The sequence below is a fragment of the Falco punctatus genome (assembly GCF_963210335.1).
Source record: "Falco punctatus genome assembly, chromosome: 6".
In the NCBI taxonomy this organism is placed as follows: Eukaryota; Metazoa; Chordata; class Aves; order Falconiformes; family Falconidae; genus Falco; species Falco punctatus.
Genome location: NC_137585.1, coordinates 30,837,039 through 31,124,080, shown reverse-complemented (window position 1 = coordinate 31,124,080; position 287,042 = coordinate 30,837,039). Strand labels below are relative to the sequence as shown.

The following is a 287,042-nucleotide window of genomic DNA, read 5'->3' as shown; positions in this document are numbered from 1 at the left end:
CTTCGTTTGCCAAGCCTCTGACAATTTCCATTCTGCGTAAGACAAACTATTGTATAATACCGTAAAGCTACCAAGGGGTTTTAGCGTCAATGTTCTCAAATTATTGCACACATAAAAATATCTTTACAAATAGAACTCTTTCCCAAGGATTTGGTAAAGCTGAAAACACTCCTTCAGTAGTAATGTTCAATGAAATACTACATCCTAAGAGCACTTTCTGATTTATGCAGAACCACTGTACAGCGCCAGATGTAAGCATAGGTTAATTTTCAGGCATTCATCACTTCAAGATCATTATTTCTCCTTTTTTGTCTGGTTTTATAGGTCTGGTGAGAGCATGGTTAGCACTATGTCCAAGGAGCACCAGAGACCGAAGTCCTGACCCCAAAGAGGTACAGAGCAGACAGCCGAAATGCACCTTTCCCCGCTGCTGTTGCAGCAACATACCAGAACCCTGGTAAACAGAAATTACTTCCATGGACCAGAGGGCCATGCAGCTCCCATCGAACTCCAACTCCAGATCTTTCTCCCTGCTGAGCTCACGCTAAGCCGCAGCCTCCCTTCAGGCAGCAGCTTGCGCCCCAGGGACCTGCTCCTCACACCACTGCCCACAGGGCCAGGGTCCCGCATCTCCCCTGGCTCCCGGGAGCGAGGGGATGCAGCAGCCCTGCCCAGACCCACTGCCACCTGTGCTGGCCTCAGTCAGTCGGGAGAAAAGCCGAGTGTCAGAGGCTGTGTTTGGGAACACGTAACTAACAAGACACGGTCGGATCTGTGGTCGCACCAGCTGAAGGCACGACGAAGTTGTTCTGCAGCAGGTGCTTGGTACTCCCATACCCAGAAGACCCACCTGAAGTTGCCCGGCCAGCGGCTGCACCCTGCTCTGACATCCTGGGTGTTTTACCAGGAAACCAAAGTCATTTTCATGGAATCACAGAATGGTTTGGGCTGGAAGGGACCTCACAGATCACCTAGTTCCAATTCCCCTGCCACGGGCAGGGACACCTTCCACTCAACCAGGTTGCTCCAAGCCACATCAAACCTGGCCTTGAACGCTTCCAGGGATGGGGCATCCACAGCTTCTCTGGGAAACCTGTTCTAGTGCCTCGTCACCCTCACAGTATAGCATTTCTTCTGAATACCTAAGCTAACTCTGTCCTCCTTCAGTGTGAAACCATTTTCCCATGTCCCGTCGCTACAGACCCTGTATTTCCTTCGACCGCCCTCCTGCCCCACCGCGCTCAGAGCCCACCGCCCCGGCGCTCGGGGCCACCACGCAGGTGCGGGGCCACCACGCAGGTGCGGGGCCGCCGGCCACCTACCTGCCGGCCGCCGCCGCTCTGGGCCGCCGCCGGGCGCCTGCCGCACCGCTTTGCTCTTCCGCGGGGCGCTGCCCATGGCGCGGCTCAGCGCGCAGCGCCGCAGCCCCGCGGCCGCGCAGCCCCCCCGCCCCGGCGGCGCCCCCTCGCGCTCGCGGCCGCTCCGCCCCCAACGCCCGGCTCGGTCGCGATGGCGACAGACGCGGGCGCGGACCCAGCCCGGGGCTGGCGCGACCCCTGGCGGACCCGGCGCCGCGCTGGGCCCGGGCGGCCGGGCGGGGGGCGGCCTGGCACGGCGGGTGGGAGCGGGCGAGGGCCAGGCCGCGGCTCTGCCCGCCTTGCTCTCGCTTCTTCCGCGGGGCGCGCAGCGGCGGGGGCGGCGCGGTCCGGGGCGAGGGGCTGCGGCCGCCGGGTGCTGCCTGCGGGGCCGCTTCCCGTCGAGGGCGGGGGCCTGGACCCCGGCGGGGCCGCGGCGCGGCCGGGGGAGGGTCGCTGCCGGCTCCCACCGCCGAGCGGGCCCGCCGGCCGCCATGCGGGGGTGCTGGCGTTAGAAAAGCGTTCAGGAGGTGCTTGAGAAATACGTTTCTCGCACAGTTCATGGCTCATACTATGGAATCTCCCTATATAAAGAAGACCAAGACCCGCTGAGAGATTAATTGTGAGGCTGAAAGTCTGATGGGGCGCATCACACTGCGCCCCTCCGGGCCCCGGACGTGGCTTGTCATCATTATCTTACCGCCTGCACAGGTCGTGGCCCCATAGTGGTGGCTTCACCCGACCCTGTGACAGAAGGGGTGCCTGCCAAGAAGGATTTCTGGCATAAATCAAGGAGACAGACAGGGCAAGATGAAAGCCATGACCCTACAAACCACCAACAGACCTGCACACAAGTGACTGCTGTTACTGTCACCTCCAATTTGAGCTTTCTTTACTCTTTACGTGGAAGCATGTGACTTGTTACACCAAATGCAGCAATTTATCCGATCCGTATTCTCACAACAAATGCAGACATTTGTTTGAAAGGTTTTAAAAGGACACTGAGCCAATCCTTGACGTTTTTGGTGCATGGATCTTCTTTTTAGTTGCACAGATTGACTGCCAGGCTATATGTGGAGCGAGCGTGAATGTGCTGTAACGCTAATGCACAGCAACAAAGTGCATCCTATAGATGCGGGAGCTCTTAATCCAGTTCTTCACATGACCATTGGGTTGCTCTGTGGTCCTGCAGAAGTCACTCATGATAAGTGTCCCCCAGTGTAAAATGTAAATGTCACAGAATCACAGAACAGACAGGATTGGAAGGGACCTCTGAAGATCTAGTCCCAGCCCCTGCTAAAGCAGGTTCACCTACAGCAGGTTGCACAGAGTCGTGACCAGGTGGATTTTGAATGTCTCCAGAGAAGGAGACTGCACAGCCTCTCCGGGCAGCCTGTCCCAGTGCTCTAACTCCCTCGAAGTAAAGAAGTTTTCCTCACATTCAGATGGAACTTCCTGTGCTGCAGTTCGTGCCTGTTGCCCTTTGTCCTGTCACTGGGCGCTGCTGAGAAGAGCCTGGCCCAAGCTCTTGACACTCACCCTTAAGATATTTGTAGCCATTGATAAGATCCCCTCTCAGTCTTCTTCAGGCTAAACAGGCCTCTCAGCCTTTCCTCATAAGGGAGATGCTCCAGTCCCCTAATTACCTCTGCTGGACCCTCCCCAGCAGTTCCCTGTCTCCCTTGAACTGGGGAGCCCAGCACTGGGCACAGCACTCCAGGTGCGGCCCCACCAGGGCAGAGCAGAGGGGCAGGATCACCTCCCTCACCTGCTGGCCACGCTCCTCCTGATGCACCCCAGGGTCCCACTGGCCACCTTGGCCATACGGGCACACGGCTGGCTCGTGGGCAACTTGCTGTCCACCAGGACTCCCAGGTCCTTCTCCGCAGAGCTGCCTCCCAGCTGGTCAGCACCAGCCTGGTGCGTGGGGCTGTTCCTCCCTGGGGGCAGGACCCTACACTTGCCTTTGGTGAACTCCATCAGGTTCCTCTCCTCCCAACTCTCCTGCCTCTCCAGGTCTCGCTGAATGGCAGTGCAGCCTCTGGTGTATCAGCCATTCCTCCCTGCTTTGTATCACCAGCATGTCATGTCTTTTTATCCTATAACCCCTACAGAGTTGTGATTATCTTACTAACCCTTCTAGTCCAGGACCCCAACCACATTGGTGCTCAGTACCCTGCCACAAAAGTAACAATGAGCAACAGCAAAGGACCAAAAGAAAGGAAGAGACACAACAGGATAATAACTTTGAGTCTTGTGGTGTAAGAGGCATTGCCTCCCTGTCCTCAACTTTTTTGTATAGAGGACTTCAGAAGTTCCCATTTCTGTTGCTGTTTCTCTTCTGCTCTGCAGTGGTATCTCCAGTGTCAGCTGGGGTTTCTAATAAAAAAAACCCGAACAACTAAGCTTACGACTCTAAGTAGAAAAAAGTCTCTGAACTCACTGTGGGAATGATCACTGTGATTTTAGAAATTATGTCTTCAATATAGGTATCTATAATAGCAAAAGTTATTATGATAATGAGGGTAATAATTGTTATGGGCATACAGGGATTACTATAGCTTCAGAAATAAAGTTATTAAAATAATTTGCTGAACAGGCTTGGGGAAGGAACTTTACACCACCAAACCCCATCTCAAGATTTTCATTAAATGGGGACTACCAGCTGGCAACTCAGTCAATGTGAGAAAAATCAAGTTTAAAAAAACACCTTGGAGTGCTCTTACTCATTCATAATGTTTCATTTTGCTTATTGGTTTGCAGTTACGTTCCAATCACATTTCCTTTCAGTAAGAAAAGAAAAAGGTCTTATGTTTCTGTGGTGAAGATCCACTGAAGCAATGGAAAAAAAAAAGAAGTTCTACATCTGAGGAAGTTCTACATCTGAGGTGTTTTGTTTGCAAAAACATTTGAGATAGTTTTCATTTGAAAACCACTGCATCCAAAAATCAGAATTCTCCAAGATCACTTGTAACTAAAGAGTCTGTCACTGCAGAACAGAATCTTGATGCTCCACCGAAAGACTAGCACGCATTTTCACCTTCTTTACCCCACTCCTCCCTAATCTGTTGCTTTTGTCTACAGTTTTACTGGCCCACATCACCTCTTTTGTTAGTTATTACTACCTCCTCACAAACTACCTTTAGGCCATTCAGAGTATACTCTGATAACTTCTGTTCCTTAACTCAGACCATTCCTGATCTCAGCCTTTTAAAGAGTAAAGCCCTTCTCCTGAATCACAGGTTGTGACCAACTCCAAGGTCCTATAAAACTCTTCCCTTTTGGCTGATTTAATCTTATTATCTTGCCAGATCATCCTCTCTCCAGTTTTATCTACTCCTTTACTTTCTTTATGTGTTCCTCCACAGAGGTCTTTTGTTTGCTCTTACAATGTTCCCTATGTTAAATCATTTTTCTGGGCAGATCCAAAAAGTATCTGCACTCTTTTCATTTAAATTTTGCCTAGAAATTACAATTTTTACGAGGCTTAGGAAAAGCCACGTACATCCATTTATCTTCTAATTTATCCTTAGTTGACTGAAGTGTACATACACATACAGTGCTGGACCACTGAAACATAGGCAGAATATGGTGACAAGAACAATGGAAAGTCAAAAGAGGATGGAAGAAAAATGCAGTATATTCCAGTTATTAGTATTGTGATCTCCTGATGCCTTGTCTGTATGTTACAGACTTTTTTTGTCAGTCTTTGCCTTTCTCTCCCTATTTAGACTCTTTGGGAGAAAGAGTTTTTCTTTCTCTGTGTTTAGAAAACACTTGACATTTCAATCTCTGCTGCTGTCCTCCTCACAAATAATCTTCATGCTGTCCTTTTCCACTAGCAAGGACACACATAGGAGAGCAGTCTTTGGGATCATACAGTTGAAAGACACCCTGGATCCCGTAATATCGCCCTGATACAGACACAAGCTTAAACCTCTGTTGGAGTCAGAGATGAGTGTGCGTACTTTAGTCACTGGGAGACTGAAAGCCTATTTCAGTCTGACACCAAAGCACTGATTTAAATATGCCTTGGATTTGTCTGTTAATTCCATCTACATGAAAATTTAGTGCAGATCCTCAGAATTGCTGTGTTAAGAAGCAGGACAGCAAAGCCTGTTTCATTAGAAATATCAGAAGAACAAAGGAAAGTCTTGAAAATCTGTCACATTGTGTCCTGTTTTCAATACTGGAATACTATAAGGCATAGACTGCATAAGCTACCATTAAGATTAAGAGATCAGCTCTGATAAATTCAATTAATATGTAAAAAGTCTATAAAACACTTGAACGACTAATAAAAATAGTAATTACTTAGGATATCAACTGATAAGGTTCTTTATAAAGATGAAATGTAAGGTGTTTTACTCTGTCTTGAAGTCTCGATAAAGATATTTTATAGCAAACATATTCAGTGCATTATTGCTGCTGAAGAACCCCGTAACAGAGCTGCGATAATCGAAGTGGTACATCAATGGGACCAATCCCTTAGTTGTTTCTGAGATAATTGATTCCCAGCTCCCTGGGGCTATTATAAGAGTGATCATTAAAATAATATTAGAATTTCTATTCCCACAAAGATTTCTATATATTCCTTCTGTATCTATGAACTGGGAGGAAGACTCTCTCAGTAAATGGAGAGCCCACAGTGCCATCTTCTTATGAAATACAGAATTCTTGGTGCCAAATGCAAAATCACCTAAATATTAGCATTATTAAAGCTGACACAGTCCTTGCATTTTCTGAAAATTAATGGCATTGAAATACCACCAGTCATTTCTGCAAGCTTGGATTCATCTTACCTTATACCAGCCACCTAGATGTTTGGCCTTTCACATAAGCTCTTGATCTAAGCTCCTTTGGTAGCCAACAGAGAAAGACAGGTGTGTCGAGATAGTAACTCATCCTTTCAAAGACAGGCACTTCTAAAAGAGTGAGCCTATCCCTAACCCTTAGTATGGACAAATCCAAGTGAGAAGACTTGCATCTTTCATGGCTAAGTTGACAGAAGAAATCTATGTCTCTGCCTACACTGCAAATGAGACAGTGTCAGTCAGTATCTTTGTGACAGTTACAGAGCACAGTTAAGATCTACCCAGTGCAACAGATTCTGACAGAACAATTTTGGTTTAGTGATGCGGCTGACACAATGGTAATGTACACAGGCCTTTCAATCACTGCAGTTTGGAATCCCATATAATCATCTCTACAGGAAGGAAACTACAAATACTGACAAGTGCCACAGCCTCTGGAAACCTCTGATACGTCCTGGAAAGTCCTGAATTCCTCCAGTCACACCAAGCAAAACGAAGTGATCAAATCTACTACCATTGTGCAATTCAACCACATGGACAAAATGTGAGAACATAGGCTTTATGAAAAGAAATTTTCATGATACAAAGCAAAACTTAGTTCTGTAGTCCTCCAAAGCCCCTACTCGGTAACTCCAGTATGTCAGCACTAACAGCCTCCTGGCTTTCATAACTGTAACTTTGTAATCAAAATGGAACTGGGCAATAGTCCTCATTTCCTCACTTCTCATCTTCATCTGACCTGCCTTCTGTGCTCCCTCTGCAGTACCCAAAACAGAGCTGTAATGGAACCCAGCCTCCCCGCCCATGGGAGATGTAGGGTTTCACTGCCTAGCCATAATGCAGTTGCTTGTCCTCTTGCACAGCAGAATTAAATAAGCCACCTTTCACCATACATTCGCTACTGATACATTTCCTTCCCACATGTAGCTGATAATAGGAGAAAACCCAAAACATAACCATAGAATTCAGCTGAATGCTGATGATAACAAATAAACCCACATGAACAACACTTGCAAATAGGTCATAAATTTAGCTACAAAAAATTAAGTTAAAAATTTTACTTGAGCTACTTAGGCTTTTCGTTTTATACTTTGTATTACTTGCCATAAGGTTTGAAAAAGCTGAATGATTTCATTCTTTTCTGTATAAAATGAACATTGATTTTTTTCCCCCGTGTTTCGGGAAGAGCCAAAACCAATGCAAATGTTTGTATCCAGGAGGCTGTAATGGCACAATTGCAAAGCAAGGCTCCTGTCAGATTGCAACTGAAAACTGTGGCATTTCTTTGTTGAAAACAAAGCAGAGAAGATACTGTTACAGTCTCACCTACAACTGTTGCTGTATTATTCATGGACAAGTTACAGGCTTCTGCCAAGATCTCTTCTAATCCTTGAAATGGTTCTGTGTGGACCATCATCTGGCACATGTACTTTGAAGTTCTTTGTTGCTCTTGTGGAATGTTTATACTTGATGTTTTAGACACATTTTAATATATAAATTACCTGGTTACAAGTCAGTTCTGCTCCAGGTACATTTCAAAGGGATTGCTGCTAGCCACATTTAACCTCATCTGCTGAGATTAACTGGCACACGTAAACAAGCAATATCTTTGGATCTACTTGCTTGTCTACCTGTTCCACTGGTGCAAACAATAAATTGATCTTTCTTTTATCTAAAGGAACAAGACTTAGGCATTAATGTACAGCCTATCTGTCTTAGCTCCCCTAATAACTGGAAACGTTGGCCAATTTTAATCAAATTTACTTAGTGGAATATGTCTCAACATATGACATTTCTGTATTTCTTGTGAAGTTGAGCAGTGGCAAGGAAAAGGCTCAAAAATGAGTTCAGCTCTTACTAGAGGTTGCACACTGGAGCTCAGTCTCAAGAAGTCTTCAGGAAATGGCTTCACTTGTCATTCGCCTGTTCTCTTAGTGGCTAAGCCATTCACAGTTCAGCTGAAAGTAGGAAAGTAATATGGCCACTGACTGAAAAAATGGCGAACTGAGGCACAGCAGGATTAAAACTCAGGCCTTCAAAGCTATTTATGCACCTCTCAATTGAAATCTGATGGCCTGGATTTACAGTAATTTGCCCAAGGTCATACAAGAAGCATGCTGTAGACCTGGGAATTGAATCCAAGCTTGCACCTCGGTATTTGGACTTCCTAAATGAGATTAGTAATTTCAGAATTGCACTCTGCCTAGCCCCTTCTTTGGCTGGATACCATTCTGCTGTGAATAAACACATCTTCTGGTCCTCACGGTGTGGATGTCAAAGCTGGCTACTATTATAGCTCTGCCTCCCAGGGGTACTGTCACAGCACAGACCATACACATGACTCCCCTTCAGAGCTGTGGGACCACACAGCATGAAGGCCACCTGAACACATAGTTCCTTTCAACTGTAGCAGAAATTTTACTGTTAAAGGGGCAAAACTATTTAAAACCAAGGTACACTTGGGTAGCTGAAGAATTGTTCAACACAACTAAAAGCGATTCATCCTTGGAAAAGTAAAAATGAGGTGAACTTCAGTTAATTCCATCTGATCTCATCTTACTGTGACTTGGTTAATTACCTGTAGATAATTTCTTCTGGATTTCTGCATTCAATCTTTCTTCACATAGCATTGCCCAGCTCTGTAGCAGCTTCCAAGTATCTTTTAATTAGGATTGTCTAATACAAATGCTCTAATCTAAAAAAAAGAGAGATAACAAGCATTAGGAAGACCACTGTTAAGAATGAAAATAAATTTCTGAGGCACCATGGAGTTAATAGTTTGACAAAAGACCTATTCCCAGTCTGTTACACTTAGAATTTCACAGTAATAAGAACTCTGCAGAATGTTAGATGATACCCCCCCCAGTGCTATTTCTACAAAAATTGTAATTTCTTGTTTCAAACACATACTTTTCCAAATGACAGTCCAGAACGCAAGTAGGGTACATTTCAGAGAAGACTGACATATCTGTTCTGGTTTAAAGAACATGCTTGCTCACCTTTGACAGCTTTCTTAGCTAACACTTACTAAGCAGAACAGAAGATATGTGAAGATTTTGATTTCCTTACTGAAAATTTCAGCCACAAAATTACAACCTCATCAAATAGATCACAACCTCACAAAGCTCTCTTACATCTTACTGCAGTTACCTCCACCTACTCTTGAACATTCTTCCTTTCTTTTTGCATAGACAGAATTTGAGCTGATCTAAAAGGAGAGGTAGATTGGACACAGAATCTTGAGGAACAAGACAGAGAAATTATACGTGAACCTGGAGAATATAAAATCTAAATGACATGACAGGGAATTTGAGACTGTAACTGATAAACAGCTACATAATAAAGCAACAAGCATTACGCTAGATGATTTATCAAGGTTCACACAAGACACCACTGACACTGTACAGATGAGAGATGCAGATCAGACATGTTGAAATACACCTTTTCAGGATATACGGTATGAATAGAACATTTAGTGCTGCAAATATATCGAGCTTGAGAATGTACTTAGCGTATGGATAAAATAATAAAGTGATTAAAGACTGCATGATAAATGTGTGACAGAAATTGTTACTAATGGAAGAACACAAGAAAAAGTGTACGTAAAGGGGAATGCTGGCTTGGATTCCCTGGCTTCAGTTGGCTGACAAGTTTAACCACTGAGTGCTGTTCTGTCATCAATAACAGTGAATACTTGTTCCCACTATGCTATCCTAAAGAAAAATGTTGCATAAAATAGGTGGATAAGTAGTATTTCCATCAATACAACACTGATAAATGCCAGCAAAAACATTACAGGAGAAAAGACTAATGCTTCTGTTTCAAGTTTGAAAAATGCGCAGTAAAAAGATTTGAGGGCCATGCCGACAAGGAGATTAAAAAATTTGACTAGCTGCTCAAAAAAAAAAAGGACACTGCTCTGTGCCCTGAAGAACCTGCACACTGGTCAGTGTTCATCTTTCTACACTTGTGAAATTCTGGGCTGAGACGAAAGAATCCATCCAAAGATCTTAAAACTGCACAGCAAGATGAATAGTGTATTGTCATGGTATTATATTTAGTGAACACAAGCTATGAAATAGATAAAGGGGAAAATGCACTCCCTAAGGCCCCAAAGTCAGTGAATGTTCTTGCATTATTTTACATCTTCTGGGCATTTTCAAAAAAAAACTAATTAAAAAAAGTACCCAGGAGGCAGAATCAAGCTGCATATAGCATTTGCAGTAAAAACCTGAGGCCATGCAAAATTTGTCTCGTACGATGTTTCAGTTTAAACTCAAAAGAAACCAAACAAATGGACATTTTCAGTGAATTTGAATCTTTGTGAGATATCAAAACACATATAATTAATGTTGCTATGTGAAGCCAAGTGGAAATGTGTAAGGTTTATTGAGTTTTGTTTTGTTTAAATCCAAATGCCAGAAGAAAGCTAGGAGGGGAATGCACTTATTTATCAGGTATTAACTGGAAGAAGACTGCTAGCAAAGGCCATTGTGAAACATGAGTTTCCTATCAGTTTAGAGTAAATACTCAAGGACCTCAAGTAATGCAGAATGACTATAGGTTATTAAGAACTGCACCTACTCCCAAAAGTCTAGGAATGCACCTCCAAGATCAGCTATCCAGGGACACTTGGCAAAGTGAGTCTGAACAAACCAAGTGCTTCCCTGCATGGGAAGATTAGATCGAGCCTCATCATTCCTATACTGGGGCATCACTGGAGTCACCTGAATCAAGACCTCTGCCAACCTACTGGCTTTTCCATTTGCAGCACCGGCACAGGAGCCTCCTATTTGCCACCATTTCCTCCCATATCACAACTGCTTTTTATGGTTGGACTCAGTGATCCTAAAAGTCTTTTCCAACCTAAATGATTCTATGAAAACAAAAATATTCTTGTTACCTCGATTGTGGAGATTGCACATACACATATGTTGATGGCAGATGCGTGGAATGTCTTTGGCTGCCTTCACCTAGAAAAAAAAATCTCTCTCAGATTTTAGTGAATGGCAGGACTGGTGGATTATGAAGTGTTTCATATAAATTCTTCATAAGAGACATTTATAAATCTTAGCGGAGCAGTCAGTCCAACTATCATCCTCACCCAGCGACCCGTATTTCTTCAGAAGAGTCTAAAAGTGAAAGGAAAATGTGCTCTTTAGGCCCTGTATCACCAGCAGGAAACAATCCTTTCAGGTTTGCTGTTCTATTTTATTTCTGTAGAGGGAAGGGGCAACACAGAACCACAGGTCCTCTCACACAAGGTGTTGTTCCAACAAACGGTTTGGGACCTAGGTCCCACGGGCCATCCTCCTTCTTCATTGACCTTCTCGATGACGAACATCAGCCTGTTGTTTCTCAGTCTAGGTGAGACCTAGGAATTCACCGGGGGTGGTGTTTTCCTCTCAGCCCATGAACCTCTATGCAGGTGTAAGGCAGGTTTGGGTAGAGCTGAGGAACCTCTTGACACTATAAAAACGGTACCTGCCCCACTGACCGCAGACCCCTGCCGCCTGAGCGATCAGGGGACAGGACGGGGACAAGGGCAACAGGTCACTGCCCGGTAGGCCACTTTCTCCCCCGTTCCCCACCTCCCAGGGTTTCCTTCACCGCAGCCCCGAGGAAAAACTGCGCCTGTCAGCGACCCCACCGCACAAACACCACCAACCGCCCTGCACCCCACGGGAGAGAGACCGCTTTCGCGGGGGTCAGCCCTCCCTCAGGCCGGGAGCCAGCAGGTGCAGCCCACAGGCGGCTTTACCTCAGCCCGGCCGCGGGGCCCCTCGGCGCGGGGCGGGGGCGGTCCTGGCGCCCCCGGGCCGGGCGCCTCCGTCCGCATAAAAGAGGCGGGCAGGGCCGGGCGGGCCGGCGGCGGGAGGCAGCGCGCTGAGGGGAAGAGCCGGCGCGCGTGGCGGGGAGGCGGCGCGGAGGGAGGGCAGCCCGGCTGCGGGAAGCGGGGCTCCGCGCTGGGACTGGTTCCTTCGCAGCCATTTTCTGTCCAACCAAACAGCCGATTTGCGGAGGGAGCCAACCAGGGCCGCACTGGAGGTTTGTGCCTGGCTCCGGCCAATGATTGGTAACCGGTTCCACTGCAGGCTCGAATGAAATGTCCGTCTCCCTCCCCGGGCCCCGGCGCTGCCGCCGCGCCGCCGCCGCGGGGACCAGGAAGTGGGGGGCGGCAGCCCCCGGGCCCCGCCACCGGCCGCTCGCCTCTTTGTGCGGCCGGAGGCGCGGGGGCCGCACGGCCGGGGGAGCGGAGCGGGCGGGCGGGGGGAGGCGGCGGCGCGGGCGGGGAGGCGGTGGCGGGGGTCTTGGCAGGGGTGGCGGGGCGTCCGCCCGCGCCGGTGTCGCCCTCTCCCCTCGGGGCCGGGCGCGAGGACGTGCTCCCCCCTCCCCCCGCTCCGGCTCCATTTTGTGGCCTAGGCGGGGGAGGCCGGCGGGGTGTAGGAGGCGGAGACGGGAGCGCGGCTGCCCCGCGGCCGTGTCCGCCGCGGGCCGGGCTGCGGCGGCCGGGGCGCGGGGGGGGGGCGCCCGGCCGGCCCTTGAGGTCGCGGCGCGGCACTGGCGTGGCGCGGGGCCTCCCGCGGGGCCGGCGCGGTGCCCGCCGCCACCCCTCGGCAGCGATTCCCCGCCCGGTCGCGCTCGGTCTGCCCCAGGGCCCCTCTTCCCGGCGGCGGCATGGCGGGCGAGGCGGGCGAGCGGCTTTGTGGCGGCCGCGCCTCGCCGTGCGGGGGCGGAGGGGGCTCCGCGCTCTTTTGTTTTTGACCGGCCAGCGCCGCGGCCCACCGAGCGCCCTCCCCTCGCCGCGGGAGCGGGGGGCACCGCGCGCTGCTGGCCGGCCTGCACCACGCCCACGGCCGGGAGCGGGGCCGCGGGGCGAGAGTGGCCCCGGCCCGCCGGCCGCCACCGCTGCTGCTGAGGCCGAAATTCCCTCCAAGGTCTGGCGGTGTTGTGCAGGGATAGGGAGTATAGGCGAGGCCCCGGGATGTGGTGAGAGTACCCGCGTGACCGGGCCGGGCAGCCCCGGCCGGGCACGGCGCTTCGGGGAGGGGGTGACTGCAGGGGGGGCAGCGGGCGGAGTGCGGCCTCCCCCCGCAGGTTCAGCGCAGAAATCACAGCCGAGGTGCCTGACAATAAAGTTACTGAACAACTGGGGACACGTCTTGAAAATAAGGGATGGTGATGGGTGAGGGATGTATCGCACAGATGCGAGCTAGGCGCAGGGAAGACTTTGAGGCTGTTTGTGTGAGTAGGAAGGTGTGTGTGTCCCCGACCCCCTTGTCCCCGCGCAACAGCATCTCTGAAGGGCATGGCATCAGGAAGTGAGATCGATCGGCTGGCACAGCCGGGCAGCATCCACGGCTTATCCTGTAACGCTTGGCAGGTAGGGGGGAGGTGGGACTCCACTGTTCTGCCATGTCTACGCAACTGTTGTTCGTTCAGCAAGTGTTCTTGGGCATACCTGTGTGTGCCAGGTGCCACTCCATCCACAGATTGAGTACCTGGTGATTCTCAAGGAGTATTGTGTAGGCTATTCACAGGCAGTCATATTGGAAAATAATAAAAAAAGTCTTCTAGTAATGTTCCCACAGCTATTGAGGTACACTGGTTAAAGAAATATTCCTAGGTGCTGCTGCAATACTGTGGCAATAGAAAATCAGTCACCTAGCTTTACCAGTTGCTTCAAGGCTTGAGTGAAAATACCTTGTTCTGCAAAGAACTGTCATTTAAAAGCTGCCTAGTGTGCTAGGATTGCTTTTGGGAGGGCAAAATAACAGATGACAATGACCTGAATATTTATAGGCAGTGAGGGATGTAGAAATCTGGATTTTGGCCTTTGAATGAGCTCTCTTATATGTAATAACCTTTGTGTATCTTGCTGATAGAGGTTACTGACAAAAAAAATAATTGCACCTTTCTCAAAAGAAACTCCAATAAAACAGCAAAAGGCAAAATGGAAGTAGCCGCTTTGGACACTATTTGTAGTTTGGCTTTAATTGTCTTTCAGGAATGCAGAAATGGTGTTTATGCATATTCATTAGCATAGTGTTTCCAAATAATAAGCTTGGTGATTACTTTCTTTTTTTCTTCACTTATGTGGCCTGTGGCTTATGACAGTTCTAACATTAAGGGAGGATCCATTTGTAATTCTGAGACCTGAGATGGCTTAATCGGAATCATTATTTGAGGTCTGTGTCTTGTGCTCTGCATTGGGTGGGTGATTATATATGGTCTTGGCTGCCAGCATTACAGTTATGAAATTACATTTGAAAGAAGTCAAGAATGCTGGATATTACTCTTTAGACTAATATGTGGCAGCTGCAGCAGTTCAGACTTTATTAATAGATAACCTCTTGTGGTAATTACATGAAGGGAGGCAGTTAAAGAAATTGAGTGAAAAAGATTGTTCAAGATACTGTGAAGATAGCACACATGAAATACTATGAAACTTTTCAAGTTAATGATCTTGTTTTGTCAACATTTAAAAAATGCTTGCAAGGCTCTTCCTTTAGTACTTTCAAATGCAGATGTCTAATGTCACTTCACCCTTACTTAAAGTTTTGCTTAGAAAGAAATTTGACTATTCAGTACTGAGTTTTGCAGTAATACTTTAGAGAAGCATGGTATTTGGAAATTGGTATTTTAGTGGCGAGGTGCTTGTAAAATGCAAAACATGACTTTATATGCATATGAAACAACATGGGTAAGTAACATTGGCAGAATAAAAGGAAGTGTCAGCAAATCTGATAACTTTGAAAATACTGGCCTGGTCTGAGCTAGTTTTGCAAAATTCTTACTTGCCTTACTGCTTGAGACTAGTAAGTTTCTCGGCACACTTGATGTGCTACTGCAATGAAGGGAAACTTAAAACCGTTATCAAACTTAAAAAAAGGAGAAGGCAGGATTTATGGATTCCTACTTTCATAAACAGATGAGCTTAGTTTTTCATGAAAAACTGTGAGAAAAGCATCAAAACCTTAATATGGAAAGGTAATAACAGGGCTTTCAGTCAGTGTTGCAGGAGGAAGGAGGTGCTGGTACAGTCTCTTCAGCACTGCTGTCCTCTTCCAGCTTCGCAAAAGCAACAAAACTGCCTCCATTCCTCCATTCATCTTAAGGTTTTTTCTCTCCAGCTTCTCTCTTTTACTGCCAAAAAAGAGAAGGCATGGAAACTCAGTTTCTCCTGCTTGCTTCATATCACTGATCCACTCCTACTTGATGTAAAAATACATGCATTGTTAGTCCACCCATACATATTGCAGCTAACCATGCTTGTGAACAGTTAGCCAGCCTGGTAAGGAGCCACCACATGCTTTAGCACAGCTGGATCCATGATACCAGGACTTAGAAGATGAACAAAGGTGGAAGGTGGAAATATTTGGATTTCACAAGGGAAAGGTTTCCTCCGCATGGTCCAGGGGAAGGAGCCTGGTGCAGCCTAGGAGCTCACAGGCTTCAGTGACACTGTTAGGTCCTCTCAGCATCAGTCTGTTTCTCCTAATGTAGTTCTGCTGTGGGGGAAAACTCTGAATGTGAGAGATTAGAGGAGCCTGAGATGGAGAGAGAGGGAGCGAGCAGCATCTGTTTGTGTTCTAGGCATGTGCTACAGGGTTTTAACTTCATGTTTTTGTGGATCTGCTGGAACAATGTCCCATGAATGTATTTACCAGTTAGTGTTTCTTGCTGCAGGAGACACTGCTTTGCTGCCAGGTGAGAATTCAATGAGAAATGAGGTTCTCCAGAAGTCACTGAAAAACAAAGTTAAAATTGTAGTTTCAATTAAAAATTCTGTATTTTTGTTTTGGAGCAGCAAGTGAAGGTGCAGAAGTCTCAGATCTTCATTGTCTCTGCTGTTACATTACTACTTTAGTTTTACATCTCTTGTGACAAGGTGTGGTGTCAAAATTAATCTGCAAGGACTGATGCGGTTACTACCTACAGCTTTAGTTACTATTTCTGCCCTGTTTCTGTGGCAGGGACAGCTGTGTAGAAAGTGTATGAAGTGCCTCAGTTCATTGCATATTGTTTTTTGCTGTCCCTCCTGTAGGGCAATAATTTTTGGGAAACAGGGTGACATGAAGTCATGTGAATTGGAAGAGATCTTTCTTTTCCCCTTAGGGATTATAGAATCCTTTAGGTTGGAAAAGACCTTTAAGTTTGAGTCCAACTGTTAACCTAGCACTGACAAGTCCACCACTGAACCATGTCCCTAAGCAGACCAGTCTGGCAAGTCATTGCCAGGTAACTTCCCCATTCTGAAGACAGAAATCTTCTTTCTTTGATTCTATTTTTGCCTTCTATACTGATCAAAGTTTTAAACCCTTCCTCTTAGTGCTAACAGGTCTGGGCTTGCATTCTTCAGCTGTCGTTTAGCTGAGCCACTGATACTGCTCTTTAAGAGAGCTTTTATGATTAAACAGGATGCGAGATATACTTTGAGATACTGAGGTTTTATTAGTTCAGTTTCGATGTATTCTAGAAACAGTTTGAGTTGTGGGCAGCTGATGGAGCATGTTTTTTTAAGCCTCTGGAAAATTTTTCTACCACATGTCAGTGTAAACCTGTATGTTCATTCACTTCCGTCTTATCACTGAATTTTCTTTGCCCTTGATACAAAATGTTTCTCTTCTGACATATTTCTCAGGTTAATTTCCCTGGACCCATTAATTTGTATATTCCTAGTAATATTCTTTTTCATTAGAAATTTTAAAAACCCCAAAACCTCCAAAAAACACCACCACCAGAAAACTTTCTGCTGCTGCTCTGTATTTGGTTGCTTTTTGCAGTGTATCACTGAGTATTTGGGTTGAGTGTTTTGTATTGTTCCGTTTCACTCCCTTGTTGATAAAAAATCAGATGGTGGCACGGTCACTTCAGAGACACACGTTTTCACGTCTGATATGCTTAGCTTACAAGTCTTGATTCAGTCAGTATAGGTACGCATAAAGGGGCTTCAGTGTTTTCCTAGCACTGAAGGCCAAGAGGAATGTACAACATGCAATAAGTGCTTCTTGCAGATGCATGCACTAGGTGCTACAAGACCAACGTGTTGCAAGCCCTTCTCCCTTGTGTGATTCAGTGGTTGCACAGGTGTAGGAGATGCTGTCCTGTATTAAAAGACATTGCCGTGTCTGCATGCTGAAAACTGCCGTGCAAGTGGGATATATAACCTGTGAATAGGTACTTTTCTTTAAAGAAAGTTGTAACGGCTCCCTGGGCTAAAGCAAAATCTGTGGTTTTGCCTGTCTGAAACTTTTAGTGTTAGATCTCCCAGGATTTTGCCTGTTCATAAAGGTTAGCATCTACTTTCATCTAGAGAAGCAGCTATTTCTACTTCATGTGCCAGTGTAAGAGCTGTTGTCCCTTTGGTTTCCAGTGGCTGCAGTTACTGTAGGCAGGGTGTTGTTTCTATGGCACATTGGACTGCTGCCTTTTCAGTCACATCAGGGACACAGTTTAGTTTTGTGGGTTTGGTAGGTTTTTTGGTGTTGTTTGGTTGGGGGTGGGGGGGTGGGGGCTTTAAGGGGGGATTAATTAGCAACAGCATATTGAGAACAGTGTTTTCTCGTTTTCTGAGCAATGTGTTCTTTATGTATTACAGGCCTTGTGCCGAGCTGACAAACAGATATGTACTGATTGATTTGAATTTGGAACATCTGAAATTAAAATTGTAATGTGGTTGATTATGAGATGACTAAGATAACAGTGAGCACGTTTTTCAGCAGGGTTGTGTTAGTGTCATGCATTGGGTTCAAAAAAAATACTAGATGGTATATTAATTACTGTTTCTGTATTCAGGTGCCTAGATGTAGTTTGAATTAAATAGCAGTGTGACTGAAGTCCTTCCACCACACTTAATTGGACTGAAGCAGTGTGTAGAGATACCACTCCTTTTCTCACCATGAGGCCAGCCAAGCTGTGGGAGAGGCTCGCTGGGCAGGCTCTGTCCATGGAGGTCTTCAGGATGTGGTGGGATAAAGCCGTGAGAGCCCTGCTCCATGCTTGGAGTCAACCTGTCTTTGAGCAGGGGTTGGGCTACAGACCTTCTGAGGCCACTTGCAACCTGAATTATCCTGTGATCCTGGATTAGGACCTGGTTATGCTAAGCGTTACGCAGAAGGGTGTTACTCTGTCTGTAATCCCCTGTCCCAAGGTTGGCCTGGCAGCTACAAGTCTTCCTTAAAGTAATACCCACAGAAGTCATTTTAGTTGATGTTAAGCTGTCAGTGCCCGTTTTCTGTATGAGACAGAACTGTCTTTTTCTTTTGCAAGCCTTTTCCTGTCAATTTTGCTAATTGCTATTTTAGATTCATAATGTTGATAAGCTTCTGCTCATTCTCACTAATTGTGAGATATACTGTAAGTAGATAATGGAAATGTACACACAGAAAAAAATAAAAATAAAGACAGTACCTTGAGGACGCATTAGTCTAATATGGCCAAAACTGCATACAGACGCAGCGGAGGTTTAAAAGAGATTGAGGCAGGAATTGTCTTTTGAAGGTGAGCTAGGTGAATAAAAAGGAGGTATTTTTTTAAAGAATATTGTTGGGTCTTGGCAATAAACATTCAGATGGGGTAGCCTGCAGGATGGGTAAACAGCAACCAGTGAATTATCACGTCACTGTAGAAATGTGAGGAATATTGCAATCCTGGAGGAAGGAAGCATTTTAGAAGATCAGTTTCACAGAAGACTGAAAAAGGAGAGGGGAAGAAGCATCAAGGCATTTAAAATAGTACTGGGGCTGAGTAAACTTAATGCTTAAAGTGCGCGGAGACCCTAATTCTGAGTTAAATTCTGGCAGGGATTGGAGAGCTGAAACTTGAGAACAACACTGCCAGAAAACTAACTTAATTTTGGAGGTAGCTTCTGTGATTTACCAGACTGCAGAATGTTAATTGCTTCAAATTGCAGAAGGGAAAGACACAGCTCTTAATGATGGGTGATGTCACTTTTGGTCATCTTGACGTGCAGGATTGCGATATCCTTGCATTGCCATTACAGTAAGCTGAGTAAGCAAACTGCAGACCCTTTGGAAAATTGAAAAGCATAATCAAATCTGCCAATAAAGAGGATGCCTTATGCATACAAAGCAAATTTATGTGAAAGTTGGCACATGGAAGACTAATGCCTAAAACGCTACCCTTCATTTGAACAGAGCTTCTGTGTAAGAAGTGAAACTGTTCTGCAGAAGCCCATCAAAAGGGATCAGAAGTGCTTAAAGAAAACCCCGGAGGGTGTATGTGTGTAATACTCTGTATGATGAAGAGGTGGAAGAGTTGTTTTGGACTTTTTTTTTCCTCTTACACAGCTCCTAAGGCTACATCCAGCTGTTGTAGTATTGCCTGGCATGTGAGCAGTGCTCATGTTATTTGTGCATCTGTGGCCAAGTGTAGCACTGGATGTTGCCCAGAGGCTGGAAAGTAAAACCCAGCCCTGTGGCCACAGGCAAAGTGCAGGTTAGAGAGAGGTTAAACGGCTCATATTTCTGGGCATGTATAAAAATAGTACAAGATTGCTTCTCCCGCCCTCTCCCTTTTCAGGCTAATGGTTCTGGGAAGAAGTGAGGAGCGTGGTCTCACCAACAATGACCACATGACCCTTTTGGGGTAGGGGTGGTTTTCCAAAGACACCAGGGTACCTGCACAGCTGGTGCGGGTCAGTGAGTGAATGAGCTGGGTTCTGCCTCCCACAGGATTCTGTGTGTAGCTTGTCAGTAAGGTCAGCTGCTCTCATCAGAAACAACTTGGGCAGGATGGGCAGTGCTAGTCCAGCGAAGAAACTGTGAAGTGTAGAATGAGAATGGAAGACCTGGTTTTCTAGTGAACAGGTAGATAAGCAAATGCTAACAGTGTTGTTTGATGTTAAACATAGCCAAGAAAATTCAGGGCAAAGGTGAACCTGGTGCTGCGCATCTAATGCGGTGGGAACCCCTTCTTCCTCCCTAATTTTCATGGTTTCCTCTCTCTAAAAGGAGCATTATTAAAGCACATAACTGCAAAAATAACACCTTAAATGAGAAAAAGCATGGCAACTAAATGTTTTGCAAGAGTTTATTTTTAACATACTAATTTTCAAGGCACCTGCAACTGGAAAAAAGTCAAGATTGTCCAAAAGTTTTAAAAAGCTAGAGACTTGAATTCAGACTTAAGTTTGGCACTGCTAAAGTGCCCCCCTTGAAAGCATAACTGTTGTTTGCCGTGATTTTTTTAATAGGTCTAAGCTTTCTGCTGAGCACCTGCTGATAGTGTTTAAGGCAATCAGTTATTCCTGAAAAAGTAAAAATGCAATATGGCAACAGGTTACGTGGCCTGAAGCATTTGCTGTTGCAAGAATGGACGTGAATCTGCATGTTGTGTATGACGGCAAAGCATGGATGCAAAGGGCAGTGATGGATTGCTGTTGTGGCAAGTCCTCACAGAAAAGGTGCAGACTTCTAAGGGGCATAGGAGGCATCTTCACCTCTTCCACCTCCACAGAAGGAAGTGTAACACATGCAGTGTCTCGGAGCAGAGGCAGCAGGCTGCTGAGCAGCCTCTGTTTGGAGCAGCACTGTGAGACCTATTTACTTGTTCACGAAGTGGATGTCCTAGCAGATGTTGAGACTTACCAGCAAAATGGCTGCTGATGATCACAGTAGCTTTGCCCTGTTTGAAGCGGGGAAGGCAGGCTTGTCCCAAACTCCTCCAGCTGAAACGTGGTCAGTGCCTCCTGGGACAAAGGTCCCTGGCCAGGGAGGGAAGTGCTGGCTCTCTTGGCTTCCCTCTTTCCCCTGGCAGTCAAATTACCTATTAAACTGTGACTGTCTAAAGCCTCAGGGAGAAGGTTTCTTGTGGGCCACCACGTCAGAACATTGTGAAAGGAGCACTGAAGGATGCCCGGAGGACCGAGGCAGCGCAGGACCAGGGAAAGCAAAAGAAAACATGACGCAGAAGGCACCTAGGAATGACTGGTGCCTCGGGGAGAATGAGGATGCATAGCTGGTCCTGAGGTCTGGCTAGGAGGAGTTTGTCAGTGGGCTTGACAAAAGCTGTTTGGGTGGAGGGCAATGAGTGAAGGATGCACCTGGTGTCATAATTGTAGGAAAAACATGCAGTGAGCTGGTGTAGGTTTTGGGGGTTGTTCAGAGAAACAGATGCCTTGGCCTGTTCTGGTCAGACTCTCACGGGAATAATGCAAGATTGCTATCAATGTGCTGCATGAACCAGGTTTTTCTGTGCACAGCCTGTGCCTCCAGCTGAGTTTTTGGGGAAGCTTCACAAAACAGTTTCACTGTTTCCACTGTTAATAAGGCTCAGTAATGACAGAGAGACACTGTTCTCAAATGACAAAATATTTATGCTTTGTATAAATTGGTCTCATAGTTTTAAGTTGATAAAAGTGCTGCTTTTCAGCCATTGCTGCACTTAATGGTGTAACAAACATACCTGAAAGGTTTCCTTCTTCTGGTTGTAGATGGATGGTGATAGCTCCACAACAGATGCTTCTCAGTTAGGAATAGCTGGAGATTACATTGGTGGCAGTCACTATGTGATACAGCCTCATGATGGTAAGAAATGTTACAGTAAATACTACTTATTTCCTTCCTCTTTTATAGTTCTCTATCTTCTTTCAAGCCAAGAATTTGCAGTTGTTTGTATTTGTAATGCTTCACTGTATAAAGCATTTTTTCTGCGTTCTGAAGGTGGGGGTTAGATTTTTTTCAATGTTGACACAGTCCTTTGAGGTGGTGACGAAAAAATTGGTGTTTTAGGAAACAGTTTCTATTTTGATATGACAAGAGTGCTTGGTGTTCAACAGCCATGTACATTTCTGCACATAATGTGATAAAGATGATATCAAACAACCATAAAGGTACCCTGGTGTTGCATCTATTTTTTTTTTATTATTTCCACAATGTTAATACACTGTGCTTTCAAAGGTCTTTGTCCTTCAGTGTAAGATTTTAAACTGACTTAATTATTGCCTGCTGTCTATCAAACACAAATTCTGTTAACTTTTCTTTATTTCATTAGACACAGAGGACAGCATGAATGACCACGAAGATACAAATGGGTCAAAAGAGAGTTTTAGAGAACAAGATATATATCTTCCAATTGCGAATGTTGCAAGGATAATGAAAAATGCCATACCCCAAACAGGAAAGGTAATACCCTTGTCTGGTAAAGAAAGCGTGTTAATGAGTTTTATTCCTTCCTCTGAGTGAACTTGAGCTGGTAGAACAACATATTTTTCCAAATGATCCTGGCTTATTGGAGAAAAGTTTTATAAAAGAAAAAAAAACAAACAACCAAAAATCTGAGCAGGAGGTGACTGAGACCCAAGTCCATTTTTCTTAAATTTTTAAAAGTGTTTAGTTACTGCTGTAATTAAAGGGTTTCCAGAACAGCATGCTTCATAGAGCTTTCCTTTTCTAAGCTATGTTCTCTGAAATTGTCATAATGGGTCAGATTTGGTGACAATCCCCTATCAGTAAGAATATTTTCTGTGCCATTCTCTCTTAAAAAACTTAATTTGCTTTTATTAAGGTGCATAAAATTTGGAATAAGTGAACCATTTTGGATTAAATAAAACTACAGTTCTCATCCCAAAGAAAAAAATGGTTAGTCTTCCATTGTCCAAATCTTTATGTATCCAAATACCAAAATGACCTAAGAAGTCTGCCTTACACCATGTGGAAGATAAGAAATAAAATACATCTTTAAATATCTGGCCTTATGTCTAAGAATAGACTCTTTAATCCATTCTGCTGAGTTGGTGATTGTATAATTGACTATTTTACCTGTTTATCTTAAACCTGTTGCTGTTTCTCTACTGTATTCCAGTACAATTCCTGCCCCGGTAACATTTCCTCCAGCTAAAGTTGATTGCTTTTTTTTTCCCTTTTTTTTTTTTTGAGATCACTCTAAATAGAAGCAAGATGTAATTTACTTGCGTCTGCTTGTACTTTCATAGTGTTCAGGGCTTTCTGGAGATCTGGGTGTTACATTTATATCTTTGCTGTGAAAATCTCTTCACTAGTCCATATTGTCATAATTTTTTAGTGATCAAAATGAGATTTTTCTCAAATCTAGCATATGGGATATTGAGCTGTCTTGAAAAATCAGGGAGGTTTTTGTGAGAAACTGCAGGGGAAGCTGCTGGCTGATGAGTACTTCTGAAAATCTCACCCTGTGTGTCTGAAAATACCAGAGGAACTAGTGAAGATTCTACATACGGTTACTGCTTCATTATTGTTTTTTAAATACAAATAGGTTCTTCTCACGTGAAGAATAAGAATCTTAATTATAATAATCTTTCAGTTGGCTCCTGTCAGCTTCCCAAATAATCATGAGTAATGCTTGCTGTTATTTTAAGTTAGGTAAATTAGGTTTGTCTAGCTGAAAACCATAATCAAATTTACTTATTTTTGCCAGGGGCATATGTTTCTTCATTTGAAATCTCATTTGAAAAATTTATACCAGAATATTAAAGCATTAGAGAGGTTTGCTGCTAGGCATATATTCTAGTCCCTGAATCTGGCCAGAATAGAAATACTTGTCATTGCCAAATTTGTGGTAACGTATTGCAGTGGGGTTGGACCTGCTGGGTCTATTAAAAAGGAGGACTGAAGTGGACCATGGCATAATAAACAGGTTTAAGGAGAAGGCATATGTAAACAAAGTAAAGCAATTCTGAGAGGCATCTATATGTAAAAGCTTGTACAGAACATAGTTATGGCTTCAGGAGATCCTGGCAGTTGGCTGTACTGCTTGAAATAGTAAAACTAAATTAAAATCATGTTGCAGCGGTGTTCAGAGCTGTCACATTTTGAGTGGTTCCCTCACATACAGGTGTTGTCTAAATGGGTGTATCGTCATCAGGTTTTGGGAAGTTTCCTTTATGTAGCGTACTCTTTGGGATTGTGTTGTTGTTGGTGTTTTTAATCTTCTTGCATCTTGATTAATCATTTTATGGTACTTTTTCCTTACTAGATTGCTAAGGATGCAAAAGAATGCGTGCAGGAGTGTGTAAGCGAATTCATCAGCTTTATAACATCAGAAGCCAGTGAGAGGTGTCACCAAGAGAAAAGAAAGACCATCAATGGAGAGGATATTCTCTTTGCCATGTCTACCTTGGGGTTTGATAGCTATGTTGAACCTTTGAAGTTATACCTCCAAAAATTCAGAGAGGTTGGTATATACTTCAGTATTTCCTCACTTAACCTGGTTGTGTTTGTCTTTAGCTCCCTGTCACTGTAATGGTATAATGGATAACTTGCACAGTATCTCACAGCTATTGTCAGGGACTAATGCAATGTTTAAAAGCGTTCCAGAGGATGTCAAGAGAAAAAGGAGTAAGCAAGCATTTTGATTAGACTTGCTGATTCAAAGCAGTTAAAGCTTTCAACTGAGTAAATTCTCTAATATATTGCTGGTAATAAATCACTCTGTTCTTTAAAGGTGCCTGTTAAGAATACTTAATTCGATCTTTGGATTCAATCAATAAAACTCTACTAGACCGCATCGCGTGAGGAACTAGCCTAATGCCTATTGTTTGACTGGGCTTTAGATCTGCAAAAGAAAAAGTTGTTTTTCTCAGGCTTCCACGTAAATCATTACTCCAACATACCTACTTCAGTGTAGGGTTTTTTTAATAATGTAGTGGGTTTTGAGTTTTTAGCCTGTCCCTCAGTTTAATTTAGATACACAGTACATGCTATGTATGTGGTCCAAGCAGTTTAATTTATCTCTTTTCTAGCAGAAAGTGACTTTTGTTTTTTCCTTTCAGCAAGTCAAACTTTTTGACAAAGTTGCTTCTGCTTGTGTGTGCTGACGTTTTTGTGTGTGTGTGTTGGTTTTTTGTGGCTTTTTTTTGTTGTTGTTGTTCTGGTCTGCCCTCCCCAAACCCCTGTCTCCTCTGTTTGGAGACTGAAGAGTTATGCTTGCTTGCTTCTTTACTTTGATGTTCTTTTACCTCAGAATACCGGATTTAACCAAACTAATCAAAGGTATTTTTATCCAGTGACCTCTCTTCCTCATAGTCCTGAATGAAGAAGTTGTTCAGGATTAAAACAATCCTGGAAAAAAACCCCTCAGTTTTTTTTATTTTTTAATGTGGATCCCTCTGTTTGTATGGCCCTGTGGTTTTACTGGCATGAGTGAAGTAGGCATGTTTAAATTGGCAGTGCTGTAGATAGAGATGCTCTTCAGACTTTTTTTTTTCTGTAAACCGATGTTTTTAATTAATAGGGTCAGACTTGCTAGTGATATTTAATTTGCTGATAGCACTTGAAGCTTCCATTTCCCAGAAGGTCATTTCCATGATAACTGAGTAACAGGTATAGTCCAAAAGCTGAAGTATTGCTGTGTGCTTTATCTTCCCAGTTCTGTGTAGCACTTGCACATGACATCAAAGTGCTGTATGTGCTTTAATTAAAAATGCAAGTAGTGCCTAACTAGTTTCAGTACTTCTGGAGGAGTCTGAAGTGGGTGTACACTACTTTAATTCTGAAGTGACCATTTTTGCAGATATGTATGCTATGGGCATTGTAGCAGAGTAGTGGGATTGGGGTTTAATTGTTTTTTTTAATTGGGTGTTTTGCTCACCAGTTTTAAACCTCCACGCCAGCTAGTTCTGTCTTCAGGGTACTGCATATAGAGAAATACTTCTGATTTGTTCCTTAGTATTTAGTCTACATCAAACAGTTGCAGAGAATACTTTTTATAGCCATATTATTTTCTTAGATGTTCTTATGTAATAGCACAAAGCACCAAACATCATACTTTTAAAACTGCATGCAGATGACTGGGAGCCTTGGCTTTCTGTGCTGATACGCCTTCTGGCTGTAGTTCTTGATGTGGGAAAAGAAATCTAGTATCTTGGTTTTAAATGTCAACTCCTAGTTGTATGGTGTGTGGTTGTAAGCAAATGTTGCACATTCTTGGTAGTTCTGAGATTCTGTGATTTCTTGGAATTTTCTTAAGTGCTTCTTCTGGATTGCTGCGGATCGTCAACTTTTCTGCAGGAGGCAAAAGCCCTTTTTAGAACTACACAATGCTAGTTTGCAGAGATTTAGTTTCTGAGGAGTATGGCTAAGATGAAAAATGCCATTCCTATGTTCTTGTACTATGTATGTTCTTAAATCCCATAGTTTTACAGGTCTTGGATTTCAAACTCCAGCTGCTGCACAGTGACTCTTCAGCAAGTTCCAAACCTTGGCTAGAGCTCCTGGTCTCTGGAAACAATCTCAAGCCAACTGTACTCTTAACACAGCTTTTCTCTCCTCCACTTCTTTTCTCTCTCCAGGCAATGAAAGGAGAAAAGGGAATTGGGGGAACGGTTACAACTGGAGACGGTCTAAGTGAGGAGCTCACAGAAGAAGCATTTAGTAAGTAATACTTTATAATTTATTATGTTACTATGTCTTTTCCAAGAGCAGCACTTTCTTTAGACATCAGATTTCTTACTTGAGGAATACATCCTGCACTGGCCACACGTTACAGCTGTGATCCATTAAGATTTTCATTTGAGATACCTGGAGGATAATCAGTGCTCCCTCCCAATCAGTAGCGTTTATAGTCAGAATGAAGTAATATAGTGATAATGATGACTAGTAATGGCTAATGTCAGCTGTTAAATGCATACATTGGTTGCCAGTATTTTTCTGTACACTTCAACACAGATTGTAATGAAAGGTGCAAACTTTTTTTTCTCTCCCCCTGCCCCCCTGTAGCTGCATATTTAGGCCACATTCATTCTACCTGCAAGACTGTTGAGGAAAAAGTAAAATAAACTCCACTTGATGACTTGAGGAGCTCATCTTTGAGAAATGAGCCAGAGAAGAACATCATCTTTGTATAATTCTAAAACACTTAGTATTTCTTATATTCAAAAGAATACACAGATTGGCAACTAAAAGTTGTAGAGCAAGGAGCATCGTATGCATTCACTGTAGTTTTTCTTCCTTATACTGTGAATTAAAGCCTGACAGTTGTTGGGTCTTTGTGTTGGTTTTGTTGATGCTGGATTCCTGCATGTAGTCTTCACCTTGGCTTTTAAATGTTACGGGCTGATAATCTTGAAGCTGATACCAGAAGAATTAGGAGGCACAGCTCTAGTTGTATCTATTGACAAGATTTAGTTTTTCAAGCATCTGATAAATCTTCTGTTTAAAATCACTGGTAGACTACTGAACTAGAAAAAATTCAAAGCCTCAGGACCGAAATGACCTATTCCAGGTCTGAAACACAGTTTGCTTCCAATGTGATGACTTTGACTTTATAAAACAGTATAGACTCTTTGTGTGTCTTCTAGCCTGGAGGATAAGCTCATAAAACTGGCTGGAAATTAAGAATCTAAACCTAAATATTGCAGAGGACTTACAGAAAGCTGTATTTTTTATGTGACTATTTCAGTTTTATAATTGAAGACTAGGCAATGCAAACAGTAAACTCGTACCCGTATTCATATGTAGTAGCTGTGTTGGTTCAGAAGTAGTAAGACTCCAGCACAATTATAGGCCCAACTTACTCATCTTGGGTATGTTGCTAAATGGTTTCTAGATTGCAGCTGTTGGGAGTCTGATTTGTCAAGTTTCCAAGCTAGACAATACGTGGTAACTGTTCCAAAAGCTTTATTTTGTATGTATGCTGATTTGTATGTCAAACATGTAAGCTGCAGCTCAGAAGTCGAGGGAGAACATTTCTGAAACTTCTGACAGTATCTGCATCCAGTATCTTGTTTCATGTGAATTCCCCTCTTTGCCCACAAAAAGGTTCTAGCAGAGAACGTTATGCTGCAGTGACTTGCAATTTCAGAGTTTTGCTGCTTTGCTTCTAAGTAGCAGTTGTACCTACTGTAAATGTCACAGAGCTCAATGTACGTGGTGTTGTGAAGATTTATCTTAGAGCATCACTCCTTTTATTTTCTTTCTATATCTCAGAAGTACTTTTTACTCTGTTCATTGGCCTTCTCTCTCTATGAAATTCAGAGCTCTTTTGCATACCCCAAAGGGCACACTGAAGGCACCCAGTGTAATGTCAGGCTCTGGCAATGCGCTTTTTTTTTTGGTCATTGCTTGTCTCTTCATCTCTGTTGCCTTCCACAGGGCTTCCACGTTAAGTCCCTGCTGGATCCTGTTTTACAGAGAAGCGCAACAATTTCGTGGTGTTCCTCATGTGTGTATGCTCAAGAGCTAACCTTATGTCTAGACAAACAAACAATTCTTGGTTTGTTTGGATATTGAATGCTGGAGATTGCTTTTTTCAGTGGTCAGGATGGCAAACTCCACTCTGTTTGCCAGTGTACAGCACTGCATGTTCTGTTTCAGATACATACAGGGGAAGGACAAGGTGCATTCTTAGTTTATCTGATGTAAAATTAATGTGACTATTGCTTCCTAAGTGTTTCTTCCTAATGGGAATAAACTTGTTTACTTGTACCACTCGGTAAAAAGTGTGTCTACACACAGTGTAGGATGGTAGCTGTTAGGAGAGGAATGGCTCTGTAGTCCTGGAGCAGACCACAATTAAATGTTACTTAATGGTGACAGACACATCCAACAAGGCTCTGTATCCTGCAGTTCCTGTCTAACTTTCTTAAAATGCTCTTTTGCAGCTAACCAGTTGCCAGCAGGTTTAATAACTACAGATGGCCAACAGCAGAATGTTATGGTCTACACAACATCGTATCAACAGGTACTGTGTTGCATCCCCTGCTCTCCCTTCTGCTGCTAAAATTCAAATGCTAATTCAGCTGCCCTGTTCTGAAATAGGAGAATTAATTTTACTTAGTTCTTTGTGGTGGCTGTCATGACTTTCCAACACTGTAACAATTCAAGGCTGCTAGCTGCAGTGCGGTTTCAGAAAAGGTGCATTTGAATGTAAGCTTGCATTTTCTTTCTCTAGATCTCTGGTGTTCAACAAATTCAGTTCTCATGATTTGAAGAAAACTTTGTATCTGGGATCATGAAACAGAAAAGCTGTGCAACTCTGACGAAGAGGCAGTTTTAATGACTGGTGAAGAGATTTCTCTCTTTGTATATTAAATAGCTGTAATGTAGCTACCAGAAGCTTGACTAATTGAGGTGTGAGTTCTGACTCAAATCTTTTTCATGATGATTTTAAAAAAAAGAAAAATTGGATTTTAAAGGTATTAAAGTATTTTTGTTTTGTACAAGAGTTTGTTGCTCTGTATAACTCCTGTATGCATTGTATATTGCAATTTATTACTGTCAGAGATTTGTAGACAGTTTCTTATTTTCATATTGAATCATGTTACTTTTGTAATTCAGGTAAACAGCTGGGTTAATTCATGTTTACCCTTTGAATAAAATTGTAAGGGTAAAGTTCATTTTTGAATGCAAGTTGCCTTTATTATAAAGATTGAGTTGGTCTTGGTTATGTAACTTGTCTTGCATGACAACCTCAACTAACTTTACATGTCAACATATTTATTGAAATTTTGAAAGGGACTTTTTCCTCATGAAACTAGCAGCTCAAAAGAATCGCTACAACTGTTTTTTTTAATGTAACCTCAGAATTAAAAGTTAAATGAAAAACAACCAATGCTCTACTACATTTAGAGACTTAGAGCTTATCAGCAGTGTTGATGAAAGCACTGACTGTGTGATGCAGGTCGGGTCTTTTTTTGTTCCAGTTGCATTAACTCTCTTTAGACTTTCTTTGATATATTTAAGGTAGTCTTTGTACTACTGAAATAACGCTTCTTTTTTATGTATGTTTTTTAGAATCCAAAACTTAGAAATTTGGGGTGGGTGGGTGGGGGGGATTTTATAGTCCTTGTGGTAAAAGATCTCATTTTAACTTTTTACTGAAATGTTTTAAGGTTTCTTGTGAGACTGTGGGAACTCAAATGTGTTAGCAACTTTGTGTACAGGCTGCGCGTGTGTGTGTGTGACTGAAACTCGAACAAGTGATACAAATCTAAAATGGAAGACAGACTTCTAGTTTGCAGTCTCTTTCCTGGTTTTGCAATAAATTCTACCTGGGTAGTGTAGTTCTGTATATTTAGTGAGCTGTTCTTAGTAACGTTGCTGTTTCTTTAATAATTGGGTGAGTAATTTTGTTAGCTGCAATGTCTTAGCCTGTTAGGATAGGGGTGGTGGTTTTAGTAATATATCTTATTCAGACTGAATTTTGGGACCTTTGATATTTTTACTGTTTTCAGTGGTCTGAAATGTAAAATAATAATTCTCTTTCCACATACCTGTCATTAACTTAAGCAAACCACATCTTGAATCTGGTGCCATATAACTTCTTGCTGGTTTTGTCTTTTTTTTTTTTTTTGTTAAAAAATAAGTAAGCTATTTTCCCCCGATATTAAACTGTTAAACCAAGACATCCCAGAATTCTGAAATAGCCAGTTCTTTGCTGAACAAAAACTTTTATGTATGTGCAGGTTTGAACAGTGTTTCTTACAAATCAGCGTCACACTGGCAGAGCCTCTGGAGGCGATCCAGTGTGTTCTGTGGCAGTCTGGGAGGATGTTCTGGATTTTGTGGTAGTCTGTCATTCTTCAGCAGCTATGACTGAACAAATGGAATTTTTCATTAAATGTAAAAAAATGAATAACACAATCCCTACATGAGCCCCTTCTGTTTGTATTGCATTTATTTCAGGCTGTTATACCCTGTTCTTGATGTTCCTAGATTTGAAATGGAAAAAGCTGTGATCTCAGTTAAGGAGAAGCTAGGGGAGATTTGGCAGTTGGATGTGCAGGAAGGGAACTGAGGTCGTCTGTCACACTTACTTGAAACCAGCTATGGTTTTCAGTCTGCCATCTCTTCTGTGAGTTTAGGTTAAAGTGTTTTGAGTTTGTGGTTTACACACCATCATGTGAGTAAAAGGGAGACCCTGCTGCTTTGGTCTGTCTTTTTTTTTTTTTTTTTTCTTCTTCTCCCCCTCACCCCCTGAAGTCCAGGGACAAACCTGCAACCACCTTGCTTGTTCACTTCCTGGACATACACATGTAGAAGTAATAGTGCAGCACTTTGATCTCGCTCTGAAACCATTCACCTAATAAAGTTTGTAGAGTCCTGTAGTGCTGGTAAAACAAATGTGATCTGAGGAAATACTTGCCTAATTTATATTAGTAGTAGCACTACCACTGCAGAATCTTTATTTTTGTTTAACAGCTGATAGGTGTTCTCACCTTTCTGTTTCTAAGTACTCAAAGTTTAAAAGTAGCTTAGACCCAAACCAAGAGCAACCATTCCTGCTGTATCCCATCTGCTTCTACAAAACTGCAGTCTTTTTGGTTCTGAGTGTTTTGTTTGAATTTAACCACAAATTGAGCTTCAGACAGCTGAGCTTGGAGAGAGGCTGCTTGAAATAGCAGTGATGTTCAAAGATCTTTTTCCAAGCACAGGAACTTCCATTTTTTTTTAGGTGACTTTCTGTGACACAAGTAAATTTTACTACATTAATTTTTTTTAAATTAATTTCTGTGTGACTTGGTCCTTCAGATCATTCTTTAGAATGCTGATGGTGTCTTTAAAAGCACAGAAACACTTCTCTCTAAAAATGTGGTTAGGAGAAAAGCTAATTTAGATGGTGCTCTCCTACATCCCATTTTCATTACAGGCCTAATGAGAGCTGAGGTTCTGCTTTTACCAGTCTTGCGGATGTACGTATGCATTTTTATTTTATTTATTCCTCTGTTCTGTTCTACGCTGAACACTAAAGTATGTGGCTGGATGGTGTAGCCAGAACACAGAGGGAGTCTTGGCGTGGGGCAGTACATCCTAAATATCTACTGACCCATGCTTATCTGCCTGTAGCTAAAAATCAGTCTGAATTATGTGGGCGATACTTTAAATATCTGTCTTCCTTGAACTGCACCCTGGATGCACTGTGAATTGTGTCAGATTAGCAGAGGGTTCCTATTGCAAAGTTTCAAGGTGATGCTCATTAACATGTGGTAAACATGTTTATGTAGGTGATTTTCTCTTTCGCCTTTGGCAGGAGAGGAGGCGTATGGATAACTGTACATGCACAGGAGATTCCTCAGTGTGAAGCAACACAGAGAGCAAAGGGGAGAGCCAAAGGCTAGTATTCTCCCCAGCACCTTGCTGTCATGATAAAAGCTGGCAGCAGCCTTGCTTATAGCTACAAAATTCTTCATTTTGTAAAGCTTTGAATGTGATTAATGTTCTAGTTAAGTCACATAGACTGGCTGCTTCAGTTACAATTACAGCAGTAAGACAGCTTGCTTTTAAGTGAAGCACTGCATTCCCAAATGGTGCAGGCTAGATTTTTTTTTTTCAGTTTTGATTTGTACTGAGTGAAGTAGAAGAAAGGAAGTTTTTATCTTCAAATTTGAAGTGAATTTTCTTACGTTTATACATGGAAAAGAAAACCCAAAACCTCATCTGTATAAAGATGGTAAGACCAATAATGCTATAGGGGAGCTATATTTTATATAAGGCCCAAGCAGCCCTATATGAACAAGTTAAGTATTAATAATGTGGATGGGGGTTACCCTTACATTCCCCTTTCAAATGGGTTGGCATAGTTATTCACACTTCACCCTTTAAAATGTTACAAAGATTATACTTAAGCAACCAAATATTGATCTGTTTACCTATTGATTTGTGACATTGGCATGATAATGGACTGTAACATCACCTCTGGCCCTCAGTATGTAAAAAATTTAATGGAAAGCTCTAGAAACTCAGTGCCAGTTCAGCTTGTGCTGATAGCCAGAGCCAAACACTACTGGGAGTGGAAGGCATTTTGCTCCTACACATAACAGTTTACAAATTGGTGCCAGCTGCAACAAGTTTATTAAACTGCATGTTTATATGTTTATATACTGTCTCCAAACATGGCTGTGGAGGCAGGGAGAGAGGTGTGGTAGTGCACACAACATCTCAGAGCGACTGGGCTACACTGGTTTAGGAAATCTAGGCAAAGGGCCAGGGTTGTTTCCTGGAATTGCAGCACGCTTGGGCCAGAGGATCCATTCATTGGGAGCAATGGTACCTGATTTGATTTAGTACGGAAAAAACTGTGGAGGGTTTTAATCTGATGGGCAGAGGAGCATCCACCAGGTTGCTAATCCAATCTGTGTGCCTAATACTTAACCTGGCCCAGCCTGTGTGCAGTATCGGAGATGGCAGCTGACTTTTAGGACAGAGCTGCCTGAAAGGTTTCTGGCTAACAAACCTCAGCCACTCAGTGGTCACCCCCAGATGGCACATCAATGACAGTGCACTGCAAACAGGTTTAGCAGCAGTTTACTCCTGGTTAGAATCAGCCCAGGCTTTTGGTCCTGTTCAGGGGTGCAGACAAACTTTTCTCCAGAAATCACTGGGTACAGCATGAGTCCTCCCCTTCTGCTTAGGTAACAGGTAGTAAAGCACTTTCCTGCTGCTCCTAAACTGTTCTCACAGGTATCTTCTTTGTCCTCAATAAAAGGACAAATAAAGGATGTTTGCAACACAAAGCAGCTCCCTGCCCTGCCTTGGTACAGGCTCTCCCCGACCAGAGGGTAGGATATGAACCTACTCGCTGGTTGTAGCTTGCCAAGTGACAAATGCAGCAGAAAACTAGTTTCTTAGATGTGTTTGCTTCTGGTGTGTCTTTAGCATGGCAGAGACAAGAGGCAGAACTATGGAAGATCCTTTTTTAAGAATCAACAAAATATTTCAGTAAAAAGGACAGGGAAGCTGTCTGCAATGACACGACTGCGATAGCAAGAGTACTCCCGCATGAAAGGGCGCAGCAACATGAACAGCAAATAAAAACAACTTCTAACGGCACACCTAAGACTCACAGTTCAGATACAAATGCTGTCACTCAAAAGACAACTGCAGCTAAAAAGTGGTCACCGTTTTATCTGACAGCAAATTAGGAGAGTATGTACTATTTATTTATATGTGCCTCTGCACCCTGAGTGAAGACAGTCAATCCCATCAGAGCCTATGCCCCATCGCTGGCGAGAAGAGCATGGCACAGATCTAAGACTCCAGGATGCACACACAGGTCTGCTTCTGCAGTGTCCGACTCCTTGGCGCCAGCTGTGAAATCCAAACCCACCAAGAGGTCGGAGTTTCCCAGGAAAAGAAACCTGGTGAGCAGGAAGCGTGGAGCCAGCCCATAGGAAAAGCTGAGCACTGAGGGAGAAGGGAAAGGATCCAAAATCTCACCTCTAACCAGCTGGAGAGTGTTTCTGCTGCAGGAAAGCAGGCTCCATCGCTTCAGGATGGGAATGTGGAGACTGCAGGGCCTGGGGAGGGCTGCGTAAGGGGACGAGTCTGCTCTATATTCAAAACCAGCAGCAACAGCCGTGTTTTACAAGCCAAGCAGTTGAAATTCATCCAAAATGTCTCCTGAATGGATGCAGTGAGATCAAGTTCTGTAACCACCAGAAAAAGAAACACTGACAGTAGCTGGCAGTTTTGCGGTGTCTGGCCTGACAGCTTCCATGTTGCTTCACGTGGCTCAGCAGCACCTTTCTACAGCAACTTCATCTTCCTGACCTTCTAACAGCAGCGCAGACGCAAGAAATGGATCTCAGTAACTAATCTGTGAATAATAACTACATAAATGGCCTGCATTTATACTAAAACATTTATGCTGGAACATAAGTAGGTGAAACCTCAAACTGTGAGATTGACATTTCAAGTCTTGTTTTCCAAGGCAGTCGTTTCAGAGTTGCTCCCAGGCTCCAAACACTTTTCTTGCAGAGCAGACAGCATATAAATCAACACATAAAAGTCTCCTTCCTACTCAGGCAAAGTGCAATGAAGAAATAATTACAAAGCTGCTACTAAAAAGTTGGGGGGGCACTTCATAATACTGCTCAAAGTTACGAGCTACTACTTGTACCTAGTAACTTTTCCTTCAAGGAGAATTATCAGCCCTGCATGCCAGAGGGAGGTGGTTATCCTAAAAGGCAGTTAAGAGTCCCTGGCAAAAACCATTTAAATGAGAGAATGCAAACGAAAGAAAACAAGAGGATGCAAACCACCCCAAGGAACTAGAAGGTTTGAACCTCCTGAGATGGCATGTGCCCAGAGTGCCTTTTTGAAGAATCACTTGGAATTGACTGTATATTGATGAAGTACCATTATCCACACATGCAAGTTACAATTTCATCAGATACAGAGGTAACCGCCTGAACGCTACTTACCATTTGGGACGCACTGACATGCTTCATCTCTTCTTCTCTTCAAAGATACCATATCTGAGCCTTAATTTTCATTTTAAGGCGCTGCTGTACCAACCTAGCAATTATGTTATATATTAAAAGCACATGCTTGTGAGAGGCAAGAACTGCCTCAATAAAACAATGACAGCAAACTGAGCCCAGGCCCAGTCTGGTAGAGTTTTGTTGTTACTGGCAGGGCTGGAAGTTCAAGATGTAATGTGAAGTACTTCAGGCTTTTGAAGGATTTTGGGAACAGACCAGGGTGCCAGTTACCACCTTTTTAGATGCCAGATTTTCACGACCTAATGTTAGGCGCATACGGACAGAGTTAGACAAACGTGCCCCCTAGCTCAGAGATCTCTTGGGCCTTCCTCCCAGCCCAGCCCTCCTCTTCCTTCCCCGTCTCCCCATGCAGCCCAGCTTCTCCCATGCTCTGCCGCTTTGCTGAGCTGATGGAGCCCAGCGGAGCAAACTCCTACTGTCTCATTTAATGGTATCTCAAACACATCAGCAATCCTCTGCCTCATGCCTTCCAGGCCCGAGTCTCCCATTATCTGTTCTTTTTCTCTACACAACAGCAGCATGGCCAACTGATGGCTTTAGCACATGACTGGGGGATGTGTGGGCAAGGAAAGTGGGGGAGAAGGGGGCAGAGGGGGCTGGGACCCCAGCACCAAGCCCCATGGCCCCGGGCACCCATGCTGTTGGCAGCCGAGGCTCCCCCCAGACCCAGGCTGGGGGCTGACACTTGCCAGAGACTGCAAGGGGTGCAGCCACCACCCCTCGGTTTGGGGGAAGCCAGGAGGATTTGGACCCTGCCGTATCACTTGTCCTCAGGCCAGGGAACACACCTGGCCTTGGTTTGGGATTTTGTAGTGGTATTTCCCAAGCCAGGCCTGTGTAAGGCCACAGCAGGGGTCTGCAGGTGCAAGAGAGAAATTCTCTTAAGACCTGACACCATTCGTTCACACTGGGATCCAGCTGCGTGCCCAGCCATCCCACCTGCCCCGCAGCACGCCGTGAGGATTCCCTCTCTTTGGAGGAAGCACTGGAGATGCAGTATCCTAAAGACTCATTTGTGGAGCAAGAGGATCCAATTTAAGCTCATATTCCTGCTACTTTCAACTAACTTACGAAATTCTAAAAAAAAAAAAAAAAAAGGATCTCCACTCAGCGTCAGATCAATGGAAAACACACCACAAGGAAGGTTTCACAACTGCTAACAGGAGGAGGAACACAACTGCCAACACAATGCCAGCGGTCAGTGCTCCACCCCTGCCCTGGGAATCTGGAAACGCTTGTGTCAGGACTGGAAGCCACAGAATAAAAGCCCTGGCCTTCAGCTCACTGGAAAATGTTATAAAAACACACCAGGAACCAGCTAACGGTATAAAGAAAAAAAACGCAAACAGTTCTGAGTAATGTTTAAGATAAATTCATACAGCAAATTCAAGTCTGCCTTAAAGAGAAAGTAACTCCTGAGAATCTTACTAACAGAAAGAAAAGAGCACAATGAGTGCATTCTTCACTGCTTGTTTAGGTTTTCCCATTTGTTTCCACTAATGGAAGGATCACAATTAATTTAAAACAACACAACAGCAGTTACTCTGTTACTCAGTACACAAAGCTCAGAACACAAGGAATGAATCTGGAGCACACAGCTTTTGGCAGTTTCTTACGTAAAGTCTCTTACAGAGGTCTAGAAACAATCCTGCCCACCTTTCAGTTCACTCGCTCCTCTGCTCCCCTGCTTCTAGAAACACGTGTTACTTGTTTCCCCAGGAACACCCCACAGTCAACCACCACCGAAATTTAGCAACTTGCCCTAAGACTGGGGCGTTCTGAGCAGTGGGCCGTGCACACAGCTCGTGTCCTTACTGGAAGCCTTCTGAGCACGGCACGTGCTCACTCGTATCCCATTTTTTTAACAAACTGTAACAAAGCAATAGCAAACTGTCGCTCATTTTGAACAGCAGCAACACAACCACTGTATAGACAGGGCAAGTAATTCCAAAATTTCAGTTCAGAGGCCACAGCTAGCAAGCTGCACGGCACAAAGGCAGGGAAGGGGGCTGAGTAACAGTAAGAGCTCAGCAACTGCTGGAAAAGGTGGGGTGGGGAAAACCTAAGAAAACTAAGGAAAAAAACCCATGAGATAAGCAAGAAGTAACTTGGAAAATAAATTTTACAAAAGATTAATGCTCAACATCATAATGCTTATCATTACACACACACACACAGACAAATAACTCACTCTCTTCTCTGTATTTTCTCCTCTGCCCTTTTCTAAAGGAGGGCAGAAGTTTGAAGTTTGTACACTCAGACCTTTGAAAAAACAGACACACACTTCAGTGTTTCCAATGTGTTTGATAGGACAACCACTTTATTACAAAGAACAAACAATGCTTTGAAATAAGACTGATCAACTTGAATTGTACAAAATGTCAGTTTCCTTGTAGAGGTCATTAAGTAACAGGCTGTAAGACTAAGTTCACATCAAATTCGCTAACCTGAAATATCAGATAACAACAGTAATACTTATTACATCTTCAGAGTTTATGGCATGATCATGTGCTCTACTCCAAACTACATTCAAAAGATATTGCTATAATTACTTTGAAAACACAAAGTGTAGGTTATTTTTCACTTCATTTCCACTTTCACAAGAACATTCTTAAGGTGAAGCTGCAGCAGTGTCTGCCATAACCGGCACAACTGTCCCATACTTACACAGTCACAACTTCCCTAAGGAGTTTAGTAAACCTAGACATTCCTACAATATGGATACTGCCATCTGATAGATTTCAGCTTCTGTTACATGTCCTTCAGCAACGTATGAAATAAATGGGTAACACAGATCCTCAAAGAGCCGATGTCAATAGTCTTCTAAACAAATTTAAAACAAAACAATCAGTATTTGTCTGATATCTAGTTGATAGGCAAACAGGTGGGATTTAGACGTTATAAATACAGACCACAAAGTGTATTTTACAGTGTGTACCACAATTTCATTTTAAAGTAAAACCGTGACGAACTGAAGATTTGCATATGAGCACTATTCAACATCACCCAACTTGGACAAAGAAGAGAAAGTGACATCTTATGTCAAGTCAGCTGAAGAAAGCACACTTACAAGGAAATTATACTTTCATTGAAAACACCACAGTTTTACCCTTTGGTGGTTGTGACATACCCACTGAAAAAGAAATTGTGCAAAGCATGTGAAACCAAGTGCAAAAAAACTCCACCCAGACATACCCAACAGATTTAATTCTTAAATAACAACTCTACAATCACAGCTATCAACCAACAAAATCAAGCCACAACTGTTTTCTCTAAAGGCTTCTTTCACAGTACTAATAAGAAAACCCAAGTTCTATTCTTCTAGTTAACAGTTCGTGTGTATGGTGTTTTAGTTATCAGACGGTATTGGTAGTGAGTTCATACCTGATGAAATGGACCATTAAAACACAAATATTTTAAAGCCAGTTAACTTCAGGAAAGTCCTATACATTCATACTAAAAACACTGTTTAAAGTGAATCTGGGATCTCTGTCATTGTCATAAACACAAGATTTTTCTCTGGAGTAAAGCCACGTGTGTTACTCCTGTGCCACAATTAACACTATTATAGCAATGTATGGTCCCCAGCATTTTGTAGCTGCTATTATAGCATGTGACGTGTTGTGATAATTAAGGCTGTATCAGCACTTCGGTTATGACCCTGATTTTCAGGGTAGCTAAAAATTGGCTATTAAATCTGCTCTGGGATACTTGAGCTGTTACACCTCTACTACTTCAGTGATACTTCTCCCACCAAACCAGGCACATCATTTATTTTAGTTTATATATTTACAAACGCTCTTAAGACAAATTTAACTGGCAGAGGCAAGAAATTCGGGGCAAAATTAAAGTGCAAAGTATAAACTTAATTGCACAGTAAATAAATCAGATTTGATTTTAAAATAAATCTTATTTAGGTGCCTCAATCTATTCACCTAGTGACCTTGTCCAGCTCAGCCATTTTCCTCTACACTTTGGTAAACACAGGTTTATATATAGATACATAAATAGTATTTAAAATGTTTACCTTTATTTCACTACTGTGAACACATTTTTTCTTTTAGCATAGGAATGGATCAACCTATTCCTAGAAGTAATGCTTGTTGAATTTATCAGCTAGCTAGTTAATGTAAAATGATGCATAGTAAAAGGGAGATACTGAACTTGATTGGTAGAATATACTGGTAAAGCAAACAAGCACTTAAGAAGATTAACTGGAATAAATATGTTGAAAGTTGCCATATAATATGTGCAAAATTGCTTACCATGTATTCTAAACTTTGGTTAAAATTTTCAGATTGAAGTTTTACAAAAACATCATGGAAGCAACACAAGTGATTACAAACACAGGAATGAGGTAAGTTATTATTAGTGCAAAAAGCAAGCATATGCTAAAAGCAAAGCATATGGATTTAAAAAAAAGAGAATGAATCTCATGGAAGTTTTAATACAAGACCAGAAAGGTCTCTTGTAAACATTGGTATTTACAAGTTTAAGATTTGTACAACTACAAAAGGATAATTCTAAATATTAGTAGTGCATTTACAACGAATTTATGTTTTTTGCAATAAGAGAAATTACTAAGTTTATCTTTTTCCTTTTAAATCTTCAGGGGGTATCTTTTCAAGATTAAGATATTTGTTACAAATAGTAGAAAAATTATTTCTTTACAAAAAAAGTATATATTAAAATATTTATACATTTTAAGTTACTATAGAATAACTGGAAATTTTTGCCTTGTCCTCAGGCACCACAATGAAGAACGTGATATAAGGAACTGAAACCAAACAGAATTTGCTCATATACCAAATCGTATGAATTATCTATGCAAGATCCGTAGCAATCACGGGGACTCTACCTCAAATACTACTGCATGTGCCATTTATTTATTTATTTATAATTTGGAACTATTTTTTACATTTTAACTATCGCTACCAAAAAGAGCAACGGGATAGAGTATGGTCCTCCACCCCACCATCTTCAATATAGTTTCTGTATGTACTCACACCTGAGCAAGTCTGCGCAACGCTGATGTTCCAATGTAAAAAAGGTCATATATTTTTAAGATAGAAACAATGCAAAAATAAAATATTTGTAGCATTTACAAATAGTACAAGTTACATTAAACACTACATTCGAAACTTGAGATTTATTATGCTGTTTCTACTTTGAGCCTGATGTTTTCATATCTGCAAAAAGAAGGAGACATTATTAAACGTTTCAGAATTTCACAGGGTGTACACGGTCAAATACTTCCAAACTACTGTTTCAGAGTTCTGGGATACAAATCATGGTCAAAACGCTTGCCAACTGAAGGGTTAAAACAGCATCAGAATACTAAATATTACAGAAGACAACTTCTTCACTGTTGTTCTCCATCTTAGAAAAACACACGTTAAGAAACAAGCAGTGGTGCATTCAACAGTCTGCTTTCAGCCAGCACCCTGCGGATCACAGCCCACAAACCGAGAGCTCACCTACACTGATGCAACAGCTCATTGCTCCCCCAGCAGGTGGCCAGCCTCCCCTCACTGCCCTTTGTAACCTCCCTCCATGCTCACAGGACCTCCTGCTGAGAAAAGCCAGCTCCCAACTAGCAGAAAGCTAAACCAGAAAGGGGAAGGAGTGGGAGAAGCCAACAAAACTTCTTGTTTCGAATGCCTGGATTAGCTTACTTAAAAGGTGAGGCAGAACTGCCCAGGCTAAAAACTAAGCTTTATTTTCAGTGGATCCATTCCCACCCCCAACTCATCATGAACCTGTACAAATTCAAGCACAGGAACAAGATGACAAAACCTCTTCTGGCTGTAATGCAGACTTCGTATGCATTGCAAAAATGCACCTGAAGAAAAATTTTTCTAATAAGGATGGGGAAAAGATTGAAAATAAACCTGACTACACCCCTGCGCATAACTGGATTACTTCTTATTAGAAAGAAAAAAATTTGAGCAGAAGTGAAACCCAGGGAAATCAAAAGCTTACTAGGCTTTTGTTATTTGAGGGACTGGGTAAGACTCAATAACCAGCATTTCAGTACTTGCTTGTCTTCGCTTGTGAACAAATAAGATTTTTTTAAAAAATGTTATGCCAAATTCAACAAGTAAGTTTTCTCAAAACTTCTATAAGGAACAAAAAAACATTTCAAGAACTTCACGCGCACTGCTGAGAAAACTGTTGGTTCTAGAGACGCAATATGCCCTTCTCTCTGCAACAGCTAAAGCCCATTTAAATGCCATGTCTGACACTGATTTTACCTTGAAGCCATCGAACTTGTGTGGCTGGTCCATATCCTCTCTCATTCTTTGCAGAAATTCTGAACACTATAGCAGGTCGGGAAGTGTAATCGACATGAGCATTTGAAAGCTGGGCAGCAGTCACTATACATGATGTTTTAAGACCACAGTATATTCTCATAAATACAAGCTGACTTGGATTCTCCTGTAACTGTGTCGAACGGATTGCTAAATAGGCAGAATATTCTAAAATATTTCCAGAGGGTGAGGCAGGAGGCTCCCAAGAAAGATGAATACAGTCCACACTCTGAAGAAAAAGGAAGAAAATGTGACAATATGTAGGTTACCATTAGATAGTCAAATATATGTAAGTATCAAAAAACCTCAACAAAAGAGCAAAAAACCCTCTAAAGATCATCTGAAAATTCTGACCTAACATTATCACTCCTTGGAGGTAAGGATGTGTCTTTTCACCTTCTTTTTAAAAAGCACTGTAAACCCCTATAGATTTAAGGATGCAGAAAGAAAATAATGGGGAAACTATCAGATGATTGAGTAAAGTATGTATCTGGTAACATGATCATCAAGCCTTAAAATAATTCTTTATAGCAAATTTCTTAAAGAATATTACATTTAACAGAATTAACCGAGTAAGCATTTGACACTATCGTATATGATGATTTTAACTTGAAAAAAACACCAACAACAAACCAAATAAACACCAGAGTTCTGAGATTAAGGTTGTGACTAGAATTTGATACACCAGAACAAGAATTACCTCTATTTCTCACCTTGGTGATTTTGACTGTTGAAGGAGCTCCAGGAAAACCTGGAATGCAGGTCTTGAATTCACTGATTTTACTGAAAGGCCCAACACCACAGCCATTAATTGCCGCAACTCTGAATCTGTACACTGTGCCTGGAAAAAGATCCTGTTTCTTAAGTGATCTGTAGTCTGGCACATCTGCACCTTCCATCTGAAAATAAAGCAACACTTGTGTTAATTTTTTAAAATCTTCTGAACACAATTAGCCTAAAAGTGGGTTGTGATAAACCAAAATTGGTAAGTTTAATTGAAACTGAAAATCTAATACTTTCGTACTTAAATCAGAATTTGCATAAAGGTTCTGAGGCACTAGCTCACCTCGTAACAGTTGATCAAAGATGCAATATCAGACTACATCTCTAACCAACCACCCCCCTCATTTTTCAGTCATTTAAATTGAACTGCACCTCTTGGTTAGTTTTACTCAGGAAAGTAAAAGCCAAGTAGCATTTCCAACTGCATAGTTTAATATTTAATTAGCATACTCTGTGTCCTATAAATATTTTACTTTCAAAAACAGTTGTTCCTATAGTTAGGAGTTGCAATTTGATGCATAGGTAATCAAAGTAATTTTAAAGAACAGCCCTGTAAGTTAGTAACAAATAGGTTTCTGAAACATCCTGTGCTACTGTACTTGCATGTTTAAAATACGCATTAATGCATGACTGAAACTTCCAATGGAATTATTTTCTTTCTGAATAATGTATAAGAAATCAAAATCCATGTAAATAGTGCAGAATGTATTACACACTAAAACTAAGATGTGTAATATTTATAGTGAAGTGCTTCCAAAGAAAATGTTCTGTTCTTTTGTTTCTGTCTCAACAAAGCATATACCCATCTTTTTTGTTTCTAGTTTGCCAGACATCATTAATTCACACTTTTACCACCAAACGTGCAACATTTTTGGAAGTTTTACACCTACAGCATTTTCATATATAAACTTCCATGTGCAACAAAATTAAGTTAGAGAAATCTATTACAAAACCCACTACAGTTCCATATCTAGTCTTTTTAAACATCCCGGCCTGCATCTTATTAGTATCTTTAACAATTTGTAAGCAAAAATTCTGAAAACAGAGAAGAGACTTTGATTGAAACATTTCAATGCTGTACTGAAATAACATATTAAGAAGTTGTGGTTTTTTTAGTTTTTAAGAATTGTTACTGGTTTGAAAGTTCACTAAGTTTAAGGTTCTTTCCTAAGCCTAGAAATACTGAAAGAATTAGCAATAGCAGAATAAGATGTTCCATATTATCATACAAAAACAACAGAAGAAAATTAATCTCGTTTAGGAAATAGTAAAAAAAGGTGAGAAAAATGTATGAAGAACTACTGGTCACAAAATACAAAATTCCTGTAAGCACCAGCTCCTGCCTCCTGCATTTTGTTGCCACCCATATGAGTAACAGATTGCAAAATACCCACGTGCAGATTATGTCAAAGAAGAATTAGCAGCTACCTTGTTAGAGGTACTCAGGGTTTCCTCCGGCAGCAAGTAGAACTGGCTCACCACAGCGCTGTTGTTCTTAAAAATTCCAACATCATACCACTGCCTGTCTCTTATTTTCACCGGTGCCATCTGTCTTTGTGGAGTTTTCTAGTATTTGAAGAACACATTATGTAGACTACCCATACTCCAACATAATGTAAAAAAAAATATGTTAAGACTCTAGTATATGTAAGAGACAACCCCCTTTCACACCCGTGTTACTTACTTCTATGTCAAATGAATATCAGTGTATTATTAAAATACTATTCAAAACCAAATGGTTCTTATACACTGACTTAGACACAGTCCATCATTTAAAAAAGAACAAAACAAACGTTGGGATGTCACTTCTGACGTTCTAGTTTAAAAAGGCAGGGGAAGAAGTTTAAAGCTGTAGAACTAGGTGTCTGTAGCAGCATGTAGTTGTGAGTTAATTTCACTCAGAGGTCAAGAAGTTCCACAACATGGTCCAGCATCAGTAGCTCTACCTGGGCTTCAGCTACACCTCAGCCCCAAACACACTCCCAAGCTACTGCTGAACTCGCTTGCAGCTGAGAACAGGGCTTCTGCTGTGGCATGGGGCGATGGCGGTGGAGGGCACGGGAACTGCTCCCGACTGGCCCAGAAAGACAAACTGCCTTTCTTGCTTGCCTCCAGGCACCAGGGAAGGGTGCTGGCATGGTCAGCTCGCCCAGCACTGACAGGCAGTGACCCTGCTAGCATGGAAACGGGGCGGGAGTGGCAGCTGCTCCTGGCAAAAGCACCCAGCCCTTTCATAGCAGCAGCTGCTTCTTCCCATCCTTAGCTCCTCTCTTTTGGTGGCAACAGTGGCACCTTGGTTTTGTGTATTAAGTTGTAAGCAGGTGAAATAGGAAGCATTTACTTTTTCAGGCAGTATTTACAGCTTGCATAGCCAGTCCCCATCTCCTCTAGGGAAAAACATCAAGATGTCAGTTTAGTTACGTTTCAAATCTGTAGATCAGCAGCTAACACTAGTCTGATCTAATACATCATTTTAAATTCAGTTGTGCACACAGAAAAACATTTTACATTTGCACATCATGCAGCAGAGAGACCATTCCACTGTGCCAGTCAATAAAAATGACTCAAGAGCTGAAAACACATACTTGGATCTCCTCCCAACTACACAACTGCTACTCAGACTCAAATCAAACCCACACAATGCAATTAGTTTTACAACAGAAATGTTTACCCCGTACTATTCACTTCAAGCCCCAAATATACACTGCTTTTCTTTCAGAGATATAATCAAAGGAAAGCAGAATTGCCCTTGAAACTAATCAACAGAACAATAAACACAGCAATTTGATTATACTTTTTCAGACTTACAGAGGAGTGTGAATCATTTGTCTGTCCAGTACTGACCCTTGCTGAAGGCATGATATAAGCAGTTTCAGCAGCTAGAAACAAAAGGTTGTATTTAAAAAGATTAAGTGATACAAAAAATGTACATAAAGTCCACAGACTATGAAAGTTGACCTCAACAGCCATTTACAAGTATCTGTTGCAAAAGTACGTCTCAGAGTCCTTTTGCATATAGTTCTATTTATAACATGAAAAACTAATTTTGGCTTGCATCATATTTGCAGAACAATTGTAAGAGCCTGACGTTGCAGGCTGCTGCTACACATAATAAAACAGAAGGCAGGGCTCAGAAACTCCCAACAAGTGACAGAATTACAAAATTAATATTAAATATTTGTGAACAAATAATCTAAATACCAGATTGAGGCACACGCAGATGACATTGTATGAATAGTCTAAGCATGAAATCTTAACTTGAATGCACTGTTTCTGACATCAACACAGTCTGAATTCTGAACATGAGCAGTTAAATCTTTAAACAATACTAACAAATGGGAAAGAACATCTATTAAATTTAAAATGGAATATTAAAAAAAGATAAATCAAAGCACATATACACATGAGCAACACAAGGGACTATTAGTATTCTGTACTTGTGTTTCTGGGTTTTGCTTTTAAAATACGATACTGTTTGGTAAAAACTACACGACTCACAGAGCGTCAATAAGAGAATACATTTTTTTAGTTAACACTCAAAACAATGGCAAGCACAACCTGTTGATATTCATGAAAAACAAAACTCGAAAAACTACCAACATGTTTAGTTCCTGCTTCGCTGCTTATTTCAGATATTTCAAGCAGACTGTGAAGAAGTCACCACATTTGACTAGTGGTGAGCTAGCCACAGGAACTGGCCATATTTGTTAACAGAGGTCAATTGTTTAAAATCAAAATCATCTGAGGTTACTATTTGTAGTCTCTTGCTGACTAAATAGACAATCACTGAATGGAAGCAAATTTGCTACGGGCACCAAAACTCACTGCCACTACTATTTATAAAATGGGCTTCTGCATAAATAGGAAACAAAGTGGTTTACAAACGTATAAAAAAAATATCTTGATTTTAAAATACATTTACATCATAGCAGAGATCATCCAGGCTGCCCAAGGTCCTCAATGCCCAAAGCCCTATTTCAATCCCAGATACTAGTCAAGATGGGAATCCCACCACACTAGAGGAACTCTGACGGCCTTAGATATATATGGCTCAAAATACAGTATGTGAAACACATTTCAAACCTTCAGATTTTGAATTGAATGTTGTTAGTGAAGTTTCATCTTTAACAACTGCCCCATTTGTACTTGATGATTCAGTTTTAACAGCCTGCTGGGTTACCATAGTTTGTGTGCTGGAGACAGTACTGGATACAGAAGCATCGGGATTTACAGTTTGTTTGTCCAAGTCATGTAATTCCCCTACATGTGCTGAAGTCTGAGGACCTTAAAATAAGAAAATATTAACCAGAATTCAGTATTAATAACACCAAACAAATCTCAACTTGATCTAATGGCTTTAGTTTCATATAAAAGCAGAGTTTAGCTCAGATTTAGGTTAGAATAGATCTGATTGTATTAATTGCTAATGCTTTCTTCAGGTATATACCTTAACAAGAGCCTGTCTGCACAGTCATAAACAGATATACATAAACAGTTATATTAAAATGGTAATTTCATTTGTTTTAAGCTTGCTATTCTATATCAGTTTGGTTGCAGAAAGATTAATTTAAAAAAAATCCTAAAATGAAATTAACCACACAAATTAGTATCACAGATTTGTAACATTCAACTTAAGATTAACCACTGTGAACGCCTATTTGTCTTAGCACTAAGATCCACAATTTCCACACAGTACTTAAATTCCACTGTGAATAAAATAAAAATCCAACAGCCTATAAATTACATGAAAGTCAAATACAAACAGATCAGGCGATCAAGCCTGGATTCACCACACTGAACTCAAGGCACTTCAGTGAAATGCCTAAATCAGTGCCTAGTTGTCTTCGATTTCCTCTACAGTCAAGAGATAAACATGCTCCTCTCTACGTTGCCTAAAATTTTAATTGGATAATAGCTTTTTTACTACTACGAGACAGAAGTAGTGTCACAGAGAGCCTGGAGTTACCATCACCTTAATGTTGTAAAACAAATGTGGCCCTGTCATTCTGTTCTTTAATGTTAAAAATGGCTATTTATACTTAAAGAGAAACATTTACCATCATAATAATAAATATATTGAGAATTTCACGTCCCTTGCAACACTTCAAACATTTCATTTTTCCTCATATCTTCTAAAAATAAGTACATTAGTAACTAGTACAAGTTCTTTTTTCTAAACTATAAAGGCCTTCTCAAATAATTTTAAACTGAAAGACAGAAATAATCTTATGTTTATGAGATGAATTTTAACTCTCACTTTTTCATTAATTTTTATTCTACAGTCATCTTACTTGAAGTACAAACAGGCAAAAGAGAAGGGGCATTTGATTCTTTGAATCCTGAAGCATCTGCATGGTTTTTCATAGTCTCCTGTGTAATCTTGTTTTCAGGTGCTGCAACCTTTTCTTTTCCTTCTACTTTTAATAATGAGTTGGATGAAAGAGAAACTTGGACCTAACCAAAACAACACATTTGTTAATGTTTAACTGCAAAGTCCAGAAATTTCAGTTGCAAACATGGCATGAAAATGCTTGCTCAAAAACAACAAACGGAAATCTTCCAACAAATTCCCCTAGCACTTTTAATTAAAATAAGAAACCAACCTCACAATCCACCTTAGCTTAACTATTATAAAACTCAAAGTCTTAAGTTGACTTGGAAGTGTCCCTGACACATACTAAATTTTATCTCAAAGTGAGCTCACATTCTTATGTTATTACATGGAAATTCATGGATGCATACATTTAGTCTGTTGGGGGGTACTTGAGGGATGGGGAAGATCCCAATTGCAGAGGCTTTCAACCTTTGCTTTCCTGGCACATACCTAAGATATTTCTACTGTTAGTAAAATTTACAGTACTTCTATGTGTGTTTTCTACAGGAATACATTACGGATCCCATACAGACCTGAGGCCTCACACAATTAAGAAAAGGTCTAAGTTTCTAAAGATGTGATCCTTCAGCCAGAGTTTGTCCCTCTTTCTTCTAAATTGGCAAAACAGTGGAACGTGTACAACTCCACAACCAGAATAGGTAATAATTGGGTTTATTCTGTACTAGGAACCTACAACTAAGTAGACTAGCATAAAAACACTAACAAAGGAATATGCCCACATATTTTTGCCTCTCACATTAATTTCACTAAGATTTTGAAAATGAATAGCATTTCTACTGGTATCAGGCTCCCAGTCAGCATTCTGGAAGTCAACAGAGTTGCAGTCTCCTTTTTGCATTACCAGGAAGAGGACTTTAAAGACTGTCTGCCAATCACAAAAGTAAAAAGGATGTAAGAAAACAGACATAACTGCTTCAGCAGGTGTCTCTTTGGTTTTTTTTTTCTTTTTTTCTGAGTCCTAAAAGGTATGAAGGGACTTCTAAAACTGAGAAAGTGTTTTGACAGTTCTTCTGCTTCCCACACTACTTTGTCGCTTAAGCATTTTTTCACTATACACTTACATTATTAGGAATGACATTATTTGTTTGGCTGGGATGATCCACCTTCATTTCTGGGTAAGGGATGTTAGGCAGTGATTGTGGACTTTGATGTAGAGAAGAGCCACCTTTCAGGTAAACAAAAGCAAACTTCAATCAGTTACATAAAACTTAATATTATGTTAGTTGGAATCTATTCCAGTAAGCAAGAGGGAGATGTGAAGTTGTTTGAAGGAAGACTTGGTTGTAAGACTGAAATGAAACTGCACGGCCAGTCAGTCAGATAAAATCCCTTCCTCAATGTTTCCTTTCTCAAATTGTGCCCAGCGCTGTACAAATATATTCATATTCAGGTAGCTGGCCAAAACTGGCACAGTCAAGTTAAAGGTGAGTTTTCCATAATTATGATACATGCATCTTTGGAATAACCAAAGAAAGAGGGTCCCCCTAAATGACTTTTTAGGAAACACACTGCTATTACTTACATATGCAGTCCTCTACCTTTGCACAAACATTAGCATAATGCGATCTGACTACTACCTTGTGAACTCAGCACTGATGTCTCAGGAACCCCAGTACCAGGTATTCCAGCCACTGATGGCACTGGTGAGTCAGCATGTAACTGAAGAAGATATCCTTCAACTGTAGGTACTTCATCCCATTTCACTTGAAAAGAGTTGGTTGTAGCTCTAATCAGCTGTACCTGTGATGGTGCTGGAGGTTTCTCTACAAGAAACCAATAAAACACAGATGGAGTGTTTGAAATTGCCCTCTTTTTATCGGTTTAAGCAGTATCTACATAATGCAAGCAAAAGCTCCTTTTTCACTTAGGTGCAATATATACCAGATTCAACAAGGAACAGTTGTCAAAGGTGACAAGTCAAATCAGAGAATATAAAGTGCCATTCTGGAGTGTTCAAAAACATTGAAGTTTTGACACTTCGTTTTTAATGGCTCTTCTGCTGCCAGTAAGTCTTTGGGTTGTACATACATCATTGTAGGGATTACAGAGATATGAGATCCTCATCGTTTCCTAAAAGGCTGCATGCATTTCTTTGGCTCTTAAAGCTTTATGTATTCCTGGAAAGGATTCACAGAATATTGTGCTTCCTTTTTGCCTTCTCCCTGCAGCTAAAGCGAGCTTTCCCTCAAACATCTTTTGCAGAGACTGAAGCCTAGGCATGACTCAATGCCAATGACCTGCTCCTCTCTCACTTGCCTTGACGCCTGACTAGGCTGCACTCTCAAGCACATCCCTCCCCTGTTAATCATCTTCTGACCTTCCCGAGGAGAGGGAAAAAGAAAAAAAACCACCAAAACAAAAGGGGTGTGTGGGTGGGTGGGTGTGTAGCAGGGGAGAAACCACAATCTCCTAAATGTTTCACAATCTCCAGTAACCATTCTCATGTTTCTGCCTCAGCGGGCAGCAACTGTCTCCTAAAAGCACTATTTTAGGTCCCTCCCTCCCGATACCATCTCAGTGTCCTGCCATCAAGCCGGCTAACCAATGAGTGATTAGCGCTCCAGAATTCCCTTCAGCCCCAGGAACAATTTGGTCCTTTCTCAGATCTGACATTATCTTTTTGCTGTCCAAGAGATGAGGAAGCACCAAGCAGCAGTGATCCCAAGAGAAGGAGGGATTTGGTAAAAAAAAAAAAAAAAAGAGTAAGTAGCAGCAGAAAGGTTCACTAAGAAGAGAGGCCAGGAATCCTGAGTTTAGGTAAAACACCCTTTAGCATCTTCAATCTACTGACTATGGCATGCGATACAGAATCTAGCCACAAAGTTATTTCAGGGGCTTTTAACAGGCTTTTCTAATTTTTGCAGTTTAAGTTACAGCTGTAGCCTTCAAACAATCAACAGTGAAGCATCATTTATTTAAATAAGCTTTAAAATTTAAATAATCTTTGAGTTTGCTACAGCTTTAGCTGATTGGATCATCAATGATGATCCATATGTTAATAGAATATGGAACATATTACAAGTCTCTTTAGTTATTTCTGACTCACCAGTATCAAGGTACCAAAGATCTTTGCAGCAAACTTGATTGTTCCAAGCTTTTCTGTAACCATCTCTACCACTCCAGATATACAGACGAGTGCCAACCGCTACAGCACAGTGTCCTGCTCTTGGCCCTGGTAACAAGTTACTTTTGTCCTCGTGGCAATCTGAGATCAGACCTATCCATTCTGTGGTATCTAGTAAACGAAACTTGAAAAATTTAGTTTCTAGATGTTTTCCAAAACAAGCAATATAGATATTAATACACTTAACTGCTCAGAGAAAATGAAAATAAATCACCTCTGTTTTTATAGACAATTGCATTTAAATTTGCAATATTACAAGAAGAAGGTCGCTTTCCAATTAGTTTGCAAGATACAATCAATTAATACAGGATGAATCTTCTGACCTCTGGTTGTCTCTCTCTGGTGAATACAAGATCAGAAGTTGAGGATTCAGGGACAGTACTATCACATCTAGAAAAAAACTCATTTCAGAATCTGCCTCGTGTTCTATAAATGAAGGAGTATTTTATTACTTAGTTAGCGCAGATTTGCAGCAGCAAACCTGCTGAATGTTCAAAGGAAAATAATAATAATAATAAAATCACTTCTTAAGAAAGATGTAAGAAACTGGCATCTTCCTTAGTCAGCTAGGATTACAACTGTGTGTCCTAAAACTTTGCTCAGGGTCTTAAAAATATTTATTCTGCTCTGTTAAGAAAGTATTAATTTAAAATACCCACTCCCAGAAAGGCAGAAACACTAACCCAAATTAAGATAAGAAAATGAACCGGTACATTTCCATTCACCATCATGAGCAGAAATTTCACCTCCTGCTGACTGTGGAACCCATCCACCAAAAACATACATTCTGAAATACAGGAAAAGAGAGAAAAGGGAAAAAGAAAAGAAAAGCCAATTAACATCCAGATCTGCTGCATGTGCTCTCTCAAACGAGGACAAAACAGAAAATTTCCAGTACTTTACAGTTCTGGTTTACAGCAGATTTTGTATGTGTCTACTCTCTTTAGATAGAACGTATTGTTGCAGACATCTGCCTTCTGAAATTTTTGCGTAAGTTAACCGATTAAAACCCCAACCAAACAGAAAACAACCCCAAACTCTTCAAACAACTTCCCAGAAACAGAAGTTAATACTGGATCTTTTTAAAAACTACCAAGTGCTAGTACTTTCCAAGTGTCACACATTTGCACAGAATTTCCACAGCCCTTTACTGCAGACCTCTCAATAAACCATTCTAAAATTGTAAGACTGGTATCTAAGTCAGATACCAAAATTTAAAAACATAACACAGGCTACAGACTAACATTTTAAGTAAAAAATAAAAAGCTAAGCTGTTGAATCATGAGATATAAAGCTTTCACACCTTCTCCTCTTGCCTTTCTCCTCATGCCAGCTTGTAAACTGATATAAAAGGGACTGAAACCCATGTTTAAAAAGTCAATTTTATTAATGCTATCTGCCAAAACAAAGCACATTGGTAAGAAATGAAGTAACAACGAACAGACTACAGAAAAACTGGCCCACAAAAATGTGGAATGGTTCTGCCTAGAACTAGTTCTACACTTTGGGCAGTTTCTTTGTAAAAAAGCTAGTTCATTGTGCCACAGACACAGAGGCACTCAAGTTGGCTTCTGACAGAGCCAGCTCAGGTCCAGCTGAGACAGCTGCATAATGCACAAAGGTGCAATAAGAAGCCTGGAAAGCTACTTGTGGGTTGGGCAGACTGTCCTACCATGCAGAAACATTGACAGTTTGATACCCTTATATTAACAATCGTACTTTTTAATTCCCACTGAGGTAGGATAATAGAAGCAGGAAAGTATTCTACAGGGCTGATGGTTTATACTGAGCAGTAGTGGATAAGCATCGTCATTCTCCTACTAGGTGTACCTTTCTAGAGTTGAGCTTTTAACAACAGACATACTTGTTTCCTATTACATTGGCTGTATGGAGACTGCGAGGAAGTGGTACTGTCCCCTTAGTTTCTGGTCTTGACCAGGTCATGGTTTCTAAAAGAAAAAGAATAAAAACCCTCAAAAAACTTGTCACTGTATATTTCACTACCTGTATTTTAGGAGGCAACATATGTCTTAATAGTCAACAAAACAAAATTTCACCTTTTAAGATGGCCACTTTAAGAAAGAAGACACAATAACAAGCACTTCCAGCTTCTTTTAAAATCCACAGGAAATACTGACAAAGTAATTGGTTATCACTTTATCAAAAAATATATTATGGTTTCATTATGGTTATTCAACTTGTTTATTGTAGTGACAGTCTTTAAAGCACTCTAAGGAAACAATCTCAAGTGTAACAAAATCAGCGAGGATAATATACGCAAACAATGCTGTATCTGTTTTAGTTCCAAAAATTACAGAAGGTTAACACTATGGTGTAAGTCTCAATAATAATTGCACCACATCATGCCATTAATCATTATGTACTATAATTTTTCCCCTTAGCCAGTAAGGCCCCTGCACTGACTTCTACTGGCAAATCAACTCACCTATGTCAAGTTCCCAGAGATCATTAAGCCGACAGCCACACATCCCTCCAAAAATATACATCTTTGGACTTCCCAAATCTTTTCTGCAGTATACGATGGCTGTGTGAGATTCTCGGGGAGATGGCAAGATCCCTTTGGTCACAGGAATACTCCAGCCAACAACGCCAGAACCATGTTGCAGCTCCAGTTCATAGAAATCATTTAAATATCTAGGGTATTATTGTCAAAGTATGAGAAATTCACTTATAAGCAAGAATACAAGTGAGCTTTAAACCCTGACCACTTCCAAGTATTACAGACTTCTGTCTTGGGAAAGTGTAGAATTTTAAATTCTCAAAATATTTGATGGCATTGTGGACAGTACCGAAATTAAATGGATTTAAAACAAAAAATGAACTATTATAACTTGCTGCCTCTAAGGAAACATGCTTTCGTATCATACTTCATACACTATTACATGAAAAAAACATTCAACGCTGGTAAACAACTTGGAACAAACTGCGAAGCTGTGAGAAATACTTGATGACGTGGGACATTACAGACTAATTTCTGCAACTCTAAGGCAACGAAGGTGAAAAGAAGCTGTTACTTTTCTCATGTCTTCAAGCTGGCCAACAATTAGCCATTTGTTGCTGAATCTATTGGTAACTTATTTTTAGATAAGAGTATTTGATTCTTGGCATTCACACCAGATACCTCGTTTACTGAGCTGAAAATTTCCAGTTTATATGGCAGGTGAATGTGGACATAAAACTGCAGCATTATAGCACTGTTTACCAATAATAAAGGCAACTTCAACTGTTACTTCAAAAAATTTCCAGAATAATTCATAACTGTTTTCCACAGCATTACAGAGGAAACTTCCATTGTGAGTTTCCTGATGACTCATGAGACTTTGCCGATTTAATTCTAATAAACACACCACACTTAAAAACATCACCCAAAATACTGGGGAAAATACCTAAGTCAACTCAGGTTTCCCTTCAAAAGTGTCGGAGCTGTCAGTGTTACGTATTGTGGGATTAGCAGAAGAAATATTTAAGCTTCTTAGCATATAACATCTCCACTGCACAAATAATCCAAATGTGAGTACTTCGTACAAAGCCAGCTTCCCTAGAATATTCCTCTTCAACACTGTCATATCTAGTAATTTATTTTTGAAGACATTGAATTCAAACCAAATCAGCATACCTGGGAACGTTATTATTTGAATCCTCACTTTCATTTGCCAGGCCACCAAATAAATAGCACTTGTTACCATATAAAGAAAAGCTGTGGCCAAGTCGAGGACAAGGTGGTGATCCAGTGGCAGGAGCTTGAGGTTTTACTTTTTTCCAGAGCCATCGACTTGCCTTAAAGACAAGAAAAATATATTCAGAAATATCTTCATTTATATTTGTTCACAGTAAACAGAATTAGGTAATATTAACACTTGTATATTTTCTGAATTACTTTTAGGGAATGCTGGGCTCTTCTCAGTATATACATTAAAAGGGACACATAAGAGCTAAACCTCATAAAACATTAAATATTTTACACGTTATTTAGACTAGATGGAAGTCTTTTTTTCAAAGTTATTTAGATTTTCTCCATCTTCAGAACATATTTAAAGAGTTTATTCTTCCTGGAGCACAGCAAAGCTCACCTAAGTTTCCTCTGCAGTTGATAATATAAAATGTGTTCGTTCACAAATGAATAAAGTAGTCTTCAAAACTTAAATACCTTCATGCGTTTCCTACCTGCAATTCATATAAATCATTACTGTATCTTCCATATTCAACCATTCCTCCAAAAACTAGTATTCTGGTACCATCACAAACAAATCCATGTGCTGCACAGCCTGGAGGAATATCTCCCCTTACAGCAGGAAGGAACCACTGATTTGTAACTATAGTATAGAAGGGGGGAGGAAAAAAAAGAAAAAAAAAGGAAATTTCAAACACCAAGAAGGAAAGTTTCTTTTTCAACACCTGTGCTTTCTACAGAATTATCTTTTACCTGTAGATAACTGTGAATGGGCTGTTTGTTTAATACTAAATTTTAATTGAATTAAACCCATTTTTTTTAATAAAAAGAAAAGCTAACACCTCTATCAAACCAACATTACTCAATATATCAGTGAGCACACGAGGTCACTGTAACTAAGTCAGTTACCAGCAATTTAACAGACTTGCCAAAAAAAGAGGCTAATGAGGAACATAAGTGCAGTTCCACACAAAAGCGGTAACGCTACCTCAGAGGGAGCTAGCCCTAGAAATAGAAATTATTAGAGCTACAGCAGCATGGCAGCGTGCCTGGACTTAACAGCCCTATTGAAAAACTAATTACGCTGTTCTGGACACGTTAGTATCTACAGAACACTGTGCTGATACATGGAAGAGGACAGGCACAGAGGCAAAAAAGCAAATGAGAACACCTGATCCAGCAGCAGCATACTGGTGTTTAAACTGCTTGGAACCAAAGAATTACAGGAGATGTTGCCTCCTTTTTCCTCAGCTTTTTTCATGAGCATGAAGAGGAAAAGTGTAAAATTAGAAGCTTCTAGTGAAGTGCTGCAGGGGATTAAGATGCCCTTGCTGTGTGCCAGCTCCTCAGAAGTCACCACACTCATAGCAAGAGCAATGGATGATATCCCAAACTCAGGCAGTCCAGGTCACAACCCTGTGTCTCAGCTTCTGTCCAAACAGAAAGGTTAAGAGATTTTTTTTTCCTCCCAAGAAAATCTCAAAAATAAGATCTTTAAGCTACCATGGAAAAATCTGCTTGCAAGAACTCTTAACACTAAGCATTTCCATCTTAATAAGCTATCTCCAAAACACATTTGTGCTCCCAGATTTTATCACTAAATCACTCAATAAAAATACCATCACCTTTTTTTGTGTTTTTTTCTTGTGTTTTTTTTTTTCTTTTTTTTTTTTTTTTTGGGGGGGGGGAAGCAAGGCACAATAATAATAATTTTGGAACGATTCTTGAAAGTTGGCAACTTAAAGGTCTAGTATGCTCTCTCACTTTGGTGTGTTTAGCACTGTTACACAAGCAACCAACACCAGCTGAGCAAGAAGCACCCATCAGTCACCCAGCTCTCCTGCCACTGCCCAGGCTCTGAAATTACACAAAAAAGATTTCGAGCCTCACACAGCATCCCGCACAGTAACTATTCAGGCATCTCATCTCTCATCACGAATAAACTCGGTTCTGGGCAGCTTCCTGTTTGGAAAGGCTCCCAGTGCCAACATGGTCACTTTTCTGACCAAGGTTTCTGTTCCAGCCTGTTCAGCCGGCTCTCGGAGCCGCCACCAGAGGGAAGGGGGATCCTGACAGCGGCGGGGGCTAATCCAGCCGGGCCCTGCCTGGGGACACCTCGCACCCCGGCTCGGGGGGCTGGCAAAGCAGGGCAGACGCCAGGCGCATGAGGGAATTTTCCCGGTTCTTTTTTGCCCAGAAATGCGCACTAACCCCGCACCACCAGCCAGGGCGCAGCAAAGCCCCGGGAGGACCCCTCGGACAGGCGCATTTACCCCTCCCCCCCCAAATTTCGGCTCCAGGCAGCTTTTCAGCGCGGGGACAGCCCGCCCGCCGCCCCTCAGCGCCAGCGGCTCAGCCGAGCGCCCCGAGGGCAGCCCTCGGGGAGGGCAGCAGGTGCGGAGGACTGGGGAAACGACACCCCCCGCCCCCCATATGGAAGCCAGCGCCCACCGGCGGCTTTCCGCTGCCACCGGCGGCTACAGACGTGACAGCGCCGCCGCCCCCGCCCCCGCTCCGCCTCACAGCCCCGGGCGCCCCCGCCCCGGCCCCGCCCCGCGCGCTCCCTGCCCCCCGCCCGCGGCGAGTCGCGCCCGCGGCCCCGCCCCGCGCACCAGTGTTGTAGACGTGCAGCTCGTCGGCGATGCCCTCGTTGCCGCCCCCGAAGATAATGACCAGCTCGCGGATGGCGACCGCGCGGTGCCCGTGGCGGGAGCGCGGCACCGGCCCCGTGAAGGAAGACACCCGCCTCCAGCTCAGTCCAGCGGCGGCCGCCGCCATCTTACCGCCACTCCCACAATGCACCGCGCGGCCGGGGCAGGCCGGCGGGGGAAGGGGAGCGGCGGGTAGCGGCGGGGCGCCGCCGCGGGTCACGTGGCGCCGGCGGGGCTGGGCGCGTGCCCGGCAGCGGCCGTTACTCCCGCCACCGACGGGGCGCTCCGGCCGCCGGTCACCGCCGCCCGGGGGTGGTTGCGATGGGCAGCTGGGCGCTAGCCTGCGCCCCGTCGGTGGCGGGGGCCGGCCGGGAGGCGCAGCGGGGGCGCTGCGGCCTGACCGCGGCCAGGGCGGGGACATGGAGGCAGATGTCCTGACGGCCGCCTCGGCCACAGGCCCGTCCCTGCCCTCTGGAGCCCCCGCCGGTGGGGCAGCCGCCTGCCAGCCCGGGTCACGGCGGCCGTGGTCTGTGCCCCTCAGCCTCTGGCACCCAACGCTGACCCTCGGAAACGTGTAGCAGGGGGAGGGTTTTTTCACTTGCTGGTGGTAGGCGACGTGCACATCTGAGAAATGAGTTGCTGTTTGATATTGTATGAATTCACTTTGGGATAGAATAAACCATGTAATTAAAATATAATGAATATAAGAAATATATTCTGATGAAACTAGTAGTTGCATAACAAAAGCTGCTATGAAATCCTCTGTACAGCCCTGTAAAGGCTAAGAACTTATATTTGCTCAAAGAACGTAGGTATAGTAATTAGGTCATGTAACCATAGTCTGAAAGAAAGAAATAATGAAATAACTGATGAAAGAAGGAGTCTGTTTCTCTAACTTTCTCTAACAAGGGGCCTGTTTATAAGTTATCTAGAGGGAGCGACTAAAAGAAACAAGCAGAAGAAACAGATGGTCGACAAGGACATAAATTAGCTCAGACTGATAAGAACACTGGAAACTTGCAAGATCATCACATACCAGGCAAAAGGTGAAAAGTACACCATGAGGAAGACCTGTGGCCTTCCTCGCAGAGACCACCGCCCACGTCCCGAAGACCCCTGCCCACAATTCTTGGAAGAATTTGCGCAAGCGCAAAGGACTGATAAGCTAATTAACATACGAAGCGAGAGTAGGCGGGGTTAGGTAATGAATATGTATAGGTGTCAATGGAATATTCATTGTTTTATTGTATAAATATAAGATAGTTAGTTACTTTAGACATGCACGTTAGGCGGAAGGATCCCCCGTGCATCCAGCGCTGCCAATAAAGGATACTTAGTCACTAAGAAATTTTGACTTCATTCTTTAAATCAATCTGGCGACCCAGATGGGACACCTCTCTGCTGGGCTGTAGGACCCGCTGAGGATAGGACTCCCTAGGGTACCCCCGGGAATTCCCGGAGGGACTCCTTGACTCAACGGATCACTGCGGAGGCAGACAAGGACCCCATTGCTGTAAGTGACAGTATTCTTTATTTTGGTTTGTTTGTTTGGTAGACCGGTCATTTGGAACTACCCATAAGTCAGAAGACAAAACTTCTGCAGGGTGGTGTATACTTTTGTGGCTAGCACCTTAAGTATACGTTTGGTTTTGTTGGCATTCAGTTGCCGTTTGGAGCCTGGCAAGTTCGCCTATAGGGCTCCTTTGGTAGGGTCTTGCTTATTACGGTTTTCTGACTTACTGGGTGTGGAAATTTGACTCTGATTATCCTTATTGTGATTTTGGCTATGTTCTTGGTAATAGTGGGTTCTTGGTGTTGCTGTAGAAAGGTACCTGCATGTTGCATTTTGTAAGTGTTAAGTGTATTCTGTTAGTGTGAAGTGGGAAAATGGGAGGAAAACAAAGTGGTGGGATTTTAAGGAAAAGTCCTTTAGGATGTGTTTTAAGTCACTGGAAGGATATTGGAGGATCTGCTGGTGGGAACATGAATAAGAAAACATTGATAAAATATTGTAATCGATGGTGGCCACTTTATAAGCTGAAATGTGGAGAAAAGTGGCCTGTTAACGGTACTATAGACTATAATACTTTGTTACAGTTAATGATGTTCCTACGGAGAGAAGGAAAATGGGATGAAGTAATGTACGCCGATATGTTTTTCACTCTGAGGAATCACCCAGAGTGGCAAAAGGGGTGTGGAATTAACCTAGCACCACAAGATCCCTTAATATTGGCAATGGAAAAGGATATGAGGAAGGATGGGGCTGGGAAATTGAAGAGGTGTTGTTCGGCATGTAGTATTGGACAAAGATGTTTAAAATTAAGCGGACCAGAGGAAAGAATAGAGGATTTCGTTTCGCCTCTACCTCCTGTGCAGATAGATGGCGGTGTAGGAAAGGAAACGGGAGCTGAAGGAACGAGAGATGATTTAGCTCAAAAGGAATTTACTGCGATAACTGCCCGTACAAGGAGCAAAGTGGGGCCGGTAATTCAAGCCCCTTTGCGGCAAGTTATAGGACCTAACGGGCCTGCCAGAATAAAGGTGCCCTTTACCACAGATGAGTTAGATTCCTGGCAAGAAGCAGTAAAAGGGTACCAAGATGATCCGGAGGCAGTCGCTAAAAGATTTGAGCTAATTGTGAAAAACCTAGATCCAGATTGGAATGATATAGAAATAATGCTGGCTGCATTGTCTGAGACAGAAAAACAGCTAGTAATTAAAACTGCTCGGACACAAGTACAGATTCAAACAGTAATGGGAGCTCTACCAGGCACAGTGGAAGTTCACGTGCCTAGAACGGACCCTAATTGGGACTATAATGATGACAGTGATTACCGATTGTTAAAAAGATACCAAGAATGGATAAGAATTGCTTTGGAAAATGCGGTACCAAAATCGGTTAATTGGTCAAGATTATATACAATAAAACAGGGACAATCTGAGACCCCCACGGAATTTCTTGACCGTTTAAGAACAGCCATGCAAAAGTACACCACCTTAGATCCCTCATCTGAGGAGGGTAAATCACAGCTGGTTTCATTATTCCTAAGACAATCCGCTGAGGATATAAGGCGGAAACTTCAGAAAATGAAGGAACCAGATATAAGAGATCTGGAAAGATTGGTGGAAGAGGCTTGGAGGGTGTTTAGAAATCAGGAGGGGGATGAAAGACAGAAATTAGGACAAACTATTGCTGCAGCTACTGTAGCTGCATTGAGAAAGCAAAAACCCCCCCTTCGGGTTAGGTGTCGGGGAGTTGGAAGACAGGGAGGGCCTCAACAGTCCTTAAGATCAGATCAGTGTGCCTATTGTAAGGAGATAGGTCATTGGAAGGGAGAGTGTCCGAAATTGAATGGGACCCGACCCGTGATAGCTAACATTTCTGCTGACCAATGAAGGGGAATCCACCCTAGTGGATCCACTGGTTAAAATTAACCTAGGGAAATTGGAACAGGAGATGCGATTTTTAATAGATACTGGAGCCTCTTATTCAGTGTTAAACCAGAAACCAATACCAGAGGATAAAGACTTTGTGACTGTGATAGGAGCCACTGGCCAACAAGGGAAAGCCTTTTTCTTAAAACCATTGAAATATAAATTGGGAAAACAAATGGGGATACACAGGTTTTTATATCTGCCTGGATCTTCAAAATCTCAGTTAGGTCGAGATTTGTTGGAACAATTAGAAGCAGAAATTGTTTTTGGAAAAGGGAAAATGGAGTTAAGGATAGGAGAAAAACAACTAATAAATGTGTTGAGCTTGGCACTGATACAAACTGATCCTAAAAGTGAAATACCCTCAGAGATCACAGGTCAAGTATATCCAGGAGTTTGGGCCACTGAAGTCCCTGGAAAAGCAAAAAATGTGACCCCAATAATTATTAGATTAAAACCAGGAGAGAAACCTGTTAAGGTTAAACAATATCCTTTGAGGATAGAAGATAGGAAAGGAATTAAAGAAATAATTAACAAATTCTTACAGTATGGGTTATTAGTTGAATGTGAGTCCGAATACAACACACCCATATTGCCAATCAAAAAGGCAAATGGAAAAAGTTATAGACTGGTTCAGGATTTGGGGGCCATAAATAAAATCACCGAGGATATACATCCAGTAGTGGCAAACCCTTATACTTTGCTGACTAAATTAAAGAATAATCAGGTTTGGTTTACCGTACTGGATTTAAAGGATGCCTTCTTCTGCCTAACCTTAGCCACAGAAAGCCAAAATCTATTTGCCTTTGAATGGGAAAACCCCAACTCTGGCAGGAAGACACAGTTTACGTGGACAGTACTACCTCAAGGTTTCAAGAATAGCCCCACCATTTTCGGAAACCAATTAGCAAAGGAACTTGAGACCTGGATGCCTCCAGACACTGAGGGAACTTTGTTACAATATGTAGATGATCTTCTAATAGCTGTCGAGACTAGAGAGAGTTGTATTCAATGGACGATAAGTCTCCTTAATTTTCTGGGTTTAAATGGATATCGAGTCTCCCAACAGAAAGCCCAGCTGATTCAACAACGACTGACCTATTTGGGATTTGAAATTTCGGGAGGACAACGAGAACTAGGAACTGAACGGAAGGAGGTCATCTGTCGGACTCCAGAACCCCAAACGGTAAAGGAGCTACGAACTTTTCTCAGAATGACAGGTTGGTGCCGCCTTTGGATTTATAATTATGGACTGATGGTAAAACCTCTGTATGAATTGATAAAGAATAACCAGTCAAAATTAGTCTGGACTGGGGAAGCACAAAAAGCTTTTAAACTTTTTTAAAGGCCCCGGCTTTGGGATTACCAGATCTCTTGAAACCCTTTTGGCTGTTCTCTTATGAGAGACAAGGGATAGCTTTGGGGGTACTAGCACAAAAACTGGGACCCTATAAATGAGCAGTAGCTTACTTCTCTAAACAATTAGATGAAGTAAGTAAAGGATGGCCTGGATGCCTTTGGGCCATGGCAGCTGTTGTTATCAATATACAGGAAGCTCGAAAGTTTACAATGGGACAGAAAATGACAGTGTTAGTCTCCCATACGGTCTCAGCAGTGTTGGAGCAAAAAGGAAATCATTGGCTTTCACTACAGAGATTTTTAAAATATCAAGCAATATTAGTAGAGCAAGATGATGTGGAAATTGTGGTCACGAATGTTGTAAATCCAGCTTCTTTTCTTAGTGGAACTCTGGATGAAGCAATAACACATGATTGTATAGAAAAAATGGAGGCTGTATATTCTAGTTGGCCTGATCTTAAGGAAGAACCTTTGGAAGATGCTGACGAATCCTGGTATATGGATGGAAGCAGCTTTGTGAAACAGGGACAACGTAAGGCAGGGTATGCCGTAACAACCTCTCAACAGGTAATTGAGTCTAAATCATTACCTCCTGGGACGTCTGCCCAAAAAACAGAGATAATTGCTCTTAACGCGAGCATTGGAACTGGCAGCGGGAAAGAAAATAAATATTTGGACAGATTCTAAATATGCATTCGGTGTAGTGCATGCTCATGGAGCAATCTGGAAAGAACGTGGATTGTTGACTGCTCAAGGAAAACAGATAAAACATGCTGAAGAAATTTTAAAACTGCTAGAAGCTATAAAACTACCAGAAAAGGTAGCTGTCATGCATTGTTGGGGACACCAAAAAGGAAACGCCAACTCTGAAATTGGAAATCAATTGGCAGATCAAGAGGCTAAGCGAATAGCTGAAATTACTGAAGGCATTGTCTTTAATATCAGACGGTAAGATCCAAACTATATACACAAACCAAAAGCCAAATTATACAAAAGAGGACTTAAAATTAATTGAAGTCTTGAAAGGTAAAATGAAACCAGATGGGTGGGTACGTTTAAAAGATAACCGCATAGTAATACCTTCTAATTTGATGTGGCCTACGGTTCTTACGGAACGCAATAAAACACGTTGGGCAGCTGACACTTTGTATAAGAGCCTAAGTCAGACATTAGTGGGACGAAATCTATGTACAATGATAAAACAAGTAACTCAACAATGTAGCATTTGTTTACACAATAACCCCAATACCAAAAATAGAATAAAACTTGGAGTAATTGGTAAAGGAAGTTATCCGGGACAACAGTGGCAAATTGATTTTTCAGAACTCCCTAGAAAAGGGGGGTATCATTATCTACTAGTTCTGACTGACACATTTTCAGGATGGCCTGAGGCCTTTCCCTGTTGAACAAACAAAGCAAAGTCTTGTTAAATGAGATAATACCATGCTTTGGAATCCCAGGAACAATGTCTTCTGATAGAGGTTCACATTTTTGTGCCCAGGTGGTGCAACAGATAAGTTAAATTTTGAAAATAGATTGACAACTACATACTCCTTATAGGCCACAGGCAAGTGGACAAGTAGAAAAAATGAACCATTTGATTAAACAACAAATAACCAAAATTGGGCAGGAAGCTCATTTGTCTTGGCCTCAGTCCCTTCCTTTAGCATTACTTAGGATTAGGGTTAAACCTAGAGTAAAAGAGAATTTAAGTCCCTTTGAAATTTTATACAGAAGACCGACCGTATCAGTTTTTATTTAGTGAAGAAGAGTTAGCACAGTTAGGATCAGAATATTTATACATTTATATAACTGAACTTCAGAAACAATTAAATACAGTACATAAATTCGTTTTAGGGACTAGGGCTAGAGGACTGGATCAACCAATCCATCCCTTTAAACCTGGGGATAACGTGTACATAAAGACTTTTTCAGGATAACCCCTAGAGGAGAGATGGAATGGACCGTACCAAGTGTTGTTGACAACTCATATAGCTAGCAAGATTAAAGAACAAGCCGCTTGGATTCACTATTCAAGAGTGAAGAAAGCTCCTGAGAAATCATGGACCGTCACCCCGACAGGACCCATAGGACTGCGATTCTTCAGGTCATAATTATAATCGGGTGGCTACCAAATTTGTACTTAACTTTATGGAATAAGAACACACATGTATTTCTGGTACAAGGAATCTCTCAGACTCTGAATAAAACTGATTGTTGGATATGTACACATATTCCCAAGTATGGAGAAAAGGGTATATCATTGATCGGAATCCCATTGCCTAGGAATCAGTCTTGGAAAAGTCTTTGGGAAAATACCTCTTGGAATATTGGAAATGATGAAACTCTGAAATTAGAAGTAAATAGCCCTAAGGTTCGAGAGTCATACTATACGTGTGTTCAGAGATGTAATCCACCCAAGGGACAAGGGAAACTGGATTGCAATTCTGTAACTTATGTGGGAAATCAAAGCTCCTGTAATACCACTTTAGACACTGGTACCTCGACTTTTGTTAGCTCCACAGCTTGGCCAGTGCTGGAAGGAAGAGGATGGTATTGGTTGTGTAATGATACGGCCCAAAAAAGTTTTACTGAAAAACTGGATGGGAACATGTACCTTAGGAGCAGTAGTTCCCAACATGATGTTACATAATTCTTTGTCAAAAGGATACTTGAGAAATCATATTCGGAGAATTGGATGAGAAATTAAAAATCCTTTGATAGAAAAACCAAGTGCTTTTCATAGCTTTGCCCGATGGTTTATACTGTGGTTAGGGGTAAGTGAACTGGAAAAGACTATAGTCAATATATCAGCAATGATAGAAAACTTGGAAAACAAAACAATCGATGCTATAAAGGCACAGCAAATAGAAGTATCTAGCTTGTCACAAGTGGTATTACAAAACAGAATGGCTTTGGATTTATTATTGGCTGCTCAAGAAGGAGTATGTACAATTATTAATACCAGTTGTTGTATATACATAGATCAGAGTGGAAGAGTTTCCACTGATTTAGAAGAAATTTGGAAACAAACCATAGTATTACACAAGATTACAAAAGATGATCTTTCTTGGGGATTTGAAGAAATATGGAACAAGTTGACTTCTTGGTTACCTAACCTTCAATGGTTGAAGCAGATTTTTGTTGTAATAATTATCTTTATAATATTTGTAATATTTGTATGTATATTATTTAGGTGTATGCTTTGGTGTTTGGAAGCAAGTAGATACATATGATGCAAAGGAATTTGCTTGTACCTAGAAAAGGGGGGAATGATATTGTATGAATTCACTTTGGGATAAAATAAACCTTGTAGTTAAAATATAATGAATATAAGAAATATATTCTGATGAAACTAGTAGTTGCATAACAAAAGCTGCTATGAAATCCTCTGTACAGCCCTGTAAAGGCTAAGAACTTATATTTGCTCAAAGAACGTAGGTATAGTAATTAGGTCATGTAACCATAGTCTGAAAGAAAGAAATAATGAAATAACTGATGAAAGAAGGAGTCTGTTTCTCTAACTTTCTCTAACAAGGGGCCTGTTTATAAGTTATCTAGAGGGAGCGACTAAAAGAAACAAGCAGAAGAAACAGATGGTCGACAAGGACATAAATTAGCTCAGACTGATAAGAACACTGGAAACTTGCAAGATCATCACATACCAGGCAAAAGGTGAAAAGTACACCATGAGGAAGACCTGTGGCCTTCCTCGCAGAGACCACCGCCCACGTCCCGAAGACCCCTGCCCACAATTCTTGGAAGAATTTGCGCAAGCGCAAAGGACTGATAAGCTAATTAACATACGAAGCGAGAGTAGGCGGGGTTAGGTAATGAATATGTATAGGTGTCAATGGAATATTCATTGTTTTATTGTATAAATATAAGATAGTTAGTTACTTTAGACATGCACGTTAGGCGGAAGGATCCCCCGTGCATCCAGCGCTGCCAATAAAGGATACTTAGTCACTAAGAAATTTTGACTTTGTTCTTTAAATCAGTTTAAACATTAAGGTTTCAGTCTTACAGTTAACAGCAAATGAACTGAGTAAACCCGAAGATCTCATTCTGCAGGACAGAAGCTGCTCTCATCCCTGCGTGAGAGGGGTGTTAAGTGAGAATATAAACACGTGAGGCTGAAGGAAACACGGAGGAGGTGCTGCTGGGTTGCTGCTAACCCAGAGGTTGCTGCCAGGTGAAGCAGATGGTCACAATGCTGCAGACTCGTACAGCTGTGTGCTTCTTAGATCTGTTCAGGATGCATGTAGAAATGCAAGGGAGATGAAGAAAACACAGGTAGATTCTGATGAACACACACTTAATATAGCTTAAATACCATAGTAATAGTTGTGGCTACCTTCTTGAAGCACATAACTGTATATATAGCTCTTTCATTTTCCCTTCAAGCAGCTCTGCAAAAGACGGATTTCTGTACAAAGTCATACACAGCTAATACAGTGTTGGCATGTGTGAGACATACAGTTGAAACCCTACATTTTCAGTTCCTGCAAATGGAACAACAATACTCATGTAAGTTTTGCGCTGCCTCACGCTAAAATGGTGAAAAACAGTTTAGAATTGAATGTTATTATTCCTTTCAGTAATCATGACAGTCTTGTGTCAAAACAGTGGTTTATCATATAAAAGGGAGGGAAAGAAATGTAAAAAAAGAAGTAGTGTAAAAATAAAACTGTAAAAGTATTCCAGGACAGCTTAGGAGGCAGAGTATCAACATGTGCTGTTTCCTTGATCTAAGGTCCCTTTGAATCTAAACCAAACCTGTGTATTCAGATTCTTGTAACTGCTCAAAGATTTGGAAATGAGATTATTAAAGTCAAAACGCATGTTCAGAGTTCAGTTTTGCAAGTTTCCCTTAGCTTTTGACTAGCGTGAACTCTGCAAACAGACATTGTAAAAACTTTGGCTTTGAGTTTGGCATGTTGTACTTCGGCTCTTGCATGCTAGTTCTGTTCTCATAATAATGACTAGAAACATAACCTGCAACTAGACTGTTGAAGTAACTTCTGGAAAGGTTTGTTTCCTTCTCTTTCCTCCACCCCCTTAAGACTTTTTGTCTTACGGGATTTGTTTGCAATCTGTTAGCTGAAGCTCTGAGGCAAGTTTGCCAAATCTGGGGCTGCATCATCGTTCTGCACATCTGGAAGTGGTTTGTGAGCTCTCATTCCTCCAGTGCGGTGTCTGGACTCTGTGCTATTCCTCAGCAGCAAAGAAAAGAAAACCAGCACAACTCCAAAGTAAACTTCGAAGAGTTTGAAAAAGGAATTACATCTTAAAACTGTTACTGTGCCCTGTAAGGCCCTTGTGCGGGGGACTTCAAAGGAGGATGATGGTCAAGGAAGCTTTGGCAAGAGTGCTTACAGCTGTGGGCTATCTAGGATCCGAGTAAATAGCTCTACAGCTCTTCAGGAGAGAGGAGTCCCGAATACTGTGCTGCTTTGAAGAGGTAAAAAGACTAATTAAGCAGGAAATATCTGAGCAGTAATGTCACTGTTTCTGAGCTTTCCCTTATGCAGCCCCTCATTTTGTTGCAGGGTTTGGCAACTAAGTTAGGGACTGCCAGGTTCCAGGAACTGATGTCTACAGTCAGGAAAAATTGAGTAAATATTTGCAGGGGAACAAATATTCCTCTCTTGCCTTAAAAATCAGGGGGTAATCAATCTGAGTTTCTGAGGCTTAGGAATGCTGTAGTTTTAGAACTCAAGCTTGTGTAAGAGTGTCTGTGTTTGTATTTCAGAGTTTAAACTGGTTCAGTTTATGTTGATTTAGTCATTTCTGAAGATACCATGAAACTGTGGCTATCCAACTTCAATCTTGCAGCGATCGTCAGTACTGTTTTGTGACTGTCATTATAAATGTTAATTAAAAGATAGCGGTCAGCTCTATGGAAATCAGTGGAAGATTGTGATTAGCTAAAGTGGTGTTAGAAAGTTAGTTCAAGAGTCTACGGGGTTCTGTTTCTCTGCTTATATAAATGAGTAAACTTTTCAAATGGATGAGAAGACAATACTTGTGCATAACGTATGAGAGAAGGGCTTTCTCAGCAGTGGGTTTTTTTTTGACTGATAAACTTTATTTCCTCTCTCTGTAAATTAATGCCACATGAAGAAAGTGGGCTGCTGGAATGTAGATAAATACTGCAGCTGCAGAAGGACTTTCAGAAATACTCTTCTTTCACTGATTTAGTGATCTGTTGGGACCTAAATACGTGCAAATATAAGTGGTTTGCAAATAAAGCCACATCTTAGCTTTTTTATATTTTTATTGTTATTTAACGTATTAGTCAAAGTAGCAATTAATTTAGGATGCTGCCTGAACTTAAGCATTAACCAATGAGAGGCGGTCCGTTTTGTGACTCAGGTCTCAAGAATTCTTGCTGGTCTGTCCGTCTTCTCAAGGAATCAGAATAAACTTAATTTTTATGTGAGCACAGAAACTGTCATACATCCTTATATTGTAATGTGTCCATATCTGTATGTATAGAATCAGGAAAAATTGGTTCCTGTCCTATATAAAGCTGCCATATTCTAAAGGCTGATCACATAGTTGTATTCCCCCCCACTCCAACTTCTGGTGCTGTTATTTCCTGTTGGTTTGTTTTGCTTGTGTGTCCGTCCCATCCCATGTATTGTCACGTCCCATCCCCCCAACATAGTTTTGGGTCCAGAATCCAAGTGAATATTGCATTTCCCATAGTCCTGCGTTTTAGGAGTTACGTTCTGCCCTCTCCAGCACAAAGTCGTTGCCACTCTTGAGGCTGCTTTGGCAGTACAATTTTAGGGAAGGCTACTTCGTTTTCTTCAGCATGACAAATAGTGTGCTTAAATACAGGCCACATTGCACAGACTCCCCCCTTACTGTTAGTGGAAGGATACTGCTGTTAGAAAATATTTTCACTATTGCTCTGAAATTAAGAGACTGAAAGACACTGCTCCAGTTTAAGGTTCCCATATGTTGGGAACATACTCCAACAAGAAATTAGTATTTGTGATTGTTGTTATGTTTTACGTGAAATCAGAGATAAATGTATTTACAAATTGCATCAGTGGGTGTTTTAATAGTTCTTTGCCCCTTACTTTAAAATGTTTTTATTAAGTTGTTACTGATGTAGTTGATTGGATGGAATTTATTAAAATGCTGTTCTTCTCAACATATTAGTAGTAGCTTAAATTAAAATATGTAATAGTTCTAGCCCAGAATATATTTGTTCAAAAGAAGTTATTTACAAAGATAGAGTTCCATTTTACTTTTACCAGGTCAACAGTAAAATTTGATGATGCAAAACCTTGTCCCTGAAATAAGTAACTAGTCTTCACTGCAGGTATTAATGATTTTTTTTTCCTCTCTCACTTTTTAAAAATTATTTTTAATATTTTTATTTTACCACAGATCACAGCTCTCATCCAGCAGGACACATGGCTCTTTTAAAGAAAAGTAAGAGAGATTAAAACATTTAAAATACATATTTTTAAAAGAGGACAGAAATTTCAAATGCAATTTCTCATGCAACTGTTGTCACAGTTGCATGCAAGTTTATAGTTCTAGTTTTGCTAAATTGTGTTTAAGTATACAAATAAGCCTTTTCCTGTTAATTGAGCCAGAGAAATATGGTCATAAATGCCATTAAATTACTCACTGCTTTATTGCATGAGTCTGGGGGGGGTCTGGAATTTCCCACCAAGAGCGCAGGTAGTTGCTGGTTTCATGTGGATTGTACGTAGAGCATTTAACCTGACTTTTTTACGGAGCTCTGCATATTAATGCTGTTTGTATTCATAATTGAGGTGTGGCCCCAAGAAACTTGGGGTTCTGAAAATGGACTGGTGTGTGCCTTCAGGTATGCACCCAGAATTTCTCTCAAGTCAATGCCTGTTTCCTCAGCTGGTTTCAATTAGTGTAGGTTTGGTAACATATGTTTACCAATTTCAATTTATTCTTATTCCCGGTTCTGGTTAGTCAGCCCTTTTAATTGAAACAGTTCAAAAATCTGTTCCCTTTGCTTTTTTGTACACCTTAAATACCTTTGGTGGTGGTTCAAAAGTAACAACGTAGTCCAATACAAAGAATTCCCATAATTAAAATAACTGTTGAGGATGGCAATGTATTCTTTCCTTGTTGTACTCAGTGAACTGTCATAGTTAGTTTATGTTGAATGACCTAAACATGTACAAGACAGACTGCTAGGAACTGCAAATCAGAATACAGAGTAAGGTCTTTGCTGTTGCATGCTTTCTTTTGATTTTACTAATTAAAGTAACCATGTCAAAATTTTTATGGATTTTCAAATATTTTGGAACATTTCTGCTTTCAGTAGCATGCGGTGTTTGTTTTTCTAGTATTTTTGCTCGAATACACCTTGAAGATCTGAACATTGAAATAGAAAAAAAATCTCCCATGTTTTTGAAGTTTTATCAGGGAAATGCAAGAGAAGGAAAGGGCTAGGTAAAAAAGTTAACTCATGAAGACCTGTGATGATAAACCGACAACAAACTTGCCAAGGAAAAAAAAGTTATAGGCTCCTGGTAAAATTTGGAAATGTGAATTTCCTGGTATGGTTAAACCATATATATTGAGAGCTTAATGATATAGTGAGAAAATTATCCATGAAAATCAGATAGTTGGAAATTACTGTAACACAGAGAGATACCTGTTTTTAACATGAAATTTTTAGCTTGTTCAAATAACAAGAGAAAGGAGAATTTGATAAACACAGCAAATGCAGGTTAAGATATGTACTGGTTGTAAATTGGATCTTTTAAAAAAAGGTACTTGGGAATTAGCTATTATACTGGTTGTTAACAAATTCTCCCTTCTGTTTCAGTCAACCAGATCTTACTGTTACTTCTTGTCTTAACTCTGTGTGCCATTCTGTATAACAAAGTTCACCAGGTGTCATCTGCATTAAAGAATGAAACAGGTAAATTACTTGCACTTCTGTTTCATCTATGTTCTTGTTTTATATCCTTTATCTCTTCATTTGAACAATGCTTTTTGTCTTACTGAACCCTTTAGCCCTGAAGTAGATGAGCTACTCCCACTGTTGCATGTAGTCTGAGATGTGGAGTTTTTTTGCTTCTGAATGGCTTGAATCAATAGTAATGACTAAGAATTGTCATTCTGATTGAAAAATCCAGATGTCACTTATGTAGATGGAAAGTGGAATATATCCTTATTTGTGCTGAACAGTATTGGAGTTGTCAAGTGATAATAAACTTTGATCATAAATTGCCCCTTTGGGAATGTTCTTGACCTACCTATTAATTTCAGATAGATCATCAGATCTTAATATAATTTACAGCACGAGTTTTTGCTGGAATTTTTATAGTGACACAAACCTGCTAGGACTGATATGGTTGGACTGATATTAAATGTTTATACTAATAGTTTATTTACAGTTCCCAAGATAACAAGTTGTCTTAGCGTAAACCATTTTTTTCAGTATATTTTTGTAGGGGCTGTTAGGAGTTTAGTGGCTATGTTTTAACCAGTATAAATATATCCAAGTAAGTTTTGTAACTTAATCAGTGCTAGGGATAAAAACCTTCCTTAGCAGTGATATGAACTAATTCAGTACTGTTTAGATTTTTTTTTCTTTTCTCATTAGCAGCTTCCTGCTGGCACAAGATCTTGCTCTATTGCTTTCTAGCCTGCTTCCCAAAGAAGTGAAGCTGAAGCTCATGCAATTGCACCATCTCTTCCACTTACCTCTTTCCTTTGATAATTTTGGAACCTATAGTTCAATTTGTACTAAATATAACTGAGAAGCTGAAGTCTCAAAGGTATTCAGATCTCTTCAGATTTCATGTGAATAAGCAGCTGCATGGAGGACAGGCTGAGTTGTGCCCCTGCTGAGTAGAAGATGACAAGAACTCTGTTATATATTCTGTTTGGAGGCACCCAACAGCCCAGTCAACATGCATGTAGTTCTGGATTAGCAACAGTTTAGGCTTTGTGCCTTGTCAGGTGCAGATCTGTATAGGATGTGGTAAGGAAACAGGGTGATTGTGATAGGATTCCGCTGCTTATGGAACTACATACTCATTTCTATGACCCAAGTCTCATATAAAAAGATTCTAAATTTTCTATTATAATGCATAGTTTTGTTTCTTGTAGTTGATCTGGAGAGTCCTGAGGAAATGGAAGAAGACATCCCAGTTGTAATCTGTGCTGCTGCAGGCAGAATGGGTGCAACTATAGCAGCAATCAGTAGCATCTACAGCAACACAGAGGCTAATGTTTTGTTCTACGTAGTTGGGCTGAAGACTACCATCCCACATATTCGGTATTTACCTGCCTTATTTTGTCTCATACTGTAGTTAGGACCAGGTGGTTGTTCTCCTTAGCATTGGAGGACTTTTTAGAGAAACATTTCTCCTTTTTATTTAAGTAGTGCTGTTGGTAGCAATCCCCATGTTTCTCTATGTGTAGGTAAAAGGACTGTTTTGCCCTGCAGAAGGCACTGAGCGGTATAAAGGGGTGCGAAATGGCCAGACCATGCCCATACCTGTGCCTCTGCCTTTTGTAGATTGGCTGCAGAAAAGTCTGTAGTAAGGTAAGTACATACATGCTTACTTGTCACAATCCCACTTCATGGCACTGCACTTACCTCTGGTTTGGTGCTGTGACTTAAGCTTCAGAGTAGAAAAACTTGCTGTTTAAAGCTAATGTCAGCTAAGAGGATGTATTAAAGGTTATAGAGGCCCCAAAAAAGCCTGTAATGAAAGTGTGTTTGGGTGTTAAAATTTGGAAACATTGTCTAAAAGAGGAGGAAGGTGTGAATCAAAATTAAAGCAAATTTCTTAGCAGTTTTCACCTTTGACTACTGCACTTCTGTAGCCTGCATACCCGCAATTTGTGTCAAAGTGAAAATATGTAATGACTGTGAGTTTTTCCCATCCAGTTCATCAGTAACCTAGATGACAGAATGTAGAATGTTTTTTAAGAATCTGCAGTTGGCATGAAGCTAGAAAAGAGCAGTTATATTGTTATATTGAGGACAAGAGCTGAAAACAAACTAATTGTGATTAACTGGAAAAATGAACTGTAAAATGTGATGAAATTCAGTAGAGGCAATGACAAGGTAGTACAGATGGGAACAGCTGATTGTGTTGGCTCAGGGTGAAGCAGGTAGCATACATTTGGAAAACTAAAGAATTATGACTGATATCTGACAATACTGATTAAAAAAATATAAAAAATTATACATCATAGTGGACATACTTGTTGACATATATGACCAGAGGAGATGTGAAGAAACTTTTTCTGATCTTGCAGACACTATTAATGCTGATGAAAGAGTGTGGCGTTTAGTTTTAGGTTCCTTCAGAAAAGATTTAGAAGAGAGATCAGAGTAGAAAATAAGCAATGGTTTCAAGAAATCCAACAAAATAATGAAAAAAAATAGTTTAATTGAAAGAAAATGTACTTAGGTGATATGGAGGTCATATTGAGGGACATTAAACTTCAAAGGGAGAAAGCTAATCTCTGCTTTAAAAGCACGGTAGATAGGATAAGAAAAAATGGTCCTTAACTATAGCAAGAAAGCTTAGAAAAATATCTAATGATAATGGTGGTGAAAGATGAGGTGTTTGGGCAACATGTGGAGTCTCTGGTTTTGTAAATGCTGTGGGGTGTTTGCTGCATTTTTTGGGTTTTGTTTTTTGTTTCATTTATTTTAAGAACAGGTGAAACAAATGCCTATGTGCAGTAGCTGTAGACATAAGTGATTCTATCTTGGGATGGAATAGGTAGAGGGGGCTTTCAGGGTCTGTTATTCTCCTGTGAATTTGTGAATTTAATTCTGGAAGTACTTGCCACACACTCAGTATTTCTTTTATCACTTCTTTTTTATTACAGAAAATGGATTGAAAGTTCTAAACTGAAAGAAATAAAATTTAAGGTTGTGGAATTCAACCCTATGGTACTAAAAGGAAAAATCAGACAAGATGCATCACGTCCTGAGCTACTGCAGCCTGTGAGTAAATAAACACCACGTAACAAATTTTCAAGGTTTTTAATGCTTATTACAGGCTTTAAAATGTCCTAGATCTCTGTTCCATTACATGGCGGGTGTGGGGATATAAGCTAGAGAAGCATATCGGGGCCAAGCGCTACACCTTCACTCAAGAAGGAAAAGTGCACTATAACAAACTCCTTGCAGCTTGTCTGTCCTGTTGGGACCTCATTATTTGGTGGCATAAACTTAGTTATTTGAATGTGTCATATCTTCAAGAACATATTCACAGTTCATTAGAGGGAAGACCTACTAAGTGTTCTTTCTGCCTCCGTGATGCTGAGCGGGCTGCATTCTGCTCATGTCCGGGGTTAATTCAGAGGCTAATGACTAATGTAAATATTACTGGCTGTCAGAAAAGGCAAATCAGATGTCAGAAATTATTAGGAAAGGAGTAAGGATCAAAACAGAGAACATCATTATGCCACAATACAAATCCTTAGCTTTCCCTCATCCTAAATACTATGTGTAATCTTTGTCCCTTTATCTGAAAAAGATGTAGCACCCCCAGAAAATGTTTAGGTCTCTTCAGTATGTTTATTCTTGCAGCCCTTTGCTGAGCCTTTGACATTTCTAATATATGGGAAAGATTTCATGCCAGGAGTCAGTGGATTAAAACTGTTCAACCTGGAAATGTGACTTCTAGCATGAAAATAGCAGAGATCTACAGAACTGAGTGGCATGGAGGACTGGGTGGGGGATGGTTGCTCGCTGTCTCTTCCAGTGCAAAAACTAACGGCTGTTTGATTAAATTAGTAGAAGTCACAGTCAGAACAAACAAGAAATGTTGCGTGATTTTCATGAATGAGTACTAAACCTCTGGAATTCCTTGCTGAAAGGTCTTGTGAATGTAAAAATTTACAGGGATTCAGTGAGGACTGAAGTTTATATTTGGGCAGATCACCTCTGGTTCAGGAAATCCCTTGAGCTGAAAACAGCTGAAAGCTAGGAGAACACCTGGAGCAACTTTTTTGTATGCTTGATCTGTTCTTTTTCACTGAGCATCTGCTTAGGACAACTCTGAAGGCAGGTGCTGGGTAAAGCGATCCGAATGAGTATGGTTGTTCTTATGTTTTCAGTCCCCTTTCCCTCTGCTGTGTTCTTAGTTATTGTAGAAGTTATCCCAGTCTGCACCACCAGTCATATCATTCCTCCAGGGTGGAATGATGACACTATTAAATTTGAAGTATTTTGTATGATATATGCTGTAAAAATGCATCAGGAAGAGCATTGCCAGCAGGTCCAGGAGGGTGATCCTTCCTCTTTATTCAGGCTGGTGAGGCTGCATCTGGAGTACTATGTCCAGTACTGAGCTCTTCAGTACGAGAAAGATACAGACTTGCTGGGGCAAGTTCAACACAGGGCTGTAAAGATGATTAAGGGACCGGAGCATCTTTTATATAAGAAGAGGCTGAGAGAGCTGAAGCTGTTCAGCCTGCGGAAGAGAAGGCTCAGGAAGATCCTATCAATGTGTATAAATACCTGAGGGGAGGGACAAGAGGTAATGGGCACAAATGAAACTGTGACATATGACATTTCCTCCTGGCACAAGAAAAAGCTTTTTTGTTTGGTTGGTTTTTTAGTTTGTTTGTTTGGGTTTTTTTATGCTGAGAGTGGTCAAACACTGAAGCGAGTTGCCCAGAGAGGCTGTTGCATCTCCATCTGTGGATGTATTCAAAACCAAACTGGCAGCCTGCTCAGGCGAACCCTGATTGAGAAGAGGTGTTGGACAAGATGATCTCAAAAGGCCCTTTCCAAACTAAAAGGTTCTGTGATTCTGTGAAAAAGCAACTGTTTGGGGCTGCTTGGTTAGGGTTGTAATAAATAAAACAGGGATTAATAATAATAATAGTGGATCCGAGATACTAGTAAAGATAGTAGTAAAAGTGGGAGCAAGGAAGCCAATGATTGCTGGCTAGTGCTCAATGAAAAGGGGAATTATAAGTGATTGTTGATAGAGACAGAAGTGTGAGACTACTACAATAAACAGCTTTACCATTTAGTTTTTACCTTTTTTTCTGTTTAATAGCTGAACTTCGTTCGATTTTATCTTCCTTTGCTTATCCAGAAACATGAGAAAGTAATATATTTGGATGATGATATCATTGTTCAAGGTAAGCTGTCATCCAAAAAGCGGTTTCTAGCAGAGTTAAAATCAAAGTTATTGCAGCTTTTACAGTCATTTGGAAATAAGAGATATAATGGAAACAAAGGCAGCTATTAGGAGTGTTGCATTCAGGAAAACTACATATGATCTGTTTATTTAAAGGAAAGTCTGAAGAAGAACTTCTATATATATATCTTTTGAATAGTTGATTTTGATCAAAATCGTCTGTATGGGTTTCATTTTAACTGAGTCTGGGCAATGGCTGAAAGATACCATGTATTTCACTTAGATGCTGCAATATTTCTTGTGAAGTATGTGATGTGCATTTCCTGTTTGTATCCAGATTCCCACAGATGCTACCAGTTCCTTATCCAGAATCGCTGTTCTTGAGAACAGGAGGAACGTACTCAAATAAGAGGGTTAAAATTCCAGACATTCAAAATATGATTTTGAGCATCTTCAGCTCAGAATCCGTAGCAATTTGCAGAATCATGATCAAAGATTTCAGGGTTCCTAAAAAAAGGGAGCAGTTAGTAGACATTCAAATCCTGAAAAATCTGCCCCCCCCCAATCTAATTAGAGGAGCAATTCTTTTTTTAAAGGTTAATTTATGGGGTTTTTTTCTCTTCAGTTTCCCAATGTATTTTTTCTCTGCAGAGGAGTTGTCGTCCCTTGTTTTATCCTATTGTTTTCATGTTATTTTAGAACGTTTTTTAATCAGTGTTGTGGTTTAACCCTGGTGGACAGCTGAGCACCACACAGCTGCTCACTCGCTTCCCCCAGCATCCCCACCCTCAGTGGGGTGGGGGAACAGAAAAGGAAGAATAAAAGGAAGAAAACTTGAGGGTCAACATAAACCAAATAATTGTTCAATAAGTGAAGGATAAATTGAAGAAAACAGAAGAAAACAAAAGTGATGTAAAGGCAATCACTCACCACTTCTGGTGGATAGACTGGTGCCAGCCAGCTCCTGAGCAAGAGCTGGCTAACATTCCCAAGACCCCCTCTTTCCCCTTTTATTGCTGAGCGTGACATTGTAGCGTGGATTATCTCTTTGGTCAGTTTGGATCATCTGCCTGGTTGTGTCCCCGCAAAGCCTATTGAGCACCCCCTGATCTGGTCACTGGAGGGACAGGGTGAGAAACAGAAAAGGCCTCGGTGCTGTGCTTGTGCTGTTCAGCAAAAGCTGGAACATTACTGTGCTGTCAGTACTGGTTTGATCAAAAATCTAAACCACAGCACCATATGAGCTGCTATGAAGAAAATTAACTCTATCCTAGCCAGGCCCAGTTACACAGGGACAGCAAAACCACTTTACCTATCCTTGTTAAACATCAAAGGGACGTTCTGATGAAAATTTTCTTTGCAAATGACTGAGTATAACTATAATAAACTTTTTGGCCTAAATTAATCTTTGCTGTAAGAACATTAAGATTGGTGAATTTACACATGACAAAAGTATAATTTTATTCTCCACTGCTTCTTTGTACCGTTTTATAGTTTTGTCTCTTTAGTGGCAGATTTCAGAACATCTGCCATTAAAGGGGCTGCTGTTGGCTGCTTTATAAAATAGGATTAATCTGCTCTGTCTGTCTCATTTTAATTTGCAGTGGGCGTCATATCACAGTTCTTCAACATGTGTGTTTCCAGTGGTTATCTCTGCTTTTTGGCTTTGTTCTTTCTGTCATTAGTGGGTAACAGCAATATTTAACTCTTCGAAAGGTTCTTAAAGCCTTCATTTAACACTCTACTTTCATGAGCGCTTCAAGCTGAGCCCACCACTGCCCCTGCATCCCTCCTCGCACCTGCACAGGCATTCGGCAGAAATGTGGTTACTTTTGGCCTGAATTACTCCCTGGTAGAAGTCAAGGCAGCACGTCTAGGCAAAGAGGGGAGGTAGGGATTTCTCTTCCATTAGGGGTGTCAGCTTATGTCAGCCGATAAGTGTTTCTGGAGCTACAGGATAAAGGTGCAGTTTCACATTACAGCTGCTGGTAGGCTGCTCCTGGTGGAAGTGGTCTCTCCTGTCCCCAGGCAGCTCCTGTTACTTGTGTCATATCTGCAGTTGTGCAGCTGCAGAATAAGCTGATTCAGCTGGTTGACCTGGCAGAAGACTAGCAGTACAAAAAAAACCCAACCCCGAAACCCAAACCTTCCCCCCCGTTTTTTTCCCCTTTGCTCCAGCCAGCCTATCTTGCTCACACTTGGGACAAACAATCACAGGGTCCAGAAGAGGGGAATAAAGATGGACATGTGGGAGTGACGTGGAGGGAGGGAGCCCGTTCTGGCAGCAGCTCCCTGGGTCTCGGCTGCAATGCGAGGCTGTGCTTTCTGTCTGCGATCTCTGCAATGGGAGTGAATGAAACTTCTTATGGGATAAGGAGCGAATGGGGTTTTTGGGTTTTAACTTTGGGACCATTTATTTGTTGGTCATTGCTTTCTGCAAAGCAGTAAGCATGAAACATACTGAACTTGGGGTGTCAGCCCAGAATTGTTTGGTTGGGTTTTTTTCCTTCTTTTTCCGCTTCTCTCTTGAAAAACAGAAGCTATTTAGAATCGGGAGAAAATACTTAGCAAAGCAAGTTGATCTTCAACAATTAGGTGTCCCATTAATTTAAATTCTACTTCTTGGCGAGGCATGAGTCCTAATGCAAGTTTTCCAACCGCTGATGAGTTCAGAAAAATAAAAAATCTCTGCTTATTTCAGAAGTAGTAGTTCCAGTGTTTGCAGTAGGGGGAATGTTTTTGGTTACTGGTGTTTTAATGAGCTCACCTCAGGCTGCTGGGCCGTATGTGGCCTTCCAAGATAATTCATCTTACCTGTGACCGACCCATGCTCAGCAGCAAAGCTGGTAGCTGTAAAGGGTTTGGATGCAGATTCACTCAATTAATTGCTGTGGCAGCGTTGTGCTTCCTGCCTGCCCTGAAACTGTTCCGGCACATCATGGGTACCTGCTAGTCAGGTGAGGAGCGAGATACCATGTGTTACATTATTTTACTCCACCAGGAAGGAGTTGGGTGGTCTGTGAAGCCAGCGGGCATGGTCAGGTGTGACAGGCACATTTCAGCTGTCCAGTGGTGGGAATCCAGGTGACTTACTGGGAAGTATAAACACAATAACACCAGAAAAACCCGATTTGTGCAAGAGATTGAAGTGGGACTTTTGTGGGACTTGAAAGAGGCTCAGAAAAATTGTCTGTGCCCTTCTCTCTTAATAACGAGTTCTATAAATGCAGAATTTGGTAACCAGGCTGCTTAACAGTGTAACTGGCTTCTGCTGTGGCTGATTTTGGACATTCAGAATATGGATGTATTGAATACCGGTAATAATAGCTAAAGATAGACCTTAGACATCCAGGTACAGGACTCAAATTTGAAAATTGTCCCGTATTACAAGATTCAGCCTTTATTGGTATCTGGGCTATCCCCTAAAATTGGTGTGTTCGTGACAGGAGAACAGAAGTTACCCTGTCAGCTCTGTCGTAGTTAAGTAAGTAGGTTTCTTCTTATGCTTTTGACCTTTCTGTAATCAGGTGACATCCAGGAACTCTACGACACTAAGTTAGCTCCGGGACATGCTGCAGCATTTTCAGATGACTGTGATCTGCCTTCTACACATGAAATGATTAGAAGTGTAGGGATGCAGGTAAGATGCTATTTTGAAATTCTAATAATGAATGTATTTACCCAGAAATGTAAGATGATTTTATACATTTTCCCCAAAGTGAAAGTTACATTTTTTTATAGTTTTGTAATATTTTTACAAGTAAATAAGAACTACTTTCTATAGTAACTCTGTAATGCTATGCAGAGTTTCCTCTAATAATTTAAATCTCTGTCTGTTCTTTGGATTGTACTACATTGTTTGATATTTTGCTATCAGTAGATCATGAGCACTTATCAAACATCTAATGAAGACAGAATAGATGATACTTGTATTAGTCAAATTGGGAATGAAACTTGGGAAATGAAGTTTAAAGGCTAATTCCTGAGCTGAGGTCCCCAGAGTTGTCAGGGAGTCCCTCTAGCATTAAAGCTATACAAGCATGATGCTGTGTCATTTAAAGTACACCACAGAAAGATAAACACATGGTGAGGGAAGAGCCTTATCAAACTGCCATGGGACAATACTGTGGAAAAAGTAATTCAGTAGCTGGAAGTATCCTGCATTTTATCCTTGTGTCATACAGAAATGGAGAAATTGAGACAGGTAACAGTCATCTAGAAACTCAGCTTTGGGAGCATGTATTTAGTCTCCATGAGAGTGTCAGAGAGATGCATTTACACTTATGAAGGTAAGAGATTTGTAGGGAATAAACTTTTTTTTTTTTTTTTTTTTTTTTTTCTTAGAACACATACATGGGATTCCTGGACTACAGAAAGCAAGCAATTAGAGATCTTGGCATCAGCCCCAGCACCTGCTCCTTTAATCCTGGAGTAATTGTTGCTAACATGACTGAATGGAAACATCAGCGGATTACAAAACAGTTGGAAAAGTGGATGCAAAGGAATGTAGAGTATGTGTAGAAGTCTACTTTTGCGCTTTACTTTTAATACTCAGTTTACAGTTTAAAATTTAAAAGCCCTTACAATTTTTTTTAACTCCAAGCATGCTGTCTTTGAGATCTCATCAAGCAAAGTAACTCATGTTCCAGAATTTCCATCTGCTTAAATCTGACCAATTGTGTACCAGGAAATAGCCACCTGGAATTTTAGTCTTGTGTTTAATCACAAGCCACACTTAATCCTGAGGGACACTGAGAACATGTGGTTCTTGGTTTGGGTGACCAGCCTTTCTTGGGATCAAGCCACTTAGGATCTTCCCTTCCTGAGGCTGGCTTCAAGGAGGAGCGTTTCCTTGGTTGTGTGGGGTCTCTCCTATTGTAATGTCAGCCAAACTGTAATTGGACACCATATTTCTTAAATACCAATAGAGAACACACTTTTTTCTATAGAGGAATGAAATTTGATGTGAAAGGTATCTTTTTGGCAATGACCACGAGTAAGTCATGACACAGTAAAACCATCACTGTTCATTTTTCATGTTAGTTCACTATTAACCTGTCTTCGTGAACTTTGCATTTGTCTTCTTTCTCTGCAGAGGGTTAAATTTAAATTTAGTAGGGCTAAACTAAAAGGGAATAGCCTGTGCTACTGGACTATGTCCATTACTTGTTAGTTTCAGAAAGGAACAGAGGAGAGACACAAATGATAATCTGAAGGAATGAAAAGCCAAACTCTGCTTATGTAACATACCCTGTCAAGCTATTGCTGTGCTTTTCTGAGTTCGAAAAAACCCCATAAGCATTACTGCAAATTTTATCTATAAAGTTGATTTTATACCTTAATAACACAGTCATGTTCCTTTTAGCTGGATTTTGAAATGACAGTGAAACAAGTGGCTTAGTACTTGAAACCCAGTTTTGAAGGGAGGTTGGTTTTTTGTTTGTTCTGTGGCCTCAAAGAGTTTCTTGGCACTTCACAGGTTTCCTCCTCGTTGGACCTGGCAGGTGGCACAGTGTCCCTGAGGTGGGGTGGCTTTGCCCATGTACTGACTGGCCAACCAGGCCTTCAGCATGCTGTGACCAGCCATCCGGCTGCTACCTCCTTAATGCCTCTCCTTCAGCCGTTTGGCTTTATCCAGCCCTGGATTTATCACACAATTCATAGGAAAAGGATGTCCTTTAGGTGTTACTTTATACGAACTAGACTATGGCAAAATCTGATTTGCAAGTAATTTATGAATCCAAAAGCTGGGGGAAGGGGAAGAAAGAGGGAATGAAACACATGGAAACATGTACATTTTCTTACGAAAGCTGGCTAAATTATGTTTGAATCCTTTTATATTAATGGCTGTTTTCCTACCATAAACTTTGTCAGCCCTGTAGACCATAGGCGTGTGTAGAAGTAACTGGCTTCATGTTGGGTCTGACTCCCATTTTGCTTGGTAGCAACGATTTACTCAATGGAATTGGAGTTGCACATACAGCATTAGGAAGGAGTAAGCTGAAAACTGGTCTATTCAAAATTATTTTTAATTTTGCCAGAATACTTATTTTTAATCTTCTGCCTTTTGTACTAATGATTCTTTGTTTGAGGTTTTGACTTTTTTTTTTTTTTTTTTTTTTTGGTAGGGAAAACCTCTACAGCAGCACCCTTGGGGGAGGTGTGGCAACCTCTCCAATGCTGATTGTATTTCATGGAAAGTATTCCACTATTAATCCTATGTGGCACATAAGGCATCTTGGTAAGTTTCTTCCCACTGTTTACAGTTGGAACTAAGTAGAGTGGTTTGTAAGATTCCAATATAGGAGCCTACGTAACTTTACATCAGCGCATTACTTCATACCTCAGATACACGCAGTATGGTAATCTCTGCTCCCCCGCCCCCAGTCACTAGTCCTGCTTTCTGCAGGGTGGGACAGAATGTGGGGGTTCCCCACAGGTGTCACTATGCAAGTATCTTAACAGGTCGAGCACACAAAATAGTGGCACCCCAACAAAAAACTCAAAACCCTAACAGCCATTAAATTGGACAAAAAAAGGAAAAAACACCAAAGACAAAGTTACGTGTTGGCAGACCAGTTAACCTATAGTGTCATAAACTACAGCAAGAACGTATGAAACATCCGAATATATCGAGAGACTGAAAAAACCAGCTGCTCTTTTAGCAGGCACAGTGGAAGAGGGCAGGGTGCCTGGCAGTTTGTCTGTTCAGCGTTCTGAAGGATGTAGTAGCCTTTCAACTGGGAATGGTGAATTATCCTGGGAAAAAGATAATGGCTTAGCTGCTGTAGGAAAATGAATAGTAAAAGGATTTTTTTTTTAACTCCAGCTATGCCAAGATGTTAAAAGTGTTGAGAAGAAAATTTCTGAGATTTTTTGCTGATGCAGCATTGAGACATGAAGCTGAAAAAAGCTGCTGTAGGATACAACTAGTTATCTATTAACAGGTGAAAACCATACCAATCAGGCTTCTTAAAAAAAAAAAGCAAAAAACCAAACCACAACTATAACCCTGAATTTACCTCACTCTACAGTGTCTTTCATTATTAAAAACTTTTTTTTTAAAATGTTTTTAATCTACCCACGCAGGTTGGAGTCCTGATACCCGTTACTCAGAGCATTTTCTTCAGGAAGCTAAGTTACTTCATTGGAATGGGAGATACAAACCTTGGGACTATCCCAGTGTTCACACTGATATCTGGGAAAACTGGTTTATTCCTGACCCTTCAGGGAAGTTCAAACTAACTCGTCCTGAGAGCTGATACTGCAAAACCTAGTGTATGGATGCATTTAAGCAGTTTCAGTATGTAATAGTTTGACATGCAACATGTTTTATAATTAACTGATTTTAGAAAACTAAGTATTTGTTAAATATATGAATAAATGACGATCAGTTTTGTGTGCGTATGGCTGGAGGGGGAGGCTGGATTGACAGTTCAGATTATCTTGACTTTCACATAACATAAGGAAACAAGGTTACTGACAATGGAGTACTTCCATTAAACACTTACAGAGGTGAAATTCAGTGCCAGACAGTGTGTTTTAATGTAAGGTGTTTATAAATAAGACTGCTGTCTGCTGGTAGAAAAATCTACACAGGAAATACTTGAAGTATGACATACAAGGTGTCTTTAGTTGTCTAGCCCACATTAAACAGCCTGAAATAAAAACCTAAGCAGCATTTTAATGAGTAGAGTTCTGTTGCATGATGACGCTGTTTTGCAGTTGACATGTCCTGCAGTGCACTGAGACCCTTGCTAGCAAGATGCAAAAGCACATTTTAAGACACTGCAATACAATTCCTGATTTTATTGTGAAACATTGATAGATTTAAGACAAATTAAGAACTTCTGTATTACTGTAATGAAAAGAGCACCAGTTCTGAGGGAGCACACAGAGAACTGCAATATTTAGTGACATGGTCATTGTACACTTAACGGTATTTTATACCTAGATAACCTAGTAGTTGACTCTGTTGACAGATGCCATTCCCTTCCAATCAAACAGGATCGGCTTACAGTAGTTATATCCTACTGTGCTACATGTTCAGCAGTGCTAATTACATGCTTCTAATTCTGTTGAAAAATAAAATTGAATGTAACAAATCCCTGATGCAAGATACTTAGAGCACCTGCAGGAAAACATCCATGTAAACAGCAATACATGATACAGTACACTTTAAATAACAGATAAGACAAGTCCTATACCTTTTTGACAATATACTGAACAGCTTAATGCTGAAGCTAATAAACACAGTCAGAATCATAACACACACTTTCTTGATTTAAGACGCTCAGAATTAAGCCACATAATTTGGGAAGAAACTGTAAACATCATGCCTGCCTCACAACAGGTTGACAGTGTGTGATCTCAGTGAGAGCTGTTACAGCAGGATTAGAATCTACGCTAACTAGTCACACTCAATGCATGACAACTGTCACTGGCTGTGAGGATAGGAGTAAACGCACCAGTACAGGAATCTCTGACCAGCGTGGATTGTGGAGATACTGTTTGTATCTACTTTTTCAAGTATGTGAAGCACCTACTGTCATAAGATCATCAAAACTTCAATGTTTTGATCAGCTTATTGCTTTTACTTCATCTCTTCCTCACATGATACAAGAGGGAAAGAAGATGATGGTTAGGCACAAGCATGGACTATCACTTCTTTCTCAGTCAATAATATTGGCCAAAAATGTGTATCGTTTAAGCGAGTTCTTCAGAAGAGAGCTGTAGTTTCTACAGCTCACTTATTCGTGGAACAGCTGCCCTTACATTTAACCTAGTATTTTTTATGTTAGAGGAATAAGGAGAACGCCCTCTGAGGTCTTACAGATTGAAGAGCACTGTACATTTGAAACTGCTAACTTGCAAGCCTCTTTCACCCTGTGCTAACTGTATCCAATTTACACCACGTAGCTGTATGTGATTTTTACAGGGAATATGGTCTTCCAGTTCCCTGCAATGCAATCTGTTCAAAGGGGTTGTCTCCTGCTAAAGGTCAGGTGAAGAGATTAATCACAGAGGAATGACCGAGAGTTTAAATGCCACAGAATTCAGGAACCACTGTTGTTTGTTTTAGGTTTTTTTGGTTTGACTTTTTTTAAAGGAATTTCAGGTCCTTACATTGGAATGTAAGGGGGAAAGAGATGGAGTGGTAGGGACACTTTACCCTAAGACAGCTCAGGTAGAACATTTAGGCCCTGTCCTGCGCAACACTAATTTTCCTCCCCAGTGTTGTGACTTGAGATGATGTCTCCACTCCCTTAATCCTGAATACAGTCCAATCACTAAATAGACAGAGCTCTCTTCCCACCCAGAAAATACTCAGTACTCACAGCTGCAGAACACAACTTTCTGCACTTTTTAAGAAGGTAAAAGGCAGACTTTAAAAAAGCACAATTTGCTTAACTGTGCATGATTAAAAACACCACTTCATGTAAGATAAGGGTACACTTCCCATTTCCCCTTCCAGATATAAAAGGATTATGAGATATCCAAATATTCAGGCATCAGTAAAAAGTATGCTGCTGCTGTTAACCACTACATTACAATTTATGGAATAAAATTAACGCCCCAAAGAAATCTTCACAAATGAGAAAGCAATTTGTCAAAACCCGCAAGAAATGGTATACATTAAATATAAAACTCATATACAAAAAAGGGCTAACTTTTTTAGAAAAAGTTTGGACAGTTCCTTAAAATTATCTAGTTCATTGATTTGAGCCTACCACACACTTACTTTGGACTATAATAAAATACCTAGGGGAGATAAAACACTATTAAAATGCTTCAGTTGGAGAACCGAGGTACCACTCTTGAGCACTGCATTAAAACTGCAGCATGTATGCATAGCCGAGAAGAAACAGCTCTCATGCGCTGCTTCCCTCTTCTTCCCGTATCATACCAGCACTGAACTCCGGAATCTGGTCTGCAAAGGACTGTGTCATCCATTGTCCATTAGGAACTTCGCCGAAGGATGACCCCTCACAGTACTGTGGATTGCCTGCTGCTAAAACAAATAAAAAATATAAAATACAGATTTTAAAAAGGCAGTTAATACCACTAAGGATTTGTTCGTAAGTAATGGTTTACAGACTGAACACCCCAAGCACCGCACTTTACCAATTCCATTTGAAGAGAAACCGCAGTGTTCACCTTCGTATGGTGGACGGTCACAGTAAGCTCCGCCATACGCTGCTTCATAACCTGGATCGTATTTTTCTTCTTTGACAGCCATCTTCTTAGCATCCTCTGCCAAAAGAGAAGACCTCAAATATTAATATTCAAAATAAAAATGATCAAAGAGCATTTCTATCAGAGAACTACATATTCTACAAGACAATCCCTGGTCCCCTTAGATAATTAAGACTGTATTAAGAAGAGAATGGAATCTGTAATCCTACACCACACGATTTAGAGAAGATGGCATGTTTCCCCCCATCCCCTTAAATTCCTTCTTTCTTTTTACTTGGGGAAACTGCTAGTTGTGTTGTACATTATGCTACATTTTTAATAAAGAATTAAAAAAATAATGACTATACCTTGTGCAAGTTGCAAGTCAAACGTGTACTGCACTTCCTGTACCTCTGTGTTTGGTGCGATGCCTTTCAGTTGATCCCGTAAATCCTTCAGCTTTATGTAATAGTGAACTTTATCTTGTGCACGAGGAAACTGAGCACACCTTGCACTGGATGACGGCATAACATAGCACAGCTTGAGACAAAGAGCAGGAAAATTAGCATTACTTGTCCCTGAGCTATGAGTTAATATTTAGTGCATTGAGAAGAACTTTAACTGTTAAGCTCACTGTTTTAACCTTTTTACAAACTTCCACTCATGTCACGGGTGGTTGTGGAAAAGGATAAAAGGAGCCTTTAATTTTTCTTGCCCAGCTAGATGTCTTGTGCTGAAGAAAGGGGCCAATTACCAGCTGCTGGAGAGAGGACACTTTTAACCAGTTGTTCATGTGCTGGAGTAGTACCAGCATGCGTTACAAGAAGTCCAATTTGTAAGTGTACGCTGGAGAGTGGAGCACCGCCCAGAGCTCCCTGAGCAAGCGGAGCTCTGAGCCAGGAAGTCCACAGAGCAATACGTGACAGCATGCAAACAGCATGCAACTGCCGAGGGAGGCACCACAGGTTAACAGGCCTGGCTCCTTAGCCAAGGGCGCCTGCATCACACTTGCCAGGGTCTGAAACTCCAGGGTTAGCGTGGCTGAAGCCGACTTAAGCATCTCTATCTCTGCCAACAGCTCTAACCAAAGACAAAGTCAGTTCAGGAAAAAAGAACTGCATCCAATACCTTTGTTACCATGCAGTATTTATGAATGAGTACTAGTAAAGAGGATTACTACTCTTTCTTGCAAATTACATGTACTGCAGAAGTCTTTAAAGAGCTACTTAAGAAGCAAGCCCTTTATCACCAACGGTTCTTCAGGCTCTGATGGCAACACTTCACCTTTAGAGGACAGTTTAAATTGAGCTTAAACTTGCAGCACTAGTAATTTGGGACAGAAATAAAAAGCACCCCAACTTTTGAACTGACAAGGCAATGAAAACTTTGCAATAAGCTACCTTGGCAGGTAGTGTAACTGCCTTTGCCTGAACCTGTTTATAAGAACACATTAAAGAAACCTATTTCTGATGACACATAGCTGGTCTCTCAAGATGTTTTCCAGCACTAGGTGTCTATGACTAATATACTTCATCAAACTATTTGCTTTATCTTAAGTGTCCAACTTAACTTCAAGCTGCCAATCAGCTTAAGAAGACCGAGTCTGATGGAAGGACTTGGGCATGCCTAGATCCAGTAACGCTGTAACCATAGTGTGTATGAGCACAGTGATGGGCTTGTTACTTTCTCCTGCACTGTGACACTACCAGCACCATGGTCATGGTCGGTATCAAAATTCAGTCATACAAACATAAGGGAATTCGACACAGAGAACCAGATGAAAGTAGATGACACATGATAAAAGCATGTATGTTTTATTTATATTTTAGATAGTCTTCAGAGAATGCACTAACCTACTGACCATAATACATCTATAATGCAGCTCCTTCAGATTTGCAAACTTTTCTTGGGAAACTGTATCTGAAAATTGCACTATTCCCCTTTATTTAAGTAAAAGCCTTTCACGTCCCTTGCACTTTGGGCAAATGCTGATGTTACTGTAAGTGTGTGCAAGTCCTGAGAATTCCTTAGTTTTGAAATAACCAGAATGAACTGCCCTGTTTTCATTTCTCAGTCTCAATACTTACAGTTTCTGTATCTGGCACCTTGTGTGGCTGCAGTCCAAATTCCAGGTTCTTAACTTTTATTCCGAAAACTTCTTTACTAAAAATTTCATAAATACCTAAAATGAAAAGAAGATAGGATTAAGTGAACAACAACAACCAAAAAAAGCTGACAGAATGAATTAGTTTAAAGGTCAAGGTTCTCACATTTTCCATTGAAAGCCGCTATACGAGGTTTATACTTTTGTAACTTCTGCATCAGAATTCGCCCTCCTTCACGAAACTCTTTGCTAAAAGAGAAAGTACTCAAAATTATAATCACAACTATTAATTCATTAACAAGCATTACATTCTCCCTTGTTATCCTACCTGGAGAGGTCTTTGCTTCCAGGTGTTGTCCTTTCAACCATGTTTGTAAATCCAATCCCATATTTATGTGGCAAGGTGTGGTCATCCATATGGTTCAGCTGTTCATTACTTAGACCAGACATGAACAGACACTTCCCTGTGAAGGAGGAAGATAAGCATTTCCCTTTTTCTAAGGAAAAGAAAACAAAGCCAAAAAACCCCCTCGACTATCAGAGTACTGGAATGCTAAAGAAGAATCTATGTTAACAGAGCACCACTTAATTTGGGAAGACTATTGCGCTATCCGGAAAAGTTTACACCAGCCAAAATTACTTAATCTGCTGCAAGAGGTTAGAAAATCCCTAGTGAACAACAGGAATTCCTCGCCATGATCCTGTGTATGGAAACCAGTCTTTTATTCCAAAAGTTCAGCACAGAGCTTTAGATTTGCAGTTCACTTAAGCAGGAGTGAATGTGGTAAGTATGGATTTTGTGGGAAAGAATGTGGCAAGCACATGTCAGCTTTCCTTTACAACCCTGCCATCACTTCTTGCACTGGGCCTTTCCAACAGAACTTGCTGACACCATACACTCCTATTTAGCATAAAACAGTATAGTTTTGGTGATACGCACTGCCAATCTCTTAAACACAAATTAACCACAGCTAGCTCCTAATGATTCAGGAAGGTTACAGACACATGGATTTGTCAGAGCATGCATACCTGGTCTGCTTCTTGGAAAAGAGGGCTATTAGTTGGGCTAGGCAGCTGAAAACTAGAGAAATACCCAAGCCTGATTTACAAGTCTGCTGGACACCCAGAAGCATTTTGGCATGAGTATCACAGGGCTGCAAATGAGCCCACGTGGAATGGAGCTCTCTACCACCACAGCTGGGATGGATCCCAGTGCACAAAACAGAGAATTTCTGAGTTCGTATGATCTTTCTTTATGAGAACATACTGCAGAAAATGTTACTTAAAATGGAAAAATACCTATGAAAAAATATGTCTAGAGAATCAGGTACGTTAGATGCATATGCCTGCTGGGAAAGGACAATCGTTTTTGCTTTCTCATCAGTTAGAAAGCTTGTTTAGAAGAGATAAATAAATGTGAACAGAATAGGGCTTACTGAAATGCATTTTTGGGAAAATGCATGTATTTTTTATTTTATGTCAGAAGTTAATGCCTATTATTAGTTAATAGAAGTTAATCCCTCGATAACTCAAGTACTAGAGGTTTAATCTTATTCTTTATGTTGCACACTAATACGCCAATAAGTTATTTGGCAATACTGCATTCACATGACAATTCTAAACCTGCACTGAAAATTACTTTTTATGTACAGTATTTAACAGAAGTAGTTATGGGATTTAAGTCACTCTTGGATGGTTAAAAGCAAAATCCCTCTGCATCCAAAAAAAGAAAAGCAAAAACCAAACCCCAAACCACTTTAATTAGAACGCCACAAGTTCTAACAAAGTTCTGCAAATTCTGTAAGAAGAAAGGAAAACTAAACGTACAAAAATGGTTTCCAGGTCCAGGGTAATGATGTCCTTTGTAAGCTGCCATCAAGCCAGGGTTTATGCCAATCTACAAAGATACCAGTTCATTTTAACGATAAGAACATGGCTTGCTAGTCAGGAATTTAATCAAGTTACAGTAAGGATGTTTATTCAATTCTCTTTAAGTTACTGTCAATAAACAAAACTGTTAATGGTACCTTCCATCATTTTTTTTTTTAAAATGACAATTTTACAGCAGCATCTCATTTGGATGCACAATGTCAGAAGATCAGCTCACTGTGTGTTCCAAGCCACTGATGTAGTGCTTCCAGTAAATAAAGTGTCAAGTAATGGTCTTTCATGACTATGTGCTGCTATATGTAAGCCTTAGACTTCTCAGAAATTAGAGCTATGTTACTGTCATTTTTAACAGAAAATGCAAAGCAGCTCAACACACAGGAAAGAGTTTATATACTTTATCTTGCAAGATCTTGCCATATAAGCAATACAGATAAGTAAGCAGAAAGAATGTAAATCATAACCAGTGAGTACAGACTATTCACTTTTGTACCTAACCTTGTAACTGTGAGTTACTTACAATTACAATGTCCAGATCAAAAGTCAAAATATCAGGTAAAGTCTTGGTCAGAAGTTCGGCTTCAGATACACCATTAAAGCGGTCCACTTTTCTTTTGACTTTAAAAGAATCTGTGATCTTTTCTTGTTTGCCTTTTGACTTGGCTGTTTTTTCCTTTTTAGCAGGAGGCTTTTTGGGTTGCTTTGGCTCAGCTGCTTTGGCTTTTCTTTTCCTTCCTCCTTTTTTAACTTCTGAAACACACAGCAAATACCCTTTTTTTACACTTCTAATATTGAAGTGTGGATATTTCAAAAACACTAAGCTACATGTATGGATACAAAAAGAAATCAGACAGATAAATTCACCTTCAAAATTCATTAATTTAAACAATTAATAAATAAAATTTAAAAAAAAATGCAGGCTCAACAGAGCTAGCTTGGGTGTTTCTGTACCACAGACACACAGAGACTGCTCACAGACAACTACGTTGACTTAGGATACAAAGAACAACCTCATGACTAAGTTAGGCTGTTTACATGCTACATGCAAGATTCCTTTGGAAACAGTTTAATTTATTTTGGAGAATATGCCAGAACATCAAAGCTCAGGTTCCAAGGAATTCAACAGTAAGTTTAAGTCTACTATTCATACTTCACTGTCTAAATATGAAGGTTGATTGTTACAGATTATGTAACATACTGAAGAAACCAAAGAGCATGTCAAAAGCAAATGGTCTCAAGCATTACCTAGTGTAAGGTGTAAACTTGTCAGGGACACAAACACATCACTGAATGCTACATAAGCTATTCACAATTTACTTTTAACAGAATAGATACTGTCCAGTGTGTCATATAGTAAAGTAATGAGACCTTTAGGATCTCAATTTGAATGAGTGACACCAAACATTAATTTTTATTTATAAAATGCAAACATGAAGTAGTAACCATTCCCCTCCCCCATCTTCTGGCCCTTAAAGCTCAGAGATCCAAGCAGCTGGACATGACACAAATCACCCAGAGATTGCTCTCTATCCTCGTTCATTAATAGCATCAAGCTGCAGAACACAACTTGAAAAATATGAAAACACATTTGGCAGCAATCAGCAAACAGCCAAAGTATTATTTTAAAATTGAGAGTTCATCTTATTTTCAAAATTCCCAGATGAAGATCTCCCTCAGTAAGGAATAAATATGGTGGATACTAGGGCACTGCCTTAAGTCTGCAAACTGGTTTTGGGCTGTTCTTGTAAGAAAGCTGAGTGCAAACAAAAAGGAGTACAAAAGTCATGTGAAATTCCCACTGCATCACTGGAGCAACTGCCCAGGAAAGCTGTAAGTAACAGTCAGTACTCCAGCTAAAGTCTAGTTACAACGAAGGAGAGAGTAAAAGAGCACAGATTTGTTGAGGCACATAAGCAGTTTTTCCTTCCTACCCCTTGAAGAGTTAGGAGGTTTTTCGTGTGATGGCACAATGCCACAGATACTGTGACTGCTTTGAGTTGGATGTATTTCAAATGAAGCAGGATAACGTTCTCCTAACTCCCATGCTGATCAGGTACCTACCAACCTGACACTGTCATGAAAGATGACAAATGCCAGTGCAGTGTTTCAGAGGATAATCCTAGAAATTTTACTTTTTTCATTACAGCAGGTAGCTGGACTCCAAATGTTTGCCTTTCATATATGCTCCTGTACGTATCACAGGTATTCCGTAAATCTTCAAGCCTTGCCTTTGAAGGCCTTACTCAACTTCCAAGTCTTGCAAAAATATCTGGGAAAGCTTCATAACAGAAGATTATGGTTGTGCAGTCAAACAGCACGCTCATGGTGATATCATGCAATCCAATAAGAAAGCTGCAAAAGAAGCCTAACTGCACAGCACTTAAAATGCATCCTAACTGTAGCAAATAATACTGCAAATGAATTGAGCAGTCGCAACTATTTTAAACTGGAGGTTTTCTTCCTGTGATTTCATCTGGCCATGCATTACAACTAAGAAAAGAAAGGGGGGAAAAAAAAAAAAAGGAAGCTTATCAGAGAATGCACTTAAACAAACAATGCCACTGCATGAACTGGCTGATAGGTTACCTCAATACAGAGAGCTCCAACCTCTATCTAAATATTAAAAGCAAGACAAAACTCAGTGTGTGAACATTTGCTATAGAATCAGAATAAGTGTGGCAGAGATTACTGCTTATGTGGTAACGAGCAGAGTAACAGAACAAGGAATCTTTCCTTGGCATGGTTACTACAAAACCTGTGTACAAAATCTTAGTGGGAAAAAAGAAAGGCAATGCACAAATGCATTAAGTACAAAACTTGTGTCACATACAGGACACTTTCCAGCACTGTATTTGTTTAAGTAAGCCTTGCTAACACCAAACAATCCTTAGTATATAAAAAGCAATTAGCTATCTGTGATTACTACAACACACTAAACCACCATTTAAACAAAAATATTTCAAATAAATAGTATTATACTGTACTTCTCTTGCAGAAATAAAAAAAACCTGGAATTTGAGACTTTGAAAAGAAAGCTTCTCTAACATAGTATTAAAGCCCATTAAATCTGCTAAAAATAATACATTCATCTATTGAAACAAAAATCTGCTTTTCCTGGAACGTGGTAATTCTGTGAGACTGAACAATGTGAATACTATCACCTGGATTTACTGATCTTTTTAACTGTCTAGTAAAAAATGTTACTTAAAAAGAATACAAGTAATTAATACTTCCTCAGGGAGCATCAAGAAAAGGAAATCTAGTATGTCCAAAGAAACAGTATGTCCGAAGACCAGTAACTTCCACACACCCCCAGCTGATTACTAACGTTTTAGCTCACTTAGCACAGCCCAGTCAAACTACCTTTTGGAGGCTCCTGAGCAATGTTCGGCTCCGGAATGCCCTCTAGAGTTGGCTGCTCACTCATGATTTCCACGTTCGGCGCTGCAGTCATCATCTGATGGAATGGGAGCGTGTAAAATGCTTGAGCTTGCTGAAGATACAAGTAGTATCTTAGAAAGGGGGAAAAAAAAAAAAAGACGTAATTTATCAAAAATTTAGAAATTTAATGATGTACCAAATAGGCTGTAAACATCAATCTTTATCAAAGCTGGCATCTACCGCACTTACATTCTCCGAGGACTCTATTAACAAGGCAGTAAGTTATTCAAATCCACTAAACAATCTGACTGCTTAGCTGGTATCAGGTGATGTTAAACCCAACACTAACAGCACAGTTCTCTCGTGATTATTATAACGTGGACAAACCACAACTTTTGTAAGTGAAGCGTAACGCTTTTCCCTTTTTTTCTGTAAAAAATCTCTGTAGCACACATTATCAAGGCAAACTGTCTATCAAACATACCAACACAAGACAAGCGAGTTAAAACTCTTTGGACTTCAAGTTTCCTGAGTTTTAGATTTTCTCAATGTGACATCAATTACTTTATCTGATATGATACAGAATGGATGAATCATTCTGGGCTACAAAGCATTATGAATACACACAGCATTAGTTACTATGCAGATTATTAAACAGCTTTAACATTGTGTGGCAGATGTTGCCCAGTTATCACACACTGGATCCCAACACAAATACCACACTTATGCTACACTTAAGTGCTCACACACAGATTCAGTCTCTTTCCACCCACAAAGACATTTTCCCATATACAGCTCTTTTGCTCCACACATGGATTAGTCATATACAGCTCTGATACCCCAGCACAAACTTCTGCGTCATACTGTCATTCCCTTCTACCTATGCAGCCACTTTCTTGTCCACAGATTCTACTGCCATACAAATACACAGAAAAGATTGAATGAATAGTAAATTTTCAGGCAATAATTTTACCATCTCAAAGTTATTAATAAAAACACCAAATAATTTTTACATATATAGAAATCTGGCCAGGACTGGCTATTTGGCCAAGAAGGCCAACATCATCCTGGCTTGTATTTGAACTAGCATGACCAGCAGCACAAGGGAAGTGATCACCTCCCTGTACTCAGTATTGGTGAGGCTGCATCTTGAATACTGTGTTCAGTTTGGGGCCACTCGCTACAAGGGCATTGGGGTGCTGAAGCATGCCCAGAGAAGGGCAACAAAGCTGGTGAATTGTCTAGAAGGTTACAAGGAGTGGCTGAGGGAAACGGAATTGTTTAGCCTAGAGAAAAGGGGGCTGAGGGAAGATCTTATTGCTCTCTACAACTGAAAGGAGGCTGTAGAGAGGTGGGCATCAGTCTCTTCTTCCGAGGAAATTGCCTCAAGTTACATGGGGGGAGTTTTACATTGGATATTAGGAAAAATTTCTTCACTGAAAGGGTTGTCAAGCACTGGAACAGGCTGCCCAGGGTAGTGGTTGAGTCACCATCCCTGGAGGTATTTAAGACACATATAGATGTGGCACTTAGGGACATGGTTTAGTGGTGGACTTGGCAGTGCTAGGTTAATGGTTGGCCTCAACGATCTTAAAGGTCTTTTCCAACCTAAATGATTCTGTGATTCTAAATATCTCAAAAGAAGGGACCACTATCACATAATGGGTATTTAGGAATCCTACTGCAAATCAGATTTATGCCAGAACAGCCCATAGTCTTGTGATCAGGCAGCTGATTTTAAACCAAATACCTGCCCTGATTCAAGGAGAATAAACTTGAACATAGCTCTGTCAGATTCCTGGGGAAGTTGCCTAACCAAGTTATGGGAGATTTTCAGCGTAAATACCTCACCTCCACCTGCTGGAAGTTTTTTATAGGAAATACTTGTACAGTTACTGAACTAACCAAAACTGATCTTCAGATGTGTATTGGGAAACAACTGAGACACGTAAAATCCAGTTCATAATGTAATAAACACTTAATCACACAGAGTGGAAGAACACAGCGGTGGAAATGCAGAAGCATCTAATCCAAGACCAAATGTCCTCTTGTAATTCATGCCGTGCCTTCTTATTTTATGCGCATATAAAGTCTCTCTCTTGTAAAGGGGAAAAAATTCCCTTAAGAGGAAAATTTGCACCGTATCATGCACATAGTCCTCTAACCACATGGTAATGAAAGAGTTTTTATCCCTACTTCTAAGCTTCATATAAATTTTTTTAGGTAATTTTTCTTGCATGTGTTCAGAAACACCATCTTTTGTTATAGAGGTATGTATTACAGGACATTTAAATAAATACTTTCAGTTCTATGAGAAAAAGGTAGTGATTTAAACCCCTCCTCTTCAGTTCATGCTAAAAGTAAAAAAAAAAAAAAAGAGAAAAAGAAAAAGATACATCCACTGGAACAAAACCTAGTAATTAATTTTCAATGCCACCCCTACACACCCCCCCCTACACGCAGCGAGACCCGCTCACGCTGCAGCCCCCACAAACGCAGACGCCCCCTACCCAGGGCCGCCGGCCCCTGCCACAGCCCGGCGCGCAGCGGCCCCCGCACCGCACCGCACCGCCTGCCCGCCCTTCTCCCGCCCCCACGCAGCCCCGCGCCCCCCCACGCAGGGACCGGGAGCCCCCCCGGGACACGCAAACGCGGCACCGCGCCCCCCCAGGAGGGCCACCCCCCAGCCCTGGGCCCACCTCGCCGCGCCCGCGCCCCCCGCCCCAAGCCGGGAGCGCCTCCCCTCCCGCTCCGCGCCCAGGGCGGGTCGGGGCAGGGCGAGGGGGGGGGGGGAGCGGCCCGGCCGCCACAGTCCGGCCCCGGCTCCCCGCAGCCGCGGGAGGAGGAGGAGAGGGACAACAGCGATCCCCAACGCGAGGCCTGAGCGCGGCCCGGGGCCCCTGCCGATACCTGCCCAACTCCTCGGCCTCCATGCCCGGGCGTGGGGCCTGCCGGCGCCGACCGGGCTATTGTCACCGCCCGAGCCGGCCGCCCCCCGCCACCCCCTCCCCCCGCGCCTCAGCGCCCCAACCGACCTGCCGGGCAGCCCCGCGTCACGCGAACGGCACCGGCCAATGGGAGCGCGCAGCCGGGCCCGGCCCAGCGAGGGCGGGGCGCCGGGAGGGGGCGGGGCGGCGCGGGGGCGGCTCCCCGCGGCCTCGCCCGCAGCCCCGGGCCAGAAGCAGCCGCAGAAGCGGGGCAGCTCCGCTGAGCCCGGCGGCCCGCGGGCCTCAGGCCGAGCGCCGCAACTAGTTCCTGGTCATCCGCGGCAGGGTGCTCCGCCGCAGGGGACGGGCCCCGCCCCTTCCCCCCGCCCCCCGCCGCCATGCTGCGGCCGCCCGGCAGGCGGAGGGGATGACGCACGTCCGGCGCATGACGTCACGGGGCGGGGCGCCCCGCCCGCAGCCATGCCTGCCGGCGTACCTTGGCCCACCTACCTGAAGACGCTGGCGGCCAGCTTGCTGGCCATGTTCGCCGGTGCCGAGGTCGTGCACAGGTACTACCGGCCCGACCTGGTAAGTGCTCGGGGGTGCCGGCCGCTGGTTGTGCGGCGGAGCCTGGCAGCGTGTCCGAGGGAGGGAGGGAGGGAGGGAGGGAGGGAGGGTCGGTCTGTCTCCTGGGGCGGTTTGGTGTGGGAAGGGGCTCAGGCCTGAGGGACAACATGGCCACCCCTGAGGAGGCGGCGGGCAGGTGGCCGGGTCGTCTCTTGGGAGCTCCCTTCAGGTTGTCGACGTGGTACCGCAACCAGAACCCAGCGCAGGCCTCGTCAGGCGGGGCTGCTGCTGCGGGAGCGTGCAGAAGCGGTGAGGAGGGGCTGTACTAGGTTTAAATAGACCGTTTCTCCTCCATGACCAAATGTCTATGGTAGAAATAATGACACACTGAGAGTCAAGACCATCGAAATCACGGTCGCAGAGAACTAGGCTCCCGCTGAGACCGTCCGCCGGGGATATGAGTGGCTGACCGGATCTCTTGGAGGCCTTCTGGCTTGTGAGCCTTATCTCATCCTCCTGCTCTTGTATGCTTTTTGGGTTTTTAAAAAAGACGGTGCTGTTTTCAAATCGGAAATAAGTTAAAAAAATTACTGTGCTTGAGCTGTCATGTCAAAATCTAAGCAGTGAGACTTAAGTCGTTGATAACATAAGTGGTAAGTGTAAGAACTTATGTCTTAATAGTCTGTAGCAGGCAAATAGGCATATTTGTTGAGAGTGATCTAATGATCTACGCTCCTGTAAACTGGCATGAATTTTGAGGAGGTATGGTTCTCAAAATGTCATTTGGTATCTTTCTCTTTTTTAAACTTCATCTCCAGTTTTGCTGCCTAATTTCTAAAACAAAGGTAGAAACAGTGCAACTTTTTTCTTCTGTCACCAAGAGAAAAAATTACGTGTGTAAACTTCAGCTGTACTAGACATCTTAACAAAATTTACTTTCTTAAATTGCAAAAAGAAGTTTTGTTCCTTGAAAACACTGTCCATTCTTCCTCTTCCCTTTTTTTTCAGATCTCATTTTGCTATTTTAAAATAAAAATCAAATTACAAGAAGTTAATAGGTTAATTTTTAAGATACTATATGTGTAAAAATTATACTCTGCTCAAAAAAGAGGGTGGTATAGTCACAATTTAGCTATAATGCTGTCTCTTGCAGAGAATGCCAGTTTACTGTTTTGGGAGCTTACTTTTTCTTCTGCCACAACACTGATGTCTTTCTCTTACTTTTCACAGAGTATACCTGAAATACCTCCTAAGCCTGGAGAACTGAAAACAGAACTATTGGGTCTAAAAACAAGATCAAGCAAAGTTCAGACTTCAGAACAGTGACCACAATTTACTTATATTGTGAAAACTGGAACTGATAAAATACTTTTTCAGCTGTCTCAACTGCAGAAATCTTTATGTGAAATACTGTACTCCCTTAATACTTTTTTGTTGTTTCCTTTAAGCAGTTACAGACAGCATCAAAAATAAATGTATGATGAATACAATTAAAAGTCCAATTTTTTGTGTGCCAAAATGCTTATGATTTCTTTAATCTTCACTGCTGTATAAGTTCCCTTCAGAATAAAAGATGTAAACTCACATTGTTGAGTCTGATAGAATTTGAAACGCTTAAGCTGATTAACAAGTATAGGAAGTTAGCATACTGACAGGTCACTAGCCTTAATAAGTTTACCTGTTCATCTGTAGAACTCTGCTTGCCCGTTGGCATTTCCCACCTTTTTAAACTTTAACTCAGTATTACTGGACACAACCCAGACCATGATACAGCTGGCGATGGCATCTACAAATAGGAAAGATTCCTTTTTGCAGGACTTCTTGCAATGGACTAGTACTGGCTAACACTGACTTTCTGTGTGTGTTTGTCTGTATTACTGACAGGGAGCCTACTTTGGCCCACTGTAAGGCTGGAAAGGATCTTACAGCTTGGTTGTATTCATTAAAAGGGGGCAAATATGTACAGATTACACTGAAGTTATGTATGTTTGTACTCCATTTGGCTATCTTCTGTTTACAGCTGATTTGATAGCTATAAATATACAAAACTCTGAAATAAAAGGTTTACCTTTCAGTCCTGAAATAGGATCACCACGAAACACCCACATGCAGAACTCGAGGAAGTCAACATCCTACAAAGATGGTGCAGCCACCCATTTTTGAATGGTATGTGGTAGAGCTTGTGAAGGTGGGGGGGTACTGTCCCTCGAGAAGGGCGCCAAGGCAAGGCAGAAGCTTCATCCTCAACTCTCACTCAGGTAAGAAAACCTCAATCTGACAGATTACCCATTATGGAAACAGAAAAGCTCCCCCATCCCTACTAGTAAAGTACTTGGAGCTCTTGTAGCACAGGGATCCAGAAATGATCACTGAAAGTGCTACTTGTGCATCTGGTCCAGCTGTGAAGCTGGTACTTATATTTGCGTAAATTGGGAGCCATTTCTCTAGGAAGAAAGGTTTATAGCTCCTGTGCATGTGCCTGTGCCTCTGCTCTCAGAGCCTGGCTGATCTAGAACAGCAGGTGAGATGAGATCCTCTCACGTGCCCGTGCGGCTGTTCAGGCTGCAGCCCCGTACTTAGTACTGCCAGGTGACAGGCTCTGCCTCACAACTTTACCAATGGCAGCAGCCGGTGATAGAAGGGCCTCAAGTCAATCTTGGATGTTGATGTTAAGCCCAAATTAAACCAATCAGTGAGAACATCTTACCAGGTCCAGTTCTAATGAACTACTTTTTCCTTCACTGTACATAAACAGAGCGGACATTGACAGCCTTCCATCTCGGCATGAGATAAACTGAGCAACTGGGTGCATCTATTTCCCCCCAGCCTTTTCTATCACAGAGGGACCTGTTACTAGTTGTAACCATTTAGGAGTAGCAAAGCTGACCACACACCAGGTTTTAACAGCAGAAGTGACACCCCCAGAATCAGCACAACCGCAGCACTGAAAGAAATAAGATTCAGCTGACTAGCAGATATATCTTTCAGCATTAAGACTATCTTGCTTCACAGAGCTGGCACAATCCTGCCTGCCTCCCTGGCCCCCCACCCCCCAAAAAAAGGCAAGTTTACAACTACATTTTGTGGTTATTAATAGCAAACACTTGTCACTCCAGGGTAGAGAGCAGCTGGACCACAGCTATGCTGCACATGATAGCCTCAGCTGAGGAAGATGAAGCAGCACAAAGCATGACTCTCAAGCGTACTCTATTATATTTCCAAAATTGAATCAGATGTCATCCTAAAACCAAGGCACTGAGAACTTCAGCTACGTAACAGAGCAAACGTTGCTTAAATCCCTAAGTAATTAAAGGATTAAGCATACTGTAGCAAGCAATCCTACACTTCAAATACTCCTCCTCTCTTTGGTTTACGAGTGCTTTTGCAGCTAACATGAGCCATGTTTGTGTTGATGATGTACTCGTAAGCGTATCACTAGAAGTGAATCTTTAGGAAGTATTAAATCCAAACCTCAGCAGCAGTTGATTGGTACAGAGCAAAGTCTGCACTGCCATAGTAAGAAGACCATGCCTTAAGAAGAATCTGTACACCTGCTCTATTCAATAACTTACTAACAGAGGACTGCTATTAAAGCTGGTATTACTAGCTGCTGAGCCACACTCCAGGGTGAGACCACTCGGCCTGCTCTAGTAACAGAAGTTTCTTACTGTGGATCTAAAATACTACTACAATCAACAAAAACCAAAACCAACCCCCAAACTCCCTAAAAACCCCCACCCCCACAACTAAGCTCCCATTCCCTGAAGTCTCAAACAGCATACCTCAATAAAACCAACATATTTGCAGAAACCCTAACACATTAACCACACTGATACACAGCATTTGTATTTATTGCATGAAAACGGTACTTGGGCAACATAAAAGCAGCCTAGAAGTAGTAAATGGAAAGCATGTTCTTCAGGTGAGTGCTTATTGCCCTCACCTAATTAGAAAAGTTTATTCTGCTTCAGACTGCAGAACCTAAACTTCTCAAAAGCTGTGTTCACAAACCAAGAGTGGTTCTTAAATAAAAGTCGCTATATAGAAGTACTACTCCTATGTACTTCTTCCACAGAGGAAGGCAAAGAAAATCCAGCAAAACCAACTTCGGTGAAACACTTTATACCAGCCCCGTGAAGATGTTTCAAAGTAGAGGCACAAATGAGAAAATGTAGTGTAGGCCTTCACCCAAACTCCACACAAAGCTAACAACAATGAATAGAACAAAAAGCAGCACCTCCAGTTCAAGCTGTCTATATTACAATTTGGTGTCAACACATTTAGTTGTTTAGCACCTACTGTGCTTTGCCATACTAGAAACATAGAACAAAAGTGAAAGTTTAGGAATGGCATTAAGAAGCAAGTGTAAAAGGTAAGAGCTTGCACCTTTAAAAAGGCAAACCTGCAGAAAGCAGGACTGCTGTAGATGTACACGTCAAAGCCAGGGTTACCGAATACCACAGAGAATGGCATGAGCTCAAGAGGCAGTAAGCCACTTCCAACTGTTGCAGACTTATTTACTGAGGGGTTTTTCTGCTGTAAAAACTACCACTGCCTATTCCGTACAGTGGAGTCAAGTCACAGTGTAAGCTGGCAGGACTTCAGGTCTGATGCCATTTCTAAATGCCCTATCTCTTCAAGACAGCACTAGATACATAACTTCTTGAATGCTTATTTCAAGTAGTCCAGGTCTCAGATAGCAGTGGATTTTGGCTAAACAGCATGGCAGGTTTGGTGTGGCTGCACCAGTACTACAAACTACCTGTTGTACCAAGGACCTGAACATTCCAGACAATCCCTTTTGTTTCTTTGTGCTAGCTCACAAAATGAGCTTATTATGTATAAATGTAGAATTAGTGGTGTTTGGGAACATTTTATTTTGTACATGACAAGATTTTACACCAAGTCAGTTAAATAATACAAATTTACATTCATGAGGAATGTTTTTAGAAAAGTGAACTTAAAAAAAAATAATCCTCCTTTACCCTTAAACCCCATAGAATCCCTCAACATTTTACAGTGGAAAAAACCCCATAACAACCTAATTCACATTCCCTCTTAACCCCCCAATGCAGGACAGTAGTTTAGTGCAGCTTACAGTTCATCTTTCACATCTGTGGAATCCTGTAGAGACAAAGAGAGAATCAGAACACTGCTTTTTTAAAGTGGAAAAGGTTACAAGAGCTGACCCAGAAGAACTGAACCTAAATGCTGCTGATGCTTTCCAAAGCATTAAGTAGTGTAACTTTAATGAGGTATTAAAGGCAAACTTTTGTTCAAATGATGGCATGTTAAGCCTTTGCTACTCAGAGTAAAAAGATACATTAGAAAAATGTTTTTAGTCTGCAGTACAGCTAGTGTACCATTTAATCTTTAATACTTTCTAAGCTATCTTCCAGGCATAATATTAGTGCTGTTAATAGCCCTATACTACTTGACAGCAGAGCCAGGAAGCACATACACTTTCCAGACAGTAATCAGAAACCTTAACCTGCAAGCATGCTAATCCACCAAACAGAACACAAATTTGCTCCTTTATAATATTACTGTCATTGCAGGTTATGATGCTGTGTAAATGCCGTAACAATTAAGTAGCTATAAGTACAACAAGCATCACTCCTCCAATTTATTCTTGGCTAGCCTGACATTCAGTAGTAGGCAAGTATCTCTCTATGAGCTGTATTTCTGCACTAGTCACAACGTATCATCTTGCAGGACTCTTCCAAAAGCAACCTGAGAAAGCAGGCCCAGTTGGGACCTCATAATAAAAGTTAATGTTACCAAGAAATGGTGGTATTAGAAGAGTTCAGCACACCCATTAAGACATAAAACTGCAGACATTAGCTAAGTGAAAGCTGAATTCACACAAGAGTTGATCTGTTTAGAGGTAGTGCTGTTTCAAGTCTGTATTCTAAGTACTTGAAACTATACACCTGCCAATTTGCTGATGTTCCTGCCCACAAGCTGTGGAAATCCAACACGTAACCTTAAATTCACTATAGAGGATTTGCTACTTTTCTTGTCATAGAGCACTCAGTTACAGTCTCTTAAGCTAAATTTAGCTCCAACTTTGAACACACCAAACTATAATGTAAGAAAACACTTGGATAAGGAATAAAGTGTTATTTGTCCTGCAGTTCCCCCACCAAAAAACCTCACACTAAAAACTAGTGTCATGAATGACAAAGTTTGTTGCCAAGAAGCAACACAGACAAAACTGTACATAAATATTGTTAGGAAAATAATCCAAGTTAAGACCTTACCTTCTGTGTTTCACTATCTTCAGCGTCAGCATCCACCTCCTCTTCATCTTGCTCTGTGTCCTCAGCTGCATCTTCAGGCTCTTCAGATTCCTCCTCCACCTGTAGGAAGGGCACAAGCTATTTGCTTCATTTGCTTAGGATGTGTAATAGCTGTGGACTAGCTAAATATAGGCTATGGAAGAATTCATCATCAGTTCCAAACATTTGCCTCAAGCTATCTGAAGGAGAAAGCAAGTTCTGTTTAGTATTGACTTGCTGTCATGCCTCCTTCCAGCAAGATAGCCAGCGTAAGTTCTTGCACAACATTAGGAACCCATATTACTTATACCCGTTTAAGAATTTCTCCATGAGATGGGCACAAGTGCCTTTGGTCCCTGATTTACTCCAACAGAACCACCACTTAGTTACAGACAGGACAGTACTCAAGAAGCATAATAAAAGAGCAGAATCCCAAGCAACTGGAAAGAAAAGCATAAGGGGAGACATGGGAATGAAGTACAGACCCTATTAGTTGCTCACGCAGGTACATGGAACTGGGCTCCTGATAGCCCTCTTAAATAAAATTAAATTTAATAGCTTCCTACAATTAAGTGTCAAGTATCTGCTTTTTAAGATCTAGCAGCAGTACATTAATTATCAGCCCCAAGTTGAAGGTGAACTAACCTTTGCATCCAGGTCAATGTTTAAACTTAAACGAAGCATCCTTTCTATTCTGTCTCCATATTCTTTAGTGTCTGGTAACATATATCCTGATCTCAAAGTAGCAGTTTCAAACAACACCACTGCAAGATCTGAAACTGTTTTGTCATCCTCATTTTCCTAATGTGAAAGAGCATTAAAAGAAACACAAAGAGAACTGTTAACTACGTCATACGCAGCCAAGTCAGTCAATATTTCACTGCTGTTGCTTTGTTTACCTTGACTCGCCTCAGCATGTCCTTGATCAGTGGATGCCTGGGATTGATTTCAAATGTCTTCTTTTGGCTAGCATAGTAACTGGAAAGAATAGAAGTTACATCACTAAGTTTTGACGTACAAGACCAGGGCTCTTCAAACTTTTTGAACAGGGGGCCAGCGCATGGATGCAGTGGCAGGCAGTCATCTGTGGCTGCTTGGTTTCCCCCCCCCCAACCCCTGGGCGGGGGGGCAGGGGGGTTCTGTAAATACCTGGGGCTGGATTGAGGACCCTGGGGGCTGTAGTTTGAGGACCCCTGTACAAGACCCAGCTACACCTTTAAACCCATGAATAATTACAGCCACAGTAGCAAGCATATTCCTCCCCCTGGCCCCACTTCAACACCAGCTTAACTCTAAAAGCCATTCAAATGACTGAAGACAGTTCACCTTTTCTTGTCACCAAATGACAGATAGCAAATACCACAGAATCTTGCTCACAAAGGTAGTTTTACATACTGGGCTTTGAAATAACAATCTAAAACTATGATGGAGACTGCAACTTGGTTATAAGGGACCTTAAAAATATGAAAAGCCATCTGAATCAGATGGTAGCTTGGTGCGCCCACACCAAGCAAGGGACGCCATCAACATTTCATGTCTGCTGCCACATAACTGAAAGCTTACTTTGTAGATATATCCTTCCCAGTTTGGTAAGCCTGAGCTTTCATGATTCTTTCCATGTTACCAGACCATCCATACTGACTAGCCACAAGAGCACATGGAGATTGGGTTAAACGTTGAGATAGCACAGCTTTTTCTATCTGTAGGAAGAAAAGCCTTAATGTTAGTTCAGAGTTAACAGCTTGAACAGGGAATAAACAACTCTGAGATTTCCTGCCACTTAACTATTCCAAGATGATATTCTAACTAATTTTCCTGAAATGAAGGTATTAAACAACATGTTTCTTTATCCATAGAAAGACAGAGAGGCTACTGTCACAAGTCAATGCTCAAAGAATCTGCAAGGTGTGTTGTAGGAAGTACAACAGCGTTAACAAATAAGCAATACATACAGCATAACATTTTACCTTGTCTTTTAGAGCTTTGTCTTTCATCCAGTTTAAGAGTGGTTCAAATTCCTTTTCCAAGGCCTCGCGACTCTCCTTAGACTTCTCACTTTCTTCAAACTTAACTCCTTCTTTTGCTACGTTCTGGAACCTCTTGCCATCAAACTCTGGCAGAGCCTGAATACAGTATTCATCCACAGGTTCAGTCAGATAGATCACTTCATAGCCCTTTTTCAGAAGGCGTTCAACAAACGGTGATGACTCAGCCTAAGATGACAAAACAGATCAGACACCAGTTTACTTCTGTTGGTACCAGCAGCTACTGAAACCTGTACAACTATTGTAACATAAGCATGAAATCCCCACATTTACAGCAAATACACAGTTCACAATGTTTATGGCACTTTAACCAGGAGCCATAATTTTCCCCTTTCCTTCTTTTTTCCATGCTCACATACCTCCTTTCTGCTAGCACCTGCCATGAAGTAAATTTTGTCTTGCTTCTCTTTCATTCTTTCCACATACTGGTCAAGGCTTGTGAGGTTACTTTCATGATGAGAAGACTGGAATCGAAGAAGTTTAGCCAGTCGTGTACGATTTGAGTGATCCTCAATAACTCCAAGCTTTACATTAGTACCAAACTCTTTCCAGAATGTGTCATTGTATTTTTCATCTGCAATTTTCTTGATCATATCAAGAGTTTTCCGAACAAGTTTCTTTCTGATCACCTAAAAAAGCAGCAATACCAAATTATAACAAGAAGAACCTCGAAGAACCCTCAATTCAACTCCACTGTGAAGGATGGACTCAAGAGACACTCAGTGTCCCTGATTTGAAGTGAACAGAGGTAGTTTGAAGGCTGCATTGAGTGGGTTTCCTGTATTTTAATTACACACTCCTTACATAAAATAAAATTAATCAAGCTGCTATTCTAAATCTTGCTACTCTCTTTCTACTGTCTTGCTATCGATTTACAAGGAAAGAATTCAACACCAATTAGCTTACCTTTAGCAGTTTATGCTGCTGAAGCGTTTCACGAGATACATTCAAAGGAAGATCATCAGAATCCACCTGATAAGAGAAACTTTGTAAGTATAGCTAATAGCATTCAAAGATAAAAAAGTCAAATGCAAGCAAGACTTCTAATACTTACAACACCCTTAACGAAGTTAAGATATTTGGGCATCATGTCATGGAAATCATCAGTGATGAACACTCTTCGAACATAGAGCTGAATTGCAAGAAGAAACAGCAGCCACGTTATGTTTGTGTGTGGTTTGTTTGTTTGTTGTTTTTTTAAAGTATGAAACCATACCCACAGACTTGCTTGTCGTACCTTAATGAAATCGCTTTTTTTGGATCCATATTCATCAAACAAGCCACGTGGAGCGGAATTTGGAACAAACAAGATAGATTTGAAAGTTACTTCCCCTTCAGCAGTAAAGTGGATGTAAGCCATTGGGTCATCGTGTTCCTGAGAAGACAGAATTCTTGTAGTTGACATGGGGAAAATAGCAGTGATTTAACACGTTTCCAGTATAATGTGAGTTTGCCAGGTTAAGCGCAATTATTTTACAATTGAACTATCTAACCATATCTTGTTAGAATCTATTATGGAGACAAATGTTCCAGGTTCAGTCAAATTACTTACAGAAGTAAACTTCCTTAGATCCATGGAGTTTTGTTTGGGTTGTTTTGGGGTTTTTTTGACAAGCCAAACCCAACAAAAAAGTTACTAATAGTACAGTAACCAATACAGTACCATAACACACTGAAAGAGACTCCCAAGTAACATATTAAACTGTATTTATACATAAAGACAGTGTCTTTTCTAGAAAGCTGCATCCTTGTTTTTCTTACGACATACAACACAAGCACCACTACTCTCAGACTAAATAAAAAATTCCCTATCAACATTTAAACACACTGATAAGCTCTGTACGGGCTGGAACATATTACTCCTCAAACCTAGGCTACTCAACACTTGTGTGACAGTATCTCCTCTCTGGAAAGAGGGTTAACTCATGACCGAGATGCTATACACTTCTAGGCTCTCTGCAACTCAGTATCTACTGACAGCAACAAATTAATTCTTCAGAAACAGCCCATCCTGTAAGCATTCAGTTTTGTTGACAGAACAAGAGGTACTTCAGCAAACCTCTTGCTTGGGAACAATCTTGAGGCTCAGAGCTTACCTTGGAAAAGGTTTTATAAAAAGCTTTGTATTCGTCTTCTTCAACTTCTTTAGATGGTCTCTGCCAGATAGGTTTTATGTCATTCATGAGCTCCCAATCCCAGACGGTCTTTTCAACCTGTAAGTATATAAGCAACATAGTATAATGAAGACTCATTCTTTACTCCAGTTAAGTCAATTAAAGACACTCAACTGAGGCCAAGTCATAAAATAGCGTGTCAAAAATACATGCTTTTCCCCAATTCACAAAGTAAATTGTGCTGTGGCCTGGGTATTCTCACAGACGTACATGCATTAGTTTAACAAATGCGAACAAAACTTAAGTCTACCCTGTGTACACTTAACCCATTCAGAGTGTCAGCATCTATGTTCTACTGCCATTTTGAAAAAAGTATTCCAGCAGAGTATGACCAGCTTAAACTAGTCAGATTACTGAAGTCCACTACCATTTCAAGCAGTTCACACAAGTATTTCTAATTAGATCTGGGACCAGTGCCTCACAAGCCTACTGTCAATCATTTGCTTGATTTCAACCAAGTCTGTTTTGTTTACAATATTGTTTCCCAACAGAACTTCTATCTGCACTTAAACAGGACTGCTGTTGGAAAGCACACACGCTACTGAAGTGCGCCCCTGGAAGATTACCTATGAGAACTGCTGAACAATCTGACCTGAGTTACAAAATCCTGTGTCTGAAGGAAGCTTACCTTCTTAGTTTTTGGTTTCTTTTCTTCCTCCTCTTCTTCAACAGCAGCTTCATCATCATCAGTTTCTTCTTTCTCCTTTGCTTCCTCCTCTTCAATGGGTTCTTCAACAGTCTCTGTCTAAAGAGACAATTGAAAATAGGGACTTGGATTGCTTTGCTTCCTACCAGGTATGTTCTACTGTTCTCACAAACAGATTAATCTTTCTGAGCACTAGTTTAAGTTGTGCTATTTGCCTATCACAAGCATTTCCCTATAGGTACATACATTTTTTTGCTTGCATTTTTCATTAATACACTGGGAGGTCACTGTACTCTTTTTTTAAATTTTTCACAGCTTTTTTTAAATTTAGCTTTATACATAATGGTGATCAGAGACTTGGGCAATTTTAAGGTAGCGCTACACCAAAAAACCATCACAATAACAGGCTGAAAAAGTAAGATGCCACCGTTCTCAGCAGAAGGACACCTAATCATGGCCCTGCTTGAGAGCTTACCAAAACCAGTGGAAGAAAGATCTTTCTTAGCAATTAGTGCAGTCTTTCTCCTTTCATAAAGTTCTCAAGAGTGAGAATAAAACCAAGTTCCTTGAGGGTTTGTGATTTTAGCAAGACACTAACTTTTGTAGAGCAAGGAACTAGTAAAATACTAGCCAGGAGAGTCAGAAACAAGTATTTTAGAAATGAGACAAGCAGAAGTTCAACAGTACACCCTCATTCTTCCTGAAAGATCTTGGCCACACAGTTTTCACAACCAAAGCTCATACTGTGCAATGCTCAGTTAAATATACTTACCTTGCTGCTCCACACATATATGGGGAAGTTTATGAACTGTGAGTATTTCTTTACTAGATTTTTAACAGTATCCAGCTCAAGGTAATCTGATGCTTCCTCCTTCAAAACAAGGCTAAAAAAAACCACAATAAAACTTAGAAGAGCTGGACAAATATTTCAAAATAGTTTTACAAATGAAATTTTCCTACTGTTGCAGTTATAGCAATCCAAATTTATGCAAGTGAGCTTTTATTAGTTCAGCTACAGCTACCTCCTAAAATATAGCCCCTACTAAACCACTCCAGTGAGATAGAAGGGTTAATTGTTTTCAACAACTGGGGCACAACACGATTATCCAGAAGTCTAAATGAAAAAATGAGGACCCTGACACACTCTCACTGGCTTTACTTTGAACTAGAGTACCAAGACAGAAACTTTTTCATGCTAAGCGCCCAATTCAGGAAGAGGTCCAATAAACCTAGACCAAATTCATTCATCTGCTCATCAAAGCAATGAAGGCAGGGCTGTTAAACCAAGTCTAATTTGAGACTTATATCAGACCAGTCTTGCTGGTATATAAATAACAGTCAGTTCCCAAGAAGCTCTACAGCCCCCGTATTCGTTTTGACAGGCCACAATAGCACTGAGCAACTGAACGATTCTGAGGCAGCTCAACTGTCTGGAATTACTTGCTGACAGTTAGTTGTCCAGACGGTCATGGTTTTCTTAGATCACCTAATGGAATGTGAAGCAAACTCCAGTACTGCTTCACATTTATTCTGTATGCAGTTACTAGTTTGTACGTTTCTATAAGAATTAAAAAAGCTGTAATACAAGAATCAAACAATACAGGAGTCACAATGCTAAAGTCATCCCCATATTCCAACGAGCAAAGTGCACCCACACAGCTTTTTTTCTTTTGAATCCAAAGAAACTTAACACTTACGTTATAGTTGTGCCACGTCCTAGGGTGTTTCCTCTTGGGTCATCAATCACAGAGAATTCATTTGAATCTGACTCCCAAATATGTTGAGTATCATTGTTGTGTTTTGATGTGACAATAACCCTGTCTGCTACTAAGAAAGCAGAGTAAAAGCCAACACCAAACTGGCCAATTAACTCAGATGTTGACTGGCTATCATCCTGCATTTCAGTCATCTTGTTTAAGAATTCACTTGTACCAGACTTTGCAATGGTACCCAGGTTTTTAACTAACTCCTCTTTTGTCATGCCAATACCCGTATCTGTAACATGAAGCATGTTCTTCTCTTTATCACACTGAAAATGAAAAACAGAAAAGCTGCAGTTTGAATTCACTTTGAATCTTAATACACTGCTACAGAAAAGCAGTGAGTAGTAGCTATTAATATTCAAACATGCCCAGCTACAACAAATGAAATTTGCAGTAACTACAGAGAGGAGGAATACCTATCTTTTAAGTATTTCCATTTAACAGAAACAAATAAAATTTTCACCCTTAGAAAAGCAGTATTTGATTAAGTTAACTATAACAGTCTCGATGTGGTCTCGGTTTGTATTTGCACCAGTGCCGAGCAAAAAAAATTTAGGTTTAATGATGCACTATCTTTTTACATTCCTCCCACCATTCCTCCATAAGAAAGGATTGCACCTAATGCTTCTTACCTTGATTTTGACCGTAAGTTCCTCGTTGCCAGCAAGAGCATTTTCATCAGTTAATGATATTAACCGTATTTTATCTAAAGCATCCGAAGCATTTGAAATAAGTTCCCTCAGGAAAATCTGAAATAGAACACAGCATTTAGGAATTCCAGCACACACACAAGAAGTTCTAACATGTTCTACTGATAAAGGCACTAACCTCTTTATTTTTATATAGAGAATTGATAATAAGTTTCATCATTCTATTCACTTCTGCTTGAAATGCAAATTTCTCAGATTTTTCTCTGATTTCTTTGATCTGGGATGCATTTAGGCCATCTAGTTGGATTGCTTCTTCCTCTCTGTTAGGACAAAGAAAACTCGTCAAGTACTCTTGCCCACTAACAGTATCACTAACTTTATCGTGTAGCAACAGCAATTACGGTCTAGTTAGGACAATACCTAACACCCTTTTTACCACTGAGATGACCCAAAAGTTACATGATCAAGTGACTTAAGTGCAAGAGTAGTTATCCTCAACGACCTAACTTTATCTACAACTGAAGTGAAAAATCCATGCTCACAGAAACAACTTCTCTCCAAAAAGAAATCTGAGGAAGAATACAGGTACATTAGAACAACTGCAACACTCAGCCCGTGGTATACCTCACAGGAGGCGAGATGGTTCATGGGCACAGAGCTATTACACTAGTAGACACTAAATTGACACCATTTATCACATGAAAGAATAAACTCTTATTAACATATTAGTTTTTATACAACTATTGAAATTAGACAAAACCAAGTCGAGTATTTCTGAATCCAAATTCTCCGGCTCACATCTACTGAGAAACAGCCTTTTTGAGAAGTATTTTATTTCTCCCTGCTGACTAGATCTCTCTTTTGAGTGGCCCACTGATGCTTGGGCTGACCCCTCAAGAGAAAGCCTTAGCGATTCAGAAGTAGCCTACTCGGAACCCCAGATACTAACCTCTGCACAACTTCATCGTCTGTTCGAGACCCTTCTCTGCTCTTGCCCAAGTCATCTTCCACAGTCCCATCCACGTCGACCTCATCGGCTCTAACCGACACTGGAAAACCAAGGAATCCAAGGATCTGAGCCTAATCCCCACCGCACGCTGCTGAAGCTCGCCACTTACCCCTTCCCACGGTTTTAGCAGTTCGGTCCCTCCGGCCCCCTCCCCGAGGTAAGTTCAGCCCCAGCAGGCATCAGGGGGAGGGAACGGATCCCCCGCCCACCCTCCGCCCCCGCCCGTGACGGCGCATGAGCCGCGCCAGACGTACCGTCCCCCTCCCCCCCCCCCGGAGAGCGGGGCCGGCAGCGGCCCGGGGGGAGCCAGGCGGGAGGCCGGGCCCCGCTCACCCCCTCCCCCCGGTAGGCCCGCACCGAGGGAAGCGCGGGCGGGGGAATGCGGGCTCCCCCCCTCGCTCCTCGTCGGCCTCCGTCCCACGTACCCCGGCAGAAAAGGGGGGGAAGGGCGGGAGGAGGGCACGGAACCGCTGGCCGGGACCCCTACCCCCCGTCACCACCCGCCAGAAGCTTCTAGAAGCCCGCGGGCACTCACCAGCCAGGAGCAGCGTGCACGCCAGAGCGAGCCCCCACACCGACTTCATAGCGATGTGGGCCCCGGTCGCAGAAGAGAACGGCCCCAGGCGCCCCCGCCCCTCGCTGCTGAGCCTGCCGCAACCCCCGCCCGCGCCGCCGCCGAGTCCGCTGAGCGGCGAGGGCCCTCCCCCTCCGCCTTATCAACCCGGGGCGCCGGAGGGTGGGGGGGAGCCCCTCCGCGGCTGGCCAATTAGAGCGTACCACGCCAAATATAGAGCCAATAGGAAGCCTGGAAGGGAGGGGCATGCAGCTATTCCCGCCAATCGTGGCTTTCCATGTGAGGTTTCCTGCGGACGGAGCGTGGCCGGCGCCGATTGGCCGGGCGGAGAGGCGCTTGGCCAATCGCTTCCGCGGAGGGGATTACCCGGCATGGACTCTGCTGATGATTTAAGGAATAACCCGTTAACGGTTAACGCTGAGCCCGGGTGGGCCACAGCCGCTGCGGGCTGGTCCTGGAGCGATAAGGACACTCCGCATGGGAGGCCAGCTCCGACTGCTTCCGGGGGCACCCTGGATGTTTACCATGGATACGGTTGCTATGACAACGGGCGCTTCCGGTCGCGGCGCCCCTCCGCACCGCCGGGTACTAAAGACGAGCGATAAGTTACGGGTCGGGCCAACACAAACAGCGCGGCCGAAGGGCGGGAGCAGCACCGGGCCTGGGCCGGGGCGGCCGCCGGGTGGGGATCCCTCCCCTGGGTGGGGACCCTTCCCCCCGCCCCCGACGGCCGGGGGGGGCGCGCGGCTAGCGGCGCGCGCATGCGCTTTGGCCGCAGGGAACGCCGGGAGCTGCGGTCCGCTCTGCCGCGCACACAGCGCCCCCTGCCGCCGCGGCGCGGGAGCCGCGCGGGGCGGGGGCGCCGTGGCAGGAGCCTCCCCCTGCGAGGGGTGCTCGAGGCCCGGCATGGCCCTCGCGTTGTCCTTGGTGCCCGGGCCTTGGCTCTCCGCTCCACTCCGGCGTCGCTAGTGCCTCACACGGCCGTGAGGGGGACTGGCTGGCTTCAGCCGAGCCTCCCCGCGGCCTCTAGGTGGGGAGTGTCGGTGCTGATGGGGGACACAGCCAGCGGGGTGCGGAGCAGGCCCCCGTACGGACCTACTTTGCTGCACTTATGAGGGCGACCACCCTCCAGTGAGCTTATTAGCCCTCCTTAGCCTGCCCTCGGGGCCGCTGTTATCAGTTAACAGCCCTGCGGAGCGGGGCCTACAGCAGCTGCCTCTGCACATAGCAAACCGCCCCTCCGGGGTCCGTGGGGGGACGTCGGTGTGGAAAGGAACGAGTGTTTATGGAACAGTAAAGGGTCAGCTCAGAAGATGGGACGTACCCATCCTTTTTCAATGCCCCTTTCAGGTACTGCAGTTTGTAAAGTGAAATGCACTGCATGTAAATTCTGCAGTGCGTTGCCCTTAATTTCAGGTTTTGAAGCCATGAAAGCTGACAAATGCTTAAATATAATATACTTACTTTGTATGTTAATAAGCTACTTCAAATATCTTATGGCCCCCTCCTTGCTTTCCTGAAAAAGTCTGCCCCGGCTTTCACGTGCCAGTCACCTGTTTTGTCTTACACATGTTCAACATCAGACTGGGGGGAAAAATCACTAGAAAGCAATGATTTAATGAACTTTGTACTTGGAGAGGAATGCATTTGAAAGCTATTGATCTGAGATGTTCAATAAAAACAAGGAAGGAAAACCCTCACTGTTTACAACTTTACCCACACTGAAGCTAGTCTAGCTAAAAGTCTTGGCAAAAATAAGCTGTCATGGTTCAACCCCAGTCAGCAGCTAAGCACCACGCAGCTGCTCGCTGTGGGATGGAGGAGAGAATCAGAAGAGTAAAATTGAGAAAACTTGTGGGTTGAGATAAAGGCAGTTTAACAGGTAAAGCAAAGGCTGTGTGTACAAGCAAAGCAAAACTAGGAATTAATTCACCACTTCCCATCAGCAGGCAGGTGTTCAGCCATCTCCAGGAAAGCAGGGCTCCATCATGCATAATGGTTACTTGGGAGGACAAACACCGTAACACCAAACATCCCCCCCTTCCTTCTTCTTCTCCCACCTTTATATGCTGAGCATGACATCATATCGTATGGAATATCCCTTTGGCTAGCTCAGGTCAGCTATCCTGGCTATGCTTCCCCTCAGCTTCTTGTGTACCTGGCAGGGCATGGGAAACTGAAAAGTCCTTGACTTAGGGTAAGCACTACTTGGCAACAGCTAAAACATCACTGTATTATCAACATTACTCATACTAAATCCAAAACACAGCACACAGAACTGCACCAGCGACTAGGAAGAGAATTAACGCTATCCCAGCTAAAACCTGGACATAAGCCTATCATCTCCTGCTAAACAATGGGCCAGATAGATTTTTTTTTCCCCCCTCAAAACTCAACGTACTTTTTTTGTCCTGCTGATAATTAAAGTTTATAGAATTGGAAAGGAGTCCCTGTATCTTTGGGTTCTTAATTAAGCCAAATTCTATCATGACCTATGTAAAAATAATCATGACGCTTTTCTGTATGATCTGTGGTTTCAATAGCTGTTCTTCAGAAGTCACTACTTCACTAAGAGAAATAAGAAGGAAAGTTACTCTCCCAAAACATATGTGATAATGACTTAAAAAAATAAGTATGAGAGATTAGTGTCAGGGTTATAAGTAAAAAACTGTATGTCAGTTTTTTGTGGAGACCTGTGTGAACTCAAATTATTTTCCAAAGAGTAATCTCACTTAATTGGAAATAAAATTTAGTTATTCAGTAGTCTAAGCAGAGAAAGTTTGTCTTTTTCTAAAACTTGCCTACAAGCAGTTTCAGAATTTGATTTGCAAATCATGTCTATATGATTCCCAGAGTGGGATATGTTGCTCTATGACTGTGAATAGGCAGTTGAGGGACATAGGGATTCACAAAGTAAATTTATCTCTGTCTTGCAGAATTCTTGTGTTAACAGATTTTTATGGCAGTTCCATCTTAGCAGGCATTTTGCTGGCAGCGGGAAAATGTAATGCTTTGTGACAATCTTTTTGAACTTTGGCAACTGGAATAGTAGGAATGCAAACCAGTTCTGTTATTGACTATGCTAAACCAACAGAGATTTTAGATTGTTTGGTGTAATCCAGATTTTGTTAGTTACTTTGCTCTTACACTTACACAAAGTAGAATGTTGCTTTTGGAAGAGGTATAAAACTTGATAAATCTGTGTTTGTGCTTTGAATTTAGAGGTCAGACTAGTAAGAACTGTAATGTGATTAGCAGCATTGCCTGCTTTATGTAGATTATACTGTTTGCTTTCATGAAAGCCCAATTAGATTACCCAGGACAAAACTGATAGGCAAGAATGAGGTAGCTGAGTGCTTAATGCTCTCACAAAGAAAGTCTGATCTCTTTACAAGGAGGTTGAAAGTTGATGAAAATATCTTATTTGAATAAGCTTCTAAAAATACTTTATCTATTTTAAAACTATGAACATACTGTCAAAAATAGCTGTCAATGTTTTAAGCAAATCTGAATAGAATTTCTATTGAAAATGTATTAATTTCAGCTTAATTTCTCCTTAAAAAACGTGAGGGAGTTTTTAAGACCTTGGTTGCACTGACTACTGCTGCCATTCAAAACAAGTCCAAGTATCACCTTTCAGGATTTAATACCAAAGGAAAGGTGTAACCGTTAAGAGGTAGTAGTTCTTCAGCAACCCAGCTACATTAAAGGCAATTAGATACACTTTGATGATTGTGGGCATAATGATTGAAATAGTGTATTCAAGTGCTGTATTTGCTTTGTTAACTAAAAATTCCGGTGTATGTGGTGATAAGAGAAACAGAATACAGGTAGGGCCTTCTTCCATGCAAATGGTAGAGGAAGCCCTTCTCTAGTCCTCTGAATGCAACTTTATAAGCTCATCTACATGTCCACGGGGACATCAGATCACAGAAGCATGCCATATGATTCCAACTGTAAGATGTAACTAGCAAGAAGAATTACCTTGCCAGAAATAGCTGTAGAGATAAACTGAGAGGAGTTCGTAAGACCTGACTGTGGGTATTTTGACTTAACTAGCTAAATTAGCCAGCTGATCTGCCTAAGCTCTATCTGTAATAGAGACACAGTCCTCCTTTCACTGTACTTGCTTTGGTGTATGTCAGAGTCTGCTGAGCTGATTTAACCCTCTAGCCCAGCAAAAAACTCTGTAGTTAAATCAGCTTATATCAGGTCCAGGATGCACCAGACCAGAGGATGTTAAAGAGCAGGAGTTTATGGCTAGGAGAGGGTGATATTGTGGTTTTGATGGTGCTGGGCTGAGTCTGGTGTGTAAATTATGTAGGACAAAGACATTGTATATAGGTGCAAATGTAAGGAAGCCATAAAACTAAACAGTAAGTTTGCATGGTCAGAATACCGCCTCTTTTAATACACAATTAAATTGAAACCTGTAACTAATGCAAGTTCCATTTTTGTTCATGGATAACAAAAGTTCTGTAATTTGTGTCACTACTAACCAGCCATTTACTCTCATACTGGTTTTGATAGAGAAGTGTAAGTGATTTTACTTGACAATAATTAATGCAGTTTGAAGTTTGCACTACCAAATTGAGTCCCATCTTTTTTCCATGATAAAGCACTGGAAATATGAAGAACTATTTATCTGCATTCTATGTAATTTGAGCTTCATTTGTATCTTTATAAAACAATAGAATGAGAATTAATATTTCCCTCCTCTGCAGTGTCTGCTTCAGGGACTAAATATTGCATGTACAGCACGAGCTGAAGGCATATCAGCTTACTTAAGATGCTCTGCAGTATTTGGGACAGTGTGACTATGAAATAAAAAAATGCTATTGTTAGCTAGCTTTTCAAGGTGATTATGCAAATGTCAGAAAAGTTTAACAGTAACTACATACAAGCGAGATTAAAATAGTATTGTTTGTAAACAGTGACAACTTTACTAAATACCCATGCTATGAATTATTCTTACCTGTTCTTTTTTCATCAAGAACTTCTATTGATCAAAATATCATGTTTTGACTTCAACCTTTTTCCAATTAGGAGAAATACATCCTGTATTCACTACCTACCTGCTTAGTCTCAGAACTAATAATCTCCACTGAAGAGGGATTCCAGCTGTACTCTAGCTTTAAGAGTTGAGTTTTCTAACAAAACAGTTAACATTTTCATTCCTGTACTGTGAAAAGCTATGCAGCTGAATATTCTACAGCTTCATGTGCAAACATCTCTAAACCTGTTTCTTAAAATCTTTTATTCTTTGCAAAGAAACTATAATATGGTTTGTTTTATGAAAAATTGTTTTTTCTCAGTTACAATTAATATAAATTGCTAGATAGAGAGAGGTACATTCAGTGTTTCTAGGACTCAGCACAGTGCTGTATGAGAAAGGTAGCGAAAGTGGAATTTAAGACTTGAGGTACTTTGAATTATACATGTGTGAAAGAAAACAGTAAGCCCAAAGTGTTTGTATCTGATTGATGCTCAGAAAGAAGACAACTTCTTCACCTTTTTTTTCAATAAATGTAGGCCCATCAGCTTCCCTGATTCAGCTGTTTAGTAAATTTCTATTAGCAACAGTAGTTTCACCTCCTGCTTTTGCTCCTGTTTACCTGGGTTTGAAATTTGGCAGTTTGTGCAGCTGAATATCAGTGAATCTCACTGGAAAGCTGCTGAGGATCCCTCCATAGAGCTAATCTTGCTATGGGGCTGTGAATCTGACTCTTCCCACAGTGTATCAGTAGCATGGATGATGCTAGATGGCCAGGGCCTGATGTATCATTTTTTTGATGTGATGGTATTAGCAAATGAACCCTCTTTCCAGAGAGTAATTCACATCATAGAGTGCTGTGAAACGATTTGGTTGTAGGCCCGTGAGCTGTAGTGAGCACCTTCCTTACCCTATGAAGCTATTACTGTATATATCTGTGACCCTACCACAGGCAACAGGAACAGTTTTGAGAGAAGCAGCATCCTTCTCGGACTCTGGCAACAGATGATGGTGGTGGGCAGCTGCCTAAAGAGCTGCTTACTGGGCTGCAGTGGGGCAACCAGTCCAGGATCTGGCTAGGCATGAGCCTACATTCCAGTTCCCCCTCCTCTAAATCCCTCCTGGACTTTTTAACCTCAACTGTAAGAGACAACAGGTATGACAGATGCCTTTGAAGATGGCATAGTCAGAGGTGGTGCAGAAGGAAAGATTTTACGAGGTACAACAAGACTGACTACAAGATAAGAGGCACTATGAAACAGAAACAGGTGCTTCCTGCTGAAATGGATTCTTTATTGCATTCATTTTTTGATTAAAGCAACAGGCAAGTTTATCCTGTTAACTATCTGGAAATTATGGCAGTGGAAATTCACCTCTGATCACTAGCTGGGTGAAATCCTTTAGGCAGAAGCAACATCTTTGGTGCAACTGTAACAATTATGATATGGTGTCTGTAATGTGACATGTTATTAGGTGTCATTCATATATATACACACCCCACACCCCCCCATACTCTGATAACCTCTGAGCATGACAGTATTCTGCAACTACCAAAACTTGCTTATCAATGCACAGATCAAGCTTAACAATGACACTAAGTTGGGGTGTTGCATTTTAATTGTTGAAGTTATATCAGTGCTCTCATTTTACCTGTGTTACTGCTGGTTTCCTGGGAAACAATAGGGAGAAAAAGTAACAAAGCATATGAAACAGCATTGGTACCCCCACAGACCAGATCCTGAGGAGTTCTAGTATGACACAGCATCATTAATTTTATTTAAAGACTTGAGAAACCCTTTTTTTTTTTTTTTTGTCTCAGTATTAATATTGAGAAAAATCCTCTCTGTTTACTTACGAGAAAGCCACAAAGTCATTAGATGAATAGTGAGCTAAATAACATGAGCAGGAGCAGTCTGGACTGATTGGTTCTCTTCTTGTCCTGTGTTCTTGCCAGGGCACCCACAGCTGGCTACTGCTGGAGACAAGATACTGGCCTGATCTGAGGTGGCCGTTCTTAGGAACTACATGTGTTTTATGCAAGCTTGAATAATTGCAGTGCCTAGGGGCCTGAATGCGGTGGGTCTGGAACATGGTCAGACCCAGATCCACAGGGAGCCTTGGGCACTATAACGTCCCGTCAAATCAGTCCTTCATCATTCATCACAAGAAGTGGAACAAATGCAATGAAACATGTTGCAAGTTACCTGTATGCTTTCAACCTTTTCTTCCTTTTCCCTGCCATTTTTAGATAACCGTTCAGGGTGGTGAGAGATATTAGGGTGAATAACCTAGAGAACAAATTGAACAGAAGTTTCTCTCAGCTTGGGTTAATATTTTAATCACTGAGTCACTCGATAGAAATATGATGAATACCAGTTGGTTTTGAAGGAAGGCAGCAGTCTCCACCTTTTTTTGAAACTTGATTTACTAACTGTGCTCTGGGCTTCCTTCCTGGACCAAAATCACTCTGTCATGAAAGATGGAGGGAAGTTTGTTTTGTAAAGATCAGGAACGAGCTAGGTTCATGACTACTTGACACAATAAGCATCTGCACTACCAGAAAAGAGACTTTCAGTTCTTGGGAAACTTCAGAATGAAAACTGTGATGCTGACAGAGCTCAGGTGGTTTCAAGGCTAGGTAACTGCTGGAGAAGCATTTTGAAAACAGTAATTTTGGACCCATATGTCTGAGGAGGGAACCAGAGATGAGTAACAACTTTTTGTGAATCTAAAGTTCAGGAATTTCCAGAAGGTCCAAAGCATCTCGTAGGAACTTGGTGTGAAATGCCTAACTTTTCAGACACTACACTTGCTGGAGACACACTGATATGCAAGTCCTAGGAGTCTGATGAAAGATTCACTGCTGTTAGGCACGCTACACACATGGTCAGAGCTAGTATTTAAACATCTAAAGAACTGGGGTTTAAGCTGTTCCTTCAGCAAGCACTTTTGATATAAAGGTTTCTTTCAACATTAAGACTGTTCACAACACCATTAAAATCACATTAGGAAAAATTCTTCATCTGTATATTTTGCCATTTTATAGTTGTAATAACCTTTTTACAAAATGTTAAATACTGACTTAAACTTTAGTGTCATACTTCTGCTATTTTTATTTTTTATTTCTGCTCTGCTGTAAGTTTGGTAGATCATGTTTGTTCTTCAGGTATTATTTGACCTTTCTTCCATTCCTTCTGACACTCATGAGTGTGCCGCAGCTGGCGCTGTTAGTGAACTAAGTCGGTCAGCTGTGGGGTTTCCCCACCGTCAAGTATTTTTGGAGTCTGCAGGGTGTCCCTTGAAGCTTAATGCTCTGTATTCTCACATTAGAGCAACTGGCAGAAGGGAGTGGGCTCTAAGGAGCCTAGCATAAAGGGCAAAATCTGTGAAGATGAAGAATTGTAACTAGAAGAATCTTTGTACAGATAAAATAACCATGGTTTTGGTCATTGTAAAAACCTCCCTGACTCTTCAAATACTAAAATCTCTGTAAGTTTCAGTATCACTGGAAATCTAGACCTGCAGCAACATATTTCTGTGGCTAAGAATAAAAAAACATATCACAGCGAATATCACTCTTCTCAAAACAGCTAAGCATTATTCTGATCTGTATTTACTGTTTACCATGGCTGAAGAAAGTCTTAGCTTGCAGTGGCTGGCCACAGCAACTATGCAAGCGGTGGCATTCCCCACAAGCTCCCTTTGGTTTCACAGCAGCTTCTGCCTGGTGGTGCATGGTTGGATTTAGAGCGTCAACTCCAGCAGAGCATGCATTTCAATTAAAAATCGAGGAAACCAGTCACGTCTTTGAAGTTCAGCACATGCTCCCGTGCTATGCTGGGCTGAAGTGTTAGCATAGAGAAAAGCTAAAATGGTCAAATACTCTGTTTGTGGAAGAGGGCAAGTCTCTTAACTGAAGAGGAGCCTATTGACACCTGCAGTGCAAAGGGCCCTGCAAACCTATGGTGTAGAGGGTATCGGTTCGGCTCCCCCTGCCCCGAGGGTGGCACCTGGGGACCCCGGGCAGCAGCAGCAGCACCGGTGGTAAGGAGGTGTTGACCTTCAGCTGGAGCAGGTCACCAGTGCTAAGCTGGGCTCGGGGCGGGCAAGGTATTTGCATAGCATCACCCAGCTGTGTCCCTATAGCTTCCAGCTTGCCCTGCGAGCTGAGCCAGCTGTCTCGTTGCTCAAGCGGGTATTAAAACGTTTCTGGAGTAGAGCTTGTGTCCGCAAAATTGACTGTCCGGTTCTGAACATATGCTTGGGAAACACCGTTTCTGCTCACCGGCATTCATGTTTTGCTCAGGAACCGAGGCAGGAAGGCACACGGAGCTTTGCAGAGAAGGCGCGGAGCCTGCCACCGCGGTGGCTGTCACCCCGCCGGCGGCGGGGAGGACCGGCGCGGCGGCGCGCGGGGCTGCGCTGGCTTTGCCGGGCGAGGGCTCCCCCTGGCGGCGCGCAGGGAGCTTGTCCTCACAGAGAAACCCCCGCCACGTGTTGACCCGCAAACCGCTGGGGTGCGTTTGTTCGTGCTACTTTTAAGCAGTATTTTATCATCGTATTCTCCTTTTTGCATTGCCTTTGTATGCTTCATCCCCATATAGAGACGTTAAGACTGGAAAGAACAATTTCTGAAGTATTTCAACTATTCTTTGCATGTGTGTGTGTGTATACATATATTTTAAATAAGCATTTAAACTTTTTAATAGGATTATTATTTTTTTAGTGGTTATACAAATTGCTATCCCCTTGCAAATGTGTCGTGATTTTTTGTGTCCCAGAAAGAGCCTGTTTGCAGTACTGCCAGAGAAGGTTAACAGACAACCTTCCAGCAACATTTGTTTGTCAGGAGAAATAGTCCTTAATCCTCCATTCAGAGATATGTGTCAACTGCAGTAGCCTGTGAACTCTGGACCTGTTGTCTGTACAGAAGCCAGTGCCAGGATCTCAGTGGATAGCTAGAGATGCAATTTATTTGTCATCTCTGGCTTTTGTTTCTTATACGTTAGGTCAAACCTAAACAGGCCTGGAAAATAGATAGTAATAGAATGTTAATTAGAAAAAAAATCTTTGAGCTTTCTCAGGGTTAGGCAAAATATTTTTCTTGTAATTAATTTTGTGAAATTCAGGTTTATATTAATGTAAAGCCTGTGTACCAATTGTATGTCCAAATATATTTTAAATGAAGGAAAATCCTTATATTGAGACTGTGAAATGTATTTTAAGGATGAGAACACAATTTTTTCCTTACTAGACTTTGAGTGATGATAGCCCATATTGAGCAGGTGGAGCTGAGTCTGGCCAGGCCAGGTATACCTACAACATAGGGCATGTAGAGGGCTAAAGCACAAGCCTGAGCTTAAACGGAGCTCGGGAGCTGAAGGGTGCCAGGGTGGGGGCACAGGCAGGCAGATAAGGCTTCTCACAGCTGTTCTTACAGGACCCTGGCCTGGGTTGCACAGCCGTGCCAATATCACAGCATAGGTTGAGCACTGGCAGCTGAACTCTGGGGATTGGAGGCATGATAATGAGAACAAAGATTTTTTCTGGAGAAGAAAGGTTGCAGGCTGCTTGAGGGATAGTGAGGGCCTCTTCATGTGCCCAGCGTTTTGATTCTGAAACGATATTTCTTGCTTTGAGTTAGGGGGTAGTGAAATACACCCTCGCTTTTAGATGTTCTAGCTATGCAGATGAGCATGAACTCTCCCTCTTCTTATTGCTGCTATGGTGTGAATTTAGGAAGCTCCAGCGACCCCTTGTACTTTCATCACTGTGAAAGTGCTAGATGGTGTGAGCAGCTTGGTAAGTAAGCTACAGGATAATGAGAAAGAAGTGAAATATTGATCAGAACAAAGCTGTTTTTCTCTGGGGTGTGTTAGTCTTCTACACAGGACTTGGTTTCTTGCTTCTGGAGCACAATAGTCGCAAAAATCCACAGGGCTTTTCTGTGATGTTAGACCATCCTTGCTGTTTCTGGGCCAGATGATTTACTTAGCACATGCAAAGTGGAACAGCTTTACAGGGGTGAGTGAGAATATTTATCATTTGAATAATCAAGATTATATGCCCAGCTACTTTTCTGATGTGCTTTTAGCCTGGTATTTCTCAATCATTGTAAATGCACACTCATTTGGCTCTCTGTTCCATCTCTTGGTGTACAAGTGTTTCATCTATAGCTGCCTTGCTATCCTTGTATATTAGGAGATTTTTTTAGCCTTTGTGAAAAGCGTGTGTCTCATTTGGTAGCAGGGCTGTTGAAAATTATTTCCTTGTCAGCATATGAGTCCTACTGCAGGACTGGGTTGTCAATCCAGGGTTGTCTATCTCTTGAATATTGTGTGAAGTACGATGGGATATTTAAATAGGAAAAAGGATGCATCTCCTAAGATAAATTATGTTGGTAGCACGAGTATATCCTGGCTAGGTGACGAGCCAACTGTGCAAACCTACCTAAAGGATATAATAATGCTGTTTAGGCTATAGCTATGCATTAAATAAAAGATGTAAAAAAGGTTTATGAAGGTGTTGGGTTTGTAAGCTGTCTTTTATTCCGTTCTATCTGAAAGGTAGCAAGTCAGCATCTGGTTGTAATGAAATACTTGTGAAAGCAAAATGATTTTTAGGGTGTATGAGAACTACTGTGGCAGATAGAAAAACTGTACAGTCTTTCAGTCACAGGTAATTGTCAGCAATCTGATATTGATGGATGCTACAACAAAGCCATTATACTTCTATGTTATTTATCCAGACCTATGATATAGATTTGAAGGGTTGGATATAAAGAAGTAGTTTTGAGAATTTTATATAACAGTGATTTCCCCCCACCCCACCCCAATTTAGGACAGAAAAGTAGACTTTGGATCTGACAAGATGCTGTGTAAATTGAAATGCTGTCATCCCTGAGTTAGGCTCATTACAGCTATGGGGGAGAGGTGCGGGTTGGCATCTTATTCATTCTCCCAAAAAGACAGGAACAGTCAGAAGAGACATGCTGAAATCTGTTGTAATAGTTTTGTACTAAATGATTGAGAAATTCTCCAGCTATAAGACCTACACACTTTTAAAGAAGTGGATGTTTCTTGTTGTGAGTTTTTATTAATATCAGTGCTAAATACACCATTGCATTAAAGCAGCAGCAGCATACAGTGGATGATGTGCTGAAATTATCAATCTTAAGAAATTAATGAACTCTTTGAAAGGATTTGCATTAGATTTTTAAGAGTGAATGTGTCTGTGCTTTAGATTTTTCTGAGTCCCTTGTATTTCAAGAATGGAGTGTTAATAGGCTGTGACAGATTTTGGTGTACATCTTGTAGTAGAATTTCAAAGGGACCCGTTATCTGAATTCAGATCTATCAATAGGCATCCAGATTTTCAAAAGGTATCAGTGCTCAACAGGACATGAGAGGCAAGTCTGAAGCCAGACTTCAAATTCAGTCTGCACCCAGCAATTCCTTATTACTGTTGTTATTAAGTGAGGGCTGCTAAGCATTGAACAGTTCTGGAAACACTGCCTGTAGTAGTTAACTCTTGGCACATTCCTACTGAAATAGAAGCAAAATTCCTGTTTTCAGATGTGCATGATGAGGCCTCTAAGGTCTTCATAATTTTGTCACTAAGATGTACGTTACACTTCAGTGACAGAGATCTGTCATAGTTTAATGTGTCATTCTCTGGGTGTTATCATGTTGATACTGAATTTTCCTGAACTCTGAAATGCATAAGAGGTTCATACACCTTCCAGTTTTTGTAAGGCTGATCTAGAGGGGACATGAAGTTACCTTTAGTTATTTGCCAGAATTGGATTTCCATGAGAAATTCTTGACTTGTACACACTAGAAACTAAGGGTAGAACTAGAAAGTAAGGTTCTTCAGGTGGGGTGAATTATTACTGATTTAAAGAGTGATGGTGTGGCCTGGCAGGCTTATATAAAAAAAAATGTTTGTAGTGTTTAACAAATGCAAGATTAACACCATGACCTTGCCAGATGGCACAGTGATGCACTGGATGGCTGTAATGCCATACTTCTTCTGTGTACATTTCTTATCGGTAAGAAGTTCCCTGAATAAACAGGCTGATTTGCTTTATGGTGCTCTTGCTCTACACTGATTACAGTATATACCTCACGTTGCCATGTTCGGTCAGCAGAAGATACTTTTTGCCGAGTCCACGTCCTCCCTGACTACAGGATGACCTGCCAGTGTTTGCCATCACTGATGGTATTTCTACTGTGCTTCTATGAGGCTGTTGTCGTTAACCCAGAAATTGTGCAGTAAGTTCTACAACATATGGTTCAGTACTTTAGCACATTGAGATTTCTTGGCTGGGCATCTGCTTCTTTGATACATCAGAAAACAGATGACAAAGGCAAATGTATTTAATTTCATATTAGAAAATGCAGAGGTTGTGAAAAACTATAAATTAACTGTCTATTTACTCTTTGTGAAATGAAATAGTCTGAGCCCATCTTCCAATAAAACTGATTATAGGGTTCAGAAATTAGATTGCAGATTGAAGCTGTACCAATTTTTTCTGAGACATCACTAATTGCAGCAATAAAGTGCCTGCAAATTCATGTTGCCTAGTAACATTATGGACAAAGTTATGAGGAGGGAGTCATACTTTATAACATATACGTGCTTTCACCACCTTCTCTGTTTGAATGTCATTCACTACTTGCATATCACTGTTTTAGTTTTATGCCCTGTCAAGATACCATTCCTGTATCCTGTCTTCCTTGAACTTGTGCCTGTGAAGACTTACCTTGGTGAATAATTTTGTGCAAGGAGTAGTCAAAGCTTCAAGGAGACTGCTAGGTGAAGTGTATCCATAGATCTTCACAGGTTCCAGACATGGTGTAGTTATGCTAAAGTTAGTCACAAGTGCAGTATAACTGTGATGCAATGTAACATAATGGATTTTGTGGAGAGGATGCATTGCTCTGTGAAACAGGGTGCCATGCAAGGGGGAGACAGATGACAGGTAACAATTGCATTTATGGAACATTAAGAATGTGATGCACATACCTTCACCTCGCTTAAGATTTGTGCTTGCATATTCTTACAATTATAGGTGGTAACATTATCGAAAACATCTGTTTATAACCAGAAAATTATAATAGGAATTAACTAAAAAGTTTAATTCCATGCACATACCCTCAAATCTAGGCCCAAAAGAGGAAAAAAATTATTGTTCTCCAACCAATGAATACTACCATCCTGGTTTTGCGAAGTCTTAGTGCTGTAAAATGTTGTGAGGAGGGAATCCTTGAAAGGCTACAGGAGCTGGCTAGATTCTCCAGAAAGAAAACTTCGAAAAAACAAACAAACAAAACCCCTTACATCTTACTGTCATGTTACTAGGTCAAACTTAGAGCAACTGTAAAAAGAATGCAGCCATACCATGCTATCAAGTACAAAGCGCTAGGCTGTTTTTCTTTTTGTTGTTTTTTTTTAAAATGCCTCTTTTCCCTAACTGTGTGGAAGGTTGTTTCAGACACAGACAAATGAGAATAAAATTAGGGCAAAAGTTTTCTATGCAGAAGATATTACAAACAGATAATTTGATTTGGATAAAACAAAATCTAGTTATTGTAATCAAATGAAGCGTGTTATAAAGATCAGAGAAGAGTCGGCAGTATGATGAGTGCATTCTCATTTCCATTTGTGCTAAGGCTATGAAAAGGTTGCGCAAGTGTAACAAAGCAGCGTGGACACTTATTTTGATATAAGTTCATTTTTTGCTTTAGGACAGAAAAAACGTCCTCTTGAAATAAGGTAAATTGCAATAAAACATTCTTAAGCCAACACAATAATTTTATATGGCTTTAATTACAGCATATGAAAACTAAAGTAAATGAGGCCTGAGATCACCTGTACGTTTCTCTAACAGGGTGTAAGTTGAAATGTTTAAAGTACAATTTGTGCTTGCTTTAAAGCCCATTTATTCTAATCCAATGGTATAAGACATTATTGGTTTTCCCTGCAGAAATTTTCTTCTTTATCTTTTATTATTTAAATCTTGTTTATGCTAATAAAATTAAAACATACTTTCCTTCCTGAGTAATTAGCATTACACTGTGAGAGTAGTCATGCTTTTCAGGCAAATGATTGTGTAACTGGTTGATAACTTATGGATTTTTCCAAAGCAAGAGCAGTGGATGCTGGAGGAGGATGCCAGAAACTGGAGGGGAAAAAAATGTTACTGATCTATATCATATTTTTCCAAAGTCTCCAGAAGCAAGAAGAAAATACTTGGATATCTTTGATATGATACGTATGTATCTTATCTATTTCTGTTTTAGTACATACGTCTTCAAAACAGATATGCACCTATCAGCATGCTGTTGCTGAACTTGTTAGTTTTACTGAGGAGGAGTATGTATTACCCCAGAGATGGATGCAGGTTAGGAGTATTTATTTTTGCTACAAACCTGACAGTTAAAGGACGATGTGGGTGTGTGGGTCTGCCACAGCCTTGTGCTCAGCAAACAGACTCCTCTACCAGCATGAAGCACAACTCATGTTAATGATGCATCTTGAGGAGAGAAGGATTTACCATTTGGTCTGGTAGCAGGACTGAGGCATCCAGCTTAATTTGTGCTAAAATACATTAAAAGGTGCTTAGGTCTCTTTGCTTTGCTTTCTTCCTTCCATTGTTGAAAGGGCAATGGGGATAGAAACATTGACCAGCCTTTTCTGATATGAATCAAAATTCTGGAGATGCACAAGACCAGACAAAGTAATAGGACTGCGTGGTTGGAGACAAAATTCAATAGTCTGGCATTAGAGAGTAAACTTTACTATTTATCTTCTCTTAATAAAGTATCTGTTTTCAAGGAAACTTCTATGAAGAGAGGTTGTGTTTTTACAGTATAGCTGTGATATATTCAGTTTGAAGCAGTACTATACACCCTTACATTGTCTCTTTGCTTTGAGATGTTGACATTGTTTAAAAGAAGGTAAAGGCACCTGTTTTTAAAGGCTTTTTTGAAAGGCAGGCCCTGCCTGTAGTATCAGGAAGTGCCACACAATCTTAAGGCTGTTTTCAGTTGGTTTTGTCTTTGGCAAAGTTTCAATATGAGGACCTGAAGGTTGTTACAACAGGTTTTTTTTTTCCTTTGTTTTGAAATTTCAAGTAGAGGTTGCCTAGGAAAAAGTGTAAATTGTTAATTAAACTCTTCTGGTTTAGAACAGAATGGAGGATTGTGTCCTATGTGCTACAAATGTCCTTCTGATAATCTGCTGGACTGTGGCCAAGGTGCAACTCTCCGCAAAATTGCAGTTTGCATGTGCTCCACAGGGACTTGGCTGAACCTTGCGGAGGGTGCCACTCTGCGAAGCCACAGCGTGCCAGGTGGGCTATGGCATGACATTCATACAAAGCTTGTATTCGTATTGTATTTCAATGTAACTTTATTTGCTCAGTTAAGTTTATTCAGGCAAACAAACTGTCCATCAAAAATTATTTTTTTTTAGAGCAGCATTTCCTTTTGCTTGCTTGTGTTCAGGAAAAAAAAATGTTTTTAGTAATTCAGTTATTGTAGTGAGTGTGGGTTTTTTATTACTAGGTTTTTTGGCTTGAAGTTTTTCAGAAGAGAAGGATATTTCCCTTTACGCTTCTATGCAAGCTACACTTTGCATGGCAAGATTAATCTTCTAGTTGGAGGTCAAGGACAGCTAGCAGAGTTTTCAAGTTGTCTCAAGAACAGTAAAAAGTCAGGGCTATATATAAAGTGATGAGCAGTAAGTGACACTTCCTCTAAATTTGTGGGTAAAGGAAACAATGTTTTAGGATATGTTAAGAATTTGAAACCTTATTCTAGTTTCATTAGTCTCTTTGAAGATTGACAGCTGTTTACCATTTTCCCCAAGCTCTTCAAATTTATTGTCAGTGTTATCTCTGCCTACCTGGGTGAGTGAAAACAAGCCAGCTCCCCAGGTACAGGGGGAATCCTGCCAGCTGATGGCTTACAGCCTCTTGTTTCTTGCCTGCCCATAAACTCATTGAAAATAAGATCACAGGATGAGTGTTTACTGAGCTGTGGTTGGGTATAGTGGGAAAACCTCCCCCCAGTCCTGCTCAGTGTTGTGACGTGTTATGCTGGTAACAGTCAGGTGGTGGTGGGAGTTCTAGTGACAGAGACACATCTTTTTCTGCAGCCCTAAGATGAGGCATGCTTCAGGGAATTAATCTCCTAGCTCCTGCCCTTGGAGCTCCTTGGTGGTCATCCCTTGAGAATGAAAGGGCAGTGTCAGCTGGTGTCACTTGGAGGACACTCTGGCCCATGCCTGCTTGTCTGTGCAGTCTAGAAATATTCTTTGCTCTTTGAGCTATTCTAATTCAAATTGGTATAACATAAAGATGCCTGAACTACCTTTCCAGTATTTCTGCCGGGACCAGGAGCAATTTAGTGTATCAGCACCAGGTTCTGTAGAGGCTAATTTACTCTGCCCAGAGGCAGGTATTTTGAATTATTAGCTAGGACTGGAATAAATTAGCCCATGGGAACTTTGGGCTGCTGGAGCTGGGTTAGTTTTCAGATTGCTTGGAAGCAGTCCATGTGCTAGAGACCAGGGCAACCAATTTTTTTGCCAGATGTATGTGGGCCCTGCTTCTTTTGAAATGTCATTTGACCAGAGCTTGCTCTCTGGCATTATTTTGTGACAGAGCCAGAAAGATGTCCCTCCAGCAACTCCTGCTGGAGGGAGGAAAATTTCTGCATTAAGTTATGACCTGGTGCAAGTGCTGAATTTGATAGTGGAGTTTTTTGTTTGGTTTTGGTTTTCCCCTTCTGCCCTGCTGTGGATGAATTGTCAGGCACATACTGAAAGTGGGGATGCAAAATCCTCTGTCCTAGTGCAAGGCACGATGAAATCATATCCTGAGTCTCATAGGAGCGATACCTGCATTTTGGGACTGCCCTGGCCAAATCAAGGGTATATCTACACTTCTTTGGCCAAGTGTTTATGACATGTTTACAATGGAAATTGGAATTGGATGTAGCTTTATGGGGTAGAACAGAGCATGGTGGACTTGCCTTCGTTCTGGGCATTTTTTATGAGGGTTAAACAAGCTTATGCAAGAGCTACTGGGAGTGGTTGAGTGCAGTGCCAGGCAGAGATGTCTAGGATGTGACCCATCTTCCTTCTAATTAGTTTGGCTGTCTCTGTACTGTGTTTATTTGCATTTTCTGTCTGCTGTGTATTTAGGTAGAGACACACTTTGCTTTGTCTGCTTTGTTAGCATTATTATTTTGAGATGTGGTATAAAATAATTCAAGGTTGCTTACTTTTTACCTTGCAGACTCAGACTTCCCTTTGGACCAGAATTTGGTTAAGTGCTCACCTGTCACATAACACGTAGTGTGTACTACACTGGATGGCATTAACAGAGAAGAATGATGGGCTTCTAACTCCTCTGGTAAGTTTGCTCCTAGGTGGATATATAGTTCAAAATGTATTTCATGTAAAAATTAAGTGGTTTTTTTTTTTTAATTGACACTTAATGTTCTCATCAATACAAGATCAGGCTGCAAAGCTAGGAAGTTGGGCAAAAGCAGTTACAAAACTTGCATCCCTGTTTAGGTTTGCTTGATGTTACTGGATCTGTCTTTTTTTTTAAGGCTGTACCCATAAGCACGTTTCCTGTGCCATTTCAAATTGTAGTGTTCTAGCAAGTTTTTAGGATGCCTGATGTAATGACTGGAATAATGTACCAGAATTCACATGGCAAGGTGCCTGGATGGTAAAATTGTGCCACTTGAGTTACCAGGAGATCTCATAAATTGCTTGGATTAAACATTTTTATGTTTAACGCTCTGGTTTATATTGGACTTTGCAAGGAATGGTACAGAGACTTATGTTTCTGATCTCAATTGCTTTTTTTTCCTACTCTCATTTTAATTATGTATTAATATGCATAGATAGTGTGTGCTTACATTCTTGCTTTTCCACACTGGATGTGGCAAATTAATTTCAACTGGAGTTAGTACTACTGCAACAGAAGTGAAAGAAGCAAATAACTAGCTCAGAACAAAGATTTTTCTCCTAAATAGCTAAAGATGCTTTTCCCAAATAGTTGCACATAAACACGGTTCCACTAATTTTTAAATACCAATACCAAAATGAAAAATGTGTAAGAATTTAATGTATGCAAGAATTTTCCATATGGAAACACCTCTTGGTGGCAGAGGTACTGCCTGGCTAAAGGGACTATAACAGGGTATTGTTTCAAAGAGGACTCAATTCATTTATGGCTAAAAACTATTACCAGCCCCTGATGGTTCTGTGGCCTTTAAAGTAAAATCATTTTTACAAACACATTTAGGAAGATGTATGTAAACAGGCAATATATTAAAGATGAAGAAAAATAACATTCCTCAGATTTTTTTAATGCAGGAAGAAAGACGTCTGATTCTTTTACAAGAGGTTGTTTCTGTGTTGCTTTTGCCCATTCTTTGTCAGTCCAAGGTCATTAACCTCTGTAATAAACAACTGTCTGATACAATCTGTCAAATGGTTTTATAGCTTACGAAGCTGTTCCATTTGGAACATTGTACCACAGAAGCTGCAGTAAGACACTGTCAGCTTTCCTAGCATTGAATTTTAATTTCATTCAGTGGGACTTTAATGAATTGTAGTATCTGTTAGCGCAATCTTGGGATTTACTTGAAGGCTGTACTAGCTGATTAGAAATCAATCTTGTAGTCACTTAAGTGCAGGAGTGTCTTTATTAGCCAAGTGGTTTCTGAGGTGTTGAGTGCTCTTAGTAATCACAACTGTGAGAAGGAGCTGACAGGGCTGAGCAGGCTACAGGGAGATTTGCATGTTTCCCATCTATGAACAAAACTATGAAAAGCAAAAAAATTAGATAGTGGTGTAATTATATGTCAAATTTGTCATACATACTATGTGTGAAACACTTAACAGGTTCTCAAAGGTGTTTTATGGGTACACATGTGGAGATTACATGGCGTCTGTGTCCTGAACGTGTTGTGAACTGAGTATAGTATGTAGCCTCTCTCTGAATTGCTCCTGCTCACAAAATTCAAAAGTACATCATTTAGCTCATAAGCATTCTGTTTGTCTTGAAAGAAATTGTGTAATCATCCCCACTCAGACCCTAGTTAATCCCACAGGCCCTGAATAGTAGTAGGATGCCAGGTATAAATCGGGGTACATGGTATGTACTTAACACGATTGTATGCCTTTTTGGTTTTAGGTTCATGCGATCTATTTATCTGTCCATGTGGTAAGACAGCCCTCTGAGATTCTTCTTTGAAGGATAATTCTTCTGTGAAGGTCTTCGTTGCGTGTGAGTGTTCCTTTTTTTTTCTTCTTTTAATTGCCAGCCAATACCTAAAGACCTTTCAGTTTCAGTTTGTACCAAGTTAGTGTCATTGGTGTGGTCAATTCTGACAGTAATATGAAGGAAAGTGTAGGTTCTTTTGTGCATTGTGTAAAGTATTGGATACATCTTTTTTTATTCATCTTGCAGCTAGGATCACTCGGACTGATCCAATTAAGAAGGGACATTGAAAGTTATATTAGCCTGTAGGGTTATCTTTCATGTTAAGTGCAATTTTAGAAAAAAAAGTTGTAGGTTGACTTCCTCTACTTTTATATATATTTAAATATAAACTGATAAAACTTTTGGAAGAAGGAATGTATCTTCCTCTATCTTCTGTAGACCCCAAATAAAGGCAAATGAATTTCCATGTGTGCTCCTTCATGCCAGTTTACATTACCACATATTTTCCAGTATTTGAATCATTACTCAGAGACCAGCAGACAAGGACGGAGTTGTCTGAAGCTGAGTTGTTTGACAACTTACTTTTAAACACCACTACCTTGCGTTTCAGTTCTGTCTCTAGCTGCTAACACTTAGGAATTACTTTGATTTGTGTGAATAACCCACTGGCCTAGCAGCCCTTCATACAAAAGCAAACATCCCATGAAAGTTGCTCTAGCTAACCAAATTACATAAAGGAAAATTTTTCTTTTTATTTGTATTGCATACATCAAGCATATGCTAGCATTATAAAAGCACGTTGTCTTACATGCAGGGAGGATGATCTTTGAAAGCACTAGGACTAGGCATTCAAGCACACATTTCTCTTCATAGGTTAGTCCCAGCTACAGTGGGAGCTAAACACAGACTGTGGGCAGCAAAACCAGGGGTTCACAATAGTGGTTTTCACATTCAAGGCCCTGTCTTGCACATGCCTGCAAGAAGAAATAGAAGTATTACCATTCTAGTTTGACAGTATAAGAAGTAAACCGGTAGTATGAAAAATAAACATTAACATTCATGTGAAAGTTCAAAGCATTCAGGTTTCGAGGAGTGAGTGACAGTGCTATCGAGCACTGTATTGTCTTTTTCCAGTCTTCTATTACAGATAAGTTTTCTGACCTTAATGTTGGTGTCACAGTAACGGAACATAAATCCCTAGCTCCGCAGTATTTTCTTGCTGCTTGTGCCAGAACTGCAACACTTCCATTGACTGCTGGAAGTAGCTTCTCCGTTACTGCTCCTTCTTGTATTGTTCAGAGCAGTTCTTGTAAATCTTCCTTGAGAATGCCTCACTAAATGTGGTTATTGTTCACAATATTTATAGTCTCAGGACTTGGAGACCAGGTTAGGCTGTGGTCAGGGGAATAATAATGTGTCTTTTTTCTATTAATGTCAATTGAATTGCACATGGGATTAATTAGCCCATAGGCTGGAGTGAAAAAACTCTCCAATTCTACTGCATTTTTGCTTTGTTGAAGGTGATTGATTAATTAGGAGTTGGGGTGACAAGAAAACTTACAAAACCCTAGAACTATACCATGAATTCAGAATGAATTTCGCAGTGTCCTAATTTTGTAGATGACTTAATATTTTTATTCTAGTTGTACATGGGAAGTCTGATGCTGAAAGGTAAGTGGTAGTTTTCATTTTCTCTGGCCCATGGTGTTGCAGCAAAGTGTTCTGTAAAAATCTCTGACTAGAAATTTCGGTCAGAGAAAGCAAGTACTGGATTGGAAATTCTCTACAAAGTTGTATTTCTTCTTGCCTTGTCTGTTTTCTAAATGTTGACCATCTTCTTCTTGCCTTGTTCCCAAAATTTATCATGATGGATTTGCAGTAATGTGTATCAGAATCACATACTGCAGAAATGAAGTGACAATGTAACGTAGATGATAACGATTTCTTCAAAGTTCCTATGTTATCTGAAGAAAGCGTATCTGGTCTCCACAAGTAACCAAGTCTGGGAAGTCCATAGGGTATTGGGCTTTTGGCAATCACAATTGTAATGTCAGCCAAGAACTCTGCCTCGGTGGGAAGGATAAAGCATGCAGCTATCCACTGATGAACTCTTTGAAATCCAGGGTTGATCGTTTTTCTTTCAGTTCGCTGTGGTTTTGCCTGTGAAAATAAGGTGGGTGTCATTCTCTGTAAAAAAAAGAATGCTCAGAGTACTATTTAGCTTGAAACCCTTCAGATTTGTACAGGCTTAGTGCTTTAGAGATGTATAGGGAGAAATGGCTGAGTAACTTCTAGACGTGACAATGGGTTACGTGGATGTCCTCAGTGTAAGAACAAGCTGTGTTTGATGTTTACTGTAGTGGAAAAAGAGTATGTTCCTTTTCCTGTAAAGAAAGTTTCTGAGCATGTTAGGAATTCAGTGTGTGGAGCTGTTACCTCTCCACTGTGGAAGTGGTCTGGACTTTGTCCTTCTATGCATAATCTCTCTCTCTCTTTTTTTTTTTTTTTTTTTTTTACAAGTTATTAACAGGTATGATTCAAGTTCTCAGACTGCCAGGGTCTACAGCTATCAGTGGCAAGTCTTTCACAAGCAGATGGGGCCTCTGAACAGCAGCAGGACTTCTGTGGGTTTCATGGTACTCTTTGTATTACTCGTTGTATATCCAGCTTACGTTTTGAGCTTGTTTTGTTCACAGATGTAAGCAGGTGCATGTAGCATCGCTGAAGGGCACGCTGGCTGGAGAAGTACCCACCTGCTGCTGCTGTGGCTGTTGTTGAAGCCCCCCCCCGAGCCCTGCGGAGGCGCGGCGGCCGGCCCTGGCGCTCATCCCGCGGGCGGTGGCGCGGCGCTACCTGCCGGGCCGGGCCGGGCCCGCCCCCCGCCTCCCGCCTCTCGCCTCGGCGCGGCCCCGGGGCGGGGCCCGAGGAAGTGACTTCAGCCGGCGGCGGCGGTGGGGCTGAGCGGCGGAGCGGAGCATGGCAGCGGCGGCGGCGCGGTCCCTGCTGGCGGCGGGGCGGGCGGGCGGGCGGCGGTGCCGGGCTCTGCCCGCTGCGGGGGCCGCTCCCTACTGCACTGTGGCGCCGCAGCAGCAGCCGCCGCCCGACATGAAGAGCTACCTATGGTCGCGCTACAGGGAGGCCAAGAGAGTCACCAAGGGTGAGCGGCGGGCCGGGGCGCGGGGCCCGCGGGCGGCAGCCGCACGGCTCCCCCGCCGCGCCAGCCCTGCCGCTGCCGGCCGGAGCGCAGCCGGCCTCGGGGCGCGCCGGGGCGGCTCGGGGGGAGGCACGGCCGGCCCGGGGGGCGCCGCTGCGGCAGCGTGAAGGGCTCGGGGGGTCGCGCCAGCCGCTGCGCGCTTCCCCTCGCCCCTCGCGGGTCGCCGTGGGGAGCAGCCGTGGGCCCGCCGCCGTCCGCGCCTGGAGTCGGCGCGGCTCAGGTGTCAGCGTGGTGGCCCTTGTGCGGTCGCCAGTGCGCTGCCAGTGTCAGGCCGGGAGCGCGGGTAAGACCCGGCACCTCGGTAGGTCCTGAGGGCCGGACACCTGCCGCCGCCTGGCCCCGGCCTGGGGAAGGGGCGAGCCCCCCGCGCCCGCCCGCCCGCGGCCCTTGGGGGCGCCCCGAGGGAGGGGCAGCCTGGCCTGCCGCGCAGCCTGGGCCGGGGGCTGCTGTCGGGGGGTCGCGTGTGGAGAAAAGCAGTAAAAAAGAAATCGGGAAGTCGGTTGTCTGTCTGAGGGGCTTTCTGCGGTGTGCTCCTCTTCCAGAAAGTTAACACACCAAAGTTTTGGGTGACTTTTTTTTCGTTTTGCCCATGTGAGGCATTGAGGCCAGCGTAAAATGCGCAAGATGTGCGTTGACTCGGGAAGGCCCAGTCCCCCGGCCCAACTGGGCACAGTTACCGCCAGTGCTTGCTCAAAGCTTGCTTGCTTCTGCCCTTGCTCTGGTGGGAAGAGCATCACCAGGGAGCTTGAATATGTGATCTTCGTAGAGAGCCAAAAGAGAAAGAGGCGGCGTGTGCTCCACAGCATCGAGTGGGAAAGGGGAGAGCTTGTCCGGCAGTGGCAGTGGATAATCATGTTTTAGTCTTGCATGTTTTGCCCCTAAGGAAAGAGCCTTGAGCACGATCTGGGGCTTCGCGCTCAAGTGCAGACACAGCATTTGCAAACATAAAATAGTGGCAGCATTTCACAAGTGAAATAAAGAAGCAGTGTTAGAGATTTTGGAAGAACGCTATGGACTTTGGAGGATGGGATAAGGAATAGGAAGAAGATAGTAAAAGTCTTTTTATTTTTTTTTCCGTTTTTGCAATTAACTTTTCCTTATTCTAAACCACACCCAAGTAATACTTCAGAGCTGAGATTAGAAAGTATAATAATGTTAAGAGAAAAGTCGGTGGGTGTGTGTTGGCAAAAGATGAGGCAAGTGCTTCTAGAATAATTCAGATTTATTACAGCCTAAGTCACCCAATGGCTTCAAGTATGTGACATTTCACTTGGTTACAGTGTTAAGGTGACAAAGCTGTCCTGATTTTTGACCCAAGGTTTATAGGACTTGGGATGCTGTCTGCCAGCCAGAATGTCTAATAGCTACAAAGCCTTCATACTGTCTGTTTTCAGACAGGCGCGCTAGTCAAGGTTTTTTTTTAATATGAAATATCTTTATATCTATATATAGATCTATAAATACATTTTATTTTTAAAACAAATGTTGACTCACCAGGCTGCAGAATTGACATTTGAGAAAATACTTTTAACTATACAACAAAAATGGCTGTTGTAATGTGATTTTGGAAGTTCACTCAAAACTATGGTTATGACTTCGTTAATTAAATGATTTGTGGCTTTTTTTATAGAGTAAGAGTATCTGCTTTAATAGCAGTGTGTCAGGTTGCATCTGATTATTTTCTTACCTCAACTGAGCATAACTTTTGTCTCCTGTATTACTGTAAGCAGTAACTGGAGATAGTAGGAGCTAATGTTTTCATTCAGGCTTACTTTGTTAAATTGACTGAAATGAGAGATACAGCTTTTCATGTCAGTTTAAGCATGGGCAACTTCTGGCATCTTTTTTGGTGAGAGAGATGCTGGTCTTTAATTGAAGCTTGGAACTAAGCTAGTGAAATTGCTGTTCTTTCTCTTAAAAGACTTAGGTATCTGCATCTGATAAAATTGAATAGTTTCAGATTGCTGCCTATTACTGGGTATCTGTGTAAGTTTCTTACTGTATCTGCCTGTTAACAGGGTGGCAGTCCAAGGCAGTGCTCTTAGAAAAGAAATATTATTTCCCTTTCTGCAAGTTGGCCAGGGTTTTCAAATGGAGCACTGTCTTTCAAACAAATCTGGAGTCCCCATGCCTATGTGCCTTGTTGAGATGGTTTCTTGTTTGAGATGTTAGAGCTGAAGGTTTTGAGATAGGTTTGACCAATTGCTTCTGCACTTACATGTAGAAAGTAACCAAAGCGTATTCCCTTTAAACTCATCCTTCCATGCACAGATTTAAGGTGAAAGCTCCCCCTTTTTCCACTAGTAGGGAAGGCTGGATTATAAAGATAGTATATGGGAAGGGAAGAAAGGAAAACATGATCATTATTATGCTTCCAGGAGGGTAACATTTAGCCTTCTAATTGTTGCTCTTTTGAGTTTTGTAAACAAGAAACACAAACATGCTTAATACCAGAGTTGTGTTGATTCTAAAGTTACTTACTATGGTATGGCACTATGTAAGTGGTCTGAACTTCTCAGTATACTTTAAAAAAATAATAATATTGAGAAACATAGTCTTAAAAATGGAAGTGATTTACGCACACTAGGTGCATGTATGTAGAGAATAATCAGAATATTTTTGGCTTCCAGATTTGCTAGAAGTTTAATAAGCATAGCAATGAGTTTGTAACTGTTGTTTGGGAAGTATGGCAATCACATAAAGTTTACTTGAGTTGAAACTGAGTAATGTGGTAACCTTGAAATGGTGAAGCAAAAGAAATTAAAGCAACGTCAAATTCAGAGAGTGTTGGGTTCTGCTTCTGGGGCAGAAGCTGGAACAAATAATGGGAGGAGAAGACAAGGCTCCTAGAATAATAGTGATAATATCCTCCTCCAATTCCAAAGTTCACTTTCAAAAGCAGTGATACATGTGTTAATGGAGTTAGCAAAAAAATTATGCATGTTGAGTCTGGGGTTCTCTGATGAGCAAGATGCCGGTATGCATCTGTTCTCCTGCTTGAACTGTACAGAAAAAAGCGTGCTTCAAATAAAAACTATGGGTCACCAAGACAAGTTAGGGACAGCATTATCAATAGCATTGTATTGTTAAGGATAAGCTGGTTAGTGTGAATTAGTTTGATATTTTCCATCTTCATTTATCTATATTTAGAGATTGGTAATGGTTTTCTATGTATTTATTTAAATAAAACTACAAGACTGGTATAATTTTTTTTTCCCCTCTCCCCTGTTCCCAGAGTTGGTTCCTACGATTATGAGTAACATGCTGAATCCGGATGCTATTTTTTCAAATAATGAAATGAGCCTGTCAGACATTGAAATTTATGGTTTTGATTATGACTACACATTGGTCTTTTATTCTAAACATCTGCACACACTGATCTTCAATGCTGCTCGAGATCTTCTTATTAATGAGCATCGGGTAAGTAAAATTAATGGAATAAAAATAAACTTAGGAATAAAGATTATAATAATTTTTGACTGAGAGGGACATATCTCATGCCTTCGTCCTAGCTTGGCTCCCTTTTGCAACAGCTATTTATGAGCCACAGAAGTCCTGCTTTGTTCTCGGCTGTAGTTTTGAGCAGAGCAGAATGTGACAATGGTTATGGAATAGAGTTTATTTTGGTAGTTTATGGAATAGAGTTTAATTTGGTAGTGGTGTTTTTTTTTTTTTTCCTGTCAATTATTGGAGTCACCCTAATACATAGGAAGCTTAAAAGTTATCATTACTTTTTTTGCACATTATTGCTGTGAGTGCAGTGAGGAATTTGCACATGAAATATTTTTAGCCTGACTTCTTAGGAGGTCTGTGATTGCACTGTGTGCTTGCGAGGTGTTCTGTATTTACCTGGCATTTCAGTGGAGTTAGCTGAAGGGGCAGCATGTGCAGTAATGCTGTCACTGACACAAGTAAGTGTCCGCTGAGAGGGAGCACTGCCCAGTTGCCTTGCTAGGCAGCCTGTTTGCGCTGATGACCAGTTGACATCCAAGCAGCTTGGAGCTGGTTGTGCAGTTTGGGGATGGGAGAAGTTACCGTGTCAGGAAGTGTGGGGGGGAGATGGGTGACTTGGGAAGCTGAAGGTATTGCAGGGAAAAAGATTGAAGAAAACATGGACTGAAAGAGACAAAGTTTATTGAACTGTAGGAGTTGCAGGAAAAGACAAAAAGTCCACAGGGTAACTTAATAAAACTGCTGTTGTGTTTTATAGAACCTAAATCTGAATGGGTGGTGTTACTCTACTTTCGTGTTTGAATCTAAAGGTTAAGAGCTATATATAAACATCTATAAATATCCCTGGAAGAACAAACAAAACTTCACGGGCGCCTGAAGCATACACAACTTGATCCCCCTAAGATACTGGCATGTCTTGGTAGCAATTTCTGTAGGATGGGTAAATACACTTTATTAAAGCTACATAGTTCTTGCAAAAAACAATGTTACTGTAACAGTCAAGTTTAATTCTTGTAGACAAAAATTCACAGTGCTTCTTTACTGTTTGAATGAATTCAGGTAGTAATAACTTTCCAGTTTGTCTTGACAGATCTTTTGACTTCTAATAAATGAAGCTGAAATTACTTTGAGACAGCTTATTGAAATATATCATCCCCTTGTGAAATGTATTGAGGGACAACAGTTGTCTCTCTAGCTCCTTATACTGTTAATGTTTTTCTTGTCTTTAACATTACGAAAACCTTCTAGGCATTATGATTGTCACAGTTAACCTAAAAGATGGCCAGTTTTGGTCATGGCAGTGTAAGGTAATTCATCAGAAATTTGCAAAATGCAGTGTAGGAAGCAAGGAATTTTGAAGTGTGTCCAAGAGAATAAACATCAATTTAATGCTGATCTTGGAGGTGACAGCAGGTGTTGAATGTAAATTCTTACTCTTGGGTTTATTTCTTTCCTGATTTATGGGCCTTGTGCCACCTTATCTGGACTGCTGTTTCAGTCCAGATATATGTATCCCTACCAAAAGTGGGGTAAGCAAACAATGCAAATGTGTTTGTGTGGTGGTTTTTTTTTTTTGTTTGTTTGTTTGTTTTTTGTTTTTTTTTGTTTGGCTTGTAAGGAAGCTCTGGTTTGTGTGCCAAGGTAGGCTCAGTCTGTTTCTCATATGAACTGGCATGTGTGCAAAAAGACAGCCTTTTAGTAGAATAAATTAAAGTAGGAAAGTCAAGCATGCAAAAATGAAAAAGTCAGAAATAAATTTTCTTGTTCATGTTTGATGTGGCTGCTTTGGGGCATGTGAGCTACATTGTTGTTTTCAGCTGATCACATTCTATATCCTCCCATGATGTTTTCCACTTTTGCTTCATGTTCCCTGGCCAAATCTACACATCTTCCCAATCTGTCTGTAGGCTTTTTGTGCTGTTACTCAAATCAGTAGCCTCTGCCATGTTTTCTGGAATTGTTAGTAGAGATGTTAGTTCAAAAAATTAGGAGAAAGAACTGTTTAACTGTAGATGCCTGTGCTCGGCACAAGCACCATCAACAACAGTTGCATGGCAAGCCCTCTTCAGCATAGATAAAAACTGTGGAGAAATTGTGATTTATTTTTTGTAAAAGTATCTAGAGCCTCTGTTGAAGCTGTGTATTCTACTTTTTCTCCCTGAAAGCTTGTAAATTAGCCGTATATGTATGGAGCCTGTTGCAGGGAGAGGTGGAGAATGTGCCTGAGATGCATTTGTCAAGTTCTAAGACTGCCGTAGCCTGTGGGAGGGAAATGAAGGATTACTTTTCAGGTGCTTAATCAAATAAATGATGGTTTTCTTAGGCCTTGTCAGAAATGACTGAATCATCTCAGCTTTCGAAAACAAATGAACAAAACCCTTAGCCCAAGGCATGTAGTTGATGTGTATTTTTTTTTCATGGCTAACCTGTGCTTAAAGCAGGGCGGAATTACAGTTGACTGACAACAGGCTTGTACTGAAAAACGCTAGAAAACTCGAATACCTGTGCTACCTATAAGGAACCTGAGGAAAGAGTACAACACTGACATGCAAGTCATGTGATCTCTAAACAAGGAGGGTTAACAGCTGCTGTCCAGGGTAAATATAGTTGGGTCACTGTGGTGTTCTCCTGAAGTGACCCACCCTGATGGCGTTTAATGCCTGACTTGCTTTCAGGATCTGGTCTTTGTGATACACTGTGCCTTGGGGAAAGCCCCTATTAGGGGAGCCTGGCTTCTCCAGGTAACATTAGCCATTGTGAATTCTCTTCTTACCTCTCCATCTGTGTTTATTTGCAGTCCACTGTATCTTTAAACATCTCTGGGGTGTACATTCCAGACTTGGCGATCTAAGGAGTATGATCCGCACCAAGGAAGCCAAACAGATAGCTGTGCTTTTATTTCTTGAAAATGCCAAAGATTTTTTTTTCCCCTCCTGTTGGTGATGATGTATTGCTTTTTCTTTCAATAGAAGTGAGCAGTAAAGTTGAGGTATCTGTGTAATTTAGGGCATGTTCTTGGGTTTCTAGCTGAAAGGTTGAATTGAAAACTATGTTGGTATAGTCTATTTCATGGAGAGTCTTCACAATGCAAGGTAATTCAGCTATTAAATTTTAGGAAGTTAGTAAAATTTAGTTTTCAAAGGTGCATAAATGAAAATAACCTTTTGACAAGAGGCTAATGTTCAAAGTTGATCATCACACCTGGATGTCCAACTGTGCTTGACTTAGGCTTAAAACCTTGGATTTTGGGAAAATGTTTGACTTGTCTTGCGCTGTACATATGTTCCTGCTAGTGAAAATGGGAAGTATAGAAAACTTAGGCTTTTAAAATTCTGCAGAAACAGCTTTTTTTTTTTTATGGATTTAAAATCAAATCATTGCTCTTTTTTTTCTTAGTATCCTGCAGAAATAAGAAAATATGATTATGATCCCAATTTTGCAATCAGAGGACTTCATTATGATGTGCACCGGGTATGTATAAATAAATTTGTGCTAAGTTATGTGGTGCTGAGAACCGAGCCAAAGAAATTAAATGGGGTTTTTAAGTCTTCCAGGTTTTCAGTCTGCATTGATGTGTTGGGATTTTGTTGCATGTTTTTCGTAGCAAGCTGGATTTCTTTTTTTTTTTTCTTTTTTTTTTTTTTTTTAAATAGCTAATGCTTTGGGCATTTTGTTTGCATGGTGGGTGTGGGAAGGCAGCTAAGGAGTGCAACAGAAGAAACCTAAGCAGGTATGTGCTAATAGGAAAAGTTATTTCTTTGTGACTTAACATTGTCCACACCTGAGCTTCCTTGGTGATTTGGCAAGGCCTAGGTAAAAGCCATTGATAAAAGTATTCTGGAACTGATGAAGGAAGTTGAAGTGAAGATGCTTAGGCATTGTAGAGATAGAAAGGTTGTAGATAAAATTTGTCAGATAGTTGATGTGATAAAACCTGATATTTTTTTTCTCCCCTGCAAGGCATTATTAATGAAGATTGATGCTTTTCATTATATTCAGCTGGGAACAGTTTACAGGTGGGTAAAATTTATTTCCTATTTATAATGAAAATGTATACTTTTGTTCTTTGAATCTCTTAGTTGCATTTACTAGTGCACGTTAGGTTTGTATCTGGAACAGTACCCTGACAAGCACAGACATGAATGAACATTGCAGTCCTATTGGAAGGGGGTTTTCTTTGCACCTGTGTGTACGCAGACGTGCACACATTTACTGACTGATACAGTACAGCTGATTCCCCAGTTCAGAGCTGGGGAAGTTGGCAAACTGGTTAGTCACATAGTGCTGACTCACTTTGTTTCCGGCTGTTAAATTGTGCCGAAAGACATCTAAAAATACGCTGATGACTTCTCCGCTGTTGCTTTCTATGTAAATAATTGTCACAGAGTGCCTGTTAGCATGACTGTGGTATGGTTGTAGACAGTTGAGAGGTCTTGCTGTGTTGGCAAAGCGCTTTTAAGTTTGGGCGCATCAAACACATCAAACTTGCAGAATGCAGCACAACTGCTTTGTGTCTGCACAGCCTGACGCTTTTGAGTTTACTGAATTGATGTAAAATTGCCAGTCTCTGTGCTGTGTTTTGTTAACGCGATACAGACTTACTGTATGTGATCTTTGACAGGAGAGTTTTTAGTATGGCTCAGTTTGCCGATACAAAGCAGTATTCAATTGACTGACATGAGCACCACACTTGGTACCAGATTTTAATTTAAAGAAGCCTGAGCACCTTTTTTAATGTCATTGGATAAAAAGTTTTCATTTGGGGCCAAAAGACAACACAACCTCGTTTTTAGACAAGTGATTTACTATGTGGGACTGTATGTGGTAGTATGAAATGATGATCATGTGCTCATTATCTCTTTCTGTTTGCCAGTTGGGCAAGTAAGAAGAAGATTCAGCCGTAGTGGTTGACTTGCTCTTTTATGAGTTAGTTTGAAATGCCCCCTGGGAGAGGGGAGAGGAAGGGAAGGAAAATGAAAGAGGAAACAAGATGGTATGGTCCAGCATTAGGCTCATACTGCCACCATAGTGGCTGTCTAAAGCTGCCGAAACGGTGTGCTCTGTATGTGTCATCAGAGTCTGGATGAGGCTTTATGCCATTTACTTTTGTGTTTTATACATGCTGATGTAGAATAATTATTATGTGTTTCAACTGACAAAACCTGTTCCTTTTTTTTTTTCAAAGGAATTGTTTATGCAGGGCTCAGAGGGAGTCAGAGGACTCAGTGTACTGATTGTAAGATCCATTAAAAAAGGCTGTCATGTTTTACATTTTTTACTGCAAACAACACTAGTTTGCTACATTAAAGGTTAGGTGAAGTAATCAAAGCTACAGTTATCAGTAGAGGTATATAATAGAAATAGTAAGATTGGTATGAATGGAAATGTGTGTGTGAGAGCACCAGAAGAAATGGCGATAGAAAGGACAAAAGGATGGCATGTGTTGGTGGTGTCTGGAAGTCATGGCATCTGCATGCTGTTTCTCCAGACATCCATATGGGGATGGGTGAGGGCAGAACATGATGACCAGACAAGGAAACTCTAGAGAGGTGTTGAGATTTGTTGAAGAGCTGGTGGTGTTCTCTGGTCACCCAGTGTAATTCTGGACAGATTGCTAGGCCACACATCTTGGTAGTTTTGAGTGTGTGTGAGGGTGAGAGTCAAAGCTACCTTTTCACTCAATACTTTCTCTTAATTTTGTTGAAAGTAACATTACCTTTCTCGTCTGTACCAACACTGAGCTTTGCTGTCAGTTGCTACATATCTGTGTTCTTAATTTTAAACTTCTCTGCATTCTGCATGTGTGTAGGTCAGTTGTAGAGCTGAAGGTAGCAGGACTGCCCTAAGCGTGCAGCCTCATTTGCAGTGAGAGGTTTAAGCCATTCTGGTGTCCCTCTGACAATACATGTCTCCAAGGGCAGCAGTAGGAGCATTGCTGTAGGTGAACTGTGATGCTCTGTGTTGGCTGTCCGTGCTGCCAGTGGGATAAAGTAGACTTTGTAGTAACACAGCTGGACTGTGAACTGTGTCAAGACTATGAGTCTCTTGATAAAACTGATCTACAGCTTTGCCTACACAGTCATCTCTCCTCTCTGGATTTCACGTATGTCTGTTCTCTCTTGATTTGTGCTTAAGTAGCTCCTGATCCAAAAGCATTTTCTTCAGCAGTGTTCAAATACCACTTGGCGTAGCCCTCTGCAGGCTAGGTCTCGGTTCTGATCGTATTACTTGATAGATGTTTAACATTTTGGTTGCATTTCTTTGTGTTTACTGTTGTGGAGTGGGTGACACTGAACTCTCTCTGTTACAAAACCGAAGTATTACCTGCCCTGTTTGTGCACAATACTAACTCGAATGCCAGAGTTCTACCAGTAATAGCATAAGGCTATGTACAAGTTGATGTACCATTGAGAACTGTAGTAAAGGATATAGTTAATGTGGGACTCTGCTACCGTAGCAGCCCTGAGGAAACTCATGTGTCATGTCCTTCTACCGGAAAGCCTGGTGTGGATGATGAACACTGAAAGTATTAGGCTTATTAATCAATCAATTATTTTTTTTTAATGCCTCGCAACACTTCTGGATAAGATAAAGAAAGGGAGGCACCGAAATAACAGTCTTATAAGGCTGTAAAGCACCATAAATAGGCTTGGAAAAAAGGGACCAGATGAAAGGTTTTCATTTGTGTTCTTTAATCTTAAGCAAAATCTCAACACTTCTGTGTCCTGGTGAGGATTCTTGGGGTTTTTTAGATAATTTAGTGCAAGATGCTTGATACTGCAAACATTCAAAACCAAAACAAAACAAAGCTTTTAATCTCTTTCACAGTTGTTAAAGAAACTGGAGAGTTAATGTCTCCTTCTTCCCCATTTGTTGTTACATTTCAATATTTTAATTACTTGTCAACAGATCCTTCAAGTAATCTGAAATTTTGGGAGACTGAACTGTTGATACAGTTTAAGAGAAGTTCTTATTTAGTTAAAGGTTGTATATGTTTTTCTTTCACTTGAATCTTCAAGGTCATGCTGCAGAATAATCTGGTTTAAACACTATCACATCATCAGTGCTGTATGAAACAAAGGCAGGGTAAGATATTACTTTGAGTTAAGAAACTGGAAGCTCTAACTGCTTCTTACAAACCCTTGAGGCATAGTTTCAATGGAGACTAATTACCTCTTTTCCCGTAAGAAAGTAAAAAGGACTTAAAATTGGAATGTGTTCTGTGTGCGTCAGCCTGTTAAAGTATTACTTGATCTGTAGGAAAAGATGCTATTTTAACTTACAGGCTAAAGTGTTCCTGTGACATCAGTATTTTAATAAGCTTCAGATATAAGTGTTAATCTATCAGACTTTCATTCAATAATTACTTGAAAATTCTAATTTGACATTTGAACTAAAGCTGATGTGGTTTTCCAGAGGCCTTAGTGTTGTCCCAGATGAAGAAGTCATTGCAATGTATGATGGTTCCCATGTCCCTTTAGAACAAATGAGTGACTTCTATGGAAAGGTAAAACCATACAAACTGCTGTTTAAAAATGGTATTTTTCTGGGGTGGGTGGGTGGGTGTTGGGGTAGGGTGTTTGCATTTTGTTCTTATTCTTACTAGCAGTTGTATTTTCTCAATACATGATTCACTTGTGGTGCTAGATGTGAAGTTTGCTCTCTAAAGTGACAAATATCTTGTCTTTCTCCTGCTTGCTTTAGTTTCTTCTTTCACTGTTCCCTTGCCCAGTCATACAGAGAGAAACAGAAAATAGAAAAATCAAGTGACTTGCTCAGTGTTGCACAGCAAGTCTGATTAAAGGCTGGGAAATGAACCGTATCTGGTGCCTTACCCTGGCCGACGTACTACTTCCCAGTGGTCTAATGGCTTAGCTGAGGTAGTAGCAAGTAAATGTATGGAGGCAACGCTTGCGTACAGGCTGGCAGAGGGGTAGAAGACTTGAAAAAAGATGAATGATAAAAGATAAATCTTTTAAGTTTAGGATTTTGTTTTGTGGGGAAAGTTGGTCTTCTTGCTGGCAGATTCCTTCCTTTTTCCCAAATGAAGAATGGTGCTGTCTTTTTAGTTAAGACCAAGTCTATTTTACCTCTTTTACTTACAGAAGTTAAGTCCGTGTTGACATGAAAGGCCTTTCTGTGTGCTGTGGAGCATTTTGTTCTTTTCGCACTTGTTCTTATTTTAAAGAGCTGAACTTGGAATTCTCAAATCTGGTCTCTGCAGCAGTTCCGAATATTGCCCTGGCATTCCCTGTGAGGTGCCTTAGTCTCTGTAGGCCTGTACTTTCTTTGATCTTGGAAAAGTCAGTGACAGGACAAGAGGCCATGGGTGCAAACTGAAACAGGAGGTTTTCTCTGAACATCAGGAAATGCTTCCTTTTACTGTGAGGGTGACCAGGCACTGGCACAGTTTGGTTGCCCAGGGAGGTGGTGGAGTCTCCATCCTTGGAGATTCAGAAGCCATCTAGACAAGGTCCTGGGCAACTGGCTTTAAGTGGCCAAGCTTGAGCGGGGGGGTTGGACAAGATGACCTCCAGAGGTCCCTTGAAACCTCAACTATTCTGTGTTTCTGTGATTGTGAGCAGCATGCTGTCTTGAGCTGGTTGCTTTACTTCTCTTCTTCTTGAAGTATTTGGTTTGTATTTGTTGTCATATAATGACATTCTCTACTTTTGTGGAAACTATAATTACAGCTTCTGCAGACTAGAAATCTTTTCCTCTGTTACTCCATTAGTAAATTCTTACAACTTTTTATTATCTGTTTTCAAGGAGCTTAATTGTTTTGCATTCCTAATCAGTATTCCACTTGTTATTTGTTCTGGGTTGTTTAAATAAAACCTTCACCCCCATCACAGTACTCAATGCCTCCTAATTACAGAATTACAGACTTCCAGTGAAGGCCTCTAAGTCCTTCTCTTGACTTACAGCTGAGTGCTGTCTATTAGGTGTTTGTGAATTAAAATACTGCTCTTAAGAGTAATGAGTCATAATTAATTCTTAAAATCCAGCATTTTTGTTGGAGTTATTTTATTGAAAGTCTGTTAGCTCAAAAAGAGTCTAAAGCAGTGTGAACAGTGATGGCAAAAGCTGAATATCTGCAACTAAGCTGAAGTGTTCATACTGAATGAATGAAAGTGTTATAATCTGAGAAATGCCTGACCTTTTTTTTTCTTTCTTATTTTCTTCCCACTCATGTAGAGCTCACAAGGAAATACAATGAAGCAATTCATGGATATATTTTCCTTACCAGAAATGACACTCCTTTCTTGTGTGAATGAATATTTTCTGAAAAACAACATAGACTATGAGCCTGTTCATCTGTACAAAGATGTCAAGGTACTAGCTTTGAAGATTTAGGTAAATCTCTACGTTTGTATGTCTTCTGTCTGGGAACTTCAGGAAGCTTCAGCCTGCTGTGTCAGCTCCAGCAAAATACCTGAACTTCAGGTTTTGTATGGAGTAATTATTGCTATATAACCATAAAAACAAGTAAAATGAAGGTAGACCTTGGAAATGTAGAATAATTAGAAAGTTGTTTTAAATCTGACGATATAGGGCTGTTGTTCTTTTTGTAGGTGTGAGGGATAGATAGGAGGAAAGTGAAGAAGCTCTTGAATGTTGATAAAGCTTCTTTTGATTGTTATTAAATATATACTTTTCTGTAAGAGGCTATAGGGAATTCCAGTTTGGAGCTTTCAGTTGTACTGCCTCTCTGTCTTTGCTAGCATATGATCATTTGCTGTCTCTTGCTTTTGGCATATCTATTTTGCCTGTTTTCTCTCTTCATCCTCCAAAACAATCTAGTAATAATGACTAGTATAATTTAACCCTCTTGACTCCTCAGGATATAATCTGCAGAGGACATAATATTGTCATGGTTATTTAAATATAGTAGAGGTCATGCCCACATTGATGGTATTCATCTTCACAGGCTTTCCATCCAAAACCTTTCCTGGCCATTGCTGACACGTATTAAACTTGTGTTGTTGTTCAGCATATGTGGTGCACCTGAACGAGTAATTTTCCCTTCTGCCTACGGTTACATAGAGTCAGAAGGCTAGTTCTTGTGTTTTCTGCTGAAGTGTTTGTAGAAAATTCTGTACTGCTCGGAAGTCCTATAGTGACATTTTTTTATTTTTTTTTAGGACATACCCCATGTAAGTACCAAAATGGTAGGACTGTTGTCCTAAACAAAGCTGGTGCAAAGCTGGCTCAAGAGAGATACCAAATGCCTTCAGAGCACCTTACAGAGTACTTTGCTTAAGCATTTAGGTTCTTTCGTTTGTTCATAATTTTCTTTTTTAAATAACCAAGGCATTTGAGAGTGATCATAATCTAAAATCTGACTTGAAGCTTTTTTTTTTTTTTCAAGAGGAAAGGAATGTGTTCTGCTTCAAAGGTCATTGGAAATCTGTGAGGACTCTGCTTCTGCAGAGGGCTTTCACCCCACTTCACCCTTTTGAGCGCCCTTTCACAGTTATGTAAACCAGCTCCTGTGCTATAGGGTTTTGTACTTCCCAAAAGTATGAAGTTAGTTTCTTGGAGGACAGGCTTGCTCTTTTTCTAGTGGTGACATGTATGTATAATGAACTTTGTGTGGCATTTCTGTAAAGTTGAAAGTGTAATTCAGAGAAAAGAATTGTTTTAAACAAAAAATTACTACTGCTGTGCAGTGAGCATGGTCTTTATGCTTGAAAAGATTTTTTAGTTTTTCAGTGCTCTGTTGCTTTCCTAACAGGATTCAATCAGGGATGTCCACATCAAAGGAATAATGTACAGAGCAATTGAAGCAGATATTGGTAAGTACTACTGAGATCATCTATCAAAGGTCTTTTCACTGATAGTATAATAATAATCTTTCTGGCTTCCTTATTTAAGATTACAAATTCTAAATTAAAAAGCATCAAAGAGTTATTTCCACTTGTCTGAGGTGCCTTTGCCAAGTATAACCTCATGTTCTGAATCCTTGGTTGAATGCGGAAAAAATTCTCATGGAAACCTCTTTTGATTAATACTGTTTTCCCCAATCCTCACAGAGAAATATATCTGCTATGCTGAACAAACTCGTGCGGTGTTAGCAAAGCTGGCTGATCATGGCAAGAAGATGTTTCTCATCACAAACAGTCCCAGCAGCTTTGTGTAAGTGAACAGTTGTTTACTTTTCAGCTATACATTTTTAAAGGATACAGCACTTCTTATTATGCTTCACTGTTCTGGCCTTTTTAGGGACAAAGGCATGAAGTTCATAGTCGGCAAGGACTGGAGGGATCTCTTTGATGTAGTCATTGTACAGGCTGAGAAGCCAAACTTCTTCAATGATAAACGAAGGTGGGTACTTAGTAAAGAATGATTCTAGCAGCTTATTCCATATAAGGCTATAGTGTGTGTTATGAAATATTTTGATTCAGATGCAGTGTAAAATGAAATTGTATTTGGTGAAATCCTGTTTAAGGTCATCAGGGAATGCAGCAACGCCCAATTCTGAAGTCCAAATATTTGCCATTTCTCACCTAAGAAAGTTTCAGTAGCTATTACAGGTCTGCTGGATTGAGTTAGGATCACAAAAGCTGTTTTTAATATCTTGGCTTGTAAGTTGAAGTGTGTTCCTTTCCTAATAAACCTGAGAATTTTTGGTGTGATGCTTTTCAGCTTCAGCCCCTTACCTGGAAATATCTTTCATTACTTCTGTGTTTTTTGATTTTTTTTTTTTTTTTTTTTTTTTATTAGTCACATATGCTATTTAAAGGGTAGAGTGGCTGATGGACAGGAATATTTGGAGTTGTTTAATTAAATACACACATTTGTCATGTATATGCACTGCTCTTATACTTGAAAAAGACCTATTTCTTTTTGTGTACTTATGATTTACAAGTGAGATAGAGGGAGGTGGGATTCCACTCCCCCCCACCCCCCATTTTTTATTTAATTTTAAAAAGAACTTTACGGTACATCTTGCCCTCAGTCCTTTTCAGTATTAAAATTTTCATCTCCTCCTAAAAAGTGAAAGAATTTCTACAGCAATGTAACAATTGTATATAATTCTATTCTAGACCGTTTCGGAAGGTGAATGAAAGGGGAGTGTTGCTCTGGGACAAAATTCACAAGCTGCAGAAAGGTCAGATTTACAAACAGGTATGCTTTCAATAAACTCTTTCTGTTCAAATTTAATACCATTTCCCAGAATCCCAAGCTTCTTTAGATACCATAAAGGCTTCTAAAAAGTAGGTATGTTCTTTTTACAAAGAGAGTTACTTTAATGACAAATGACAAAATGGTACAAATTCACTGTTGGTGTTGTATGTCTCCGGTTTACTTGCCTCTTGAACTGATACTACTGCTGAAATTGCCTGTAAAATTCATAATATATATACAACTGTGGGCAATATTCTTGACATTAAAATATTTTTAGGGGTGTACTATATGCCTTTCATGACTCTGAAGGTGCAAGTTGCATGCCGCTACAATATATGTGTCATTGTTTCCACAGGGTAACTTGTATGAATTTCTGAAGCTTACTGGCTGGAGGGGCTCAAGGGTTCTCTACTTTGGTGATCACATTTACAGTGACTTGGCAGTAAGTAGTTTACTTTCACAAAATGGGATAAGGCGAGGCTTTTTGTTAGTTTTTCTCTCTTCCTCCCCAGTTATTCAGTGTAACACACTTTCATTTGAGATTTCAGAATACAACGAAATTTGAGTTGGTAGTTCAATTATATTGCTTCTCTTGCAGCGAAGAAAACTGGTGCTGTAAAAGGCCGACCATATTTTCCACATGACTTGCAGCATTTAACTTGTTTACAAACTGCGCTCAGGAATGTGCGAGTTTGTATCCCTGATCCAGATACTGATTGTGTCAGATGTAACAGGGAGTAAACACAGATATCCAAACATACAGGATGACTAATCTGGATGATGCTTACTACCAAGTGTAATAAGAGCTGAAGGAACTTCTGTTTTGAATGCAGGAGGCAATCTTCCTGTCACTAATGGTAAACTAACTTTCTTCCCGGAGATCTTGCTATGGTTTATAGCCCCACTGTCCAGGCATTTTCTTACTAACTTACAAAAAAATGTACTGTTAACTGTTACTTTAGAGTAAGCGAGCACCACCTAACTCTTCTATAGTCAATTGCTTATGAATACCTGAATGTGGCCTTCCATTGCCAGTCTGTGGTAATGTGTTTCAGCAGCAGCAGATATTAACATTTCTGCCCCAGTCTGCTTTTAAGAAGAAAACCAAGTTTGGGTGCTTCAGAAGGCTGAGGGCCAAAGGAAGGAGGAAACAGCTCTGTTCTCTGGTGCAACGGAGGAGAGAGCAGAGGTGGCAGCTACCTCATCCTGTACTTGTCAGGAGGAGCTTGAATAGCTGAGGGTCCTGATAGGACTGTTCTGTCGGCTGAGTGTATGGGTAAATACTATGAGCCCAACGCTTGGTTTCCTCCAGATACTTCTGACGGCAGCAGAGGTCTCCTCTACAAGAGGAGTTTCCTACTATTTGTTTTAAACCTAATTAGTGTTTATTTGGAAGTGCTTATGTGTTCTTTCTCTCTCTCTTTAAAAATGTGGGATTTGAAGCTTATTCTGAAACTAAATTCTGTTGCCTGTTGGCATAGTTAAGTCCCACTGTTTAATAATTCTGCTTATACGTAAGAACAGTTAAATCGGTGCCCCATTGGAATAAACAATGGTCAGATTCTTCAGTTCTTTTAAGTAGTTATTTTTAAGACTAATACTTGCATTTTGTAATTCTTGGTAAATAGGATTTGACCCTGAAGCATGGCTGGCGTACTGGTGCAATTATTCCAGAGTTACGGTCAGAGATTAAAATCATGAACACAGAGAAGTACATTCAAACCATGACCTGGCTGCAAACCTTGACAGGATTACTGGAACACATGCAGGTTTGTTCTCTGTGTGTGTAATCAGCTCTGTATACCAGGAGGGATTCAGCCAAGTTTCTAAATGCTAGAGATTGACATTGTGAGTGCTTTCTGTGTCATTAAACTTCACAGGTTTGACTGTAGGTAAATGAATGCAATTATTTGTATGGCTAGTTAACAAGTTTTCTCAAAATCTTGTCCCCTTCCTCCACTGGGTCAGCCTGGATTGGTTCCTGCTTCCAGCTGTTTAAAATGCATGTGGATGACTTCTGTATACTGTTCTCTGAAGCATTGCTCTTGTCCTGTTAGCTGACAAGTGTTTATTAAGGAAAAGGCTCATTTATGAAGGCATCTTTAGTTAAGCTGTTATCCATACTTTACATTCCAGGTTCACCGTGATCCTGATTCACAGATGATCTTAGAAGAATGGAAGAAGGAAAGAAAGGAAATGAGGTAAGACATAGGAGATGAAGAATTTACAAGAAGTTTCATGATATCCAAGTGTTCTACGTGATGTCTTCCACAGGTTTCCTCAGAATTTCTCTTCATCCATGATTCATATTCCCTGGTAGTTACAGACCTTGTAAAATTAACTGTGCAAAGCAATATTCTACCTGTCTCTTCTGCAGCTCTTCTCCCCTCTGACCCTTTGTGCATATGAACCTCTTCTCCCTGTTCCCCTTCTCTGGAACAGCTGTTAGTTTTCTGCATGAAAGGCTAACATCATATCAAATAAGTTTTTCCTTCTCATCTCATTTCTCCTGTCCCTCTGTGTTCAGCTTTCACTGTTGCTATTGATTCCACAGCTTTACTTCTGCATGATTTAAAAATGTGTTTCTGTATCAAGGCTTAGGTCACTTAATTGGTTTTTAGATGATTTCTTCAGATTACATAAATACATTTTAGAATATGCAGAAACCAGCTTTGCAGTAGACTGGATTTAGCAGTGGATGCATCACAAAGATGGGTATAGAGGCTAAAACTCCTAAAAATCTACTATTGTGAAAGAGCAGTCACTAAATGCAGGGTGTGTGAAGCGCACAGTTGGCCAGGCCAGCAATGATACCATCAGGCTTCCCTAGAAACATGGAAGTAAATGAAATGGGAATGATACTCGGTGGTGACTAATAATAGAAGTTAATTCCAAGATGTGTGTGAGCTTTTTGTGTACATTAAGCCAAATCTTTGTGTATTTTTTTTTTTTGGGATAAGTGGATGCCATTAAGATTTAGATGAAGACGAAAGTCTTCTGCAGTGCCTAGAAAGGAAAGCTTGAGATGTCATGTTTCTGAAGTTACAAGCAGCTTATCACTGGTTTTAGTGGGAGAAATGTGGAACTCTTCTGTTCACCACTGTTATTGCTAGATCTGGGCTACATATGTGCAAGACATGCAAAAATTTATGTGGTGTATTTTAAGTGTTTTGAAGTGCAATGGTAAGGGAATAATACATGGAATGTTATAGGAACTGCATGCTTCAGGTTCTGGATGCTAGCTGGTAATGTGTGCAGGTATGTTCACTTCATTCTCTTTTGTTTTCTTTTTTTTGGGGGACAGGGAGATGAATAGGAACTTCTTCAATGCACAGTTTGGAAGCTTATTTAGAACTGATGAGAATCCAACTTATTTCCTAAGACGTCTCTCTAGATTTGCGGATATCTACATGGCATCATTGAGTTGCCTCTTGAACTATGAGCCTGATTACACGTTTTACCCAAGAAGGACTCCTTTGCAGCATGAACTTCCTGGCTGGTCAGACCAGCTGTGCACTGGTACATTCAGAATTCCTTTCCTACAAGAGACAGTTCAGATCAAATAACACTTCATGGCTTCTCTCTTGAATGGGCAAATTATATATATATATAAAAAAATAATTTTTTTTTAGAATGTACATGTATTTTATTTGTCATTTAAATCTGTTATCTTGATCTGGATATAATTCATACTTGTTCTTATAAGCATTGTACCTATTTTCTCCTCTTGTGCTCAGAGATGTGAAAACTCCTCTTACACACAGAAGAAATGATGGATTGCCAAAATAGTAGTGGGCTGAGAAGGAGGGCATATTTGAGGGGAAGGACTGGTGGTGTTCTGGGGTGGTTGTTTTTGTTTGTTCATTGGAAATTTCAGTCTGCAGCCCTGTGGTTTCCCAAGGAATACCTGTACGTTCTGTTCTGGCAGCGTTCGCCACTCCAGCTGGAAACTGTGATGGATCTTGGCACTGAAAGGCTTAAATCCAGTGTTAGTAAATCAGTGATACGCAGTTAGTAGCCAGTTTACAGTGAGACTGAGGGGGATGATGTATGCATTTTAGCTTTCCTTGCTGCCACAGCTAGAGCCTTACCTGTAACTGAACTAATCGCTGTAGTAGTGTTGTGGCTTTGCTGCATTGCAGTGATTACAGTACTAGCAGCTCAGGCTGATGGACTTTTTCTCATGTCTCTGCAGTTTCTGGTCTTGCAACATCTGCTTGGCTCTAAGTGGGCTTGAGCCCAAAACTGAAAGTGACAGTAACTCGGGCTGCTTCAGCTTCCTTTTGTTAACTTCCAGGCACATTTCTTTTTAAGTTTCAAAACACTTCAAATATCCACTCTCTAATAATAAACCCATTTCAAGAGGTCTTATATCTTGCATTTCAAAGTGGAGACATATCTGTCAGGGTTTAGATTGATCCTAAATGCTGCTTTTAAAAATTTCAAGTGTCTTACAGTGGTATGAAGCGTGGTTTTGCTGTTCCCTAGGAGAGAATGTATTTCATATAGCCTTCAGTAATGGACTTTTACAGTCAAAATAAACACGCACAATGGGCAAATGAGTGAGAAGAAAAATTAAGAAATGACATCTGAAAACCAGAGTTTCCTGATGACTTTTTTTTTAGCTCAAGCCTTGAAAGCCAAATTGGGGGTGGTAGACAGTTTGCATCCAGCAGTGCAGATTAGAAGTGTTATTGGATTACTGACATTGCATGATATAATGGTAATGCATTATATGATGATATAATGGTAATGCATGAACGCAAACTCTGGGTAGCCTATCTGTTCCAAAGATTTGAGCTGAAAAATGTCTGTTTTGCACAAGGAAAACATCTATTGATGTGTTTCCTCAAACAGGCACTTTATAGAACTGCTGTATAGTTGTTTTTAAATAAGGATGCTTTCCTTTCTCTGCATCCAAAGGAAATGTGTTTTGTTTCTTTGTTTGTTTTAACTGGTGCTTCCTACCCCAGCCATTTTAGAAGACATAATATGATTAATATTTTTCAAATTTTAGTTAAAGACTCTGTTTTTAAAAGCATATCATTCACAATTATATAGCATTTGGTATTCTTCATTTTGTGATATCAATTATATCACTTGCTTCCTACCATGATTGTCAGGTAAACAAACTTCTGGTGACTGAAGGGGTGTGTGTGGTGTTTTTTTTGTGTTTTTTTTTTTTTTTTTTTTAACCTATTATGTGCAAATACCTATATTGAATTTCATATGCAGCATCCTGCTATTTTTAAAAGCATGTTTGCAAAGTAAAGAATGTATTCTACTCTAGCCTGCATAATTTCGTAAGTAGTTTTCCTGTATGCTTGAACTCGTCTGAAGTCCTTAGAGGTGGTTGATATATTTATGTTTATGTTCTTGTGTTCCTGTTTCAAACCTCACATGCAAGACCCCTGAAGTGTGTGTGTGTATTTAAACAGGTGAATGTACTTGAAATAAGTAAGTTCATCTGACAGCCCAGCTGTTTTGCTGGAAGTAAAAGATAATGTTTTGCAGGAATTTAATTCGGCTTTATCAGGAGACATTTTGTGGGGGTATATGTGAGAAATATGTAACATAAATTGATAATGAATTGTGGGGATGGAAATATTCTTGATTTGCCTTCAGTTCTTTATCCAAGTGCTCAGCTAGAACTGAACTTGGTGTTATATGTCTGTAACACCTCTCATGCTCCAGAGATTTCAATGCACTGTTTAAAAAATAAAACAAACCCCAAACCACTGCACATTTTCCATCTTACTACCAGCAAATAATATTGTTACTTGGTTCTGCGTTACTGAATTTGATAATGTTTTGTTGGTTATAGCTCTGTGATGTTTGTTCTTTTAAAGCTGGCTAGGAGTCAGTTTGTTTACCTAATTTTCCTGTGTTAAGCAGGAACAGTTTAATTGGGTTGGATGATGTTACCCACATAATACACATTTTGCTTCAAGCTGATTTTCTCCTTGCCCTCTTTCTCTTAACTTAAAAATCAAACTTCTGTACAAAGCTATGTTACAACAGCCAGCTGAAGTAAAATCTTGTTTATATTGCATGAATTATTGAAATAAACGACATTGCATGAAAAAATTATGGGAGGGTTATGTTCCTTTAAAACAAGCCAACTATATAATATATGAATTTTAAGTGAGAATTTTTAAGTGTATTACTTATTTTTCAGTTCTAGAATGCTGCTCTTTAAAGTCTAAAAATGCCTTGCATTTTTGTAATGATTTCACCTTGGCGCTCTTTGCATTACTTATTTTAACCTTGTTATGTTACTGACTTCAAAAAGATTTTTGAGCACATTTAAAGAACAGTGTCTCTTTATATTCATTTTGGGATTGTAGTTCATTTGAACACCAAAACAAGAAGAGATTTTCATTCTGTTTTATGAAAAACATGAAGGAGAATAGTCTGTCAGTAAAAGAAGAATTTAATGAACTGCGGAACTTATTTTGTGATAAAAATATTTAACAATTATTACAGAAATAAATGCTTGGACTTTATCTTCTGGTCCCTGTGAGCCTTAATATTTTGGGTGATTGGGAAGAAAGAAGAACATGCCTGCTTACATTTACCTGTAAGATTACAGGTAAATGTGAGCAGGCATGTGTAGGGGGGCAAGGGAAGGAGTTAGGGAAATTACTTCAGTCTGTCTAGGCATACTTACACATCAGACTTCCTTGGTTGTGCTTGGTGGCTGTGTGAACAGCCCTGGATTTGCCTGCATACCTTGTGATGGGGATGCTCTTGGAGGCAGCTTAATGCTTTCCTGGACCGACACGTTCCCTCCTGCCCCCATGCCTGGTAAACACCAGAAAGCGCATCGCAGAGGAATGTTACTGCAGCCAGTGTGGTTTGTATAGTGTTCTCACAATTTGATATGATACTAAATGTTTTGAGGGAAGGAAACGACAGCAAATTAAACTAGTTTGTTTCACTTACAGCATGGTGAAAATTGCAGCTGTTAACTGCTTTGCATCTGTTGAAAGGCGATGTTAATGTGCTTGGTAAAATACAGTATGTGAACAAGCAAGTAGCTTCTGCTCCTGTCAGACCTACAAAACTGGATGTGGACATGACATGGCAAGGGTATGCTGATCATCATCCACTTTTCATAAAAATGGCTCGAGTGAAAACTGGTTACTGTTTGAACGCTCTCATATTACCTGTATTTCTGGCTAAAGCTCCTACTGTTACTATGTCCCTTTGTACAGTGAGGTGAGATGTAAGCAAAACACAGTCAAGTTTGGGGAAAGATAGAAAAGCTGGAGGAAGCAAGCAAAGCAGATGGGATGGTTGTGTTTCCTGCTGCTGAAATTCTTGCAAGAAAGTATACTCGCAAAAAATCCCCTCAGTTTAAAAATACAGTTTTAACACATGTTCTGTTTCATACTTGCCAGTTGTAGTTGTAACTGAGCCAAAAGGAAAGTGTAGAGCTGGAGTACTAGCAGGTTTAGGATATTTGCCAAGTTAGCAGTCCTGTGTGTTAGAGGCTATAAGGTCTGTGAAGAATAAAAGCAGCTGAAGAGCAGGCTAGTGAAAATCTTCTCATTTTCAGAGAGGTGTCTGCTTCTGGGTAGGTTAGTTAAGACTCCATTTTCCTTTTGGCACCCATGGTTGTATTGCTCAGATACAACCAACACTTTTGAGGCTGGTAACTCCATGGCCTCTATAGAGTGCATCTTAAACAAAGTGGTGGTCCTTCGGGTTTTAGTTTGTAGCAAGATTTTATTCCCAGAAAAGTGTAGGTGCTGTTTTTTCACAGTAAGTGTAAATAGAAATGTGTTTGGTAATTGACTAATGCCAAACGCAGGCTTTAATTCTGATCGTGAGGACCGCTCATCACCAGCTGCTGGTCATCTGAATCCTGTAAAATAGAAGAAAAAAACAGACTTGAAATTGTGTTCGGAAATTAAAATCACTTTCTGGTAAATTTGTCTATACACATGGCAGAGTTTACACCTGATATTTTTGCACCAAACAAGTCCTTACTGGATGCAAAAAGTTTTATTTTGATTTTAGGCTCCAAATGTGCGTGAGAGTCTTGCTAAATTAGACCATTGAAGCCATTTGGATACTCTGGCTTTATTCAGTCTTTCCTTCCCTTGATTCCCAGCCCCCTTCCTGTTGCGTTTCAGATTCTTTGGAGTGCTAGTGTGGCACTTGGCTGCCTTTGCAGCAAGGAGAAGACAAAATTGGAAAGCTGCTGAAGTTTGTATAGACACATCACTGGCATCCAGTAGCATTTGAAGTCCAGTTTAATTCAGCTGGCTTTGAAGGTAGACTCGAGATACAGCTGTAGACCACAGCCTCAATTTTTCTACAAGTGAAGCTACCCAGTTGCTAGCAGTGGTGAGACAGGAAAGCTAGGAACTTGAATTTTCCTGAATTAATTTTTCTTTTTTTTTTTTTCTTTCTTCCAACTAGACTTTTTCTTTTCATAAAGTCATTCCCTCTTACCATTATTTCAGTTGTGTCTCAATCTCAAATCAAAATGCACACTTACTGAGAAAAGATCATGAGTAGGTTCTGGTGGAGTCAGTGCAGAACTTTCGTATGAGAGGTTGGTGATATTTGAAGACTGTGGCTTGTCCAGTGATGTTACGTCAGTGTCATCTTTTGACTACATAAAATCACACAAACCTGCTTAAAATCCATCCTCCTCCTACGGTGCATTAGGTGGGGCACTTAACTTCACCGCCAACGGCTGCAGTGTTGTGACTAGACTGGCTTTATCCTCTAAATCAGTGTCTTTGGGGATAAGCTGTTCTGTGTGGTTGTATTATCTCAGGTTGCTTAACACTGGTATCTTTTTTTCGCCCTCTCCCTTATTATTTTTAAGCCTCAGCAAAGATGGGGAGAGAAGGTGTTGCCATGGTGTTGTGCCTGGGGTAAAAGGTACTGGGTTGTCCTGAGGATGTTCATTGCAACTACATAAAAATACAAGTGTTCCCCCTGGCTCATGACTCCTGTGTTTTGTTTCTAGAAGACTATTCCCATTACGTGCAGGGGCTCAAATAGGAAGGGATTTCTGGTTACTTCTAGGTAGGCTTTCTTTTGGATTGATTCTTGTGTATTTTGTAATTTTTTTTTTTGTCACCCCTCTGAGTAGCTTGGCTGTTGCTGGCTGGTTTCGCATCATCGTGATGCTGCATGAGGCTAGCTGAGTTAGTGAAGAGAAAGCAAGCATGAGAGTGCATCAGTATAAAAATCTGCACTTTTCAATTCTGCAGTCATTTCAATTTGCTTCTCTTTGGAATCTGGCCTTTTCCCTATCAAACTTTTCAACCTCCGGAGCAGCAAAATCATTAGCAATATAATGGAGGAGGAGGAAGAGAACAGGTGTCCTTTCAGTGGCTAATTACCTGCTTCCCTAAAGGTGAACTTTCTGGGGGAGCAAAGTCTTCTGTACTGATGCTATGTAGTTAAACAGGCTTTTGGCCAGTCCTTGGTTTTGGAAGCATCTGTGAGAGCAGGAACCCATCGGGCACCCTGGAGGGAGAGGTCTGGGGGAGCAGCAGGCAAATGTAAGCTTGTGCCCAAGAGAAGTGTGTGAGCCATCTCCACTTTTTCTGTGTCTCAGTGTGAACAGTTCGAGTGGGAAGTGATTGGGAGTGTTTCTAGCTTACTAAAATGCAAGGAGAAGCAGGAGGCTGTGAGTTTGGGAGGTGCGGTGGGCCTGGGGAAGCGCTGCCGCCATGCTTTGCATTCCTGTTTGCCACCTACCTTGAAGTGCTGGAAGCCTGTGTTTCTCTTCTTGAACCTGAGGTAAGAATATCCAATAAAAGCCACAATTCCAGTAACTAGGCAGATGCCAAAGAATATTCCTGTCCTGGCACCGGTGTGGAGAGGAGCCTGGAAGCAAGAGAGACGGTGAGCGACCTACGTGTGGTGACTGGTCACCTTGCAGCGCTGGAGCACACGCAGCGCCCCGTTGAGATATGCCCTAGTCCTCAACGGTTTCTGTGCTCCAGTTTCCTTGTACGTGTTCCCTGGAGACGGCTAAGTGTGGCCTTTTGGTAGTGACTACGTTGTGGGTACTGGACCCTGCTTCTAGTACAGTGTTTGTCTTATGTTTTTGAAATTACGGAACATGCCTACATGATCTTTTCTGGTCAGGTTTTTCGAAGCAGCAATAGAGGCTACGATGAGGCTGAAACCTCACTGGCCTGAGGGGGAGAAATGGGCACCAAATGCCTTTAAGCAGCTTCGGAAACCTGTGGTATGAACCCCAGAGGGCTCTGCAGGGGTTGCAGCTCATTCCCCACTGCTTTGTGCACCCGGGGGGTGTTGGCTATTGCCAGCCACCAGCAGCCATACCACCCTCTGAGCTCAGCTTACCAGGGTTCAAACCAAACCGCACCTGCGCTGAGGCCCATCTCATCGCTGGGGAGAGGGGCTGCCAGCCCGTGCGGAGGGTGTGCGGGGCTGGGCCCTGCCGGCCACCCAGCGCCTGCCCGCCCGCTGCAGGTCCTTTTGCCTCAGCACATGCGATGCCTTGAACCCGAAATCATTCTTCGGTCAAGCAGGTAAGTGCCAATCCAAGTAACTGTATACAATATTTTATAAATAATAAATACGCAGGCAAAGGACCGAAAGAAATTCTCATGTGATCTGGATTTAATCTAAATGGGAGAAACGCCTCCAGACTCTGGCTTTGCCTTGCCTTCTGCAGCTCGGTGGCCTGACAGATGAATGTCATATAAAGGTGACTGTCAGCTTGAGGGTGACAAATTTCTGGCATCCCAGGGCATGCAGCCACTCGGGCTGCAGCGTCCCAAAGCCCATGGTTCTTGTTGGCAGTCTGGGAGGTGAGGAGAAGTCTGGAAATGGGTAGAAGGTGCTGCTATTCTTGCTTTTTCATGTGATGGCTTAACTCTGTGGCCTCCTGCCTAGAAAACTAATTATTGCCAAAAATAATCACATTGTTGTCTTAATAGATAAGCTCACTTCACTTATTTTTTTAGAAAACAAAGTAATTTACAGGGTGCAGCTGGACAGCTAATTATTAGAAAATATTTAGTTGTCCTCTAGCATGTGAAAGCTATTTTAGAGATTATAATATCACGCTGCTGTAGACTGACAGATACTGCCTATTATTTTGAATCATTTTCAGGCAGTAATTATGCTTTTACCCAAGTGTGTCATTTCCTACTTCTGAGAATTGTAGGCTGCAAGGGATTTTTGTGAACCAAGACTGTGCAGGCGTATTACCAAGCTTCTAGGAACGAGAAGGCTGGCTTGTAAAGGAGAAAGGATTGCTCAGAACAAAATGAAGGTGAGAAATGGGGTATCAGTAGGATTAATCTCGTGGACTGAGGAGGTGGCTGGTTAGCCACTTCCAAAATTGGAGCTGGGGTGGATGGGCTGTGAACATGAGGCCCCTCCCGTGCACAGAGGGAAGGATCAGAATGAGTTACCCTGACGGAAGGGAGGTTTTTCAGATTAAGGAAGTAGTAGGTGGTCTTGCAAGGTCAGCTGGAGCCTGTGTTGGGCTGTCACAGAGTACCCTGCGTGGAACAGAGCTGGGGAGTGCTAACACCACACAGCTGAACACTTAACTTTGTTAAAGAAAATATTTTGTGCTGGCAAAAAAGGTGCTCGGTGCGCATCTCTCCCGGGGGCAGCAGGGATCGCTTCTGTGAAATATCCCGGTTGCACTGCAGGTGAACAAAATGTTTTTCCTCCCTCTCATACAATGCAGTAAGCTTTGCTGGTAGGAATTAAACAGAATTATGTTCCTGCCTCCCTGCTGCTGGGCCCTGTACCATTTTGATTGCAGCTTGAAGCAGTGCAGCTGCTAACTCGGCTTGCCCCCAAGGAAAGGATGGCATCCTTTCTTCTGCCACGCACTGTTTGCTTTGGTCTTTCTAATGGGAGAGATAATTGGATAACTGGGATCATTGCAGGAATTCACGCAGGCAAAAAATATCTATTTTCAAAACACCTTGTCCTTTTGGATAGGAATGAACAGAAAGCCAAGAGTAAAAAATTTTCCTTAGAAGCTTGAAAGATTTTATTGGAAGAACTGAAACAGAGCTTTATAAAATCTCCATTACAAAAATGAGCTCTGTTATAAAATGGAGTTTTATTTTATTTATATAAATATATGTATAAAAAAAATGTGGGAAGAACTTGTTCAGACAGAAGCATTTTGAACAAGCTGCACTGGTGTCTTGTTCTCAACTTGTAATTTTCCTTCAACATAACTTTTTAAACTGAAATTGCATATGTGTGAGAGAAACTAGAGGAATATATGAATGCCAGCAATGAGTTTGGGATGATACAAGTCATGGCCCCCTCCCACCACCCAAAACCAAACAAACAAGTCCCTATGTACTTACAGGTGCTGGTGGAGCCTTTAAAGGCTCTGAAATGACATGGATTATCCCATTGGAAGCGATTATATCCCACTGAACAATAGGAGTCCCATCCACATATCTGATCTCGCTCTACCAGGAAAAAAAGCAACAAGAGCTGAGCCTTGACCCTCCTCCCTTTGGGACTGAAATAAACCTTGAGACTATTTCTGCACCTCAGTTACTGACACAGAGAGAATTCACATGGGGGCTTACACTGCTGCCTCCCTGGACATCAGCCTGAGATGGTCCCAGATTGCTCATGGCTCTCCTGTGCATGAAGAAGCCATCATTGTTACCTGCATATTGCCTTCAGGCATTTATTTATACTTTTTTTAAATATATATTTGAAAATAAAGGCATTTGTGATGTTTGTGCCATTGCCAGGCTCTGCCCAGGAGTGCTGTTACTCCCAAGTGCCAGGCAGCCTGCAGTCTGTCTCCATCACTGCTGCTTTCTGTGCTGAGGATGCCACTTGCACTGTTTGCTGGCTTGAGAGCTGGGTCAGCACTGATGAGGAGCTGCTGCCCATGGTTTATTTGGTGGCATAGCATCTGTGAGCTGGGATGTGGTCCCATTTGGCAGCTTATCATGAATGGAGAGGGACAGAATCCATCATTGCCACCACAACACTTCTCTAAATTCTGCTGGTAATGGGAGTCCTTGACTGCTTTGGGCTGGTCCTGAGTCTTGTTTTGGGAGCATGGGTTCCGTGACAGCTATGCTACTGTAAACTCTGCTTTAAGTTGCATCCTAGTAGAATGGTTTCTCCTCTGTGAGCAGAACCAGGAGCTGCTGCCTGCTCTTGCCCCTCGTATGAGGTGGTTTGTTGCTGCTGGAGCACACAGTGAATTTCTGTGCCCAGGGAGGAAAGGGCTCAGCTGTGGTGCACCACGAAGTGGTGTGGATGTGACCCCATGTCCTCCCTTCTCCCTCACCCGTGTTCTCTGTGGGCTCTGACCTGATGTGCTGGGATATGGCTGTTGCCTCTCCTTCCCACCCTGACACGCTGCCAAGCTTTACTGCAGCCAGGGGAACCGAGGGCTTGCTAGTTGTGAAACAAGCAGGATTTTTTTAAAAAAGAATGTGTTCTAACTCAAAGATTATATCAAAGTGATCCAAAAGAGCTCCTGGCATGCTGGTGAGTGAGACAGGTAAGCCTTGTGCTGATGCACCCAATCTCTCATGAGGGTATACTTTAATAATGTGATTACTGGATTTGCAATATAGGGTGGTTTTAAAAATATACATGTAGTTTTCATGTTAAGAGTTTCACCTGAAGGGGGAAGGAGGAAAGGAGCAAAGGCAGCAAATGAGTCATTTGTGTGCTTCTTCCCGCAGCATCTATTTTCTTGTTGGTGTCTGTGAAAATCCCTGCCCCCTCCACACACACAGGTGGCATGTTGGGCACTCAACTTTCCTTGGGTCCTGCAAGCCCACAGATGCAGGTTTCTTATTTTTGCATTCAACTACACCACATCACCTGCAGCAGAGTCCCAACCTCAGTCTCAAGGTGTTGCTGTCGCAGAGGTCATGTGAAAGGCTTAGGCAGTGAGTATTTCCTTAATGAAAAATGAGAGGTTGGGTGTGTTTTCAAAGGGTACATTCCCCTAAAATGTCAAAGGATGCTTTCAATTTGCAAAAAGGATACCAATTTTTGCATTTTAAAACAACTGAAATAGTAATAAAAATTGCAAACCACTGTTCTGTCAGCTTTTGCTCTGAGAAAGGCTGTGCTAGCACCTCCTACCTCTCCCAGAAAGTTAACAAGAAATTTTACAAATTCCAGCACCTTTCTTTAATGATAATCTGCTGCTCTCATCTTTTCTCCTATTTCACTGCCATCTCCCATAATCCTGCCAGGCTGGGAGAAGGTTGAATGATGGCTGTATCCCCATCCCACCCTTCCTGCAGGCCACCTGAACAGCTTCCTTCGAGTTCTGCAGGTCAGATCTTGGCCATTTGCAAACGTGTAAATGTGAATTTTGCCAGCTGCTATCCTGCAGCCTCTGGGCAGGAAGGACCCTTCTGAAGTCAGCATTCAGCCTCTCATTGCTGCCCACTATAACCTTACCAAATTGCTCTCCAGATCAGTGTGTCACCCAGTTACAGGGTATAGCATAAGGTAGGGAAAAGCAGAGATGAGAGGTTTGTTAAAAAGGTACCTGTTCAGAGGTGGGGGCCTGATGTTCCTGGCCCTTGGTGTTTGTAATGAGGAGTTTTTCCCCTAGACGAGTTAGAAGAGTGGTTCCATTGGTCAAGTCCTCATAAAACATTATGCTGGCATTAGATAAATGATACTCGATGTCTCGCCCAGAAAGTGTCTACAAATGAGAGCAAAATGCATGGAATGTTAGGTGATCTTATTAATCCTCTGGCTTTATCAGTAGCATAAGTGCCTGTAAACTTCTTCCCCCTTTGCTATTAATGCTGCAGCAAGTGCAATATGGGGTAGAGGCTACCCCATAGAGGTGGATGCAGACAGTGGGATCTTCTGTCCCTGCTGGCCTCTGATGGCTGCCCACAGCAGGCAGTACTTTCTTTCTGGTGGGGCAAAGGACTTTACATTTTTGTATGATGACCTGAAGTGATGAGCCTCAGAGATTCTCCAAACAGCTTGATGATGCAAGCCAGGGCATAAACCCATGCAAATTGTTGGAGACAATGTTTGATTGAAGGAAAGAAAAAAGGGATGAGCATAGAAGCGAAGCTAGGAACAGATGCCTTTAATGTATTTGTGGGAAATACCAAAGCTGTGCACAGCTTTCTTCAAATAACTGTGCTTGATGTTAATAAGCCAGAACAGACTTCATCTCAGGCAGACTCCTTTGTAACTGCATAACTAAAATCCCTGATGGAAAACTCTGTAGTGCTTTGTACACTCAATAACCTTGCACTCGCAGCTGTGGAAGTGAGATGGAAGCGATGAACTTGCCTCTTTCAGAAGAACAGTTTAAACTATGCGGGGTTACACAGAAGTCATGTAATACTAAGATTATTTTTTTTTAAACCTAAATTTCACAAGGATACAGAAACCCATAATGTCTGTTTAAAAGGTGTTATTAAAATGACGAAAGGAAAAAGAAAAAAAAAGCCGGACCTCATTTTCCCTTAACCCGCTATCATTTGGAGCAAAGAGAGTGGCATGCACTGACAGGTCCATGAGGTACCGCAGGAAATCTCTCCCCTTCCTAGAGCTGTTGGAGTAAGCCATGATGTCCTAGGCAGAAACAAAATCCAGCTTTTAATAAAGAACAGTTGTGTGCTCCTGTATGGGGAGCTGAAAAGTTGACACTATATAAATAATGACAAAGCAGCTTTCTGTTATTAGCCATGAAGCAGCTCTGGAGTGACATTACAAAAGAAGTTCATATTCAAAACCCAGTTTTAGCTGCTGATTTGATGAGCATATCTTAAATTGACTTTCAGGAGGTGGGCCCTTGTTGTCTGTGAGGCTGCTTATACATATAATGCCTTTCTGAGTCGTGGCAAGAAAAGGATTGTTTTAATGTTTTGCCTTTCCCCAGCAGCAATTCTATAAAGTTACAAAGCACCGCATTCTTGTGATGCTTAAAAAGCTGGGAGCAGTTGTGCACAGAATCTCCTTTAAGCTAAACCTGCAGCAGCATTTTATTTCCAAATAAATTTTAGAAATCTGCAACCTCTTTGGAGCCAATAATTAAAAGCGCCAACAACAACAAAAAAACCTACGTTCTGATTTTGACGGTGCACATTTAGATCACTCCACCTCGCTTTGCTAGTGTGTTGTTGTTACCTGTACTTGCTGTGCTAATAAAGCAAACACTGAGATACACCCCAGCGGCAGAACTTGCTTCGCTCTGCTCACTCGCCCCAGCATCGTGCCAGCCGTGGGCCGTACCGACAAGAAGTTTGTCAGCGTTGGGAAGGACATCAGCACTTGCAGCAAGTTCCCACTGCAGGAGAAGCCGTCCCCCACGTAGCCTGGCTTGCAGGTGCAGTTCACCTCTGGAAGGTACAAACAGACAGTTTCATGGACAGATGCCCTTTTTGAGAAGGCTTTAGGCTGCTGAAAAACAACTTGTGGGCAACAGGTTATTATTTTTTTAAAGTTAAGAGGGACAGAGTCTCTTGCAGGTTTTACCTAGGAGCCTGTGGCTGACCAAAGGAACCAGTATCAGGGATGCTGCTCCCCTTTGCGTAGAGGGATGCAGCAAAGGACCCTCTTACCTTTCTCCCTGTAGCAGAAGACATCCCAGGTTTCACTCAGGTTGACTCTTCTCCCGTAGTCCACAATGCCGACATACCCGGAGCCGCAGTTTGGGGAGGAGAAGGCAGTCGGGTAGCCCACTCTCTCACCGTCTAGCCAGCCGGCAGCACACAGGTGGTACCTCGCCTGCAGCCGGCACAGCCGTAAGGGGAAAAACACAGGGTGAAGAGCTGCGTGGTGGGGCTGATGTGCTGCAGATGAAATGAGCAACCCCCCTGGGTGCTCAGGCAGCACCCAACCTGCCAGCACGCTTGCTGAGGGGGCTCTGTCCGTCTGTCAGTCCTGCAGCCTGCCCTGGGTGGAGCTCTGCGCCAAGGGGATGGGGAGGCAGGGGCTGCTCTGAAAGTCAGCGGCTCCTCGTATGGACCGAAGGAGCCTTTCCTAGGAAAAGCTTCCCTGACCCCAAACCAGGCAGGATCGGAGGTGAGCGTGAAAGCCAAAAGGGATGTACAATATCATTGTGTGCCAGCTCACCTTTTGTCAGTGTGGGAAGGGCTGACAAAGCAGCTCAACACAGAAAATAAGTCCCCAGGCTTGCTGGAGGCAGCCCCACTGCTTGACTTTGCTGTCTGGAGGAAAAGGACCTGGGGGTGCCAGCCAACAGCCGGCTGAACGTGAGCCAGCAGTGTGCCCAGGTGGTCAAAAAGGCCAACAGCGTCCTGGCTTGTATCAGAACTAGTGTGGCCAGGACTAGGGAAGTGATTGTCCCCCTGTACTTGGCTCTGGTGAGGCTGCACCTTGAATACCGTGTCCAGTTTTGGGCCCCTCACTACAGGACAAACACTGAGGTGCTGGAGCATGTCCAGAGAAGAGCAAGGGAGCTGGTGAAGGATCTAGAACACTAGTGTTATGAGGAGCAGCTGTGGGAACTGGGGTTGTTTAGCCTGGAGAAAAGGATGTTCAGGGGAGACCTTATTGCTTTCTACAACTGCCTGAAGGGAGGTTGTAGACAAGGTGGGGGTAGGTGTCTTCTCCCAGGTAACAAGCAATAAGACAAGAGGAAGTGGCTTCAGGTTGCACCAGGGCAGGTTTAGGATATTAGGAAAATTTTTTTCACCGAAATGGTTATCAAGCATTGGAACAGGCTGCCCAGGCACATGGTGGAGTCACCATCCCTGGAAGCATTCAAAAAACTTGTAGAAGTGGTGCTTAGAAGCATGGTTTAGTGGTGGACTTAGCAGTCTTGGGTTAACGGTTGGACTTGATCTTTAAGATCTTTTCTAACCTAAATGATTCTACAATTCTATGATTCGGGTGAAATATTTAGACTACAAAGCACAGGGGACATGCAGCTCTGGCTGCAATCTGTATCTCCTTGGGCAGCAGAAGGAGCCTTATGTGCTGGCTGTAGCCCATCCTCACATTTTGCTAAAGGTGCCTCTAAATGGTGGGCATCTTTCTTCCTTTCACAGATGGAAGGAGCCAGAGAGTCACAGTCAGTCTGACCAACTCTTCTAAAACAAGTTTTACAAACCCAAGGAGCGATGCTCATCCCACTGGCACCAGCCATACACTGTCTATAACACCCTCAAGGAAAAGAATATGGAAATGGGTATTCTAACTTAACAACATTTAGGGAAAAGATTCCTGGAACCTTACACTAATATATATATATATAAAATTCAGAAGTTTACATTTCTTTAAGAAGTGCTAATAACTAAAACCCCCATTGAAACACTCTAAGTCTGACTCTACCATCTCATGCTACTATTACTGGAAACAAGAACCCGGCCACTGTTTTCAGTGCTGTATGAGCAGGCATGAAACTAATACAGTCTGAAAACTGTTCCCAGCCAAATATACCCTGTGTCACGGGGGAGGAAAGGAAGGAAAAGGAACATTATTAGCACAGAGCAGCCCCCTTGCTCCTCCCTCCCCATTTATGCCACGGCTAGGCCAGCTCTGGGGATCTCCTCCCACCGTGAAGCTGCCTCACCTTCTGCGCATACAGCAGCTGGTTATACGTAGCGATGGTGGCTGACTCGTTGGCACAGGCCTCCTTTGCCTTCTCATAACTCATTTTGTACTGTCCTTGTGGGGACCGTAAGTGGAAAACCCCAACCGTGGTATCTGCAAAGAGAGAGAAGAAACAGCTCTTCTTGATGCCTGGATGCAGAGTCAACTGTGCCGTACAAAAACTCATGAATTTTATGAAAGATAGTTAGGACAGATTGATCCCTTAGGGGTAACATTCCCACCTGGAATGCCCTCATCTGTTGCTTCACAAGTCTGGTGTTGCAAAGTATGTAAGCACACGGTCTAACTTTAATCTTCTTGTTTCCTTGTTTCGAGGGGACATAGGTAGAAGATTGAGTGATCTTACAGACACAGGGATCCTGGCCACTGGCTTCAGCGCAGCAGCACAGGGATGAGGATGTCCCTGTCCCATGGCGTGCATGGGTGTGCCATCCTCACCTTGGAAGTGGAGATCGGCGCAGTCAGCGTCGGGGTGGCACTGCCCGTTGTCTTGCAAGCAGCGGTCGAGAGGGAGCTGCATCACTGAGCAGTTCAGCCCATCACCAATGTAGTTATTTTTACATTCGCACTTGCGTTTGTCCTGGTCAGAAAGAGAATAAAAAAGGCCAGGCTGAGTACTTAGCCGACATAAAAGTGGTATTTTGAGCAACGTTCTGAACTATTGGAAAAATTTTGCTTGATATAGCCAGGAACGCACAAACAGGAAAGTTGCTACTGACAACTGTGATTCAACAGACCACAAACTGGCACTGACATTTATTCCTCTAAGCAAAACATTTATACATGCACTTGGGTGCTTTGCTGAATTAATACCAAAGCATAATTCCATCCACAAAGCTAATAACATGCACTGGAGAATTATATGACACTTAATTAACAAAAGTGGATGGCAAACCTATCAAAATTATATTTAAATGACTGAGCATGGAAGCATGAAAAGAATTTAACAGCCCACTGATAGTAATAAAATGAGAACTGTAAACCCAGCTGGAGCTGGTGACATCCAGGGATTGTGATGGTTGGTAGCTGGAACAAATTAGCAGCAAGGCTTTTCTGGATAGCCCCTGGAAGACACATCAGGCAAGCCACCAAAATGGAACAGACAGGTGATCCTGAAAGCACTAGGACAAATGCTAGGTCGTGCGGGCCAAGGAATTTGTATTACGTGGCTGCAGAGCTTTTTAAGCTGAGTCTGGCCAACCAACAAGTGACACTATTCTCCCAGCTGTCCCTAGGTTTAGTGACCAAAATATGTTTAGTTTTGGTCCAACAAACTCCTATTGGAAATATGGATATCCACTCAGGGAGAGCTAAGAAAGGGACAGAAAACCTACAGGTGTAAAATATCCCACCTGCTGTAGTACCCCTTTCCCTAGGGAACAGATGTCAAACTGTCACCCCTCAGGATACCAAACTGATGTGGAAAGAAGGCTAGAGCTATGTAAAGATTGTTTTGTAGAACAGGGACTTTGAGAGGTATGGAATGTGATCCAGCCAGAGAAAAGACTTTTGCTGGCACCAGGAAGAAATACCTTGGACTTCCCTGCTGGTGACTGAAATCATTCAACTTACGGGTCCTACGACAGTGCAAATGGCATGCTCGTGGCAGCCTCCGTTGAACCCATCAGCACAAGGATTTATTGGGAGGCATGTAAAGCCATCTCCTTTGTATCCTTTCTGGCAGCTACAGAAGACTTTCACCTCAAGTTGCGTGCATTCGGCTGCCTTGTGGCACCCCCCATTGTTTTGTTTGCAAAGGTCTGCAGCTGTACGGGGAAAAGAAAACAGGTGAGTAAAGTCTGCTCTTACAGAGGATGTTCTTCATAGAGGGACAAACAATCTTCAGTGTTTTCAAGGTGTTGCAGCACAATCAAACAAGTAGGCTGCAATAAGGCTTTACCGTTGGTCATATTCTACTGTCTGTGCTGTATCTCCTTCCTCCAGAGGTCAGACCACACTGCTCCCCCTCCATCCGACTCGGTACTTACTCCAGTTGTCACAGCACTCTCCAAACTACCAGCTGCAACAAGATCTTTTACCATCACATACCAGCATAGTCTTCATGCCAGTCCCTCTGCTGCCTTCTCCTAGTCTCTCCTCATGTAGGACACCCTCACTTACTCTTCTCTCTGCTTCTCCCTCGGCTGCTCTCTCGTCGTTGGCTGCCCAACCCCTTAACAGAACCAGCCCCAGCTGCACCTTGTCTACATCAGCCAACCCACCGCCCCTGAAGCCAGCCCACAGCTGTATGTTATCAATATTAATTAACTCAGCTTCATTCCTCTACAATTCCCCTCGTTTTTTTTTTTCTTTTTAACATGTCATACCTCATGTTTTTACCAATCATCACAAACTTTTTACAAATAACCTTTTCATACAGTCCTCTGTAATTCCTCTACATTAAGGCACGCTAAAAATGCTAGAAAATTTGTTTGGGACAAAAACCTGTTTCAGTTTCCTGAGGCATTCCTGACCTTGTGTGGAGGCTGTCCTTTAGGGCTCTAAAGCCCTTGTCAGGATGCCTTTAATTTAAGAGATAAGGCACCACCCTGCAGGCTTCTGGCCAGGGTGACTTTGGGGGACACAAGAGACTTGGCTGAGAAAGAATGTTTCTGCAGGGGTGCTCCAGGGAACTGCCTTGCCTAAGATCATCAAAGAAAATCCTGTCAGGGAAACCTTGCTTAAAACCCTGCTGCCTCCAAACCAGCTGCTGAACAGAAGCGCCTTTCTTGCTGCTACTCCTGCTCTGTGAAGCCTGGTGAAGTCAGCCACCGGCTTCAAAGCACCTGATCTGTACATATCCTAAAGTTGTTTCTTTTGTTGCTCTGTGGAAGCGTTTAGGTTTGATAGCCAGCATTTCATATGGGACAGAAGCTGCATGCGTGTGCATGCGCAAGAGGCGACAACCTGCTTTCTGGTGGCAGGCTGTGGGGGGAGGGGGAGCCCACCTGTGCACGTGATCCCATCCCCGTTGTAAAATGGCTTGCACTGACATGTGTTGTTCTCAGTGCAGACAGCGTTGGCGGAGCAGCTCGGGGAACACACGGGTGGCAGAACTGTGGGGAAGGCAGAACAGCTGGGATGAAGGTGCTATTTATATTGCAACGCCCTTGTTTCGTGCAGAAAGAAAAGCCCTCATATCAGTCTTGCTATCTGGAAAACCTGTGAGAATATTTTGTTGACTGCTTAACTCTTGCATGACATCTTCCCTCACATAGCCCAAAGCCCCTCCACAGGGGAGGTAGGCACTCATGTTCCCATTTCACGAAGGAGGAGATGGAGGAGGTGTGTAATGGGACTTGTTCTCAGTCCAGAGCAAAGTCCTTTAGTATCCTTTGAGGGTTTCTGGTGTTTATTAACCCTTTCTCTTTCTTCTCTATGCAACCCCCCTGTTGGCTTGCAAGTGCTTTCAACCCATGGCTCCAAGCGACAGAGTGCAGTGAGAGGAGGCAGAGACCTAGCTTGGTTTCACACAGCCGGCCAGTCCATCCTGTTTCACAGAAACATCGTCCCGTTCCCGAATATCCTTCATCACACTGCCCATTGGTCTTGCACTCACAGGCTGCAAAAGGAATGCAAAAGGATCACTTACAGAGCTGCTCTTGGGGAAGGGGAAAATCTTTCTCTACTGAAACATCACCTAGACCGTCAGTTTAGACACAGTATTATCCAGCAATATTTTAAATAAGTCTAGCCACGTGGGGTTTCACCATGAGGCCAGCCAAGCAGATGACCAGACTGTCTAAAGTGGTTGGGCAGCCTCCATCCTTGGAGATGTGCAAGCCCTGGCAGGATAAATCCTGAATAACCCGGTTTGAGCTCAGGGCTGACCCTGCTTTGAGCAGGGGGTTGCACTAGGCACATCCTGAAGCCCCTTCCAGCCTCAATTATCCTGTGGTCCTATGATTTTATAACTGGCATTAGTTCAATGTGTCTCTGAAAATGAAAATGAGTATTGATCTGCATTGTGGGAGAGTAGCAAACTTCACAAAGGACTGTGGCAGGAAGGGGTTAATGGCTGAGCTGAAGACCCAGCCTGATCCTGTCCTAATGTGCAGCAGCTGCTAGGTGTGGGGAAGCCAGGGTCAAGTAGGGTGTGTGGAAGAAGATCTGAGTAAGGAAGCCACATAAGAGGTTAGTGAGCTGAGCTTTGCTGTAAAACATGGGTAAGTTATCTGTAATTTTTTTTTTTAAGGTTTTAGATATTTTTATGGTTAAAACCTTCAGGATTCATTTTATATATGGGGTGTTACATATTGTGCCCTGCAAGCTGAGGCATGAGGATCTGATTTAATCTGTGTGTGATTCCCCCGCCTCTGGACCATGCAATAAGTTTCATGATTAGTTCTTTTTAAGGAATTATCGATGGCTTTCTGTTTTTAATGTAATGAGGTAGTATCCTTTCTTACTCTGTCTCTACTCCTGAAATATTGCTGTTTAAAGAGGAAAATGATGTGGGATTGGTGGAACTGGTTCTGTGAAAACCTGTCCTGGTGAAAAGGAGCTTCACCTGAAGGCTTTATTTCATTTAACCTTGTTATCTAATTTTTGGCTGACATACATCAAAAAGAAGGGACTATTAAACTATTTTCCTGTTAGATACCATGATGTGGGTTTCAAACTAGCAGCTGACACAGTTTATGCTATGGTGTGCTATGAAATGGATAAATTGTAGGTAGGCGTAATCCTGAGCATTGATGTCTAGGCTTGTTTTGCCTACACTCCAAGGGTACCTAGCCTATAATCCCCCATCATGTGCCTCATGGGCGCTACAGCTGCACACAGTTAGGATGGAAGGGTTAATGTTGTAGCTTCCCATCTGAAGGCTTTAAGTTGGGAAAACATTTAGGTTTAAAGGGTGATATTGATCCTGCTTCTGCCTAGTTGATATTTAAAACTACAGTGAAGTGGATTATGTGAGCAGATTCTTGGCTGCTGTCCCTTTTCACAAGCTGTCTTCATCCTAGCATCCTTTTTCTTTTCTGCATAAGTAGCACACGGCCTTGTCTTCCTGCAGTCCTTGAGGAACCACATTGCTAAAATGTTGTCTTAAAATTTATGGAGATAGGGGAGAAAGCTATGCTGTAGCCAAAAACACTTGTTGACGGAGGCTCTGCCTCTATTCCCTGTTACTTATGTACCATATAAGACTAGGAGGAGCCCTGCAGAGAAAGCTATGTAAGCCTCTGCCCCCTGCCTTCTCCTCCCTTCTGAGACCTTTGCTCAGACACCTCCTCTGTGTGAGGAGGCACCAAGGAGGAATACTGGTGTTGCAAGTGGGAAGTATTTCTTGGTTTACTTAAAACCTCAATGCTGACAAAATAGTTTAGGCTTGACATGGGCATCAGTATGGAAAGGAAACAAACATACGCCTGCAGCTGGAGCCATATCTGCCTGGCAAACACAGCTCACACGAAGTCCCGTTGAAGCCGCTGTTGCAGTGGCACTCTCCTGTCCCAGTGTACCCATCATCGCAGGAGCCGTGGTTATTGCATGGGGTCTCTGCCCCCCCTGGGCAAGCTGAAAGGTTTAAAGAGAAAAAAAAGTGGCTTTTTAGCTCAAGAGCATCTTTATTTATTGTCATGGTTTATTATTTATTTTTCTATGAAAATCCTTGAACTCAGAAATGCCTGTAAGTGCATCCCAGCTGGGACATGTAAAAGCAGCTGTGACCCTTGTGACTGCAAGCTTTGGGCTCCAAATTCCTTGATACGCTGTTACAGCTCCTCTCAGAAAGGTGTCACGGACCCTTCCAGCCCTGGCTTGTGAGTGCTGTTACCTGGCTGCTTGCTCATTCGGACCCGTCAGTGAACGGCACTGCCCAGCCCCTGCCCAAGCCCAGCCTTGCTTGTGCATTTCCATGCGCCCGCATGCTGCCGGGGTGAGCTCAAAGGGTGGCTCAGGCTGGGCTGGCCAAAATTGTATGCAACCTGCATGTGTCTGTGCAAGCTGGCAGAGGTATGTGTCCCTCCTGGACCTGTCTGCCAGCATAGATCCTGCCCCTGCCCTGGTGAGAGCCTCAGTCCTGTTCCCCGTGGGGCTGGCGGGTGAAGGAGCACACAGTTTGTTAGTGTCTGCTAACAAACAGATGGAGATAAAGCTTCTTAAGCTGTCTCACAGCTGTTCAGAGCTACCATTTCTGAGCTCATTCTGCAGGTATGTGCACTTGCAAAAGTGGCTGCGGAACCACACGCTGTGTCTCTGGTGTGTCCTGGTATCACTGGTGTGAACCTGATGCCTGTGTTGAAAGGACTTTTAGCTGGTGATGGATTGACTTGCTAGGCTTGGTGATAGCAGGGCAGTCTTTACCCTCTATAACATTCACCTAGTTTGCTGCTAGCTCCGAGTTTAAAACTTGCTATAAATGTGAAAAAGAGATTATTTGGAGAGTAAAAGCAGTAACACTTTCAGCTTTCGCAGCCGAGTTCCCCTGTCCTGCAGCTGGTGTCTCCTGACGCCCCCTTTCCCAGCTTTCCCAGTTCAGCCAGCTGGGCCCTATGCAGCATGCTTGGGTGGCCGTGGGCTGGTGGTGGGGAGGGGGGTGGTCCTACCTTGGCAGTCTGGCCCAAAGTAGCCCTTGCAGCACTTGGCCGTGTGGATGACCACAGAGCAGTTCCTACGACAGCCGCCCCTCCGCAGCCCGTAGGACTCGTACGTGCACCAGTGGATCCCTTCCTGGACATTGCATGTGCCAGCGCAGAGAGGGAGGAAAACACAGGGAGATGAGTGCTATGTGGAGGTTTGGGTTTTTCCTCCATTAAATCACAGTCTCCGATGTACATTGAATCAAAATGTGACGTACACAAAACGAAGAGTGCAAGTGTGAGGCCCCCACCTTCTCTTTGATTCCTGACTTGCCAAGCACCGTTAATGAGGATGGAGGGGCTGCTCCAACGCCAGCCGAAGCACTCACTACAGTGGATTGCTGTGCGAGCCCAACAAACATCCCCTGCCACGATGCCCAGCGTCAACTTTGTCCTTTATAGCATCACCTGTGTGTTTTCACTGTTGAGGGTTCTCTCTACATTTTTTCAAAGCAGCTTATTCTAGTTTGCTTGTGTGGAGTACAAAGAGCAGGTTAGATGGCTTAAATGCAAGATTTTAATACATTACCTTTGGTTTTGTCCCTGGAGGGCATTTAGAATTACTGAAACAGCTAACACAATGCCCCTGTTGTACAAAATGGAAAAGAAAAAAAAGTATATTAAAACAACGGCAACAAAAGGCTATTTAACATGTACAAAAGGTCTGTTTTATGAGAGCAGCAAGTATGAACAGAGAAGAGTGTAGGCTTATGACACTTGAAAAAGATTATAAAAAACTTGGGGGAAAGAAGAGACGATTAGTTACATTATTTAGTGCCACGAAATGCAAGAAAATAGTTTTGATACCAGAATATAAGTTCTGGACAAAGAAACTTTGCTCTGGATTTAAACAAGCAGGGAAGAGATTGTGAATGTTCTTCAAATGAATATTGACATGGGCTACATCAGATCTGGACGTCTAATTTGAAGTAGAGGGAAATGGTTACTTCTCGGGAAGTGCTGACCAGATCTAAGGAAATTATTTCTATTTAATTTCATTTAATAAAATCATGAAACAAAAGGTAACTTGAGCAGATGGGATACACATAAGTGTTGGTTTTATAATTGAAATATAAATTCCAATAACCTTTTTTTAGACAGACTACATGAAGGTTTTTTTTACTTCTAGGTAATTTTTTCATATATCTGAAAAAACCTGAAGTACATTTAGTCTTGAAACCACTTCAAAATGAGTTCCAAAGCCTCCTGTTTGTAGGACCCTTCAAAGTTAATGGAGAAACTTCTTCTGCACTACCAGTGCTTGTTCAGGCGTGTTAAAGGATTTTTCTGTGAAAGTGAGAGATGTGAGAGACTGAGAGCCTGGCTACCAGACCATGCAGTTCTCTGTCTTGTGTCCTTAATACCCTGTGCCACTGGGACAACAACGCTGTTCTTTTGTAACTGGGAGCTTCGCAAATGCAATCTGTATGACCAAATTCATAGTGTGAATTTGTACTAATTTAAAAGCACGATAGGCAGATCTGTCCTTGCTCAGATTTATGCTTGCATTTGTAAGGTACTGTTCTCACTGCAAACAGGGCAGGGCTGGCTGAGCTGGTCTAACTGAAACTGCTTATCCCATGTGTTGCTTAGAGTGGATTCAGGGTGTCTGCTGCATGTCTTTCTGGTGTTGTGCTGTGCTTCTTAACCTTAGCTCTGCCCAGGGCGGCAGATGAAGCCAGCTTGAAGTGGTGGGACTCAATCTCAATAGTGCTAAAGCTGCTGTAAGTGTTGCCCTGGACTCTGTGAGAACAGGGCTTGGCCCTCGGGCTGTGTCTTTGTCAGGGTGGGGGAACGAAAAAGGAGACTTACCATGAAATCCACAGTGAAAAAGCTGTCACAGCGTCCCCCCAGGCTGGGGTCTGTCAGCAGGCAGTTGATGCCGTAGGCGATGCCCCCGTCAAACTCCAGCTGCCGCTCCACTATCTTGCACTGTCTGTCGTTCAGGAAAAGGGCGCCCTGAGGGATGGGATGGGGAGAGGTGTTTATGACAAGTCATGAGCTGCTCTTCCTTGGGGCCAGGCTGAATCCAGGGCTCGAATGGGAGCTGGGCACAATCCTCCCCCTGTAGGAATGCTCTTGGTGCAATATGGTGTGTCAAACTATCCTGTAAGTAACGTTGACAGCTGTGGGCTGAAATCCAGTTTGGGGAGCTCTCTTGCTATAGCTGAATGCTATAACCTTGCAGATGGGCAGACCTTTTTCCTGTGAGGGACAGAGTATGCCAGCCCTATGTCCACAGGTTTACCTTATGCACATTTAGGCTTAGTCATGTTTTCAGAGGCAGATGCTCTCCAGGTATGACCTGATACATTTGCAAAGGAAAATGTGCCATTGTTCTGGCTTAACAGGCTGTGTGCATACCTGCAATCTTAGCTTGTAAGTTCTCACAAACCAGAGTTTGCAAGCAGATGCTGTGTTCCTGAGGCTTCTGCCAAATCCAGGGTCATCTTAACGGTTTTCCATTGTGTATTTCATTGCAGAAGTTAAAATGTGCTGGTATTTCAGGTTTGAAGTAACTGAGAGCTGTTTTGAACAAATAGCATCTTACAACAGAGAAAATGACAGCTCCATAGTCCTGCAAACCATCTAGTTTGCTGAATTTGTTGGGCTGGCTTCCCTGCTTTTGTGGCTGTTGGCATGGACTGGTGAAAACTGGCTGAGTTTTGGTGCCACTGACCCTTTCTGGGGTCTGCATGAGTGGATCTCGTAGCTAGGGCAAGGGGTATGTGTGCTGGCAGAGTGAACACTTACAATCTCTCTGTTATCCCCACAGCTAACACTGAGGTTGGAGCCCTGCAGGGTCTTCAATGAGGTGGAGCGGGGGAGCTCGTAGGCTAGCACCTGGGAAGGAAACGGGAGATGCACATGTCTGGGCTTGTGTGCCTTGGACATGGCAATGCTCCTAAAAAGCGAGGGCTTACCGCAGCATCACGGACAATGTGGAATTTGAGGTACTGCACCAGTTTGTCAGTGTTGGACTTCTTGAAGAGGAAGTCCTGCTGCTCCTGTGGCAGCCCACGGATGGCTGCATCTGTCGGCCAGAAGAGCGTGACAGGTTTGTGAATAGGATCGTTGATCAGCCCAAGCAGGTTGTTTTTCTGTAACGTACCAAAAATTGCAGTGGAAGATTAATGCTCCATCTAAAATGATGTTGGCCTCACGGGGTGGATGTGTGGTGTAACTGGGATGCAGTGGCCTGTGGGCTGCCCGGCCACCGGCCTGAAAATACCATGACTTCAAAAACCAGGTGCCTGACTTGAGTTGCCCAAGCTGAGCTGTGTGACTGAATTCTCAGTAGTTCTTTATCACCTAGGGCTTCCCACTGAAACCCAGGCTGATGGCCCAGCTTTGGGCTCAAAAAGTCATACTTGGGTTAAACCTTGGCCATGTAATATGATATACAGTAGGATGGCGCTGAGTGGTGAGAGGAAAGGTGGCTGTGAATCTGCTTGACATCCTCCCACCTCTGGGAGAGGGACCACGCGGTGACCAGGGCTGTTGGGTACTGTGTTGCAAGCCCTTTGGCTCCACTGAACACCATTCTGCAAGTGATGCTGTGTGCCATGTCTGTGCTTTCGTCTTTCAAAAAAGGGTTTAAATCCCTTGCCCAATGGCTGCTGTCTCTTGTGTTCTTACCTCTAGCAAACTGCTAAACAGTATGTATCCGTGTTTGGCTGCAACCATTTTGAGGCTTTCCTACAAAGAAAGGAATTTCAGTAATTTATCTAATAAATACATTACATGGGTATTTAAAAAGCAGATATTAGCTTGCTTTCCCCTGAAAGTCACTTCTTGTTATGAAATCAAAGCCACTGTAAAAGCCCTGTGCAGAAGTCCTCTTATGCTGTTTTTACTATAGTTGTAATTCCTGAATGAACTTTAAATACAACATTATTATGTTATATTATGCATATATATGCATATATAATATGTTATATTGTTATGCAGTGTCACATGTTGTTTGTATAAGGTCTTTTTAGTATCACTTTTTTTTTTTGTGACTTTCATAATTTATATATCTAAGAGTAACTGTGGAAAAGCCCCTGGGCTGAGAATGGCAATGAGCTGCACATACCTTCTTAAGTGGGAAATCCTGCATATGTGATGGGACCAGAATTTGATTTATGACATGGATCACACCATTTGTGCCCACAGCATCGCTGAGTAGAATTTCGGCTTTGTTGTTCAAGATCAGTGAGTTCTGGAAAGGCAAGAAAAACACTTTTCCTGTGGAACCTTGTGGGAGGGTGAGGCGGATGCCAAATTTCCTTGACATGGTGAGCCTGGATCACCCTTTCTTTGCAGCGAACAGTAGCTTCAGTTTTAATAAGTTGTTCTTTGCTTTTCCAAACTCTCATCATGCTCATGAAACCAGTCTGAGCAGAAAACAGTATGTCAAAGCAAGGGCTGTACAACTCCACTCCTGGCATAGTAGATAAATGCTGAACAGTTCAGCTGAACGGGCAACCTTCTTTTAATGCTATTTATTTCTTTTTGTGCATTGGAGGAGGCGTGGGAACCATTCGGCTTTTAAAAGAAGCTGAATGAGAGCAGACTGTGTTATTATTCTGTCCCCTGCCGCCTCATACTCTGTTACCTGGGAGTAGCTGATGTGTATTGGGTCCCCCTGGAGAGAGGTGATGTTGGTGATCGTGGTCAGGTCGTTGTACAATAGACTGGCACAACCCACCATATGGTACCGGAGGACCTGAGCCATCATTCCTTTGGCAATCCAGTCCTTGACCTGCAGCAGAAAGAGGAGGAGTTGAGAAGCAGTTGACCAAGGCAACTGAATCCCAAACCTCACGGTCAGCTTACCAAGAACTTCTGCCCTTCTTACTTACTCGTGGGTCACTGTTTAGTACATCCGTGCGAGGTACGAACAGTGTGAAGGGCCCAGGGCCTGCAATATCTCTGATAGACAAGGCCTGCCAAATTTAAGAGGACAAAGCAGCAATTAGTTGTTAATGTCTGCCACCCAGCAGTGGGGACAGCCCTGCTGTGTGGGTGGTGGTGCTTGCAGCCCTGTCGCTGCGGTGCATTGGGTTCCCTTCCGTGCAGTGCAAGGGTGAGAGAAACCCTCTTGTACGGCGTAGAGGTTTCTTCCTAGCCCTGTCTGTCACCTCTGCCTACAGGTACGAACCGGAAGATTTTTCTCTCTTCTTTCAGCTTGTAGCCAAATCTCTGTTTCTTCTGCAGTAATGAAGAGAAGAGGGAAAGCTTGCAACAAACGTTAAGCATAGGGAGATGGGGAGGGCTATTCCCTCCTGGGCTAGCGAGGATGAACAAACTTTCATCTCTAGAAAGGCAAGAGTGGATAATATGCATGTGTTTGTACAGGCATTTAGCTGTTACGTGGTTGCTTGTGTCTATGAGTACATTAGTTACTATTGGAGGTACACATGGACCCAGGGTATTGCTGGCGCTTTGCAGTGACCACGGACAAACTGAAATAAGAAGAGAGCTCTGCTCAAGTGAGAGGAAGCCATCCACCTACCATGTAGCAGAATGGAAGCTAGAATAGGAATCTTTGAACTAGCAAACCAGTGTACAGATTCGTGCTGCCCTGAGGCTCGCGGTAAACTGAGAATTACTATCGCCAGTCTCCAAAAAGGCAGTGGGAACCGGTGGCGTGCACTGGCCATCTAGCAACACACACAGCATCCCGCAATGCTTCAGAGGGGCGACTGAAAACAGCATCACAGTTTGGAAATGCAGCAAGGCTAGCAGAAGAGTGGTATTTGCTCACATCAGGCTTCATGTGAGGTGTGTTGGCAGATCTCGGACTGAATGGGTGAGCGCCTCAGTTTTATGCCTTGTCTGGAGGCCCTACATTTCCTTGGGATCTTGATGTGATCATTAATACTCTGGAGGTTTTAATGGCAGTTAATAGTTTAAATTAGTGTCTCCAGTGTTAGTGACAGGTAATCTAAATTCAGTCCCAATTAAGTTGATGGTTGTTGGTACATGCCAGATGCTCCTTGTCCCACTATGTCCTTGAGGAAAAAACAAGAAAAAAAAGAAAAAAAAAAAAGAGGGGACCCCCTCCCTCCACCCCAGATCAACCCACTTAACCTTTTCTTACCTCTAAGTGGAAATAAAACCTAGATGTGTTGGAGTCTCTAAGAAGTTCCTGCAATCAAGAACAAGACTTTGTAATGGTGCTGCAAATGTGAGGCCAATATCGGTGGAGTGCAAACAAATGCAGCACTCGGACAAGGTAGGGAATTCTTGGTTTGGAATAAATGCTGCCCATCTGCATTGCTTCTGTTCTATTCTTGCATTGCTTTATCAAAGAACAGGCTGCTTTGAAACCTAAAAATACCAGTATTAACTCCCTAGCACTGCAGTAATGATTGTCTATCAGTTGAGTGATGGGAGATTGTTTGTTTTGGGTTTTTTTGAAGGCAGGTAAGGTTATCTTGCGGCATCCTGTTCCTATTCCTGGTTTCTTGGGTTGGGATTATTTCAAATCTTGAGGTAGATTTACCAATTTGTCCAAAAAACCTGCCTGGCATTTTTCAAGACATGATCACTGTATTAAATAACTATCTGAACAAAAATATGGGACAGCAAACGCATGCAGCACTTTACCTGGAAGATATTTCCCCGGCACTTAAATCCATCCCCAATGTAGTTATGTTTGCAGGTGCAGGTCCTTTCTGTCAGCTCGGTGTCATTACAGATGGCAAATTCACTGCAGCCTCCATTATTCTTGTAAGATCAACATTTAGAATATTTATTTTCTTCATTGCTAGGTGTACAAACCATTTCTAGTTCATCACTTTTTTTCCCATGGATATAGCTTAGAAAGACTTCATCCCAACAGCTTTTTCAAACCACATCTTACTGGAACTCCTGACGATATATACTTTCTTGCAAACACTAAAGAACATTTAAGGTATTTAAGAAATAATTCTCCTTTTATGCAGAGGATGTAGTTTTGATTCTCTCCTTATATTTTCTGTTCATGGTGCTATAAGGATCCAAAATATTTCCATGCAAGTTTCACTCTAGACTCTAGTGATAAGTCTTAGCTGCTCCGCTGAAGCAGCATTGACTGAAACTGAAGGAAGGGAACTAGTTGCAGCTGTGAATCACTTCCGTGGTGCCAGCAAAGGACTGTCTATTGTTCTTTGTCTGTCTGATGGCCCAGGCCAGCTGGAATGGTGACCTACCACATGTGCTTTCCCCTAAAACATCTCCTATCTGCCTCTGAGCCCACCAGCAGCACAACATTAGGCTTGGAGCAGCAGATATACCTTGCCCAGCTGCCTGCCTCCAGGAAGCTCCCTAAGGGGAGGTGTTCCTCATCCAGGAGCAGTGTGCTGGGATTCAGAGCTCTACTCAGACACAGGTGGGTGCTCCTCATTTAGCACCTCAGTTTGCAAATAAGTTTCTATCCTGGATTGGAGGGCAAACCTGGAAAAACTAAGAAGTGGTCTTGTTTTCTTTCCCTGTGCTTGTTTCATGGTGTCCTTTCTGTTGCTGGTCATCTTGGGGGTTCTTTCCCATGGGCCATGAGTGGGACCACAGCTCCTTTGGGAGCTACCAGCGGGGCCTGCCTTGACAGACCACAGGGAGCCCTGGCTGTAAGCGGTGGGTTGGGGTGCACTTGCTATTTATTTGGCTACTTTTGGTGGACTGTTGGCAATCTTAGCTTTATCATGACTTCTTGTGAAGCTTTGCTGCCCAGATGTTTGGCTACTGTGAATCTCGATTAGCCTCTGTCCTGACATTTACACTTCTCAAGACTATTTTTTTTATTTTTTTTATATATAATTAGCCTGGCATAATTAGTCAAAGTGGAAGCAGAACTGCTGGAACAAGGCACAGGAAAAAGCAAAAGCATACAAAATTATGGGAAGCAGTGGCTCATAGCTTTGAGCTCCCCTTCCTCCAGCTTCTGGTTTTGCCCTTGCTCTTTCATGTCTGCAAACTTTCAAGCTTAGAGAAAGTCTGTTGACAGGCCAGGCTGGAAAGGTGAGAATTATTGTCACTGTGCATGAAGCAGAAAGGACTCATGCACACAGGAGGGTGGCTGTGTCCCTGCTGCTGCTTGCCAGGAAGCAGAGCAATGTGGCTGGTGCAGAGAACCACGCTGATTGCAAATATGTGGCTAGTTTTGCATCACCTAGCTCACACACCAGAGATGTGGCTAATTCTTGGCCTGCAGTGATAAGTGAGGGACAGAATGAGGAATGCCACGGGAAGTCCTGGGTTGTGTGTTGTGGAAGGAAACAGTTTACGTGAAGAATGAGTTTTAGTTTGGTTTTAGTTGTTTTGGGTTTTTTTAACCTCTCCATCAAGAAAAGGTGATAGGTTTTCATCCTCCCACCCATCTCCTCTGTTTCACTGTTCACTAACCTGCCTCTGCTGCAGCTTGCGGTGTTGCTATCCTGTATGATGCATCTTGCAGGGATGTGTTTGGGATGCAGCCTACGTGTGGCTGTAGAGTCTGTGAGGCTCTGCTCTTTGCTCTGTGGGAGCTCTGCCATAGGTGAGCCTGTAGGCTGGGGCCTTTGCTGGAAACATCTACTCCAGGGATGCCCAGGCTCCTGAGTAACTTTGTCCCAACATGGATTTCAGTGGTAATGACCCAGCAATGTGAGGGTTGGTAGTCTGATTAGGCTAGAAAAATTTCTGACTGAGAAGGGGATGTGTATGCTGACACTTGATCATTTCTCTTGTTCAAACTGCACAGGTAAGGTCCCAAATCACACCAGAGGACTTAATGACAGAAGAATGTGAAAAATAAACAGGTGTTTTGATCTACCATAGACTATTATCTTTTGTTCCCAATCACCTGGCTCCTAGAAGAGCTAGAAGTGGCCCCTGAGCATCGACAACCTGAACTATAGGATTTTTTTTTGGTTTTTTGGTCATTACAGTAGTATGTAGTAGATCACACTTCTCTTTCTTGTCATTTGAACTAAGCTCTTAAGTTGTCTTACCTATAAACTGTGTTTTTTATTATTTTTTAATAGTAATTGAAATACTGGTAAGCCCTCTGTGTCCCAAACACAAATTCAGACAGTGGCTTTTTGTATGAACTCTAGCAATGACAAAAGATTTGCTCAGAAGATATGATTTACATTTTACCGCTACAGACTAGCGTCGATTTCTCTAGATCTGAAGTGGGTTCTTTAAGACTCAGTGATGAGTCCAGGCCCTCACTTATGTCATGTCCAGGCTGTGGTCCAGGAAAAACCCTTATTGCATACTTAAGTTTCTAAAACAGTGACAGCACTAAAACATGTACTAATCCAAACATATTTAAAAGCTAGCTAAGTTAACAGGAGTTGATTCTGGGCATATCTGACTTAGTTTTGAATGGCTAAACCCCCCAAAAGTATAATGATTATAACAAGACCTTAAACAGATACTTACTTGTGAGCACAGACTAATGTATGTGCATTTTTTACCATCTCCAGAGTATCCCTTCAAGCAATTGCATACTGCCTACAAAGCAAAACCAGAAAACATTAATGCATGGAAAGATGTTTGATTTTTTTTCAGCACAGTTATATTTAATTTATGTATTTTCCAGATTATTTCATAGTGATGTGGTATACAGTTTATTAAGCTAAAAGTACATCTTGTCTCCTGCAGCAGTTTTTTAGCTAGCATGAGCAACCATAGAGTGAGACTGGGGAATGATTGGGGAATTCCAAGAGGCTCTGTCTGCTCTTTCCCTATCTATCCATCTCTCACCTCTCCTCTGCTGTGCTGGTCATTTGAAGTGACCCCTTTGATATCTGCACATGTTCATTTTGCTAGCAAAGCAGGCTAAACACCTGATTTGTTTCCACCATTTTATTTGCATATGTTGGTGACCCTGCTCTTCTCTTCCTTTCTCCTGTTTTTTTTTGGTTTTTTTTATGTTGTTTTTTTTTTTTTTTTTTTGATGAAACATATCTCCAAAACATGCTTGGAATTGTGTCCTGATTTTACTGACAGATTCCCATGCAGCAGTAATATACTTGACACTTTGGTCACAATTACTCTGTTTTGCACTTGCAGTTATCACGAAGATGAAAAATTAACATGCTTGCAAGGAAATGACTTATCTTCCTCTCCAATTCAGTGCTTAATGTTTCTCAATTTAGAATTCACATTTAATATGTAGGAGACTGAAAATTCAAGGAGATTTCTGCAGCAGAAATAAAACTCTTAGGCAGTGTAATAGCAGTTTTTTATGTATCTGGATGATTGAAAGCCCTACAGAAAGCAGACACATTTCTGTCCTGTAAGTTTCCCTCTGCAGCGCTGAGATTTTGTAGTGGAGGTTGTTATTGCTCCGATCGGTGAGGAAGTGGGTAAGGAAGGATAAATAATCATGTCGTAGCTACTAGTTCTATCCCCAGTGAGGGTGCATGGAAGAAAATAGCCATCATCTGTCTTGTCTGGAGGGATGGGAAAAGAGTTAAGTGGCTCTGTGCTCCCCCCAGAAATGTACTGACTTGCAAATGACAGTCAAGGCAAAGAGTTAATTGATCAATACTGGCAAAAAGGGCTGATGGGGTTATTGCCCCTCCTGTCCCTGGACATCTGGAAGGCAGGAGGTGGCCTATGACTCCTGCTCTGTTTCCTATGTTGTTCCTGAAGAAAAACTGTTGTGCAGTTGCAGGATTACAGTGCTCCCAATAGCTAATATGAAACTATAAGGGGATGGTAAGAAGTGCTTCAACCAGGGAGTTCAGCTTCTTCTGAAACTGTTAGAAAAATAGAAACACTAATCTGTGCCGCTTCATTGCCCTGGCCAATTTGCTTCTCCTTTTGCCCCCCTTGCCCTTTCATGCTTCTTTCTCCTTAGAGAGTATGCGGTGCTTCTGCACTGGAGGTGCTGAGCAGCAGAGGAGCGCGTGGATGCCGATGCGCTGTAAGCCCTGTAGGAGGGCTATGACTCAGGACGTTTTGTTTCCTTGTGAATACATTTGAGCTATGCTGGGAGAAGGGCTAGTCTGTAACAGATTTTTTCCATGGACAGTTTCTATAACAATAAAAGAAACACTATCTGGCAATACTTTCAAACTGACATGTTTACACATCAAAGCCTCCCAAAGGAGAAAAACAACCACTTGAAATAGCAAAACACTGTTTTCCTCTGCAGTTTTGGATCTCTTTTACTGAAATTAACTTTTTCATTTTTGTCCATATTCCCCTTCAAATACCTTTTTGAGGGAAGAATATGCTTTTTCAGAATTTCTGTTATGAAATCCACTTTTCCATTTAAAAATAAAGCTGAGATGGGGAAATGTTTCTTTACGCAACTCTAAACACTTGGCCAGTCTTATTTTTCTGCACTGAAAAAGTACTCACTTGATTTGGCCCAGTCTGTGTGCATTCTGCATTTCTATCGCATCCACCGTTGTTCTCCAGACAAGGGTTGATTTCTTTGTAAAACAGAAACATTATAATAAAAAGGGGCTTCTGGAAACCCAAGAAGGGAGAATTTTAAGTAAAGCATACTAGGAATGCAGATGTATGCCAACTGCGAATCAATGGAACTCATTCCCTTAGCTACTTAATACTTTAGTCTAGGTCTCATAGTTGTCTTGGTAAAGGCTAAAACTGCCACCAGCACTTCTAAAACCATACCTAGGGAGGCATGGCACATCGATGTCCAAAAGTCTTAAAAGTTTGCAATGATCAGAGGAGTGTGAGTGTATCAAGCTGCTGAAGATGGGGCTATCCTTGTCGAGAGGTAGATCTTTAGTAAGCTTTGGTGTCACACCACGCTGCTGTAGCTGCATGGTTTGCCAAGTAGTATCGACCATGTAGCTGGTAGAGATGCCTCTGGCATCAGGGTCTATAGTATCAGGAAACTGCACTTCTGGGTCATTGTGGAAGAGGGATCTTCCATCTACAGGAAAACTCACTCCTGTAATTTCCTCTGTGATACATGAGACATTGCACATGCTTACCGATGCAGACTATTCCATCCCCGGTGTAGCCAGCATTGCAGATGCACACTCTGTTGCCAGGTGTTGTTCTTCTGCATTCTGCCTTGGCAGAACAGCCACCGTTGCTGGTCTTGCAAGCATCAATAGCTGAACAGTGATAACAGCCCAGATTAAACCAGCGTGCTTAAATGGCTTTTCACTTTTTAGGTTAAGCTGTCTCTGTGTTTTAAAAGGATTTGCTAACATTTTCTGAACATAGAATCTTTCTGATTTAAGAGGCCATAAACTTCATTAGTGCCAGATATTTAATACATCTGATTACAAGAGGGAAACCTGAGAAGATGTTTCTACTCTAGAAGATAAGAATTCATCCAGGATTGACTTTCAATAACTTCCCATCTTCTGATTCTCCCTGTTCCAACCAAGCACCAGAAAAGGGACCTTCACATTCTTCTCTAAATGGCTATTTGGAGCTTTACCTTAGCTTGCCTTTTTCTGCACACAGATCATACGCCTTCTCTTGCAGAAGGTCTAGAGTGTAATACCACCTGACCCTCCTGTGACAAAAAGTCCTGGTTGTTACTCAGCTGGATGCTTGTGCCATTTCTCCAACTCTGGATGAGTCAGAGGCTTGCAAATCGAGTTTGCTTGGGCTACCCTGAAAGCAGGGACAGAGCCTTTTCTGATCTTCAGTGTGAATCAAATCAGCCCAGTCGTTGCTTTAGGTTTTGTCTCAAATGACCTCAAATTGCTGTTTCAGCATCTGTAACAGCCAGACTGGGGACATGACTTGTCCTGTGACTAGTTTCCCCCAGGAATCCTCTACAGGGGAATAAGTGTGAGTTCAGAGCCACTATGTGTGACCTGTGTCACCCAGCTCTTCCTGCACACGGGGAATTTCCCAGCAGTAGAGTAAAATGAATTTGATTGATTTGTGCCAAAAGAGAAAATGAAAGCAGCCAGAGTAAGAGTGCTAAAATCTTGGACTAGGACCTTGCCAGCCATTGTGAGTAGACAAATATGCTTCTGTTCCCAGAAGCCTTACTTTAATCAGTTAAGGATTAAGTAAAACAACTGTAAAATTAATTACAATTACTGTAGCCAGAAACAGCCTATTTCATAAGTCTGGATATGCCAGACTCTTGGAGGGACACCTAGGACAAGCTGCTACTGCCCCTTTCCGAGGGTCTCTCCCATCTCTGGTCTGAAGAAACTGATTTTACCTCCCCAGAAATCTGTGCAAGTTCAGAAAGCTGAGGAAATTGTAGGGCTATACAGCTTCCAATAGCTGGAGCTGTTATTGTATCCTGAATTGGTCTGTCTTTGCTGGCCTTTGCTGGGAAAAGGAGTAAAAGTCATAATCTGGGTTTCATTACTGTGCAAACAACAGGGCCTGGGTTGTGCACGGCATGTTCCCTTTTCTCTGGTCTCCCCTAGCACAATGCCTCACAGCTTGGGGATTTTGAGCCCTTTGTTTGCTATGGGTCCACACCTGTTGGGTTCTTACTCGTTTTGAGCAAACTGGCAGCAGTTCCTGGTTTTTAGGTATGTCTAGGGAAGTGCTCATCTCTCACCAGCTCCAGCGTGACCACAGAGTGCTTCAACCATATTAGTTGGTTTCTTTTGGTTTCTTTTTTTTTTTTTTTTTTTCAAAAGGGAAGAAAAAAGTTCACTTGCCTGTGCAGAACGTGCCATTCCCCTCAAACCCAGCTGCACACTTGCAATAGGCAGTGCCATTTGATAGGAGAAGGCAGCTAAAGAAGTGAAAGGAGGGAGATGACATGTAAAGAAGAACAGAAATGAAAAAAAGTAGTTAGGTCTTCTGTACAGCCCTTGTTTTTGTGCATTATTCTGAGGGTAATGTCGCATAGAAATAACAAGGCATTTAACCACACAGCATGATGTGGTTACAACCATAAAAATGAACCTGGTTGGACCAAGCTTTCCAAATTCATCTTGGATGCATTATTTTAAGTATTAAAAATGCACGCTTTGGTCATCAGGCATCTTAGTTTCTCTTGCAGAACTCCAGAAGCTGCATGCCCGCTCACCCAAATAGAACACAGAAATTTTTGTGTGCCCACAATTTATGGAGGGATGCAGCAGAACTGATGTGCAGGGGTGGGAGCCAGGTGTCTGAGCCCTCTGGGTTCAAGTTCTGTGTTTTTGAACGGTTTGGCCTTCTGTATGCAAGCATGGGTTTCCTGCCTTATGAGCTCTGTGTAGTACAGGGATTGCTCCCTGGTGTCACCCAGGGACAGCTTCACAACACAGCCAGCACAGTCCTGTCCTGCCCCGGCACTCCTGCCATGCCTGCACCTATCCGTGTACCTACAGGGGTACAGCAGCGGATGAATGAGGCTTAAGAGAAGAACAGTTTGCTTCTCCTGTCAGAAGCACAGTCTTGATGCCAGCATGTTTGGGATCCCCCTGAGCAAATTTGAGGGTGGAGTTTTGCCAAAAACGCCTGGTAAAATATTGCTGCTGTGAACTGCAGTTCACAAATACACAGGGTAGAGAGGGATCTACATCTGCCCCTCTGGTTTCTCTGCTCCTGCAGAAGAGCTGTGACTGAAAATGTGGAGTCTTTCCAGCTACATTTCCTTGTTTCTTTAATGTCTTGGGGTAATGTAAATCTTGCTGTTTGATCAATGATGGGGGGCAGGTGCACTTCAGTAAATAGCTCAATGGAGACCACTTGCTCCTTTGAAAACTAATTACTGCCCCAGTATTGGTGCCGGGCTGCTGAGAGCTTTATTTTTTTTTTTTTTTGCCCTCTAGTGAAGTCCCTAGTGTTGATGGCATTTCTCAGTCCTGTGTGTGGTGGTGGATAGAGCAAACAGGAGGAGCAGATAAAGCCCACCTCAGAAACCTGGCTTTGTGATCTGTCTTGCCCTGGCCTCCTGTTTGCTTTAGTGCTGCAGGCTCCATTTCTTTGTATACTGTATGGTAGGGTGTCTCACTTTTTTTTTTTTTCCTCTTTCCTTTTTCTTTTCTTCCTCCCCCCCCAATCCCATTTCTTTCTGCTTTTAACATGTGCATTTTGAACTTTTGGTCTCATCACAGAGTATGTTATGTTAACATTGTTCTTTATCTCTGTGATGGAAAACATGAGTATTATCTATACTGCTGAGAAATCTTCAAAAAGACTAAGATGGACTGTTCTTTCTGCCTTGCAAGAGATCCCTTTTTCTCCCCTCTCCTCCAAATAAGTGGATTTCATACATACTTAGCACTGGTATGGCATGAGGTGTTACATGCGTCCTCTTTGATTTCTGCAAGAGGAAAAAAAAAAAAAAGAAACAGGGATCAGAACCTTCTGGATCAACATTCTTTTACTTTCCCAATCTTTTGTCACCATCATGCACAGCTGGAGTCTGGTATGGGTTCTGCACCAGACAACTGTGCCTTTAGCCTTTTTAGAGACTGCATCTGTATAGATCAGTGGGTACCACTTATTTTCCTGGTGATGTGCTGAAACTGAATTTATTTCACCTGCTGTTATTTATCTGTATTTAGTCCAGTGAGTTTTGCATGTTATTAGTTTAATTATGTAAGTGTAGGTTTTCTAAAGGAACTGAAATGTGATCAGTTATAGCAATTATAGAATTTCTAACCATGAAGTTAATTTCATTGCTGTTTTTTTCCCAAAGCAAATTTAAAACTGATACTGAATGCTATTATTAACATGTTTATACTATTTTTTATTTTATACTATTGCACCTATAGTTCTGAAAGAGTTATTTAATACATTTTAATTTTGTCTAAATAAAATTCAATTTTATTGGATGTAGGAGCTGTATTAAACATAAAATTCTTTATTTGCTAATTAATTTTATGGTATTAGTAAGAACATAATTTAGTATCCAGTGTCGTGTAGCTAAAATAACTTGGAGCATTTGAGAGGCTTTTGAGCTGAGGATCAAAATATGCTAGGTGACTCTGCTCTGCAAAACATATAGCCTTGGCAAATGGGATGCTCTTTTGGGACAATTACAGTGTGACACAGGTAGAGAATTAGCTAAGTAAGGCATTTAAGTCTCATGAGCAGTATTTTGGCTGGCTCTCTATTAATACAGTAATTAATTGCCATAGCACAGGAAAGTCACCTGTATTTCACTGCATGTGGGAAGCGGCTGCATTATCTGGTAGTGCACTGGCATCTGATTGTAACTGTAGTTCTGGCATTTCCTGAAATGCTCCCTTCTCACCCCAGAAAAAGGAGGGGGCACTCACCAGTCTCACACGTCACCCCTCTCCAGCCAACGTCGCATTCACAGGAGCCGTCCCCATCAATCCCGCTGCTGCATCTCCCGTGGACACAAGTGCATGCTGCGGGGAGAGACAGGAGAAAACCACTGTGCTGGGGTAAGGTAGCAGCGTGCATGGCAGGACAGTGAGGGATACGAAGGGCACAAGGGATAACCCAGACGTCTTCTGCTGATGGCACCTTCTGTTCTAGGCTATTTCAAGAAATGCTTTAGTTTGTGCCTATCGGCTTCTGACTAGAAAATAAATCTGAATTCAGAATGTGCTTATCTTTACCCTGTTCCCAAATACAGGGACTGAAACTGTGTTTTAATGGGAAAGTGCTGGTGAAAAAGAAGTGCTGAAGAGGATTATTCTTGCTGCATGTTGTTCTAAGTCTGTAGCATGCCGGAGTAGGAGGCGCTGTCTCCAAAAGAGGGAGTAGAGAGAAAATACCATACTGGGGAAAGAAAAGGGGTTAATGGTGTTTTTGAGACTGGCCTATTCCCCTGAAAGTGATGTACCTTTCCAGGATACAGAATGGACATGGTTAGAAGATCTAGGGGCAAGGTTTTGACATCTTGACAAGGCTAGCGAAGGTGCCTGTGTGGTTTGGGGATGCTCAGTACCTTGATCACAGTTGCGGCCGTATTTGCCTTCGACGCAGCTCTCACATGCTGTACCGACAAACCCATCTCCGCACTCGCAGGTGCCTGTGCCGTTGATGCCGTCCAGGCAGACGCCGTTTCCGAAGCACGCGTTCCCTGCCTTCCCCGGGCAGGGCTGGCACTGCTGTCCGAAGAAACCCGCGCAGCACTCCCTTGTCTGGAAACCCAGAAATGCCGTGCTTGAGGGTCAGGGCCAGGGTAGCAAAGCGTGGCAGCAAGGACGGGGCTGCCGGGTATCGTCTCTTGGGACTGCTGCTGGGTGGAGGTGAACTGGAGATCTGGATTTTTAGCAGCACTTCAGCTCTGCTGGTCTCCGGTCTTACTGTGCCGGGGCTCAGTCTGCCACCCCAAGTCCTTGGTAGGACCCAGGTGGTCTCCATCACCCCAGGGAAAAGTGGATGGGGTTGCTAGGGACAAGCATAAGGTTACCCTTCCCTGCGCTCCCTCTGCACCACATCAGCTCCCAGCCCTTCCCATGCTGCAGCCACCAGCAGCCTTTAACCTTCCATTCTCTGCTTCATCCAGAAAAAAGGTCAATAAATATATTGTCAGGGACTTCCTTGAAGTGTTGTGTACGTTAGTGGGTATTAGGAGGAGGGTGAAGTTAAGGGGTGGGGGTTCCTGGCTTTTACCGCAGCAAAAGTGGTGTACTCACAATGACGGTTTTAGCGCACTTTGGCTGGCAGCCGATCTGGATGGTGTACATTCTGATGTTTTCTGAGAGGACGCAGTATTTCTTCTCCCCTGCCTGAACAGAAATTGGAGAAACAGCTGCACTTCTAAGTAATATTGATCAGCTACTTTTAAATGTTTTAAAAAATGGGACATTAACTTTATGCATGCTGTGCACTGACTCACACGTTCGCAATGAAAATGAAGGAAACACTTGTAGAAATAAAATTGCATTAGCTAAATGATTTTTTCTAGTGGAAGTATGATCAATTTAACTCAGTGCCCTGTGACATTTTAAAGATGTGTCTAATACTGCCTTTGCTCAGAATTGAACACATTTTTTTTTTCCCTCTGAAGTTTGACAAACTTTTTTATTTTTTCTGACACATTTCTTGCTCTTTCCAATTCTTCTTGGAAAACTGAGTGCCAAAGTTCTGCAAGAACAGCTGCTGTGAAACATTATCTTCCAGGTCTGGACACAGCTGGGATAGATTGCTGAAGATTTGCGGGTTTCATTGTACACTCATTAGGAGGTTGAGATAAGCATCCATCCAGCTGTTCATTGTAAAGGAAATGTTAATGTTTTTTAGTTTTACCATGAAACGCTCTTCACTTTGACCTTGCCAGTCGGTTACTTTAATGGGGTGGATGGGACTTGATATGCTTTGTAATCCTACCACTAGCATAAGTAATTAAAAATAATAAAGGAAAATATACTTATATAACCAAAACAGAGGGGCTTTCCCAGAGAAATTTAGAGGCCAAGGAACTCTAGGTCATACCATGATTGACAGGGATCTGCTAAATATCTGCAGTTCTCATATGTTGGACCTGGGCGTCTGAAGTCTCTATAGCCTCCAAGTCTCCTTGTGACCGTAACTCACAGCATCTTGCCAGGGACAGGTTGCATTTGTCCTTCTGTCCATCCCTGATTTGAAGGGCTCAGAGCTGCTTCTGTAATTCCTCCTGTAGCAAGCATACTCCAAGACCATGTTTGGCTCCCTCAATTTTGCATGGTAGGGGTAACCTTTGCAATTTGAGGAGTCTTCAGTTGTCCCAACGCACGCTAGAAACTGGTCTTTCAAGATAAAACTGTCTTTAAGCTGCCTTTGATTCTGCTGCCTTGCTCTCAGGGTGCATTGAGTCTGTTGACTATAAGCAATGTATGTAGCGGGCTGAAGTAGCTGCAGTAACTTTAGCTGAACCTGAGGCCATTATATTAAAACTAGGATTGAATGCATATAATGATTAAAAAAAATAATAAACAATGTTAATAATAAAATACTTACTATTTCTTTTGTTCCTGGGGGACAACTTGATGGCTGTGAACAAATTCTGCACTTTTCCTTAAGCAACACAAATGGGAGGTGGTTAACAGACTGTATAGAGCTGCAGGCAGGTTGTTTAATAGAAAATGCATAATTTCCAGCTACATTTCTAAACATAGCCCTCAGGGTGCCTAGTCAGGATAACACCTTTGGTAAAGGTGGTGAGGTAGCTGCACTGCTCAGTAAGAAGAACATCCCCACCAGTGGCTCTGTAGGGACACCCCATGCACGGAAGCCTTCTGCCATGGGGAAAGAGAAGGAAAGCTCCTTTAGGTATTTCTCTTTGTTCTTCTAATCTAAAGCAATGCTTCCCAAAGGCCTCTCCACCTGAAGCACAGCAAGAGGCAAATCCTGAGTTTGGACACAGGCTGCTTGTGGCACAAGGGCAGCTTGGAAATGGAAAACTTGGGTGTATGTCCTGTGCTATTTGTGCATGTAAATCATTTGCACACATGAGGTCAGTTTCTGCAAAAAAAAGTTGAGATACATGCTGCACCTAGTATACAGTGTTTAATGTTACTCCTGTTTAGCTAAGTATATCCTTACTTCTAGCAAGGCTTAAATGAATGTTTAGGTATGTTGCTGCATTTGAACACAGCAGGGAAAATAATTTTCCATGGGAAAACAAAGGACTATGTGCAAAGAACCTGACAGGGCAAAGCTGGGGAAAAGCCTTGAGTGAGATATAATCAAATATGGGCCTGTATCCATACGAAAGGAATTAAGCTGCAGAAGTTCATGCCTGTAAAATTTGCTTTAACTGAAGCACAAGTCTCATTTTTAATTCCTTGTCTAGTTCATTGCATGCTCCATAAAAAAGGAGGTAAGCTGCCTGTTTGGTGTCCTGCTTGACTCGCTCATGAGAAAAGACAAAGGAAACCTTTCTCTGCCAGTTTGAGGAAATCACAGCCTATTCTTTAAAGGAATGTAAACCCATTTATATTTCATATGTAAAAGGAACAAAAAAGGGAGAATGCTTTAGTCGGAGGATACAAGGAATTCATGTGTATGTGCAGTGGTAATCTATACTTGGAATGAAATCTTTTTCCTTATTAAAGATATTTTATTTTCATTTTTTGCCCATTGTTTACTTTATCAACAAGTGGCCTGGCTAAGAAGATGTATTATAATAGTGCATTATTATTCGTTTCTGAAAACTAAAACTCAGGAATTGCTTATTCTTGTGATTCTCTGATTATATTTAATCCAGGCTGTCAGTATACCGATTGCAGGATCAAAGCTGTCTTAATAGATGCTAAAACTCTGGTAGGAATACCTTTTGTGGAAAATGCATGTATTCTTTACTGGAAAATACTGTGTCACATATCCTGTACAGTTGAGCTGTCTTTGACTGTAGATCTCTCTGATGGGCCCTTAAGCATCTATACGAACAGAACCACTTACGATGATTACGGTATCATTGATGTCACATCTGTTCTTCTGGATATCCAGGACTTTTCCCAATCCATGAATAATTCCTATGTCTGTTGCAACATTTGTATAGCTTATAGGTGCATCGTTTATGAATAGCTGCAAAAGAAATGCAACCAGTTAGAACGCAGCAGGGCTGTTTGGTGGCTAGATGGTAACTAGAGCTGTAGCAGGTGAAAGAAGGAGCGATGTAAAAGTCTCACTTCAGGAAAATTGATAAACGTAGTTAACTTCGAGCACTTGCTCACATCCCAGTTGCTGCATTTAAGAGCTTCACTGGAGGGCCTGAGATGACTTGCAGCCTGTTGAAGTATCTCAGCAACAGGATTTGGCAGAACAGCCTTTTCCAATGTGGGGTGTAAAGGTAAAGGGTTTGAAGGAGGAGCCTAAAGCAAGCCAAGAGCTGGGTTTGCTGTTTCTGGAAGATGAGGGGTTTCAGGGAAGCCCTCCCAGAAGCTGTCCTTCAAGGAGGACTTTTGTCATCTCACTGCTACCCCACACTCCCATCGTGCCCTCATCAGCAACAGCCCCATGAGCAGATGCTTTTCTGAGGCTCTGCTGTGGGCAAAGCAAACAGCAGGGCCGAACCTGGTCTGGTGAGAAGCTTTCTGTCTCCCTTTGCCTGTGCCCAGAGGGAGCTCTGGGATGGAGAAGAAGGAGGAGGACCAAGTTCCCCTCCTGGCTGGGCCACAGAACCAAGTGTGTCACCTAAACTTGCTGTGCCTGATTTTCCCGTGAGTGGTGCTGAATGGCAATTCATATTTGTTGCCCAGTGCTTTGAGCTCTTCAAATTGAAAGTGGAGTAAATCCACTGAAAATGGAATTAATCTTTTATAATTGAAGGCAGGTTTCTAATAGCTCTTGGAAGCCAGGTTAATGACTACTTTGCAATGCAGGCTTGCATCTGCTAAAGGCAGATGCCCACCACGGTAGCTTCTAAAAGGCTATGCTAAAAGTGAACAGCACAACTGAAATCAAATTCAATCAAAGATCCCCTCAAGGGTGACTTTGAATTAAGCAGGTCTGAGACAGGCATTGCATTTGAATAACAACTTTTGTGCTATTAGGACACAGATGTGGGTGGATGGGGGGTGCACAGCTTCTTTTGACTGCATGTTAATTTGAAGTTGAAGCTGGATTTGTAAAAAGCAGGAAAGCTGTTTCTCTGAGGAAGTGCAGACAGCAGTACCTGGCCGTTGTGGAGGAAGAACCCGACCTGGTAGGAGAACCCTAGCATGGTCTCCCTGTGCATGCCATTGTGGAGGTTGTTCTTCAGGAGCTTCTCATCCAGCACAACATGATAGCGTATTTGGTCTTCACCCTGCAAACACACAATTTCAGAGTTATGTAACGAAGCATGAAAAGTTATTAGGGAAAGCTTTTCCCAGAGGGTGTAAGTCAAACATAGGTTGTCTGTATTTAAGGAGAAGCTTTTCCAGCTGGCAGGCTGTTTCATTTTTCCTACTGTGGAAAGCCTGCATTCCTGTCATAATGAAACTTCTGTTGACCATGGGGGGTGAAAGCCTATTGAACTGGTGGGACCAAGGTTTGCTTGAGCCTGGTAGCATCTCTTTCTGTGTATAGGGCTGGCTGACATTCAGGCAAAAGTTAGTCAGATGACTTTTTAGGACTCTGAACTTCATGATTTCATTTGACATCAGAAGCTGCATATTCATGAGTGCTTTTATAATCTTCTCCATACCCATGCCTTTTTCCTTTGGGAATCCCTACATCACTTACAGATGAACATTTACAGTAATTTATAGTTGGGTTTTATTTTCAATCTTTAAGGTCATCTTCAGTCAATAAAATGTTAGAGCCACACCTGTTAATTGTGAAGTTTTCTATGCCTCTTTACTAGAGTGTATTCATTTTTCATGGATGTGGTGAAATTATTCTCTGTACATTAAAATCTTGTGAGGGCTTCCTGATACTTCTGCATCTTGTTCCAAAGCGAAGGACTCCCAGAGCTCTCCCTGACTTGGAGGAGGAAGCAGAAGTAGGATGTGTTGGTGAGAGATTTGTAGATGTGAGAGAAGCTGCAGCATTTGGAGGGTTTAGGAGCTGCCTAGCCAACAGATTATAGCGCTGCTACAGCTCTGTGTCTTTGCAATAAAAAGTGCTTGTGGGAAATCCTGTTGCCTGCTGTCTCCTTGTTCTGAATGTTTGTACTGCTCCTCGCTGTTCTGCTTCTTCAAAACATGTGAAAACATGAAGCAACCCCCGTTTGCAAGATTGTGATGTCTGGCTTTGCTCACAGGGTGAAACAGTGATCTTTACATCTCTCACACTGGGACGTATTCTGTTTTGATTTCCACAGATTTGACGAAGAAATATTTGCAGGCAAGAAGGTGGGAATTAAAGTAGGGCTAATTAATCTCCACTGGTGTCCAACTGTATTTAATCCTCCTGGCTTGGATGCTTTGGGAGAAAAATCAACTCTCATCCATCTTCATTTCTGTCTTTAATCACCTGCAGAGTGAGAACAAACCTGTGCTTCATCAAGGCCAAGAAGTGCGGTCTCTTCCCTGTGCCGAGCTGTTCCCTCTATGGCAGGGTTCTCCCAAGGTGCCTCATCAAGAGGATAAGGCTTAGGCAGGCTTAACCTTATGGTTGTTTTCTGCTTTCCTTTGTCAGATTGCCACACTAGCCAAGGCTGGGAGGATGAAGGAACGGCAGACGAAACATTGATAAGCACTGGAAATGAAAAGGATTCAAGTGTGTATGTAACCCAAATCAAACAGGCTTGATGTCTCAGTTTGTTATAAATGTTTCTTTCAGTGATGTGGAAGTGGTGATGTTGTATCATGAAACAATTAAAACAGCATTCAGAAGTCATTTAAGTAGAGGTAGCTTGATCATACATGAATTCTTCTGGTGAGGCAGCAAGCAGGACTTTTGCTGTGGGTCTGCCATTTGGTGGTACGTGTTTTGGGATGAGTCGTTTGAACCTTGTGTCCCTCAGCTTCCTGGCTGTAAATGGAGACCATGAAAGTAGGGACAGAGTGCATCAGGGTAAATATTTATGGAAAAGGCAGGGGAGAATTAATGTCATTTAGCATGTCATGGGCAAAGCTTCCTCTGAAGGGTGTGGCTCTTGATACACGTTTGATAAAGCTGTTTCTTCGTATTTGCTCGAGTTTGAAAGGCACTGAGATGATGTGCAGGAAACAGATAACTTACCTTAGGAAGAGACCAACAGGATTGAGAAGGCTGTTTGGCCTTGTAAATATGTCATGGCATAAATGCCAGAGGGAGAAAGTTGTTTCAGCTAAAGCATATTCCTGGCGTAAGAGTAAAGGGATATAAATTGGCCAGAGGTGTGCTGTCAAAATATTGTAAACTAGCTCTGGGCACGGGGTTTGGTGTTGGCAGGGGAGGTGGGATGGACATGTCCATGTCAGTGGGAGGAGCTGGTGGCCAGATCAGGCATGAGCCTGACATGGGGGTCCTGGGAGTGGGCAACATCAGTGGGGCTTGCCCAAGGAAATTTTTCTAATCTGGAAAATGTCAGAAATTTTTCTGAGCCCTGGGGCTAGCCAATGGTGCTTGTAAACTGGGGTTAGCAACGGTCTGCAGAAAGTGGCTGGGCAGTCGCGTTCCTGCAGCAGTGACAGGGTAAGCATCTGGATAGTTTTAGGAAAGAGTCAGAATACTTTGTGGCATTATTAATGATGAGGTTACCGGTGATTACAGGGGACTGGATTTGTTCACCTAGGAAACTCATTTCAGTGTTATTCCTGGTCATTCCTGTACTGATCTTCTTTGCAAAAAAACATCTAAACAAAAAAGTCTACTGATGAAATGTCTTGGATGTAATCTGCATGGTTTTAATCTAGAGAACGATAAACCCCAGAACAAATAGCTAGGCTCTTCCAGCAAGCCAGGAAAACATAGGTGGATCTATCCATCCTTACCTCCTCTGGTGTTAAAAACAAAACTAAACTTACTGGATTTCTGGAAAATTAATCCTTCTTCCTATTTCTGTGTCCTCTCAATCCATTCACTTGAAACTGAGGTGGGATACTGAGTTGTTAAGACAAGTCTTGTGAATAATACATACCAGAGTAGCAGACTTTTTATTCCTTAGGTAATTTTCTATGGCATCATTATCTGGGGCAAAGACTGTGTATGTGTTTGCAACTTCGATTTCATTTGCCAGGCCATATTGCTGTTGTGAAACACACAAAACCAAATTAGAATGACAACCGATAGTCTGATACCAGTCCAAATACAAGCAAAGCAGAGAACTGCTTCTGTTATTAAAATGATGTGAAAGCTTACAACAATGTATCCCCTGAAAATGGAGTAATCGGGCATTTGCTCCAGGCGGGCCAGCAGCCTTGGCATGACAGAGCTGTGGAGCGGGGTCAGAACCTGAAAAGGGAGCACATATCCCACGTCAGCACACGTGCACATGTTGTGGCTGCACCTGCAAGGATCAGATGCAGGATGAAATGCTGTTCTGTGCAAATGCTTTTTTCCAAGAGCTATTAATTATTTAACACTGCTTGTGGTGCAGAGAAGCAAATCCTCCTTATGCAGCTCTATACCTTATCAATAACGTGTATGATCCCGTTTGTGGATGCGATGTCACCAGCCACGATGTGAGCACCCTCGAGGGTGAGGCTCTGAAAGAGGGAGAGGAGAGAGGGTTTGCTTTCGCATCACAGTGGTGGCATTTTCCCAGTGGTTTGTGCTGTGGATTTCCACCCCTTCCCAAATGCTTGCCTGGGGCTCCACCATGGCTCTGCTCATGCCAGCCTGCTCCCGAGGCTGGGTTACCCTCGGGGAACCATGCGCCAGAGGGGTGACTTTGGGACTCTGTGCTGTTCCCTGAACGCTGACTGGCAAAGCTGTGGGGTTGCTTGCACTGGGGTGGTTCCTTGGGGTAGGGGCTCCTGTGCCGATTCACACCCTCCCATCTCTGTGCAGCCTTGAAAGACCCCATTCATGATTTTTCCCTTGGGGCATGGAAGTGGGGAGAACTTTTCCCTTTCTTAATGGGGATGGAGTGCTTAAATACACCATACGTATTTCCAGAAAAACCTCCTCAGAATGTGGAGCACTAAATCAAAAGGCTGGGGAGGAAGGCCCGTCAGTTGTGGTTATTTACCTGTAAGAATGCTTTCGGATGGTTTGGGACTGTCAGGTTGCCCATGTGGACATGTGTGCAGTGTCACTGCTTCCCCCTACCCTCCCAGCTCCCTAAGATAAATTACTGGGTTTCCTTGATGCTCTTTGTCTTAAATCAGTTCACACAGGCTGTTCCAGGTAAGGACTGTGCTTCCACTCAGCTACAAGACCATCCAGCATTTGCAGCAGCTACTGGGACATTGGAAATAGAGTATTGTGGACAAATTTCAGCTAGGTAAAGTGGTGGAGAAAATCAAGGTAATGTTTCTCCCATAGGGCCCAGTATAATTGATCTATTCCTTTAATTTTATAACACTTTTTTAAAATACAGGGACATAACATCTGTGTGGTTTCATAATACAAGAAATCAGTGGCAGCGATGGTCAGGGTTTGGTGTATGATACCACAGTGGTTATCTCACCCCATTCTCTTTAGCCAAGTGTAGGAAGTTGCTTTGTAGAGATGTTGGCAGCATGTCAGAGGATGATAAATTCTGGAAATCAGCAAAGCTGTAAGCTCCTGTCAATACGTGATACCTAAAGGAAATTAACTGGATTTGAATGTTTTGTATTTTCTTTTTCTTTCTTTTTTTTTTTTTTTTAAATGATACATATGCTTAGTGTCTAAACCTGTGGTTTGAAGCAGGAAATGTTTGTACAACACCTAGTTCAGCTATGTTCTGATCTCAGCTTGGCCTTTAAACATTTCTGACGTAATCCAAATAATACCTTTGTTTTCAGTGGAGTTGTTACAGAGATTTATACCACTGTAACTAGAAGGAGAATCCTGTGTCCCTCCATTAAAACTATAATAGCTGTCTTGCTCTAGTGGCTTCAAACTGAAGGCTTGCTTGGCATAAAAAGCAATTCATTAAAAAACCCAACCCCCCAAACCATTAACGTACTTCAATAGAGTTGGGATGTTACTCTTTGACATCCAAAAGGCTTTCTCATCTTCATCCATGTTTTCAATTGCTTGCAGAGAAGGCACGAGGACAGTTAGGTTTGAGGTGGTGGACAGCACTGAGTTTATCTCAGCCTCCTAGATGAAGGTAAAGAGGGTAAAATATTTCATCCTAAGGATGATCTATAAATAGCAGCTGGTGACTTTTAAGCAAGGTGGAGTATGTGACGTGCTTTGTGACCAGCCAGGAGAGGAAAAACTATTATACTGAGCAATGACTTGAACAAAGGTACTTAGAGCTGTACAAAAATGGTAAATGAATGTCTATTTTTTTACAGAATAGATTGCCAGCATTTAAAAGGCAGAAGCAACGTTTAGGTCAGAATTGTTTTTTATTATGAAACACGTAAGCTGCCTCCCACAAACATTAGTCTGTCTCGTGGATTCTATTTTATGCACTTGAATGTTAAAAAAAAGAATAATCGTGGTGATAAATACTAGTGGTTTACTGATAATTTCAAGTAACCTGCTCTTACAGAGCACTCCACGCTATTTAATAGATAGAAGAAAGATTATGAACCATGAAATATGAAACCCACGTGACACAATGTTCCCATTTGGAATAAGACCATTTAACATGGTTGGAATTTTTCAAGATGCCTAAGGGATATTGGTGCCCAGTAGCACTGCATCGGAGCTTGCTGCTGATGGCTCTAATTTTAGAAGGATGATGTGGGCTCTGTAGTGTGCATGGACTGACTCATCTTCCATATGTTTGTATCTGCCTTGAGGATGGAGAGAGCCTCCACTCCACTGGAGAGGATTTTTCCCGTTGTGTGGATTTGTTTGTGGGGTAGAAAAAGGAGAGCTAAAGATTTGAATGTCATCTTGCTGAAGATGGGGTTCTGCAAACTTTTCACAGGTTCCCCAACTTGCCATTTTTGATACCGCAAAACTTGAGGGAGCAGTATGAGCTTGGGTTCTACCTTTTTGCAGCTGGTATGCTGCCTGGAAGCTGGCTTGTTTTGGATAGTCCTTCAATGACCATAGTGGGTTTTAAGTCAAGAAGAATAATTGGTTCCCTTAAATAGCTGGGAATTTTGTCTCTGTTAAGATAATCTTTCCTAGCCATCATCACTGTCACCTTACAAGTATTTAAATATATAAATAGCATCAGACTTCCCCTTCTTATCCTTCCTGAGCAGCAAGAAAAATATTTAGTCATGAAAAGTGGTAAACATCACATTCCTGCTCAAGTTATGAAGTTAAAACCCCCATAGATGGATATACCTCTCTATTTTGCTCGTGTTTGTAGTTACCATTATTTAGTTTAAGGGATACCACTTCTTTAAAGTGTAGCAGAAATTTCCACATCCCTGTTTCAATAGATTTTATGGAATCCGTACCCTGATTTTTCCCCCCTCCTTCATTATCTAAAGAGTACATTAGCAGGTGAACGGCCTTTCTTATTTGTGCTCATTTCTTTAACTTTGTTAGTTTCTCTATACAGTGTCCAGTGCTGCAATCTGAGCCCAGGGCCAGGCAGGTAATTGATTTAAATTAGCCATATCGGCCTCTCTTTTAAGCAGCTCCCTGAGGTCCCTGTTGCAATTGCATGCTTTAATGATCCCCAAGCCATCTAACCTTGAAAAGCATGAAAGGAGCTACTATGCTGTGACTTCTGCTTCTCATGCTATTCATTACCATATTACTGTTCCTTTCTGTTTGCCACGTGTTTGCTGTACACTTCCTATATTTATGTTTTAAGCTCTTTGTGGGAGAAACTGGTTTTGATCTTTATTCGTACAGTGCCAGCCACAGTGGGGTAGGACCTCTAATGTTACTGCTGCCCTGGCCATAGATGACAGCACGTGAAAATAAAAAGTAGATTGTGACAGTCAATCTATCTAGAACTTTGGGGCTTTTTTTAAAAATCAAAATTAGTGTTTCTTCCATAATCTAGAGCCAAACAAGCTAATCTCTTCCTTAATTTCCTGCACCTCAGTCAAGCCTGCACAGACTGAGATTTTTTTCCCCCCTCGCTTGCTGTGGCAGCAGCACACTGACCAGCCATACAGTTGCATTTTCCTGCCATGGGGCACAGTGAAAATGGGGAGGGTAAAGCATTGGCTTCCCTCTCCACTTAATTGTAGTTATATTGCATGAGAGAAGTTGGAAGGAGCCCACCTGGGGGTATATTCAAGGTCTGCTTGTACCTTGCTGCTGGTCATCTGGACTACAATGTACTTATGTATGGATGCAGTCATGGTTTATGTAGCCCCCTGCTTCAGAGAATGGGCTTGTAATTAGCTCTTCTGCTTGTGGAGCTTCCTTACTTGCATGAATTTGGGATCAGAATTTGGTTTTTGAGCAGAAGTAGGGAACTAGATGATCATCCCTGCCATGACTGGTGGGAGAGGCACTCTGATGCCTCTCCAGTGCTAGGGCCTCTGCTCTGTGATGGGAATATTGCTGTGAGGTCCCCATTTCTAGAGGTTACAAGGCTTGTGTATTTCTGCAAACTGGACATACTAAAAAAAACAACCATGAAGTGTACTTACATTAACCCATTGATTAAATGCAGCTGCTTCTGACAGGGTAGATAACTCCTGATTAGAAAGAGAGAGACAGAGCAATGAGTATGTAAGATATAATTAGTTGTGCTAAAGTACCCTTGCTGTAGCTTGTGGTGCCTGGCCTGGCTGATGTGCCATGGGGGAGGAGGTTTTCAGTATTTGTGAAAAGGGAAGATACTCATGTTTTTCTAGTACTGATACTTTCTGGTAACGGGAATGGTGAGTTACCAACTCTTTCAAAAATCAGGCCACCTATTAGGTGTATTAAGTGTGCCTGACCTTGGTACACAATGTGTACTGATCCTGGACTAAGTGTTAGTTTTCTGGGAATCTAAACCTAAACTTTTTCTTAACTCCATGCAGCATTAATTGAAAGAAGGTATGTCGTTTTTGTTGGTATTTGTACAGCAACTTATGCATCATCCAGCAAGTGGAGAGCCTTTTTTCTGCCACAGTGCTTAGAGCAGAGATAGATGATGGTATGAGCAAGGATGGCAGATAGTGCTAAGAACCATGTAAGATTATTGCCAGTGGCTGGGACAGCTGATGCTTTCGTTTTTCCTATGCTGTTAAATGCAGATTTATTTCACCAATTTACTTGTTTTGGTTTTATTTTCCTGGCGGTGTGCATGGTTTGTGTTAACATGATAAATTGACTGTTTCCACTGAGATAGACCTCAAGGCAGAACTTCAGAAGAGCTGGGTGCTCACTGCTCCCAGCTGGGAGGTGAGGGCTTAGCACTTCTGCAGGTTAGGCCTCTGGGGCTGGCATTCTTCAATTTACATTAAGAAAGTAATGTGCTTGGATCCTTTAGGCCCCTTTTCAAGCTCTGTTTCTAGACACACCAGATCATTTCTATACCTGGCAAGTGTCTCCAGCTAAAACCCTGCAGATAGCGCTGATGGGCATCGTATTTTTCTGTTTATAATGGCTTTGTTATCTCTCTGGTTAAGATGCAGTGTGAGAACTGGGCTGTAGGTCCTGTGCTCAAAGATGACCATCTTACTTACATCTGCGGCATTTCCATAGCATATTCTACCGTCTCCTTTGTAGCCTTTTGGGCACACACACTCCCAGCCATGAGAAGACTCAAACTGACAAGTTGCCTTTGAACCAGAAAGAGAGAAGATCAGGAGACCATTCAAGAGCAAGGATGGTCTGTAAAGCCTCTTCCTGGAACTCATTCATACACAAACATAAATTTAACAAAGAATCTTCATAAGAACTTTCATGAACATCCTCATGCCCCTACAGGACAAACTCCACCAGGTGAGGGGCACTAACTCCCTCACCTGCTCACCAGCACTAAGTCTATAGGAATCTAAACCCTTGCTCCACCCTTTCATAGTTCCTCCCTCCATAAACTGGGCCCTGTTTCTTCACCCAGCTATGGCAGATCCATCTTCTGCTTCTCAATGCTCTTCACTTCAGCTCTGTCCCTGTGTCCTGCCTGAGGCTGGTGTGGCTCTTGCAGGCTCTGCAGAGTGCAGTAGAGCCTGCAGGTCTGCTGGACACATGCAGCTACTGATACAGCTGATAGATGTGAGCTGGATAAACATCCTAACAGGCTAGCGCATCCAAATTGTAATTGCTGGTAGAAAAGCAGCATTTATTTATTCCAGGTTTGAGACAGTCCTTCTATACAGGCAGAACTGGGAGCAGTCCTTGCGGTCAGTCCTCAGTGCATGTACCATACTGACAGACGCGGTTCACAGCATTTTTGGTGCTTGTGGAGCTGCTTGGAAAGCTTTGTTCCAACTCAAACAGAAATTGCAGGCTTGAAATGGCAGGGAAATTCTAGGATGTGTGCAGGAGGCAAGATGTGATATGTATCTGAATACTTGGTTCAGGGAATGATTAATTACTCACCAGATGATGGCATTTTCCGTTTTGTTCCAGGCATGAGTTTATGGGTGTGCATTCAATTCCGTTCCCCCGAAATCCATCCTTACACTTGCAGTCATTCTGTCATTTCAGTAAAGCAGAACAATTCATTAAAATGATTAAAATAGTGTGCGTATTCTAGACGTGGTGATTTTAGTCTCTGTTTCTGTGTAACTCCATTGACTTCAGTGGAATGACACTGATTAATATCTCCAGAAGGCCTTTTATACCTGACATCTACCAACGTACTTACTGAAAAGTATTTGCTGCCAGGACACTACCACGTAGGAGGGAGGGAGCACTAGGATAGGAACTGAAGGAGACTGCTTTGGGTGGAGAGCACTGTGGGGAAATAACCTTGTGGCTGAGAGGGAGAAGAGAATTTGGGGAAGACAACAGGACAGGAAGCACCAGCAGAGCAAAATCTGAGGGCTAGTGCCTAAGGTGGCAATAAATGTGGGAGGACGTACCTGACCCGGCCCAACGTATATGCAGGTGGCATTTTCGTGGCACCCTGCTGTGGTGGGCAGCAGGCAGTTGTTGATGGCTGAGCACTCCCTTCCATCACCTGTCCATCCTGCCTGGCAAATGCATGTGTGCTCTCCTGGACCCGTCTGAATGCACTCGGCCTGGGAGGGATGCAGAGGTACTCGTTCAGGGCAGTTAAATGGCATCTGGGCTTTAGGTGTAAGGCTTGTCTAAGCAATTTGTCTAAGCAATAGCGATGCTGCTATCTGTGGAGCGAGCTTGAAACTGCAGTGAAAATTGTGACTCTTCCTTCTGCAAAGGTTTCTGGCCAAACCTTCCTTACTGCCTACTTTTCTGTGGTGGCAGGCTCTGGGGGAAAAGCATGTACTTACATTGATATTGCAGCCACCCGGCTTTAAAGCAGCACAAGGATCAACTTTGCTGCAGCTCATGCCATCTCCCTCATAGCCAGGTTTGCAAACACAGCTACAAAGACAAGAGGAGGAGGGAGGCAGGCATTAAACATGATAGGACAGCTGTAAAGTGAAGCAATTGTTTTCCTCTATAACATGTTATTTATAGTCAGCTTAAAATTGATAACCTTGGATTCATGATGCAAATAGCATAGGTGCATTCATTATGTTTTCTCCCCAAAATATTGACCGGGTTAATTAAGTCAAATCAGGGATCCATTCTCTATGTATGAGATGGGGAGTGAAATGAATTCTGCACTGATGTGATCTTTGCAAAGGTGAGCTAACAGCTCTAAATTAATTATGAGCTGGGGTTGCTCTTTCTTTCGTGACACAGAAGATAGCTCTCTCCCTGAAATGTATGCAAGACAATGAGCTCCCCTGCTTCCCTAGCTTATTCCCACAAGATTAGCCTATATTGGAGGGAATTTCTTAAGCGCTCAATTTACACAGCATCCCCCATCCTGCTTTCTGTGGTGACTCGTTATGAATACACTGCAGCAAGAGGCAAACTTGCTGCGTGTGAAGGCGAGCATGAGGCAAGTGCAAGGCATCTGTAGTAGTAACAGAGTTTTGTGACCAGTCTTGTCATGACTGACTGGAGAGCCTGTGCTACAGTCTACAGTGTTATGGTATGCAAATCTTACTTGAGCTAACTGGAGTGAGCTGTCTATCCCCAGGCTGCTTGAGAATTTCATTGTTTTTCAGCAAGGCTCAAACTCCTAATTCACTAAGGGATGGTTAGAAATAAGAGGTTCCTAAGAGCCTTTGTAGGTGTTGGTAGGAGGGCAGTCTTCTGAACAACGGTCAGATCAGTATGCATCTATCTTACTGGTATTAAAAGTAAGGTACAGGGTAGGGCATTGAGAACTCTTAATTACTATCTTGCAACTCAAGGTCAATGCGGTGCTTGTTTATGCTTGTTTGCTGCATAGCAGTATTTCAGTGGCTGATGTGTGCTGTTACAAGGTGCTGTTTTGATTAAGCAAATGGGAAAGAGTTGCAGCATAGTTAATATTAATTAGATGCAAGTTACTGACTTACCTCACTGCACCATCACTAAGCTGACAGTCTGCATGTGCATGGCAGAGCTGTAGGGAGGGCTCGCAGGGAACAATCTGCTTATCGCAGAGTTTCCCTGTGTATCCGCTTCTGCATGACCCAGGAAGACAGATCCCATCGCTGTCTATTCTGCTATCGCACGTCCCATAAATGCAGAGGCATTCTACCAGACATAAATTACAGTGTGCAATTCCATAGTGGTAAAAGGCATCTATCTTTACACAGCATTTCTTATTAATTAGGTTCTCCTTTTTTTTCTAGAATCTAAACTTTTGTATTCTTAGTCTCAGTTTGTTGGAGGACTTACTGTTTATTTATCATATCCATGTCTCTTTAGGTGAGCTTTATGGGAAAGTATTTAAAAATCTACTGTATCTTTATAGTGCATTTAACTATCCATGAATTTCAAAGGACTTCAGAGAAATAGGAGCAAAATACTACGTCTTAGGGTATTAAGACTGAAGTTATTTCATTGCACAACTTCTGACATATTTTCAGTGATATGGAACTATATCATGATATAGTACCGAGTCCACAATCTTATAAATTGCACAGTGCTGGGCTAATAGTACACAGAGCAGCAGCACAGACCTCCCAGCACTTTGTGCTGGGAGGCAGAGCAGTGTGCCCAAAGGACATAGTAGGTAAGCCACCTGCAGTCCCAAGAAGTGCCAGTGGTGACTAGTTAAGCCAACGTGTCCTGCTTTGCCGGGACTGGAACTTAGGCAATACTACCTTTTCTTATGGAATTTCTCTCTTGGTTTTTTTTGTCTCTGAACCTTCAAGTGAGCTATGTTTCATGAATGACAGGTTGTTTCATAGCAAAAAAGACTAGAAATTATTTTGTATCTATATTTGAAGTTGTACATTCTGTAGACTCTTCAATGTAATATGGTTTTACATAGCAGGATTTAACCTGTCAGTATATAGCAGATGTCTGCTAGAACTATAAGCTATTAAATTGAAATTATTCAGTAAGGATGATTAGTAAGTAGCCCTAAACTCAATCTGTTTATAGATCTAGTTGTTCTTAGATTACATATACTTGTCATTGCAGGCAGAATCTGATCTGTTGCGGGCAATACCAGATGGGAATGGAATAGCAAAGGCTTTCTTTTCAGTTACTTATGTGAGGGAGACAGAAATGAAAAGAACAATAAATTAGTGTAAAGTAAGCTATGGCCCCTGCAGAAAGCCCAATTAAGTCGGTGAGAAGATTTACACTGACTCTGGGCTTAGATTTATCCCTTTGAAATAAGAAATAAAAGTACCCCAGAGACATCTCGCTCGTCCACCACAGAGACTGTTTAGAGAACAGTTAACTCCTACCTTAATGTTACCAACAGAAATAGCCTGTGCTCTTAGGCTGAGGAAGTAGGGCTGTACTTACCTTTGTTGCACTGAGGTCCATATTTGCCAGGGTCTGAGCAAAATTGACAGCGTGAGCCTTGAAATGCCTCCGCACAAATGCAGGTTCCATTTCCATCCAGGCCATCCATGCACTGTGATACAGAAGAAAGGTGATTTCTTAAAATAAATCTTTATCCTTCCTCCAGAGAAGAGACTATCTGCCTGTCTGTATCGTGACTGTGGTAGACTACCAGGAAGAACCTCAACTTTGACGAAAAAGGTGTTTCAAAGCAAAAGCTTTCCTTCTGCTCATACTTTGCTGCTCTGTATTCTACCTTCCTTTGCAATTTTAAAGTGAAAATAGTGAGCTGGGACATCACCCTGTGCTGTGCAAAGTAGAAGTGTCAAAGTGGGTCACCCAGCCCCAGCCTTGCCTGCGTGCTGTGTGTTAGAACCACAGAAACCTGCAGTTTGGAGATCCAAGAGGACACAGATTCATTTTCCTTCTTCTGTATAATTGACCCCGAAATTCACAGCCACCACTGGGCATAAATGGAGGGTGCAGCTCCTGTGGAGCTCAGAATTCCTGTTGTGCAGAAGTGCTTCAGGGACTTTTGGGACACAGCCTGTCCCTGCCCCCATGGGAGTGCAGGGTGCTGCTGGATGCTCTGCTTACCTGTCCGTTTCCTGAGCAGGGTTTGGAGAAACCTCCTGGACACGGACGGCAGTCAGGGCCAAAGAAGCCTTTGCAGCATCTTGGTTCCTGTGAAATAAAGCAAATACCCTCTTTTCCAGTGCCTTAGTGCGGAGGCAGCACACTAAAGACAACTCTCCATTGTGTTTTGGCCCTCTGGCAAAGGCCTGTGGGTAGCTGGCCCTTAAAAGGTCTGTGCTGAACCAGAGCCACCTCTGCAATGGCCTGGGTCAAACCAGGAGGGCTGCTGGCAGCCCAGGAAGGGGATGCCCAGACCACCACATCCTTCCCTTGTTCTTATCAGACTCATTAATGTTAGAAATCCCTGTCCTGTCACCACTTAGGAACGTGCCTGCCTGTGTCTGCTCGCACTGCGTGCACCTTCACCCTGCCAGCGGGAGCGTGGTGCAGTTTGCAGTCTCCTTTTTGTCCGAAATGAGGAACTCAAAGATATGTTTTCCCCAGGGCGACCCTGTGAAAGCTAGGCGTGCTGCTTTGGTCTGCCTCCTTCCCCTCTGCACCAGTGTGGGATTAGCCACTCACAGCCCTAAATGTTTTCTTGGCTGCATCTTTTGTTTTATTCATGAATTGACTGCTTGATCCATTTACTTATCAAGAGCACAGAAAGTATTAGAAAAACCCCACATTTACATGTGTGATTCGAGGGAAAGAGGAATTAGCAAAAGGCTCCCAAAGCTCAGGGATTCATAGACTTTGCTGCTTGTTCCTTAATGGTCGTCATGAAGTGCAGAAGCCTATTTAGAAGCCAGAAAGGTGGAAGTACTTCCCAGGGGCTAATGACTTCTGCAAGGACTGGGCTTGCCAAGCAGATGAAGTGGAGCACAGTTCTCTGGAGCATTTCCCATTCATTGTTACCCTGTACCATATGAAGTCCTGGGACAGGAGCAGCTGGGACCAGGGAGGACCAAGATGTCCTGTTCTTTTTGTGTGAAGCTGTATGGGACAACAACAGCACCTGGGCTTGGAGCTTTACGTGAAAGCTCCTGCATTACAGGGTATGAGAGTGTTTCTGTCAGTAATGTGTGGCAGCTAAGAAACTCTCACTGGAATTTGGCTGTTTTGCTCTAAGTTTTACAGTAGCTCCTCTCAGCCCAGACCCCTGTGGAAAGGTATGGAAATTACGTGGACATCTCCAAAACACCTCTCCTCTCCAAAAATGAAAGTTCACAACACAAAAGACAATATTTTTGAAAACTTTTCTATACATTTCACCTTAAGGAACCATAACTCTATATGTTTATTGTTATATTGCAGGCTCTAGCACAGCCAGTTTGTTGAAAAGCTAGGCCTTCAATAATGCATCTCCATTTTAAGAAAGCCTGGAACATGCACAAATTGGAAGCATTAGTATTTCAAAGCAACCTAGAGTTCTGTGATACAGTCTTATATTGCAACATCATTTAACTGGAGAACAGGAAGCACCTTACTATGGTGTTGTATTGCAAAAAGGTATTAAGCTATGTACTTTTTAACAATACGTACTTTATTTTCATTATTACCGAACAGTGGCATTTAGGTTATTACTGAATATGGTGTATAGGACTAAATACCAGTCAATTTTTACAATGAGGCAATAAAATTCCTGTGGCAGCTAGGCTCGAGTTTTGTATGCAGGGAAACATGCAGCCAGATTTGCATCTCTCGGATGCAAAGCAAGTGGAAGATTTTCAATCCTTTCTAAAGCTACTTCTGCAGACAGTTACTTCTGGAAGGACGCTTAATCAAAAAGTAATTTTTAACAAACATAAGGTCTATTTTAAATGTATCCCTCCTCCATTTTTGGTTTACTAACTCTCAAAGCATAATTGCAGTAATTCTCATTCCTCACCTCTCTCTTCTGCCTAAGCCTATCCTAAACAGACCTTTTTTTTTTTTACCTAAGAAAAGAATCAGACCTTCTAGGAAGTCAACAAGGGATCTTGCAACAGCGAACAAAATAATGCTTAAATTACCTGACGATTCAATCATTGCCAAAAAGAGACTAAAGTACAATCTATATCTGCATTTTTATGCAGTTTCCTGTATTCATGTCTGGTTCTTTTGCTCACTGCATCGGGAGAGTAGTAATTAACATGTGGGGACCCTTTCTCTCTCTGTGTTTTGTGCAGCTGGGGAATCTGTCAGGAAACACCCGTTAAGATGGGCTTTGAATCCTGTGGACAGGGAGCCAATTCACACAATAAACAACTCGCACAGACACCCTAGATGGAAGCAATAAGGACAGTCATTTGAAAAGGCTTTATACCAACTACTGAGATGCATACTTATGGGTGATATACCCTATAAGTTTTAAATACATGTGTTCTGTGTCTTTTAACTGTTACAGCACGGGCCTGGAACTGAACATCAGCACCAGGGCTATATCTGCTGGCTCTGATCTTTGCGGTGTTGTTCATTTCCAACTTCCCCTTTTTATCTTCTTTTTTCTTTCCTCCACTCCCTTCTTTTAAAGAACTAGAAGTTTCCTAAACAGAAGATAAACATGGCACGGATACATTGGCATCCTTTGCTCAATCCAGTATAATATATTAACTAATATTGTCTAAGGGTCTAGTGCAGTCTGCACACTTAACTTCTATGAGAATTTTTTATTTCTTCCTAGGAGGAATACAGATGAGTTGAGTCTCATATATAGACAGTGTGAACAGAAATTTTTCTTGTGTATAGGTAGTGAAGAGAAAAATATTCTTTGCTTCATGTCATAGATTTTGTACTCCACTATGATCCAGTGGCATATAGCTATCTTTATGCCTTCACCTTTTGGTAACCTTTCCCCACTAGCTAATTTATGACCATGTGGTGGTGACAGAGTGACAATTGCAGCACTGAGGAGATATAAACTCCGGTGGTAGTTTTAAAGGTGAGTTCTCGACAAGCTCAACATGTTCAGAGAGGTTGAGGCTTTCAGACCGTAGATACGGAGTTTGTCAAATCCATGTTGCTCATGACTGCTAATGTCTTGTGCTTCAATCAAATCAGAATAAATCGTACAGCTGGCATCCAATGTGTTACTTCACTGTCTGTCATAGTCATTGGACAAGTGACCATGAACCTGAATTACAGCATTTTCCCCATAGATTTATTACCAGAGCTGTGGGGAAAGAATCAGGTACTGGTTTGGATTTAGTAGTTTTTCATGTTGAACAACACTTAAAGGAATAAAGGACCAGACTTACAAAAGTGTTTGGGCATCAAATACTTGAGGTACCAATGCCACTACTATGTTCTAAAGGTCTGTGTGTCGGGTGTATTTTGGCAAATACATTTGGGCATTATAAAAGCTCTTTGATAAGCTGTGCAGTCGTGGCTGAAGCAGACTTAGGCTCTTACCTGTCTTTGTGTTTCTGCAAATCCCTGCAAGTGCCTCTTTTCTTCTTTAGAACTTAAAAATCTGGCTGATTGCTGTGGAAAACATTTCCCTCTGTGGGTGGTGTTCTCCCTGCTTGCTCCCTTTCTCCACCTGGGATGGTGTCAGCCATTGATGTCTACCTGCTCCCTCCTTTTCCCGAGGATGAGAGCCCTCCCTCTTCCCTCTGCCATGGCGCAGGGTGGGGGCAGATAAAAGCATCTGCATTTCCACACAAGGTCAGATCTGCCCATTTTCAGCGGTAGAGTAAGATACTGTCTGCAGTGAGGTAACTAAAGCACAGACGCATACTCCTGTATGTCATCTGCAATGGGAGCGATGGCCTCTGAGAGAGGTGGAGCAGGCAGCTGGAGACAGCTACTGCTTCAGTGCTCAGAGCACTTCTTGTCAGAGGTCATCAAAACTGGCCACAGCCCACGCACCCGGCAGGTTCTGGGGACTTGTTGCCCCTCATGTGCTTTTTGTGACATTCTGAATAAGCACTGCTGTCGTTCAGTGAGGCTTGGGTACAGCTTTCAGCATTCGAGTATGGTTACACAGATGTGTGTGTGTAAGCAAAATGGTGTGTGCACCTGCCAGCTCCTGTAAGGTTTGTCTCTTTTAACTGGTACTGCAAGTAATATTTAGGACATGGCATTATTCCTGTTTTCTGAGAGTAATGAAGATGCACAATGACAGGTAAGAGCAGCAATGCCATTACTCAGTTTTGGTGTTCTCCTTGGTAGCAGTGCTCTGCTTAAAGCCTTGGATATTAAATTATATTTTAAACTATGTGTGAAGTTTTCAAAGCTGACAAAAGTGCCTAACTTTAGTTTGGGGAATTATTTTTGTGACAGACACTGTCTGCTTTGTCTTGAAATAATTTTTCTCAGTGTTGCTTTAGGATTGATTGATGTCAGACATAGATTGTAGGTAGGCTCCTGGTAAGGAATTCAGATTATTGAAGTGTTCTGAGTGTTGATTGCTTTTTGTTTTGGAGATTGCTGCTCAGCCCTCTACCTGGTTTATGGTTGTGTTGTACATATATCACTTTGTAGTTACTGTCAGAGGTAATAGTTCTTTAAAGCCAGCTCTTGTGTTTCCTTCATTAAATTTCAATGCTGTCCAGCTCTGCTGGGAACCTCTTTCAGGGCTGTAGTTCTGGACTGTCTTAAGTTAAAATAGTAAATGTTTTGCACTACTGCAACAGAACTGTTACTGGCCCGGATACATGCTTGAACACGGTCCAGTAAGAGCTCCGTGGAGCCATGCTTACTGCAAACCAAAAGCTTGGTCTGATACTTTGTCTTCTTACCAGAAGTAGTATCTGAATGCTACCAAGTGGAAAGGCCTGTTCTGTGTTACTAAACTGAATAAGCTATGTTGAAATCCACCCTTCAAAATATGAAAGCTTTGTATTTCCTAATTTGCACAAAACTGGAAGAAAACAGGGCTATGGGAAGCTGTGGCTTCTGAAAATAACATATTTCTAATGTATTAATATCAAAATAAATTATTATGTTACAATTTTAACTTGCTTGCTCCTTCCTGTGCATATTAAGTAGAAATGGAAGTACTGATCCAGAGTAGTTTCCCTGGGAACTTGGCATTGCTTACCAGGTACCTGTATTCACAGATAAGATTCAGGAACTGAAAGAAAAAGTTTGACTAGAGGGGCAATGTATTTAAAAGGGCTACTGCAAGAATTAGATGCATTAGAGTGGCATAGGATGTGCTTGCAAATTATTTGTATCCATGCAGTACTGCTAGCTGGGTGGCTGTATGTCACTGATATATTAATTTCCAAAAATATCCCCTTTTTTTACGGACATCAGAGAAAGTAGTAAAGAGGAAGCTAGAGTGCCTTGTATGGAGCAGTTAATTGCTATTGATTTGTGGTGATTCTCTTACCATTGCAACTTGACTTCTTGTCTCATCACACCGATGTGGTAGAATTGGAATGATTGTGGGTGGGATAAGAACTCCGGCAAGGGTATGAATGCGACCATTTTTTGCAACAATATCTGTTTCTTCCATTTCTTCTCCACTCACCAAGACTTGTCCCTATGAAGCAATAAATTATTATTAATAGTAAAATTGCCATAGCTTCTTAATTTTGGATAATTCATTTCAAGAATTTCTAGTCATACTTTTAAAAAGTTGGCTATCTATTTTTTATTATGCTTGTTTTGTGCAAGAAGCACACATGTTGTACATTTTTGTGGATATTGCTCTACAACAGTGGTATCTAAAGTTTTCCTCTTGATCTGCATCATTAGCCTGTGGAACTGGTGATAAAAGACTGGACAAAATGAGAAGACTTCTGATGACTTCAGGCACTGATTTCTGTGGGCATAATCATGCTTTGGTCCTCTCTCTGGCAAAGGTGGGGGAAGCAAGAGAAAATCTGGGATCTGTCTAAATTCACAGGAGGAAAAAAAGAAAAAAAATTCTTTCTGCATTTAGTTCTGCAACTGCTCTGCCTTTACAAATATTTTCATAGGTGCATCTCTTCTCCAGAACAGAAGGGAGTTAACATAACAGATGAGTTTGCTTTCACAAAAGTACTGACAAATTAACACCTTTAAAAATGTGTTCGCTAGGTTCATCAGAATCAGAGACTGCAATATGAAAGAAAATAAATAATTATCTATGTGTGCGCTGTGTTTATAATGACGGAAATATATAACAGAAGGATTGAAAACATTTTACATTGGTTTTGTTTGTTGGTTTTGTTGTTTTTTTTTTTTTTTTTAAACTAGGCAGAGCATAGGTGAGGATCATTCCTGGGCTGAGGCTATTAAGAAAAAAGAAACTGCAGGCTGTCCTTATATACCAATCACTTGTTCTTGTCCTTTATAATACTAATTTCTAACAGTGGGTAGGAATGGCAAGTTGAAAATTTCTGCCTCATTATAGCAAGCAATTCCTCTGGTAATGTACCCACTCCTTTTTTGCTCCCCCTGCCTGCAAACAGCTGTTTGGATCAGGGAGAGCTGTTTACAGGTGAAAGCCGCCTTTGACTTACAGTGCTGGTCCTGTTAAAGTAGATGAACTGCTTCGCCATGCTTCTGATGTGCTCTATCGAGACGAGGCTGGCAATATCTAGCTGAAATGAATATAAATCGATTGAAAGAACTGTAATATCATTATTCTTTTCAAATCCAGATGGATTTCACAAACAAGACTGCCTTTCTTTTTAGGATGAGCCAATGACCCTATTCGCTAAGTGGGCAGCCTCGCGTTGACTAACCTGCTTGTGTACCAAAGTCAGATGATTAAATTTTTACTGAGCTTCCTGGTTGTTGCATGTGAAGAGCTTGTTGCCAAAAAGGATATTAATTTTTCTCCTAATTATAGCACTCAATCTAAGTAAAGTTATCGCCTCTCCCTGAAAATAGCCCTGTTTGCATCCTTAGACCATTATAGGAAGGGCAGTGCTGATATCCCATGAAGGGACACGTGGATCTCATGCCTCTGCTCCCTGTGACACTGCTCTGTGCTGGGGGTGACCTCCGCCTTGGATGTTCTGAGCAGGCCCTTTTGCTAAGGATGCGAAGGCTTCCTTCCTTCCCCACAGCAGGGGCTGGGGTGGCGATGAGCTTGAGTCTCCTCTAGCCTTAGTAGCGGCTGGTGTTGCTGGGTTCTGCTCTTTGTTTCCAGCAGAAAAAGGAGGGAAGAACAGGGGGCTTACTTAGAGGATGACAAAATCACCTCTCTCTGATAAAAAGACTAATCTTAGTAGAATAGGCTCAGAGAGCGCTTGATTTTGATAGCAAAAAGCACTTTTCCTGCTACTCATTCCTGCAGCCCTGCCAAACTGACATTGCCCCCTGACAGTGGTTCTTGTTCCACAGCAGTCTATGGCAGCGGGTCTCATGTTCAGGGTGACTGTATATATATATAATCCCCCCACCCACCCCTCCCTTGGGCTAAGTCCCCATCACCAAAAGGTATATTTTAAAGTGAATAGTTAATTGCATGTAACAAAGTAGTGTGACACCATGCACTTTTATTTTGCCATGATTCAAGGGCTACCCAGTGCCTCTTAGCAAGGTTTTATTTCGATTAGTGACACTGAGGTGAAAGGTTCGTGTTCTCTGTTAGTGACCTTTACATGACTACACTTAGTAAGGGCAGAGGCAAATTTGTCCCTTGCATTCTTGTGCAGCACAGGGTGGTGGTTGTTCTTGGAAAACCTCTGCCTTCAGAGTAGCAAAAGGTTTGCAAATGCTCTGACACTCTAGGTCAGGAAAGCAGCCATGCTTACCTCAGTGTTGGAGACAATGTGGTATCGGACCAGCTCCAGCAACTTCCATGAACCCTGCCAGAGCAGAAGAGAGGCCGTTTTAGCTCCAAATGAGTCACATAAACCCAACCTGGCCTGCTGAAAGGACATGGGGATGAGAATGGCATCACCGGCTGGTGCACCAGAAACATCTGGGTCAGTGGTGGTGCTCAGCTTGTGGCATGCACCCTGCAAATCTGTGTCCTCACCCCTACATCCCTTTATTTCAGCACGGGCCTTTTATAACTTGTGTGTGTGTTGGGAGAGGCAGGAGGCATCCAGGGTACAGGATGCCAACATGTGTCTCCTGGGACCTCACCAGCAGTGTGTCCCAGCCAGCGGGGCCCCTGCAGCATCTGCTCCCCTTGGCTGTTCCCACCAAGGGTGACACCTTCCAGGAGAGGATTTGGGGCTTGGCTATGTGGCTGTCCAGGCTGTGTGGTCTGGTCCCACCAAGGGTGACACCTTCCGGGAGAGGGTTTGGTGCTTTGCCATGGGGCTGTCCAGGCTGTGTGGTCTGGCTAAGAGCAGGGGAGTGGGGGCCTGGTGTGGAGGATTGTCATTGCTTTATACAATGGGAGACCCAAAATCCTGTTCCTTTCTAGGTGTCGTCTTAATCTTTAACTGTTAGAGATGGCTTAAACCTCAATCGCAGGAACTTAGCTTAGACGAACACTGGAAAATATGTGTATACACCTGCTATATATCTACATATATATCTACTATCTGAGAAGGATACACATTATAGAAAGACTATACCTCTGCAGAAAGCAGGTAATCCAGAGCCTCAGCTTTCATGTTACTCAAAGCCTCATTACTTGGAACAAAGACTGTGTAAGGCCTGTTGTCCTGCTGTAAATCCATTCCCAGGCCAGTTTTCTGTTTTGGTGTAAGAATAAAAGTGAAATTACGTATTAGTATTGAAGAACATCTGAAAGCAGCCTTATGGAATTGTTTTTCTGGATCTTTACCTCTATCAAAGATGTAAACTGGCTGTATCTTCCATTATCTTGAAGTACTGACATTATGGTTTCCTGAAATAAGATGGAAGTAAAATTTATTTTAGTTGGGAACATGGAATAAATACCAATTCTCGTAAGACATTTTTTTTAATTACTGTATGAGTTTCAGTTATTGCAGATTCTATACATTTGGTCTTCCTTATTGTTTGGGTGGCTGGTGGTGCTTGGAAGTGGCTGTGATGGTAGCGCTCTTGTCCTGGTGCTGTGCTGGCTTATAGGTAAACTTCATCATTGTCCTGAAACACTGTGTAGTCATAGAACATACAGTGTGTGTAATGAGGAATTTGTTGTTTTCTCTTCATTCCCAATGAGCAAGGGCAGAGAAACAGAATATTTGAAAGAACACCATACAAAGAACTGAACTCTCAAGAAAATAAACTAAGCAGGGCACCAAAAAACCCAAAGCACCTGAAATTACCAGTTTTTATAATTTTAGCCTTTTAAGGGGAAGGATTGTTGCTTTGAATACAGGTCTTGCCTGATAATACTTGTCCAGATGTCCCTCCTTTTAGTATGTTGTTGTGGAATTCAGTGAGATGCACTGATAATTACTGGCAGTTTCCCAAGGAACCACCCAGAGGCAGCGAGTACAACCAAATCCTCCATGGACCAGCCTGGCAGAAGAGCGATCGTCTTTGCTGTGGGAACTGTCATTACCTTTCACTTTGAATGTTGCTACTCTGAATTGACGTACAATGGCTTGGTGGACTTTGAAAGTCTACCTGCTGTCAGTCATTCTTGGCATTCAATTAATGCAAAACTATTTTTTTTAAAAGAAGTCCGACATTGCATGTGTATAGCTTATGGCTCACCTCTTTTCTGCTTTCAAATGTTGGTTCCACGTTGTCCATGGATTTGTCAATAATGTGCAAAATCCCATTGGAAGCAATAATATTTCCCTGCAAAAGTTTTCCTTTCCTCCTTCCTCCTTGGATTCTAATTCTTAATTGATTATCCTGAAAGAAGCCAGGCAATGCATTGTGAGCTCTTTATTATGGTACGGCAACAGAGGGAGTACGCATGTTGAAAGTCTAACACCTCCTTCCATGGCCAGCACCTGGGCTGTTTAGGTCTGGGGAGGCTAAAGGTTGTGGTTGCTTCCAATGTTTATCAAGGAAATGGTAAAAATTCCTTTGACTTTGGATCAGGACCATGTTATTTTGTTCCAGGACAGCAAAGTTCAGAGGAGAAGCAGGGACAGGCCCTGTGGGGAGAACAGAGTACCTGAAAGGGCTCTGATGACTGTTAGTAATAAAAGTCAGCTAGGAAATGATTTAAAATGTGATTGTACTGAAATGGCCAAATGGCCAACTCCTGTAATCTTAAGGGACTACAACCCATTTCCTTATATTATATCTATATTTAAAACAACAAAATGTTGCTGATCCTGCACTGTACTGAAGCCTGCAGGAAGCTAACAGGCCTCAGACAGCAATGATATTTTCCTGTTACACATGGAGCGTGTACTCATTAAAGAAATAAAAATAGATCTCCCAGATGCCACTGTTCTACTGCAAAACATGAGAAGTACTTGATTTCAGCCTTCACATAGGTCTGAGTCTTTAAGAGACATTTAGTGGACCAAGAAGAGTAATTCTAGATTACAAAATCTAGTATATCAGCTGTAGAGAACAAATGTTTTAAACTGCGGGATCAGACTGCCCCGATGTTTATTGACATCAAATAAACTGGCTAGTGATGAACTTCATATTTTTCATGATAAATTGCCAATTGCATTTTATTTATGCTGAAGACACCTATTTGCTGCATCATTTGAAGGATGCTGATGCTTTGTGAGAGGTGGGACCTGCAGTGCAGTCAGTGCTCGCTCTGTGAGCGGTACACACAAGTTTCCAGCATAAGCTCTGGGCTTTTCCCTCCCCACACCCCTGTTAATTCACCTAGACTCTCTTAATGGCCACCCCTCCCCAGCTCTGTTAGTCGTGCTTGCAGATTTAAGGTGAGTTAATTTCAGCAAACATTTTAAGAGCAGTCTGTGTTAGACCACTCAGTGGTGATGCATACCTAAAGGTAATTTTTGTTTTCACTGATTTTAGTGAGAACTTTGATGCTGGTGAGGTTTCAAGTTTCAGTTGAACTTCTCGTAACACATGACTACAGCTGTGGGGTTTCATAATCCAGCAGCTCTCCGCAACCTGATGTCTTGCTGCAGAAAGACCTTTCACAACTTGTTGAGTGACTAGAGAGTGGTATTCTTGCTGAGGTGGGCTGGAAGACCTCTTACCTTTTCTCCCTTTGATATCTCTGCTGACTTGCCAGTCAAGGTATATATTACATCAGTGTTATTCAAGGTACTGGTATTCAGTTGACCAGCAATTACATGGAGTTTCACAAAGTACTGTGCTTTCTGTTTATTATTCAGAAGATCCTTTATCTAGAAGAGCAGAACAACAGAGATTTATTTCAATGCAGGCCTCATCTAAAAAAAAAAATGAAATCTCATAATCTCATGGTGAATGCTTTTTTCCCGCTCTAGCTGTTAAATTCTGAAATTACATATTTTCCTCTGAAGTGGGGTGATAGGGTCTGAACCAAGTGGAGGCCTCTCTTGGCTTCAGTTCAGGTTAGATTATACCCTTATGTCCCTGTGTGAGAAATAGGTGCCTCCAGAGTTGTCCTGACTTCAGTGGAAGGTAATGAATGCTGGCCGCTTACATACCAGCCCCCCGCCACCCCCCACCCCCCTTAAAGAAACTAAACCCATTGCTTTTTTTATCACCCTTATGTAAAAGGTGACCTGTTGGCTTCCCTGCTGAAAATTCAGATCTTAGTTCGGTCCTTGTCTCAACCAAGTGAAAAACCCTTGAGTATACCCATGTAACCCAATCCAAAACTTACTTTGAAGCATGACTCTGTTCTACCCTGACTCACAAAATTATTTTGCTTTTCTTTCAAGTAGGAAAAAGACAGTCTCTGGCCCCTAGATTTAAGTGTATCCAGAAACACGCTACAGCAAAGAGTTCTGAATCTGCTGAATCAAAACACTTTTAACAGAGATGACATTTCTGAAGGAGCTAAACCCCCCTCAATGTAAAACCCATTCTATTGTTTACTTACATTTGTACCTTTCAGTCCCTTATTTGTCGGTACAAGTACAGTAAATGGTCCCAGGGTACTCAGTGGCCATTCGTAGATATTTTCTTATAAGAAGAGGGGAGCAAAAAAAAGTTTAAATGCCTATCGAAAAGCTCATTGGAGAAAGGCACTGTGTGAGAGATATGGAAGGACAGACTAAGCAAGAATACTATCTGTGATTATTAAATGTTAATTTAAGATTCTAAAGTCCAGGTCATTAAAAGATGAGAGGCAGATGGGATGTGAAATCCAGGTGCTGCTGCATATTTGGCACAGTGAGGCAAAATGTTCAGAATGCTCCTGGCAGCCCGGATTCTGTTGGTATGCAGACCAGGGCGATGGACATGAAACCAATATTTCTTTGGAGATGTGTCTTTATGGGAAGATGGCCTTCTGCTTTAAATCAGTTTGGTCTTCATGGGGTGAGGGATATGCTGTTGGAAACCTGCTGGTAGTGCAAATACCAGTGAACACATAGCTGGTAGTAAAAACTGATGCACTGAAGGTTAATTAAAGTTCATTTGCTACCCAGATGGTATTTCTGTTTCCAAGATAGCAGTATGAGACCACTGATTCTGCAGCTGAAGGCATTAGATATTTCTAATATTCAGGTCTTTTTCCAGAGGTTTAAAATAAGAACTGAAAAAATCTTTACAGTCATTATAGGTATGTTGCACCAAAGAATATATCTCAAAATTAACAATGCTGTCTTACAATACAATGTGGACTATTCTGCTGTATATTCTTGGCTTTTGAAAGACATTAACACAAAGTGAATGTACTGTAAGATAACCCGTGTGGTTAATGTGTCTTTGTAGCTTCTGGCTAGTAAATCAAATGGCATATTTATGTCCAAAACTTAATGAAAAACATTAAGTCTGGATTGTGTTAAGAAATGGTGGTGTTCAGCAAGTCAGGCACTTTTCAGATACATAAGGAGAAATACACAGAAAAATTGCAATTGAGCTCTCAGTGCTGAGGCAATGGATTTTGGTCTTCAGTGCTGAATGTGATGGACACTGCCAGATTTTGTCCTTGGCTCCTTTCTGGTCAGGAATTCAGGATCTTTGTTTTAATTTCTGGAGTTAATGAAAAGTACCAAGCAAATTATATTAATCAGGAGAAATTTTTTCATATTTACAAATTTAACTCAAAGATCCAGCTGGATTCTAACAGTGTGTGTTCATACCTCAAATCTGTGGCCATGCAACAGAAGGTGATGAAGACAGTTATGCTATTCTCTTCACAAGGTGGTTGCAATAATTGTGAAAGGCTGGAAGCTGTGGGCCCTTAACAGGGGCTCCATCTGATGTCTGCAGAGAGTTGGAAATGTGGAGACCACCCAGCTATGGCTGAGGCTATGGCTGAAGTGTTCTGGTGGGGTGTTCTGAGGGTGATGGAGACCATGAAAGGGTTCAGTCTCTGCCCCTTGCCTCTCTCCTCTTTGCTGGTGAAAGCGATGCCACTGCTGATGGCTGGGGTCTAGGGGAGAGACTCAGCTGGGAATCCTGATGTTTTTGGTGGACTAACGTGCATCATTCTAGATCAAATCTCAATTATCCAATTCGACAGGGGCAGGGAGGAAGAAGAAATGGAATGATCCCCCTCACTCCATTATGGGGCAAAACCCAGTGGTGATACTAGGTGATGTGTGAGGGGTTCTGGGACCATGTTTAGCACTACTACTTGGAAATTCTTGCAGACTGCACAGCATGCTGAGCAAAGGCAACTTTAGGTGGTCAGAGGGAGTCTGCAGTGAGTAGCGTGGGCTGTGTCATGCTATTAGCAGCACCTTCCTGTATAGCAGGGAGTGCTGGGGGAAGACAGGGCAAGATCAACCCACCCAGCAGGAGCTGACTCTGCTTGTGTGTGGTCACTTACCTATGAGCAATAAGGCAGATGTCAGCTTGCCTTGCCATTGTCCTCCCACTTCTGAGTTCAGGTCTCGGAGGCGCTCCATGACATTTCCATAGCACACAAACCCATTTCCCACGGATCCCCTCTGGCACGTGCACCTGTGAAGGGATTGTCATTGTGCATTGATGTCCTGTGGTGTCATTGAGGCTTTTGCTAAAACCTGCATCAGGTGTTACCTATTGCTTCTCTGAAGGCATTTTCAGGAAGCATCGATGTATTTTAGTTTAATCTTTGCTTCTGCATGCTGTGAAGTGTGCCAGTGTGTAGGGCAGCCTTGTGGCTGCTTGCCTGATGTGATGTCCTTCTGCCAGCTGGGACAGGAGTGGGACAGGAGGCACCAGTGTCTGTCTTGCAGGACCTTTCTGAATGGGGGCTATGGAATGCCCCTGGCTGCAGTGCAGCCTCTGGTCCCCAAAAGTTGTTGCTGGAGCCCAGAAAGCCACTGAACCTGCCTGCCTGTGGGCAAGGAGAGGCTATGGCATAAATGTGTGGGGTGCAGCCCCTGAGGCAGGGAGGAAGTTGTGTGAAGCCCCCCACTCACTACATGGGACCTGGCAGGATTAACGGTGGCTACGTAGGAAGGGGATCATAGCAGCTCATCAGTCCTTGCAATAGCTGTATGGGACTGGTAGAAAAAGGCGGGCAGACATGTCAGTCCTTTCAACAAAGCAAAGTGGTGGTTTGTTACCCTGCCCTTTAAGTAATACAACCATTCTGGGCAATGATATCCGTAATTTAACATTATCTTTTCTTCTGAAGCTGCTGAAACAAGACATCTCGTGTTTTCAGGTGTATGCTCTATGCTGGTGCTGCCCCTACTGGAAATAGCATCTCATCTGTAAAACCCTGGCTGTCTCCTGGGGACTCCAGCCTGTGAGAGGTGTCAGTGATACACAGCTGACCCAGTCCTACATATGTCCAAAGTAGACTCGGGTCATGGTGCCCATAGGAGGGACAGGCAATGCCTCAAGATGGGCTCAGTGTCCTCCCTGCCTTGGGATGGGCTGCATTTGCACTAGTGTGTTGCAGTCGAGGCAAAATCTGAAGACAGTTTATGGAAGAACCACCACAAGTGTCAGTCTGACATTTTCTGTTTTATGACTGAGGGAATCTTATGGCCATGAAAGACCTCAGTGTCATGAGCGGGGTGGGGAAGGAATTGTTGGTCATCAATGTGATTGACCATGTGTGCTGTTAGGTACTGATGGGTACAAATGGTCATGTGTTTCAGAGAGCAGCTAGGACTTGTGTGTGCCTTGACCTTGTGTCAGCCTGACTGTCTACCGGGAGAGGTGGTTAGTACTTCCTAAACCGTCTGGATTCTTCAAACCTGCCTCAACGTGAGGGCCCATCTGCGCTTGGAAGACTGGCTGAAGGTGTCAGCTCAGTCCTTTACTTATCTTCAGTGCTAAAATTAAAGCAGGCTCTTGTCAACTTGTAGCATGCATAGAAAGAAACCCTAACTATATTTAGGAGGCTATGGTATGTGTTGTCAAACATTGGCTTTTAATAGTGCCTTCGCTAATTAAGTCTCCAGCATGTTCAGTATTCCTGTAAACCCTATCCACAGTGATTCACCTCTGGATACTTTTTCTAAAAGAGGCATCATTAGAGGAGGAACATTACTCCACACACCAAAAAGATGACCTAATTGTTTTCATGTGCTGGTTGTTACAAACACACATCTTTACTCACGCCCCACAGTAGCATCAACCTGATGCCAACTCATCTCCTGTTTCCCACGTAGGGTGTCTACCATAGCTGTTTCTCTGGTGATAGCAATGTCATTTGAAAATCCCCACAGCCCCTGCAGTCTGGGGGGCTGCACAGGGACTCAGAGGGGTGGTGGGATATTGGCCGAGAGGCTCAAGTTTGACTCCTTCTGGTCCTGGGTGAACACAGCAGTCTAAAAGCAGCTTAAATTTTTAGGATGTAATTCCGATGGTGAGTGCTCTTCTTTGTAAGCAGATCTCTTGGGCAGATGGTATGACTGTGGAGCACAGATGAAGGGGTTAGGGCTGGGAGAATGGAGCAGCTCCTCCTTGGGAACTGACCCTTTCTTCTGATGAAGTAAATATTGCAGTATTAATGCACATAGCCACCTTCACTTCTGAGCAGAAAAGAAAAAAACTGAGGCTGAAAAGGAGCAGTATAGTATAGTAGAAATATATGGTGTATATATATCTATATATACTAGAAATAGTATAGCAGAAAAAAGGAGCTACCCTTAAAATACTGCACAAATCAGGTCAATGTTTCAAAATAAACCTCTTCTCTCTTTTTCAGCAAATGGTCATAAAGAAGCAGGTGGCTAAACATAGCAATTTTTTTGGCTATCGTTTTCAGGGGCACAGTGAACTGCAGAATAACTTACATAATTTGAAACTTCTTTTCTGAGGACAATATTGCTTAAACTGAGTGGGTGTCCAGTAACACAGTTTGGATTTGACTGCCAAAGGAAACCATTTAGCAACTACAGATTAGTACCTATTGCATGGGATTGAACACTTCAGCCTGTCCGTCCCCTCACCCCTTCTGATGAAGTTATTTATTCTGTGCGGCCAGACTCAGGAAGGACCAACTGGGTGACTGACTAGATCAGTTTTGTCTCAGCTTTGTCTGAAGTATGTGGTTTGCAGCTCATACTGCACATGGCTCTACAGGTTTTGCTTTGAATGCACTGCATGCTGTGCAGGCTGGGTGTCTGTAAGAGGAACAACTTTACGGCAAACCTTACTGGACTACTTAAACTTAGTTGTTTGGTGTTTTCACTATACGCTGCATGGACAGTTAGGTGGAACTCAAAAAGATGGGAATTGTCACTACTTCAGCTGACTCAGGAGGGGGAAGAGAATTGTATCGCTCTGCAAGAGGGGAGCTTAGTTTTCTGTCTCCATTTTACCTGAAACTTGTATAATAGACTTTTGGTTTAGGAAGCTACTAATTTCTACATCGAAAACTAGTCAGAGTCAAAATAAAAGTGGAATTAAAAAAGAAAATAGTCAAGTTTAGCTGGGGGATGGCCAGGTCTGCTTGGAAATCAGTGAGGTTATAGTCTAATTTGCTGTGTAATTCTGCACCAGTTGAAGCTTTGTAGCTTCTGGGTAAAGCTGAACGTAATTACTGTGCTGAAGAAAAAAAAAATTAAAAAAAAAGTGTTAGCATTCACTCAAGAAAGATCTATATGGGAACAGAAAACAGAGACAATCTTGATTTTCCAGGAGGTTGCTGTGTTATGTTCACAAACTAAATGTTTGTCTTTTCTAAATCTCTGTCTGTATGAGAGAGTTATTCCTGTAGAAATAATTTGATTATGGAGAAAGTAGAAGCGACCATATGGGGGACCCTAACAGCACAACAGCATCTTTAGTAAAAAACAAGACCAAAAACAAAATAAAGGAAGCGACACAGTTTTGTGGCCTCTGTTACACCTTTGTGTTTTAAAAGAAGTAAAAACCCCCTACCAAAACAAGCTCTCCAAAATATTTTTAAAATCTGGGATGCAGCCAAAATACAGTAAGTGTCTGTCATTTACCAGAAGCAATTCACTGTGCCCACATTTACCGATCAGTGTTTTTCTTTGAAAAGTTCCTTTTTCATAAATAGGTTTTCTTTAGTTGGAAACTATTCAGCATAGTTTTGATTTTTTGCCAAATAGATAGTCTTAGTTTGATTTGAATCCCACTCCTTTCTTCTGTTTTTGTTTTTGACATTAAAGGTCATTGAATGAACAAAGTGCAAAGCATTTGGATTGCTTGTTTCTCTCCCCATTCATAAATTCTTAATTTAACCATTCTAAAATTCTCAAAACTTCCTCAGCTGTTGAAATTTGAGTTGCAACAGTGAACCGGTGACAAATTAGGAAAGAAGGGTCCTGATGCAATGTGGAATTTTATTTTAGGTTTTCAGCTCGTGTTATGCAGTGTAGTACTCTACTATACTAAGTAGAGTGTAAGTATATACTAAGTGCACATGAAGTAGTACACTACACTCTTTGAAATGCACAATAGCTTACACAAAAGATGTTGATATTACACTGTAAGAGAAAGCTGCATGATGAAGCAAGAACTGGCAATAAGAATACTGTCCTGAGTGAATGCCTCTGTCTATAGATCTATAAGATAAATAATTTGTTCCCAGCGTACGGCTAATGGCCTGTTTTGTCTTTCACATTCAAACTCTCAGCTCCTGAAAACTAGCATTTCAGGGACATCTCTTTAAACCCAGTACTAGCCGTCACTGGGCTATAGAAACCTGTTGTCCACATTCTTTGGTTTAGATAGCTTTCTTAAGTTTAGTGTTAAAACGGACCTTCCTCCTAACATCTGTGTAGCAAATTTCTGTACAGGAAAAGAAACTCTGCCAGAGGTTTTGCATTTTTCCATCTGCTTGACTCGAGGCTTTGAGGAATCTGCCGAGGTCGGTTTTGCTTTTACAACATGGGGTTCAGATTCCCTAGTTGTATCTGCAATACTATACTAAAAAGAGCCAGGGTTCCAGCACCATCCCATGATAATTAATGCTGATTAATTTTTAGCATGCTGCCTGGCATGTTTCTGTCCCACATCATGCAGCATTTTCCCAGGCAGTACCCAGGCACAGTTGAAGGTATAGTGTGTGCCAGGGACTGCTGCCAAGAGGCAGTTACTCTGTTTTGGAAGAAGAGGAAGCTTTAGCTGTGAGCCAGACGATGCTGCTTGCCCTGAGGAACAGAAAAGAGGTCTTGGTTCTTTTTATTTACAAGTGTAGAAATGACCTCTGAGTGCTACGAAAATAAAACTTAATAGGTATTAGCAATTGGTCTGATGAAATCAATCACTATGCTAATTGCCTGACCCTGACCCCATTAAATCTTGGGATTTGTCCTTGATCAAGAAACCCTTAATGATAACTTCAGGATGTGTTCATCCACTCAAGTTCTTTTGGCAGCCTGTTTACAAGGGAGAGGAGGGAGAGACTGAGTGTAAGCTTCAACAAGCAAAAAGACTCACGTAATCCGTCCTGGTGCAACTGTCGAGCATTTAGCTTTTTTATGGCAGGTGTTGTTTGTTTCACAGATGTCCGTCATGCTGCATCCTTTCCCAGGTACAAAGTTTGTATAATGCTCCTTGCATTCACAGTGGGACTAAATCAGGGTGGGAGAGGGTAGAGAAAAATTAGACATGCACAGATTGTGGATTTCAGCATACTTTCTGGAACTAGGCTTTAAAGACACTGAGCCTTAGTTAATCACCTGGTAGGTTAGGTGCAAGGTAAAGATTATCCATATTTATACAACTGCCTTCTAGGTTTTATCCACTCCAGAAAACTATGGACTCTCAGGTAAATTTCCTTCAGATAAAGCCCGGTACATTCACCGCTGTGACCACAGAACATTTAAAAGCACTGTGGGTAGGTCAATTTTTTTACCTCTGTTCCTACAGCCCTCTCTACCTCCCAGAATGAGTACCAAAACATACTATAAATGAATGAGGTGTATAGCACTGCTGTTGTACACGCCAGCCTGTGTGTGCTGGCCACATGCAGCTCACTGAGACACCCCTGAGAGAAGAAACTTATATGACCATGAACTGCAGGATGACCCTGGATGACTGAGTCCCTTTTTGGCTCTTCAGGGTGTCTAGGCAAATAAGGCATAGTCCTCTGAAGTCTCCCTTTCTTGATGGTGGGAGTTTTACACACAGAAATCTGAGCCGGTTCCCAACAGCATGAATAATATGCGGCCTTTATACAGCGCCTTTTATCAGTTGTCCTCAAAGACACAGATTACTTCTTTCCTAAATACACTAACTTTAGGCACGTATCTGGTACCTGTGTAAGGACCTACCAGTCCCATAAAGCCCTCTGTGGTCAGAGAGACAAAATTTAACTGGGAGAAGCTTTGTTTCAGTGCCTTGATTTTGGGGAGGCAAATCTGAGTCAAAATATTCTAGGAAAAAGAACACTATTGCCATTCCCATTTTCAGAGTGGGAAGCATGGTATACGTACATTGAGAAGGGAGGTAAAGGGGCTTACTCCAGGTCAATGGCAGGGTTTATGTCAAAACTAGGAGTTGAGCTTGGTCTCCCTTGTTCCCAATACACTCATGGCTTCTTTTTGGACAGAAACCATTATTTCTTAGGTAGTGGATGTAAGAAATGTCATATAACACTAACCTTTCCTGGACCGTCGTAGATGCAAATGGTGGACTGTGCAGGGCAATTCCCATATATTGCCTGGCAAGGGTCTACAGGTAAGCAGACCTGACCATCTCCTCTGTAACCGTCTTGACAGGTACATTTGTGCCGATTTGGTCCAAGGTAAACACAGTTGGCATTAGGACTGCAGACCTTTTGGGAGCATGGGTTGATAGCTTGTGAAAAAAAGAAGTGAAGTAAATGAATTGTTGCCTGCAGTACTCAAATTGAAGACAAGGATTTGCCAGAGCACCTCCATGCCAAACAAAGCCTGGGTAGACTAAACTTCTCATAACAGCCAAGTCCAAAGTATTGTGGAGGCATGAAGGCAGAAGGGAGGAATCTGTTTATGCTAACATAGCAACCAGCTGTTTGCTTTTGAACAGAAATGATCTCTTAACCTGGCAAGTTGAATTATAAACAGATTAAAACATGTAATGTGCTCATTAAAAGATCACAACTATTTCCGTGTTCTCTGGTGGATTTTAACTAGAGAAGGTCAGGAACGTGATACAAGGTCTATACAAGCTTTAAACATGAGTTAGATCAGTTGGAAAATATTTCTCAATACAATAGGCCTTCACTGTTTTCTTTCCGGTAATTAAACAATATAATGTCATCCATTCAGCTATGTGGAAAACTGGCCAGCAAGTACTTTAGTCAAGTCTTCCACACTGCTGTAGTTTCAGGACTGAACTGGAAGCTCACTAGTTATTTTCATAGGCAATTTTTTTCAAGGCAGGGATACTGTTGTTCAAAATCCAGCGGTGATTGGAGAGCATCTTTTCACACCTTTGTGTACAGTTTAGGTTATGGTCAAGCACATGTAGCTAGAAGGTGGCAGGCCCTAGACTCACCTAGAAGGTGGTGCTGCTCACAGTCTTCCCCTGCCTTCCCCCTTTTCTTCCCCCTTTTCTTCCCCCTCAGCTGGGACTGAGAGAATTGGCAATGCTCAGCTTTGCTCTTCCAGGCCGCCTTTTCTGTTGCAGTGTGAAATCATGCATGCACACATATTCACATGCTCAAACTGACCATAAGCAATGCCACCTCCAAGCTGAGTCTGGGGCAGCTGCTGCTACTTTCACTTATGTACTTAGCTGTGCCTGGAGCTGCTTGTCCTCTGCTTCCCAGACAGTCAAATATAAAAGTCACTGGCTTAAGCCACAGGTGACCTTAGTATCTAAAGGCTCTGGGACAGAGCACCAACATCCATGCATCCTCCTTCTCTGCTAGTTGCTGCAATTTCTTTGTATCTCACTTGTCTGCTCTGCCTACTAGAAGAACATCACATTCCCTGAGGAGTGACTGTCTGATGTCTTGCTTTTGAATGGTGTTCAAGCCTATTCAGAGAGGACAGCACTGTAGTTAGGACCAAGAGGACTGAATGTAAATATTCCCAGACAGGATAAGAAGTATTTTATTTGTGGCCTGATCCAAGCCAACATTTGCTAAATAGTGCTTTCAGCATCAGATACAACCATTTTCTTTATTGCAATTGGTCTAGAAGAAGAGCTGGTGCAGTAAGACATAGTGTAACTACGGGAAAGAAAATCTGGACTCTTGTAATACAGTTAATTTGAGCATTCAATGGCAAGTTAAGGAGTCTATAAAGACAACTTTTAGGTAGATTTTTACCTCTAGCTGGAGCGATACTACCTTTGTTTTATGAAAACCAGGAAAGCTGAAATGAGCTTTACTTGTCTGTAGAGTTTATGCTTAGTGATGAAGCTGAGCCACCACATGATAGATATTCAATAAATATAAGCCCTTGGTTGCTGCTGTTGATTTTTGTGGAAGCAAACTATGAGTTTGACCTTTTCAAGTAGAGGATCATGATAGGAATGGATTTGTAAGCACTGATGACCCAGTATCCACACCATGTATTTCAAGAGGGATTACTAGTCTGATTGCATGGACTGAAGCTTGTTAGCATTGGACCGATGTGCTTTTGAAGCACATTTTAGGGTTTAGTCTCATCCTGAAGGAATCTAGTTTGTGCGTGAGGCTGCTTTGGAATATGAACCCAAGAACAATTAGATGGTGAGATCTGGTTCAAAAGCGCACTCAATATCTGAACTGTGTAATACTAATGATGTTATATACAAAGATCTCCGTGGACATGAAAATTACTCACGTTCACATTGTGTACCATCCCCATGGTAGTTGGGCAGACATGTGCACTGCAGCTGTCCTCCATCCTCGCCTGAGGCAGTACATCTGGAGTTCGCAGGACACTGCAAGGCCTCACATTCAGCTATTGCTGAGGGACAGAGGGTGACAGGTTAAGCTGTGTCTGTGCACTGTGGCAAGAGGCATTGCGTTCTGCAGTATACTGGTTCAAAGTATGCCTGATCTAGGGACCATCAATCCTATTGCTGTCATCATTTTTCTGGCAACTGAAGAGGTGACGATAGTTATGGGAGCTCACATGCAGGGCTTGAGGTTCAGTGTTATGTTTGACTCCCTAGAGTGACTAACCTGAGACTAACTGTCACTAACCTGAGACTAATTTGACATTTGTCCTACCGATTCTAACTGTATCAGAGCTGTTGAATATATCTTATATAGAAAAAAATCTACTTACGCTGATCACAGCTGAGCCCTTTGTATCCAGACAGGCAAGTGCATCTTCCATCCCCTGTAATTCCACTGTCACATACTCCATGAACGCAGTTGCAAACTGTATGGAGAAAGGGATTGGATTTACTGAAGAATAATGGTGTTTGGAAAGACGTTGTTAGTGGTTACCCATAGCAAATGGTGTCCTGGCCAACAGCTCCGGCCAAACCAAGCTTTGATCTGAGTTCCTGAATTTATAGGTTTCCACTAATAAGAAGATCAATACTCACAGTTGCATACATCAGGAAATAACATACTGATTTCTGCAGGCTGTTAATACTATCTGAAAATCTTCAGGACACACACTATAAACACCAAACTGACTAGTTGCCAATGCCATAAAACTTGTAAAATTTGACATGCAGTCTTGAGCCAAAATTGCATATAACACGTAACAGACCATTTTTATAACTGTTAACAAATTGCTAATTTTTGCTTTAATTCTGTTTGTCTCAAACACCTCCAGAAGAGATGAGTTTTGTAACCTTTTTCCCCCACTAAACAGAATTTATTTGGTTGAAAGGATAATTAATCACAGTGTAGGTCTCAGGCTTTGTTCTGGTCCTGTTCCTATATTCTGTCATTTCTGGTTATAAACCTTGTCACAATATGCACTCAAGATGCTGTATTCAGAGTCCAAGCAACTATGAGATCCTTTTATAAGTGTTTTTTTAAGCCTTAAGTATACTTCAAAAGCTTCATAGTTATAACTGTTTCAATTATGATAATTATACTGTTTAAAAAGGCCCTTTACAGTTATGCTTGGAAAGGCCTTTAAGATGTACAGAGTTGTATTGTTGACTTCATGTTTAAGCTGTGGTGATGTGGTGTATCCTTTTCCCTTTACAAATGTATCCTGTGTTCATGGAAATCAATTACACTAATTAATTAGTAGCATTTTACCTCTGTTAATAGTCCTAATATAAAAACCAGGAATGGCTAAGATATTGCTGAAAAACAGTTAGTCACAAATGCACAGTATTTATAGATGCTTAGAAAACTTGGAGAAGTTCGAATATCAGAAAGCTGATGTGTAAAATATTGCTTAAATTAATATGCAGTTGAGTCCTCTGGTAGCTTCTTGGAAAATAATTACATTTAGGATATTGAATTCATTCAAGTGCCCTATTTTCATGAAAATGTTGACTCGGTTATATTTCTGTGTATCAACACTGGCATCCAGTGGACAGCTGGAAAAAGGGCTTTTGAGACTGCAACGGTGTAGGATTAGTGTAGAAAGACCAATACAGACTATTTAAATTGAGGCCATTCATGACTCTTTTTAGAAGTAACTTTATGTAGATCTTGAGGGAACAAAAAAAGTTTTACTTAGAGATAAACAAATATTACCACTAAAGAAGGAGATATTTCTTAATATTATTTTTTCAGGCAGATTTCCAATTTGTCAGTTTAATGTTCAGTGAAGGTCAGGAAGGTAAATAAAATACTAGAAAACTTTAAGAAACAGGCAGAACTGAAAGATATTATACAAATCTGTTAACAGGGAGGCAGAGCTGCAGGAACACACGGATGATTCTAATCCCCAATTTATCTGACAAAGGTATTCAAGACCAGATTAAGATATTTTTGTAGTGCTACACTGAGGGTGTTTGTATGGTCCTGACTTGAATCCAGCCCCACCATGAACGAGTAGCTGCCTATTTTCTTTTCCCATTGTGTTCCCTGAAGCAGACAGCAGCTCTTGATGAGAAACCCTTAGACCCTTTACCCATTTCACTGTGATTTCTTAGTGTCTGAGCACAGCTTTCACTCACCTTCTTTTCCCCACTTCAATAAAGAAAGCTCAAACTTACCTGATGCGCAGTGAGGACCAAATAAATTGTCTTCAGCACATTTTTCACAGGCTGTCCCACCAAACCCTTTCTGTGAATTACAGAACAGAGATAAAACCTTAAGTTTCTCATTTACCTCTATACAGATAGATATATGCTTAGCAGCCTGAAAACAGCATCCTTAGGTGCCAAAAGAACACAAAAGGCTCAATCAGCAAATCAGAAATAACTACTTCAATCTAGAAGATGTCTTTTGAATGATTTTCTTTCCCCTCTCTCTGCCTTTTTAAAAAATATTTTTTAGATCTTACACTTCAAATCAGATGTTGTGAATATCAGGTTCACAATAAAGAACCATAACCAAGCCTAATGCCCAAATCATTCTTACAATTGTTAGGTTGGATTTTCTGACTACTTCTCACTGTCTCTTTTTCATGTGTCCCCAGGAGGTGTGCTTTTGATGTAATGGAAAGATTAACCAGTAGAGGGGGAAGCAGAAAAAAAATCAAGGTTGTTTTTTTTTTTTTAAATCTTTTTGACTGAAGTTATGAAGCACTGCATAAGCACATATGCAAAGGAACATTGTATTGAGACTATAGTCCCAAGTATAAGTGCTTTCTAATTAGGGCAAAAAGCCATAGGTAATAGCACACTCCAAAAATCAGAGGAACTCAAAACACCTGTTTCAGGAAGGCAAGATGGAAGAACTTTTTAATAATTTAACCCGAACATGCTCAAATCTGTAGAAATAATAGTGTGAAGATTAGTGTGATCCAAGCAAAAAATTAACTCCAAGCAGATCACCTCTGCTCTTTCTGAAATACTTTCCTTTAATGTATCTACACAGTGGAATACGCATTATTTCTTAGCAAAGCTTACATGCTATTGCTACATTTTTTCGCTTAAAAGAAAGGACATACCTGACAAGTGCATGTTCCATCCCCATTTATACCCTGGGAGCAATGTCCTCTCCTGTTGCATGGTGACGCAGCTCCTCCTGGACATGCTGGAAATGACAGTGTTTAACCCACCAGCCAGCTTGCTCTGACCCTTATGCTTCCCTTGCACATTGCGGGTGACAACCGCAGAGGCTGCAGGGTTTAGGGCCAGGCAAGGACCTCGAGTGATGGCTGCTGTTTTGCAGCTGTCTGAATCTCTTCTCTTCACTAGAATCTCAGCTTCAGCGGAGAGAGCATCACCCTCTCTAGTCTGGGAACTTAAGCTAGTGATGGTAATCAAAGGATTGCACCAAAAATAGTTTTTTTCTAGTACCATATTGATTTTGTCCCCATTGATCCCCCTCTATCTGCAGCCACTCTAAACGGTCAGCTTTTTTGATACAGGTGGAGTTCGCCTGACTGCTGCTTCTCTGTGTTAATACAGCTCTGATTGATTGAAAATTTTCTGTTAGAATTATATTTGATGCTAAGTTAGAGTTTAAATAAGCCTTTTTCTTTTCCCCACAAATTGTATTTGCTTTATGTGGAAAGTTTTTCCTTTTCCCTGCTACCTCCCATAAGACTATGATACTTGATTCAAACGATCTTGGAAATTGAAATTTGGGTATCCCGTAACCCACTTCTGTCCAGTGGGCTGTGGTCACTAGTAAAACCGCTGTGCTGAAGATGTACTATGCTTGTTAGATCTTCTGGTGCTAAAACCATGACTACAGGCAGTGATATATCAGGTGAGACAGGATCTGACCCAAAACCCTAGCCAGCAGGAGAGGATAAGGTACATATTTCTAAATCAGAATAGTTTAATTTTTGGCCAAAATTTTTCAATATTCAAATTTTTACTGAAAGGTCACCTATAGGAAATGCATGTTACAGTAATTTTTAGTCAGATTGTTCTTTCAGGTTTTTTCACTAGTAGGGATATCCTCATTTTTTATAGTTGTCAGCCTCTCTGTGGAAATGATTTAACTCCCTTTTATAAGCCCTTCCTTCCCGCAATTGGAGTTCCCGTTAGGTGCCATAATCCTGATGCAGGTTGTTATCTAAATGTGTCAAACTCCTACTGCCCTCATAGGTTCTTTGCTGTGCCTTACTGGTAGATTTATTGCTTATAAAGAGTCTCTGTTCTGTGTGAGTGGAAATAGGCATCACTGGATTTATGCTCCCACTGAGTAACTTAATCCTGATTTAAAGCGTTTAAGTGATGTGGCGGTTTTCATGAAAATGAGTTTGTTTTGGACAGTGATGAGCAGATAAATCGGTGTGTATATGTATACACCTAATTTTAGTGATGACTTTGGCTTTATACCAATCTTTTAGTATTTCTTATTTTATTCCTTAATGATGAGTCTGTGAGGTCCCCCGGATCTGAGTAAACTTCTTGTGAAAAAACAATATATTTAAAGCTGAAAATTTTAGTGCAGTTTGCCTCATGCATGTTGAAATAAAAATATTTATTAAGAATTGAGATGGAATAAGCAGAAATGAGGTAAAGTAATAAATACTTTAATCTTTAAAAAGTGACTTTTAGTGAATCTTGTTTTCTGGCTACCATGTGATAAGTAAATTTCATCTTTAGCACTGACACAGATGCAAACTGTTTAATGCGTGATCTGAATTGAAACAATTTTACCTGCAATGATGTTTTAATTGATGTGCAAAGAAAGCAAAACCTCAGAGTTTATGGTATAATTTCTAGGACAGGATACTTTAAAATTGCTGATGAAACAGCTTTTTTTGCAGTTGGCATTCATTACACTTCCCCTTGTCTTCACTACTGTTGCCTCTTGTTTTGATACCAGCACCAAGGGACAGCTTTATCCGAAGTTTAGCAAATTACCATATTGTATGAGTTTGGTCAGGCAGATAAAGCACTTCCCCCTGGCTGGTGGGGCTGCAGGAGGCAGTGCCGGGACACTGGAGTGACAGTGGCACAGCCCCCTGCTGCCACCCTGGTACTGGGGAGAAGTGAGACCTTTGCTTTTCTTGAGGACGTTTTCCAAAAAGTAGTAAGGAAGAGATGCTTCTGCTTAGCTCTTACAACCATCAGAGTATGAAGGCCACATCTTTATATCTAGGCCAAAAGAGCTTAAATCTACTAGACTTTTTGCCTCATAGTTTAATTTAGTTTAATTCCCAAGTGTTTTCAAATGCAGCTTCTGGGATTATTTCTTTTCATCTGTCTCCCTGCAGGCTGAAGTGGTGGGTAGAACTTGTAGAGATGTAGTTTGGAGCATATAATTTGATAGAATTAAATTTATTATCTTTCCTCTTGGCCTTTTTTTTTTCCTCCTTTTTTCCTTTATTCTTACAGTGTTTTTTACTCAGTTGCTCATACCATGCACCATTCAGTTGGTCCCCAGGCTTTGCTTTGGAGCCATGGAAATATTTGCCCAGAGTGGGAACCTGAGCTGAGCTCCTGCTGAAGCTCATTGGTTACACATATGGGACATCTGAGCTCCCCTAGCAGTGGTATCTGTGGCTGGATGATACTGGCAGTGTTAAAAGGCTGTGCTTTTTCCCCCTGGACCTTTCCCCCACCATACCTTTCCCTTTTTCCTTTACACTTTTTACCAAAGGAATTCCTCTGTGGCTGGTTGGCTTGGGGCGCTTTGTGGGGAGGGAGTGGGACAAAACATCTTTCATTAGCACTGTGTGTTTCAGAATGAGCTATCTGTTAAGGAAGTCAGAGTGCTATTTAAAAGCCAGTTTTGTCATTACTGTCAGATGCTAAATGTGAATTAAACCCCTAGTCAGGGATTTTTCTCTGGCCTCAGGAAGGACTGGCTTTCCTCCAAACATTTCAAGGCATGTCGTATGTTCTTGGAGAGATTGTGATAATGCAAAGAGCTATTTTCCTCCTCCAAATGACAGCAGAAACAATGCTGAGACCTTGATTATTTGCTTTTTGGGACCAGGAAGTTTGTTCAAAGGAAGAGAGGGCTTCCTTGCCTCTGCAGCCTCCTGCCCGCGGTGGTGCAGGCAGGGCTCTGGCTCAGGGGCAGAGAGCTCTGCCCCTCTCTGGAAACACCAATGCCCCTCGCGTGGCGCCCAGAGCACCCTGAAATGGGGTGATGATCACGTGTAGAGTTACCTTCCTCGTACCAGGCACTTAGACTGCATTTGGTAGGAAGACGGTAAATCACCACACAAGTAGTTATCTTCAGAAGAAGACATGACCACATGCTACATACTCAGCTATTTGCCTGTCTTTTCTACAGAAGTAGCTCGAAGCTGGGATTTGGCTGTTTTGCTTTAGTAGATAAATGGCTGGAATTCAAATCATAGCTTGGGCTAAAATTATTATTTTTTTTAAAATCTATTTTGTGGACAAAAGGACTTCATGGACATTGAACCAGACCTTGACCCCATTAACTAAAGAAGGAAATTCTCTGTCTGGGCAGGGAAAAACTTCCTCTGCAGGTCTTGATGCCCCTCTCAGTAGCCTGTGGGGTGATGCACTTGTGGGGATGCTGAAAGGCTTTTCCTGAGGAAGGGGCAGTGGAAGGAGAGGCACTTCTGATTACCCCTGCTTCATAATGGCCTTCAGCATACGTGGGCAGTTCAGAAAACTTGGAGGGAAAAACTGTTCCAAGTTGAGCTGAAAGAAAAGACCCTCCCTGCATCCAAAAAAAAAAAAAAAAAAAAGAATTAAAGAAGAGATCTGTGAATGATTTGGATGCAGGTGAGGGTTTTTTTGACATAAAATGAAACATTTAAACTTGCAGTTTTAAAATCTCGGTTTTAAAAATCCATTGTGAAGATACTCCTAAATGAAAAATCATTTTGGAGGCATTGAATGAAATGATTTGTTCTAAAAATCTCAAAACCAAGGGATTTCCCTGAGTCTTTTGAATTTTTCTATTAATTTTTCTTGTTAGATTAGTCTTGGAATATGTGTTTCTCCAAATCCTCTAAGTTTTAGCTGAAAACTGCTCGTTATTACTACTCCTCTAATAAGCTCTGAGGACCAAAGTTCTCACAGGTATAGTTTCTGAAAAGAAGATAAATCACTGCTTTGCTTCAACTCAGATTCCATTTTTTTTTTTTAAAAAAAAAAAGCTTACGCATGCAGTCTGGGCCCCAGTGTCCCTGGCAGCACTCAGGTTGTTCAAATTCCTTCGTACAATGATGCCGACATCCCAGAAAAGAGAGTGTGTGCATTTTCATTTCTAGATAATACCTGAGGAAAAGAAGTTGGAGCTGCTGTAAAGTACTTAAAAGTCTCCTATGGGGAAAAATGAAATTCTTAACCTCCTCTCCTCCTTTCAGTGTCAGACCAAAGTACTTGAAGCTTAGTTGCGTTGATCTGCCTTTTTTTCTTCATTTAAACATACATTGAACATCAAAGTCTACAAAAATCCTTGCAGCTGTTTCATTTGCATAGTATATTTATCTTTTATTTTTATTTCTGCAACCTAAACACAGCAGTTTTTGCTTACTTTTGATTTGAAATAGTATTTTAAAAATTATTTAATATCAAGGTTCTTTAAATGCTAAGTAAGCTCAAAATAGTTACATTTTCCCTAAAATACTGCTTTTCTTTTTTTTTTTTTTAACCTGAAAGGCAAGATTTCAGATTTGTTTTGATATATATCTTCCTGCCCTTCAATCCCCACCCCTCCCCAATCTGGCAATTTAAAAAATATTATTTATGTGAGAATATATGATATAAACTATGTTTAAATATAGTTTATATGATAATATATATTTATTGTATAATATTTATATATAATTCATATCAATTATTCAGAATGAACAAGGAAGTGATTTTATGATATCACTTAAAAGAACATCTGACAGGCCATTGATAGCAATGTTTATTTTCCTCTTACACCATTTGCTGATTAATGTTAGGCTTGAGGTACTCTGAGTGAAGCTTGAGTTCTGGAGCTAATGAAGCCAACAGTATATGTTCCTTAAGGAAATAGCATAGAATACAGCATTTGTAACATGAACTAACATCTTCTGATTCATGGAGAACAACATTCATGCAGAAAAGCTCTGACAGAAGAGATACCTGCAGTCTGGTATCCCAGTTCCGTTGGTAATTTTGGTGTAACCAGCAGGGCACTGGGTTTCGAGGTTTAAGGAGCAAGGTACACATTGAGTTTTCATTCGAATGAGAAGCTTTTGGTCACATTGCTTCTTCATCTGTAATATGAGAAGATTAATTAAAAAGAAGGAAAAACTTCTCTGAGTTGCTTTAACTCTGCCTGCAGTGGTACTGCTGAAAAATGTCAAATGTAATTCTGCTTTGTTCTCACTCACAGCCATAAGCTCTATGCATTTCAGCAGGAGCTCCCTGCTCTGGAGCCGAACTAGGTAATAGACCACATATTAGGACTTTGCAGTAGTCTTGTCTGCACAACATATGTCCAACCACTGCAGGATAAACCATTCTGAGTGTCTTATTTCTCCTAAGAATGCTTTATCAATAGATACTAAGTTCAGCAGACTTAAGAGTCCGGTTACTGAGACAGCATCAGCCTACAGCGCATCCATTCTGAAGTTACCGTGCAAACCCAGAGCAGGATGGAGAAAGACAAGTGCTGGCAAATGCCTTCTCCAGTCAATGGCAAAACTAAATGCAAGGTGAGGAGGAAGTTGCTTGTGGCTCTTTGCACACAGAGCACAGCACAAGCCTTTGTTCCTCTCAAAAGCTGTTTCATATTATCAGCACCACCACAGTGAATTAAAAGACTACAGACGGTATTTCCAAATTGGTTTAAAAGAATGACACCTAGCTTTGCAGTCAGATCTGGTAGATTTGAGATTTGAGATCTGAGAAGATCAGCCTCCTCTTTTTGGATCTAGAGTAAGCCACAGAAGGAACCAGCCCAGCTTGGGAAACCTGGCCATAGTCCTCTAGCTCAACTCCAAGGGCTCACTCCCCTTGCTGTGGAGGTCCCAGTTTCAAGAATGAAAATCTGACAAAATACTTGAGAAGGTGGCAAAGGGGTATTGTGACAACAGTATTTTGTCATTATAGAAATCATAGATTTGAAAATGTCTATGTGCCAAACCCAGTATCTGTTTCCTATTACTAAAACAGTCAACCTATTTTAAAGGAAACAGTCTCTGATGAATTCTGTCTAACATTGGCTTCATCTTCTTACTTCCTGGTGAGTATTCATAGAAGTGAGTTCATAATCCACAAATGGCGAGAAATAATCTAATGCAAAATATAATCTTAAAGACCAACAAAAAGTAATAAATGAAATAATTATTGGAGAGGAAGTACTGTGAAGTGCTCCATTTTCTATTCTAAGATAACCATTTACCCACTGTTCTCTAAGTATGGACCCATTTAGGTGGTCTTAACTCACTCAAGCAATATCGACCATGAGAAACTTCCTATCTGACACAATAGAACTGAAATTAACTCTCTAAATGGGATTTCAATTAAGCAGTCGAGTAGTCAATTAAGGCAATGTCTGAATCATTACCAAGGCAACATGAGGAAATGCTTAACATTTATCTTGAAAAACTGTGCCTGTCCACTGTGTGTGTGCCTGCGTGCATGTGTGTATGTAAGGGCCAGTTCTAGCAGCAGCATCCATTTCAAAATATTATGTTAATAGTTGTCTGTGGATATTTTAAGTAATTTCCCAGATCATAAAGCCAGAAGGACAATTATACCAGAGGAGCACAATACAGGATAATGGAGCTTCTTGTATCAAATTTAGTTTGAACAAGAAGACCTTTTAGGAAGTATTCATTGAATTTGGAAATAGTCAGTTGTGGAGAAACAAACCATGGTGTGTTACTTCTGTTATGATTTGTCTGTGATGGTTTTGCTTCAGTCTCCAGTTGTTGCTTTTCTGTAGTTGTGTGACAGGTAGAAATCTATTCTGTTACAGTGTACTACTCCCTTCCTATGAATGCTTAGAGTCTGAGATCAAAGTACATTTTTATGGTGCACCTAAATAAATATAATTTCTTGAATCCCTTGCTGTAACTCCTCTTTCCCAATCCTTGAGTCACCTCCCAGCTCTCTTCCTGAGCCTGCCCAGTTTGTCAATAGTCCACCTGGATAGGGAGTGTCAGACCCAGTCTGGGCAATTCCTGTGGGCATGAATGGGACCTGCATGCTCCCCCTGCAAGGTCGTCTTTGTCCCCTGCCTTGGCAGATTGACTGTTAACCATTTGTGCAGCAGCATCGCTGCAGGAGCTTCAGGTCATTTGCTATGCAGGGCGTGTTCCAAGCCACCACTTCCAAGGATGGACCCCATGGCAGTGTTGCTTAATGGAAATCCTCCAGTATTTCTGTCCAGGGATTCCCAAACAAGATATGTGCAAATGCAGCCCTGTGCCGTCCAGGTAGTACTGGACCTTCTGGGCATGTGTGGGATGCTGCAGCCTTTTTGCAGAAGCTCGTGATTGGCCTGGGTGGGTACACTGGCACCTTGTGCAGGATTTCTGTATGTGCTACAGCCTAGTAGTCCTGGATGAAACCCTCACCCCAGCGGTTTCTCCCCTTGTTAGTTATCCTTCCTTCAATGTTTGTGACAGCAGCACGTTTCAGTAGTGAACATTGTGGGGATGTAACACAGTCACTGATAAGGAGATTAAGTTTCACGAGTTCTGAGGGATTCCACTTGACAGTCATCACCCAGTTATAAGTTCATTGCAACATCTATTTAGTTGTCAAATTTTAGTCGTTATAAATCTCTGTTTTATATATACTTATATATAAATATATACTGTTGAAATCTCATCTAGATAACATTAAAGTATTTGGTTAGTAAAGCCTCTTACTGTTGCATAGATGCATTTCAAGCATCTTTGAAATAAAACTGAGACCTTATTCCAGATGTGGGTATAATGTGGACACAGCTCGATCAGACACTGGCCAAACTGGTGAGCAGTGCCATGCTGGGAGGACTTGAGCAGCCTCCCTGCCCTCTCAGCAGAGCATTTAAACTAGAGCATCTCTGCACCTCGCTTCCCATCCAAAGCGACCTCACGAGGCACCAACGCGAGGGGGGTTGAATGCTTCAAGCCTTTCAAAACCCTGTTGTTCAGCACCAGCACAGCCACCTCAATGTCCCATCCTTAATGAGAGCACCAGAGCAAGAACCAACAAAGCACAAATGCACACAGGCCAGGCACCTTTAATCCTTGGAGCATTACTGCTGAGTCAAATCAGTACTGTTAATGTGGAAGAATCATAAACTCAGAGTGTTGGCTGATTTTTTTGAGCCTTTAAAGAAGTATGTTACTGAACCAACTCGTGCTCCTCGCAGGTGCTCGGTGTAAACCATTAAGAGCAGATGGCTGGACTTGCAGGATATTCAGGTTCAGAAGTGAAAAAGCTGTTGGCAGGAGTGGCTGAAATTATCTCATTGCAGAAGTTGTCCTCGAAAAGGCACCCCACAAAATTACATTTTTGGAATGAGAAAATTCAAAGAGATTTCAAAAAGGTAAAATGAAAATAAGTTATACCCTTTCCTTACTACCAGCTATAAAACACTATTTGTTTTGGAATGGTGGGGTTATTTCCACTTTCTCCCATTTCCTCCTTTTCCCTTTTTGTTGGTAGGGAAAATGGAAGAAAGGTGATTTGTTAGTGGCTCTTTTTTTAGAGACAGAGTACATTTAATGCATTTCCCAGCACTTGTTTGTACTTTTCAAAGTATTTTAGCATTTAAAAAACCTACCCAACCAAAAAAATCCACAAAACCCCTGAGTGGCTTCCCCTTTCCACCCCATCACCGCAATTTCTCCCTGTCCTTTTGTTTCCTTTTCTACAAGTATTTGTTCTCCAGAACACAGTAATTTAAAGCCTCATGCTGTGAGACAGTTTAGATGAGTGAATGTCTCGCTGTTGAACTCCTGGTTCAGATACGTACCCCAACACTTTCTGCCTCTCTACAAGGGTGGTGAAAACAGATTTTGTGAAATTCCACAGATCCACAGGATTCGTCCATGACAAATGCACCACTTCCCCAAAAGTCTACAAACCTTTTACTTAAATTTATGACTTTATACAATTACTTCCATTAGCTTAATCCCTTAGAATTTTCCCCCTATCTATCTGAAATACCTTTTCCTCCTTGCGGTTAGTGGAATGGATAATTTTCACTATGGAAAAAATTCTGCTTTTATCTTCTGACTTAGCAGAAATTCTGTTTTCTATTGTTGTTTTTAACAAATGTTTCAGCTACAGTCTTTTGCCACATTTGCCATTTTTAGAGACTTTTCCCTTTACTTATGACATATCCTTTGAACTAAATTCTCATGTGGAGTAAAAATACATTTCTGTTATTTCAGATGACAGAATTGCAGAGCTCTTAGTTTATAATTCAGTGTCGTATGCATCAGTGACTGTTAAGGTGGATTTTTCTTCTATAAGAGACAGTATCTGATAACAGTTCTCTCTCTAACAGTGAAACAACCCCACCCCTATATTGTAATACAGACATATAATAATTCATTACTTAAATAAAAAGCTGCTTCTTACCTCATCTGGGACCTGTGATGTTAAACACAGTTTCACTGCAGCCAAAAAGCCCAAGAAGAATAAAACAACTGAATTTATTTCCATTGTGAAGAAGTTGATTTTTGTCCTTCAAAGCCCTCCAGACATGAGAACTAAAATTCTGATGTAAAATGGTCTTTTGTTAGAGCTGCTATTTCTTCTGCATTCTTAGGCAAATAGTTTAACAGGACTCTTGTCTTCCTGAAGGAAAATGAGTGGAAGATACAGCATGTGAAGCTTGCCTGTGGGCAGGAAAAATTCCAAAACGCAGGTTATTTTGCTGAAAGTTTTCACTGCAAAGCTGAATAAACCTTTCCTAACTGAATGACAGGATATCCTGACGGGGCTCTGTTCATTTATCCCTCTCTCTGAAGCTTGTTGACAGTACAAAACCAAGGACACTGAACTAGTATGACAGAAGATGTTTTCTTCTTTTAGGTGGGCATGGATAGGGGACTGGAGTAACTGCTGTGCTTGTCATTGCTATGCTTGTTCAACGGATCTAAGGCAGAGCAAAGGATCTCTGGAAGTTGGCTTATCAGCCCTAATAACATAACGGTGGGTCTCCTGAATGTGATTCTGGGAGAAATACTACTATTTGAGGAGGCCAAAAGAACATCCTCCAGCTTTGGTGAGCTGGATAAGAAGGTGGTTTTTCTAAAAAATTTTTTTGCTATTTTTATTAAATGGTTTTGGCTGATTTCTTGGAGCTAAGCAGAGGAAAATTAACTCAGCTATGTTACTGCATATGATTAGAAGGGATGAGTAGACAGACATCTTGATTTGACAAAAGCAAAACTGTTTCTCTTTCTTCTCAGAGTTGTTCAGCTCTTTTGTAGTGCTGCTCTTTGCTGCTGCTCTGGTCAGTCTTGTGAAAGCAGCCTCTCTCATGTCTGAAATACCTAATAATTTAGCTGCCTCCAGTTTGCCAGCTTTGCTTTGTCACCCTGATGTTATCATTTTTCAGTCACTTGAAGGCACTCCATAAGGGTGCCTTAATACAAAGTTGTGCTTTGAAGCTAGCTTAAGTTTTTTGAAGAGTCCACAGCAGCTGCAAATGTAGTGCTTTCTCCCAAATTCTTACCTGCAGTCATGGCTAGATGCTGCATCCACCTTTAGACCACAAATGTAATGTTTGATGCAGTTGTAGCCTGTTATCTTGAACTCCATGGTTTTTTCCCTAAAGAACTCAGTGGTGATACACGTATAATACACAAACTTGTCTGCTTTTGTTGTACGGATTAACTAAGTACTGCAAAATTGCTAGTAGGATTTGGCAGGGCAAGATGTTTCCTGCGTGCTCATCAGATCCTGTTCCTTTCTGCTATAGGACAAGAAAAGTAAATAACTTCTTGTTTATGCAGAGCAGATAGCAGCCAGGGGTTGTGATGTATGTGCTGACGGTATGTATGGCCCTGAGAAGTGCCGTTTCTCTTTTCTGAGGTCAAGACCTTTCATGTTACTTCAGTTTTGCTTACAATGGATGATCTGGCCTGGCAGAAGGAATGGCTCAGACTTTTCTCCAAAAGAGCAGAATCCTGGAGGATCTTTTCTCCTGTGTGATGATAGCCCATGGACGCATCCTGTTCTCTGCAGAATGTTTGGGAGTAAAACTTATCCTCCCTCTTCTGCAGGTGTGCCTTATTGGGTGTGGGCAGGGTCTGTGCTGCCTGGGCATAATGTGTTTGCCTGGTCCCTGTGTGTGTGATGGCAGGAGCCGACAGCTCCTGCAGCAGCTTGAGGTCAGCTGGGTTTCTTGCCTGTTGCCCCTTCAGACAGCACAGTGATGAAAGGAGCTGTAAATCAAGCACGTCCCTTTCCTGTCCTGTAGATCGAGATAACAAGCAACACACATCAGCTCTCTTGTTATCTGCTCTTACCTCCCGTATAGGCATTTGTGTGAAGTAAACCCTTTTTCCCTTTCCTTCCTCTCCCTTCATGTGGAAGCACCCCCTCCCTGCTAGATGCTGTGACGGCTGCTTTACCTGCTTTGGAGGAACAGCCACCCTTTCCTCATGTTGGTGATGGGGACCAGACCCCTTGTTTGAGGGTTAAATATAGTGCCAGGCTCTAACTATGACTCTGTCTGTCCAGCTCCTGCCCCATTCTGGGCAGAAGTACAGGCTGATACATCAGCAGACACACAGGACGGGGCTCCCCGAGGACTTGAGGGGTGGGGAGGTGGCACCCCAGTGCTTGAAGCAGCCTGTGCAGTGTGGCAGTGTACCCACCAGCCAGCCAGGGAGCTGGTGTAGCACCTTGCCTGGGAGGAGGCTGCCTGGATGGCCTGGCCAGTGCCTGAGGTACCAGGCAGCTGCTGGCTCTAGCGCTGTTGTCCGTGGGGGTGTTGGGTGCTGGCACGCTGTTGGCACGGGCAGGACACGCTGTCTGCCAGGTTTTGCCCTGTGCTTTTAGAATTGTGAAGGTGGTGGTCCCTGCAGGCTGGGACCTGTGTCCTTCCTCCCCTCTTCTTGGTGGTGCCTGGCCACAGAGTGCTGAGGGGTCCACACACCTCTAGGATCCCCAGTGGGCGTTTCACTTGTCAGTGTGCTACCTTGTGCATTGCCACGTCTGTGCCAACGTTTGGCTCCTGCCCTTGACGTGTTTGTATCCTGTCCTGGCCATCCAGCCTGTGTAGCTCTGGGGCCGTTCTCCTCCAGGGTCATGGTGGCAGGGTATCACATTCTTGTTATCTTGCTGCTTATACAGCTCAGCTGAGACCTTTGTGCTCTTGCATTTCCTACTCTTACTTTTTTTCTGGCTTTAGCAGGATATATTATTTTAGCTTTGTGCTGTGCTTCATTCTGTGTCCAGCTGGAGTGGTGGAGAGGTCTTGGACCTCTTTCGTTCCTACAAGGTGGAAATTTTGGAAGCCTTAGATGACAAATACCAAAAATACAAATGTGTCTGTGGGGTTGGTCCCCTTTTTGTAAATAATGTTTATACATGTGAGGGAAGTGACAGCAAGCAATGTGGGAGTGACAGTGACCGTGGGCAAGATGGGATCAATTTGACATGGAGGAGCCCAGTCAAGCCTCCATGGGGATATCCCGGCCACTTGGATGATCTCTGTGTTAGCTGCAAGTCATCCTTGTACCTCTGTAAACTTTGAGATTGCAAGCAGTGTGGGGAAAAAGATTAGTAAGAGTCATTTTGTGTGCTGTAATACTGCAAGTACCATGTGCTGTGGCATACACTTGTGTGTATCGCTGCCTTCCTTCTATGCCTGCTCTGCTATTGCATTCGTGGACTGGATGCTCCTACTTTAAGTAGATGTGAGCTTGTTGCCTTTTTATTTTCTTCATCCACCTACTGCCTCTCTCTAAACTGCTGCTTCTATTTCTGTGCTGAAAATGTCAACCAACCAGAGAAAATGCAGTGGTTCATTTATGTAGGTGTTTTTGAAAACAATGTTTTGTGCTGCAACTCATTTCAGTGTCACAATGAGCTAGATGTTCTTTCTTAGAGTCAGGCCTCTGGTGCATGAGGGCAGTTTAGAAGTGAATAAAAACCAGTGGAGATACAGACAGGATGGCTGCAGCCCTCACTTTCCTCCACACTGTTTTGTTAACCACATAATTTTTTGCATTAGAGAAAAAACCTAATTGACTGTTGTCTACATGACTCACATTGTATATCATTGCCCTGAACTTTCTGAATGTGAAGCTCTCTTAACAGGGATGGCTGAACTGCATATGATGAGCTCTCAGAGGCTCATACAAAGCTCAGCCATTTCATATGATAAAACCATCATTTTAGAGGAAGAAATAAAAAAGAAATACGAGCATTTTGAAGCAGAGCACTCATTGCAGCCCAAACGCTCATGAGTGCTGTGTAATAAAAGCTGGTACTGCTTTCCTGGTACATCCCACCCTACGTGCAGCTCATCTCCTCTCCCAAGGGAGCAGCCTCATTAGTGAGGTCTTAAAGAATGTCAAGGCTGAGGGCAGTCTTGAGCTAAATTCGATATTTTTACTTAATCATTTGAAAGTAAGCAGCAGAAAATAAATGAATTACTGTTTTTCTACTGTATGTGGCTTTTGTTTTAGAGCCAGTGACAGCAGGAAAACTGTCACAGGGGTGTTTGAATACAGTTTGAAGCTCCACATGTCTGAGAAAAGTCACTTTGCTCTTTGTTTAGAAACTGGCTAAAGCACCTTGCAGAGGGGTAGGAAAAGATAAAATATGCTCAGAAGAAGAAAGCTTCCTAGGGGGAGGGAGGCTTTGACTCTGCCAAGAGAAACGTCTGAATGCTAATTGTAGGTGGGAGGAAGGGGGGCACAAACCATCAAGTTGCCTAGGAGGAGGCCTGTGGAAAGGAGGGCGGGGGGGAGGGATATTTGGGAAATACTGCCTTTGATTAACACAGACTTAATTGGAATGTAACAAAGAGATTTAAAAAAAAGGTTTGGCAAGTTAAATCTTTCCAGTGCCATACATCTGAAGAAGCCAACGGTGGCCTATGGAGAGTCTGAATGGGCAATGTGGAAAATTCTAGGGGTGTGTAATTTTATCTGTGGGGTTATGACAGCCATCATTTTGAAACATGGTGACTATCAGAACTAATTAATTCTCCAAGCCCATAGGATGCATTAAGATAGAGCTGCAGCTGGTATGCTGAGGAATGCCGCGCGCCCGGCAGAGGCCATCGCTTTTATCAATGTTAATGAGGGAGAAGGCACAGACAGCTGATCTAAACTCGAATGCGTTCATGATGCATACAGCTGATGGCAATACAGACTGCCAGTCAAGGGGTGGTCTTAGCCGTAGATTAGATCCTCATAGTGGCCTCTTCAGCTTTCTTTCTTTCCCCTCTTTTTTTTTTTTTTTTTTTTTTTTTTTTGTTCTCAAAAGGGTCTTTCAGCTGGTGAAATTGTAAACAAAAGGCATTCTAGCTTAGGCTGTGGCAGAGAGGGCTTTGCTAGCGACACACGAGGAGCGTAGCATACGTGGCACTAACTTGGACAATGTTATTTACTACAAATTTTAAGGGGGTGTTATGTGGGGAAGCTGTAAGGCTGAACTTATAATCAGCACCATGCTCTAAAGGGAATGACCACAAAATCAGGGGCTGCTCACAGGTACTTCTGCTACCCTTTCATGCTATAGTAACACATTGCTTAAAAAAATGAAAGTCATGATCAAGCCACGAGGAAGGCTCCACGCTTTGTAGGTCTAGCAGGATATGGGACTTAGAAATAACCCTCTGATTTGTGGGAAGCATTCTCCATGTTCAGCTGTGAGACATTCAGGCCAAGATGTACAGGGCAATGAAGCTACATGGGGAGTCCTCAGTAGCAATCCCATGGAGGTGAAGGGAAGGACTTGGTAACCCAGACCTGGAAGTGCAGGAGGCATACAGGGATTTTAAAGCCATCTTTGTGTCCCTGTCTCTGCTCTGCATGTCCTGCATTGTAGCTCTCGATCCATGTATAGACTCTGGTCCCACGTTGCTGCCAGCTAACAGCATGATAAACGCAGAAGGTACTGCCCTGGTACAGAATCTTGACTTTTTTGAGCACTGTGCCTCTTCCTGGTGATATAACACTCTTCAGAATCGTTAAAGCTCATATTTAATGGAGTATAAATAAGACACATATTCCTTGCACAGATTTGGAATAAAATGAATTACAGTTAGAAGCTGCTGGATAAATACACCAAAATAAACCTGTAGTTTGAATTAACTTCTGCCTGTTTGTGTAATGTCAGCATGTAAGAAGCTTCAGCTTTAAGATGTGATCAAAGGATATTGGAAACTAGGAGCAGACAATGGTCTCACAAGATGAGAAGGTGGCTCAAATGGATCCTGGTGGCAATTCCCAGGCCAACCTTTTTTGCAGTTTATAAACATCCAGGCAGGAAGGAGACTGCGGCTGTTTGTATGTGTCTTGTATTTCTGCAGTTCTGTTAATGTTGCAGTGCATCAGGCCAAAATACCAGGAAAACCCTGAGATTCCAGAATTAGGGATGGATAGAGGGATGTAGAGCATGGATTTCTGGTGCTGTAAATGTTACGTTGATTCCTCCAACCCCATGGTAGAGGAGCAGGAAAGAGAGCAGCACAAGTGTTTCAGATGTTAGCAGCTGGCTGTGGTAGGGCTGGAGAAGTTTGGAAACCCTAGACACCATAAGGTAAGGGAGCTTGTGGAGTCATGGGAAGCAGCAGAGGCTGTGTTATTACTGTGGTGTTATTAGCTACCAACTTCCTTCCTTGCTCTGGACAATGCAGAGAGTTCGCTGTAATTTTGGCCTACTTAGAGCTTGTATACTTTCATAGCAATGCTTGACTAGTCAGAGTCAAAGAAAGTCTGCTTAATATAGTTAACAGTTTACTAGTAACTGAACTGAATTGCCAATAATGATGTGAAGCAATCAACTTTTGCTCAGTTTTTTTTCTTCTTCCTTTTATATGCAGCCTTTATAACATCGCCCAAATGTGCATGTTTATAGCTATAGCGAATTGTTTTCAGCCAATTAAAAAGTCATCTTTTGAGATGGTGTTTGTCTGAGAAAGAAAAACATGCAGGAGACAAGCTGGCGTAATTTCCACAAATAGAATAACACAATGTTACCTTTCCTTGCCTTCCTCCTTATGATATGTAAATTTGCTGTGGTTTACATCAGGCTACAGGGATCTGCTGTGGGCTGTGCTAGATGGGTAACCCAGTGTGGGTGTGCAGCATGGTAATCCCTAAGTTGTGACCCAAGGGCAACAAATTCCCCACGGGGACATCTGATATGGCTGGCAAGAGCCAAGTGCCATGCTGCTGTGCTGCTGGGGTGTTAGCTGGCTGCAGGCCGGCAAAGGTTGCAAACCACTGCCCTAAGAAATAAAGCTGGGCTTGGGATAAGGATGCCCAGCCTGCGTTTTTGGTTCCATTGCTTATAGACACGGACAAGCTGCTCTACCTTCTGCCTTGGCTGTATCTTCTCTCCTTTCTGCCTTTTGCTATGGGTGTGTGTCAGCACCTCCCAAAGTGACGCCTGGGGCGAGGGTGGCTCCAGCGCAAGTTGACGCTGAAGAATAAACCGCAGTTTCTCCACCAGCACCCTCCATCCCTCTTCAGTTCCGCGCACGCATTTCTTGGGTTTTTCTTAAATCTTTCCTGCCGCAGCCTGCTGGGGAGGGGGGAGGCGAGGGTGGGCTTTCTACCTGGCATCCCAGGGGTCCGGCTTGCCCTGTCCTGCGGTTGTTCTGCAGCGGGCTCGGAGCGGGGGGTTGGGGACAGATGACCCGGGGGAGAGCGCCCTTCCCGGAACACCCTCCCGCCCCCCAGGCCGGACCCTCCCCGCGGGACCACCGGAGGGCAGCAGAGCCCAAGGCACGGCCTCAACAGCCCCCCCGCCCCGTCCCCCGTCCCCAGCCCCGGGCCCGCAGGCAGCGGCACCTGCAAGGGGCTTCTCGGTCCCCAGGCCCCCTGCGAGAGCCGTGCGGGAGGCGACTCCCTGCGCGGGTCACCCCACCGCTCCCCGGGGGGGACACGTCGGCTTGTGACAGTGTGATCATGTTTACAGGGTGGAGGTGTAACGATTTCCTAAGACTGAGGTGTACCACCTTCCTCAAAACAGCCTGAGAGTATATGGGTATTAATAAGTATATAAAATAAGTATGTCAAATACAGAAATTAAATATATATCAATGAGATTATGTCAATATTAAAAAGGTGGGTGGTTTTTCTGTAACAGAGAAGTTTGGAAGCCTTCCTCTAGCTGCAGAGAGTACGTAGGGTAGGGGATACATCCAGATACCTGCGTAAACATATGCTGCACCTCAAAACTGAGCACCCGTCGAACTACTCCCTTTCCCTGGCTCCCACTGAGTTGTACGTGCACTATGAATAAAAAGTGTGAGTGAGTTCAAAGACACAGGAGCATCTACTGAAGTTCCCTCTAAAAGAATCTGTGCCTTTTCTGTTGAAGGCTAGATGTTGTTAGAAAGTTTACTGTTTTCTTACTGCGATGAAATAAAAAATCAGGGATTCTTTCCAATTATACCAAAAGTACGGTAAAAAGACTGCATTTTGTGTTAAACGCACTGGAAAGTCCAAATAAGCATAAAAATGTGAAGTCACTATTACTGGTAATGAGATTAGGCTGAGCATACATGCAGAAAAATCTCTTCAAAGGCTCACGTATGTATAGCAAGGCTCTGTACAGAAGGCACTTGTGAAGAACAGTGCCAAGTCCTCATCTACATAAGTAGGTAAGTTTTGAATATGTCTAATTTTTAAAAAAATAACTGTAGTTTTGAAAGTTTTGATGGAGAAGTCAATTATTTAGAAGCATGAAGAGTCCAGAACTAAATGCCTTCCCCAAGAGGATTATTTAGTTTATCAATTAGATGAAGTATTCACCTGAAGAGAGGAAAAACAAGGTTATGTAAGGGTTATAAATTAGGAACTTTCTAAATTTTGAGTGCCTGACTTGTTTTCAAATTTTAAAAATGGAAATGTGAGTTTTTTCTTTTAAGCTTTTGGAGATGTAATAAAGTAACTTATATTAACATAAAAAAGACCAAAACCACCTGTAAGTGGAGCTTCAATGTAATTATTTAAAATTCACTGGGCTTACAAGCAACAGAAACAAGGTCTGATGGTGTGAAACTCTTAATTAGGATCCATGTTAACTCTGCCCATGGTAACATCACTTGTCTTTGCAGATGGCCCTGATCTTGTCAGATAGTCTTTCAGGACCCTCACCCAGCACTATATCTTCACCTCTGTGACCGCAGAATATATTTTAATATCATTTAACATAAGCAATATTATAGCAGTGTCAAGACAGACTATTCCACATTCACATCCTCTTTAGCATCCTCTCTTTGCATCATCAACAACATTAGACCAGCCAAAGTCTGGAAGTCCCTGCAGTCCCAATGAGTTATACCATGTAAGTGTACATACATGGCAAACACTGACTGGCTGGGTGCAGGTATTTAGGGATAAGGAATAACACTGTAGGATGATGCAATTCAAACTTCAGCTTTTTTTGTTTGTTTTAAATTTTCGACCTGCAGATGTGAAATTATGTAAAAACTTCAGGTATCAATTGGGGAAATAACATTATCATGGAAGGACGCTATGGCATAACCTCATGAACCTCATCACCTTGTTCAATAGGATTAATATGCTAAGGTGAACTAAATGTTAGCTTCTGGTTAGACCTCTTGATGGGAAAACACCTCTCCTTCCTAGGAGAAGACTAAATAGATAAAGATGTGGCCTGAATATTTTAATGACAAAAATTCTCTTCAGCCTTCTTCTGACTGTATTGTCCAGTTCTGATCATCCCATTCCATGAAGGCTATAGAAGGTCTTGGAAGGATCTGGAGAATGAACATGGCAATTATTAGAAAAATAAAAAGTGGTGAACACCTGTGTGGACTAGACAGAAGACTAAAAAGAGACAAATTGAATAGAGGTATTATGAAGTGTATAGAGAGAGTAAATGGGAAACTCAGAAATTTCCTTTTATTGTAATTCTACAATCAGAATGCTTACAAGAATTACATTTAAAAAAGAAAAGTATTTCTTTCTAAGTAACAGGTTAAAAACCCTTTTAGTCTTTTCTGCTAGTGCAACTTCTTGTTTTCTTATTGTCTAATTGTAGGTAGGTAAGTCTTCGTATGTCTTAGAAGTTTGTGGTTGAGAGGAACAAGGCACAAAACTTTGTTTCACAGACTTCCTGGGCAGCATTTACCTAGAATCTGTGAAAGAGGCGAACTCTTCTTTCTTGTAGAAAATATTTTTGTTTTGAATAACTTCGTTTTGTTCCAGCCTAGGATATGAGTATTCTTATTGAGTTGAAGTAATTTTATTGCAGAAAAAAAGAAAATGTTTACCTTTTTCTGCCTCGCTTGCTGGGTAAAGCATCTGCTTGGCACAATGGGCTCCTCAGAGATGTAGCTTGTCTCAAACTCTGCTGAGGAGCAGAAAGGCTTGGAGCAATTCAGGTGCCTAAACACAGGCATCCTGTGCCTCTTTAGATGCCTTTGGATGTTCAGGGCTAGTGAGTGCTGTGGCCTTCTGGAGTAGCACCTGGAAGCCACATGGGATACCACGAGTCACCTAAAGCAGTCCTAGACCACTAAACCACACCCTATGGGGCATAAGGACTCCAAGGAACTAGGAACCTGAAAGCACGAAGAGCTGCAGAGCTTATGGGACTACAGAGTGTTGAGCCTAGGACAGCCACAGATATCTCCTTTTCAAGTCCCCATTAGGCCAAATTGTATGGAATCACAAGTTTTAAGGCAAAAAGTTTTCCTTCTTACTTACTAGTTCGGCTTCTGTGGATCCACAAGTTGGGAAGCGCAGGCTGCCTGGAGGAAGTGGGAGCTGCAGAGCATGGAAACAATGTTCTGAGGGAAAATCAAACTGATGCCTCAAAATCAATATTTTCTCTCAGGAAAGTTTTTTTTGGAAGCCAGGTTTCCTGTTGGGAAATCAATATAATGGAAAAATCACAACTGGTTGTTCATCTGATGCAGGCTGCGATCAGAGGGTAGAGTAGATACTCACCTATTCCCATCATCCACCGCTGAGTATTTCAAGAGATGTTACGATGCAAGTTCTCTGTCTGAGCTCCAGCTCTTGCTGGCTTGGCACTTTCAGCTGTGACTAGTTTTCAAAAGAGCACAGTTCCCATTGTGACTATTATGACCAGGTTTTCAAAAGATTTCAGCACATTGAGTACTGAGCTCCTTTGAAAACCCCCTAATAATTATTTAGGTGTGTAAATAGCATCTGAGTCTGGTTGTAAAAGATTTTTCTGGAAATTCTTACCACAAAGTGATGTATATTATCAACCTTAAATTTTCATGTTCCCTGTATGTGATTTGCCTTTATATGTTCTCAGTGTTTGAGCTGTTTGAAATATGATTTCCGCAAGAATGGAATAGTAAAGCAGCTATAGGTTGCACTTGGATGTACTACCGTATATTCAGGATCAATGCAACACAACCTTTTTCCATGGATGAATCCATCACATTAAAACTTCTATGCTATTATTGAGCAAAGTTTCCAGATTTGTTGATAAGTAACATGAGGAGATATGGTAGAATAGCGAGGGTGAATTCTTCAGTTAGTGTTATTCCTCAGGACCAAAGACTAAGGGGAAGAGAAATTGGGCTGATGACAGTCTTGCACCCAAGGACAGCAGCGCTGAGGACTGAGTGAAGGTTTTAACCACTGTGTCAGTTACAAAGTTGGATTTAACTAATTCCTGTCACAGTGCTTAAGAGGTAAAACGCCAAAATTTGTATTCTTGGCAAAACTCCCGAGCGCAGACATTATTCTGAATTTAACCCTTAATGTATGTGAAAATGCAAGAGCATAGCAACAATACCACATAAAATCAAAGGCCCATTTAGTCTGGTATCCTCTTGCTGACAGTGCCCAGTACTGGGTGTCCAGCAAAAGAGTATAAGAAAAGGACAAATATAGAATAACATTTTTAAAGTACTTCTTCAGGATTCCACCTGTAACCAGCTATTTTTACCCGGTTTATATTCCTTTTTCTGCCTCCGTACCACCTTGTGGCAGTGACTCCCACAATGTAGTTGTATGCTGTGAGAAAAAGCCCATCTTTTTTATCTCAGACCTCCCATCAGACACTGTGCTTGCATGTCCCTTTGTGCTGGGGTGTGAGAAATAGCTAATTCCCTTTTTGTGACTCTTTGTGGAATTGTGTCATATCCCTCCACCCTCTTCCCTGCTTATTTCTTTTCCAGGTACAAGGGTTGTAGTTTATCTAGTTTCTCCTCATATAGGAGTCTTTCTGGACCTCTGACCTGAGTTTTGCCCTGCTCTGAGCTAAAGCTTTTTCTAGTTCACCTCTGTTTTGGAAATGGGCTGAGCCAAGCTGCCTACAGCATTCAAGATGTTTGTGCCTCATAGATTTCTGTTGCTTTATAACAGTATTTTTTCTGTTTCATTCTCAATTCTCCTTCAAATTCTTAGCATTTTATATGTTTTTCTGTCAACTCTTGAACATTGAGATGATGTTTCAGAGAGGGAGCAACAAAGCTCTCAGATCTTTTTATGGAGTTCTACTGATTTAAAGACTATCCTTGGGTCATGGTTATTTTATTGTGTGTGTGTATTAATGCAGGATTTAATTTGCTGCTTGTCCCCCCCGGACTTGCTGTGAAATGCTCTTGCAGCCCTTCACTCAATTTGCCTTACAATTGACCTCTCCAAATATTTTTGTAATGTGATATATTTTGTTGCCTCTTTATTAATTCCATTTTCACTTGTGCTTTCAGCATAGTCATGCATTTTACTTCCTGGCCAATATTTTCTCTCTAATGTGAAAAATTAACAATCCATTCCTTTCCTTTGTTTCCCATGTTTCAGTCAGTTAGTAATCCATTTGAGGAATTTTATTCCATAATTGTTTGATTTCTTTCAGAGGTTTTTGTAAAGGACTGTTACATTCTGGGACCTAAAAGGCTAGGTCATATAAATGGGTATAGCTCTGATGGAGTTGGGAATCTACACTCCTTGGAAGAACAGACTGTCTGTCTAAAAGAATTCACAAATCTTTATTCATCCATTCTTATTCTTGCAAGCGCTGCATAAGAAAATCTATTATCTCAGTTTCTTGGCAAAGGTGCTCAGATGTGTCATCATCTTGCCATAAAAACTTCATATTTCATCTATCATTTCTTTATCCAAAAGCAAGGTGTTGGTGTAGACTTATACACCCACTTATTTTTACCCTCTCAGGTAGGGAATTAAAAGTGTTTGTTTATTTGGGACTCATGCAGAACTAAGAATAATATGGTAGTGATATTGTTAAGTGAAATATTTATTATTTTTGCTTAAAGGTGGGTATGAATATCTAAACTATATTAGATTGGCTTTTAGGAAAAGTCTGTCTAGTAAGCAGCATATTGCTCTATCCTTTGAAAGCATAGGTTGCACAATAGATAGAATTACAGTATTATTTTGGGCAGTCTTTGAAAAATTTGTTTTTTGACTGCCTTGTTGCTATAACCTCATGCTGCCCCTGGTGTAACGTATTTGGTTGGAAATTAGTTACCTGCACAGAGCTACAAACATCATCTGCAGAACATGAAACAGAAAATCTCAAGAGTATTTGGAGTGAGGCTGCCCTATATATTATGTACAACGAAGTGTGCTTTGAGACATAATGTTGTGGAAGTTGTATTTTCTTCTTTTTATTATTTAAGCCACTTGAACTTGTCTCTCAAACTTAATAACACCATGAAAATCCCTTGGTGAAACTACAGTTTATGATGCCAGGTAGGGTGTATTTTATTCTCTATTTCCTAAATTATTATTTGTCAGCAAGTGCTACAGATTGCTTTTGTGGAATTGCCTTCCATGTGGTAAAGGCACCGAGACGTTTTGTCTCTGAGACTCTTGCCCATGCAGAGTCCTTTACAGAAGTATTCAGAAATCTCTCATTCTATAGTTATTGCTGAATTCAGAGGGGTTTTGGGGTTTGTTCTCTTTGCTGAGTTAAAGCTTAGGAAGTGCTTGGCTGTATGGCCATATCAATTAAAAACTCAGCTGAGCACAGCTGAAGACATGGATGCCTGGGATCACAAGAGCATTTGGGTGCCTCTTTGCCCTGCTCTCTTTATGCAGCAGAAACAGTGAGAGCCCCAGCAGCACCACACATGCCTGGACACCTCCGTTCCTGTGTGCACCCACATTTTGTCCTGAGGCCTGGGGATCCCCTTGCTCTCTTGGGCTGTGGGTGCCAGGAAAAACTGCCAGCCTGGCAGGAGCGGAGCAAATCCTGAAAAGGGGTGAAGCATCCTTTTATGAACTGGTTGCACTTAACTGGCTTGAGTAACCTGATAGAGAAGTGAACAGTTCTCTGTTCTTCATAAATACTTGCCAGGTCCTTATTAGTGTACGTGTTGTGTTATTAATTTTTGGTGTTAATGATATTGTAGTCCATGTCTGACACCAGAGTACGACAACTCTTCCCCACCTATAGTGCAAAGCAGTGTGGGCAGCATGGGCTGTGCCAAGTTCATGATGTACGTGGTTCACGGGTGCCATAAATGTTTTCATTTGCACATGCCAGGGGTGTTGCTGGTACCACTTGTCTTCTCTTGAACAACTTAGTTGTTAAAGCAGTCATTCAGGAGATGGGGGATTTGATCTCTCTTTGGTTACGTTTCCATCATCTTTTCACTGCAAGATGTGTCACCAACCCTGGGACAGGGCATTATGCTGTGCTGAAAAACTGTGTGCCTAAAGGGGTTATCACTGTAACTGTTTGGTGGAAAGCACTTCCTTTCCTAAATGCTATGTAAAATCTATAGGAAACAGAACATTTTTAATGAAATATTTTTTTTTTTGTTTTAGTAATATAAAGCATGATTAAGCTTTTTCATGAAAACTTTCATATTGATGCTGTTGGTCCAAAATATCAGTTTAAATACTTTGTCTGTTTCTATTATGAACACTGGCGATTATGAATTCTGACATGAACAAGAAGACAATAACATAAATTTAACTCTTATTGATATTAAAAATTGTCACAATGCACTAATGTCAATGTGTTAGTATTAAAATGAAGCTCCTGGAAAATCTGGTTTTCTGTAAGAGGTTAATGAGGCTAAGTCAGTTTAATTGCACAAAGCCAAGACGTAGCTATAGACACAAATACTAGCTAGTACCTCTATAATAAAAGCAGTAATGTAGAAAAAAAGTATAGCTAGACAATTTCAGAAGAGTAAAATATTGCATATCTTTTATAGTTGGGGCAGATAGTCCCGATAACAGCCTATTGGTGTGAGCCGGATTCTCCAAGCACTGAGTGAAGATATTAAATAACTTTTAAAAGCAGATGCTATAGTTGTACTAGTAGTTATGAGTGGGACTTGGTGCTCTACCTGAGAGTTTAGGGTGGATTGTGAGGACTGGTCCTTAATTTCTGCCCAAGTTGCACTTTGGGGATTTAGCCCTTTTGGAGATTTGGGCTTAGGTGCGTGTTTGAATTATGACTGGACAAAATGGCACACTTTACTTAAATAATCTGATTTTGTGTTGTTATCAGATATGTTAATGATGCCAAAAATGAATCTATCAGGTAGGTTTAATACTGTATTCATTGCAGCTCAAAAAGTGCTTTTGTGGCAGAAGATAGTAGAGAAATTACCCCTGAATGTAATTGCAACATTTTCAGAAGTAGGGAAAAAACCCTGTGATTTGTGATTTAAGGAGGTATTTCCAAAATCCATTCAAGAACAGCTAGAAAAAGAGCCAGTTAGTTGTAAGAAAAGGAGAGATTCATCCAAAGCTGCTTAAAAAGGGAGAACGAGTTGTTGGCTTTGTGTCCAGTTGGCCTAGAGATGTTGTAGGTGGGACCAAAAAAATAATTAGTGTTGGATCCATTCCCCTTAAAATCAATGGTAAAACACAGAAAGCTGCACAGTGCTGTGATGCAGCACAGGGTGGATCTGGGAAGAAATCCTATTGCAAACTTAACATGCTTTTATCCCTATATGGCCCCTTTTGCAGCAAGACTCTTGTGAAACCTAAAAATTCCTCAGCCAGATCAAAGCTACAAGAAAACTGGGACCTGCTACTGTCTAATTTCAGCCTTGGTTAAATCTTCTTTACTAAAATTCTGATTTTCCTGTGTGGAGATACCAATACACATTGAGATTCATGAGAATGTGAAAATTCTCTGATGTTTACAGGTTTGGAACCCAGACCAAGCAGGATGAATGCATAAAACATGGTTTACACCTTGCCGAATGGGAGGTCCGGCAGCATTACTGCTTCCTCTCGAGTGGCACAGGTATGTGTTTTGGCATTAAGGACGACAAATTCATACTCTGGCAACCTGTGTGGCACGGACCACTGTAAATCCCTCTCTAAACTTTGGTTTAAAAAGAAGTACTGGGGTCTGTCCATAAAAGCTAACATTCTGTTTTCCCCAGTGATAAATTACCGTAACATTTAATAAGCACAGTATGCCATAAGAGGGTATATCAGCCACTGTTATCAAAAGTTAATTTTCTAGACTAAATATTCATTTGGATCATTAGAGCTATTAAATACTGTGTCAGTATTTAAGGAACTGGCTGTGCCTGAGTACTAGAAGGAGCTTGAAAAGAATCATATCCTGTCAAGATAAATGATTGAACTGTTCAATGAACTCTTTGACTGGCATTGGTTCCAGTCATGCCAGCTGAAGCTCAATTCCTCTTTGTCTGTGTGGTCTTGTTTTCACCTTGCCTGTGGGGTGAAAGCGGTTTGATGTGACCTCCTCACAGACGGAGGCATGAGCCTAACCTCTATTTACACCCTGTCATAATAGGGAGCTGGCAAACACCGCCGCTTGCTCCTGCTCTCCTCATTTTCCCTGCTTTTTTGTCAAATAGTTAGAAGTTGCATGTTCTAATAATAATCTAATTAGCATAGTGGGCTTATAACATCTTGTTTATGTTGTCTACTCTATTTTGAACAAAAAGGAGTGGAGAAAATATGGTCCTTTGGATAGCTTAAGTACTGCCTTATGGACTGCGTATGAAGCGAAGCAATAAGGTAACTGGATAATGTATACATAGTTTTGTCATTTTGAAATAAAAATTTGAGATGTAAACTAATTCCATAGCGTACGAAATCTGAGGCTCGGACTTCAATTTGAAAGTTGATGTAGGACACTTGATACCTGGCTTATTTTTTGGCATTCAGCAACCCTTCTCCTAACAAGCTGAGTTTTTTGATAGTGCTGTATGTTTGCACTGGCTCTAAACTCACTTTATTTTCTGTAACAGTAAAACTATTGTTCAGCCCTTTCTCTTTAGGGCCAGATTTTTGGTATCACCTACCACCCCTCCTGCTTCCTCCTTCCCTATCCTTCTGGTTCACTAATTGTTTCTTGGGACAGACCTGGAATGGCAAATCAGCAAAGTCCCCAAAGGTCTCCCAGCTCAGTGCTCTGACAGTGGCTGCCATGGGGCACCCGGACTCCTACTGAGGTCAATGGAAACATGCGTCTCCCTTGGAAAATGGAAAGGAGAAAAGGCTTGCTGGGGATCTTCTGGAAAAAAAAAACTGTTTGAGGATTTTCAGGTGAAATGGGATACTGCAGGTCCGCTTGTATGTGTTGCTGCATTGACTTGGGACAGAGCCCTGTTTCTACAGTAGCTACCTCCTGACAGTGATTTATCGCCACAGTGTGTAACAAGTTTGTGACCTACAGCAGTGACTGATAGCTACCCTAGACTTCACAAAAGGAAGAAAAGAAACCTTATTTATAACTACAAAGGAAAGAGGTGATTTTAAAAAAAAGAAAGAAAGGAAAAAGACCCTGCTGAATCTCCTTTGCATTTTCAGGGTTCATTTCTATTTATACAAGGCGATAAGTTGTGCATAGAACCACAACATGTATGTCATTCTTTTATTGCTGCATTAAAAGGAAACAAGATGCAAATGAGATTGTTCAATGCGGGGAGACAGTTATGAATCTGTTGCATAATATATGCAAATATGATTTTAGAAAAGAAAAAGTAGTCCTTTGTAAATAACAAATTAAAAAAATATTTAAAAATGTATTTTAATCTTTTCAGCCTGTAGTTCAGATTGCAAAATTATTTTAAAAGTAAATCCTGAAATGAGCAAAGGGAGCAGGGACTAGCTGTGTTTGTTGGATGCCCTCATGAGCTATTAGACACATGTCCATACCAGATGGGAGATCTAGTGACAATTGTGTCAAAGTGCTGCTGTAACTGTGCAGCAGGTTGAAGAAAGCCCCTAAATTTGGGGCTGTGGAGAAGACACTAAATCAGGTTGCCTCAATGGGTAAAATTCATTGCCCTCTCAGGGTGCTCCTGGAAACAGAGGAGCTGGGTGGGCGAAGTCTTTGGTAGTGCTCAGAGGGAGCCTTAGCAACTCCTTCCCCAGCATGCCTGATCTCTGCCCTCCAGGCCCAGGAGATGCTGAGTGATTTAGGTAGTCACACGTCTGATCACTGACATCAGCAGAAGGTCTCTCTTCCTATTTCATGAACACCTCAGAGGGGAAAATTTCCACTTGTCTCCCTTGTTTTCCTTTGTCTTTTTTATATTAATCCTGGAAGGCAAAACTATCCAAATTAGGTAATGAATTGTATTCCTGTTTCAGAACTGCTGCCATGTAGGCTAGTAAGGAGTTGCATGCTCTGTAATACTTCACTTTATTGGTCCAATTATTGCTTCTGCTACCATGTGGTATGAGCTGTGGGAAACTGGCACTTTTGCCATGCAAATGTTGTACTACTAGTCCTGTGAGACTCATAAGTGCTATGAGGGACACCTGAAGGCAGTCATAGGTTGGTGTTCCTGTAATGGAGCTGGTTAGATACCTCCAGAAAATGTTCTTTCTTCTTTCCTGTGAGAAGATATTTAGTTACAACAAAGCCTGTTTTCAGGAAAGGACAAATTCTTGAAACAGCCTATTTCAACATTTTCTAGATGAAAACTTATTTTTCTGCTTTGGAGAACTTAAGATTATCAAAATAAAACATTTCAGCTGACCTTCCCCTTGCTTCTCTCCCCGGGGCTATTGGTTTGCAAACCTTTTCAAGGTTTTGGCTTTTTGTTCCATTGGGAAGGGGAAGAGTTTGGATCCTCAGATGGGCAGAGGAGAGGAAAGCTACTTAGACTGTCTCTCATAAGCCGTGGCACACTTGTGAGGGTTCACACACATCAGTGAAGGAAAGCCTTATGGTACATTACTCCGACTGCCTTCAGGTCCCCGAGCAGGGCTCCAGCATGTGGCAGCCATCGCACTGCAGCATCTTAAGGCAGAGAAGTCACTTGCTAAAGCCTTCCCGGAGCAGCTTTGTACGCACAGCAAAGCCAAGCCTTTTTACTTGCGCTTTCCTTGGTGACACAGAGTTTTTCCCTATGCTGAGATGAGCTTCGTGCTTCCAGAAGCTGCTTGGTTTCGGGGTAAGCCGTGAACTTAGAGCACTGATTGCATTAATTGTTTTCATGCCAGCATATTTCTATTGATGCTGCCATTGTAGTTGTGTAATGTTTCTTCTTTCTCTTCTTTCATGGCTTTCTTTGCCTTGACAGGCTCAGTCAGATTCCCTCATTCACATCTGCTAATGTGAGGGCTGAAAAGAATAAATCTATGCAATGATGGCTTCAGAAAAGAGAGGATGAAGATGGGGATAGAGGGAACCGTCTCAAAAAATAATTTCTCCTTAATAGGTGGGATTTCAATGGACAATTTCAGTTAGTTTGTCCCATGCAGGATGCTTATGGTACGAATGGTAACAGCGCCCCAAATCCAAAAGTCTTATTCCCCCCTGCTCCTTTTTTTTTCTGCAACTTAAAAGTCACCCAAGCGAAGAAATAGCCAATGCACAGATTACTTTATTTGGCTTCATCAGATTTGCCAGGAGAGGAGACTGCTGCCAAGCTCCTCAGGACAAGCTATGCTGGGTGCTTGCCCTTGTGCCAGTGTGAAGACAAAAAAAATCAGGAGCCTTGAAAAGAAGCTGGTGCAGCACATGGCTCTTTCCCACTCCTCACAAATGATGGCTGTTGTGCTCGTTAACCTCTTCTGGGGCTCAGTCAGTTCATGCTGTGCAGCGGTGGAGAGCTGAATGAAATAAAAGGCTCGCAGGACCCATAGAAACGCCATAACTCCTTCATTCCCAACGCACACGCAAAGGCTGCCTTCCTCGCAGAATACCAAGTGCCTCTCGTCAAACCCTTAATAAGTCAATCCCAGCTCCATGTGGCGGTGACAGCTCAGATTCCAACACAGGCGTGTGGGGCCAAGCCCGGCTCCCAGTTTACCCCACTGGCTTTGGCAAGCCACCTCAGGCTCGTGCTTGGCTTCGTTCTGCTGACATGCTCTAATGAGTCTGGGTCTTCTGCAGCTGTGGGTTCAGTTTAGCTAGGCCAGCCTGGTCTCTGTGTGTAGGCTAGTCCTGCTCAGGTCCTTAGCTGCAGTCTAAAAGGAGACACGTAAGGAGTCTTTAGTTTATAACATCATTAAATAACTGTAACTCCGCAACATCACTTATGAAAAAAAATTATCTTTTTTATCTGAGTGTCTACAGTTCTGAAAAATGAAAGGGAATCTGTTCTTTGTGGTTATAAACGAACAAAGAAGACTGTGCAGGCTGATCTGAGGCCCACAGAAATGAAAGGAAAACTCAAGACTTCAAGGCACTTCAAATGTAGGCTCTTCTAACTAGTAGCCTTTGGTTTTAAGGATTTTTATCTCAAACCAAAGAGGACAAAGCTACTGTTTAAAGTGAACTAGAAGCAGTTGAAGGGTGATAAATTTGCATCTGAGGCTGCAGAAGAAACGTGTGCCACAGAGTAAGATGTGAGCTCTGATTTTAAAACAAAAGGAAGAAAATTTGAAACAAAGCATAAAACTAATTAGAAAAAACTCAGAAAATGTAACAAGGAAAAAATGTAAGTAAGTTCTCCATGGCAGTTTGAATGAAACTGGGAAACACATTGAACCACAATTGCATGTTTCACCTGCATTTAGACATCAAAGGGCAAAGTATAGAGGGAGAAAAGAAAAGGGGGGGCGGGGGGCAGCGCAGAAAATGCCACTGCAACAAAACATATGTTACAACATGTGAAATATATTTCATTATGTAGTATTAATGCATCACCTTATGACCCTAAATAGAATATTATCCAGTGATTCTTAGATGTCAATGAGTGCAGATGGAGAGCTGCTTTCCCTGTCTTGTGATTCTGTTGCCTATCTGGAGGATGAATTATTACTGGAATCACTCTTCTCCTTTGGATCACCCCAGATCCAAATCACCATTGATTTATGGAATCCTGTGAACTTTTAGATGGTGTCCCTTCCCTTGAGTCAATGACTATCTTGTTTTCCTTGTCAGAAACTGAAGGAACTGTTCCCCTGATGCCTTGGTCAAGCTGAGAAAGCTCTCTAGTCTCATCATGCAGTGAAAAATAACCAGATTGGGATTTTTTATAATAGCTATTTTCAATTTGAAAGCTACATCAGAACTACTATTTAATAGTCCTGTATATCTTTAGAGGAAGTTGCATCAGAAAGTTTTTAACTTGTCTGACTTACCCTTGGAGAGAAGCATTTAATTGTATTTACTTTTGTTTCATTTCAATTGAAATCTATGAATATCTGTGTTAGTCTTATGTTGGCATGTAAAAACCAGAAAACGAAGCCTAGTTAGAAGAAGCAACAGCAAAATGCTGTGAGTGTTTCTAAAGGATGAAAAGTGTGTGGTCTTCATTCAGATTTCTAACTGGTTTGACCCCATGACATCCTATTGGCTTTAGTTATTGTCCTGATTTATGTTAGCGCAGACAAGAGCAGGATTAGATATAAGTGTGGTAGTCCATTGTTTAGAAGAAACATGTTTGTTTTCCATACTGTCATCCAAAGAAGTTGACTAGAACTGAGTTATTTCAAATATCTTCAGTTGTTTGTTGTGGTGGGGTTTTTTTGGGTTTTTTTTGTTTTTTTAAAGGTGTATAGAACGATCTGCGTGCCCATTTCATGCAGAATTTAGAATTAGAGATGGAAAAATTGAAGACAAAACATAGTTCTAGGTCATTAGCAAAACATTGTTAGACATATTTCTATTCTTGGCTTTTCAGTAATTAACATACATGAAAAGATGAATTTTTAAAGTGAACTACAAATCTTATTGGTTGCAAACACTGTGATTATACTTTTGATAAGAAAGACCCATCTAACTGAAAAATGATTTCAGAAGTGCTCTATACCTTGTCATGAGTACCTAACTTACCAGAACATTGCGCTGTTACTAAAGCCCACCTGACTATGTTTATTCTTGTCAAGAGCAACTTTTTGAAAATAGGATAATTTATTGCTTGCAATATGAGTGTAAAACAAGGCTGGCTTAGCTTGGGTGATTTTTTGAGTTTTAGTATGGTTAGGGAAATGTGTCCTCACTTCTGTCCTCACTTGCATACCACCCTGTGGACACCAGAACTGGGTAGGCCCTACCGAGTGTAGAATATGGCCCTTACTCTAAAGTCTGATACGGCTTAAAATTAGATGGCACTATAAATAATATATATCACATTTGTATTCATACCCTGAGCTGATGAAACTGGGTATACCAGCAACAGGGAACTGAGAACACGTAGATGTATGTGGCACTGGCTAACATGAAGAGCCCAAGGTAGCATGGTAGCATGTCAGTAAATAAAGTGTTGGAACATGAAGACTGGTATGAAGTCAGCAGAGAAGAGTCCTCTTTAAATGTCAAACAGGGGTAGATAAATATCTTTCCATAACATGGAATTGTTTCTGTTAATTGAATGTGTTGGAGCCTGATATGGTAGCCACCGGTCCTCTGGTTTAACCCTGATTAACTTTAGTGGGAGCAAAATGGGGCTGAGTGCTTCTAGACTAGAAGTTGACTCCTTGCTGCCTCCCCATTGCCTGCTGGCTGGCATATCTGCAAGGTCTTTTTCAAAGGTGCTGTGTTGCTGAGTCAGGCTGTCTGGTAGCTGCCCTCGGCCCCAGGGACATAGAGAGGTGAGAAGAGACAGGACAGGACACCAGCTGAGAAAGGTGGAAGGACTGGGGAAGGTGGAGGGACTGGAGAGAGTGAAGGAGGGAAATGAGGAAGAAGAACTTTCCCAAGTGACAAGTGATAGGACAAGAGGAAATGGCCTTAAGTTGTGCCAGGGAAGGTTTAGATTGGATATTAAGAAATATTTCTTGGCTGAAAGTGTTATCAAGCATTGGAACAGGCAGCCCAGGGAAGTGATTGAGTCACAATCTGTGGAGATATTCAAAAGACATGTAAATATGGTGCTTAGGGATGTGGTTTAGTGATGGAGTTGGCAGTGTGGGGTTTTTGGTTGGACTTTATTATCTTAAGGGTCTTTTCTGACCTAAATGATTCTATGATTCTATATATTGGCTTGAGGCTAGATTTTGTGACCTCCAACTCATTATGTGATCCCTGTGAACAAAGATTTGTGGAGTCCTGCTCTCAGACTGACATGTGACAGTGATGAAAGGAGGTTTTCTACTTTGTGCTATCTCACATCCAGCATTTTGCCCATAAAATTTTATTGGAGAAATTGTACATGATACTGTCTCAGAGATATGGGTCCTCAGGTAAGTGCACCTCTGCCTCTGGGATTTATACTTCTGTTCCTAATTTTGTGTAAGCTGTTTTAAAATGCCACATCAAATTATGCTGAGAACATTAACATTATGAAAAATATGTGTAAGAGTCAAGAAACACTGAAACTGAATCAGCTTCAACAATCTCCTGCAGTATACATGTTATCCTACAACTTTTAATTGAAGAATGACACTGATTTGTAACAGAATCCCACTGAAAAGTGAACATGACATTTTAAAAAAACTTTTTAAGAACACTTTTAAGATATTTTTTTTTCTGAAAGGCTGGAAATAGAGATTAATAAATAGGTAAAGTAGAAGCCTTGCTTATATGATGTTTGGTGTGGCTAAACTGTGATGAAACGATGTGAATGGACATACAGAGGAGCTACCTCTCAGCTGGCTGCAGTGGTCACTACTGCCATGTAGCTGTAGCAGCATGGTCTCAGTATGACACCAGAAATGATAATTTATCTAGCTTCTGTGTGAACTTTGGAGTTTGCATTGTGTTTTGTGCTGCTGAAGCCCAGGTGGTTTTAGTGCCTGAAGTAGGAAGTTTGCAGCAAACTCTGTGGTGACCTGCAACCATTGCCTGCAGGGTAGAAACAGCCTCACTGTCCACCACTGGACTTGAATTTGATGTTGATAATGGAGTTTCCTAGGGAAAATCCCCTCTCTGTTTTAAAAATTGCATGTAGGGAAGGATGGTCTTTAGCTCAGAGTGCCCACTATGGTAAGAGGACAACATATGGATGTTCTGGTATTTTGGAGTAATTGGAGCATGCAGTTTCTTGGGAAAAAAGTAGGTGTTACAATGATTGTGTGCCTGAACATTAGGAGGCAGACTGACTAAACAGAGCTCCTGCAGGCACAGTGAGGTCCCCAAACACCACAATGTGCCAGGACTAAAAATGGTTAAGCAAACAGCAATTAAATGCTTTGCCAGTGGTGGAATTCTCCAGAAGTATGGGAAGCCTGAAATGGTGCACCATTTTGGGCTTGCAAACAATATGTGCTTGTGAAACAGGACTGTGGAAAAAGCTGCATTATTTCTGCAGGCAGTACTTAGCTCCATATTCTGGTGTTTTTTATTAGTTTCAGTTAAATGTGGCAGAGTAGGCTAGGTGTGAAACTGTGCTGAGGAGTGTTGCACTAAATCTGTAACAGAAACCAAAAAGAAAGATGAAGCATTTTTGAGTGAGCTGAGATTAAATCTTCCATCTTCATGGGAGGCAACTGATTTTCTGATTGTTGGGTCCTGACTGCAGCCCAGAGTTGAAACCTCACATCACTGAGCAGATCAGAAATAACCCCAAACAGCACTGCTAGACTTTGACAATCCACAAAAACTACCCTTTCCAAGATAAAGTTTATATTAAAGGGTCAGCACGTTCCTGAAACATGATTGTGTTGGATTTGCAGTCAGGACATCAAGAAAAAAAAGAAAGGCTGGGACAGAAAAAGAAATCTCAGCGTCAGAGCCCAAAGAGGATAAAACCTGCACAGTTGTCACAGAAAGTGAAAAGCAGGACAAGGGTGGAAAGGTACAAAAGTTGGGGTAGATGGGGTCAGCTTGTGAGGAGCAGAAACGCACAGCCGGGGGAGGTGAGGCCAGTGTGGATGCCCACTGCCACCACTCCTGTGGGTGCTGCCCCAGCGGATACCACATTGCTCACCGGTGAGCAGGAGGACCTCGGTGCAAAACCAGTGTGTTTCCAGAGGCAGGGCTCTGGCTGATAAAACTAAAGTTTTAGAAAAGCTAGAGGTTAAATCAGAGCTCCTTCTGGTTGAAAGAAGGTTGAAAATACCTATCGAGTCTCCTTGCTGCATGATTCCCGAAACAATGTGGTAACAGCATCTCTTATAAGGAGAGAATATACTGGGTTATGTACGCTAATTAGAGCTCTGATAGACATTGTCTATTGATTTGTTTATCAGCCCCCTGATTAACATTCATATTTCTCCATGAAGAAAAGCACTGAAAAATAGCTTGAGTCTTTTTTTCCTGCTGTCAACTGGCTGAGCGAACAGAGGAAACCATTGCCATGGGTGCATGCCTGGCTCCTGGGTGTTTCTGGTTTTGACTTTACTGTTCTCTAACTACTTGTGACAGCACAATGTGATTTTTTTTTTTCCTTTGCCATGTTTACAAACTTTTCCATCATCAGAGAAATGAAGCACAGGACTTATCTTAGCCTGCTTGTGACGGGTTATTAATCATGGGGCACCCTGACAGAAAGTTGCTCAAGGCATTGTCATGGGCAGGGAAAAAAGCAAAAGAAGCCTGCAGTCCTTAGAAAATGATGACTTTAAATACAAAGCAACTGTTTATGAAGACAAATACTAGTGTAGGTATACTTATTGCAAGCTTTGTTTTCATCTTTGCTTCTGAGATGCAAAGAAGACAGCCCTTGCCCTCTTTGGCATCAGACACTAAGAAAGTTTATTTCTGGTACCAAGAACAAAAGAGGAGACATGGAAAAATGTGGCCATTCCCTTTTTTGTCTTCCCTTTTGGCAGCACTAGTTAAGAGGAAGACCTCCCCTTCAAATAAAGGGTTCCCTTGCTGTCAGCTTATTTTTCTACATGACTTTACATCTCTCCTATAGGAAAGAAAAATTAAACAGGCTTTTGTTACTTCTGTGACATTTCTGACAATGCAGGGGAGAAGAAAAGCCCATATAATGAATAGACAAAGGATAGGTGGAGGAAACTTCAGAGCAGAATGATGTATAAAGGAAGAGAAAAGTGGTAGGAAAAACAAGTTAATGGAGAGACAAAGACTGTCTGAAATTAAATCCTAAATAAACTGGGGTAAAAGACAAATCCTGCAAATGCAAATGCATTAATTGACTTGTATTTGTGAAAAATGCACTGTGTGGAGTCATGTTTTCTATTTTTACTTTGTCTTTCTTAAGAGGCTACTGTTATTTTTCCCACTAGTATCGATCAATGCAATGGAAAGCCTGTTTTCAAATAATATCATTTATTAGAGAATAAAAAACCCTGAGGGTTAGTTAATGAAGCACTGGCACTGTTATTGAGTCTGTGACCATGGGAGGCAGAACATTAAAAAAAAATAAAAAAAGCCTTGCTAATAGACTGCAGTAACAAGATAACACCTATGTGTTTAGGTGTCTAGAAGATGCTTTTAACAAAATGTATCATAAAGGGAAAAAACCTATTTATTGGTAAAGGTCAGTGTTTGTTTGCTATTCTGGTTTTGCTCTTCCCCCATGATGAAATGAGCGTACACGTGACATCACTACACCCCTCACTCCTCATGACAGTCTCTTGAACTGAAGCGCTGTGACTCAGGGGCCTTCGAAAAAGAGCCTCTGGCTTCATCCACAGCCATGACCATCTAGCCCTTCAGAACTTGTGTCAAAATTTGGACAACTAATTGTAATTTCACTTACATGCTCACCTGCATTTGTATTTCTTCTCTGCAAATGGAAGACAGGTGGTACTCAATGTCGGCTTAGAAGGAGACAGCCCTCATCTTCTTGTCACATCCATTGCATCCATGACATCTCTTTAGTTCTTGTACCCCCCCCGCCAGTGGCTAAAATATTTAAAGCAGCTTAGAAATGTAGGGTCCTAAATCTTAGAGAAATTATTGACATTTGCATTTGTTAAATGCTTTATTTGCTATTGAAATGGGACATAGGACATACAAGACATGCTTGTATCAACTCTGCCCCTACATCTTCCAGACATTACTTTTGGAGGAATTGTGGACCAGCTAGGCTACACCTTCACCTCTCTTCTCTTAAATACAGGAGACACTATCAAATAAATCCACAGAATTCTGGGACATACTGGGTCCTAACAGTGTTTTGATGCATCTGAAACCTTAGTGTTGCAGTCCTTATCCATGTTCACACACACATGCGTGGACACACACACAAACAAGCAATAGTGAATTGGGCTTGTCTGTTCTCACCAAAAACAGTGAGTTGACACATGAATTGAAAAAATCAAGGGAATGACTGACAATATGAAACTTCAGATTACTCACATTGCAAATACAGTGTATTTGTCAGTTCACAATAAACCATCTAATTGTCATGGAACAGAGAAAATTGAGACCGTTAATCTACACAAACATCCACATCATAGGTATTGTTTGGAAAATAGATGAAAATGTAAAATGGCCAAATATATCCCTGAAATGTGTTGTTCTTTGGGTTTGCTTGTAAATAGCACCATGCCTGGCAGAAGAGTGGAAAACACTGAAGATGGATAGGAGAGAGTTTATCCTGTCTGGAGACTGGTCACAACACAGTATAAAGTGGTTTTTGATCCTAATGTATCCTAAGATGGATTTTTTTGAGTCTCTGCTCACCCAGGATCCAACTAATAGAGGAATGAAGGGTATACTGTTACTACTGCCTCATCTTTAGAGATCTCAATAGAATTTGCTGTCTTGCATCACATGCATAGAATATGGCTTTTGAATGCTGTGGGTCAGAAAAAAATATGAAGATAGTCTAAAAAATGGTGATATTTATAGGTCAGTGAATCTGAGCTGGAAGGGATTCCTTCAAACCTGTGCAGCTACCAGGACCAACACAAGAGAAGCTCCTTTTCCTCCAGAGAAAAGGAAATCAAATTTCAAGGGAAACTTTTTACCCTGCACATGGGTTTATCACAGCCAGATCGCTTCCGCTCAGACCCAGAGCTGAGCACACCTTCTTATGAGGAGTGTTTTTGACCATGACTAGAGTGGTTTAACAAAATATCCTGCCAAAACCTATCTTCAGGCTTTAACTTGTCTTCCCTTTATCTTCTCCTTGGTGCTATATCTAAATCCATCTGTGCTTCTCTGTTACGTCTCATTAAGATAGGCTGCTTTTTTCAGTTCACACTGTGGAAAGTGTCACCCAGGTCTTTACCTCCAGATTAATTCAACTTCTGTAGATTCCCAAGTACCTGCCCTGTCTAGTGTACCTGCCTAGGTCTTTCTTTTGCACCACATGGAGAATATTGTCATCGGCTAGGAGTAATTTCTGCAAATTTCTCCATATTTCCACACCTTGATTTTGATTATTTTCACTTTGTCCTCTGCAACATCCCTATTTCCTGTATCTAGGCTCATTTTAAGAAACACCCTATGTCCCCTTAGTATTATTCAGTGATATTGATTGTGACAAATGGCTTGTCTGTCCTCAGATACACTTTTTTTACTGCTGCTTCTTTTTCTAGCTCTGCCCTCCACCTTTTATTTGTTGAAAATGCTAGCTGAGAGCAAATGATCATTAAGATAATTCATATGCATGACAGCCTGCATGCAGCTGGCCGGTGCAAGTAACAGTTCTTACTGATGTTACCTGCATCTGTTTCTGTTTATCATTTCAGTATTTTGTCTTTTTTAAGGTATGCTGGCTTAAGTAATACAAACTTGTTTGGACCAGAAGTTGTCCTTCTTTAAAGAGATTGTCTGATAATAGTACCCAAGGGAGACTTGGTTTTAGATGGACCCTGATTACTAATTCAGTATAAACAGTAACACTCCTGTTAAGTGTGAGCAGTCTAAACATTTCCAGAAGGAAATATGGGATAATTTCTGTATGATAGCTGGTGCTGTCAGCAGGATGTCCTGCTGATCCTGGTGACAGGACTAGAGGCAATGGGTACAAACTGAATCACATGAAATTCCATCTGAACACAAGAAAGCACTTTGTTTTGTTTTGTTGCGGGGGCTGCCCAGAGAGGCTGTGGAGTCTTTGCCTGTGGCGAGACCCAAACCCCATCTGCACACAATGCTGGGCGACCTGCTTCAGTGGACCCTGCTCGAGCAGAAGGTTGGATCAGGTGATCTCGAAAGGTCCCTTCTGTGATGACTTACAGTTGAAATAGTGAATTAGAAAATTGATTATGAGACCAACAAGGAACTTTCTGTCAAGATGGTTTCCCAAGCAAATAGTCAGGTTCTATAAAATCAAAGTTACCCTGTGCAAAAATTTGGCATTTATTAAAATTGTTCAAATTTGCAAAAAAAAAAATATTTGAAGGGCTTATTTCACTTTGAATTATTTAATAAAAAAAATGGTCTCTGTATCCATACTAAATTTCAAGTATTTTTAAGGAGAATAGCAACCTGTGGACTCTGGGTGCAGTGCCATAAAGGAGATGCCATTTCAACCTGCACATACAGCCTTGGCTCTTTCTCTGGAAGCACCCATCCCCTACCAGGCAGCTGGGGATTCCTTGGGGCATGTCTGGTCACTTTGGCTGGATCCAGGCTTACTTTTGTGTTCAGAGCTTAGGAGAAATAGTGTGGTTTACAAGGGAGAGAGTTGTAGCTTTGCATTCCAAACCCCCCTGATTTTTCCTCTCCTCCAGCATGAACCTCTTGGCTAAATGTAAGCCTCTCTATTTGCATTATTGCAGTACCTGTTCATTGTCATTAACACCTCAGCTGCACAAGGAAGCAGGTTTGCTCTTTTGAAACTGCAAGTCTGAACACCTTTTTGACATCTGACTGTATTGCTAGGCTTTTATTTTAAGTATCACTGTTGTTATTTTCTAGCTACTACATCACAGAGCAAGTCTAATTCTGGTTTCAAAACTGAGACAAAACTTCAACTAGATTCGCATAGGTCATTCTTAGGGTAAAAGTGGTACTGGTGCTCCAGGTGCTGCAGAAAGCTGCCTGCATTTCTAGTTGGGTCCAGATAGTCTAGAAATTACTGTTACTGCCAGAAACATGGTTAGTACTGGCTAAGAGGAAAAGAAGACTTCTAAGTACAAGATATATACACCAGGCAGGGAGGCTTAAAGATCATGGCATATTATATAAAAAATATTTGACTGTAGTATAAGAGCTCCTTGTCTAATGCATTAAAAGTGGGTTTTTTTTTCAACACCAGCCACTTGCCATTATCAGTATGGGTCTTATTCAGTGTATTTGCTTCTGTATATGGCTGCCTGGGAGCCATAACGTTGGGTCAACAATATTGTCATGGACTTCTGGTATACTTAAGTTGTGTCAGTACTGGAGATTAGTGTTCTTAGACTACTGCTCTAAGTAATGAAGAAAGATTTCCTCTTATTCTGTATCACCCTCTAGAAGAGCTTGATTTAGGCACTCTCTCCTACTTGCCTTTTTGAGTTTCAGTCTCTCCATGCTGCACACAGGATACTGGAGTCCACAGAGCCATTCTGCAGTCCTCCCCATTCCCATCCTTGAAAATTTTAACGTATGATACAGACTTGAGCAGATCTTTAATCTTCACTACTGTTACAGAGAACATGATTTCCAAGAATATTTTTTCTGTATCCATTGCTCTGGTTCTGTAGTTTTCCACCTCATAGTTAATTCTCATAAATACCAAAGCATGGTCAGTCAGGCTGATGTTATTTTCCTTGGATAGGTTTACTTAGGTAGGAAAGATGACACAGTTTCGCAGCGGACTTCTGGGGGCCTTGCAGGGGCTAGCTGGCAACATGATGGTAGTGTTCCCCTTTTTTCCAAATGGAAATAACAGCCCAGACAAGAGGTCACTGAATGACTAAAGAAAATCAATAATATATGGAAATTCTCAAATAGGATAGAGGGCCTGTGTTGGTCAAAACACATAGCTCTTACCAAGCTCTATCCATGAAAGAAATTCAGCACTTGTATGCAGCCTCTGTCCAGAAAGTGGGTGTAAGAAAATTCCCAGTCCCACCTCCTGCACTCAGTTCTTTCATGATTGGTCTAAACTTCCCCAAATTGCACAGTTCCCTCAGGAAGTCTCTCTTTCATTGCTTTGACAAAGCATCTCATCACTAACAACTCTGGTTTAAGAAATGAGCCCACAGATCCATGTTCATGTTATCTAATGCATGTCATATTCATACAATGCTGGTTTTCCTGAAGGTGCCATGGTTTGCAAAGAGATGTCTTGTATAAATTCAAATGCACTGTATCAACACAGCCTGTGCAGTAAAAAGGTGTGTAGAACTCTAGCTAGCAACATACTCTGTGGTGATATTAATTGACCTGAATGGCTTATTTTCTCAAGCGCACAGAAATGTTCACTTCACTCCCCTTGTGCAGAGGAGGTCTTGAAGTTTAGAATTCCAAGGCTTAGACTGGAAAAGGTGTTCAGGATGTCATTTCTTAGTGGATGGAGTCTTCTAAATGCCTTCATAAATCTGTGCATAAGGCAGTAAAGAAATATCAGATGCCCTTTGCTTGTATAAACCAGGATGTTTCCTTAGTTTTCTTGTCCTGATACTTTGCATCTTGAATTGTAGGCAAAGAATTAACTGAAATATTCTTTCTGGAAAAAAACCCCAGGAAAACAAACTAGCACTGGAGATACAAACCACTTCATCAACAAGTTGGTAAAGGAGATTGCAGAAGTTGTATTTTGTCACACGCATTGTCATGAGACGTGTGCTTTATCTTTGTTTCTCAGTATTAGTTATCCACCTATTGATTTTAGTTTTCCTAGAAGTGATTCTTGCTATTTCTTCTACATTTGCTTTATAATTGGTGCAGTAACATTTTGTGGATTTAGAAATATACTCTTTAAAATGCAAGATAAACCCAGAATTCAAATATTCCATATTCTCCCTGTGTGGATTGCTTTATGGTAGGCAAAAGCTACATGGTAGGCAAAAGAATAATAATATTCTGGGCAAAAAATATACAACTTTAAGAGTCTTGTTTCTTCTCATTGATTTGTGCAAGCAGTGAGGACTATTAGCTGTGACACCTAAAAACATGTACTACTTGTGTTCAGCATGTCAATAGTAAACTCCATTAACATTTCTGAGATGAAAGTGTGGCATCATGTGAAAAAGTGCTTCAATGGTGATTACCAACTAACAAGAAAGCACCTTCATCTTGATGGGTCATATATGCTGGATGTTTCGATTTAACTGCTCGGAAAAATATTCTGTGGTGCTTTAACAAGCTCCATTTGTGGGTACAGTAAGTTACCATTTTCACAGAGCTTATTTAACAAAAACATCTAATAGCTTTATAACTTCACAGGCATTAGGTTAGTAGCTCTTGTTTCATCTTAGAAGGATGAGTTAAATGCTGCCCTGTTTGACTTACGGAGTGGTGGTAACATGAGAACTGCTGAAGACCATGACCTCTGTTAGCTCGCAGCCTGTCTGCGCATACACCACTGGACTGTGCTTGCTCTCTGCAACAGGAGGTATTTCTAAAACTGGAAATAGCTTCTTGGCTCTACTCAGTTATAACTTTGCAATGCAAAACAATATCCAAATACAGTTGTTAGTAATGAATGTTGCTGATAGCTTTTAATCTGAGGAATCAAAGATGAGAGTTTAAATTGGCTTCTCATGCACTTCTGTTTATATATCCTTTGTCCTTGCCTGGAGCTTCTTTTTTGGGGTTAGAAAAGTTAAAAAATTTGCTAATGAGAAACTCAGCAGACCAGTAAGGTCTGTCAAGGGGTTTTGTTCATTTATTAGGCAGGAGGGTGTGACGTTGTGCTAAGATCCTGGTGGTGTTGACTTAGAAGTGTAACTCCACGTGGACCCTCATTGACTCCAAAGGGTGAAGAACCTCAGCCTGCTTTTGGGACAATCTGCTTCACAAGTGATGTTTGTAACCAAATGCCCAAACATTACTGCTACGAGCGTTTGGTCTGGTTGTAACACACAGAGAACGGCAGGCCCTGCTTCAGTAACAGTGATGTGGGATAAGGCAGAGACAAGGTCTCTCGGGAGGACAATGTATGTGGGAGTGTATATGTGCAAGCATGTGCATACATATGTGTGGATGAATATATAACCTCCCCCCACAAACCAGTGAAATCATATGTTGCACAGAACAGTGTGCTCATGCAGCTGGTGCAGGGGAGCTCCCGTGGCTGCTGCAAAGGTGCACCTGGCTGCAGGCAGGAGCAGGAGGTGGCCCCATCTTTGTGCACATGCCAAAACCAAGGGTACTCCATGCTGGCAACATTTTGTCTCCTCTGACAGCTTCTGAGGGATTTGTTAAGAGCTTTGGCACTGCCCAGTCTGGGATCCAGGGAGCTGTAATTTATCTGCTTACTAAGTGGATGGTATCTGATATGGAATGTATTCAAAATTATTAAAAATTCAAATAATTTTGGATCACATGCACAGACTCAGCACCTTATTTGCATTCATTGCTATACGACATCTGAGGATTTCTGCTTTTTTTCCTTGCATTGAGCCTATGGAAATGCATGATTTGGTGGTGGCATTAAAATGACTTAGCCATATTAGCACTATTTCAATGTCTTCTTCCACACCAAATTTTCTTTCCGGGGGGCTGTGAGAGCACTGTGCCTTGTTTTGCTTTGGTGGCTCTGGCGACGACACGCCTGGCTTTGCGGGGGTCCCTCTGCTGCCCTTTCTCCCCCGGGTGTCCATTGTAGCAGGCTCACTCATGCATCCCTAAATTCAGCGCGTGCAGCAAAATGCCGACTTCCAGGGGCAGAAAGGGCCTTCCTGAAACCGCCCCGCTGGCTAGAAACACCACGCTTGTTTAATGCCCTCCTCTGGAAATAGCCAAGCCCCGAGGAGCCCGCCCAGCTTCCCACCTCGCCCGGGCAAGCACCCTCCTGTCCCTGCCTGGGCGGTGGGGGGACAGCCCCCGGCCGGGCCCCCCGGCCTCCCCTGCCCCCTTAATCCCTCCGCCCGCGTTGCCCAGCCAACAGGCCAGACAAGCAGGTGATGCATTGACAGGGAGCAGATGGTCTCCCGCCGAGGTAAGCGGGGCTCAACAATGAAACCATATTGATCATATTGCTCCCTTTCTCTTCTTCGGCTTCAACTTCGGTCTTGAGGTTTTGCCGCTAATAACTTCTCGCCCCCCTTCTCCCCCATCGCTGCGGCCTGTCAGCATTTCTGGGAGAGAGGAGTCCAAGCCTGCACCCTGCCCACCCAGCTCCAGCTCTGTTTCCTCCCTGGCCGAAAAGCCTTCTGCAAGCAGGGGAATTCAAAGGGTGCCTGCCATTGCCCGTCACTAGATGCAGCCACCTCCCCCTCCCCCCAAGACCCTTTAACCCTGCCCCCCGCACCCCTCTTCATCCTGCACCCTTTCCTACCCAGCATGGGGGTGAGGGGGCTGCTGGTCCCCCAGCCCCAGCCCGACCCACCGAGGCATGGCACCCTTCGCCCCCTCGTACACCTCTCCCGTCTTCGTCCTGCTCTCTTAACCTTGTTTGTGTGCATGCGTGTAGCAAATAGGCCAAGGAGATGATGGATTTGCTCCCACCTTCCCTCGGATGAGAGCTTCAGGGACCCCCTCTCCATTTGCTGTCTTGTCAGTCCTCTCTCACACCTGCCTGTGGCCACAGCTCCTTCAGTCCGCTCAGAGTGTTTAAACGAAAGCCAAAGCTGATGACTTGCGCTCCCTGCCCCTGTCACTTCCCCTCCCGACTGCACTCCCTTCTCCAACAGCCAAAGACCCAAAAATGTCCCAGATCTCTCCCTGTGCTCATTTCTCACCACTTCTCCCTAAGCGAGCACTGGCAGAAGCACAAGGAGCCCTAGTATTTGCATTTTGCTCTTTCCATCGTGTGCCCCCCTCTGCATCCTCCCCAGATGCTGATGTACAGATAAATAAGCGAGAAAACCCAGGCCACCAGCCTGCCTGCCCCCCTCACTCCCAACCCATTCACCAGCCTCAGCCCTGTATTTACTGCTGTGTGAAGATGCTAACACTGAAGGCTTGAGCACTGTTAGCTACTATTCACAATTTTAATACTAGCTTCATAGCTGTCACATAAATTCATTACTGACTTCAGGCTTAGAATGGCAAGAGGGAACTTAAAAAAAAAAAAAGAAAAAGAAGGAGCATGTAAGCAAAAAGAAAAAAGAAATCCTAAGGGCAGTTTGCTATGGTGTCTGCACTTGTTTGCAGGTGGTTTTTGAAACTATAACTACTGTAACTCCATGCAGTGTTCTCTAAAGTAGCTGTCACATTGTGGGGTTTTTTTAATTTTTAAATCTATTACCCCAGCACACACACTTCTTTTTTTTTTTTTTTTACAGTAGAAAAAAATGCCTATAAAGGTTTCACCCCTCCCTTTTTTTTTTTTCCGAGGGAGTTGAGAAGAAAAAAAAAAAAAGAGAAAAGCAAAGAAAAAGGCTTGTGAATGAATGGAAAACAATGCAGGGTCACAAAGCTGTCGCAACCAATGTCATAGTGGCGCTGCTGGGCAGGCTTACAGAGGACTTCTTGTTCCTTGATTTTTATGGTGATCGGTAGAACGCATGTAGCACTTCGCGAACAGGTTTAGGACAAGCGGCAAAGAAAAGGGTCCTCACAATAAACTCTTTTCTACAGCATAGGGAGCATTATGCCTGCAAACACCTGTGGCTTGCAAAGAGGGAGCTGTAAAGGACACACACAAAAAATATATATAAATAGACGGGAGAGACATTGTTTTCAAGTTACACTGCATGTCACAATAGTGCACAATGGTGTTTTTTTTTTTAACTCATCTGAGACTATGGTGTTTAGAAAAGCCCCAGAAATATTACTGAATACAAATGCCAGCATTTAGAGGATGCTGAGATTGGGAGACAGAAAAATGAGATGAAAAAAGGAATGGAAAGATCAGCCTAATAATCCCACAGGGTATCAGTACTGCTCTGAGACAATGTGGCAGGAGCTAAGACTCTATTATTCTTTCTGAAGCGTGTCTCTGAAACAGCCACCAAATCCCTACGATCTGCTAAGGGCCTGTGCTGAAGTCCAAGGAGCATCCTTGCATATACCATCCAGCCCTATAAGGGCCCCATATTACAGCCTAGACTTTCTTGCCTAGGTACTAGAAATTAGTTTTAAAAAATTAAAAACTGTTAAAATAATTTATCTTCCTCTTCAATATTGCAATAAGTAATAAAATGTGATTAAGAGAACCTATAAAAATGCTCCTTGGCTTCACTGACTTCAGGCTGGTGAAGTAGACGTCTTTGCACCTTAGGATTTCTCATTCCAGTAGGTGTATTGTGAGTCAGGTCCCAAAAACTTCTTGGGGTAAACATCCCCATTCATTTCCAAATAGACAGCTATTTTCATTCAAAACCTGTAACAAAGGTGCTCATTAGCATCCAGGGAGAAACCTCTTCTCCCTCTGGAACAGCCAAAGTTGTTCATTATTTCATAAAATGAAAATGTAAAAAAAAAAAAAATATAACTTATTTTGATTCTCTAGATCCTTGGGCGATTCTCCTTTTCTGTTCCAAGTTTTTCTTTTTGGATGCAATTCCTTAAGACTTCACATTTCTTTCTGTATATTTTTGTGGTGGTTTGTTTTTTTTTTTATTCTACAGTATTAAATTTAACAAAACCTGTTTTACTTTGGTAAATTATAAAGTCCCAGCATTCCTTGTCTTGATTAATTCTGTTGCTAGGATCTTTTTTTTTTAAAAAAAGACACCTCAATTGCCCCCAAACTTCGTCCTACCTCTTCCTACTTCTTTTCAATTATCAATATAATTATGTATGCAACTTCACTGATTTATTGAAATATATTATATTTGAATGAGAGAAGATTGCTGCACGTTTCACTTGGAAAGTGATCTCATATTGTGGCTAGGGCATTTAACCAAATGCAGGGAAATAAGAGCGCAGTCACCCACCTCTTGTATGACACTCCTTAGTGCTTGAAACTATCACATCTTGAATCATTTGGGGGTCTCTGCACTCAGGTGACTTTTTAAACCGGTACACAAATAAATGAAGCAAGCAGGCTTTCAGATCACTTGAAAGTGAGCTGTATTTCTGAGGGATCCACAAAAATAAATTGATGCTTGGTAGTTTAAGATTGTTAGTCTGAGATCTGCAGCCTCTCTGTAAACTTTCTGGCAAATTGGAATGAGTTGGGAGCCACTACAATAAAGGAGGACCTGAACAAGATGATGCACTTTTTTCTAAATCAGTGAAATCCTCTTCTCTTTTCCCCCCAAAATTTGAATATGTTTCATTAAAAATGGAGCTTTTCCTTTTTTTTTTTTTTTTTTTTTAAGATGGATTGAAGCTTTTCAGTTTTATCTAAGCGCTCTGAAGATACTTGCACAAGAAGAATTTTAGTATGAAAACTCTACTGCTGCAATTTAACTTTGTAGGGGTCTGGCTTGTCCTATTAAACCTACAGTTCCAAGCACTGTAATTCAGAACATTGGTTCCTAGTGCAAAATTCTTGCTTTTCTAGTAGTTATCTCTTGTATTAAGATGACTGGAATAAATGTCTTTTTACTCCTTAGATAGCCCTTAACTATAGAGTTGAAACAAAGTGCAATGTATCTTTCTGTTGAACTTGGTTGGCTTTGGCTCACTTGAAACCTCAGTGAAATTGTTGTGCAGGGACACGTTACTCTGATTCTGAGTTTCTACCCCTTTCAGCAATTCTACTCCAGTAAGTGTATGACATCTAGGAGTTTCAAATCAAATGTACATGCATGTGATCCTCTCCCTTCCCTTAATGAGTTAGATATGCTTATCTGACAATTGGCAGCTGTGTTAATTAACCTGAGTTAAATAGCAATCTGTTACCTTTGGCTGAAGTATAACCAACTTCTTTTTTTTGTTTGGGAAAAGCTTTGGGGTATTTTGTGAAAACTTGATCCTGCTTGGGTGTGCTGGTGATGACACTGTTACTGCTAGACCTTAGCACAGCATCAGATGGGGCAGGGGGAGCGTTTGCTGTTCCCAGTCTGTGTGGGCTTTACCAGAACAGGGTTGTGAATAAATGGCATTTCCTTGCCAAGTTTAAAGAAATCACAATGCCATGTGTAGTCAGGGCTTTTAGCACCTTAATTATGTTAGTAGCGAAACTGTGGTTCTTCAGTTCCTCTTGAAATGCTGACACGCTTACCTGTCCTTTGTGATAATGAGGTTAAATAAGTTCAGCATGACCAGCAGTGATGTACTAGAAGGATGATATTTTGCCCGTAAGTACTTGAGACTGATAGCTCGATTGTGTGAGATAGACCTGCTTTCTGTATGCTTCGCTAGTTGTCACTTGAGCATGGACTGAGATTAAGATATTTTCTTTGCCTTTGCATCTGTTCCAGACACTTTTTTGGACATGCCTGGACCATTCATCTTTCAGAAGTCCAAAGAGATGTATACTATAACCTATTTTGGTTAACTTGAAGCTGATCAGACAATGAACCACATATTCAAATGGGTATTGGCTAGAATAATTACAACATAATTAATTATTGGAATTTATCACTTTATAAATTGCAAGTTTGCAGCTTGATCCAGGAATTCTTTACAGCCTTATGTAGTACTGTTAATACCAATCAAGTGTGAGATCATGAGGCCAGAAACTTTCAGAATGATCCATGTGTATACTTTCACGTATAAATAGTATTACTGAAGTTGATGAGACTCGTTAGAAGTATAAAGCTATGCATGGAAGTGGTTGCAGCAGTGAACCCCTAATTTGCCTTTGCTCATTATGAATTGCTTGGCATAATTTGGTGTATATATACACATACCTTCAGATATGTATATTTATATATGTGCTTATGCACATAGGCAAAATTTATCTTCTCTTCCAGCAGTGCCAAAGTAGAGCTTTCTTGACCATAAAGTAAAGAATGAGTCAAGGCTTTTCAAAACGGCTAAATACTATTATTTGTACTTTGTCATGTGGTTTTGTAATGCCTATAGTCATGCTTCTTTGCAGTTCTTATTGGCTATAGGGAGTTTGCTGACTGCAGAAAGACTATTCTGTTTGAGATAAAGTCTTCCTGACATTTAGAATATACCCTTTGACCTATATCCTCTATTTCTGGTTTCTCATATGCACACTCTTCCTTTTGTTTGTGGCAAGGAAACGGATTAAAGAGATAGCAAGCAGTGTGAACTTTCAGCTCTGACAGGGCCTTGAGGCATCATCAAATAAGTTTATTACTTTGAGAAGGGCAAGCAGTGTGCTTGGCTCAGCAGCCTGAGAGCATGTACTGACTTGTTCTTAAAGGTGCTCTCCTGGGCAAGCATTGCTGCCACTGAGCTGAATTTATCTGAGTAAGGAGTGCTGGAGCAGATGCTACAGGGCTATCTACTACATGGCTTTCAGATTCAACTGGGTTTCTCTAACAGGGTATGTAAGTAAACAGTATTTCAACTTCCAAATGCTTCAAAATACAGCCCTGCCACAACCCTGGTAACTACAGTCATTGTTTCTGCACTGTGGTAGCAGTCTGGTTGTGTGATGTAAACTGAGAGGACAGGATCCCAAGTTTCCTAATTGTTTCCTGACCGCACAGAGCAGGGAGCCTATAAAAGACTTGGGATTAAATCTGCATCTGAGCAAAACAAACAGGACCCATTTATTGTATGCTGAAAGAGGCAGACTGGCTATAGTTTCTGGCTTTCGCATTATTGACACCATGCTACGAACACCATGGCTGCTTCCCTTGCAGTGACAATTGAAAACTCCAATATTCCATACCTTAAAAATCTAGTGTTATAGTTTGTTGCATGGTTTTCCACTCATTCATGTTGCTCCTCAGTAACTTAGCAATGACCAGTCAAGATATGCACACACCATATTGTTTTACGTGTTTGACTAGAACACTGACAGATTAATAGGAAGGGTAAATAGCTACGCACTCTGTGGTGGCTCAGTGTGGGCTGGCAGGATTGACTGCTGCCAGACTTTGTTGTATTTGCACAGAGGAAGCCGCAGCAAAAGCCTGCTGGGGCAAGGTGACGTGGGTCATGGGTATTTGTTTCTCATCTCTATAGAAAACAATTGTCCTCTCAATGGAAGACAGCTTTTGGAAACTATGTGGTTGCACTAGTGGGGAAGCATTTGTACTTCCAGAGCGCTAAATAAAATGCAGCTATAGAGTGGCAGATGCGTTAAGTGTCCACAATACAGTGCATATCATGCATGAGAGTTTGGGTTCACACACTGATAAATTATTTTCATCTGTTTCTTTGACTTGCTTAGATTAGAAGAACAAGAGTATTACTCAGATTTTCATTGATATTCTCCTGGCATTTTCTTCTATGCTGAATACATTTCTATGACATCCATTTAAGAAAAGCACAAGGGCTGCATTTGTCCATGAGATAACTACCTTGGTTGTTACAAAAGATTATTATTTTAACAATTGCTAGAGCATCACCTAGGAAGCTCATCTGAGACCACATCTTTACCGAATTAGATACCATAAAAACGTACAGTGACACTGAGCTCCTAAAGTGGTTATAAACTAGCCAGGCACCTAAAGTAGTATTTTTTTCCCGTAGTTTCCAGTGGGAAGCGCATCACAAAGCCAGTTGTAGACAGGTCAGATAGAGGTCTGAGGTCTAGAGTCAGACACATGGTTTCTTCAACTGTGGAGTTGCTGGGAGAGCAAACTGAGGCACTCAGGTTAGGTTCCTTGTGTAGATGGTCTCAGTACCTCTCCAAGAGATGAATGTCCTTGTGAAGGTACATCACCTGGATGTTCATTAGGTAGTTTAGGTACTGCTAATGTTGTTGTTGTGGCAGTACAGGGTGCTGGGAAGGCTGAAAAAAAACACTTAGGAGGTTACCATGTGTTGATTTCCAGGATGCCCCTTCTGCACCCCTCAGTAGTTGATGCTAGCTTTGATGTACATCCACACAGACTACAGACGTGTTATCAGGCAAACCTGATGTCATCTCCAAAGGTCACACAGTGTCCTACCCATGGCAATTTTAAAGCACAGTTTCTGAAACTCAGTCTTGTGTCTTAACCTCCCTCCTTTCCTGAGTTATCC

The 287,042-nt window shown here is 41.9% G+C and overlaps 8 protein-coding genes across 19 annotated transcripts; 4 read left to right on the top strand and 4 right to left on the bottom strand.

Annotated features, from left to right (window-relative positions):
- The first annotated feature begins 12,059 nt into the window (after positions 1 to 12,059).
- On the top strand, positions 12,060 to 30,458 carry NFYB (nuclear transcription factor Y subunit beta). Of its 3 annotated transcripts, none has more exons than XM_080394019.1 (7): positions 12,060 to 12,217; positions 21,627 to 21,720; positions 22,187 to 22,317; positions 24,146 to 24,343; positions 26,460 to 26,541; positions 28,770 to 28,849; positions 29,060 to 30,458. In XM_080394019.1, the coding sequence occupies exons 2-7, from the start codon at positions 21,627 to 21,629 to the stop codon at positions 29,090 to 29,092; spliced, it is 618 nt and encodes a 205-aa protein (XP_080250145.1). In that variant the 5' UTR covers positions 12,060 to 12,217; the 3' UTR covers positions 29,093 to 30,458. The 3 variants fall into 3 exon arrangements, with proteins under 3 accessions (XP_080250145.1, XP_080250144.1, XP_080250143.1); XM_080394018.1 differs by having other exon boundaries at positions 12,066 to 12,245; XM_080394017.1 differs by lacking the exon at positions 12,060 to 12,217 and adding an exon at positions 13,257 to 13,553.
- A 7,223-nt stretch (positions 30,459 to 37,681) lies between these two features.
- HCFC2 (host cell factor C2) lies at positions 37,682 to 58,084 on the bottom strand (the record flags this gene model as incomplete). 3 transcript variants are annotated; one of them, XM_080394004.1, is made up of 16 exons in its annotated part: positions 37,682 to 40,579; positions 41,645 to 41,930; positions 42,415 to 42,600; positions 43,913 to 44,050; positions 45,293 to 45,363; positions 46,568 to 46,768; positions 47,776 to 47,938; positions 48,941 to 49,044; positions 49,457 to 49,642; positions 50,926 to 51,114; positions 51,687 to 51,790; positions 52,868 to 52,952; positions 53,450 to 53,658; positions 54,641 to 54,801; positions 55,189 to 55,337; positions 57,307 to 58,084. In XM_080394004.1, the coding sequence occupies 16 exons, from the start codon at positions 58,082 to 58,084 to the stop codon at positions 40,554 to 40,556; spliced, it is 3,036 nt and encodes a 1,011-aa protein (XP_080250130.1). In that variant the 3' UTR covers positions 37,682 to 40,553. The 3 variants fall into 3 exon arrangements, with proteins under 3 accessions (XP_080250130.1, XP_080250129.1, XP_080250131.1); XM_080394003.1 differs by having other exon boundaries at positions 37,682 to 41,930; XM_080394005.1 differs by lacking the exons at positions 37,682 to 40,579; positions 41,645 to 41,930; positions 42,415 to 42,600 and having other exon boundaries at positions 44,032 to 44,871.
- Positions 58,085 to 67,478: 9,394 nt separating this feature from the next.
- Positions 67,479 to 85,386, top strand: GLT8D2 (glycosyltransferase 8 domain containing 2). The gene is made up of 10 exons (XM_080394016.1): positions 67,479 to 67,603; positions 69,547 to 69,591; positions 70,979 to 71,074; positions 72,271 to 72,439; positions 74,014 to 74,131; positions 76,200 to 76,284; positions 79,811 to 79,923; positions 80,628 to 80,794; positions 82,412 to 82,524; positions 83,373 to 85,386. Exons 2-10 carry the CDS (start codon positions 69,573 to 69,575, stop codon positions 83,543 to 83,545), a joined length of 1,053 nt encoding a protein of 350 aa, XP_080250142.1. The 5' UTR covers positions 67,479 to 67,603; positions 69,547 to 69,572; the 3' UTR covers positions 83,546 to 85,386.
- On the bottom strand, positions 84,078 to 96,857 carry TDG (thymine DNA glycosylase). 5 transcript variants are annotated; one of them, XM_080394011.1, is made up of 10 exons: positions 96,742 to 96,857; positions 93,814 to 93,962; positions 90,971 to 91,200; positions 90,391 to 90,460; positions 88,892 to 89,027; positions 88,730 to 88,812; positions 88,547 to 88,641; positions 86,828 to 86,999; positions 86,409 to 86,537; positions 84,078 to 86,295 (listed from the first exon to the last, which is right to left on the bottom strand). In XM_080394011.1, the coding sequence occupies exons 1-10, from the start codon at positions 96,762 to 96,764 to the stop codon at positions 86,156 to 86,158; spliced, it is 1,227 nt and encodes a 408-aa protein (XP_080250137.1). In that variant the 5' UTR covers positions 96,765 to 96,857; the 3' UTR covers positions 84,078 to 86,155. The 5 variants fall into 5 exon arrangements, with proteins under 5 accessions (XP_080250137.1, XP_080250138.1, XP_080250139.1 ...); XM_080394012.1 differs by having other exon boundaries at positions 84,078 to 86,292; XM_080394013.1 differs by having other exon boundaries at positions 86,442 to 86,537.
- A 196-nt stretch (positions 96,858 to 97,053) lies between these two features.
- On the top strand, positions 97,054 to 98,911 carry UQCC6 (ubiquinol-cytochrome c reductase complex assembly factor 6). The gene is given in 3 exon segments (XM_080394021.1): positions 97,054 to 97,225; positions 97,228 to 97,346; positions 98,556 to 98,911. Coding segments are annotated over 3 exon segments (255 nt in total). The 5' UTR covers positions 97,054 to 97,185; the 3' UTR covers positions 98,652 to 98,911.
- Positions 98,912 to 102,182: 3,271 nt separating this feature from the next.
- On the bottom strand, positions 102,183 to 112,589 carry HSP90B1 (heat shock protein 90 beta family member 1). Its single transcript, XM_080394006.1, has 18 exons — positions 112,429 to 112,589; positions 111,834 to 111,933; positions 111,063 to 111,204; positions 110,867 to 110,983; positions 110,169 to 110,500; positions 109,244 to 109,355; positions 108,454 to 108,570; positions 107,748 to 107,864; positions 106,889 to 107,026; positions 106,706 to 106,783; positions 106,558 to 106,623; positions 106,011 to 106,280; positions 105,574 to 105,819; positions 105,170 to 105,306; positions 104,506 to 104,584; positions 104,252 to 104,407; positions 103,589 to 103,687; positions 102,183 to 102,449 (listed from the first exon to the last, which is right to left on the bottom strand). The coding sequence occupies exons 1-18, from the start codon at positions 112,475 to 112,477 to the stop codon at positions 102,420 to 102,422; spliced, it is 2,385 nt and encodes a 794-aa protein (XP_080250132.1). The 5' UTR covers positions 112,478 to 112,589; the 3' UTR covers positions 102,183 to 102,419.
- Positions 112,590 to 112,682: 93 nt separating this feature from the next.
- NT5DC3 (5'-nucleotidase domain containing 3) lies at positions 112,683 to 158,018 on the top strand. Of its 2 annotated transcripts, none has more exons than XM_080394008.1 (14): positions 112,683 to 135,349; positions 139,163 to 139,347; positions 142,777 to 142,851; positions 143,341 to 143,396; positions 146,797 to 146,887; positions 148,579 to 148,716; positions 150,119 to 150,179; positions 150,417 to 150,519; positions 150,607 to 150,708; positions 151,431 to 151,512; positions 151,868 to 151,954; positions 153,141 to 153,281; positions 153,649 to 153,713; positions 154,817 to 158,018. In XM_080394008.1, exons 2-14 carry the CDS (start codon positions 139,180 to 139,182, stop codon positions 155,076 to 155,078), a joined length of 1,431 nt encoding a protein of 476 aa, XP_080250134.1. In that variant the 5' UTR covers positions 112,683 to 135,349; positions 139,163 to 139,179; the 3' UTR covers positions 155,079 to 158,018. The 2 variants fall into 2 exon arrangements, with proteins under 2 accessions (XP_080250134.1, XP_080250133.1); XM_080394007.1 differs by lacking the exon at positions 112,683 to 135,349 and adding an exon at positions 135,375 to 135,870.
- A 1,205-nt stretch (positions 158,019 to 159,223) lies between these two features.
- STAB2 (stabilin 2) lies at positions 159,224 to 247,824 on the bottom strand. 3 transcript variants are annotated; one of them, XM_080394001.1, is made up of 67 exons: positions 247,291 to 247,824; positions 246,189 to 246,448; positions 241,743 to 241,876; positions 240,790 to 240,905; positions 236,687 to 236,772; positions 235,788 to 235,857; positions 233,939 to 234,034; positions 233,489 to 233,614; positions 231,334 to 231,530; positions 230,169 to 230,302; positions 225,142 to 225,275; positions 223,243 to 223,325; positions 222,410 to 222,559; positions 220,977 to 221,120; positions 220,114 to 220,176; positions 219,902 to 220,021; positions 219,125 to 219,178; positions 217,883 to 217,963; positions 216,766 to 216,918; positions 211,470 to 211,556; positions 210,834 to 210,945; positions 209,426 to 209,606; positions 208,301 to 208,394; positions 207,911 to 208,069; positions 207,426 to 207,521; positions 206,567 to 206,662; positions 205,541 to 205,588; positions 202,981 to 203,117; positions 202,498 to 202,612; positions 201,494 to 201,571; positions 201,225 to 201,317; positions 201,004 to 201,111; positions 198,130 to 198,261; positions 196,914 to 197,039; positions 195,471 to 195,527; positions 194,165 to 194,257; positions 193,471 to 193,666; positions 192,830 to 192,925; positions 191,823 to 191,868; positions 190,271 to 190,347; positions 188,615 to 188,740; positions 188,010 to 188,083; positions 186,078 to 186,149; positions 183,282 to 183,401; positions 182,773 to 182,820; positions 181,532 to 181,615; positions 181,285 to 181,431; positions 180,763 to 180,888; positions 180,324 to 180,383; positions 179,609 to 179,785; positions 179,439 to 179,528; positions 178,497 to 178,643; positions 177,214 to 177,270; positions 176,652 to 176,775; positions 175,471 to 175,620; positions 173,558 to 173,662; positions 173,049 to 173,156; positions 171,673 to 171,866; positions 170,539 to 170,680; positions 170,060 to 170,193; positions 168,084 to 168,249; positions 167,755 to 167,861; positions 166,975 to 167,094; positions 166,040 to 166,198; positions 163,860 to 163,967; positions 161,242 to 161,370; positions 159,393 to 160,138 (listed from the first exon to the last, which is right to left on the bottom strand). In XM_080394001.1, exons 2-67 carry the CDS (start codon positions 246,270 to 246,272, stop codon positions 159,983 to 159,985), a joined length of 7,482 nt encoding a protein of 2,493 aa, XP_080250127.1. In that variant the 5' UTR covers positions 246,273 to 246,448; positions 247,291 to 247,824; the 3' UTR covers positions 159,393 to 159,982. The 3 variants fall into 3 exon arrangements, with proteins under 3 accessions (XP_080250128.1, XP_080250127.1, XP_080250126.1); XM_080394002.1 differs by lacking the exons at positions 159,393 to 160,138; positions 247,291 to 247,824 and adding an exon at positions 159,224 to 159,382 and having other exon boundaries at positions 246,189 to 247,204; XM_080394000.1 differs by lacking the exon at positions 247,291 to 247,824 and having other exon boundaries at positions 246,189 to 247,207.
- Positions 247,825 to 287,042: the final 39,218 nt, after the last annotated feature.

Bases quoted from the DNA above. Each gene is read 5' to 3' on its own strand.
- NFYB (XM_080394017.1), top strand. From the start codon at position 13,479: ATGGCATCAGGAAGTGAGATCGATCGGCTGGCACAGCCGGGCAGCATC. The intron at 26,542-28,769 runs GTAAGTAATACT...GCTCTTTTGCAG, and splicing joins GCTCACAGAAGAAGCATTTA to CTAACCAGTTGCCAGCAGGT. The intron at 28,850-29,059 runs GTACTGTGTTGC...TTCTTTCTCTAG, and splicing joins ACACAACATCGTATCAACAG to ATCTCTGGTGTTCAACAAAT.
- GLT8D2 (XM_080394016.1), top strand. The intron at 72,440-74,013 runs GTATTTACCTGC...TTTTTATTACAG, and splicing joins ACTACCATCCCACATATTCG to AAAATGGATTGAAAGTTCTA. The intron at 79,924-80,627 runs GTAAGATGCTAT...TTTTTTTCTTAG, and splicing joins TTAGAAGTGTAGGGATGCAG to AACACATACATGGGATTCCT.
- TDG (XM_080394011.1), bottom strand. From the start codon at position 96,764: ATGGAGGCCGAGGAGTTGGGCAG. The intron at 93,963-96,741 runs GTATCGGCAGGG...CCCCTTTCTAAG, and splicing joins GAGGCCGAGGAGTTGGGCAG to ATACTACTTGTATCTTCAGC. The intron at 88,813-88,891 runs GTAGGATAACAA...TTTCTCTTTTAG, and splicing joins GGAAGCAAAGACCTCTCCAG to CAAAGAGTTTCGTGAAGGAG.
- HSP90B1 (XM_080394006.1), bottom strand. From the start codon at position 112,477: ATGAAGTCGGTGTGGGGGCTCGCTCTGGCGTGCACGCTGCTCCTGGCT. The intron at 105,307-105,573 runs GTAAAATGTTAT...TTCTTCCTACAG, and splicing joins ACAAAGCTCTAAAAGACAAG to ATAGAAAAAGCTGTGCTATC. The intron at 102,450-103,588 runs GTAAGGTCTTAA...TTGTCTCTACAG, and splicing joins AAGATAGTGAAACACAGAAG to GATTCCACAGATGTGAAAGA.
- NT5DC3 (XM_080394007.1), top strand. From the start codon at position 135,690: ATGGCAGCGGCGGCGGCGCGGTCCCTGCTGGCGGCGGGGCGGGCGGGC. The intron at 150,520-150,606 runs GTAAGTGAACAG...TGGCCTTTTTAG, and splicing joins AACAGTCCCAGCAGCTTTGT to GGACAAAGGCATGAAGTTCA. The intron at 153,282-153,648 runs GTTTGTTCTCTG...TTTACATTCCAG, and splicing joins GATTACTGGAACACATGCAG to GTTCACCGTGATCCTGATTC.
- STAB2 (XM_080394001.1), bottom strand. From the start codon at position 246,272: ATGGAAATAAATTCAGTTGTTTTATTCTTCTTGGGCTTTTTGGCTGCA. The intron at 216,919-217,882 runs GTAAGTCAAAGG...ATTGCTTCATAG, and splicing joins ACTTTAACAGGACCAGCACT to GGACAAGTCTTGGTGAGTGG. The intron at 211,557-216,765 runs GTAAGAGAATCA...TTTATTTCACAG, and splicing joins CAAGAAGTCAAGTTGCAATG to GAACCAAGATGCTGCAAAGG.